The sequence below is a fragment of the Spea bombifrons genome, chromosome 1 (genome assembly GCF_027358695.1).
Source record: "Spea bombifrons isolate aSpeBom1 chromosome 1, aSpeBom1.2.pri, whole genome shotgun sequence".
Taxonomy (NCBI): Eukaryota; Metazoa; Chordata; class Amphibia; order Anura; family Pelobatidae; genus Spea; species Spea bombifrons.
The window spans coordinates 91,083,771-91,343,497 of NC_071087.1; the positions used below are offsets into that span (position 1 = coordinate 91,083,771).

Below are 259,727 nucleotides of genomic sequence, written 5' to 3' on the forward strand. Positions count from 1 at the left end.
GATCTGCAGAATTGCTCATGCATTTGCAAGCCGGATAAACGTATATAAAGATGTGTATGCGGTTATTTTACTCACCTATTGTGATATCATCAGATTAACCCCAAATGTTTGTCAATGACTTGTGATGGTTTGGAGCTTCTGAAGGGAGCCTTGAAGAGCTGCGACTTGGAGTGTTTTATGTATTGGCCGTTACCATGGGGTGATTTTCGAGGGAGTAGTTCTCCTCAGTGCTGATATATATGAGGATATTTAATCTGCTCGGCTCCAATACAGGTTACACACCTTCTCTCCAGTGACAGAGTAGCAGCTAGCTGTTTGTGTTACCGTCAAGACAAGGCTCCCGGGAAACCTATAATGTACTGTGACTTACTGCCAGCAATGTCAACCATCAATTATTTGTATTCATTGCTGTTCATTCAGCTGAAGTCCTTTTTTATTTTTTACTGGGAGATAATAAGTCAAAGTCTGGTTGTTGCCTGTTAACATGCTCAGCAATATTGTTGTGAAGAAATGGTTTTACATTGTCTAGTAATTCTTATAATTTCATACAAAGAGGGGCACACTGAATATGTACTAGATATACATACTACATATATACATAAAGAGTTCAAAGACGGGCAACCAGAGTAATAAGGGGAATGGAAGGACTACAGTACCCAGAAAGATTATCACTCTCACACACTTACATTCAGCATAACACCCATCACTCTCACACACTTATTAATCCACTCTCTCCTACCTGTTCTTCTTTCACTCTCACGTTTCCTCTTCCTCCTCTTCTACTTCTTCTTCCTGTCCTTCCGGTGTACTGAGCGCGGAAGACGGTGGGCGTGGCTTCAGTTTTGTGCGCCGGGATTTGACATCAAGTCCCGGCGCACAGCCACAGTTGCCGAGCGCACCGTTTCTGGAGGCGTGCCGGCATGGTGGCAGCCCTCAGATGAGCGGCAGCCGGGGCGGACCGCCCCCCTCCCTCCCCCGCCAGGTACGCATGACGGCCGCATTCAATCCTGCTCGCGGCCGCTTAGTTTTTAACTTTGCGGCCGCAGCCGCATTGAATGCCTGTCTGCCGGTCGTCCGTCCGGCCCTGACAGAGATCACTCCCAGGACCTATTTATACCCAGGACTGTATCTATAACAAGGGGACATCCTCTACGGCTGGAGGAAAGAAGGTTTCTACACCAGCACGGACGGGGGTTCTTTACAGTAAGAGCGGTGAGACTATGGAACTCTCTGCCAGAGGAAGTGGTAATGGTAAACTCAATAAAAGAGTTTAAAAGGAGCCTGGACGTGTTTCTTGAAAGCAATAATATTACAAGTTATGGATAGTAGATTAATAGGGACAGAACGTTGATCCAGGGATTTATTCTGATTGCCATATTTGGAGTCAGGAAGGAATTTTCCCCCTGGTATGGGGCAATCGGCATCTGCTTCATAAGGGTTTTTTGCCTTCCTCTGGATCAACACAGTAGGGACACAATATGTATATAGGTTGAACTTGATGGACCTTGGTCTTTTTTTAACCTTATGAACTATGTAATAAATACTATGTTTCAATTCATGAGTGGATGTGTCACTCCATAAATGAGAGCGTGGAATACACGATACCGGTATCTCTGAGGTCTGTTCATGTTACTTTTCTTTGACATATTGCTAATTTTAGTATTATTGTTAAGCTTTTATTTTCCATCATTAGCTCTACCATAACATAAAATGTTATGTTATTATTATGAAAATGCCTGCAATCTTTTATTGAAGGTAGTGAGTAAAGCAAGGTATGTATCACATGAAAATGTACGGAATATCTTATGTTTCTTCATTACTTCATATACGGGTGAAGATATTTCAAAGGCTGTTAATTTAGGAGCAGTATGCAGGCCCGGACTGGCCATCGGGCACACCGGGCCACGGCAGGGCCGCATTGACCTAGGGGCTGATGGAGCTGCAGCTCCAGGCCCCTACCCTAACTACGGCCGCATTAACGCATGGCATAAGGGGCACCTGCGACCGGGTCCGCCACTCTAAGGGGCCGGGAAGTCCCCACCAAGGCCGGCCTTACGGGTCTGCGGCCGCACAGGGTTTAAATTAAAACATCGGGGGGTTTTTTAACTTTATTTAACATCCTCCATGTTAAATAAAGTTTTTTTTAACTTTATTTAACATGGAGGATGTTAAATAAAGTTGAAAAAAAAAACCCCCGATGTTTTAATTTAAACCCTGTGCGGCCGCAGACCCCTAAGGCCGGCCCTGGTGGGGGCTTCCCGGCCTCTTAGAGCAGGGCGCCACACTCCAGGGGGCGCGACGGGGGGCGGTCCGCACCGGGTGCCGCTCATCAGGGGGTGCTAACTTGCGGCACCCGGCACCCCTCCAGAGACGGACAGTAATGTCCGCCGCTGGAGGAGCAGGCTCGCAAGGGAGCGGTATCGGAGGTCTTTAACAGACCTCCGGTTCCCTTGAATGATTTTAAGCCGGGTTCAACCCGGCTTAATATCACTCAAGGGAGCCGGAGGTCTGTTAAAGACCTCCGATACCGCTCCCTTGTGATCCGCGCGGCAACAGCTGCTGTGTGCCGGGGTTTGTTGTCAGATCCCGGCGCACAGCACTGAAGCCGCGCCCACCGCTGAACGTGCCCTCTGAACCGGAAGAAGACAGAGAAGACAGAAGAACTGAAGAAGAAGAGGAGGAAAAGGAGCTGTAAGGAGAAAAGAGGAAAGGTAGGAAAACATTCAGTGAGAGTGGATTGGTATATATGTGTGGATTGGTATATATGTGTGGATTGGTATATATGTGTGGATTGGTATATATGTGTGGATTGGTATATATGTGAGGATTGGTATATGTGTGGATTAGTATATATGTGTGGATTGGTATATATGTGTGGATTGGTATATATGTGAGGATTGATATATATGTGTGGATTGGTGTATATATGTGTGGTTTGGTATATATGTGTGGTTTGGTATATATGTGTGGATTGGTATATATGTGTGGATTGGTATATATGTGTGGATTGGTATATATGTGTGGATTGGTGTATACGTGTGGATTGGTATACGTGTGGATTGGTATATATGTGTGGATTGGTATATATGTGTGGATTGGTATACGTATGTGGATTGGTATACGTGTGGATTGGTAAGTGTGTGAGAGTGATGGGTGTTATGCTGTACCATTTCCAATGTCTTTTTCATGATCTAATTATGCTCTAAAAGTACATCATAACTCCCATCACTCTATACTGTTCCATATAATGGCAGAGCTGGGAGGCAGAGGCCTTGCACCCCCACCACAGGACTCCTGAAAGGTAAGTGAACTTCAAAGAGGGAGAGTGTAGATAGTTAGGAGGGGGAAGTTGCGGCGGGCTTAAGGGGCTCTGCGTTAATGCGGCCATATAGGACCAGTCAGTCCAGTCCTGACTGGACCTATTTTAAGGTGGGGGCCTGGAGCTGCAGCTCCATCAGCCCCTAAGTCAATCCTGCCCTGGCACAGGCGCGGTCGCAGTTGCTGCTTGCTCCGGCAACAAGGTAAGTAGGGTGAGGGAGGGGGGTGCAGTGAGAAGGGGCAGAGGGGGGTTAGATAGTAAGAAAGGGGGAGAGGAGATAGATAGAGGCGGTACATATTGAGAAGTGGGGAAGGGGGTTACATAGTGAAAAGGGGGAACATAGTGAGAAGGGGCAGATAAGATGAAGAGAGGGGGTAGTGTGAATGCGTATGAGAATGAATGAATAAATGTGTGGATGAATTGTGTGAATGCGTATGACAATTAATTCATGTGAGGATGAATTGCTTGAATGATTTGTGAGACTGCATTAATGAATGTGTCAATGATTTGTGTGATTGATTAAATGCAAAGATTGTACGGCTGGGCTTTAACAATAAATAAATAAATAAATAAATATGGGCTGCTCAGGCTTAAATGCCCGGGCCTAATTTTTGTCCCAGTCCGGGCCTGGCAGTATGCCTTTATTAGGCCTCATTAGAAATGCAAGCATAATAATCATAGGGACGTCTGAAAAAAAACCTGAATCATACTATGAGCAGTGGTGACTCCTGGTGGCTGTATGCCACAACCACAAGTAGAAGGTCTGAATCTTTAGCAAGAGCGACCACATTTGTTTTTTTTCCAGGACAAATATACATTTCCAATGCTGCTGATCAGTGCATAAGTGTAATGTAGAAACACACAGATTTTCTCACTTATACATCCCATATACTGTAAATCAGGGCAGCACTTTACATGCGCTCTTTGGCAACACTTGATATCTGATGTGGTCCCTCCATCATGCCTGATAACGCGATGGACTTTTTCATTTACATTATTTTTTATTAATGCAGTTTTAGTAAGTAGCATATACATACATACATACATACATTGTAGTAAAGTGCCCACGTGTTAAGATTCCCATGCCATGTAACATATTTGCATGTCATGGCGCAATTTGTTGTCATAAATGAGGAATTGAGTCTAAAAATATCAAATATAGTGTATTTTTGGAATTAAAGCATTTATTGCTTTTTAGTTAGTTTAATAAAATTATTATGTATTTGTCCTCTACATGGAGACCATTAATATGAGATTATTATTATAATTAACGGTATTATTTTTTATTTATATAGCGTCAACAACATACACAGCGCTTCTCATATACCGTATTGGCTCGGATATAGGCCGCCCCCGTATATAGGCCGCACCCTAAAAGTTTGGTGCTTTTTTAAAGAAAAAGTTTTTTTCTTTAAAAAAGCACCAAAAAAACATGCTGCCACTCTGTCTCCCCCCCCCCCGAGATATGGTGCCATTGTCCTCCCCCCAACGAGATATGCTGCCACTGCCCCCCCCACGAGATATGCTGCCACTGTCCTCCCCCCCCCCCGAGATATGCTGCCACTGTCCCCCCCCCCGAGATATGCGGCCTATATTCGAGCCAATACGGTATGACAAAGGGGATGACAAAACTAGAAAAAAACAAACATAGGAGATTATTTATTTTTTACTTTATACAGAACAAGGCCATCATTTTTTAACTCTAAACCAAATGTGCTTTCATTAATAACCCTCAAGAATATAACAAAACTCAAAATAGCTTACAGATCTAATCAATTGGAATCTTAAAATTTTAATTGCATTGCAGGTCACAGCATATAAATTATGTCCACACACCCCGCCTCTGTAATATACTCTGAACACAGATCTAATTTCCATTGCAATGGAAAGATTTCAAAAAATAAAACCAGCAACATTTTTTGGGAAATCATATTTGCATGTAGGCTGAGACAGTATGTACGATCCCTCCACAGGTCGCATTGGTATACAGAGTTGAAACTCCTCTCCTACGTGTAGAACCCAAAGAAGGCTTTGTGTAGCTCTATCATGCGTTCTACTAGACTGTGCATGTGGTAAATAGACACCCAACAAACCTAGCAGTATGTATCTCCAAGTGTGGTTTAGTCAGTAATGCTCAGGTCCATCTATAACGTTGGTCTTGAGGACAGCATTCATCCTCCAATCCCCACCAACAATGTGTATTTTGCCACCATTTGTCCAATCAGTTACTGAGATGCGATTAAATTTCAACACAGAAATTGCATAGGAATGTTTTCAGTCTGCCTTTCATTACTTAAGTAGAGAACACTATTATACCTTTAGAACCATCAGACACTAAAAAAAAGTCTTTCTTGAGTGCAGGCTACAGGCCGAAGGTGCTTCGTGGATTCTGAGCCATAAGAAATGTTTGCTTATGGTATCCATCTAGACATGGGTGTAGGAACCCCTAAAAATCTGGGGGGGTTAAGCATTTTTCCCCATCAGATACCCCCTTCTTTCTCCCCATCAGATACCTCTTTCCTCACTATCCCCTACCCCACTTTCTCCACATCTCTTTTTTTGCAAACTATATTTATAGTATTTGCTCGATTATAAGACAAGTTTTTTCCAGAGCAAATGTTCTGAAAAATACCCCTCGTCTTACAAACGGGGTAGTCTTATAATCAGACCTCAAATAGGTCTGACTATGAGACTAAGATCCAGATCCCCCGCAGCGATGCAGGGGACCTGGATCCTCCTGTGTTATGCCCCCCCCAATTTACCGGTGCTTCTTAGTCCCCGGTGCGTAGTCCGGGCAGCGTGTAGAGCTCTATGCGATCCGCATACACAACTTCCGCTGCAGCCGGGAGGAGGTGCGGTTAGCAGTGGGGGTTGTCATCGAGCAGACCTTCCCCGGCTGTCAGAGATCACGGGGAACTCTGATCTCTGACAGCCGGGGAAGGTCTAATCTAGTTCCCTGAGTCCCTTTTAATCTGAGTTGATATATATTTAGATTATATTACTAAATTATAACCCGTCATAAAGAATCTGTGTAGCAACTCGCCTTTTGCAGTAACAAGCACACGTTTTATTCTTAAAATGCCACCTACTTAGTATAGGTTTACATTGAAGATCAGGCATATGTTCTGTGATCATAATTATCTGCCTACTCCACTTCAAAAACCAATTTGAAGCAAAGAGTTCCAATGTCGGCCTATTTTCACTGGGGGAAAAAAGCGGTTAGGAGACAGCACCTTCTTTGGGGGAATGGCTACCCGCCTTGGTCCAAGTTGTTTTTTTTTTGGATATGGCGTATAGCGTGTGACCTGTGTAAATATATATATTTTGTTGTAGAAGACCAGAGTCTTTTATTAGTTATACCAAGGGGATTCTGAGATATAAATCCAACATTAGGCTTAGTTTATATGTTTTAAGTTTATAGCTATACATGGCTTAACATAGCATTCTTACATCAGGGGGCTGCCCAGTGGCCTGACAGTCGCCTAACAGGCCTGGAGCTTGCACACTGTGCAAATAAACTGTTTTCTTGCCCAGGTTCCTGTTTCCCCTGCGTGGGAAAAGAGCATGGGTACCTCTGCAGTAAGCTGCGGGCCTGAGTAAGGTGGCTGTCAGGCCACATAGACCTCTGCACAGCCCCAGTGATGCTCGGCCTCCCCACAGACCAGTTAAATCTGCAAGAGAGGTAAGGGGGTGCGGGATGAATGAATGAGCAAGTGAGGCAGGCTGTTTCAGGGGCAGAGTTGGCCGATGCAGGCTGCTGAAGGGGCAGAGTTGGCACAGTCAGGCTGTTTCAGGGCCACAGGTGGCACAGGCAGGCTGTTTTGGGGCAGCAGTGGCACAGACAGGCTGTTTTAGGGACAGGGGTAGCACAGTTCACAAATTTGTAAAATACATTTTGTTGCCAACATTAATGTGTGTGGGGGGGGTGCCACGTATAGCATCAGCCCCGGGTGCCAAGTACTCTAAGTAAGCTCCTGGTCCTCCACATCAGGTATGTTCACTCCCTATTACCTGTGTGCTAAAAATCCCAACCTGTTCCATATATATATATATATATATATATATATATATAGTCCACTACTAAATATACTAAAGTGTATGAGTAATCCTTTATGTAAAACTGCTTCCTTAAATGGTATTAAAGATAGGTACTATTATTATTAATTGTTTTATATAGCATCAGACTCCACAGCGATGCACAATTACAATTTGACTTACAGAAACAAGGGTTAAGGAGGGTTCTGTTCAAACAAACTTACAATCTAGAGATAGTGTTGTAAATAGTTCCCATGTTGCACATAGCAAAAATTTGTCACATGTTGCACATAGTAATTAACTAGTGGCCTATATCCTTTTTCTATATGAGTCATCAAAAAGGGGTCAATTTCCATTGTCATAATGACTTCTTTCTATGATAAAATTGTCAACATTGAGGAAATGCATCTTGATGAAGCCAAAGCCGCAGCACACCCTATAAATCAACATGATTTACATAGGCAATGATTCAACCTCTTCACCTCATTATATCAAGGTCAGGTGTTGAATCAGGTAAAACAGCTGTGGCCTCCGAGCAGATTACCGCAATTTACCTTAACTTCCATTAAAATGGTTACTAGCCCAGGAAAAGTTTTATATAATATAATAAATGTATAATATAATAAAGTTTTTTATAATACTATATTATACTATATGCTATTTTTTATGTGTTCTGTGAATCCAGTTGTGTTTGCTTAACTGTCTCTGTATGTCTGGAAATCAAGCACCCTTTTAGTGTGAAATATTGCTCGGTTACTTACTTGTTGGTGCCCAAATAACAAATAAGCCTCACCAACCAGGAACACTGGCTGCCCACAGTGTATGTGGATTATTATACTTGTGCATTGAAAATTGCCTGTTTCATGCATTTGTCCAATAAGAAGACATTTTAACTTGTCAGTAGCAGCAGTTACAGAGTGATGGAAGTTGGAGTGTGAGACAGTGACAGTTAGCTTAGCAAAGGCTGAGATTGATTCTCATTACCCATATATACTATACTGCAGGTTAATTACCGTATTTGCTCGATTATAAGACGAGGTTTTTTTCAGAACAAATGCTCTGAAAAATACCCCTCGTCTTCTAATCGGGGTTGTCTTCTAATCAGACCTCAAATAGAGGTCTGATTAGGAGACTAAGATCCAGATCCCCTGCACCGCTGCAGGGGACCTGGATCCTCCTGCCCCCCCCGTCCCCCCCCAATCATACACACACTTACCGGTGCTTCCTGCTGTGTTGCCGGGGCAGCGGGTTGACGTCTACGCGATCCGCGTAGACAACGTCCGCTGCAGCCGGAAGGAGGTGTGGCTAGCAGCGGGGGTTGTCTGCGTCCGTCGCGTAGACCTTCCCCGATTGTCAGAGATCAGGAACTCTGATCTCTGACAGCCGGGGAAAGCATACGCGACGGACGCATACAAACCCCCGCTGCCAACTCCAGGCAGCAGCGAAAGGCGACGTCAACCCGCTGCCCCGGCTGGAAGCACCGGTAAGAGAGGGCTGAGAGGGGTGAGAGAGAGAGAGAGAGTGAGTGTGTGTGTGTGTGTGTGTTAGTTAAATGGGGGTATAGGGTGTGTGTGTGTGTGTGTGTTAAATGGGGGCATAGGGCATTTCTGGAGTGGCGTTAAGGGGGCATTTAATAGAGCACTCTGCCTCCTGAAATGCCTTATACCTCCCTATATGCCACTCTGCCCCATAATATGCCTTTTAACCCCCTAAATGCCAGAGTGACATATAGGGGTATAAGGCATTTCTGGAGGCAGAGTGCTCTATACAATGCCTTTTAACTCCCTTAATGCCACTCTGCCTCCTGAAATGCCTTATACCTCCCTATATGCCACTCTGCCCCATAATATTCATTTTAACCCCCTAAATGCCAGAATGGGATATAGGGGTATAAGGCATCTCTGGAGGCAGAGTGGCACATAGGGGGTCAAAAGGCATACCATGGGGCACAGTGGCATATAGAGGGTTAAAAGGCATATCATGGGCCACAGTGCCATATTGGTGTGGCAAGCCTGGGGGCAGATGTGCGTAACTGGGGGGCAGGTTGGAAAATACAAGGAAATAAAAACAAAAAAAATATTTTTCTCAATCATAGCTTTTATTAAAAAAAATAGTTTACATGAATTAACATTTACTGGTAAAACTTTTTTCCTTTGGGGTCGTCTTATATTCAGGCTTTTTCTTTTTTTCCTAAGTTAATATTCAGATTTTGGGGGGTCGTCTTATAATCAGGGTTGTCTTATAATCGAGCAAATACGGTAATAGTTTATCTTACTGCAGAAAATTGTATAGTATTATTATAGTAATATTATAGTGTAGTAATTAATCCAATAAATGTGGAGATGCTGTAAACAAATATAGAGACTCTTAAACGTTATGGAGCAATAAATAAAAACTCTTGCTTGACTTATTGTAAAATATAAATAACTACAAATACAAAATGCTCTATTTCTAAGCTTTATTTACAATGATTAAAGGCAGTCCATCAAAAAGCTGATGTTTGCAGATTAGGTGTTGAGACTGCAATGTCTTGTTGTGGGTGAGGTCTTTCTATATGATAAACTGATGCCCAAGATCAACCACTTCATCAGTCAGAGGTTCACAGTACACTCCATTGGTCTTTCACTTTGTGTGTCTTATTTCGGTCACAATGGCTTTAATTTTAGGAGTTTCCATTTTTGGAGTAGCTCCCCCCATGACTTGTCCATCACAAACAATTAATGTTTCACATTCAACCTCCATGGTTTTAAAGGCATTGTCATAATCTTCCAGCTTGACAGTGAGATCCTGAATCTCCTGTCTGCAGTGAAGTAACTGGCCATTTAGTTGAGTGTTGGCTTCACCCAAAAAGTCTACATCCTTTGAAGTATTGGAGAGCTCAAAATTAAGACTGCTCACCATCTTACGCAGCCCTGATGAAGCTTCTTCCGTCCGGTGAAGTTTGTCTGTCAGGGTTTGTATGATGTTATCTTTAGAATCCATGTTTTCCTCCAGATGGAACAGTCTTTCTCTCATCTCCTCCAGGGAATGTTCTAATACCTCCTTCTCCTTGTTCTGATCCAAAATCACTGCCTTGAGTTTCCTGATCTCATCTTCCTGAGGAAAAACATGTTTGGTAGGTGCGCTTCTGGAAACCTTTCCTGATTTTGGACACTGGTGTTCATTAGTGTCACCTCCAGATATCATTCTGTGTTCCAGAGCCGATATTCTTTTTTGCAAATGGGACAGGGCAGCCCTGTGGTCATTTTCCATTTGCTGCAATGAATTATGAATATTGGAAACATAATTCATGATAGCCAGAGAAAAGATGTCACCATGAGCTTCATCTTCTTTTTCTGGTGTAAAGATGGATATAATGCAATATATAACGGTAATGCAAACGCATACAAACGCAAAGAGAGGGAACAGTGGGGTGTCAAACTCTGTATTCCACATCTTCACAATCGCCTGCTCCTCAGAGCAAATCACTGGTCTACCTTTGTCAGCTGGTAAACACACTAGCTTCTGATGACATCACAAAGCTGAAGATGTAGCACCAGGCTAGCTGTGATAGATGTCACTGTGGGTGGGGTTTTAAGCCATACCAACTGAATTTATATTTAAAGTAACTTTCAATAATTAATACTTTTAGTAATGAATACCTTTTTTGACAGGTATGAACCATAACGAGAGTGAAAAACATTTGAATATAAAACTTGGAATCATATTTTACACAGATTCAGCTTGAGGATTCTTGATGCCACCGGCAATCTGAAACTCTGTTACTCTGTAACTCCCTAATTATTGCTACAAATAGTCTTTTCAGGACTGCTCTATCATATTCTTTGCACGTTTTTCCTTTTTTGGGTTTTTTTTTTGTTTTTTTTTTACCATGTTTGCACTAAATGACCAGAGCAGTTTTTGTGCTTTTGCTATGACTTTATTCAACTCTGATTGCCCACTAACTCATGTAGTGCACCCCCCACACATTATATATTGTTTTTTCAGCACACGTAGGGCTTTCTTTTGAAATAATAATTATATGTAAACTATCATTTAGTATGAAAAAATCAAAAAATTTGGGGGAAAAAAGGAAATATTTTCACAGTTTCACTTATAATATATGTATATATATATATATATATATATATATATATATATATATATATATATATATATATATATATACAGTGCAAATGTAAAAAAGTGTGGTTAGTATTTGTCCTGCTTTTGGAAACACCACATATGCTTGATATTTTAATTTCTTTTGGCACTTATAGGGTTAAATATGAATGATGCACATTGCTGTTTGTAAACAAGATTTTTTCTAAATGTGGTATTCTGGGAGTTGCGCCCCTATAAACAAAAGTATGTATTTTTAGCAAGGTGACAGCAAGTATTTTACATGGGGCATTTTAACAGTTTCCAATTAACCATTTTAGTGCCAGTCTCTCCTTAACATTGCAGTAAAATCCATTCTATCCAAACACAGTATTTCAGTAATTTATTTCCCTGGGTACACGAAATTGCTTAAACAACTTGTGATTTGTATTCAGAAACACCCCCGAGTACAGCAGTATACCCCATATACATGGGTAGGGTATGTCTCTGGCACTGCGGGCTCAAAATTGGAACATGCACAAATCAGTTTGTCGGATCTCATTTGAGACACGGTAGAGGTCCATATTTCATTTTAAAAGTAGACAGCTCAGGGAATCTAGTTAGGGGTATACTGGCCTGCCCCGTGCAGCTGATTCCACACCGGCGCCTTCCAAAGTAAGTCTAACAAAAAAAAACAAAAAAAACATTTTTCACATCCACTTTGCAGATTTACCGTGCAGATTTACCGTGTTTATATGTGGATATGTGAAAGAACAAAATAGGTCTTCTGTTTTTCTGATTTCTGTTCAGTAACACCCCTGAGTACAGAAATACCCCACATGCAAAGATCTTTTGTGGTGCCCAGAGAAACCTTGGCCCCTGTCCTTGAAGCTGCCTCTAGCAGGGACACAATTGCCGGTAAACCGGTTAACTGCTATGAGTATATCACTGATCTAGTTCCCTGAGTCCCTTTTAATCTTTGTTGTATTGGCATTAAGGTTTTTTAAAAAAAAAAAATATATATATATATATAAATATTACTAAATTATAACCCGTCACAAAGAATCTGTGTAGCAACTCGCCTTTTGCAGTAACCAACACACGTTTTATTCTTAAAATGCCACCTACTTAGTATAGATTTACTTTGAGGATCAGCAAGTATAATATAAAAAACAAATCGCGCGATAGGGCATTTCAAATTGTAACAATTTTCCGGCATTCACGTTGGAAGCTGTTACAGGTGCACATCGGAGTGATTGGATATCCCAGCAGGGTCTATCTAGACCCTGCTGGGATATCCTGTCCTCCAGTGAACTTTTGGGTGACGTGACCCAGAAGGGAATGCCCAGTCACACAATCGGGCATTCTAATTGTAACGGTGTTCGGCCAGAAAGCTGTTACAGCTCATCGTGCAGCAGAGAGCCAGCAATCGCTGGCTTCTGCTAACAGGGGGGGGTCCAGGCTGTCAAACGACAGCAGGGGGCTCGTCTGCACCAGGCGTTTAAAAGTCTGTAAGAGCGACCAATAGAGTCGCTCGTACAGACTTTTAAAATCCTAATGCAGCAACTTGTCCAGCAGATACCACTGGTCTCCATGTGCTATCAGTTAAATGTCCGTACAAGCGACTTTATTGGTCGTTCGTACGGACATTTAACTGATAGAGCAGGGAGAGCAGGGAGACCAGTGGTATCTCCCGGACAAGTTACGGCACCAGGAGTTTAAAAGTCTGTACGAGCGACTCTATTTTTCGCCAGCAGGGGGCTCATCTGCCATCAACCATTGGCAGACGAGCCCCCTGCTGGCGACCAATAGAGTTGCTCATACGGACATTTAAACTCCTGGCGCCAGAGCTGCTGCTGTATGTGTTAACCCCGTATTAACCCCTAAAAAACGAGAAAACGAAGCAAAAACAAGCATGAAGAATGTCCACGAATATTCGGCTGAAGAGAAGACAGGAATGGGCAAATATTCGCGGAATATGAAGATTTTTTTTTTTGCCGAAGACGAACATGAAGAGCCCCCTGGTGCCCAAGTCTAATTTTTATATCTGTTATCTACCTGTTATAAAGAGTAGTGAAAATGTGGATTTTCGAGGGAGTAGTTCTCCTCAGTGCTGATATATATGAGGATATTTAATCTCCTCGGCTCTAATACAGGTTACACACCTTCTCCCCAGTGACAGAGTAGCAGCTAGCTGTTTGTGTTACCGTCAAGACAAGGCTCCCGGGAAACCTATAATGTACTGTGACTTACTGCCGGCAATGTCAACCATCAATTATTTGTATTCATTGCTGTTCATTCAGCTGCAAAATAATAAGTGAAAGTCTGGTTGTTGTCTGTGAACATGCTCAGCAATTTTGTTGTGAAGAAATGGTTTTACATTGTCTAGTAATTCTTATAATTTCATTAATTTCATTCTCCATCATTAGCGCTACCAGATGTGCTGGAACTCCATAACTCAAACGTTATGTTATTATTATGAAAATACCTGCAATTTTTTATTGAAGGTAGTGAGGAAAGCAAGGTATGTATCACATGAAAATGTACGGAATATCTTATGTTTCTTCATTACTTCATATACGGGTGAAGATAATTAATTAAGGAGCAGTATGCCTTTATTAGGCCCCAGTAGAAATGCAAGCATAATAGTCGTCGGGATGTCCCTACAAAATACCAAGCAGCTTCTACTGTTTCGCATGCTTTGTTACCTTTACCCTCTCTTCTCTCCTGGATCATGATCATACTGTGACGTCTAGATCTTAACTCACATGCTGCTACACAGACACAAGAACAGCCAAAATTCTGATTCATCCATTCTTCATTGTTAATGGTGATTACCATATACTGGCCTTAAATGTCCTAGTTTTTCCTCTGTGCCCTCTACAGTCTCAATAAAATGTCACTTGCAGGTTTATCTTTATTTCCCATTCCTATTCTCGATCGATTTGCCTTCACCGTGATTGGCTAATTATTGTAAGCGCTAACATATCTCACAATCCTTTCTTATACCATGAAAGTGAAAAATAAAATAATAAACCATAAAATAATGCATTTGCAGGGACATATTAAACATAGCCACCAGTCATCCTCTTGTCCAAATCTTCACTTTCTACCTTTTTTCCCATTCCTTTATGTGTCTTTCACAGCCTGCACCTAGAACCAATCTAAAGGCACATTTAAACTCAGCAAAAAGGCTCAGTGTAATAGATTTGTGCGAATTCACTCTAGTTGGCTCATAAAGCATTATACCTGTACACCTCCTCATTGTTCTACTTCAACAGCCTAGGTATAGGCACCCTATGTTCAACTCCTGATCAATTATTGCCTACAATCAACCTATCCATCCTACTTTTTTGTTACTTCAGATGACCACCCTTCAATGGCAGTCCTAGAACACATGCCCAGAGCCTGTTGGGTGAAGTGACCCTGCCTGCTGTTGTCTTTGTATTTCAGAGCTGCCTGGAGCTATGCCTGATGTCTGTTTCATTTTATTACATCATTCTGCCCAAAAATAGGGCATTATTTTCCAAAATGCTTATGGTTAGCAAAATAAGTAAATGTTTGAACAGGTGGACATGCAAAAAAACGCACAGGTAAAACCTGAATCATACTATGAGCAGTGGTGACTCCTGGTGGCTGTATGCCACAACCACAAGTAGAAGGTCTGAATCTTTAGCAAGAGCGACCACATTTGTTTTTTCCAGGACAAATATACATTTCCAATGCTGCTGATCAGGGCATAAGTGTAATGTAGAAACACACAGATTTTCTCACTTATACATCCCATATACTGTAAATCAGGGCAGCACTTTACATGCGCTCTTTGCAGTGGCGTCGCTACAGGGGGGCAAGGGGGGGCAATTGCCCCCCTAGGTTAATCCTTGCCCCCCCTGTTGCCCCCCTGCCGAATTTGGAATAAAGTCGCAATGCGACTTTAAATCCCGTCTTTTTTTTTTATTATTTATGCGGAGGGGAGAGAGGGGCGCCTAGCAACTGCTTGGCGCCCCCCATTCTCCTCCACGAGGCCTCTACCTCCGTCGCGGTGCCGGCATTTCATGCTGAGCGCCGAAATATGACGTCATATTTCGGCGGTCAGCAGTGAAGCAGCGGCCACCGCAGCAGAGAAAGAAGACAGAAGCCTTGTGCCACTGTGCTATATATATATGGGCAGCAGGGGCATCGATACACAAGGGGCAAAAACACTAAGGGGGGTATAAATGACAATGCTGTGTGAAAAATCCATCCTGATGTAGACATCTGTGATGTAGATTGTGTCCTGCTGTTTGTGTGTTTTTAGTTATAAGTGTAGCAGAGCCTGTCCTGGGGTGTGTGTGTGTGTATAGGTGTTGGTGTGGCAGAGCCTGTCCTGGTGTGTGTGTTCGGTTGTCAGTGTGGCAGAGCCTGTCCTAGGGTGTGTGTTGGGGTGTCAGTGTGCCAGAGCCTGTCCTGGTGTGTGTGTGTGTTTGGATGTGGGTGTGGCAGAGCCTGTCCTGATGTGTGTGGGTGTCTGCGTGGCAGAGCCTGTCCTGGTGTGTGTGTGTGTGTTTGGATGTGGGTGTGGCAGAGCCTGTCCTGATGTGTGTGGGTGTCTGCGTGGCAGAGGCTGTCCTGGTGTGTGTGTGTTTGGTTGTCGATGTGGCAGAGCCTGTCCTGGTGTGTGTGTCTGGGTGTCGGTGTGACAGAGCCTGTGTTGGTGTGTGTGTTTGGTCATCTGTTTCCTGGCACTTAACTTACAGTAGGAATTATTTAATTTATATTTATCCAGAGATAAAATGCTCTCCTGAAGTTGTAGTGACTTCAGGGGACAAAATGTTCAAGGCTGTGAAATCATTTAGTGGAAAAGTTATTTATTGTGTTATAATATTTATTTCAAGGATTAGTCGCACTCAATTGTGGCTTCAGGCTTCCCATGTTGAATGATCAAGTATCATTTTACCCCAATAACAAAAGTATAATTCCATAGCACATTACTTTTGGCAATATATGTATATGTATATATATATATATAGTTTTTTCAGTGGTATGATTTAATGGTGGATATTATGAATGCCCCCTCAGTTTGACTGTGGTATCTTGTGTCCCCCGCTATATATTGTTTCTAGAGTCGCCACTGGCTCTTTGGCAACACTTAATATCTGATGTGGTCCCTCCATCATGCTTGATAACGCAATGGGTTTTTTCATTTACATTATTTTTTATTAATGCAGTTTTAGTAAACAGCATATACTTACATACATACATACATTTCTTAATTATGTAGCCTTACATATAGGTTTGAGCAACTAGGAAAGTGCCACCATGTTAAGATTCCCATGTCATGTAACATATTTGCATGTCATGCTGCAATTTGTTGTCATACATGAGGAATTGAGTTACTGCATGTATTGCTTTTCAGTTAGTTTAACAAAATTATTATTTATTTGTCTTCTACATGGAGACCATTAATATGAAATTATTATAATTAACGGTATAATTTTTTATTTATATAGCGCTTCTCACAATACATATACTCAAGGGGATGACAAAACTAGAAAAAAACAAACATGGGAGCTTATTTATTTTTTTACTTTATAAAGAACAAAGCCATCATTTTTTAACTCTAAACCGACTGTGCTTTCATTAATAAACATCAAGAATATAACACAATTATTTTTTGAGAGAATCATAGCCTACTGATCTAATCAATTGGAAACTAATCTTAAAATGTTAATTGCATTGCAGGTCACAGCATATAACTAGTGTAATTATGTGAAACACACCCCCCACCTCTGCGTTCTGTACTGAACACAGATCTAATTTCCATTCCAATGGAAATATTTAGAAAAACAGCAACATTTTGGGGGAAATCATATTTGCATGTAGGCTGAGACAGTATGTACGATCCCTCCACAGGTCGCATTGGTATACAGAGTTGAAACTCCTCTCCTACAGGTAGAACCTAAAGAAGGCTTTGTGTAGCTGGATCATGCGTTCTACTAGACTGTGCATGTGGTAAATAGACACACCCAACAAACCTGGCAATATGTATCTCCCAATGTGGTTTAGTCAGTAATGTACACTGTTGTTATTTAATGGCAAATATCGCAGTCACTGCAACATGCTCAGGTCTTTGAAGTCCATCTATAGATTGTAAGCTTGTTTGAGCAGGGCCCTCCTCACCTGTTTTCTCTGTTAGTCAATTTGTTATGTTACATACTACTTGTTATGTTCTGTCTACCCATTGTACAGCACTACGGAATTTGATGTCCCTATATAAAATAATAAATAATAATAATAATCTATAATGTTGGTCTTGGGACGGCATTCATCCTCTAATCCACACCAACAATGTGTATTTTCCACCATCTCTCCAATCAGTTACTTTGATACGAATAGATTTTAACACAGAAAGTCCATAGGAATGTTTCCAGTCTGCCTTTGATGACTTGAGTAGGTGGATCATTTCCCCTTCCTTAGAGAACACTTTTATACCTTTAGAACCATCAGACACTAAAAACACTCCTTCTTGAGTGCAGGCCACATCTCCAAGGTGCTTCGTAGATTCTGAGCCATAAGAAAATGTTTGCTTATGGTATCCATCTAGAGAGAACATCTGAATTTGTTGATTACCAGTGTCTTTAATGGGAAGATCACCTTCCATGATGTTTGTAACACCCATATGGGCCATATGAATTTCCCAACTTCTGAGCCGAACCCTCCTAGCTGCTTCACTAAACTATTGTAAAATAGTCTTTGCATCCCAGAAAGTTTCCAATCCTTGTTAAATTCATGCATGGCCTTCTAGAAGAAGCAGAAAAATCAAAAAGAAAAAAAAGGGTTCAAGGAAAAGTAATTTGACTTTCAGGGGACCAAAAACTACTATGAACAATAGCAACTCTGTACAAGGCATTGTAGCATAGTTATATCTAGGAGCGTGATCTCTGCAGTACATATACACTATATGACCAAAACCATGTGGGCAGTAGGGTGACCACATTTTTTTTCTGCCATTCAGGGACACACTATGAAGCAGATGAGATCAAACACACAGGTATATATATGTATATATATATATATATATATATATATATATTCTTACAATGATTCACATACGCACACCATCACATACAAATTAAATACATTTTATATTATATATGTATATATATCTCACATACACACTGATTTACATACACTGTTATATATGAATTATTAAGAAACCTTGGAAACCAGGTTGATTTCAGATTTAATAATATACATACAATCATTACAGACATGAGTAGATATAGCATGTTAACCCTTCTATTACCAGGCATGAGCAGATTCGGAGGATTAACTCCTTTATTACCAGACATTACACACACAGTCAAACAAACAGAGAAACACAAACACAGTCACACAAACACTGTGACAAACTGACAAACACAGTCACTCACACAGAGGTAACACACACACACATACCTGGTGCTGCCTGCTGCTTATATTGAGTGGGTGAGAAGGAGGGATGCAGCCTATCAGGAGAGGCTTCTGAATTGGCTGAGACCTCCTTCACTCAGACTCCTTATTCCGGGACAAGGCATTGTCCCGGATTGAGGCTGCCCGGGACCCAGGATTTAAAGTCCCATTGCGGGACTATCCCGGGCAATCCGGGACATGTGGTCACCCTAGTGGGCACTCCTCCTAATTATTACATCTCCGATAAGAAAGGTGATCTGTGACAAAACTGATGAAAATAATTGCAAAGGTGCCAAAATTCTTTTAGGATTTGTGCATTTGTTGCAATGTGTAGCTGCCGTCATTTGAAGACATTTTGGGTCTATTACAAGCCGTTTTGGTACCGGTGGATGAGGTAAAGTGGGAGGGACTGTGTGTAGGAGGGAACATATAAATGATTAATACGGAGATGTAGCCAAAAAAACTAGAGGTGGGAGTTTTTCCTTACTTGTTTCACTCTAATCAATCAGCATTTACAAGAGGAAGGGACAAGCATTATATATATATATGTAAGTGTGCTGACAACATTTGTCAGTAGCAGCAGTTACAGAGTGATGGAAGTTGGAGTGTGAGGCAGTGACAGTTAGCTTAGCAGAGGCTGAGATTGATTCTCATAACTCATATACAATACTGCAGGTTAATTAATAGTAGATTTGGGTGCCGGCCAACTCTTCGTGTTCGTGGGGGGGGAAATACTGGGTTAATGTGGTATGCACTACATACCAGCAGCTTTACACAAGATAATACAAAATCTTTTGTGTTGTCTACAAATTAGAGGTTTGGCTAGTACCGTAAATGGGCAAAGTCTTCATCAACTAAATGCTACTCAAGAACAGAACAGTATTTATTAAATAAATGAAACTCACTGAGTAAAAGCAATCAAATGTCTCATTTTGTCACAAATATTTTTTTTTGTGTTGACCAAAAACTAGAGGTTTTGCCCTAAAATAAATTGGGAAAAAATATCTGGTGCAAATTGGTTGATGGTAGAGGAGACCCCTGCCTACGACCAATACAGTCACTCCCACGGACCTTTAACATCTGACAGCAAACCTGCGGATTTCCGCTCCTGTTAACCCCTGCGATGCTGCGTAGATAAGGTAGGGGAAGGGACAAGGGAGATTAGTAAACGAAGACGAACACGAAGATTCTTCGGGTTGTATACGTCCTTGTATACGGTTTGCCGCCGCCATCTTCGTTTCTTCGGTATTCGGGCTGAACAATGAAAACACGCCCTTCTTGCTCGTTTTCATGTTCGCTCAAATACAAATGCACAAGTCTAATTAATAGTTTATTTTACTGCAGAAAATGTACTAGTGTGGGGTACAGTGGAGAAGATATAGTGACTATAGTGACAAGACAAATATTAAAGTGTAGTAATTAATCCAATAAATGTGGAGAGGCTATAAACAAATATAGAGATAAACTTTATGGAGCAATAAATAAAAACTCTTACTTGACTTATTGTAAAATATAAATAACTACAAATACAAAATGCTCTATTTCTAAGCTTTATTTACAATGATTAAAGACAGTCCATCAAAAAGCTGATGTTTGCAGATTAGGTGTTGAGACTGCAACGTCTTGTTGTGGGTGAGGTCTTTCTATATGATAAACTGATGCCCAAGATCAACCACTTCATCAGTCAGAGGTTCACTGTGCACTACATTGGTCTTTCACTTTGTGTGTCTTATTTCGGTCCATTTTTGGAGTCGCTCCCCCCATGATTTGTCCATCACAAACAATTAATGTTTCACGTTCAACCTCCATGGTTTTAAAGGCATTGTCATAATCTTCCAGCTTGACAGTGAGATCCTGAATCTCCTGTCTGCAGCGAAGTAACTGGCCATTTAGTTGAGTGTTGGCTTCACCCAAAAAGTCTACATCCTTTGCAGTGTTGGAGAGCTCAAAATTAAGACTGCTCACCATCTTACGCAGCCCTGATGAAGCTTCTTCCGTCCGGTGAAGTTTTTCTGTCAGGGTTTGTATGATGTTATCTTTAGAATCCATGTTTTCCTCCAGATGGAACAGTCTTTCTCTCATCTCCTCCAGGGAATGTTCTAATACCTCCTTCTCCTTGTTCTGATCCAAAATCACTGCCTTGAGTTTCTTGATCTCATCTTCCTGAGGAAAAACATGTTTGGTAGGTGCGCTTCTGGAAACCTTTCCTGATTTTGGACACTGATGTTCATTAGTGTCACCTCCAGATGTCATTCTGTGTTCCATAGCCGATATTCTTTTTTGCAAATGGGACAGGGCAGCCCTGTGGTCATTTTCCATTTGCAGCAATGAATTATGAATATTGGAAACATAATTCATGATGGCCAGAGAAAAGATGTCACTATGAGCTTCATCTTCTTTTTCTGGTGGAAAGATGGATATAATGCAGTATATAATGGTAATGCAAACGCATACAAACGCAAAGAGAGAGAACAGCGGGGTGTCAAACTCTGTATTCCACATCTTCACATCTTCACAATCGCCTGCTCCTCAGAGCAAATCACTGGTCTACCAACTGAATTTATATTTAAAGTACCTTTCAATAATTAATACTTTTAGTAATGAATACCTTTTTTGACAGGTATGAACCATAACGAGAGTGAAAAACATTTGATTATAAAACTTGGATTCAGCTTGAGGATTCTTGATGCCACAGGCAATCTGAAACTCTGTTACTCTGTTACTCCCTAATTATTGCTACAAATAGTCTTTTCCAGGACTGTTCTATCATATGTTTTCTTTAAACCTTTCCGAGACATTTTTTCTTTTCTTTTCCTTTTTTTTTTTCTTTTTAACCATGTTTGCACTAAATGACCAGAGCAGTTTTTGTGCTTTTGCTATGAGGTTATTCAACTCTGATTGCTCACTATCTTTGGCTTTCTTTTCAAATAATAATTATATATAAACTATCATTTAGTATGAAAAATATCTAAAAAATGTGGGGAAAATTAGGGAAAAAAGGAAATATTTTCACAGTTTCACCTATAAAAACTATATATATCCAGTGCAAATGGAACAAAACTCCAAAAGTGTAGTTTGGTATTTGTCCTGTTTTTGGAAACGCCACATATGCCTAGTATTTTCATTTATTTTGGCACTTATAGGGTTAATGATGAATGATGCGCATCGCTGTTTGTAAACAAGATATTTTTTAAATGTGGTATGCTCGGAGTTGCGCCCCAAAAACATCCAGAAAAAGAAAAACTGCTAAACAAAAGTATATATTTTTAAAAGGTGGCATTCCAAAGTATTATTGCTTTTGAACATATAAATAACTAAATTAATGGGGCAGTTTAATGTCCCAAACAGCCTCACTAAAGAACACATATTAAAATACTTTGTGAGTACTTTTATATGCATGCTTTAAAATATAAAAAATAATAAATTATTTAAGTTATGGAGAAGCTGCAGCTCCAGAGCCTCCTGGAGTTGAGTGGCAGTAAGTATACTGTGTGTCAGGATCTGCAGAATTGCTCATGCATTTGCGAGCGGGATGTACATTTAAAGAGACCCCATAATTATCGTAATATGAGCAACATAGAAGATAAACATATATAAAGATGTGGCCTGTTAACATGCTCAGCGATATTGTTGTGAAGAAATGGTTTTACATTGTCTAGTAATTCTTATAATTTCATACAAAGACACATATACATACTACATATATACATTAATACTATGTTTCAATTCATGAGTGGATGTATGGAGCGTGGCATACACTTTACCGGTATATCTGAGGTTTGTTCATGTTACTTTTCTTTTGCTTGTGTTATTGTTAAACTTGTATTCTCCATCATTAGCGCTACCAGATTTGCTGGAACTCCATAAATAAATGTTATTGTCACGTGAAAATGTACAAAATATTTCAAAGGAGTATAAGGTTTACATACTAAAGATAGTATCAGGTGACAAGTTGAATACGAGGCCATTTAGGTATCAGTTGATGTATCACTAGCATAAATAATGGAAACAATTACATTAGGACACTATTAACTATTAATGATCAGGTATCAGAGATCAACCTAATACATCATACATTGTTGTATTCAAATGCTGTATTTTCTTTATCTCTAAATATATTCTATAAATATATATTATCCCCCCCCCCAAAAAAAGGCCTAATAAGCAATTATGGACTACAACTCCATGCAGCCAGAATGATCATGCAAAACCAGGTGCACCAGCAGATTCATGCCACTTAATTTATTAGCACTTAATAAATAAAAGGTGATAATTTTTTTAAAAAAAATAATTTATTTAATTCATTTTATTTAGTGTGATTATGGACCTTAACCCCTTCGTATAGGTATCTACCCTGCGTTATGTTGTGTATTTTCACTCCACGTACAAGGGCATTGTGTGAATTTATACTAGCCTCAGAGTAAGTAACATAGTTGCAATTATTCTCATATTCTACATAAATCTGTTATTCCAGCTCTCCTTCAAAACCCAACCCTGGTAGCCAGGGTGGGTGCATTGAGGGTCTTATTTGTTGACAGCAGTCTTTCCAAGTCTCTGTATTTTGTAGAACTTGGTATTGTACCTTTGATAGACAAGGGGGAAAAACAGACTGAAGGCCTATATCATCACAGGCTGATGGGAGCTACCACCTCCCCCACCAGCCAGGACAATTGTGGGTTGTTTCTCTAGCAAGTATCTCTAACTTGGGCATTGATGTCATCATCGAAGGTCCCAATAAAACATGTCCATTGTCTAAATTGTTTTGGTGTGGGTTTCTTTCTCCAGACTTGCATCTAGCCAGTGCATTCTAATGAGGAACAGTAATTTCGTTTTCAATAATGTCAAGGTCGGGGGTTCTGATTGTACCCACTGAAGGAGGACAGTCTTCCTAAAATGTAACTATTTTACTAATAGCAAAACTATGAGAAACTGGCCCAGATTCTCAGGAACGGAAGCGTGTCCTGACCCCCACACATTCAAAGAGTAATGACTTTAAGACTAGTGACCGTTATCATATGTGCCTTTCACTGACCCCTGTCACAACCAGCAACTCTTACATGTTGAATTTTGGACTTTTCTTCCGCACACTGAAAGTAGGTTGACACTCCCTGTCACTGCCAGTATATATATATAGTAAAAATTTGTTGTTCAATTTCATTCACAAGTATGTCCCGCTCACCTTTCACCTTACCAGAGAGAGATAATTTTTACCTATTGTGTGATACTCATTTCACCGCAAATAAAGCATCTTTACTACCTGTAAGTATTAAGTCAATCCTTCTCATAAATTACTCGGCTACAGCAGAACTTAGTTTGAGTCACAGATTGAGTATTGCACCTTATTTTTACAGAATGATTTACATAAGAGGGTAATTAACACTAAGTACAGTTTTCATATTGAAATATTTGCATGACCTGCTTCACAAGTGCCGTGAGGTTCCCCTACAGGTTTATTATTTTTGTTGGGTATTAATTTATACATTAAGCGCCACCAGCGTTACCTATAGGCGTATTATTAACTTGTTTATACATTATAAACGAAATGATCATATGTGACACATCAGAGAATTAAGATGTCATTCATTTACCACACTGTTTATTATCTGCTTGCCTGTCGACTAAGTTACAACATGTCAGATCCAAGCATTCCTTATAAGGAAATCATTGATACTGGTTATTTGATGGGTGAATAGGAAACACTTTGCACCTTGTGGCACATTATGAACATGTTCAAAAATGCAGTTTGTAGACATTCCAGTATATTTCCCTTTACATTACAGACTATGTATAATGAACAATTCTCATGCCAAGTGGCAGGGCTGGGAAAGAAATGTGTTCCCGCACTTTTCAGGCATCCAAAGCAGATCACTTACCTTGGGCGGCATGATGACTAGTTGCAGGAAGTGTGGGGGCAAAGCTGAGAGGGGCATAGCCAGACTCAGCAGTGTTCATGATCAGATTGGGACCACCTGCCTACCAAACCTAAATTTCAGAGCTTTGTGGGAGCTGCAGTGAGTTTACAGCTCCATGGGCCAGTCAGTTGAGATCAAAGTATCTCCCTTACTAGTACATGATCAAAGCGATGGATACAGTAGCAGGTGTATGCAGCTAAAGCATCTATGGATAACCATTATGAAGTTTTCATTGGGGATCAGTAATGATACCCACAATAATAAACATTGGTGGCCTCCACTCTAGCTTTATGAGCCCTGAGAAATATAATAACGGCCATCAATAAAAGTGGGAACTGAATCCTTGCAAGGACTAAATAGAAATAACCCAAAGAAAAACACATAAAATGAAAACTTTACTTTTAATGTAGAGTGTTCTATTTATATTAAACAGAGTAGTGCTGGTAGAGTCACAGTTACAGCAAAAGATCTGTTAAAAAATACAGATCTAACTTTAAGAGAAAGATTCTACCAGATCAGCTGATGGTTTCTGCATCACAGTAGCATTAGGCATTCTAGGTAGCAACAGATTGTGTTCTTCTACTAAACCCCAAAATAAAGAAAATTCCCAACACCCTGAGGACACAAGGATAATGTTTAAACATTTTTTTCCCAGCCCCTTTCAGTGCCACAAGGGAAAGTGCAAGTATCAATGTTATGGACAGACTGGATGAGCCAAATGGTTCCTATCTGCCATACATTTCTGTGTATCAATGTTAGGTACATTTTTATGAAACATGCAATGTGGAAACATATGGAAGAACCCCACCGACCCAATTTCTAGTCAGATACCTGAACAATTCCCAGTTATTTCTGTGAGAAAAAAGCCAACATGAACATAGTCAAAAAATATATACGCTCTGAATCCAAAACATAACAGGTCTTGTTGCAAGGGATCCCATGTAACATTGTCTTATGAATAATAAGTGACAAATCTTGTGTCCTTATTAGCGTGTTTGCATGTATTTCTTGGATTCATTGAAAACATCGAAAGATATTGATTCAAAGATGGATGACACTGGCTTTTGTCATGTTTTGCCCACCGTAAACATAATTTTAAGTGAATGATTCTTGAGTTCTTCTGAGTTCTCCCCACTATATATATGTGTTTGACCGCCCTCTCAACCACCCCAACCCATCCATTTGAGTCCAGTTTACATATTTCTGCTCCATATATCCAGTTACCCCAGTTAGTCACCTTCTTGTCAAGCCCTTCAGTGTTTAAGGAATCTTTGTAAATTACCTTAGTGCTCGCTAGCCCCTGTCCTCTAGAGCCACACCACTATTTTCTTTCTTACACGTCAGGGGGGTGCCCAGTGGCCTGACAGCCGCCTAACAGGCCTGGAACTTACCACCGTGGAGGGTAGTGGTGGCACAGTTCACAAATTTGTGAAATACATTTTCTTGCCAACATTAATTTTTTTCTATATATGTAGGGGGGTACCACGTACAGCATCTGCCCTGGGTGCCAAGTACTCTAGGTATGACCCTGGTCCTCCACAGTTCACTCCTTATCACTTGTGTGCTTAAAATCCCAATCTGTTCCCGCTATATATTCCACTATGAACAATACTAAAGTGTATGAGTAATCCTTTATGTAAAACTGTTTCCTTAAAGGATATTCAAGATATTATTATCATATTTTCTCAATTATAAGACAAGGTTTTTTCAGAGTAAATGCTCTGAAAAATATCCCTCATCTTAAATTCGAGGCTGTCTTCTATTCAGGCCTCAAATATTGGTCTGGCAGGGGACCTGGTTTCTCTTCTCTGGCATCCTCTGCTGCTGCCAGCACTTCCAATGAGAGCTTCTATGAAGGAGCACTGGCATCTCCTGACCTTCCGGTGCTCCACTATAGAAGCCTGGCGGAAGTGCCGGCAGCAGCAGAGGTTGTCTGTGCGCATCACGCAGCCAGTGAACGTTTGCGGGATGCGCACAGACAACCTCCGCTGCTGCCGGCACCTCTGCCGGAGCTTCTATGGTGGAGCACCGGAAGGTCATCTGATGCATGGGGCGGGGTTCAATGGTTTTCTGGAGGCAGAGAGACATATAGGGGTATAATAAGGCATACCTGGTGGGGAGAGTGACAAATAGGGGATTAAAAGGCATATATGGGACAGAGTGGCATATAGGAGGTATAAGGCATAACTGGGGCAGAGTGGCAAATAAAAGGAAATAAAAAAATATGTTTTTTCAATCATAGTTTTTATTAAATATGAAAAATAGTTTACATGTGAATTAATATTTACTAGCTAAACTTTTTTTTCCTATAGGGTAGTCTTATATTCAGGCTTTTTCTTTTTTTCCTAACTTAATGTTCAAATTTTGGGGGTCATCTTATAATTGAGCAAATACAGTATTTATTGTTTTATCTAGCATCAGATTCCACAGCGATGTACAATTAGACTTACAGAAACAAGGGTTAAGGAGGGTTCTGTTAAAACAAACTTACAATCTAGAGATAGTGTTGTAAATAGTTCACATGTTGCACATAGCAAAAATTTGTCACATGTTGCACATAGTAATTAACTAGTGGCCTATATCCTTTTTCTATATGAGTCATCAAAAAGGGGTCAATTTCCATTGTCATAATGACTTCTTTCTATGATAAAATTGTCAACATTGAGGAAATGCATCTTGATGAAGCCAAAGCCGCAGCACACCCTATAAATCAACATGATTTACATAGCCAATGATTCAACCTCTTCACCTCATTATATCAAGGTCAGGTGTTGAATCAGGTAAAACAGCTGTGGCCTCCGAGCAGATTACCGCAATTTACCTTAACTTCCATTATAATGGTTAATAGCCCAGGGAAAAGTTTTATATAATATAATAAATATATAACATAATAAAAACATGCTTTTTTATGGGATCGTGAATCCAGTTGTGTTTGCTTCACTGTCTCTGTATGTCTGGAAGTCAAGCAGCCTTTCAGTGTGAAATATTGCTTGGTTACTTACTTGTTGGATGCCCCATAAATAATGCTGTGGGTTTAACAAATGAGCCTCGTCAATCAGGAACACTGGCTGTCCACAGTATATGTGCCTCAAGTGCATCACCCTTTTTTGAAATCAAAGTTTATTAAATTTTGAAGTAATTTTATGGGGGTAGGTTGGGGGAGAGGATACAGAAGGAAAAAGAAGGGTGGGGGACGGGAAGGGGACAGGTATACACGTCCATACACAGCAGCAGAACATCAAAACAAAAAGGGCATAAGAACCCGCGCAGGGGTTACAGCAGAAACGACAATCCCAGAAATGTGAGGGGGCACGCAGGTCCCATGATAAACCATGAAAAGAAGAGTCCCATACACAGTGTCAGCGAGAACACAGAGCGTAAAAGGTGAACGGAGGAGAGGCCCAACTATATGTCATGAGGGTGCACAAAAGAGAGCCAGTGAAACCAAGTGGCCGTGTACCTCTCCCTCTGCTTCAAAGAAACAGCGGAGAGATCCTCGACCCTACGGACGTCCTCAACCCTGGACATCCATTCCCGGATTGGCGGGGAGCACGCTTGCTTCCAATACAAAGGAATGAGGCCCTTGGCCGCGTCAAGGAGATGACGCACAACCGAGCGTTTATAGTGGGAGAGAGAATGAGGAGTGTGGTGCAACAGCATCGACAATGCATGGAAAGGGGGAGGGGAGTCTGAGAGCTCCGAGATCACACGGTGGACCTCCCTCCAAAACGGCCGGATCCGGGGGCAATCCCACCACAGGTGCAGCATCGTGCCCACATCCCCATCACATCGCCAGCATCTATCCGAGCAACCGGGGAACATAAGATGTAGCCTCTGAGGCGTGCGATACCAGTGGGTCAAGATTTTATAATTAGTTTCCTGCACCCTAGTCGCCCTCGAGCTTTTGTGAGTGAGAATGAATATCTTCTCCCAGTCCTCATCCGTAAGAGCCTCAGCGCTCAAGGACTCCCAACTCGTGCAGAAGGAAGGCTTCGAAGTGTGCAAAGCGGTCAGGAGCAGGGAGTAGAGCAGAGAGATGCCACCCTTAGGGGAGTGCTCACCTGAGCACCAAGTCTCAAAACAGGTTAGGTCCCTGTGTAAATGGTGGCGATTGGGAAGGGTGTTGAGGTAGTGCGTAACCTGATGGTGTGCAAATCGGTCAGACCAGGAAAATTCAGCGGCAGGGCGCAGGTCCCCAAGTGATGCATCACCCTTTTTTGGAGCAACTTACCCAGTGGCATAATATCAACATATACAGTATATCTTAGTGTCTCACCACATAAGGATATCTATGACTGTTCCTGTAAAGCTGACATCTGCTACCAACATTGTATAAACCTCTGTATAGGTAGGCAAGCCTGGAATGGCTTGATAAAGGCTTGAGTCTGACACCTGGCCCAACTAAGCTTGTGAAGCGATGTATGAGATATAGTCAAGTCGCTCAAACTCCTCTATTTGTTCAGGAGTTTGGTTCACCTTCCTTCTGTTACAGGTGAGCCCAACAGCCCAGCGAGCCAAGGTTAGTTTTTAGCAAACTAAAGTAGGTTTCACCTTTAAAGAAATACTAACTTAATTTATTGTAAAGGTAACATAAATTATTATTATTCTGTGGCCTGTTAACATAAACCAAACAGGAAGCTCGACCAGGGAAATCATCTGCCCAGTGTAATTACTAAGTGCATGAGTTATGGTGAAGTAGTATAGGCAGGACACTGCAGTATGACTGCGCAACTTTGCTTGGAAACTCTAATGAGGGTGGTTTAGCTGGCACACTTTTAAATAAGTGCAAAGCAAAAGGGTTTCGTATGTAAGGAGTTACAGCAAGGTAATATTTATATAAAAAATACTATAAAATATTCATACAGTATGCAAACATCCTGCCTCTAGGATATAACTTCAGAAAGTGGCATCATTTTCTTAATGCTTCCCTTTAAACTGTTGACTTTACTGTTTGTTTAAAGGTTTACTGTTTGTTTAAAGGTTTACTTATACATTTCCAGATAAATCTTCATATTGTTTAAAATCCTCTTGATGATTAAAGTATAATAATTATATTCATAATGAATATTAAGCAAGTAGCTACATCAACTCGGCTACCTGTGTAATACAGTGACGTCCCAATCGGGGGAGAGGATATCATGGAAAATGCCGCCATATTGTCCTGAGTTCAAGTTAAGTCAAAATTATGGCACTTCCTGTGACGTCCTCTTCCTCGATTGGAGGATTGGAGAGAGGACGCCACAGGAAGCACCACCATATTGTCCTGATTTCAAGTTAGGGGAAATGAAGAGAAAAGAAGATGAAGAAGATGTGAAGGCAGAAGTGGTTGGCAGAAGCGGTTGGCAGAGAAGGTAGGGAAACATTTAGAGAGCATGAGTAAGAGAGTGAATGAGAGGGTAAGTGAATGTGTCCCACATATTTCGGATGAAAATTCAGGGCTTTTTGCTTCGTTTTCATCTGATTTATTTGGGATCTGGCCTCTTTTTATTTGTGGCTTTGTACGAATTGCCAATTTTACAATTTAAAATACATACGAATCTGAATGCACAAGTCTAATATATAATGATTTCTAGATCTAGCTATCCAGCGAGACTCTTTATTTATCCTTAAATTTAAATTTACATCACCACAGTGTCCTCGGATACCAGTAATGGAAAACTGGTTTTCTAATAAGATTTTCTATTTGTAGCAAAAAGATAACATGAATAGGTGTGTCCTGGTGACCTGGTTAGACATGCACATGCACAAACAAGTTTGTATTATTCATCAAAACATTTCTAGCCCTATAGATAATCCACAGGCACAGGGATACGGCTTGTATTATCTCAATAACAATCCTAGAGACACAAGTTAATACAGGTAATCATGCCTTTTCAGTATCATCACACCCATTTCTTTGTATGGCAGGATGACTAACAATGTGCAGCACTTCTACAGAGAAATGTTATAAGCTACAGGTTATCAATATTCTCTGAATTTAGATCTTATTACACAGTAGATCGGAGTCCACATTGCATTAACAAAAATTGTTTTTCACAGAGTTGCCAACTCATTAGGGTTTGTGACAGACGTTCTGTTGCAGTATTGACAAAGCTGTTTGTAATGTAAGGGAAATAGGGCAGCTGTGCGGTCCAGGCTATTATTAGCAGGGGAGAGCTGGCGTCTGTTGGCCATGGGGCACCCCTGGTAACTAACAGACGCACTTACACACACTAGCAAACACTCTAACACACATTTACACTAAACATATTCACTCTATCATAGATTATACCCTTACCTTGCCTAGCCTTCCTTATATTGTGGAGTGCTGGGATATGACTAAAATACATATACATATAAACCAACTCCCGACCCCGCTTACCTGTTTTTTTTCACACCATGCGATACTAGAAAGATGATTACCGATTGTAACATTTCCTGGGTAGATTCCCAAAAGTGAGCTGCCTTGTGGCATTACTGGCAATGAAGAAAATGAAACTTTTGTAAGAAGCTTAAACTTTTTCATGATCTAGAAATGGTAAATGTTCATGATACTTGTCCCTGTTATGAAACCCTCTTTCGTACATTGCAAATGTTTATTTTAGTCCGAGTTTCCCAACAGGTATTACTGATATATGTCCTGTCATGCTGCAAAAATGTAGGAATTTACAATTATGCTGTATCATGTTTATTTTGTACTACCAATAATCATATGACCTATGCTTTTTTCCCCTCAGCTTCACACAGAAGTAAAAGGGGAAGTCCTCACATTTACATGCAATCAATGAAGAAAACGCTGAAAAAGCATGTTTCCCCTCTTAAGAGTGAAAGTTGCCCTTTGGGATCCAAATCCCTTGGTCTCACTTTTCTCCCCTTATAAACCTCCTTTTTTAGGAGCTCAGAATGTTTGCTAGTTATAATCTACTACCCTACAGCATAAAATATCTATACTTACATTATTTCAATATGCCAGTAGTCTTCTTCTCATTGTCGTACTTAGTGACATATGTAGCTCTAAACAGGTCCCAAAGTAATACAAAAAATATTGGTAAAACTTCACCTTTTAGACCCTCTAACGACACCTAAAATCAGGGGCGTAACTAGAAACCACGGGGCCTACAACTTCACCAAGCAACATGTCCCACAGTGCCACCTTTGCCCTAACCAGCTTGTGAACACCACCACAGGGAAACCATTTATGTAGATGCTTCAGGTTCCATGTCTCATATACTGTACATGTATGCTGACATTTTAATGTTATTATTCTTTAACTTCTTAAAATCTTCTTGACGTTCCATGCCGTCATGAAAACATGTGCCAAAAGTCATGATTACAGTAGCGCTGTTCAGCCACAATGCAACCCGACTGTACACAGTGCAGGGGACCGTCATTCACCCACCTGGATTTCTAACAATTTGAAACGAGGGACTATTCTTCTGTGAATTAACCAACGAATTTTAAAGATACACATAATCAGGCAAAGCTAAACATACACATAACCATACTGTCGCATACAAACGTAGTATTCCTGTTATAAACACTACACATATGTACATTTTGACACAATTGTATCTTCAGCAATTTTTTATAATATTCAATTTATAAAGTCTTTCAGGCGAGAAATATCTCATCCAACAGCCAAAACATCTGACACACTGGCTCCAGCTGATGACCCAATTTATGTTCGGCAACACCTCCTTATTACAGTCATACCCAACATATTGTTTTAATGTTCAAGAGGGCCACATCCATGAAAAGAAAAGAAAAAAGACTTACCAAAATCCCAGTCCATATGTGGTTCTGGGATTCAACACCCTTCTTCTAAAAGAAATCATATGTGTAAATGAGACAAAAGGAGGGGTAAAAAGAGAAAAAATTAGAAATAAAAGTAGCTGAACAAGGTGGCTTGGATGGGGCAGTGGTTGAGTGTATATGAAAAAGAGGAGATAATGCAAACAGTAAGTAACAGTAGTGCTTATTTTTAGAACTATTCCATGTTGTACATCTTTTAGGACAAGTAGGGTTTAGAAACAACTTATTTTCGGGAACATGCCGTCATTACAGCCATCCCCCTCACCCAGATTTTGTTCTAGAGGTCCGCATACATACCTTACATATTACCCCATAATGTAATATTTTTAATATTACTGGCTTAAGGGGTTTGGGACAAAAAATGCATAAAAAAAACCCCAACAAAATATTATTTCTAATGTACTTATTATTTCTCATGCATTTTGACAAGGATAGCCCCAGGCTGCTTTGAATGCCCGAAGAGTAGGAGACTCAGAGTCAAACCGGGAGAGTTCGCAGGTAAGCACGAATGATCCAGTGTGCAGCTAAATTACATAAATACTTATGCTACAAGTGGGGACAAATCTCCTCTGAAACCTCAAAATATATTTGCTGCAATACAGATACAGAGCTTCTGTCAGCTCATGTCCTTTACTGTTCAAAGTCCAACTGTAGTAAACAATAGCTTTAACTTTATGGAAGGTTTGCTATAACAAAACCCCAGCACACATTGCTGGCAAGACAAAAAAAGTAGGAGATATGATACTTACATATTATAATTTACTTTACTCGAAACATAACTGTTTACTTTGGTTTCACAACGCCGTAAAACATTATTTTAAAAGCCAAAAAAATCTGCTTTCTTTTGGTATGTTTAAGAATCTATTATTTTGTACATCGTAGAATATCCCCTTATATGCTCAAACCCGACAAACTTCAAAAGAAAACTTTTTTATAATTATAATATTATTTATATTGTGAGTATACTAAAAAAGCTAATCCACTGGCTTACTCGGTGTATGTGTCTATATACTGTATATGTAGACATGTGTGTGTTGTGTATTTATAAATGTATGAAATAATAGTACTAATTATTGCATGTAAATCATCCTCTTTATTTATCTTTCAAGTGTATATTTTACAGCATGAAAAAAGGTATTAATCCCACAGTAATTGACAAGCGCATGCACAAAGCCAGTTTTTCCTGTTCTTTGATTTTAAGTGCTAGTAGTTGGGAAGGGCTGTCTGTGTGCAGTGTTGTGGGTGGTGACATGGCAAGTCAGTATGCAGGAACCAGCACACAGAGAACTATCCAGCAAAATCAGCTGTCCAGGCGAGGTAAGCTTGGATCACCAATGGCACCTGCTGCAAGACAAAATGCCAGGGGTAGGAAGCCTCCCCGTATCCTCCTGTGCTCTGTCTGTACAGTTGCTTGTGTTCTTTTCATGGGATCAGCAGCTATGCTGGCTGTGGGATACCTAAACCCATTTGGAACTGTTGGACTGTCTATACTGGGTGTTGGAGCAGTTGCATACTTTGGAACCATATTGTTTTTGGCGCTGTCGTGCTTAACAATGCAAAGGAAATACCCTGGAATGCAGCCTCTTTCATTCAGAGTCCCTACCAGAAGACCAGGGAGACCTCCTCCTACCACGGTGGGCAACCCAAACATCAGCGGTCAAATGCCATCGGTGCCCATAACATCTTACAGAGTCCATAATGATTTACCTCCTTCCGCAACAGGCTTCAAAGGTGTGCCTGAAAAACCACCCACAGTTGCTGCCACAAGCAATTTGGCAGAGAAAGATAAGCAAAGGCCGAATAAAGAAAATCAGGTTGGCCCTAATTCCTCCCATGACTTCAGTTCGGCTATTTCTGAGTCCTTGAAAGACCCACAGGACCAGCAAGGCTTAGCACTTGCAAACAAGACAGAGGAAACAGTGCCTCCAGCGCAGATAGACAGTCAATGTGCTACAGACCAAGGTAATGTAAGTGCCAAAACAAATGTTACTTCTGATGGGGAATCACACACTGAGACTGATGTGCAACAGCAAAAATTGGAGGCTGATCCTGTATTGGATAAAAAGACTCCACAAACCAAAGGCTTAACAACAGAAACTCATGCTAACCAGGAAAGGGTGAAGGCTTCACCATCTTCTAGCCCCAAACGGGACAGTAAAGGAAACAAAAAAACACATCATGTAGAGGTTCCCTTTGATGACTATCCATCATCTGCAAGTTCTGTGTCAAGTTCCAGCAAAAAACATGATATATCAACTGGCCCACAGGAGAGTAAGGAGAAGTATGCTCTGACATCAGTCACACAAACTAAAGTCTGTGAAAGAAAGCGAGAAATATCTAATCCAACAGCCAAAACATCTGACACACTGGCTCCAGCTGATACACATGGAAAAGACAAGCATGCAGCAGAAGACAGAGCTGCACCTTCTGCATCTCCATCAGCAACTGCAAAAAATGTAGAAAGCAAACAAGCTGAAAACCAATGTGACAAACCACGCAGCTCACATACAACAGACTACCCCATTGCAACAAAAGTATCTCCAAAAAAGGAACAACAAACTTTACCAATTCATCAAGAGAAGGAGAAATCCCATCCAAGGAAAAGTCAGTCTCCTCAGAGAGATGGAATTCATCAAGAATCTCCTCAAACAACACCACATTCTAAACCTATTAACACATCATCACCATCTCCAAATCCAACAAGAAAACATGTACCATCAGGGCAAACATTTCTAGCATCTCCTTCCAATGCTAACAAAACTACTTTACAACCCAAGCACGAGAAAGCAATGCCAGAAACATCAAAAAGTAAAGAGACTGCAGCTAAACCAAACCCGTCTCCTGTCAATCCAAGAAAACCTTTCAACAATCAGCAATCTCATGCCTATCAGGATCAAAGTTCCTCTCCTAGAAACGAAAGAAAAGTTGGGTCACCACAAAGAGATAAGAGAACCGAAATACCCCACAAAAGTTCACACATGCAACCAAGCACAGAATCATCATCTTCGTCCACCGGTTCCAGGATTCCAGCATCACCACCAAAGCATGGAATGCAACACAGAAAAGATAATGTCAGTGCACATGTATCTTCTCCTGTTGGTAGGAATGATGTATTGCATCACAAGCATTATCAAACCGATAATAGCCAATTAGCAAGAGGTGCTTTCTCACCTTCTGGCATTTCAAACACAAGTCCAAAAAAAAGTAATCAAGGGCACATTCACAATGATGATTCTCATATAGTTCATTATTTACCGGATCCAAGTATCCCAGCTGCATCCTCAAATGCAGGGAAACCAGTATCTCCTGTTAGGACACAAAGAGGTAAACAAGAGCTAAGAGTTACACATTCTCAAGACTTTTTATCTACAGGTTCTCCTCCCAGCCCCAGAAAGGCTGCAGAACCATCACCTCCCAGGCATCGTCAAAGGAGCCCCAATGTTTCCCCCAAAAGAGACATCAGGACAGATGAGTTAAATAAGAGGCATGGAAATAAATATCAACAGCAAACTCCATCATCTTCGCATTCCAGTGATGTTCCATCATCACCAACATCCTCTCCTCTTAATGCAAGAAAATTGCTACAGTATGAGAAAGATAAAGCCCACACAGCTATTTCTTCTGGTAGAAGTGGTCATTCAAGTGACTCCGACTCCTCTTGTGCAAGGGGGTTAAACATGAAGCACGAAACACAGCTACATGTGAATAAAACTCAGAGATCACCGCGGTTTAAAGAAACAACCCCTGCAGCTGCTGAAACATCTCCTCCCTGCATTAAAAAATCCCCAACGCCTCACGAGAAGGATCAAGTTTAATAACAGATACAATTCTACATCATAGAACCTGGACTTTAAAAGGATAAATCTTTGCAATTTGCAGCAGTGTAATTGACTCACCTGAGAAAAGACATTAATACCAGTAAAATCCTGGCAAAACACATATATTTCACTGTTGTGGGTGAATTTGGTGCTGTTGTCAGGTTGTGCTGTTCAGTAAGATCTACCTGTAGAGGTTGGGTGGTTTAGTTTAAAGTTAAAGATACCAACTTCAGGTAGGTTAATCTTTTATTGATTTTTTTCGGTATTTACTGATGAGTTACCTACTACGGGGAGCACTGCAGCCTATACGTTGGTGCTGTATATAAAAACTAAAATAAAAAATAGTGTACCAGGCTTAGCAAGAAGAAAATACCCATAAAAGAACACAGCCTCAGGAAAGAGAGGTTAGTGATAGTAAAAAAAACTCACATTTGAATAAGACATTTTAAATGTTTATGTTTTTTTCCTGGGAGCTGGTATTCAAGTTCCGTGTACGCTGTGAATGCAGGTGCAGTGAGGACTCACTGTAGGATTAAGGAAATATGTAACTTTGGTGCTGTTGTACAAACAAGTATTTAACTCATGCACAGACTTAAACGTCTTTAAATGTTAAAGACGTGTACAAGTAGGCTTTAGGTCCTAATATATAAGTACATGCCCTTATTCATTTATTGTATCCTTTGCATGACTAGTATATTTTGAGCAGGGGTAGATGAATGACCACCTGCCCACTATACCCCACCTCATGGCACTCTGTTTCAAAACATAGTTAAGTGGTCATCATGGAAGCTTCAGTGGAGGTCCTTGGTGCAACAGCATAGACCACCATTGATTTTACAGCTCACTGAGACAGTCAATGCCAGGTTGACAACCCTGTTTTTTTCTAGCGACAGTCAAAAAGCATTGCAGAACATTAGTCTTGCTATTTGATTTCAACTAGAGACAGGTGTGTGCTCCCCTATGTGCATCAGACCTTAGTAACTGAGTATAGGAGATCAATGATGAAGACAGGATCCTATTGTACACGCGGCACTTACTGACAGCCCAAAATGAGGTGACCTAGTATCGTGTGCTTTAGGAAATCATTCCTGCGTGTTGCTATCATATGAGCAGGTTAAGCAACTGCTCAGGGCGTTCATTATTGTAACTAAGGGTGCAATTTAAAGATGCCTGTGTGTTTAACACAGATTAATCACTATAATGTGTTTTTAAAAAAATGTGAATATATTTATTGCTTTTTGTTTTATGTCATATGTTAATGTAGTAGTAAAGCACTGGAGACTGTAAATGTGTACATACAGTATGTTTAACGTAAATATGTAATACAGAATGTGAGGGCCATCCAGCCGTGTTTTAATGTAAAATGCATATTGTGGTTAGTAATTTTTACTGTTTCCACATCGGTGTATAATTTATTTAGTCATTAGGATGACAAACCAGAGACTTCTGTATCATTTTTCCCTCCCCAGGCTATCTCAGCAAGTAACAGACTTAACAGGCTTAACATAGAACATGATGGCAGATGAGAATCATTCGGCCCATCCAGTCTGCCATTTTTACCTAATGTAAAGACTCAGACCTTAATCAGTCCTCGGTATCCTGTTAGATTCTGGAAAGCTTTATGCCTATCCCATTCATGTTTAAATACTATAACTGTATTAAGCCTCTACCATCTCTGCTGGGAGGCAAAATTCCCTGCATCAATATGGATGCATTAAAATGCACGGGAGCTCATGCAAAATGTACTTAGATGTTTAAATAAAAAGAAATAAAGTATTATATTTAAATTATTTGCAGCATGTTCCTCCTTTAATTAGGCATAGTCTATTAGGCTGCCACTTTTTTCTTTTAAAAAAAGTGGTTTCGTTGTTTACGTCACTGAATTTTTTCTAGCTATCATATTGGTGGCATTTAGTTTTTTTAACTGTGACAGTATTATTTTTTTAAACATATATTATTAAACATATATCACCAGGTCTGGGATGCAGCTGCCGTAATAGCTAAAAACGTTAACATTTAAGGGGGTATTATTACTATAGAAAAGTACTTTAATATAAGGTAAAGTTAAATGGGATGTTGTCCATTAAAAAACATTAAATAGGACAAAACAGGAAGTACCGTGTATAGGCTACTGGCCTTAAAGTACCAGAACTAATTGTAATTCCCAGTCCAGCCCTGGAGCCACATTTGTATTAAAATTTTGCATTTGTGACCATTTATAAAGCACTTTGTGACCAAAAATGAACGGGGAAGGGAACGGTTCAAAATCACACCTAACGTGGTGTATAATACGTCTAAATATATACATACATGAGCGCTGTTAGTTCTGTTTACATGGGGGGAAAGAGGTGAGTAGGAAGTGCCACAAACTAAATAACCCCCAACTTGCAACAATGTATACCCCTCCGGGCCTAGCGCAGACAGGACCCCGCAGTTGGGCCCCATTTCCCCCATGAGGTTCGGGGAGGAGCGGGTGCTTCCTCCCAGCCTGGCAGATACAAAGAAGTATTCTTAGTTTGGTTTTGAGAAATAGGATTAGCCCGATGAAAGATAAGTCATTGCTTTCAAAAACATAAGCAGTTTACAAAGCATTTAGTGCTATACCTATTAAAGAAACTTGATGTACAAATTCTTTGAAACGCATCCTGTTTTAACACTCTTTTGATATTTAGGATTAGCAGAGCACCAGCTTCTGAAGCATTGTGTATTTGTGTGTGTTTTATAGACTCTAATAAAGCTGACATATTCCAAAGAAAGGGCTGTGGTGGTTTGTTTACAGGACATACATGATCAAGAGAAAGTGAGCTCAACGTGGATGGCCTGGAAGATGAGGATACAATAGAATCATTTAAATACATAAAAGGGCTTAAGGTAAGTATGTATATATATATATATATATATATATATATATATATATATATATATATATATATATATATATATATATATATATATATATATATATATTGGTTCGGCAAACTCTGGGGCAGAGGTCTATTTAGCATTCAAGCATCCAGTCAGTGGCAAGAAGCATGGAGGAGATAGGGAGCTGCGGCTGATAAATGTTGGTGCTCGGCTCACGACGCATTAATATGTGAGTATAGGAATTTATTTACCTCATTTGGCTTCTCTCGGTGAGGGATCAGTCACCTCATAGGTGAACACCATCCAAAGATGGAGCCGAGTCATAGCTGCGACTTCTAAGTCAGGTCATTTTTTACATTTTTGAAGAATACGTAATATAGTACATCATCAAATTCTTAGCCAAACATTTCATCTCATTGAACAAATGCATTATGAAGGGCTATAAAAACAACTTATACAGTATAATCACCACCACGAGTACAAAACAATTTAAAATATATATATATACTCTCCCAATGTATTGCAGCAACCTGACAAAATATACCTTCAATACTTAAGGCCAATAATTCTTCCAAATGGGGCGCATATACATGTGGAGAAAAAAATACAGTGAACAAATAGTGTAAAAAAGCTTGAATAACTGAGCAATATATAAGGGAATGTATGCACTCACAAATTTCTTTAATAGTTTAGTCTCATAACAGCTAAACAATGTATTTCCACGATTATGTAAACACAGGTAGAGACAAATGACACAGTATCAACACCCACCATAAATGATAAATGTAGGCACGCTTAGAAGAAGACATGCAAATGTCCGGAAATTATTGTAGCTCAATTTTCTGGCAACAAATTCTGTCTCCTGTCCATTCATTTCAGACAAAAATCGTGAGGCTTTTGAAATTCAGAAACTAAATTTGTTGTCCGACACCCACATTCACTCTCATTCTCTCTGAACGTCTCCCGACCTTCTCCACTGACCAAATCCGCTTCTTCTCTAGCATCCTCTTCAGCTTCTTGTTCTTCTCTTTTCTGTCGTTTCATCTTCTTTTCTTTCGCAAAATTGCGGTCTTCCAAGCACACCCTACCCTCTTCTGCTGCTAATAATTTTGGTATAGGTATACTGAGGTTCCCTAGAATTAGAGTAGGGGTGGTAGAGGGGAGGAAGTGGGAAAGCCATGCAGCAAATTTATCCATGAATTGGGAAGTAGGGTCAGAAGATTGGTAAATAACAGCGAAACATATGGCAAGTGGAGAGAAGAGGCGAAGTGAACTTCAAAAGAAGAGAGCGAGTTGGTGACAAATACACACAATACATGCTCCAGATAATTTGTGAACCCCGTTTTCCTCTTGGTCTTGTAAGGCTATACTCTTATACATACGCCTTGACAGATCTGTCAAACTCATATTTTCTTTCTTTGAAATTGCATGAATGGATGAATTACCAAAGTGACCCAGTGTGGAAATGGATGAAGAGGATTGTATTCCATGTGCCCCCTGTGCAAAAATACAGAACTACAAGTAAGAAAATAAAAATGTTATTGGCTTAAACCCTAAGATAGGGTTAAGTGTTATAACTATTTTAAAGAAACACAATCTTTGGAGAAAATGGCATCCGTCTTGCACTGCGGGTGCACCCTCTTTTGAGGCCTGCAACACCCATCTTCCTTTATCACCAGTCTGAGAGCAAAAGGGGGCATTGTAGCAGGCAGCCACATTAGCATAACTCCCAACTTCTACCCTGGTGAATCAGGGACATGAGGGAAGAGTTTGGGATGTAAAGTGTCACTCAAACTGGCAGAGCTACTGTGCATGTGCACAATTCTGAAACTGGGAAAGGGAGAGTGCTTTCCCGAATCCCGCTTACTTGGTGAGCTCTACCTCTCTCCTGAAAAGCAGGTCACAGTGGCAAAATTGGGACTGTCCTGTGCAATCCAGGACAGTTAGGAGGCATGTATAAGAAATAGGATCCAATTTTCTTCAAGTGATAATCACAGTGAGAGAAGCTGCTGATTGGTCACTGCAGCTGCATGTTTCACCGTGATTGATGTCTTTAGTGTAAATGCAAGGCTTCCATACTTCAGATTCTCTCCTTCGAAGATTTTAGGTGAATTCCTTAATTACATGCCATGCTGTCACTATAGGGATTTAGCCCACTATTTTAGTGATTGCATTGTACATTTTGACAGAAGGAAGTTGTTAACAAAGAAAGTTGATGAGGGTTAACAAACCAAGAAGCAATCTGCTCGACTTTCTTGTGTAGCACTCCCACCTAGTGGGCAAAATTTACAAGGTTCATTATGTTTTACTCGTAGCGATTGATGTGTTTTATCATCAGCAGAGCCTAAACAATAAACTCATCACTTTAATCCCCACTGCAGCTGATCACAAAATACCTGCGATCAGTCAGCAAGGGGGTCATTCAAGATCGCAGCCTGGATAGACTCTCTAGGAGATCCTTTAATTTCTTCTGTGTTTTCAGCTGTCCCAGTAGTGACAATGCCAGAAGAGAATGCCTTGAACAGGAGTCCGAGCATTCAGATTGTATTAAAGCAGCAGGTGCTTGTGTTACATTTAATCTGTCCTCCTGACCGAGGTGACTCCAGGTTGGTGTTAGACAGTTTGATTGCCTGTATACCGGTGGGGAAATGTCCCTGCTGATGTATGATTTGGGCCACTTCCCTCACAACAAAATAGTATGTTCTAAAAATGCTAAAGAGTTAAAATGTCTGAAAGAAACTAATTCACAGCATCATATCCTTATGACATGTCACAGAGTAGCTGTGAACTATGATGGTTACTTATCGATAATCATCATGTTGTCCATTATTTTCCACCTGTACCCAAGCCTGAGCTAATACTCATCTAGCAGCCCTGCAAATCGTAGTCATTTTCTTGGTTTTTTAACCCCTTAAAGACAATGGGCGGTCCCTAAACCCATTGAAAACAATGCATTTGATGTACGGGCTTTGTCATTAAGGGGTTAAATTTTCTTATTGAGAAATTGCAGGGTTTTGGGAGACGAAAGGTCCAAGGACCTGATGAACTATACATAAAACTGGTTTCCAATAGTACTGGAGGCTTCTTTGGACATGTCCGCTGTATGTGGACACAGGTGCCTTTGTGTCCAAAGCCCCTCTAGCATTCAGAACTCCCCTGACCAGCCCAGTATGCTGTGACCATCTGGCGATTCATTTTAGCCGAGCGAGGTGGTTGGACAGGTAAGGTAGACATGCAGCTCTGACCTTCACAACCTCCCCTGCCCCACTTCCAACCCTGCAGCAATGAAGGCGTTTGGATTTGGACAACTGAAATTTTAATTAACATAGTCACACCGGAATGTAAGGAAGTGGCCCCACTCAGTAACGTTTCCAGAGGGACCCCATTTATTTAAACAGTTTACAGTTATACAGGAAAAATCAGTAGCTGGTAGGTAGTTGTCCATCTCTGAGGCGGGATTCTATAACCTGAGATAACCTAAACAAGTGCTAGATTTTATCTCTAAAAATAAGGCTCAAGACCGGGATTCTTGGTTGAAGGGCAGCCAAGTCCATGTGAGAACGTGGGTTAGAGTCTACTAAGGTTGAATGTATCACTGTGTATGTATATATATATATATATATGTATGTATACGTATATGTGTATTCTATTAGAAAACTGACATTCAGCATCAGAAAAATATACCCCAGATCATGGTATAAATAAGTATCAGTAGCTGTTAATAAAATGACTACAATCTTTTGAGCTGGCGAGCGGCCCTGCTCTCGCGCTACTTAACATGTTCTAAATTCTTATCTCTCCCTCGCAATTCTTTCCTTGGCTGTGCATAAAACAGGCCCAGGGTTCTAAACCAGTTATATCTATAAATAAAAAGCACAGGATATCTCTGTGTAACAAAGGACACATTTCATGAGATACTGAATTGTTTGACTCATTCCTTGTATTTGGCTAAAAAAAAAAAGAAGAATGAGCTTGACCACAACACTCACTGGTATTACTTGTAAGAAACCCTCAACTTCTTCATTGCACAACAGCTTTGCTGTGTTTTCTCTTTTTGGCCATTTTTCTTAGATTATCTTAATTTTATAAACTGTTGCTTTGTATCAATATGCAATCCCATAACATCTGCGTATTTAAGTGTCTGCGATTAATTGAAAAAATAATCGGCCAACTAATCGATAATGAGATGAGGGTTTTTTCAGAGCAATTCCTGTGAAAAATACCCCTCGTTTTATAATCCGACCTCAAATAGAGATCCTACGATCCTGATCCCCGCAGCGCTGCAGGAGACCTGGACCCTCCTCTCTGGCAGCTGGTGGACGTCTGTGAGAAGCAGACAACCTCTGCTGCTGCCGGCACTTCCTCTGGGGCTTCTATGCAGGAGCGCCGGCATCATATGACCTTCCAGTGCTCTTTGATAGACCTCCACCAGCTGCCTCACTAGACACCAAGGAATCTGAAACACGAGGCACAAGTCTAAGGAAGCACTGGTAAGTCGGAAGAGTGGCATATAGGGGGGTATAAGGACTTTCTGCAGGCAGAGTGCATAAAGGGGGTAAAAAGGAATATCGGGGCGGCAGAGTGGTATATAGGGGGTTAAAAGGAATATTTGGGAGGCAGAGTGGCATATAGGGGGTATAAGGCACTTCTGGGGCAGAGTGGCCTATAAGGGGGTATAAGGCATATCTGGGGGCAGGTTGGCAAATAAAAGGGAGTAAAAACAAAACATTTTTCTCAACCATAGGTTTTATTAAATATGAAAAAATAGTTTACATGTGAATTAATATTTACCATAGCAACCAATTGACTCTTCCTGATGATTGCACATAGCCTTTGAAATGGGTGAACATATTTTCCTAATCAAGAATTAGATCTATTACTGGCATTCATTCTTCCTGCTTGAGATAAGTCAGATCAGAATCACAAAGAACAATCTATGTAAGAAGAAGAATCTTGATAACCTTTCTTGAGAATGTGAAGCTTCTGATAGAGGGAGCATAGTGTAACCTAAAGGAGAGGGAGTCCAGAACAAAGGAGGAGGAGAGTATTAAGTAAAGAGGAGAAGGAGAGCACTAAGTAGAGAGGAGCAGGAGAGCAGTAAGTAGAGAGGAGGAGATGAGCAGTAAATAAAGAGGAGGAGGGGAGCAGTAAGTAGAAAGGAGAAGGAGGGCAGTAAGTAGAAAGGAGAAGGAGGGCAGTAAGTAGTAAGGAAGAGGTGAGCAGTAAGTAGAGAGGAAGAGGGGTGCAGTAAGTAGAGATGAGGAGGGGAGCAGTAAGTAGAGAGGAGATTGAGGGCCGTAAGAGAGGAAATGGAGGACAGTAAGTAGAGAGGAGAAGGAGGGCAGTAAGTAGAGAGGAGGAGGTGAGCAGTAAGTAGAGAGGAGGAGGTGAGCAGTAAGTAGAGAGGAGGTGAGCAGTACGTAGAGATGAAGAGGAGGTGAGCAGTGAGTAGAGAGGAGAAGGAGAGCAGTAAGTAGAGAGGAGGTGAGCAGTAAGTAGAGATGAGGAGGAGGTGAGCAGTGAGTAGAGAGGAGAGCAGTAAGTAGCGATGAGGAGGTGAGCAGTAAGTAGAGATGAGGATGAGAGCAGTAATTAGAGATGAGGAGGAGGTGTGAAGTAAGTATAGGAGGAGAGAAGTAAGTAGAGATGAGGAGGGGGTGAGCAGTGAGTGGAGAGGAGAAGGAGGGCAGTAAGTAGAGATGAGGAGGAGGTGAGCAGTGAGTGGAGAGGAGTAGGAGGGCAGTAAGTGGAGATAGGATGAGGTGAGCAGTAAGTAGAGAGGAGGAGGAGGAGAGCAGTAAGTAGAGATGAGCAGGAGAGCAGTAAGTAGAGATGAGGAGAAGGTGAGGAGGAGGATGTGAGTAGATATGAGAAGGAGAGCAGTAAGTAGAGATGAGGAGGATGTGAGCAGTAAGTAGAGATGAGGAGGGGGTGAGCAGTAAGTAGAGATGAGGAGGAGAGCAGCAAGTAGAGATGAGGAGGAGGTGAGCAGTGAGTGGAGAGGAGTAGGAGGGCAGTAAGTAGAGAGGAGGAGAGGCAGGGAGTTGATACTGTTATGGGCGTGTCACTCCACGCTGTTGCAGGCTGTGGGAGGAATGTGAGGAGTGAGGCTGTCAGGCGGCTGCAGTAACATCTGGCTGGCTACTTCCATACACAGCGATGAGTACACTAGCGTCTTCTGGATCAAAGCAGGAGCCCCGGACCGTGTGAGCAAGCTATCTGGGCTGATGAGAGCTCACTGACGGCCATCCTGCCACCCCACGCCGCGCGTGAAGATCTCACGAGGGGCATCTCCAGCCAGCAGCAGTGCATGTGAGTCAGTCGGGTGTCCCGGCAGAGAGTGGGGCAGCTGGGGAGGGGCAGCTCTCATACTCACCAAGAGACCATTTTGAAGCAGAGAGGTCTATTCACTAGGGAGAGATGCCAGGAGAGTTTGGGTTCAACTCTCTCACTTCTCAACTCTCTTACTTCTCAAATAGATTTCTCCAGCATGAAGGGCTGAACTGGTCCTGTATAATGTATAATTCAATGAGTGAAGAGATCTCGCTGATTTAACTATACACTATACAGGGCCAGCTCAGCCCTTCATGCTGGAAAAATCTATTAGAGAAGTAAGAGAGTTGAGAAGCTAGAGGGTTGAACCCAAACTCTCCTGGCATCTCTCCCTAGGGCCAGACTCTTCATGCATAGAGAAGTGAGGGAGTTCAAACCACAAACTCTATAGTGAATAGAGAGATGATAATGGTAGGAAGCAGAGCCTACAAATTCAAAAGTTAACCATTTAACAGCAGATGCTCTCTCAGCTCAGCATAAAGGAACTCAGCATTTATTGTCTGTAAATCTAGAAAAACAAGACAATATGTGCAGTTATTTATTTGCATATGATTGATTTTATATATGTGTGTGAGTGTGTGTTAGCATCCCTAACAGTGACAATTCACACAAATTCTATACAGCACACTGACAATGAGGGCCTGATGTACTCAACGTGGTTCATCAAGCCTGCATTTTTGTCTTCAGAAACTCTCATTTGATGAGCTGGAAATGAGGGAAACCTACAACCTTCACATATTCCTACTGACACATACACACTCATGCTAACACACTCCTTCTCACACACATACACACTCATGCTAACCCACTCCCTCTCACACGTACACATACACACTCATGCTAACACACTCCTTCTCACACACATACACACTCATGCTAACCCACTCCCTCTCACACTTACACATACACACTCATGCTAACACACTCCTTCTCACACACATACACACTCATGCTAACACACCCCCTCTCACACTTACACATACACACATGCTAACACACTCCTTCTCACACACATACACACTCATGCTAACCCACTCCCTCTCACACTTACACATACACACTCATGCTAACCCACTCCCTCTCACACACATAAACACTCATGCTAACCCACTCCCTCTCACACTTACACATACACACTCTTGCTAACACACTCTTTCTCACACACATACACACTCATGCTAACACACTCCCTTTCACACACACATACACACTCATGCTAACACACTCCTTCTCACACACATACACACTCATGCTAACACACTTCCTCTCACACTTACACATACACACTCATGCTAACACACTCCCTCTCACACACATAAACACTCATGCTAACCCACTCCCTCTCACACTTACACATACACAATCATACTAACACTCCTTCTCACACACATACACACTCATGCTAACACACTCCCTCTCACACTTACACATACACACTCATACTAACACTCCTTCTCACACACACACACTCATGCTAACCCACTCCCTCTCACACTTACACATACACACTCATGCTAACACACTCCTTCTCACACACATACACACTCATGCTAACCCACTCCCTCTCACACTTACACATACACACTCCTTTTCACACACATATACACTCATGCCAACACACTCCTTCTCACACTTACACAATCATGCTAACACACTCACACATACACACTCATGCTAACACACTCCCTCTCACACTTACACATACACACTCATGCTAACACACTCCTTCTCACACACATACACACTCATGCTAACCCACTCCCTCTCACACTTACACATACACACTCATGCTAACACACTCCCTCTCACACTTACACATACACACTCATGCTAACACACTCCCTCTCACACTTACACATACACACTCCTTTTCACACACATATACACTCATGCCAACACACTCCTTCTCACACTTACACAATCATGCTAACACACTCACACATACACACTCATGCTAACACACTCCCTCTCACACTTACACATACACACTCATGCTAACACACTCCTTCTCACACACATACACACTCATGCTAACACACTTCCTCTCACACTTACACATACACACTCATGCTAACACACTCCTTCTCACACACATACACACTCATTCTAACACACTCCCTCTCACACTTACACATACACACTCATGCTAACACACTCCTTTTCACACACATACACACTCATGCTAACACACTCCCTCTCACACACATATACACTCATGCCAACACACTCCTTCTCACACTTACACAATCATGCTAACACACGCACACATACACACTCATGCTAACACACTCCCTCTCACACTTACACATACACACTCATGCTAACACAGTAACACTTACACACTCATGCTAACACACTCCCTATCACACTTGCACACACTCATGCTAACACACTCCCTATCACACTTACACACACACACTCATGCTAACACACTCCCTCACACTTTCACATACACACTCATGCTAACACACACACTCACTCTAACACACCTACACACATACATAGTTACATACTCCCTCCCTTAATCCCTTACCCTCTCACTCATTAGCTTGCTCACTCTCTCCTTCTGTTGTTTTCCCTCTTACCATGTCCAAAACCTTCATTGTCTCGTTCCTGTTTCCATGTGTGGGCTGGTCCAAGTTGGACTAGCCCTTTTTGAAGAATTTTGGAGCCATCTATCATGTGTGTATATTACAGCCATAAGTCAGGATCTTGGGGCCTAGGACAAGCACAGTGGACATGTCCTGCATTGATGTCTCTTCTGGAAGCAGCTCAAGGGTTCTTCTCACCTTGCAGCACATGGGTAGCTGCCACTCTTGCCATGCAGAATTTTTAACCCTGTGTTATATTATCTTCTCTGTTGACCTACCAAAGGTTTGGTCATGGCACGGTATGCAAATCTGCTTTAAGTGACGTCTCAGGATATTTAAGTGGCCATTATGAGGCGTATTTTGCTGCAAGTTAACATCGTAAACTGGCAGAGCACATGGATTTCAGATTGTTTACTTTCTGTTGTTGGATATCCGCACACAATATTTTACAATCTTCTACATTCTTGCTTACAGACTCTGTAACTGGACTGGAAGGACAATACTGCGATCTCATCTTCCTGTTAAGCAATGATAGCCTAAAAAAAACCTAAACATTCAGACAAGAGAGGAACAAAGAGATTGCTTTGAATTTAGTAATTGCTAACCAAACACAGAACTCCAAAACTTCCTTTTAAAATGGACATATTTTTAGAATGTTTAGCCTTTTTTTAATCTTTGATAACTATCACATATGTGTTTCCAGAAAGCGGTATTTCTTAAGACTTCGGAGATAAGAACCTAGAAGAAAAATTGCTTTGGTGCCAGGTTCAGCAAGAAACACAGTCATATACGCACACACACGCTAACACCATATGTGGGAATTTACGTAAGGTGTTGTTTCAGAAGAAGGCAAATTAGACTTTTACACAAAAAATGAGAGAAATTCTACTTAAACAGATAGACAGAGAGGACTTGATGTTTCCAAGAATGTCCCAAAGATATGTGGAATTGAAGTGCTCAATCACACTCAATCGAGGGCTTCTTGGATCAGCGGACCTTAACTTTTGTTCGTCGGAAGAGACCCCGGTATCCGCAGAGACCGCCGCTTACAGTTATATACAGAGACTGCGATCTTCCATTGTTGGGTTTCTTTTCTCAATTCCCCCCCAATTTCGTTTGATAAAATACACATTGCCAAATCCTGAAGGTAGTAGATACTTCTACATACCTCCCAACTGTCCCAGTTTCTATGTGACAGTCCTGTTTTCCAGGCTACTTGCTCCACTGTCCTACTTTTACAGGTGGTGTGAAGCTGGGCACTGGTTGGGGAGATCTTCTGATGCTTAGTCGTGTTACCGTTACGTTACTTTCTATCAATAATCTGACTTTTCTGCTTCCTCTTAACGCTTGTCCTCTTTTTTATTTCTTTTTTTCCCTAGCTCCTTCTTATCTTTTTACTTTTGTTCTTGGTTTTCTGTTTTTCTCTTATTTTAACTGTATTAACCCCTTAAGGACAATGGGCGGTCCCTAAACCCATTGAAAACAATGCATTTTGAGCCTGCACATGTACGGGCTTTGTCATTAAGGGGTTAAGTGTACAACGTCAAGTAATTCTAAAACAAGATATTAACATTATAATGAGTTATTATAAATAAAAATATTATAAATGAACACTTATTTGGAAACATGCCAAGTAATAACAACTATTTGAGATAATAGTTCTATAACTGAAGTTTGTGACCACGACGTAATGTACCGGATTGTGTTAGTCTGTCAGTTCTAGTTTTGTCATACCTTTTGAATGTATATTCTGTTAGAAGCGCTGTGTAAACTGTTGGCGCTATATAAATAAAAGATAATGTATACAGCATACATCAAAGGGTTACTATATGTACAAAGGTGAGATAAAATGCTAGTAGTCTCAGTAAGTTCCAATATAGCATACATATTTTTTGTAGCTAATACTAAATATCATATCACGTACAATGCTTATGATAAAATGGTATCATTAGTCCTCTATGACATCACGCAGGATCTAAATTGTGTTCATCTGCTTTACAGTGAAGGTTGAGCGGCCCCCCGGAACAAGCATGAAGACGTATGTATTCGTTTACCATCTCCTCCAGTTCTGCGGACATTCCTGGATCTTCACCAATATGGTCGCAAGGTTTCTCTTCTTTGGACAAGGTAACTTAGTGACCGCATGCTATATGTCGCCAAAACGATATGTCTTTCATCATAATGAATTCGTCAGGGCGTCGCTGTACGATACATATTTAGGGGCACTGTGTCTTCAGAAAATGTGTTACGCTATCACAGGGTCGTGAAAAAGGCATACAGGCCCATTCGTAATCATTTTCTGCCCTGACGAAGTCCTTTATGGCTGCAGCGATGGCTCAATAACCCTTTTTTTAATTAATTAGAGTACGTACGCTGCGCTTTTATTGGGGTAGATTCCGGAAACAGGTAGCACTTTAAGTCTTTCTCTTTTTTTTTACGCGTGTTATGGAGGTTACGGGGTTGGGTTGTGTTGCGCTAGTAGACAGGTGTATCAGGCATGCTGTTAAGAGTAACTAGCCGTGTGGTGCTTCATTCGTACAGATTCCTTTGTGGACACGTTCTACACAATTGGGCTGGTAATGCAAGCCTGCCAGTTACTGTCTGCGCTGGAGCCTGTCCATGCGCTGCTTGGGGCTGAGCAGCAGCGATTCTTCCCAACTCTCTTACTGGTATGTCGGCCTTTGTCTTGTTAAACGCTGTAATCACTAACAATAGGTCAATAAGGAAGCCTCACTTCTTTTTTCAGTGTGATTTACAGGCTTAGAATTTAATCATCTCAACCATAGTATACTGACAAGTAGCAGCTTATGGGTGTGGCTAAATGCGAGTGTCCGTGTGGCTTAATGATTGCGTGTACCATGTGGGTGTGGCTTAATGATAACCTGTAGGAGTGGCTTAATTATACCGTGCATTGTGTGTCTTAATGATAGCCTGCAGTGTGTGTGTGACTTGTTAGCCCTCATCATGTGTGTGAATTAATGATAACATTTGGGCGTGGCTTAACAAAAGGCTGTGGCAGTGGCGTGATTGTAGCATGCATCATGTGGGTGTGGCTTGATAGCATGCAGGATCTGCTTGTGACTTAAAGATCACATGCAGCATGTGGGTGTGGCTTAAAGATTGCATAAAGCGTGTGGCTTAAATATTGCATGCAGCGTGTAGGTTAATGGCCCTGCTTATTGTCAGTACCTACAGAGCCTTTTTATTTTCTAACTTGTCTGTATGGTTCTGAGAGACTGGGCAGTAATGTTTGTAACTAGGGGTAACTGAGACGTAACTTTAACCCTTAGCCGTAGAGTTTTTATTAGCAGCACGGCGACTGATGTCTCCATTCCATGTCCATTACAGGTGACAGAGAGACTGGTCATCCTTTTCGTAGTCATTACCAGCCAGGAGGAGGTGCAGAGCAAATGCGTTGTTTGTGCTTTGTTCTTCCTTTGGAACACGTGGGACGTTGTAAGGTAACATCAGTTACCACCGTTATGTTTGTAACTATTTGTTGAATAATACATTGTACGCTAAAGACAAATATTTCTGAATCAAATATCAACATTTGTGCAAATTCTTTTGTGAGCACTTTGAAGGCAATGTCGTCTGTGATTTTATGTTTGATGGTGCAGAAATGGCTATACACCCTTATCCTATCGATATCTATAGATATAGATATCTATATATCTATATCTATATAAATCTATATATATATATATATATCTATATATATATATATATATATATATATATACCCTTGTGATGGGCATCCCTGGCCTAATGGATACATTAATGGATATTGAATGATTGCCTAAGTCTAGGTATATCCATTAATGTATCCAGCATTAGTAGGGTGTGTAAGCTTACATGGCAAAAGCCACCTGAAACGTAACCCTTTGGTTACTTTCCAAATGAATGTGCATGTAAAATATATGGGGGGAAAAACATGTCAGAATAAATTTCATGGAATTATACATGGAAATTTTATGTACAAAGAGTATGTAAGCAGTTGGTTGAATGTTTGGAAAGTGGTGTTATCATGAAAATGTTCCTAGTTACTGGACCAATCCGTCAGTTGCTATGGTGAAAAGGCCACCTTTAAAACCTTGCACCAGATTCACTTTTGGTACATAATCTCCTATATGGACATTATATTTGAAATGTCTGCCTTGCCATAGATTGTATGTGACAATATGCTTACATTCTTTACAAACATCTCACCATCTATTTTAGATAAGTTCTGATTGGCTCAGCATTATATGTTTACTTCCATTATGGATTCCCCCAAAATCATTCTTTATATAGTGAGATTTGTAAATAGAATAGGTTCATCTATTTAAGAGCACACGTGGCAGCTTTAATCATTAAAGCAATAAAAAGATTGAGAAATGATTAGGTTAGGTTAGCTTGACCAAAGGGCTTCTTCAACTAGCTATCAGTATAGAATGTTAACAGTTAAGCTTATATACCAGACCCTCTTCTTTCATTGTAGGTGTGCAATGATCAACAGATCGTTCTGCCACCAAAAGCCATATCTGTTTGTGTGTTTGTGTCATGTATGGACGTTTCTTGATGCAGGTACTCATACCACATGTTGTCAGCAGTAGGCATTGGCTACCCAGAACTGACCTGGCTGAAACACACATGGTGGATTCCAATATATCCTTTGTCAGTACTGGCTGAAGGTAAGATCTCAATATATATCTCAAATTACGCATTTTGACAGTAGCAGTCTGTGTTGGGTTAAGTCGGTAGAGGGAAGAATCACTCAAGGCACCCGTCTCTGTGTTGTGGTGGTAATACAATTATATAGATTCTATATCTTTTGTTGATTATTCTCCAATCCATAACTTTGGAAATGAGATTGATATTTCATCACCCTGACTTCACTATACACAGTTCAGCCATAACATTATGACTACTGACAAGTGAAGTGAGTAACACTGATAATCTTGTTATCATGGCACCTGTTAGTGGGTGGGATATCTTTGACAGTGAATGAACGTTTCTTCCTCAAAGTTGATGTGTAAAAAAATGGGCTAAGCATAAGGATCTGAGCGACTTTGTGATGGCTAGACAGCTGGTTCAGAGCATCTCCAAAACTGCAGCTCTTGTGGGGTGTTCCTGGTCTGCAGTGGTCAGTAGTACCTATCAAAAGCGGTCCAAGGAAGAAAAAGCCATGAACCGGCGACAGGGTAATGGGTGGCCAAGGTTCAATGATGTATTTGGGCTGGCCCGTGTGATCAATTCCAAAAGACAAGCTGGTTCTGATAGGTGTTCTGTTGCGTATGGGGCTGCGTAGCCACAGACCAGACAGGGTGCCCATCCACTTCCGAAAGCGCCCATAATGGGCACGGGAGCATAAGAACTGGACCAGAGAGCAATGGAAGAAGGTGGGCTGGTCTGATGAATCGCATTTATCTTTACATGCACCTGGAACACACGGCACCAGGATGCATCCATGGAGGCCCCACCTTGCAACTTAAGGGATCTGCTGCCAATGCCTTTGTGCCAGATGCCATGGCACAGCTCAAGAGGTCTAGTGGAGTCGGTCAGGGTTGTTAGGTGGCAGAGGGGGGCCTTCACAATATTAGGCAGGTGGTCATGATGTTATGTGTGATTAGTATATAGTATAAAGGAATAGCCCCAGTGAGCTTTTCCTGCAAGAAAAGCTGAGCTGGCCCTATATAATGCATAGTTATATCAGCAATATGAAAAATGTCCCCAAATTAACGTCGCATTATACAGTGCAGGGTCAGCTTTGCACAGAATAACCTACATAGAGATACTTCAGGGATCTGAAACGTTCATGTGAAGGTTAATCATTTTTATTTCCAGGTTGTAACATACTGTTTTGTTGTTTCCAGTGTACACAATTTATGAATCTCTTCCTTATTTTGAATCATTCGGCACGTATTCCTTTAAGACGTCATTGCCACTTCTGGTATCAATCCATTTCCCGTACATTTTGAAAGTCTACTTTATCATACTTCCAGCAGGTAAATACTTTTAGTCTAAAAGTTGTAGTATTATTGATCAATTATTTCACTGACCCTCATATTTTATCACTCAGGTATGCTTTATATATGCACCCATTTATGGTCGGAAAGAAAACTCTATCGCCAACGACGGAATTCAAAGCTAAAAATGAAATAAACCGGTAAGTTGCCACAATAGATTATACATGCCAAGGTGCATTGTATTTCTGCTCAGTTAATCAGCCTTGGCATGCATATTAACCCGGCCCGTATTAATAATCACCAATGCAGGTTTTCACCGCTCTCACTATCCTGGAAACCCTGAACATGTTCTATGTGAGCCTCTCCAGAAGATGAAATGGTATTTTGTAATGGCAGACATGGTGGCCAATAGCAGGGCAACCACAAGATGGTGAGGAGTTTGTGTTTATTACCATGATGTTGTCGTATTGTAACTAGTTTACATTCTCAAATAACTTATAAAACACGCACTTGTGTATAAAGCACACTAAATTTATAGCTTAAAATCGGGAATTTTTTTTTATATATATATAGCAAAAGAGCACTTGTTTATTTTATACTTTGTCTAAATGTTAAGCATTATTTGTGTACAAATACATGTTGAAGAGGACAACCAATATTTGTCTTGAATCCTGAATGTTTTAAGTATTTGCATGGTGCTGTTTGGTAAAGGAAGACCCTTTCTAAATACCCTTTCTGCAATAACCCTTTCTAAAAGCAATAGATCAACATAATGAAGGAAACTAGATTACTGATATAATCACAGCGGAAGAAACAGAGACACAAAACATAAGCAATAGTGGGGAGCAGGGCCGGCCCAAGGCATAATGCCGCCTGGGCAAAGTTTAAAATGCCGCCCCCATTATCTACCCTTCCTCTGCCACCCCCACCCCACCCATTATCTACCCCCCCCCCCTTTGTACTTACCTTTCAGCAGTCCTGCGGCGAGTCTCCCTGCTAGTTCTCGGTGCCGGCTTGTAATGCTGAGCGCCGGAAATGACATCATCTTCTGGCGCTCAGCATTACAAGCCGGCACCAGGACCGAGCTAGAGGGCTTGCAGAGGAGAGAGAGCCTTCTCCTTCCTCCGCTTAAAAAAAAAAAAAGGACTTGGGGCGGCAAAGTGCCGCCCCTTCAAAAGTGCCGCTTGGAGCAATTGCCCCACTCTGCTCCATGGTAGGGCCGGCCCTGGTGGGGAGGGAGACAAACAGGGAGAGTAATACGCTGCTATATACCCCCATAGATTTCCATATGCATGACTCACTGGCACATAGCATCAGTCCGTTCTCAATTTGTTACGTTAGTCCAGTGCTGTCCAAGTTTCACAAGAGCTATTATTTCACATAAGGCTGTGTTTTGAGAGCTTGCTGGATATGCAACAGAAGCTCGCTCCATAAACAATATATGTGTACAGAATAGGCAGTGTTCTAAAAACCATTCTTAAATGCTCAAGACATTGCTCAAGTTCTGTACCTTCAACATAATCACGCAGAAATGCTTTATTGCTTGCACTTGAATGGGCAATAGAGGAACAATGGAGCACCTTATGCATTTTGAATGCTATGGTCACTTAATCATTGGATATACTGTGTATCCACCCTGTTATTCTCCCCAAGCTCACCAAAACAATGTATTTTATGGGGTTCGAAGCAGGTCCCAGACCAAATGGCAACATAGGCAGAAATAGTCTTTGCCCCCATTCCCTTTATTTTTTTTTTCATTTTACACAGAATTATGGTACGTTTGGAAATAAAATGGTGTGAACACGATCATTATGTAAAAACACATTTTTAGCTTTGCCTAGTTTTGTGGGAGTTTTTGGGCTATAAAACACTGAAGCGCTTATATGCCCAAAACTTTTGGAGCTCCTAGAAAAGATGCACATGAGGGGCGTTAAGTGGGGTAAGGCATCAAGGTCCTGGTGCTGAGACTAGCCCTGATGGGGCGATTCACCAAAATGTGCATTAATACATTTAATTTCACTATCTATTACAAAAGCACGACCCCCCAAAGGGCTGAGTAGACCTGGGTTGTATTCTCTGATCAAAACATATACTAGATATTATACATGTGACCTCTAAACATTACATTGTAGAGATAGATTGTGAAGAACCATGTCTGATCTTCACTGTTATTAATATTATATTTATTTGTACCCTGTTTGAATGTGCCTTTGTGTGGGGTGGATTAGCTCAAAGACCCTTCCACCCCCCCCCCCTCTGCAGTATGTGTTCTCAAGGGAGTGCATCTGAGATAACAGATAAGTTATGTTACAGTCACTCTGTGACAGGGCCAGGTGAACTAGCCGGGTCATGGAGCGCTTTTGTGTCCATTTCCTGATACCGTGACCCGGTAATATCTTATATTGTGTAACCGGCCCAGAATGAGACTGCAGCTCTGGCCTTCAAAGAGACAATCTTGTAACCCGGCTGGAGCTCTTAATCAGCCGGCACAGCCCTGTTTGCCCAGACGGCACCCGCACTACAGGGGGGATAACACAGGTGGGGGAACCCATTGTATCCCTTAATCCCCTGATACATCCCCTGTATACTGATGGGATGTAGCTGATGGGATTGGGTTCGGTGCTCATTGAATTGAGATTGTATATACGTTCTGTGTGTTTTGTAATAAAGAGAGTTCTGTTTTAACCTCAAAGCATGAAGTCCTGTCTCATGATTGAGGGAAGTGCTGGTCTGTGACTGCTTTCTTTGGACAGCCACAGCGTGTCCGCTTACTGGGAGAGGGAAGGAGCTGGCGGGCGGATGTGTCCAGTCTAGGGCACAGGTCCATCAGTCACATAGATCATAAATATGTAAAAGTCATATAATCAGTCCTTTTGCCATATAAATGTTGAAATATGGAATAAACTTTTCAACAAGTCATTTTATTGTTTTATATTGTTTAAATGATTATCCTTAGGGTGTGCTATGCCTCAACAGGTCAGGGTTACAACAATATTAAGCAGGTGATCATAATGTTATGGCTGATTGGTGTGTGTTTTTTTCCGCTCAGAATTGTTATTAACTTATTCTGGCTTGTTTTTCATATACCGGTAATAAAAAAGTGCAATTGAAATCTGACATTTATTAAAGGGATTCCAGGTTACAGTGAGAGTCATGGCGTAAATAAATAGAAAACAATTGCTTGAAAGCTCAAGGATATCTTCTTTGGTCCATATACAGTATATGGTAAGTCCAGCACTATGGGAGATCCCTGCCCCTATAGTTGGCCAGTTTGTGGTTCTTGCGTAGCTGTTTAGACACAAGCACTAATTACCATCCAAAGGCTCTGGTCCACACTACTTTCCTTTTAAACTCTGGAAGACCTCGTAGGGCAACAAGGGCAGCTAAAAGAGACAAAGGTGGAAGGTTACCCATCCATTTACCTAAAACATCAAGTTCAACTTGTGCTGCCTGAACAAGATATTCACGAGATAACAAATGCTTGCAATTCAATATAGGAATAGATGGTAAATCTGTCATGCTTAAAGGGGAAATCACATGGATTTTTCTTTCCTCTTTGATCATAAGATCCAATGCTGTATACACTAATGTAGTTTAGCATAAGTGGTTTTATCTCATTTTGCTCCAATAAACTTGCTTTATCTGCCGACCCGGAGGCTGCCATTGTTGTCAGTCGTGTGATTTTCTGGGTGACTTTCCCTGCCCAAACACTAGAATGAGCTGATTTTTTATGGTAATAATTAGTCAGAGTGTCTGGCTGTGTGATTTAGACTGAGATATTCTACTGCTGCTGGACAAAACATTGCCTGAATTTCAGGACATCTGTAAGGTCCAAACATGTTCAGCTTTCCTTCTCGGTAACATTTGAAAACATTTCAGATGGCATTCTCAGCTATTTAAAACAAGGGCAGTCTGAAGCATGTCAGAGGTATGACAAATGCTATAAAAACGATCTTTAAGAGTTATGTCTATAAGAAAATATGGTAAATTCAAATTTTATCCAGCTGTAAAGCCACATACTGGTGTTGAAAATAACTTGGGCACATTCAAATTTGGAGCACTCTCATTTCTTGCATAAAATCCAGAATTTATTTACACACACATGGCAAGAAACTAGACAGAGCTAAGCAGCCTAAGAGATGTTATTGGAGAAAGGAGAGCGCACTGTTCCTCGTAATGTGAATATTTTGGCTTGTGGGAGGACCATTTGTGTTACTTTGTGCTTGGAAGTTTAGCCCAAATATGTACAACTGGCAGAAGCACAGCTCCAACTAGCGTGTGTATCACATGTTACACTACGAAAAACACACTTTATGTGTCAAAGCCACGCAGTATTAACGAAAAATAAATGCTTCCTTTCCTTCATTATTCTTCTTTAAATGGAACAAGAACCACACCACGGTTATCAGAGCGGAACTTCTCACATTCCTCCCATACACAGCACAACAATCAAGTACCTTTTAACGCCGCTCTGGAAGCCTCAGATAAGTTCTCCTCAGGAAGTTCAAGTAGGTTGGCCAGCCAGTCAATAAACTTGGGAAAAGAAAAGAGAAAAAAAGTAGTAATAATATTTTTAAGAAATACAAATTCATTTGAATCGAAGTGGAAAACCAAACACAATCTTATGCTATTTTAAGGATATAAAATATTAGCCTGCTTTCTCTTGAAAAGATACCCTTGCGGGGCAGTGGACTATATTTATCATGACAGAACTGGAGCAAAAAGAAAAGGCTGGAGCACGTTTATGAGGATACTTGGGGTCACTCTATATAGCCACATACATGACCTTGCAAATGTATTCAGACCCGTACCAATTCTCCATATCACTGAATTACAAATAGTACACCGACATTTCACCATTCGATATATTTTATTAAAAAGACTGAACATTAATTATTGGTTTTAATTTAGAAAATCTTAGCTAGTAAGGGGTCCAAATATTTTTGCAACGTTCTGTACTATAAAGAAGGGTTTCTGTGTAATACACAATTGACTAAGCTCTATATTAAGCGATAGAGCTATGTCAGGATTAATTAAGGCGGTATGAATAGGACCACTATTGTATAATATTGGGTATGTGTCCATATAATGTGAATAAATCTCCAGTGTTTTCACCTAATCTCACTTCTGTTGCGAAGTGAGCAGCACCTGAACAACATGCTTAACATTTAATATAATACTGAGACTACGAGAAACACTATAGAACACAATAAATAAAAAAGGAACCTTTTGCACGTGCTCTTTCCAAGGCTCCTTGGCTACCAATAGATGTAAACTATTCGGCAACACGGCTAAACATTCTCGGACACTTAGAACGTCCAGTGAACGCCTGCCCAAGGATTTATGGCCTAATCCAGACGATGATTCTTCTTTCCATGCCAGCCAGCTGGCACTGACCCCAAGCAATAAAGGCGTTGCGTGATCAGCCCATGCCACAACAGACGCAGCAAATATCCCCAACAGGAAGTCCACTGCCTGGAACAGGAAATGACATATGAAAGAAGAAAAAAGGTAATATTGTGATTAATAGTCCATTACTCTTTACAATGTATATTATATAGGCATATACATCCAGTAGAACACAGCACTATGGGATAGTTTGGGCTATTGTAATGGTTTGGAATGTAATGGTTGCACAGTGGGATGGTGGTTTCACTTGGTGCCGTGGGGTTTACACCGCACCGACACAAACTGCTCGTATCACCGCACCTGTATAGTTGGGTTGCAATAATTCTCTTTTATTTTGCATGAGCTCATATTTATTTTGGCAGTCAGCCAATTATTCGCAGAGGGTTGGCACCAACAAAGCAAACACCCTGCCTCGTAGAAATAAAGCACGACTGAACGTGTTAGTATAGTAAGTTGGCAATTGAATGGAAAACTAATTTACAAAGAAAAACAAATTTGCAGGGTGGCAAAAGGTGGCTCAAAATCTCAAACTCATGGCAGGTACTTCTTGCACAAGGGTGCTTGTTAAGGTCTCTAATGAGACTGAGCACACTGGGCATATTTCTAGATGCACACGGCGTAAAACACATTCAAACGTTAATCAATTAATAGCTTGAGACATATCTATTGTAGTGATCATTAATGGTAGCAACCAAGTGGTTTTAATACCACATATGGATATTCTGAATTAAATCACCTGTATTCAAGCAGGAATTTCAAATGTTGCTCTAGCCCCCTTTTAGTATTTTAAATGTTACATTCCGATACGGTTTTTAACTCTTTAAAGGTCAATTTAATTACTGGTTTATATTTTTCATTCTATAATTGCCCCTGTTTCTTTAAATACATTTAGTCAGGACAAGGAAAGTAATGCGTGTTAATGTAGCAATGTGTGTTTTGCCACTCTCTTGCGACCAGAAACAATCAGAAGGTAAACCTGTGTCTAATTTATGAACCATACATTCCTAGACCGATCACATTGATTGTTTAGTAGAACAGTAACATTAATAAATACACCCGATAATGATATAAAGTGTGTGCGGGTGACAAGTCTCATTTAGGAATAAAGAAATCTGTTGGCAAAAGCAAGAGAGTTATTTCAGTCTTTGTGTTACCCAAACCATTAACCAACAAGAACACATATTATTCCAACTGTGCTTTATTTATTACCTCACTGATCTTCACGCTCCCCGCTGGGGTTTGTTGTTGGGCTATGTTTCGTATGTGACTGATCAGGTCTAATAGCCACTCCATCCTCTTCAGAACACCTAGTCAATACAAAATGAGGTGAATAGGTGAAACATTTAAAGATTTCCTGTAAACCAATGTTTAAACCCGGAATATAACACAATGAGAATCTACTGTTTTAGGTTATGGGTTAAACCTGCTGTACCCTTTGAGTGAGACTCAGCTGCCTGCTGCTCATTCATGCTGGCTTGCATTGCAAATGGTTAAAACTGTTCAGCAAATGTATTATTTGATTTTATTATACAGAATGACTTACCTCAAAGTCACATTTTGGGTCCACTTTGTAAATAAACACCTTATTCTATACCCAAATTCCAAACTGGGCCCACTATATCATCAGGTAACACCCAAGTGGGGTTCTTTCATGGGGAGGAATTTGTATTATTGAAAATGAATGGCTAGATTTGTGAAGAATGAGATATTGCAAAACTAAAACCAGTTGTACCTGTGTTCTGATGGCTCGTGACCCGCGCCTGATAAAAAGCCTGTAGCAGCATCCATGTTATGGTTTGTGTTTCCTTGCAATCCACAGCAGCACCAACGATATCGTTCATACATTTCAAGGGTAGACGGCCTTGCGAGACCAGATACAGTCTCACAAAGGTGGTTTTCACTATGTGGTGCTTTAAGGTTAGGAATAAAGTAGGAACATATTATTAAAAAAACAAAAAACCTGCTGAAATATTTGTAACATACTGTTGGAATAAACAATGAAGAAAAAAAACCATAACAGCATGAATTAAATAGAAACATAAATGTTACCTTTGAAATAGAGCATATCCGCTCAATTTCACTCTCGGCCATTTCTGAAAGGCATTTCGCAACCTCTACAAAGATTTCCACTTCTACATCCTGCATGTCCAAATAAAATAAAATAAAAGTGTCAGCGAAACAACGCTTGAGGTTGAAATACCACTTTGTACATTAATTATGTAAGGACAATGGTCCTTCTTTCCCCTAAACAGTTGTTTCAGGGTTATATAGGTGATTTGATGTTCACTGGGTGAGTCAAATTCCTCAATTTAAAGAGGAACTCCTACCAAAATACTTATTATTATTATTATTTATTGTTTTATATAGGGCCATCAAATTCCGCAGCGCTGTACAATGGGTAGACAGGACATAACAAGTAGAATGTAACATAACAAACTGACTTACAGAGACAACAGGTGAGGAGGGCCCTGCTCCAACGAGCTTACAGTCTAGAGGGATTTAGGCACAGAGGGACCTTAGCAAGGTTGGGAGCGGAGTAGTATGAACGTAACATTAATTTATAGTGCAGAAAGTCAGACATGGAATGAGACGTCTGCCAACCACGTTAAGCAGTGGGGAAACAATGTTGCACGTGTCGGGTTACAGTCGTGTGCCAGGGCTGGAAATGTGAACATCGTGAAGAGCGAGTAGTAACTGGGGCTACATGCTCAAGGGCAAATGTGAGGGAGGAGGTATAGAGAGGTGGCGTTGTTAGGGCATGACGTATTTGAGATAGGAGAGAGTAGAGGGAGTAAATCAGTTGAAAATTTCTGAAGGTTAATAGAACTTACTACTAGTATTGTCGACATAATTTAATTCTTTCAGGAGCTGCATATAGGTCATTTTATGGGTTTTGGCTATGTTATCTTGGATCAAGTGTATGGGAAGCCGAATAACACATAAGTAGAAACATTGACTTTTGGAAGGATGGTGCTTGCCATAGTGTCAAACAACAGACACATACCTGTATCTCATCCGGCAAGAGCTCAAAGATCTTCTCTGTAGTTTTACACAGGAAGCTCCAACAGTGCTGAGGGGGGTTGGGAAGTCTCATGGCTTGGCTAAGACCCTGCAGAATGCGTTGGGACATCTCTATATCTCTAGCCTCATCCTGTGCCTCAAAGTTTGGAACAACAAGCACATCGATGAAGGTCTGCAGTTTATCCTCAGACACATGCTTCATCCAAAGAGGCAGTGATGTTAGGAGGTAGGAGCGGGTTTTTACCTGCAATAAAAAAAATACATGCAACATAACATTATATATAACCTTATCCATCACCATCACTGGGAAACACCCTGATAATGCAGCAAAACACACTTAGCGGCAGACACTGAACATACACTAGGGATGCACCGAAATACCGTATTTGCTTTTAACCCCCTTAATGCCAGAGTGGCATATAGGGGTATAAGGCATTTCTGGAGGCAGAGTGGCACATAGGGGGGTCAAAAGGCATATCATGGGGCACAGTGGCATGTAGGGTTAAAAGGCATATCATGGGGCACAGTGGCATATAGGGGGTATAAGGCATTTCTGGGGCAGATGTGCATCACTGGGAGGGCAGGTTGGAAAATAGAAGGAAATAAAACCTAAATATTTTTCTCAATCATAGCTTTTATTAAAAAAAATAGTTTACATGAATTAACATTTACTGGTTAAACTTTTTTCCTATAGGGTCATCTTATATTAAGGCTTTTTCTTTTTTTCCTAAATTAATATTCAGATTTGGGGGGGTCATCTTATAATCAGGGTCGTCTTATAATCGAGCAAATACGGTATATCAGCCGAAAAGGGCATTATCAGCAAAATGCTGAAGTGAATGCACGTCACATGAATCTGCTCGGTTCCTTCTTCCCCTGGTGGCGGGCAAGAGAAGTTGTTCGCACAGAGGGAAGCAGCAGGGCCCCTGCAGAAGTCTGCCAGTGAGAGGTCTACAGTCCAGGTAAGGGGGTGGGGAAGGTTGTATGAGCAAGTATGCGTGATTAAGAAAACTAATGAGTATCTGTGAATTAATGTGTGTGTGTGATAGTATGGATGTGTAAGTGTGTGTGGGGGGGTAGCTTGGCATAGGGAGCCTGTAATCACACTCTTATCATGCTCAGGTTCTAGAATGCACTGGCTGTCTGGGCACGATAGGAGTGTGTTAGCAATCATATATATAATTATGTTAGCTGTTAGCAAACATATATAAATATGATATTGTTATTGATTTTTTCTGTCCAATTTTGGTGTGTTACTTACTTTTAATAAATGTGTGGTTAACACAACAAATTTGGCCAGACAAATTAAATGACATATACATATATATATATATATACATATATATATATATATACATACATATATATATATATATATATATATATATATATATATATATACATACATATATATATATATATATATATATATATATATATACATACATATATATATATATATATATATATATATATATACATACATATATATATATATATATATATATATATATATATATATATATATATAGTACATGCTAGAACCTGGGCATAGTAGGAGTGTGATTTTTCTTAAGGTGTGTGTGTGTGTGTGGGGGGTAATTTTCGGTTTCGGTCTAGAATTTTTATTTTGGTGCATCCCTGACATACACAGCACATAAGGTCTTTGACTACGCCAAAAAAATGAAAAAGTATTTGCTCCCTTTCCCAATTTCTTGCCAATCTATGAGACAAAGACACGGAATAAATACAAATCTAAACATTAAACAGAACCTGTCTTGCAAAGACAAGTAGGCTAAAAGGTCTCAAAAAGTAGCACATGATGCTGCAATCTCAATCTAAATTTAAGAACAGATAAGACACACATTTATTGACGTCTATCAGTCTATCAGGGTTACAAAGCCATTTCTGAGACTGGTACTCCAGCGAGCCACGGTGAAAGCCATTATCTACAAATGGAAGAAAACTTGGAAGATTGGTGAACATTTCCAAAAGTGGCCGGCCTACCAAAAATCCTCACATAGACAACTCATCCAAGAGGTCACAAAAGAACTGCAGGCCTCACTTGCCTCAGTTATGGTCAGTGTTTAGAATTCCACAATTATGCACAAGAAAGAGTGGCATCCACGGTAGAGTTGCAAGGTTAAAAACCACTGCTGATGGTGGTAGTGTGATGGTCTGGGGGTGCGTTGCTGCTTCAGGACCTGGGGGACTGGCAATAAATTGATAGAACCATGAATTCGGCTCTCTACTAGAAAATCCTAAAGGAGAATGTCCGGCCATCAGTTTGTGACTGAAAGCACAAGTGCAGTTGGCTTATCCAGCGGGACAATGATCCAAAACATACAAGGAAGTCCACCTCTGAATGGTTCAAAGAAACAAAATTAAGGTTTTGGAGGCCTAGTCAAACTCTCCATTGTGGTTCCATTGTGGCTGATTTAAAACAATTTTGCCCAGAAGAGTGGGCCAAAATTCCTCACAGCGTTGTAAAAGACTCACTGCCAGTTATTGCACACATTTGATTTCAGTTGTTGTCGCCAAGGGTGATATAATGCCAATTAGTTTTAGTGGGACAATTACTTTTTGATATGAATGTTATAGTTTTACCTTCAATAAATAAAATGATCATTAAAAAGTGGCATTTTATGTTTACTCACATTGTCTTTGTCTTATTTTAAAATGTATTGGATGATCTGAAACATTTAAATGTGACAAATAAGCAAAATATAGAAGAAAATGGGAAGGGGCAAATACTTTTTCACAGCACTGTAACTAAGCACTGTTTAAACAAAACAACTCACATTTAAACTGTGAACAAGTGGCGGCACTATCCACATTCCCAGGAGAACTGCTGCCTTCTGGGAGGTCTGAGCCTGAGTCACAGCTATTTGGATACAAAGTTTTTGTATTTCAGCCCCTGTATAAATACAAACAGTAATTGTCAATGAACAAGACAGGGATTTGTGATTGTGAGCACAGAGAGCATGACTGTAACATATCCCGTAAAAATAGTAGAGGTGTAACATATATACAGTAAGTTCTTGGCTTGCATAAGTGAACCTCTCTACAGGTCTATACTCAGAGACTCAGAGAGTTTTATTACATACTGCTACCTTACCAGTTTGTTCTATTAATTCCGTACATTATTTGACACGTCTGAATTTTTTTATATGCGAGTCCTGATCTAATTATGTAGAAGCTACACAAGTCTATATATTTTCTTCAGGATAAATACGCTGACATTGGTAAACAATCAGGTCTGATTTAGGTCAGTCCTATCCAATTCTTGCCATCAGATTGAAATTTCAGCACACAAGGTACAAAAAAACACAGTTAAATGGGGGCCAGAGGAGACAGTCTTGACAGCCAGTGGATATCTAAACATTATAAATAGCTACCAAAGTTAAGTCTCATCAGCGGTGCAAGTATGGATGCCCAGTTGACAGGAGGATACGGATACGTATCAGCGGCTGCAGCAATCAAGGAGGCGCACACCTTCACCAGGACTGGGGGCAGACACTCAGGACCTGAAATCACATCAGCAAATGGTATATTCAGTTTTCAGAAAAGGCATCAATTAGGTGCAGTGTAAAAACATTGGTGAATCCGTGAAAATAGCTTTCTGCTGTTAGTGCATACTCAAGTCTCATAAAATGATTAGGTGTTCCCTCCAACCAATTACATATCTCACCTGAAATAAGCCTAGCTCTACAGCTTTAGCAGGGATTGAGGCTAGACTGCAGGAAGTTAGGCTATTTAACTGTTTAATGTCCGCACATGATCTAAACTCTGAGTCTGGTCTGTAGAATGCGTCCCTATCTAGAAACAGTGGACATACTGGGACCTTATACCTTGTTCTGAGATGTAAAAGTCCTGTCCTTTCCTACATTATGGAGGAAGGACATTCCACATCCTAGTTTCAGGCCTCTTTACATTGACACAGGTGGTTTATATGTATGTCTTAATTCAGGAAAGGGTGTCTCAGCACTGATATTTTGTGCTTTGTGAGACATGTGACCTAGGAGTTCAAATTTTAAGGATTAGGTGAAATGAAATGTACTCATCTTCAAGGTACCTTTCTTCCCTGCAGATATAAGGAAATCTACCACTGCCCGTATTAAGCTTCTTTCTGGCAGGTATCCGAAATCTGGAGGGACTGCAAAGAAGGAGACAGCTTGTTTGTTATAATGAACATGAACTACTGCTGTGTTGCACGCCAGCCTGCTGTTACTGTAATGATGAGAAAATGGTCTGCAAAAAAAAAAAAAAAATCCAAATACAATTCTGCTCACCAGAGGTCCTGCTCTGAGTGGAAGAGAGCGTGGACAAGTGAAGGTGACCGAGGATCCAGGCTGCATTGGTCTGCAGGCCAATCACTCCAGAAAAATTAATTATCTGTGGAAATGAGATGTTTCATTACACCCAACCATAGCTGGCTACAACAGATCCATTAAGTGGGGAAATAAACAAGAAAGTCATCTCTGGCTAAAAGAAAATTAATTCAAAACTCACATCTGATATGTTGTAATATTTATTGTGAAGCTGAACTAGTTCTCTGGTGTTGAGAACCCACATAAAGCTCAACCAATGAAAGCACATTAGCACAACTTCAAGATATAGCTATTGTACACTTTGAGAAAAAAAAATGAAAACCACAAACACATGATTTCTTAGTGTCCTCGTTCCCCAAAAGCAATGACTCCATACCTGCATTATTGTTTTGATGACTTCGCTCAGTCTGCTTTGGAACTGAGATGAGTGTATGGCTTCAGATTTCAGCTGCAAGGAGACAGAAATGACCACATTGGATGATGTATATACAGCATGCTGATATTATTAAGATTATTGAAACACAACAAGATTTTGACCATCAACCCACAGCAAATGCAACAGAATCCTTTGTCATTAAACTCAACTAGAAGAAACAATTTCAGGCAATTTTAAATGATAGTAATAATGACAAAATGGCATCACATTTCTATTTGTATGAGAACTTATTCTATAATTGCGTGCTTTGCCATGAGATGTTTAGCAATGAGGTTTGGTATGTTTAAAGCTGGGAAGTTGTCTCCTACCCTCTTTAAGGCATATTTAATATAACAAGCCTAATAAAACAAAGCAAGGTGCCCCTTAACCTTACTGAGCAGGAATAGGGTATGACAAATAATATGCATGCATAAATATTAGGTTTTGGTGTTTTGAAGGGTTCTTTTCCTACAGAATTGAGCTTACTTGTATCAGTGCAGATTCAGACCCAACCAAGGCCACCAGCCCATTTAAAGCAGCCAGACGTTGCATTGTGGGACATCCCTGAAAGACATACATATATATCTTAGCAATATCTTTTTTTAGGTTCTCTTTATAGGTTAAAACTGAAGTAGCACTTACCTCTGCCAGGAGAATCTTTATCCAGGCCGGTAGCAGTCTGTTGTTCAGGTCTTCTGCTTTCCCGTGTCCACACACCGATAACCCATGAACAATGCTTCCCAAAGCCAATGCCAAGCCTGGGGTCTGAGTTAAAGCAAAATAAGAGGCTTAACAATCAATAGCAGTAACAGTTGCACAGTAACATCAAGAGGCAGCTGGTGACATATAGTTTGTGAATTTAACAGAATTACTGGGTCAGACTATTGTACAGGTATCTCTGTTGTGCAAAAATAAATCCCATGACTACTCAAAAGACATCCTTCTAAAAGAAAAGGGGTATACATTATGGTTGTAGTTCAACAGCACCAGGGAACTGCCAACCAGAAGACCCTATTCTGAGCCAAGACTGTCCCAGTAGACAAAACGTGAGAAGGAACGTTGGACCACGGAGGAGGAGGGCAGCTGCGGCTTCTGCCTCAAATAAGTTTTTTTTTTCTTTTTCATTTTTGAAGAATGCATATTAAAAAATGGATCATACTCCTTAGGTGACACAACTTTTCTCAAGACACAGAATAAAGCCTGGCTCTGTACCCATCAATGAATGTATAAAGGTAGAAGAAGATGGTGAGAACACTGACCTGCTGGTTCTGCTCAGTTAATGTCCGCAGCTTGTTCATGTGCTCTTCAGCCTCCTCAGCATTAAGGACACCAGCACTGAATGCAGACACAGTGACAACAGCCACACAGTATGACAGCACCTGGATCAGAGCCGCACGGATACTATTAATGTGTCCCTTACATACATAAATACTAATAACAAAAACTCTATGCACCGCGTTCTTACCTCCTGCACTGTCCGGCTCTGGTCTGCACTGTCGCACAGTGATGTGTAAAGTTTGCGCAGGGTGGCAGTGACATGGACACGGCTGTCAGTCTGGTTGCTCTGACTCATGAAGGACAGCGCAAGGCCTGCTCCCAGTATACAGCCCATGCTTGGGGAATAAAAAGAACGACAAACTAGTTAGGGGTTCCCGATCTTAGCTTTCAGAGGTTTAAAAAGGAAACAGTAGAGTTTTGGGATATATTTGTTCACAAATTTTTGTTTTAAAAAAACAAACAGGGGTTATGTGACACAGAGTCAAGAGGTTAGGAGTCCTTAGTCAAGTTGGTACCTTTTAACGGCCCAAAGTAGAAAAAGTTGTAACCTCATAAGTGTCTTTTTCCTTCCATCTCACTCTACATCTTTTTCTATGTGTTTGACTAAAGACTGTCTCCTCTTGGACCTATATACAGAACTGTATATAGCAATTTCAATTTTCCTTATTATTGTGCTGGTCACACAACCAGCAGATGGCGGTATAACCCAAGATACTGCCCTTCTTACCGGAGCAGCAACTCTTTTGCCAGAGTAATAGTGAACAAAAGACCTATAAGTGTGCTACTCAATGGTGGATTTGTATCACCACAACCGAGGGAATCATAATAACACACTCATTAATTCATAAAAAAGCAGTAAAGCCTATCACACAACACTAAAGGCTAAAACATGCCACTGTATAATATTGTGATGCCCATTAATTCACATGATCCATTTATTATAATGGTGGATGCCATTATAATAAAGGATTGTCAATCTGGACTAAGATTTATAACATCCAATGCCAGGCCACTAACACTGTTGGTGTCGACTTTACAGACCTAACAGAGTATGTAGTGAGGCTTGCAAATTATTTGTGGTATTAATAAGTAAATTTTTTTCTAGTCTAATGCGATTTTTTTGGTAGTTGTATAGCTGCCAATTGTCTCAGAAGGGACAAACTTGACAATGGGATCATTTGTTTAACCTTGAATGCATTTTAGAAATTACACTTTCATACTTCCTGTAAGCGTTTAGTTTTGGGGGAGAACTCGCAGGCTGACGTCAGTTTGGAGAGTCATAAATCTATGCATTGCAGCTGCAATACCAGATATGATCACTTGAGTTCTAGCATTGTTGGTCTTACCATGAAAGCAACTAATGAAATGGTCCAATCAGCAGGAACATTGGTTGATACACAGCTTAAGATCACATTTTGATATTTGCACCAGAATCACAATTATGCATAACTCTCTTGCACTAAAATGCCCAGCAAATCATATAGCACAAGAAGCAGCTTGTCCTCATATCACACTTTACAGCGTTATGCTTATCAGCATCTGGCTAGTTGGGCTTGAATTAGGTCTGAGACATGAATCCCTTCCTGTTCAAAGCCCTTTGCTTTATGATACAACATAGCATCATCCAGACAACATAGCATCATCCAGAACAGTTGATGCTGATGTTGAACCTCAACTGTCAAAGACTATGGGACTTCACGATTTAAGGATAATACTTTGACCCACAATGTTATTCTTGTTACATATTAATAAGAGAAATCCTAAAACTAGTACCAATTTGCATTACTTTACTACTTAGTCCTTTACCGTGCTAACAGGATGGAACACAGGCAGGACATTCAAAGTAAAATAACAGAAATGCAAAAAGGGGATGCTGCCAAAATGGGAAATGTTACTGGCAACTGCATTTGTTTGGGGGCAAGATGTTCATGATGATGTCTCTATCACATAACACCCAGTAAGGCATGCACCAAACACACTTTGCGTGGCAAGATGGGTTCCCTAGTGGTATGCTGTAAAATTAGCCTGCCCTGAGCCACTAGCCATTTATCAGAGGGTGACCAGTGGGCCTATACTTCTCTGACACTAAAAGGATAAAGTTTTTTACCGCCTTCGCCTCAGCCCTCCTGCCATGGATACAGAAGCAGCTTGTACGGAGAATATGGCTCGAATAATTACAGTGCCTGAAATCCAGACAAAGGAACATTTGGATCCTCCCTGCGCAGCAGCTCTGTGCACGGCTTGTGCCGATGAAGCCTTTTGTGCCAATGTGTGTGATGTGCACGGTCTGGTGGCTGTAACACAACTCCTGCAGCTGGCACGCATAGGCAAACACACATTTGGCATTTGTTAGTGCGGGTAAACTCTTCATCGCCATTTCTAAATGGTTAGCAACTTTCGCAGACCCCACCTGTATTCCAAATGATCTTTTTAGATGCTTTCCTACTGAATTACTACAGTGTGAATTCTGGCCCTCAATATCCATAATGGAGTGTGACCCTCTTACATTATAGGTCCCACGATCTCAAATACACGTTAGCACCGTGACTTTCATAACACCTCATACATACTTGTATTCAACATTGGGGTCAAAGCAGCAACTTTCCAGCGCATCCAGAGACTTCATCATATGTAAATTCATCTGCTGACCAGACACATCACTGCAAACAAGAGAGAAAATATCTGCTGTCACTCACAACGTTCTACTAACCAACTCTGAACTTAACGATGGACCACTACTGTACATATGAACAAATACATTATTTGATGTGTGTGTCTGTCACGTATATACATTTAGTACAGAATATCACTTAATGAATTAATAAAGCTGTACATGCATACAAAGTGATAGATAAGTAATAGTGTATTTAAAAGTTCTATTTCACGCACAGTAATTACCAAACACTGGCAGTTATTTTTGGCTTAACCTATTTTCTTTTTGTTTGTCCGACACTGATCTGCATGATTCTGCTGCATGTACCAGAACACGATTACTACTGCGGCACAAGCTGACTTAACCCCTTCGTGACAATGGCTGATTTTAGTTTTTGTACCCTTCGTGACAATGGCTGTTTTAACATTTCAGCGACTCCATTGAAGTTTAGGAGGCGTGGCCCCTGATGCCGATCTCGTTGTTGCTGAATGCCTCGTCATCGAGGTGGTTGGGTTTGGGTGCAGAAATTCAACGTAGATCGCTTTCTACGCCCATTTACAGCCGCGGCGGTCCTGGCCATTTGTTGCTATCTGAATGTCTTTGCGTGATGTGCCCGGACCGTCGATTGTCATCAAGGGGTTAAAGGATCACTCCAACCCTATTTTCATGCTAAATGTATATTGGAGCCCATTTTGTATTGGCCCTACTGCAATTTTACTGCATGCAAATCAGCACAGACATTCTTTATGATTATTTCTTCTTATTGTTTATTGGAGTTCTTTTTTCTCATTTAAGGTATTACTGAAAGCAAGGAGCATACCGTGCTTTTTGCACGTTCTCAGTAGAGCTTCCATTCTAGTCAAAGGGGAGAAGCCATTTAGATGTATGCTATCCAACACCGATGTTTACTTAGCTGCTGCTTTGGTGATTTCAATGGGCGTGCTACCATGCGTGAAGATTATCTACTCATTCTTCCTGCTTTCAGTAGGCTGCCAGAGAAGGCTGCCTACTGACTCCAATAACTTACTAAATGGTAAGGGCCATCATTAACTAATTCTGTAAGTCCAAATTGTCTTGCAATGCAGTACGTGTTAGGTTGTGTTTATCCATTGTACAGGGGTGCAGAATAAAGCGGTGCTTCCTAAGTCACTAAATAATGAGAAAGCATGTTTTCATTTGCTTGCAGTAAAATGTTTGCAGTCCAAACATATTGAGGTCGATTAAAAAATAACGATAGAACTTTTAGACAATTGTACAGTACAGTTTTATGTACAGCCCGGGTGTTCCCAAATTCATTTACGATGCTGGTCCTTAAGCCTCACACTTTCCGGCAGCTACTGCGCTTTCTGTAGAACGCCAATATTTAATGGATTTTCCATTGCTAAGTGCGAAAACGTAATGCTGCAGATTAACGACACATTTTTACACGCTGCTTTAAGACCTACGTGACTTTCTCTTCACACAGCCGGGAGATAAACATCCCCAGTGCCAGTCCCATGTGGATTTGCAGAGGATGAGAGTCGTCTGCCCCTGGCTTCCCAGGTAACTTGGCCGTCAAGATACTGAGAACTTCTGACACCGTCTCCTTAAGCGATACAACCAGCACTGGGACAAGCAGCGACAGGGCTGTGGCAGCACAGGAGCGGGCAATCACACTGGACGTGTTCTCTCCGGAGTAAGATTTCTGAAAATAAACAAACCAAAACGGTCAACATGTTGCCCAGCGAGATATTTATTGAAGTCTTGTAACAGAAAAGCATTTCTTGGAAACAATGCCAAGAATTACAGTTATGGCACACAAACAGTTAACAGAGCTGTTCCACTTAAACTGTTCCCTGTACCATGCTAAGGATATAGAAACATGGTCTTGTTTTACCTTAATCACTTAAAAACAATATAGAAATGTTTCAAGGAAACCTTTTTCAAAGTTTCTTTAGCCACAGCCAATCAGGGGCCTGCTTCTATGTCACATGATAATTACATGTTCCTGGCAAATATTATAAATGAGACAATTGTCTCATTTATTGCTATGAATGGTCAGAGCATTCAATAGTACAAGAAATAAATGTTTCCAATACTGTATTATGTTACAAACGTGTCCAATACAACACAGTAGATGTATCTTTAACATCCATTTAGAGCACACAATTATAATTGACAGTCTTGTATTGCACGGATTACTGCATATTATGCGTTGCTAGCATGGGCCAAGTCAAATAACACATCTCCCTAATACAAGGTGGTTAATTACCCCCGTCTGTGGGGTAGAAGTGATCAATAACAGGGCCTAGGGGGTGGTAGTGCAAAACCCTGGTGAACTTGCCCTGCAAGAAGGACTTTAGGCCCTGCATAATGTATTGTTAAATCATTAAAAACCCATCCTTCACATAATCTTTGTAAATTGAAGGGCCAATCCCCAATCTGCATAGTGAAAAGTTTGATCTGTGAAATGATGAGCTAGTCCTACATTAACAATGCCTTATACAGGGCCAGCTCAGTCCTTGTGGTTGTGTGCCTTCAGAATACCTAAGATGAAGTATCCATCTCATCTGCAGACACCTGGGTGAAGTCACTCCTATAAATTACATTCAAATTTCTGGTTATGTATAATTTATGCATCTGGGAGCCACTACGGTTCCCACCAACGATGGCAACTCACGGATGTCACTTCTGGCCTCAATGTACGCCAATACATCTGCGAGAGACGGGCTTTGAAATGATTTGCAATACCTCTTGTGGATCTTGATATATTGCTAGCATGTAACCAACATTACTTTGAATGATAAACTTGAGTTTGATCCTGGGAATAACTTGACAGATAGTTCAAAGTCATATGTTTGGTGAATTGCTATTTAAAACAAATGCGTTGTCGCTTTGTCAATGAGCCTTCTTCAGGATCAACAAAAAGACGAGGTACGGGTTAAACCCTTTCTTCATTCGTTCACAGAACCCTTGGTGTATAACAAAATAAACACATTTCAGAAGGAGGTAATATGTTGATGTATGAACAAATTGTCTGAACAAAAGCAAATCGTGACAGATAAGGGCAATTTCTCTGCAGATAGTCTAATAGATGCAAGACAGAAGAGAAAACAACTCCTGCTGCTGGAAGCCGTCAGCTGGCGGGTTTCCAGAGCTATTACGAAGGGGAAGCTTCCAGGCAGATGGATTATATCCGTAGGGATGAAATAATCTGGAGTAGTAATCTGTTTTATGAAGAGGAAAATGAAGTGAGGTTTTAGGAATGATCCTTATTGTGATAATTACGTTTTCCATCGCTCCGGCGGCATATAGAAACAAAGCAAAATGCTGGACATCCTTATTTGCAATATCAACAAAGATAAAGGAGTATATGGGCATCACGACACAAGAAGAACGCAAAGAAAATGATGTACAAATGACTTGCAGCTTTTCTAGATCATCCATTTGGACATCTATGAATCCTGTCACCTTAGATCGGGCTGTCTCTGATCCTCATCTGCTATGCTATGGAGATGTGTAAGAAGTCACTGGCAGACACCGATTAGGTGTGTACTCAGATCTTTCTCCACTTGTCAATAATGTAGCTCATCCCCAGCAAATTAGTATGCTTCCTCTACAAAAGTGTTTTTAAGCATGGGGGCAGCAGCTGTCAGCATCCTTACTATATACATATACATAGTATATATACTATGCTTTAGGAAAATCAGTAGTGTCCTGCCTTAGGACGCTTCTTGCAAACCTCTCTGAAAGGATTAGCCTCCATGAACCCGATGATGACCAGTACTGCCCTCTGAGAAGCCTTGGGTTTTCCCCCCAATGTATTAAGTTGTCTTGATTTGCAAGATTACAAAAGGAAAAACTGCCAACGATTCTCAACCATCATCGGCTCCAGACAAACCTGTTTTTGTAATTGTGATTGTGATTCTGGCTTGTATTGAATGGTATACAGTAAGATTTTCCCAAACACATCCTTACTGGCATCCTAGGGCTGCTTGCCTCACCAACTGCTGTGGACTACAATTCCCATCAAGCTTCATCAGAATGACAGGAGGTAAAGATTCCAGCAGCTGCAGTCACAGGTGTTGCCTACACCAGCGCTGGTATCAATTCAGAAAAGAAAAAAAAATCTCAGAAGCAGATGTTCTTTACAGAATCTGGACACAGAGAAACATATCCAGATCGGTGGTGCTGAAAATGTTGAACGTTATCAGCCAAGGTTACGCAGAGCATGGTTCGGGTTCTTTAATTTCCATAAAACACAGGCCACAGACAAAATGGCTTGGCACGATAACAATGGTTGGCCACACAAATACTTCATTAGGGAATCTGTGAACTTTCATTTAATTAAAAAATAACACTTTCCAATTTATTACAATCAAGCCCATTTTAAAATACGATGATAATACAATGAGTCCTGCAATGCAGTGAATATAATTTGCTCGATACCCACACTTAATTTTTTTTTTACCAATGATGCATTTGAACTTGATGGACTTTTTACAGAGTACAAATCTAACTATATAGAGAAGTAAGAAGACACAAGGTCTCCAAAAATCAAATCAAACGGAAAAACAAATCCACATTTAGTTTGCACAAAGTGGTCACGCCACAAGATGTAGTGGTTTCCTAGCATAAAATTTTACCACAGCTGCCAACCAGTGTGTTAAAGGACACTGTATGGAATCCAACCCAACCCTCTAATCCTGCACTTTGTGACTGCGTGAAATATAAATCTCCTGGTACTGTATGGCTTGATGTATTTGAAGCAGGGTGCCTTGGGACTTGTCTTTCTTGTTATTTATGTCTCGGTATCGTTCATTAAAATGAATTAACCCCCTATAGGAAATAAGCCATCTGCTGCTACATTCTCCCACCAGGGCTTGGTGGAATGCTGCCAGCTCGTTTTCTGCAAACCAAAACTCCGCTTTTTGGCAGGGTATCAAGTCAGATGCTGAAAGGCACAGCGCGGATTTAGAGTATGTATATTTAAAGCCCTGTGGCCGTTGACTTGAAATGTGTATTAAACAAACAAAAAAGAAAGATATCCAGGGCAAAGATCAGGTGATATAAGATTCTCATTGTGATTATTGCTAGAGAGAGGGAGCTACCACTTCCTCATCACAGGCGTCCTGGCCGTAGAGAGTTTAATAGCGAGTGAACTCTTAGATGACCAAGTCTTCTACTGCTCTAACACTCACTGCAAAAGCTAGTATGGCTACGTCTGAAAAAGGGCTAGAAGCTAATATATAAAATGTAAGCATGGTAGTGAGATCGCAGAAAGGTCTGCACCTCATTGCTTCCTAACAGTAAGACAAACATGATCAATGTAAAATAATTAAACAGTGCACTTCTTTCTTATCCGGTTCACATGCAATGTTAATTATCTATGACTTTCACAGATAAAGCAGGACCTTTTGCGTCCAACCGTGTACATCATGAAAAAAAATGGTATATTTATAAATGTATTTTCCAAAAGCAGTGCGGCTACCAACAAAACCAAAGGAACAAGCTTTCGGACTGCTCCATCAGTATATTTGGCTCGTAACATATAACTTAACTTACTTGCTGGATCCACGGGAAGATTCTGCCCTTAGGACGATAGTGGCTGTCCACAATACTGAGGAGGGTGTCTATAACCATAGAGAGCCAAGCACTTGTAGGTAGTATATCAGGTCCAATCTAAAGTAAGACATTGTGGGAGAGGAAAAAAGAATAAATAGCATACTAATTTTAAAGAAGAAAAGAAAACACACATCCAATAATGTAATGTGCTAGTGAACACGGAATTCCAAGTACTGCAAAATGACAACCCAAGTGATTCTAAACAGATGAGCCATTTGAACAGTTGGATTGGAATGCATACTGTAGTTTGGATGAAGTAAAGTGCATTCTTTAGTTGATGGGGTTAGTAGATTTCCTCCTTTCCTGGCTGCCTCTGCTGAAACCAAGAAGCCTCCGCGTGTGATCTTCTTGAACATGGTCAGTAGCGCTCCCATGGAAGCCACGGAAGCAGCAGCCTATAGTATGTATACTAGCACCCGTGTTCAGATACAGCATACATGTGATTGGCTGCTGCCATAGAATAGAGTGGAAGTCGTACTGAGCATGTGCACAAAGTAGACAGCAGTATGCTTCCTGCTTTCACTAGAAGCTGTTAGGGGAAGAGCTACATAGGATGAAGGTCTTCATTTGCTAAGTTGAATAACTAATACACGGACTTGCATGCATAGGCGTCAACATGTGCTCCAATATGCATTTGGCATAAAAATAAGGCTAAAGCGTACCTTCTAGCAGTCAGTTCAGGAAAACGGAACAATAAATATGAACCCTTATTAGCTGCAAATCAGTGCCAAAGAAAACACATGGCTCACTGGCACGCAGAATTTGTTTTGTGCTGCAAACCACTGCTTGAGCTGATCAGAAATATTACCATCAAAAGTTACACATTATTTCACACTTACCTCCGGGGCTCCTTCACATTCTGAAGGGAGGCTGTTTTCATATTTTGAGACGGCAACAGCCAGTCCAGTTAATGCCAAGAGAGAGTTTCCTTTCACCACGGGGCTCTCTCTGTGTAAAGACATTGAGCCGCAGTGAGACAAATGGGCCATAATACATGCACACAGCAGGGCACACTGATGGACAATGGCACTGCTGCCACGCTGCTGATGACTACATTTAACGGGCAACATGGCTAAACACTACCTGGGGGATGCTCCGGACACAATTTTTTTTGTGTAAAAGCAATCTGTGAGTTTTTAACATATTTTCTAGAACGCGATTACTGGTGGAGAAGAGGGTGATGCCACTTCCTGGTAACCATCGAATTCTGTTGGAATTTTGTTGCAAGTTCCAACTCCAATATAAATCACCAATTCTAACTATGCAACATGTAACGCCGTATCTCACATTTATACATCAAAATCTAAAGAAATATATGTAAAAAAAAAAGTCAACATTTGCTGTGAATCTAGCCCTTTACTGAAACATTTGGTTGGCATATCACATTTTCTCCTTTTGTAAAAGGATGTTCACCCGCTTTTGTTGATTTCTCGAAGATTGGTTTCTTGGATGGCCTGAACATGTTTCAGAGCCGAAGCCATGCTAAAGAACACAAATCTACTTCAAAGCTAAGTAACGGGATCACATATCTCCCAAAGATGTTAACGGATAGTCTATTCAGTGACCTGACGAAGAGGGGAAAATGTATTATGTAAGAAACAGGGAGGGCACATGAGCATCGCCTCTCGCTTGCACCTCAGAGTTGGGACGGAGCAGCCGCCGGGGTACGGCTCTAGCAGGACACAGAGCATGCTTTACCTACAATGTAATTGAACTCTATGCCAGCGCCAAGCTTGCCTGAATCTGGCAAATATAGTGCATATTCTCTTTGCAGTGGTATCTCTGGAAACGTAGGATAAGGGTACATGGATCCAAAGGGGAAAAAGTAGGTGCACCTCCTAGAATGGACAGTCAAACCCATTAAATTGCACATTCCTGTGAGCAGATTTCAAGCGCTAAATGAAAACGCAAACCCTTTAGGTCACACTACTGAGATTCATGAAAGGGCAACTGCAGACCGCAAGCTCTTTTGGTATATGTCTGTGGGTTTTCATTTCAATGGGGGCTGGCATCACCAGAAAGGGCGCATACAAACTTTTTTCTGTGTAGGGAATAGATCTCTGATGTCTCGTGTAAACTAAGGGTTGATGAAAGACGATAATGTAGAGAAAGGCATTGACGTCCTTTAATCACATCCCTTGCCAGAACGTCTCCACGAGGAACCTGGTGACTATGTGTGCGTACCCGTGTAGACCTGAACTAGTCCACTTAGCCAACGTCCATCTTCCATCCATCATCAAAGCTATTTAGGCAGCTGCTGAATACATGTGACCTAAAGCTTCAAATACATCCCCAAAAGTAACATTGCAAAAAAAAAAACAGTGCTGTGTACCATGATGAAGGCTAGCACTGCAAAAAAAAACCCTGGTTTTATTCCCACAATCTTACTTTATTTGCAAAACCATGAAAGGTTTTGTTTGGCAAAATATTGCAGTACTTCCATAGAATAGAAGCTTTGCAGATTATCATAAACCCAATAATTGTAAACTCTGTGGGCAGGGGCGTTATTCCTGTACCCAGTATATACATCTTTCATTCCTGTCATTAGAATGTAAGCTTGACAACGACATTATATCGCCATACTGAATCAGACTCTTTCATTCATTCTGACACGGAAGGGAGTTGAGCTGCGGTCCCTGCACAGGTGCTTGCCTGTATTACAGCCAACATCCAATATGAAGCACAATGGAGAGTGGTTATCAGCCCCCACACATGCGATGCCGACCTGGACTCAACTGACGTTTGCTACTACTAAAACAGCCAATTAAAACCACAGTTTATTGATGAGGTACGGCATTGCAAGATGCTGGTAAATGTGACAGGTCTACAGTACCCTGAAATGTGTTCTCTCCTCTAATGCATGTAGTCTAGCAATTAAACCGTAAATACGTGGTTTCTTAAATAATAAATTAATCTTTTATGAACACTTCTGCCGTAGACTGATTTAAATGGATAGCAACAGCTCATAGCAATTAAGCCTCTCATTAATGGTGAAGGTACTATATGAAAACATCTTATTAAAAGTCACGTTACTGAAAAATAAAACTAGATATTCATGATGTGGCTCACATTTGCTTCTAACATTTCGGGGAAATTAAACTTTGAATCCCTTTTCATACCGAAAAAAAAATAGTGCTGCTCTTCAATGGAAAAGACTTTTCATTGAAATCAGGCTTTTATTACTTCTCTCTACATATTTCAAGTGAAATTACCATTCAATGATACAATGAATGTGCCAGGGCCGTCTAGTAATCCCCATTCCGATTGTGTTCCAGATATCTGCTGTGAATGCAATGAAACACAGAGATCTGGGGTGAAACTAGCATCGTTCTAACAAACCGCTGTTCTACCTACTTCTACCTGACTTGAATACTTTTCAAACTAAATGCAGCATTGGAAGCACCTTTTTTAGTACTGATGAATGAATGAATGAATGAATGAATGAAAGAATGCTTATTGTCAAGAGCACTTATGTGACACACAAAAACAGGAACTGGTAGGGTGTTGCCATACAAGCTGAAAGGCTTCTTTAAAATGCCCTGTGTTGTTCTTATGTGATTAAACATTTACGGTAAAGAAAATTTGGTTAGCATACTAGAGTTCTGGCCTTCAAAATATATATGTTTAAACCTTCATGATAGAAAAAATGACTTTAAACCTAGTTAAGCACTGCACACACTATTCTTGTACTTTCATTGCCTATCAAACACAAATGTAATACTCGATATATTTAGGATCTCGTTCCTCATGTTTACCCAGTCTCCTTTCCCTACTGCTGCGTGATGGGGTGGTTTATTCAGCTGGGGGGATAAGATTTACTGTTTTCATTCAATTTGGAAAATTGAGGAGGAGGATCTGCTTTAATTAACAGCAACAGTAACATTATTAGCTATTAATTCTGAATATGAAACATCCATCTTTACATGCCGGGCCCCGATTTACATTCCAGACAGGGCTAGGCACAAAGACCTGCTGAAGCCCACAGTGCTTTGTGCGTGGAGCCTATGGGTCGGCACAACCAAGACTGGATGTAACATGCTTAAAAGTACACGTGATATAAAAATGATGGCCAGACAAGTAACCTATATAACCTACCGCAGAAACTTTGGCTAGTCTTCTCATATCTAGCTTGCACTATACAAAGAATTTGGAACAGTTATACCTGGCGAATGTTTAATCAGAGGGAAATGCACAGAATTACTTACTTCACAGCAGATCTGATAACGTCAGTTAGCGCGTCTCGCACCCTGTGGCACAAAAGGAAATTAGCGCTGATGTAGTTCATAATCACATACCTCCCAAGGGTCCCTGTTTAGGAGGGATAGCCCCTCGTTGCCAACCAAATCCCTATGTCCCTCCTTTATCCTTTTTTATATTTTATAGGAGCTCAGGCTGTTTGCTGGGTGAGGACATCACAGTGTTCTCTAGCTGTAAGTCACAATAATGTGTATAGGAACTGTTAATATACGTTACGTTGTATGAACAAAATAAACTGTTCATTTACCAAACGTTTATTACACACTGATAGTAGTACAAAGCCAGCTGGTAGAACTGATCCACAGGTTTAATGGCTAATTCAGATGAAAGTGGTTTTCTTTCCCCCCTCTACAATTATAGTAAAATGGGTTTGCATCTAGAAGCAACATACCTTCTCAACTAGACTCCCAATTAAAAGCATAATGGGATTTATTGACTAAAGTGGGAGATGGAAGGTGAGTTTGAAGGCGAGTTGAGGTTTGAATCCACTAATTAATTATATATTGTGAAGGACAGTCATTGCCAAGTTTCTCCTGCAAGGAGAGCTGAAATAACCCTGTAGCAAACACAGCAAATAGCTGATTAGCGAGGAATGGGACAATTCCCAGTTATTATAGTGAAAATGATGGCTGGAGTGTCCTTTTAATTATTCTAGTATGTTTCACTTCCAAATAGAAAAAACTGTTTGACTATTACTTTTACTTTACGTTATGTAGCTTAGTTTATTTTTAACCACATGGCTGAAAGATGCATTCATTTATGTTATTCCCGGCTGTGTTTTTTTTGTTTTTTTAAATACGGAACCTAATTGCATTTGCTATTCCAATCTGCTCTTTCTAATGAAGCCATGAAACAGCCACAGACGAGTTAGAGTCCGTGTTGCCATTGGCAACAACTAAAAAGTACTGAAAAATTAGCTAGGGAGCAACATGGCAGTTTTTATGCCAAAGACATACATGTCTTTTTATTAATGGATTTGTATTGTCCATTTATACAGTAATTACAAGTAAACTATAATTTGCAATATATATATATATAGTGTTACCAGTGAATTGAAATAGTTGTTTCTAGTTAAAGGGTATAGGAGGGGAGCCCAGGGCATAGGGGATATCTGAACTATCCCAGAGGTGAAGCACAAATCCATTTCTTACCAGAGCCAAGCTGTATGGGTTTTGTAATGCAGCTCCTGAGGGTCATCCTTCCCATGTTTCAACTGCATTTCCAGCTCAGCTTGCCTGCCCTGAAAATGCAAACAGGTCTGTGAGACTACATTTGCAATTCACATATCCTCAATTCAGCCCATCAAAATGTTATTCAGTATGCCTTTGATGTGCAAAAATATAATAGGAGATGATATGCATTCCAGGGCAACATAACAATAGTAATAATAACTACTTCCCCCTGCTGCCTTTTATTACCGAAGGCCAATATGATCTAGGGTAATCCACAAATGGAAGACGATACAGCAGTATAATGCCGGTGAAAGGTACAGGAATTCACTAGAACATATGAACATCATCCTGAAACCTCTATCTTTGGGTACAATATCTAGTACATAAGGCAGCTTCGCTGTAGTGTTATTATTTATTGTTTTATATAGCGCCATCAAATTCCGTAACGCTGTACAATGGGTAGACAGGACATAAGTCGCATGTAATATAACAAATTGACTAACAGAGACAACAGGTGAGGTAGTATTTGCTTTATTGTTTAACTGTATGTCATGTATATTCTGTATTACATTGACATGCAATCAACACAACACAAAAGTCTTTCCTTGAATACATATCTGACCTGTAAAACTGCATGGTAGGCCCTGCTCATGAATCCAAGCCAAGATTGGGGCAAAAGCATGGAACGGTGCCATTCAGAGGACTGGATATTTACCTGGAAAAAAAACACAAAAAACACACACATACATTAGCTTCTATATCTTAACCGTTAACCTCGAGAATCCAAACAAAACCTGCTGTGAGGTTTATTTATCTAATTATCTCTTGTTTTAGACAGTTGTGTACGCTATTAGTGTATGGTGGCGATGGCTAGTCTTCTAATGTACCACACAGCAGAAGTTAATAAGCACATCACGGGGTGATGACACGAAAGGAGCAATGTCAATAAGATAAAACGCTTCGGTATTTATTGTTTTAAAGGAATAACCAAATGTTAACATTCTCAGCTGCTAGTCTATGACTCCTCTGCTCAGGGCTGAGGCCGGGGGGCAGGGGGGCAATTGCCCCCCAGGCCGCCCTGAATCTACATGAAACGGCCGCGCAGCTGCCCATTTAAGCGGCCGATTCGGCCACACCAGGGCCGTCTTTAACGCCCCACACCGAAATGCCATTGCAGCCGATGTGGCTGTGACTCTTAAAGCGGTCAGCGTGTCTTACGGCCGCTTTAAGAGTCACAGCCACATCGGCTGCAATGGTTAATTATTATGCGGCCGTAAGACACGCTGGCCGCTTTAAAATCATTAAGCGGCCAGCGTGCCTGCACAGTGCCGCCCAGTGTCCTGTGTGACTCCGCCCCCTTGAGCGGCACATCATATCGTCAATGTGATGGGCCGCTCAAGGGGGCGGAGTCACACGGAATAGCTCCTCGTGACAGCTAGAAGAGCACAGCAGCAGTGAAGGATGGCAGCAAAAACGTAAGTAATAAAAAATAAAAAAAAATAGTTCTATGTGGGCAGTGTGGACACCAGGGCTGGTTTTGGGGTGTGCATCCTGTGATCTATGCCTGTAATTTAAGGGGTTTTATCTATACCTTTAATGCTTAGTTGCTATGTGATTTCCAGTTGATCTGCACCTGCAAAGCTGGGTTTGTGTGTTATTCTGCTATGCTGTTTGCATACATTATTTATGTATACCTGCAAATACAGAGTTTGTATTTCTTATTCAGTTGATCAATACATGCACGTGCTGTTTACATGTGTTGTTTATTTGATCTATACCTTAACTACCGGGAGTAAGTAAAACAGAGGTGTGGCTTAGTGAATGAGGGACAAAGGGACTCTGGGGATAATTACAGGCAGGGGCCCAAGGAAATGCCTAGGGTCCAATTTTTCCATATTTAAATTTTATTTTGTTACAAAGATTAGCAGTTTTTTAATGTATTAGACATAATTTTTTTTACTCCCAGTCCCATCACATTACATCAATATGCGTTAGAAAATCAGGAAAAGATGGGCATGTATAGTGGGCTGATTCGGTGGCGCAACGGGCCACTTGACTAGACTTGCCCCCCAGGCCTTAGGCTGCCAGCCCTCCCCTGCCTCTGCTAGAGTTGAGATACAGACCTCGTGTATCAGCGCCGTTAACATCTGCTGGTAGCTCCGTCCCCTACTGGCCAGAAATCGGTTAATGGGCCTGCCATCCTTGTCTGTCTGAACTGGAAGGTCATAGCAGAGCAGCATGCCAGCTGTAAAGTAAATGTATGGAAAACCGTTATATTCAATTAAAACCCCGTATAAATGCCACAACTTTGTAATTACAGTGTTTTTCCCGGCATGTAATCTGAAAAAGCAAACATACAGCTATGCAGCAGGGGGGCATCAGGTAGGGAGCACAGTACGAGGGCTGAAGTCTGTGCCAGCTGAGTCTGCCTACCATTTCCGCTGACCACTTCCGTGTCCCTGTCTCATTTCTCGCAGCTCCGATTTTTCTTGGGCCTCTTCTTGTTCTTCTGTCTTCTTTTTGTCTACTTCTCCATGAACCAGGTCTCCTGAAGCACTTCCACAGAAGGGCGGAGCCTCTGGGCACACTCTCTAACTCGATCGGAGGAACAGGTGAGAGGCTGTTCCTGTGTCTCTGCCCTTTTGCGGAAGTACTCTGAGAGGCCAGAATAATGAAGATGGGTTTGTGGAGAAAGATAGGTGTTTTTGCACCTCTCTATCCATAAATCTGTCTGCATTATTCTGGTCCCTCGTAGTACTTCTGCAAAAGTACAGAGCCACGGGGACAGCCTCTCGTCCATTCCTACTGCCCTTTTGCAGAAGTACTCCAAAGAAGCAGAAGTGCCCAGGGAGGCCAGGTTCATGAGGAAGTGGACAAAGAAAGAAAAAAAGGCAAGAGAAGAATGATAGGAGTCATGCATTACCACCATCTATGCTTGGCTCACTATACAATGATAGGAGTCAATCTTTTCCATAATCTGAGTTTGGCTCACTATATAATAATAATAGGAGTAACGATGTACCACCCTCAGTGCCTGGATCACTAAATAATGATAGAAGTCGGACTGTAATGCAGCTTTTTAAAGGTTAATGAGGCTGACACCATTCAGGTCCCTATAATGTAACTACTGCAATGTGCATCAATGGAAGTAAATAAGGTCATGCGTATGATATTGAAACTGCCCATGCTAAGGGTATAAAACCAATACACGATACACAAAGGGCCAATTGAACCCATAACACCAACATGTTATATTACAAAGTTTGTAACTGTGAATTTACTAAAATTGGTCACCTGCAATTCCCGGCTTCAAGCCAGGCTGTCTGTTTTTCTCATACATTTTCAGCATGAAACTGGGGACTCCGGCTACTGTCTTGCCTTGGTCAGATCGTACAGACCCTCCCCTGAGGGCAGTGTGGTAAATCCCACGTGGCATGTTACCCATTTCCTGCTTCACAAGGGATGCCAGGAACACTTCAAACGCTGAAAAAAAAAAATCATAATTCATAGGCTATCAAAAAAAAAAAAGGCACTCTGCTGTCATCCGTGGTTGTTCACCATGCCGGCAAGTCCTTTGAGGAATCTCCCAGACAGAGGTTTTACAACTGGCAAACCTTAAAGAAATACAGCCATCATATGCACTTTTATGACAGGTCCGTTTAAATGCTCATGCTGTCCCACTTGCAAGAGCATGGGGGGATTCTGCTAAATGTATTTGCCCCTTCTTCTGCTTACTGAATTATCAGATCATGCAGGAGGGCAGCACATTTTAAAAAAAAATAATGCATATTAAAGCAATTGAGGCTACATGGTTCAAAAGCCTCTTATATCACATCAAATTATATGATCCTATAGGTATTAAAAGCATGAAACAAAAGTAACATTTCCTTTGCATTCCTCATTTCTCTTAGGTTTTCACACTCAGAAGTCGAGTACGTGCAAAACATGAAGAAACTATGTTTCGCTTTTACAAATAAAACTATCTCTAAAGGCACGAAACAGCTATCCTGAATCTAAGACGAAATCAAGGACTGGTTAGGGTTTATCTGCCGTCTGTTTATTTGTACATTGGAAACGAAGCTTTTGGGATGCCACGCTTAATGTGCACAGATAAATTCCCATTGTATGCGCAGCAATACGCGGTAATGTATTGCCAACATCTGGAACCAGCGGGGTCTGTGTGGTTTGCTCTATAGGAACATCGCAGTGTCGTGCACAGAATGCAATTGGCATTGCGTAGGCATGAGAGGGTTGAAAAGTTCAGCAGCTCACAAGCCATGCATTGGCATTGGCGATGTACTGTCGTGATGGTGAAGAGACAAACAAAAAGGCACTCCAGAGGAGAAGACCCCTGCCATCTACGGTACTGACGGCAATAGATACGAGGCACGGCAAGGCACTGGAAGACCTCTGCTTCGCATTAGTGCATATGTTTAATGGGCAGTGAGAAACCCCAAATCATAAGGCTGGCGTACACTGCTCCCAGCTGCCGACACTTGAATAATGCCCTAATGTAGAACGGCGTTAATTAGTGTGAATGAAAAAGAACAGGTGTGTTTTCTTTCAGTATGGCCAAGAAACGCTAAAATCTGACACACTGGCTTATCACGGCCATAAATTGATTTGAATTATGCATTCCACACGTACCACACAGACTGAACAAATCTGCGTCTTTTATAAATATTTATGGCACGCTAAGTCTCTCAGTGCAGGAGCAGGGAAAGGTTCTCATTCTTTACAGTGCTGGGCACAACACTGCCAAACAGACGTTTTAAAACTACAGATCCCATGATGCCATTGCAGGAGAGACACAACGTACACATTCCTGTTCCCATCGATTCAAGAAGTAGGTGTTAGCCAATAGAGGCAATGGTGTATTTAATGGCACCCTTCAGTCACTGTGCTAAACTATTTAGTGTGACACGTGTTAATATGTTAATTATAAGGACTAATAGGAGTAATGTTACCATCTTTTATTTATATAGCGCCAACAGTTTATGCAGCGCTTCTTACAATACATATATTCAAGGGGTATGACAAGACGAAAATTTACAGATTAAGACAAACCGATAAATTAGGTGGAGAGAACCCTGCTCATAAATTTACAATCTAGAGCAGTGATGTCGAACCTATGACACGCGTGTCAGTGGTGACACGCGTAGCCATTTGGGGTGACACGCGCAGGATTTCCTGCGATTCATCCTCGGCTCCTGCACGGCCGCCGAGGATGAAAGAATCTGTGCTGGAGGACCCGTTCCTCCAGCACAGATTCTTTCATCCTCGGCGGCCGTGCAGGAGCCGAGGATGAATCGCAGGAAATCCTGCGCGTGTCACCCCCCCCCCCAAAAAAGGGGGGGGGGCGGGCGGGATGTGCGTTAGCGTAACTAGCGGGGGGGCGGGGCGGTGGAGGAGCAGGCTCGCAAGGGAGCGGTATCGGAGGTCTTTAACAGACCACCGGCTCCCTTGAGTGATTTTAAGCCGGTTCAAGGATCTCCCTTGAACCCGGCTTAAAATCACTCAAGGGAGCCGGAGGTCTGTTAAAGACCTCCGATACCGCTCCCTTGCGATCCGCGCGGCAACAGCTGTTGTGCGCCGGGGTTTGTTGTCAGATCCCGGTGCACAACACTGAAGCCGCGCCCACCGCTGTCCGTGCCCTCTGAACCCCGTGCCCTCGGAAGAAGAACTGAAGAAGAAGAGGAGCGAAGAGCAGGAAAAAGAGCTGTAAGGAGAAAAGAGGAAAGGTAAGAAAGCATACAGTGAGAGTGGATTGGTGTATGTGTGTGGATTGGTGTATGTGTGTGGATTGGTGTATGTGTGTGGATTGGTGTATGTGTGTGGATTGGTGTATGTGTGTGGATTGGTGTATGTGTGTGGATTGGTGTATGTGTGTGGATTGGTATGTGTGTGTGGATTGGTATGTGTGTGTGGATTGGTATGTGTGTGTGGATTGGTATGTGTGTGTGGATTAGTATGTGTGTGGATTGGTGTGTGTGTGTGGATTGGTGTATGTGTGTGGATTGGTATGTGTGTGGATTGGTGTATGTGTGTGGATTGGTATGTGTGTGGATTGGTATATGTGTGGATTGGTATGTGTGTGGATTGGTATGTGTGTGGATTGGTGGATGTGTGTGGATTGGTATGTGTGTGGATTGGTGTATGTGTGTGGATTGGTATGTGTGTGGATTGGTGGATGTGTGTGGATTGGTATGTGTGTGGATTGGTGTATGTGTGTGGATTGGTATGTGTGTGTGGATTGGTATGTGTGTGTGGATTGGTATGTGTGTGTGGATTGGTATGTGTGTGTGGATTGGTATGTGTGTGTGGATTAGTATGTGTGTGGATTGGTGTATGTGTGTGGATTGGTATGTGTGTGGATTGGTATGTGTGTGGATTGGTATGTGTGTGTGGATTGGTGTATGTGTGTGGATTGGTATGTGTGTGTGGATTGGTGTATGTGTGTGGATTAGTATGTGTGTGGATTGGTATGTGTGTGGATTGGTGTATGTGTGTGGATTGGTATGTGTGTGGATTGGTGTATGTGTGTGGATTGGTATGTGTGTGGATTGGTATATGTGTGGATTGGTATGTGTGTGGATTGGTGGATGTGTGTGGATTGGTATGTGTGTGGATTGGTGTGTGGATTGGTATGTGTGTGTGGCTTGGTATGTGTGTGTGGATTGGTGTATGTGTGTGTGGATTGGTATGTGTGTGGATTGGTATGTGTGTGGATTGGTGTATGTGTGTGGATTGGTGTATGTGTGTGGATTGGTGTATGTGTGTGGATTGGTGTATGTGTGTGGATTGGTGTATGTGTGTGGATTGGTGTATGTGTGGATTGGTGTATGTGTGGATTGGTATGTGTGTGGATTAGTATATGTGTGTGGATTGGTATGTGTGTGTATTGATATATATGTGTGGATTGGTATGCGTGTGGATTGGTATGTGTGTGGATTGGTATATATGTGTGGATTGGTAAGTGTGTGAGAGTGATGGGTGTTATGCTGTACCATTTCCAATGTATTTTTCATTATATAATTATGCTCTAAAGTACATCATAACTCCCATCACTCTATACTGTTCCATACAGTGGCAGAGCTGGGAGACAGAGGCCTTGCACCCCCACTGCAGGACTCCTGAAAGGTAAGTAGTTACTAAGCAGGTATGTTAAATAATTTGTTTTTGGTTTATTAAATACAATTATATATTGCAATTATACATTTTTGTAGTTTAAACTATAAATTGCGCAAAATTATGTTTTTTTGTCGAAGTGACACACCACGCGAGTTATGCTCGATTTTTTGCCGATTTTTGACACACCGCGCCAAAAAGGTTGCCCATCACTGATCTAGAGGGAATGGGATGAGGACTAACATAAGGAACAGAGAAAGGTGGTGCAATGTGGACTATCACCTTGCTGATTGGGCTATCAATTATAACTAATAATGATAAATAGCTACTAATATTTAATTTTTTTGTTTAACCCCTTAATGACAAAGCCTGTACATGTACGGGCTCAAAATGCATTGTTTTCAATGGGTTTAACCCCTTGACTGCTAACGACGGCATGGTGCCGTCGCTAGCAGTCCCAGTCAGGTGCTAACGACGGCACCATGCCGTCGCTAGCACTCTCCTACCTTGATGGGGGTCTGTGGACCCCCATCACCACCTACCCCGGCGATCTGCCCCTCATTTTGAAGGGCATCGCTGGGACCACCCGATCCGGCCGGTGACGTCGCGCGTAATGACGCGATGACGTCACCGCGCAACTTTATTGAAAACTGACAATTGTCAGTTTTCACGGTATGGGGGCATGCTGCTTAGATGCCTGTATCTCAGGCATCTGAGCAGCTACAGACCCCCAACATATACCGTTGGAAAGGTAATCGCCTCACCTTTCCAACGGTATAATGCTTGTAAAAAAATAATAAAAATTATTATGTTAAAAAAATAAAAATGTACAAAAAAAGTAAAAAAAATGATTTGGGGGTCTCTAAAGGCAGATAAATAAAGATCAAAATTGCCTAGAGACCCCCAAATTAAATTATCTAAACATAAACTGGTTTAACTTAAAAAAAAAAAAAAAAGTTTAAGTATTCTAGCTAAATGATCACTGTGGTAGCCAATGTTACCACAGCGATCATATAGCTATAAAAAGTCACATTCCCTTTTTAAAAATGGCCGATACTAAATTTTAACCCCATGATCCCTTTGATCATGGGGTTAAATTTAGCCAATGGTAGAGGAAGGCAATTTTTGAAATCCAGATGAACTGCAAAAATCAGCCGTATAGCCTGTAGTACGTAAGTTAACCATGTCATCCCTGGAGCCCCTTGCATTTTTACTGCAAAACTTATTTTTGCTGTAAAAGTGATTTTTTTCTCCCTTTACGATCATCTCTTTGGGATTGTAAGGGGAAAGAATGGTGTGTGTGCTTCTGCGAGTGAATGTATGGAAAGTATGGTGTGTGCTTCTGCGAGTGAATGGAGATATGAAAAGCGTGTGAATGGTCAGTAATTAGGGTTGAAGCCTTGACGTGGCATTACTGCTCACGTAAGAAGTTAAATTATGGCACAAAAAGTACATATTTTCAAAAACTACACCCCTCGGTGCATCAAATGAGGGGCTGCGTGTGTTTCTAGGAGAAACCTGGAGTGCGCAAGACACAAATGAACATGTCGCTATGGTTAGAAAAAACATATTTTCTAGCCAAAACGACATATTCCATCATTATCTGTGAACTTAACTTTTGTCCTAGAAATACATGTAACCCCTCATTTGAAGCTCCAAGGGGTGTAGTTTCTTGAAATGTGTACTTTATGTACCCTAATTTAACTTCCCAGATGTCTAGACCACTTTAACTGCAGATATGGCAGATTGGAGAATCTTGTTAAAAAATTGTCTTAAAACATTTAGGGGTGATGGCTGCATTTAGACAGCTCTAGACAGCTGGGAAGTTCAATTATGGTACATAAAGTATATATTTTCAGAAACTACACCCCTTGGCGCATCAAATGAGGGGCTGCATGTGTTTCTAGGACAAACCTGGAGTGCGGAAGACATAAATGAACTTGTCGCTTTTAATTTTATTTATTTTTTATTTTTATTTGTGTGATATTCACTTATTTGTTGTGCAAGTCAGATTTGTGATACAAATACAAATAAGACCTCGTTTGCTGCGGCTGGGGGTGTAGTTTCTAAAAATATATAGTTTTGTTGGCATATTTTAACATCCCGGGCAGCTAGAGCTGTTTAATTGACGCAGCCATGCATTAAATTTAAAGATGAATTTTGTGATAGTCTAATAAATTTAACTTTTAGCAATAAAATATTAGAAAAACACAGTCTACTGTTCTCAATGTCTGTTTATTTTAGACCGGTTACCTACTACAAATATTTATCAACACAGGTTTTGATATTAGAGTTTAGAAAAATAACATTACAAACTAGTTTTTATTGAGTTGGAAGTGAAAAATTACACTTTTTTCCCATTTTTGGTTGTATTTTGCAAACCTAATGATACATACACATATAAAAATGGTATATTTGGAATCTTCTGGGTGTGCTGAAAAAAACAATATATGGTTTGTATAGTTTATTCCCAAGAAATTTACTTGAAACACGTTTAAACGTGAGATGCACCAAAATGCCGAAAACTAGCTTAGCACCAGGGTGTGAAATGGCTTAGCAGCCAAGGGGTTAAGGGACCGCCCATTGTCCTTAAGGGGTTAAAAGGAAGGGTCAGCCTTTAATGGAAGGGGTTAATATTTGTTTTAAATAAAAAATAAAATGTTGCTTAACTCCATTGGTCCTAGGGTTCGCTAAAGCACTTGCATGCGACCCTAGTCCTTGTGTTGTGTTAAAACGCCATTATCTATAGCTTGAGTAACAGCTGCGGCTCACCTGGTAAAACAGAGGCGGGAGTGAGTGCCATCAGCTTAATATAAGAGGAGCCAGGTATGTAAAGGACCTCTTCCTTTTCCTCTTCCACCCCAATGTCAGATTCATCTGGAGGGATCTGCTCTGGCCTGGCCTACGACACAACATAAAACTTTACAGTCATGTAAATAAAGAATAAACATCATGATAAAAGACCAAAACATGCGGTGATCCCTTGCAAACGTCAATGCAATTCTTGCAGATGGCAACTGTATTGCATTTTCATTGTAAATAATTTACCGGAGCAAAGTTGATTTTACGAACACCGCAATGAAACCATTTAATATTCTTGTCACAGGCAGCTGCCAATATCATATCATATGAACTCACCTACCCTGCAAATGAAAGCTAATACTTGCCTTAGGGAGAAGCTGCAGCTCCAGAGCTGCTACAGCAGAACGCCCCCCTCCCCGGTACAAGGCTATTTTATTCTCCCAGTTAAGATCACTTTACAACAAAACATCTCTGTCTAACAGGATTTCACAAACTAGTTTCTTTAATCACGATAATGTTAAAAAGCAAATTGTGATGTTAAGTAATGGATTTAATCCAATGAACTTGAATTGTTCAATAAAAGGTATTTTTGTTCAATAAAAAGGTATTATTGTTCAATAAAAGGTATTTTTGTTCTATATTAGGAAGCACAGTGCAGTTCATAGCATGAGGATGTATTATTACAAAGTGTCCTAAATCTGGAAGATGTCTATATAAAGCTGTACACATGCTAATCTGCAGGGGTTATCTAACACAATGTGACTTCTGTGTTTCCATTGGTAAAACCGCAAACTTTTCCACCCTAGCAATCACGTCTGGTTTGGGCCAGGTCAAGGTTAACACGGTGGTAATTGAGATGGGATTATCACAGAGTGGACCGTTGGGATGATCAATATTGCAAACAGATCCATCTACTCCAGGGCTTTGTGCTCCGTAAGCTGCAGAACACATTCCCCCAATTAAGATGGCCTTTGTTGTTGACAGCAGCTGCCTTGACAAGGAACAAGTCAATGCGGCTCTAAGTGTAAGAGGTCTTAGTGCCTCACTCAGAACCAGCCGATCAAGACTTTATAAGCAACCGAACGATACATTCCAAATGACTGAGATCAAGTGTGTGCTTTGAAAGTAACACAAAAGTAATACAACCATAAGATGGCTCTGGGAACTACTAAAGTCCGCTGATTAGTGCAAGATGGCAGGCTTATTGTGTATCTTCTTATGCATTTATAATATAGTACTACTTTTATAGTATAATCATAGTAGTGTAGTAATAGTATAGTACAGAAAATGAAATTTAGGGAGAGATGAATGAGTGTGAAGAATGCCCACAGAATCATAAATTTCACCATAGCCAGGCTGTAGAAAAGTAATGACATGGGTTTATTTAGCAAAGAGGAGTTTTTGCAGGAGAATTGTGGTTTGAACTCGCCGACTCCATTTTACATTATGAATGAGCTTCTGTTGCAGGAAGAGCTTGGCTGGCATTTACGATGTACAGTTAAATCAGTGAGACTTCTCTATCTCCACATGCAGAAAACTATGCATTAAGCAAGGTCAGCGTAGCCTTTGACTGCGGAGTAACCCTGCCTATGATGGTCCTTCATGATATATAGTGAAGGAGCTGAAACCGCACTTCTCCTTTTAGCGAATAAAACCTATAAACATTTTCTGATTTTTCCACATGCATCCGTAAAGTCTCAGCAATTGGCAAAAGTCCTTGCGTTGGAGTAAACTACTGGACTAGCATGCTATACATCACTAGACATAAATACTAGTAGAGAGCCATACTCACAGACTATAAACATTGCAAGAATACCCCTACTTGACGGCTAAATCAAGAGACACCTATAACAAATAATGCATTTATTTGGAAAAGACAGATGATGATCAAACTAAACACAAATGCTAAAACACTGCTATAAGTCACTACAATTGTTATGCAGTAACAGTGATTCAAAGCTCTTCATACCACCTCATCAAGGGGAATGGTTCAGCAGGGACATTCCTTTGGTTGATCAGATGACCAATATCACTGCTAAAAATAACATTACAGAAGAATATATTGCTACTTCATTATGCAATAGTAGAAACTAATGAATCTAAAAAGATCACCGCTCTTCCTGATGCAACATATGCAGCAAAATAAAACATATACACACCTGCTCAGGAAGATGAAGAACTGTATGATCCTCCGAGCTGAACTCACACAGAGCTTTGTAAGCAGAAGTAGACACAATGGGATCCTAAGCAAAAGACATAATGGGGTCACCAGACTTGTAGTGTGTGATTGCGTGTGTGTGTGTGTGTATAGAATATATATATATATATATATGTATGTATGTATGAGATTATCTAATCTGATTTACCTTGCTCCGAGTGTGACTCCAAAGTAGGCTGACAATATTTTTTTTTAAATTCTGCAAGAAAAATATTAGAAAGCATAACATCATAGCCCAGATGTCAAAGTATAAAACAGGAAATACAATAAATAGAAGTATCTTAAGCATTCATAAGCCAGCAGGTCCTTGATCGTTTGCAAACTACCGGCAGGACATTATGATGGAGGAGGAATAAAATATGGGGACCCAAACTCAACCATGACCTATACTAGGGCAATTAAGCAATTTTATTGCAATTTTGACCCTGGTCTCATCACTCCAGCCATTTTTTAGGTGACAAGTCAAAGGGATAACCTTAACACTTGATGGTGGCCCTGGGGGACTGAACTGGATAAATACTGATCTAAAATAGAATCACTTACCTCATATTCATCTGTGCTTACAGCCAGAGAAGGGACCAAGGCAAAAAGCTCATGTAATACCTTCAGGACAAATGGGCGGCTCTCACAGCTAAGTATGGGAGATAAGGCAGTCCAGGTAGAGCGGATGTCCACCACCTAAAGGCAAGAGATCACCCAGGCAAATTAATGTTATTAATTCTAACCCCAAAAACCAACCTGCCAGTTCTCCAGGGATGACTTGAAGAAAAACATCTATATATTCAGTGGGAATATGGTTTAAACGCTAGAATTAAACATTGAAATTGAATACCTTTGTTGTGATGTTATGCGGTGTGCATCCGCTGGGAGAGGACCTGTAATTAGCACAAGCTTTAGAAGCTGTGTTTTACCAATGACTTTGGCACCATCAGCCATAAGCTTAAAAAAAGTGTTTTGGTTTTTTATGCAGTATAGATATATATATATATATATATATATATATATATATATATATATATATATATATATATATATATATATTTGTTAGTGTTCTAAGGAAGAGATATCCGGGGTCTTGAAGGTTTATATACCTTTACATGATTTTCTGTGTTTACTGCTTGTTATGAACCAAAAGGCTCTATAGTGGTGGACAGTGATTCACACTCAAAGGGTGCATTGGATAGAGCTGCTCAATGGTAACTTCATTTTCATTATATGCAACCAACAAAACATGTAAGAATGCAAAGACTTGGTATTCCTGAAATAATTACTGTATTTAGAAAAAAGATCAAACTACCAGTGCATATGCCAAATTGTCAACGAACAGCTGGTGCTGTGGACATGCTTAAAGGGCTCTCACCTCAGCTTGACACAACGCGTGAAGACCTTGCAATGCTAAAGCTACAGGAGATGCCTGGTCAGGTTTTGGGCATTCATTCAAAACTTGGGTAATAGCAGCCAACATATCGGATCCATGCTGGTAAGGTCTGAAGGATATATAAAGTGCAAACACGGTATATCAGCATAATGAAGTCCCAATTTTCATATTTTTAGCTTTTTATCTGCATTTATTTAAATACAATGTACACCAACATAACAGAAAGACAGATCTGGTTACTACAGGGACATATAATGGAGATTTGTGAAAAAGGCTCCTACACTACAGACAGGACCACACTACCAGGTTTACAACAGAGTAAATATATACGGATACTGATATATATGACAGGGTGTGTTGTGGAATAACAAAGCAGGGATGGAAGGTTACAAATTTGAGAAGCCATTGTGAAACTGGGCAGACCTCACATTTACCAACTAGAACTAGGCAGGCTGGTAAAAATAGCAGATCTGTTAATTGGTGTCTTAGAGAGTGTAATAAATGATTTGCCCAAATGGAACAGAATGCATCCAAGAACACTTCAGGCAAGTTTATCCAGTGCCGTGATTTTTACCGTTGTCTGCAGATATCTCGGATGGTTGCTGCTTTTGCCACGGTCTTCTCCCACTGAGTCTCCTTTCCAGCTGACAAGGAATGTGTGTCAGTCATAGCTATCCACTTCTGTAGTTCGGGGTATACTCGGTCCTATAAACACACAAAAATATTTGTAGATGTAAGTAGATACACACAGGTATGCGGATGTACATTTATTTAAAGAAGAGAGAGGGGAGATTTAGAAACATTTGCATATATGAAGTATTTAACAAAGTACAGAGGGAGGTCATGATCTAAAACTAGTGGGTATAATGTAAGGAAGTTTTACTTTACAGAGAGGGGTAGCTAAATGGAATAGCCGCCAAGCAGATGTGGTAAAGGCATATGCAGTTAGGGTCAGAGTCTTTACATCAAGAAAAATGGGCAGACTAAAAGGGCTGAATGGTTCTTATCTGCCATCCAAATCTCACTAAGTATTTATATCAGTCCCACAGGTCACAGGCAACATCTTGTAATCAATGATCTAGTTTCATATCTTTAATATTATAAAAAGAAGCAATGTCTCCACCAGTCAGATATCACTACTTATAAGCTACGTACCTGTTTCTCCCATAAGGAAGTCATTAGCCGGAGGGTGATGGGTTGCAGTTGGGAAGTACTGCCTAACATCTGCAGGGCCCTCAGAATCTGGGGCACACACACCTGTTTATCCGCAAGAAAATATACATTAATCTCGCTCAGGGTACAATTTCTGCTGCATGAACGTACAAACTAACATTTGTTGGATTACTTTTCACGAATGGCAACTATTGCCGCATGTAAGGGTTGGAAACATAGCTTGATATCTGCATTCTGTACAGAACACGTCACACACTTACCGATTTGGGGGCTACATAAACTTAGGGAAACTCTTCTTGTGCTAAATCTGAATTGCTAGCTCCTTATCATCATAGAATCAAATGTGTATTTTGTCCCAGACTTCCACATACTGTCAGGGAAAAGATTGAATAGCAAACGGCATTAAAAAAAAGCTCTCACCTTGTGAGTACCCAAGGATGGCAAGGTATACAGAATGTCACGGGATAGCTCTGGATCCAAGGAGTGGCCAAGCTTGAACATCAAAACGGGTACTAGATATGGAACCTGAAACACAAAATAACTGTTTAAAATCACATTAGATGGTATTGTAGTAATCAAAATAGATGGGAATTAAACTTAATATAAAAGTGCAGAATAATTAGATAGATTTCTTTAATCGAATTTAACCAGTTATTTAAAATAAAGCAAATCTGTATGGAACAGGCATATGGCTGAACAAGACCTAGATTGACCAATGGTTCTTATCTGCCATCCATTCTGTGTTTCTGGTTACTTTGGGCCCTTTGGGTAGACCCGTATCCTGGACCTACTGTGTTCATAGGATTAACACTGTAGAGATTTGTAAGAAAAAAAAGAAAAAAATACTATGCTTCGGGAACTTTGACCAAAACCTCCTCCTGATCCCAGCTTCCTGCTCAAGTTAACAAAGTAAAGGTTTTTAGAAGCTGTTAAACGCAGAGCTAACCAAGAAACGTAAAGGCAGCTGTATGTTGGGACCAGAAAGGTTTGTTCTGTGTTATAACACAATGCCCAATAAATATAATTTGTATGCCTCTCCCTCGTTCCGCCATTCAGGGTTCAGAGCAGAGACAAAGAAAGAAGACAGAAGAACAAGAAGATCCAAGAGAAGAAGCGGGGCAAGGAGACAGGGGCACAGAAGTGGTCGGTGGAGAAGGTAGGGAGAAATTCATAGAAAGCAAGTGTCAGAGAGAGCAAGCAAGTTTTGTCCAAACCAAATGGCAGGAAACGAAATTCCTTCTCCGAAAATGAATAGACCAAAAACGAAACCAAAAATTTGTCCAAATGGCTTTTGGTCCATTTGCGTGAGTCTAATAGTTATGTGGTTTATGCTAGTCTATAATTAGTCTAAAAATGTATAGTACACATAATATATAAATAGTTAAATTGGCACACAAAGCAACATATTCAATATATAAAATGAGCTCTTTGTAAATCTGTTCATATATAAATCAATCTCCCCCATTCTCTCAAAGAGTTTTTTTTTTTTTAATAGAGTATTATAGTAACAAAATATTTCACTGGTTGAAATTAGGACAATTGTTGGCTCACACCGACTTATTTTGCTGCAATCATGCATGCAGCTGTGTCCGATTAAAACACAATGGTGCCTTTACAACATTTTTATTATACTTTTTGCAAACAGGAAACTGAAAAGGATTTTTCACGCCACCAACAAATCGATTAGAAGAAGAAGAAGAAAAAAAAAGGAGGTGGTGGGGGGGTTAATACATAAAGGTTAATTTTCACTGAAAATGAGTGCATTCCAGCAAACTAAATGGACCACTGGTGGATAAAGGGTTAGACAGAGGCACTCACAAGCCCCAAATTATCAAACAGCTGGATAAGTGCAGAGGACGAGTCATTAGATTCAGACATAAGTGGACCGCTCAGGGGACGGCAGAACACGTTGCTAAGCAACTAGGGGCATTTTGCATCCAATCTCATCGCTAAATATTCAGTATGCCAGGTCATCTGTCTAATTAATATTGTTAAAGTGTGTTTTTTATCCCCCCCATTTTCTTGTGTCTTTTAATTGCATGTAATTTTCCACTGTCCATTGATTCATTCAATAGGCAAGAACCTGCTGTGCCGTGCAAAAGATACAATAATGATAAGGATTGCAATAGAAGTAATGATCAGGTACCAGAGTAAATTTCAGGTCAACGGGGGGGGGGGGGGAGAAATCTGACTGCTGGGTTAAGAAAATGTTACATACATGAATAATTATTGTTTTGCTCATAAGGCACAGGATGTATGGAGATAATAAAACCACATTACAAAGCCGACTACACATTAATAAACCAAACATAGAGCAAGTACCCAAAAATACACTTGTGTATCAAAACATATAAAGAAAAACTATTTCATGGACAGACACGTAAAAAGCAATGTATTCAGCATAGATCCATAGAGCCTTAAAGACAAGCGGTAAGGGAATTGGCCAAGTGATAATTGGCATAGCCAATCCCAAGTGCTTAGTAAATTCAAATCTTCTTTTTGTAAGAGTGGTCATAAAGAATACAAGATTTGATGATATGCATCTGTAATAAATATATTAAAAAATATGCAGTGTTCATTCCCACACACATAAATAACAGAGAAATGTGCAATGCTGAAACAATCAGAAGTCATATAGTTGATTTATGCCAACCACATAACATGGTTCTACAATCTAAATTGTTTACTTCGCAGGGGCCATGTGCTTTAATGTGGTAATCGTCCCCACTCCCTGGCTCAGGCACTGCGATGAACCTAAAGAAGGAGCATGCACAGCCAGCCACCTGACCGCAGTACATGCGCCTTACACAGAGGAAGAGCGCAGGCGCGGAGTAGATCTAGAGTGCAAATGCTGCAGTTTAAGTCATTAAAGGGCTCAGGGTGCCTGGGGAGTGTTGAAAGAAGGTAATTAATCATCTAAAAACCCTTGGTGCTCAGGAGTCTTGTAGTCTCCAGCAGCTTCCTGCATCCTATACGTATTCCTGGAGAGGTGCTGTATATATACAGTATGTATGTGTGGCTTGTCTATGGTTTTGGCCCAATCTACTTCTCTTTCTCTCTCTCTGCTTCCCGACTTGACCCGTGGCAAGTTCCTTCACTCTTACTGGTGACTGTGGATATGCAGATTTCCTTGTCTCGGACTGTTGATTTGGAAGACACTCTGATTTATCGGCTCCAACCTACGGCTTGGAATAACAGACTGTATTTTCTACTCAGAACACATCCCTGGCCTTAAACTCTACCAAACTTCCCATCAACACAATGGATCCAGTAAACAGTGTGCATGGTATTGAAACAGTCCAGTTTATCCTAATAAACTACATACCTAACATATTGGGGAAATTAATATTGTTTAACCCTTCATAGTGCACACTTAACCTGATAAACAGAATTTTTATAACTCAGTCTTCAGTTATACAAGTGTAAATTTATATACAATTAGGAACTGTCAGTTTTTCATACGGTAGTTAACACATTGTGTACGAAAGACAGACAGAACACATATTTATCTCCTATAAACCAGTTCTGCGAGTTGTGTTCCCCAAGGCCAACAGTGAGCCAGATTTACAAGTGTTAACTAGAGAAAAATAGGGAATCTTACTCGCCAGTTCCCCTTGATACTTTCAACTGGGGAAATCTGCCTTAAGCTGCGTTTCATTATTGCAAAATCGAGACAGATTTAGAGAGAGAGATTCCCTAGTCAGTGCTAGAGAAGCTGCCATCTGCTAGAAGGCCATACATTTGTGAGGTCTATGATTCACACGTGAAGAATTGTTTTAATGACTGAGAGAGAGAGAGAGAGAGAGAGAGAGAGAGAGAGAGAGAGAGAGAGAGAGAGAGAGAGAGAGAGAGAGAGAGAGAGAGAGAGAGAGAGAGAGAGAGAGAGAGAGAGAGAGAGAGAGAGAGAGAGAGAGAGAGAGAGAGAGAGAGAGAGAGAGAGAGAGAGAGAGAGAGAGAGAGAGAGAGAGAGAGAGAATGATTGCCGGGTGGGAACCTGATGGGGCAGAGTGTGGGTGGGTGCAGGGCATTTCATTAAATTATTAAATATTTTTTTATCCGATTAATCGATTAATCGAAAAAATAATCGGCCGATTAATCGATTATTAAAATAATCGTTAGTTGCAGCCCTACTTTTCAGTGCTTTTGAAATCTTTATTTCCAGTTTTGCTTTACTACTACATGCAGCCATGTGCATAAAAATGCAATAAATCAGAAAGAAGCTGTTATAGCTGCAAAGGGGGTGGTAACTCCATATGTATGCCCATTGGTATAGTGGTCAGGTAATATAGTGTATCTGTAAAAAGTGAAAGTGATTTGATTTAGGGATATGAGGAAGCGATCTAACTGCCATTCTGTTGCAAAATTGGACAGAGCCACAAACTGGGGGTTTCTTTTTGTTGTTTTTTTTTTGCCTTCTTTTGGATCAACAGCAATTAACAGATATAGGAAAGGCTGAACTTGATGGACGCATGTCTTTCTTCAGCCTATGTAACCACCTTGCATTTATATCTGTTCCTTATATTTACTATTCTCAATTATTTATTAAACTCTTTCACACACAGTTTATTTGGAAACGTAGTTGTATTCTGGTGGTAGGAAATGTAATGAAACCAGATAAAAAGTCAATTTGTTAATAAGAGGTTTATTACCTGGGAGGGATCAGCCTTGGCAATTTCTGTAGTCATCTTGAGAACTTTGCGCAAAGTTGTCCCAGACTCACGAACGAGAAGGAAACTCAGCACCAGTGAGATATGGACTGACATTTGAGTAGCAAATGGTAACACGGAACATGCAGAAGACAGCCAGTCACAGCAGGCGGCACGATCTCCTTTAAGTTTGTTAAGCATGCTCAGGATAAGAGAGACCGAATTGTGCCATGTGGTTATAGGAAGAGGTAGACCAATGCAATCCTGAAATTACAAAGATAACAAAACTATAGTACAACTTAATACAGTTTAATAAACTCACACACTTTACTGCTGGTTGTTATGCGGACAAATTATAATTGGCATTGACATGCATTGAATTTCTTCCAGAAAAGCAGAAGTCCAATGTTGGGTTTATACATGAGGCCCAACCGGACAAAACGTATTACATGATGCCACCACCCAGCTGTACATGCCATGAATAAGCTCAAAGAACCATCCATAACAGTTACTAATGAAAAAAACCTACGAAGATTATTTACCTCTTTGAAGTCTCTGGAAATAGCCTTACTTTCTAGACTACAAAGGTGGAAACCCTTTAACTAACGTACTGCAACCCAGGCACAACAGGGGAACATAAGCCGTATGTAAGGTCTGCAATTAGCACTGCTACTGCACTGTGTATATATCATATAATATATTAATATCGCATAATAATAGCTAAACTCATTACTTACCAAATTGACTTTTTCTGTGGTGTCTATATCCTGCACTATTTCCAAAAGATTTAAAGCCATCTGCTCTAGTGAGGCATCTCCATCTTCTTCCAAGAAACAACCAGCTAATGTTGAGGATGATAGCACATGGAGCAGTGGCATTACCATAACCTGGGCTATGGCTGGGGCCTTCTTGTCCCCTGACCCTGAGCATGACAGGATTTTCAAGGCTAACAATATAAAAAATAAAATAAATAAAACAAACATTCATAGCTAAAAGGTGCACAAATGTACATGTAGAACAATTAGAGAACACTATTTTCGATACACAAGGTTGTTTCAGAAACGAGAAATGTGCATATTTTCAGCACAAACTAAAAATTAGATACATTTTGTCTTAACACAAACTAAAACCTGCTAATGTGGTTCCTACACAAATCTAAATGGTCAACATTTTTTAGAAAACACAATGACTTGATAAATGTGTCTTACTACTATTATATTTGCCTACTCCACAACATAAATGTTCTGACAGACAGCCTTTCTACAATAACCAAAAAGTTAGTTTGCCAACGCTGCAACTAATAATGATGTGTCCTCAATATCTTAGAACCCTAGAAACCGTTAGAATGGAGTGGCCACTCACCTAGATTCAGGATTGGTTTCTGCTGGCAAGCTGGACACTGCAGCAACAATGAGCTGAGGCCAATTAAACTTTGCTCTTTAGGAAAATTCTGAAAAGACATAATACATATAAGAAATGCCCCAGGTTATGGGGATAAAAATGTAATCAAGTAAGAACAAAGGTTAAATGCTTATTTCTTAAAAGAAAACAACCAAAAAATATCTCAACTAGAACATGAAGAAAGTTATGATCCGAGCTAGAATTTATGGAAAAGGCATGAGGACAAATACATAACATAAGGGAACATGCCTATCCTGAATCCTGAGACCAAGGACTGATTAATGTTTGAGTCTTTACACCAGGTAGACTAGACTTCTTCTATGACCTGAGTAAGACTGTCCTAAGCATGTTCTTCTGTCTGTTTGAAATGTTGGGAGAGTGAAGGAGAGGGCACCTGGCAGAAATCTGCATACTGGGATACATAATCACCATGTAGTGGTGTCCATTTACCTCAGGTAAAGGTCAAAGACAGTAAACTCTTATGTTATCACACAAAGCCTAGCATTCCACGTGATGAAGAGGATCCTCAGGAAAGCATGTCTCCAGTACCTTCTGTTCGTGCGGTTTCATTTACTCTACTCTGTGATAGCCGAATAATTACAAATAGCCTTTTAAAATATTATTTTGTTATCATTCTTATGTTTCAATTTCTAAGCCAAGATACACATTTAAGTCAATAAATGAGATAACACATATATGGGAACCACTGTATTTGGCTATACATCGCATTTAGCATGAAGTAGCATCACCCCCCCACATACACACACACACATCCTCATTTAGATAAAATGAAGCAGCCAATTGCACAGCTCAGCAAAATGTTACAAATCCAGTTACATATAATAGGATTTATTTGAAAGTGCTGCACATTTTCCTTCGAAAGTGAATCCCACTGGCAATGACGGAGACTAGAGCTTCAAGTCGATCTAGATTACATTTCAGTCATTTAAATAAAAAAAGCTAAAACTGCATATTAGAAGAACTGATCCATGTCAATTAGACCTTTAGAGTCATTTCAACACCAGCAACAAGACTGATCTTAACTTCTTGTTCTCATGATCTTCCCAATTATATTATACCTTCCCTACTGTTTGAATCTGATCGTGGTGTGGCAGCATGAAAAGGAGACCCAAGGAGAGGAGAGGGTCATTTATGACTAGATGCGTCATTAAATATGCAGGTTTTGCCACTAACTGCCACCAAGCTCAATGCTGCTCATGTAACATATTATTGATTATTTCTTTTACTTTTCAACCAAATGACTGAGAAACAAAATGTCACAAAACAAAAATGACCAAAGGCTGTTACCTACATCCTATTTTCGCACCCATCCAGCATTTTAAAGAAAAATCATTATCTATTTATGTACAGCCTGTGCGTTTTGGGTTTTAGTCCATGCTAAAATAGTTTGAGATATCAGGTTTAGATATAAGGGGCTTTTATACCCCAGCAAAGCTGAGCTTAGTAGCAGATGGTGGCAAAACTAGCATAGCTAATTAGCTTCTGCGACAGATATCTAGAATCCCATTAAAAAGTGAATACATTGTTCTCAGTTTTGCAGGCGTTTCTAGTGCCTAGCCACCCAGTAGTTCGGTGAAGCAGCCATGATTGCACGATACGCGTAAGCAGTTTTAAGATGTCTCAGTACTGCGCTGATGCATTGCAATGATTAGCTGCCTACATCATGAGCAGAATGCAGAAGGCCCAAGAGTCGTTTAAAACCGCTGAATGGGAACCTACTTGATGACAGCAGCTCGAGCATTTTCCCAGTATAAGTTTGGAAATAAGCATTTTCCCCATGGCAGCGGGCACTGATTCCACAAGATACCCTCAGCAATCCTTAACACCTCTTCATTTCAGCAGAAGTGTTATAGGGACAAGAGATATCTCCGTGTTTATTCCCGTGGCAGCCTTTAAAGGAAGAGCTTTTTCTAGAGGGTAATATATATATATCCAAAGCCTGACGATGCAGGCTGCATTGGCAGATTAAGCACATTATCTCATTAAAAAGGGAAGAGTCCCCTGATATTGGATTCATTGTTAAAAAAGGGCTCCAGTGGATTATACAGAGCGTGGATTTCATTGTAGGTAATGAACTAGGATCATAAAATGTTTAACTTCTTAAATACTAGCCTCTAACTACAGCGTTGGGTGGATTAAGCTGCTTCCAACTAGATCTAAAATGATTTTCCAATTTTATAATAGAAATGAATAAATAGAGAAATACAGATATGTACGCGCTGAACATGTATGCTTGGTCTTCAAACGATAGCTATGGAGTTATGGCAGAGTAGAACATGCGCATCATCTCAAACCATGTCTCTGAAAAAATAGCATGGATTGCAGAACACTTCCAGCTGGGTCTCACCTGGAAAAATCTAAAAACTATCCTCAAAAGTGGTTTTTGAAAACGTGGTCGGCAAAAGCGAACCTCTCATTAAAATATAGACGTTTATAATAATAATAGATAACTGGATACACCTTGGTAAAGGTGGAAGAATTTAAGAGCTCAAACAACTGTCAAAATCCTGACATGTACACTGGCTCTAGGAAGCTTGAAAGTTTGATATGATGGTGGTCCAGCATGTTAGTCACAGTGAACTGGCAACCCTAGGTAAGGAGCAGGCAAGAAACAGACCTTTTCATGTCAGGGATGGTCAAACAGTAACATTTCCCATGATCCGTGCTGACATTCATTATCCTTGAACTTTATGTCAGTAGGCCTCATCCTATAACTTATACACAGAGTCCAAGCATTAGGACTATTCTAAATCCCTCATTGTGCTGCAGACAAAATGACTTATGGGGTCAGTAAAATGTAGTAGAAACACATCAATGACAATTTATGGTTTGTGTCTGTATGTCTGAAAGGCTCTTTCCGCTTGTTGTTAAAGCGCCATCTTTTCAGTGTACATTAAAAAAAACACAAAAAGGAGCCGAGTGGCCGTATTTGTTTATGAAAAACAAACCGAAAGTGTCTTGAGTCAAAGCAAAAGTTTTCTAATACTCATTCATTTGGTCAGGTAATCTTAGCTTTCACACACATCGGTGCTACTACGCATTTCAGTGAGCAAGGCCATATACTATTCACTCAAGTGTACTGCTAGTAATGTAACGTAAAAATATGTTTTCTTAAACGTTTTATTGAGGCTCTTGTGGGCCCACCACATATACGGTTCTCCTGAAACACCCTAAGCCCTCTGCAAGCTATAATCTGAATCGAGGCCCTTGCAAGAATTGAAAAGATATTCAACCTCATGTGGGCTTTGCCAGATCTGTATTATGCATGTTTTCCTGTATATGTACCAGATATGTATTTTGGGGACGTTGTTTCTTTTTCGGCCAAATGTTGTTTACCTTGGGAATTCCTTTGCCTTGATCCCCTCCCCCTCTGGCCTCCTACAGCTATAGCCCTCCACCTTTTTCTAACCCAAAACTATCTTCTCTTATTCACCTCTCTCATGTCTCTCTCGTAGCTTTCCTGAAACACCCCAAGCCCTCTGCAAACCACCCTCTGTTCATTTTATTTATACATCCTCGTCCGCATCCTGAAATTATTTACCTCCGATTACTGCTATAGGAGAGACAGTAGGCCCTCTTTTCACCTCTCCTTTTGTTTCAATTACCCATAATACTCCCTTAGATTGCAAACTAACTAACGGGACCCTCATAACCCCACCATTCCTGCCAGGAACTCTGTGTAAAAGTACCATAAGGCTAAATGGCGGCTTACGGGCAGGGTACTCAACTCCTGATGTGGCTGCATGTATTAATGTATATTTGTTATGTATGTGTACAGCGCAAAAGTCCCCCCCTTCTCTACACATGGAGCGCAGCAATTGCTTGAAAGGTACTCGTCAGTAGCCAGAGAGGTACTAGTAACACAGGAGTTACATGTGAGTTGTCCCATCATTCTGTAAGGCCAAGGGTGATCAAAATCAAGAGCACCAATTGTGTTATCATCGTAGCAGTGGGAAGCCATGACTGATGTCACATACACACACACGCTACGCCAAGTGATATATCTATAGTTCTGGCTTGTAGGAAACAATGCATTACTGCGCACATACCTCTCCCAGAAGATCTGCGTTCTGCTGCAGGATTTTTATCAGCGCTGAGCAGTCTCCTGTCAGCTTTAAGCTGACTTCACAGGCGCATAAGACTTGCAGAGACAGAAGGGAAAGCTCGTCTCTCCAGAAATCCAAGTGCTGCTGAAGACACGTGCACAAATCTTCCAGAAACATGGACAGTTCTGTGACGTGAGTCCAGTTTGTAACCTGCATCAACAAGATGAGAGGAAACCATACAATTTTAATGACCAGTTTTTTATTTGGGGGGGCATATTGTGAGGGCCCAATATTTAGCACAGGTAATAAAATAATATACGTAAAACTAAAGAACGACCACAAATTTGTTTTGGGTAAAAAAAAAAATACACATTATAGCTTTCTGAGTAGTATCAGCGATGGTTTCATAGAAGTTATTTAATAGGGAGAATGGTGTATACTTGTCCTTTATGATGTAAGCTGCTTTGTATTAATTATTTTACTCCATATTTGCATAAAAATGACAAGTCGGTGACGGCTGTATTGTATTATGGTGGAGGGGTTTGCAGAATGTATAATCAGAGACCTAAACACTAGAACGTCCCTTAAGCCACATATTACAATGTGCTCTTAATTACAGAAAAAAACTTTTGAATATACATAAGAACGTTTTCCCCTGCTTCAGGCACCCAAAACTAGCGCCAACAAGGGGGGTAGCACACTGGAGCTCTGGAGTGGCAGAATTTTAACAAGGTATGTGTTTTTTTTCAAATATAAAGAATACCTACTAAAACCCTTTCAATCAACTTTTTTGTTAATCACCTAGGTACTCATTTGTGCATTTGTTGGGAAAAGCTGGTGATGCGCATGTTTGTACAGAATGGGGAAGATTCCAGCTGAAAAAGTTTCAGTGTCCCCATAAATAGCTTTATCCTTTTAAGCATTCAAGGATAGGGGCAAGCATGTTACTTAACGAAACAGGGCAATGTAACAGAGCAGACCTAAACATCTGCCACAGCTTTCATCATGGGGCATCCATACCTCTGTGGGTAATTCAAAATGGAAATATCAACAAGATTTCAGATTTTTTTGTACTTCACATACATTTTGCAGATTCTCCGTAACCGGGTTGGAAAAAGACAGAAACACACCAAACAAACCAAAGAAAAATAAATGCCATCTGGGACCTGGCCGGAACATGACAAGGTCAGACGAATGTTATTAGACCACCAGGGTAGAGAATGAACTCTTTGAGTATATTTCCTAAAAAAACTACCCCCCGACGTTTCATTAAAGGTCTAGAATTTCTTCTTAACGATCACTCTCTCTATGCCTTATACCCTTTTGGTTAACGTGTTTATGAAGCTCTGTATCAAAGAAGAAATTGCATAGTAACGTGTAGAGAAGCCTCTAAAACGTCCAATGGTGGAACTGATGGATTCCATCACATTATTTTGGGAGTCATTTAGACATTTCAACAGAGAAAACACATGCAGCACAACATCCTCTTCAAACTTTCTTTTTAAATTGCTGCTCTGGCTCAAGATAAGACCATATTCATATAGAACATTTCTGAGTCAGATAAAATGGTAACTGGAGCAGTCACTGGAGTAACTGGCAACCAGCGGGACAATACTGCTGATTATAAAACCGAGTGGGGAAAGAAAAATTCACAAATAAGTAACGGTTTTCAGCATCTAATTTCAGGAGCAGATATGGTATGTGGGGAGGGGGGAGGAGGTCTCCAGCACCTGTTAGGGAGAGAAAGCCATTTAGCTGCCTTATCCTGGCAGATGTGAAGTGTCAGAGTAACTGCAAACAGACGTCATCAGGCTGTAATGATTTCTGTCACCAAGTGCACGGACCTTCATTGCTTTGGCTTCTCACTTTCCAGGGCTTCCAATTTGGCTTGCACAGTTTTTAAAAGCATTTTCCCCCGAATGCAGGTCTCTACTGGGAGGCAACAGAGATGGAAGATCTATCCAACAATCTGCAGTGAGCCAGAGCAGTCACAAAAAAAGATTTGATGGGAAACTTGGAAAAGTTGCAGTTGATTGACTATGAAAACACGTGCCGATACGGCACAGCGAGCGAAGCAGCTAATAGAACGGTGTTATGATGCACTTACGCACCCAGCGTCCTTTGCCAAAAAAAAATACTGTCTGTCCGCTACAAAAGTAGAAAGACTAAGTATCAAAACCCAGCTTAAACTGGCACAGATAACTCACACTTCTATTGTATTAGAGACACCTATTTCCTAAGACTGGAGTCAAAACTGTACCATGCCATCGCCAGCCACAAGTAATCATTTAGAAAGGTCCTGATATGAAAACAAGTATTTGCCTTCTTTAAATGAGCAAGTGATTATGATCTAATTACAACAAATACCTGTCATTCCCCCCCCCCACAACCTACATTTCTTTATCCAGAAGTCTTAATTAACCTGTGTGACAGTGTTCAAATAACCAACATACGTAGGAGGCAAAGGTTGCCAGAAACCATAAACATGTAAATTTAAAACATATATGAACACACGCTGCAACCCAGAAGAACAACTAGTAGTGGGAATGCCGGATCTCCATTTCTAAATTGGATGCTTCTGCAGAGGACCAGCTGCACGGATGAGAAATCTGGGATCCGACACCATTTCTCCCAGTCTAGTTCTATACACTAAATCTTACCCAGCAAGAGGGCACAAGAGAAACAAATCAGTATCCAATTCTAAAAAGACTGCCATACGTGCATTTCCAATTAGATTCTCTGTGATTATTCATTCTTAAAGCACTGAGGTATAGTTCATTTAACTGAAATACGCAGCACTAAATGTATGTGAGATAAGGAACTCGCACAGGTTTACTCGAGTAATAATTCAGCACTAGATATTACTTTCAGTCATCAGAAAAGAAAACGTTAATGGTCCATCTCTTCATCTGCATGGAATCAAGGGAACATTGGGAGGTTATACATAAGTAGTCATTCTGGAGCAAATTTAAAAAAGAAATCTTTTCACCTTAACAACCAATGTAGTATTCATGCTGACTGCACCATTCTATTGGTTACCATGGCATTTAGACTACTTTTACCGGATTCATTTTTTAAAAATTCTGCATAAAAAGCCATATAATTCTGCACTGTATGGAAAACATGCCCCAGATTCTGTCACTTACACTGTGCTGCAAAGACTTGTGATAGAGTCGGCCTTGGAAAAAGGGTCATTATGTTCATCAGTGAATAGAAACCTTAAACCACCATGATAACAAAAGAAGTGCAGGGCTATTAGATGCTGCCATAAAGATGGGAGGATGCCATTCTTACCTGAAGATAGCTTGTTAGGTCAAGGAAAAGACGAAGGACTTGCTCATCAGGTGCTGAGGGTCTGTCGGCATGTCGTTGTCCGCAATACTGAAGCAAGGCTTTTCTGAGGCCCATTCGAAAGGCGGAATATTCCTTCAGCTGTGACGGCTCACAATACAGGTACCTCAGAAAAGGAACTAATAAACCCACGCTGGACGTCTGGTCCCTGTATTACAGAACACAACATTCAGTCTTCTGTACAAAAATCTCATACGTGAGAACTTCTACATGTATACGCTTAAAAGAAAACATCCACACTGCAACATCACTCGACTCCGGGTCCGGACCAGAAGCAACCCCCAGTGTCCCAGCAGAGCATCCATACACAAACACAAGATGTAGGTTGATCTTCTTACAGAAGGAAACATGCAGAGAAACTGGGTTATTGTTCCATGCCTTGATTAGTACGACATGTGCAAAGCAGATATCCACAAAGAGAGACAAAGACCCAAAAATTGGGTGGTGAAACGCCAGACGCGTGTCACACTCCACAGCTCTGCACATGTAAGAAGATCAACCTACCGCCTGTGTTTGTTTGGGAACTTCCCTGTGGCAGGCAGTCCAGAATACCCCATCTCATGGGGGTGTGGCTGCAGTAAGGGGGTGTGACCATCCTAGTTACACTTAAGCAGGGGCGGGAAGTAGGGAGGAATGGGCGTGGCCAGATTGAAGACATCCCCAGGGAAGCAGCTCTTCAGAGGAGTGAAACCCATCAAGTTTCCAGGTATGCCCGCTGAGAATTATAAAATGTAAATAAAATTATTTACACTTCATTTTGTTGTTATATGTTATATATTGTTCTGCAGCACACAACTTAATGTTTTCCCGGTACTTAGCAATACACGTTTAAAGGAAGCAGTCATGGGTAACTCAATAAAACCAATTATCTAACAAGACAAACTAAATAGAGGCTTTCACACGTAATTAACCTACACAAAAGCAAATAAAGAGCCACTGCTGGTTACGCCACATTCAGCAATTTGAGATCTATTTACTAAAATAGGCAATTGCAAGAGAGATGCACAACTCCGGGGATCACTATACATTATCACGGGCAACTAATGAGCTACTTCTGCAAGGAAAGGTATAATACATAGCAACATCAGCAAGGAGAGTTTTACATTACACAACTAATTAAGCCCTTATTACAAGAGAAGCTCACTGAGGTTTTCCCTTAATAATACACAGCACTATCACATACTTAAAAACGCTCAGCTCTCCGGCAAACACCTCCTTCAGTAAATAGACCCCATAGCATAGTATATTGTCCAATAGGGAATGCAAAAAGGAAATATTTCTCCATATGACATTCCTATTTAAGATATTGGAGAATAGATTCTTATTTCTATATACAAGTCAGACAGCTCACATTATAGTTTAGGTGTGTTCTCTTAATACTTCTTCTGAAACCTGCTGATTTTTTTATTTTTTTTTATCTGCTACCAAACACCCCCCCCCCAAAAAATGGATTCTATAGCAAATAGATTATATAGAATCAGAGGTTCCTCTGCTTTCCTTTCCAGTGTATAATATATTTATTTCAGCAGAAGAACATGTATGTATACAAGATGTGGTTTTAGGAGATAAAATTTAGTTATTTTATACATATCTAAATTATGTTCAAATGCTTGAGAATGACAAACACAAAGAAAAAAACTAGAGTGATCTGTAAATTCAACGTGTCTCGTAACTAGAATTACCGTAAAACATTTGTAGCCGGAAGAGCAAGATAATTTAGTAGTAAATGACGTTGCCGAGACCCTGCACATTATTTTCAGCTTTAGAATTGAACATGTCGTGATGAGGGAGGTATGTTGCCAAGACAGATTTTTAGTACGCGTGCGATTTGCGCAGTTGATTTTGGCAGAATCTCAGAATAATACCACGGCCCTCTAGGAAGCCCCATCTTGATACCTCCCGGGTGTGTGCATTATGCCGCCTATCACTATAAAGCTGCAGACCGGAAGGCTCGTCAGGTCTAAAACATACCGAAACCAATCCCGCAGGGTGGTCTGAAATCCATCTTTTTATTCAGATGGTTCATTTAAACCCCTTCACAACTCTTGGCTATTATATGCTGCACCATCATGTCTGTTTCACGTCCTGATTTGCATGTTAATCCAATTAGATTTGCCGATATCATTGTGTTAAAATGTATCAATAATCTGGATTCTTCACTATGAACCTCCTAAACCAAAGTCTTGGTTTGTTGCTAGTGTGATCATGTTTTAACGTATTCTGAATAGGATTCGGATTTGGGATTATTACACTGACCGCAAGAAATAAAAGCCCAAGTCATAGGTGGTTTTAATTGACTTTGTTATGCTGAAAGCTATGATGTGACAGTTCCCCTTTATGTTGGCATCCACCCAAAATAAATGGTATCATTGGCAAATTCTAACAAAACAGTCCGTAAAGAATGTATACACGGGTATCCATTGCGGCTTGTTCATTAAATATTTCATTCCTTGTTTGACAGGAGACTCCGAATTTAGATTATATAAAAAGGATTCAAGAAAATCCCCGGAGGATCTTAAAACAAGTAGCCCCAACTTCTTTAAAGTTACTCGTTATTGTTTCCTAAGCTACTAGAGTCCTCTGTTAAATCAACCACGAAAGGTTAAACGCATGTTGATCCTGCCATAATGTGATCCTGGGAGATTTGTAAGGGTTTTTTTTTATGATGATGGATTGCACAGCGGAGAGCTTTACTATAAGGAGGGTACGGGGCTCAGTGCTAATTAATGAAACATCTATGTCAGTAATTACAGTTTCCTAGAATATCCGACCAGTGTGGTTTGCAGTAGCGAATGTGCTGCTAGGTGACGGCTATTAAATGGATTTCTATGCTTGGGAGGAAATTACAAGCAAAAATAAATACATTCGTTTTAATGACTTTCTACAAAAATATGAGGAACGCTTAATGCTCAGAACCCGTCAGAAGCAGCAAGACTAGAGGGAACTATTTGGGAGTGAGAGATTGTGGGTAAGAAAAATTAGAGATATATAACTGAGAATATATAGACTGAGAATGTGAAACTGGGTGTAAAGAGACAGACAATCAGAGGCAGAGGGGCAAAAAGACAGAGAAAGGCTGGGGGCAGAAATATATAATGGCAAGGCTGGGGAAAGCAGAGAGGAAGACAGAGAAGAGAGCTTGTCGGGGCAGAAAGAAAGTGACAGAATGAGAGGCTAGGAGACAAAGAAAGATAGCGACAGACAATGAGAGGCTGGGGCAGGCAGAAAGAGACCATATGAGACACAGAAGAAAATGTGAGGGGGCATAAAGAGACATGAGGAGCTTGGAGATATAGAAAACAGAAATGTTGTTACCCCAACCATTAATTGTACCCCAGGGGAGTCATCATTCATCATTAAGGGCCACAGACAATATTACTTTTTAAAACACATTAACTACAGAGAAACTGCTAGACACTGTAAGTGAATGAGAAATAGTTTCCATCCTGAAGCTGGCATATAGGGCTGAAACAACTAATCGATAAAATCGATAATAATCGATAATGAAAATCGTTGTCAACGAATTTCATCATCGATTAATCGGATCGATTTTTATCGATTATAAAAAGAGGTTTTTTTCAGAGCAAATGCTCTGAAAAACTCCTCTCCTTATATAATCCGACCTCAAACAGAGATCGGATTATAACACCGGAATCCAGATCCCCCGCAACGCTGCAGGAGACCTGGATTCCCCTCACTGTCGGCCGGTCTCTCACTTCCGTCTCTCTCTCTCCCCCTCCCATCTGCCTCCTCCCCCCTCCCATACATCACTCTGCCTCTCTACCCGGCACCGTTACTGACAGGCACCTTTCCTGCAGCTTCATAGAAGCCTCAGTGTAAGTGAAGGTGAGTAACGGAGTCTGTCTGTGCGATGCAGACCCCCACCGGCTGACAGAGAATCATCCTCTCTGATAGCCGGTGGGGGTCTGCATCGCACAGACAGACTCCGTTACTGCCCTTCACTTACACTGTGGCTTCTATGAAGCTGCAATGAAAGTGCCTTCAGTAACGGAGCCGGGTAGAGAGGCAGAGCGGTGTATGGGAGGGGGAGGAGTCAGAGGGGTGTATGGGAGCCACCCTCCAATACACCACTCTGGCTCCTCCCCCTCTCATACGCCACTCTGCCTCTCTACCCGGCTCCCTGGTGTCTTGTCAGAAACGGAGGTTCACAGGAGGCAGAGTGGAGTATGGGAGGGGGGAGGAGGCAAAGTGATGTATGGGAGGGGGAGGAGCCAACGTGATGTATGGGAGGAGGCAGAGTGGAGTATGGGAGGAGCCAGAGTGGAGTATGGGAGGGGGAGGAGCCAGAATGGTGCATGGGAGGAGGCAGAGTGGAGTATGGGAGGGGGAGGAGCCAAAGTGATGTATGGGAGGGGAGGAGGCAGAGTGGTATATGGGAGGGGGAGGAGGCAAAGTGATGTATGGGAGGGGAGGAGCCAAAGTGATGTATGGGCGGGGGAGGAGGCAGAGTGGTGTATGGGAGGGGGGAGGAGGCAGAGTGGAGTATGAGAGGGGGAGGAGCCAGAGTGGTGTTTGGGAGGGGGAGGAGACAGAGTGGTGTATGGGAGGGGAGGAGCCAGAGTGGTGTATGGGAGGGGGAGGTGCTAGAGTGGTGTATGGGTGAGTTATAGTGGTGTATGGGGGGTATTAATTTTTAGGGCATATAGGGGGTATAAGGCATATGGATATTAGGCATATCAGGGGGGCATAAACATATCTGGGGGTAAAAGGTATATCAGGGGGCTCAGTGGCATATAGGGGGTATAAGACATCGATATTAGGCATATCAGGGGGGCATAAAACAAATCTGGGGGTAAAAGGTATATCAGGGGGCTCAGTTGCATATCACTGGCATATAAGGAGTATAAGGCATATCAGGGGCACAGTGGCATATCAGGGGGCACAGTGGAATCTGGCATATAAGAGGTATAAGGCATATGTGGGGGCAGAGTGGCAAGCTGGGGGTCAGATGTGCATAACTGGGGGCAGTTTGGTAAATAAAAAAATTTAAACAAGGCTTTTTTCTCAGTTTTTATTAAATATGAAAATAGTTAACATATGAATTAATATTTACTAATAACTTTGTATTAAAACCTAGTTTGAGAAACACTGTGTTTGGGTTCTTGTAGCTTTTATTATGATGTCAGTAAAATAAGAAGGTGAATAGAGAGAGGCCATTGCAATAAAGAGATGAAAGTGTAACTTGTACATTTTTTATTGCAATTTTTCTTCAATTTAAAATAATGTATTGTTTTATCCGATTAATCGATTAATCGACAAAATAATCGGCCAACTAATCGATTATTAAAATAATCGTTAGTTGCAGCCCTACTGGCATATAATAAATAATGATCCAAAACCAGATTAAAATCTTTTTGTTCTGTATGTTCTGTGAAAAGTGTCTGCATGTCCTGTGAAATTGTTGGAAAAGGTGCCTGATGCTATTTTCTATACGCTTCCACCTTCTTGCCTTTACAACCCCTTGCAATTTTAGGGAAGACGAGGGGGGGGGAACTAATCAAATCATGTCTCATTATTAAAATGCCTAAAATTATATTTCAACAACATTTCAACCTATTATAGTTATGTGATAACAAATATATTGTGTTTCCGATTTTTCCCATGCTAATGTAGCTTTAATAACTGTCAGCTGTGTCATTCTGCTGGCTGCATGCGTTCACATTTTATTGAAAGAAGGGATGAGCTCTGCTTCATGCGATTACCGTTCTGGACGCTGTAGAGACAGAGTAGACATCTGCTGCAGGAGCGCCGGCCAGCAGTCCGGACTGTTTTCTAACATGCTGATAAATGGATGAGGAGGATTCCTGGAAAGACAGCAAAGTATGTCAGTATTAGCCAAGCAAAACCACAGCCATGATTCAGCGGTTACAATGAGCTAAATGGTTTTTTCACCAAGCAGAAGTAAAACAGTAAAATTACATATCACAAAGGGATTCTGGCGCCAAGAACGAAAAAGGTGTCACTATGGCAAACAATGGATGGTCAGGCATAATAATATGTTTAACCCCTTAAAGACAGAGCTGTTCTTTTTTTGTACCCTTCATGACAATGGCTGTTTTAACATTTCTGCGGTGCTCAAGTTCATCTGTAATTTTCTTCTCTCATTTATGTACCCACACAAAATATATTGTGTTTTTTCCACGGCATGAGGGCTTTCTTTAGATACCATTAAACTGATCTAATTTCCTTTGAAAAAAATATAAATATGGTAAAATAAAGGGGGGGAAAACCTTTTCTGACTTTTATTTCAAAAATCTTTTACATATGTCCAATGTTTTGTGTTTTTTACAGGGCAATAAGTACAAGTAGCATATTCTGGCCACACTGCCCCCATGTCCTATTTGGGACATCTTTAAAGCTGGTTAGTTCAATTTACAGCCCATCACATCATATATGTTTGAAAATTAGACAACCCAGGGTATTTCAAATGCTTGTATTTTAACTCTTTCCATACACTAAAACTACCAGCTGTTGTCCAAGTTGTGATAGAATTTCGTTCTGTGTCCATTCAATATGTGTCCAGCAACATCTCCCGAGTACAGTGATACCCCCCACGCATGGGTTTGTAAGGTTTCTGGGGGTTAAAAGGCCAAATTTGGGAAGTGTGCATTTTTCAACTTGGAATTTTGGGACGGCTTTGAACCCGGCCAATTCACTTTACCCCATCAAACCATATATTTTTGAAAACTAGACACCCCACGGTATTAATTATGTTGGTATTTAAAATCGTTCCATGCACTAATTTTACTACCAGCCGTTGCCAAATTTTGTGGTAGTATTTGGATCTTTCAAATGCCAGTATTTCTAGTATTTTAACTATTTCCATGCCAGGATTTTTGTAAAGATATAAACACTAATTTTAGGCGTTGCTCATAAAAATAAACACAAAGCACACAAAAACACTGAGCATCAGAATGGGGAAGAAAGGGGATTTAAGTGACATTGAACGTGGCATGGTTGTTGGCAGTAGACAAGCTGGTCTGAGTATTTCAGAAACTGCTGATCTACAGGGATTTTCATGCACAACCATCTCTAGGGTTTACAGAGAAGTGTCTGAAAAAGAGAAAATATCCAGTCCATTGTATGGACGAAAATGCCTTGCTGAGGTCAGAGGAGAATGGGCAGACTGGTTCGAGATGACAGAAAGGCAACAGTAACTCAAATAACCACTTGTTACAACCAACATATGCAGAATACCATCTCTGAATGCACAATATGTCGAACCTCGAAGCAGATGGGCTACAGCAGCAGAAGACCACACACCGGGTGACACTCCTGTCAGCTAAGAACAGGAAACTGAGGCTACAATTCGCACAGGTTAACCAAAATTGGATAATGGAAGACTGGAAGAAAGTTGCCCGGTCTGATGAGTCTCAATTCCTGCTGCAACATTCAGATGAGAGGGTCAGGCTTACAATTTTACTTATCAAGTTGTAAGTTGGGGTCCATTGATTCGCATGTTTGAATGTAGTACCTGTATTCAATATTTCTCAGGAGGCAAAATATCTCGCTATGGTGCTTGTGACCGCCCTGGGGTGGGTTTCTGGTGTCGCTGAATGCCTCAATATCAAGGCATTTCAGCAACACCGTTTAAGCTTAGAAGGCCCTCATTGATTGCCTCCTAACTTCTTCTAAAGCAGGCAGCCGGCACTCTGGGGAGTGATCAGACAGGGGCCCCTGCTGCAGATTTCAGTGTTGTTGAAACGTTCTAACATCTAAAATGTTTCATTAAGAGTCTTTTTCCTGGGAACGGGTAATTGTTATGTGTCACAAGAGCAGGCACTGATATGCTGTTGCCATAGAAACTGAAAAAAAGTGTGTGTTTTTATGACATTAAGTCTTCAGAGGAACGAATAAATAGAAATCTGCTAAATATGTTTTGCTTAACATACCAGAGACTGCAATTAATTTGTCCAAATAGAGCAACATCCTTAAAGGTAATATAATAGTAAATTTTCATTTTTGGAAATAGACTCATGTTAAAATATTCATTCACTTCGTCATGTACAGTAGTCTCATGCTTCTGGCATTAATAATCTATGAGGCGAAATTTACAGGCCTCATTTTAACAATTTCTATAGAGCAGCTTTCTTATTCTGACTGAGTAATAAATTGTCAGATGCAGTTCAGTCTAAGGGTCCGTGTGTGTCAGGAAGTACAAAGAGGGTTCCGAAAACCCACTCAGACTCAACCAGCGATATTATCTGCCAGCACCAAGCATGAGGTAGAAGAAACGTATCTTGTCCTTTCATACATGGGTACGTTATATTAACCAATTTTAGGGCTGCAACAACTAATCGATAAAATCGATAATAATCGATAATGAAATTCGTTGGCAACGAATTTCATTATCGATTAGTTGAATCGATTATTATCGATTATAAAATGAGGGTTTTTTCAGAGCAAACGCTCTGAAAAATCCCCCTCATTATATAATCCGTTTAGTCTGACTCACCGTCTCACAGCAGCAGCTCCTACTTACTCCCCCTCCCTGTAATCACTGTGACAACTGGCCCCGCCCCTTCCTTCTCCAGGCCAGAACCACATGGCTGTGACACTCATCTAACTGTAAGTATATGTATATATATATATATGTATATATATATATATGTATATAATGTGTATATATATATATATATATATATAATATGTGTATGTGTGTATATATATATATATGTGTGTATATGTGTATGTAATATATATATATATTTGGGCTACTGAAAGTTAGGGGAGGTGGGGGTTAATTTAGGGGCAGTTATGGTTAGTGGGTTGTTTAGGGTTAATTTAGGGGCAGTTATGTTAATAGGGTGTTTAGGGTTAATTTAGGGGCAGTTATGTTAATAGGGTGTTTAGGGTTAATTTAGGAGCAGCTGTGGTTAATGGGGTGTTTGGGGTTAATTTGAGGCAGTTGTGGTTAATGGTGTGTTTAGGGTTAATTTAGGGGATGCTGTGGTTGATGGGGTCTTTAGGGTTAATTTAGGGGATGCTGTGGTTAAGGGGGTGTTAAGGGTTAATTTAGGGGCAGTTATGGTTAATGGGGAGTTTAGGGTTAATTTAGGGGAATCTAAATCCTGGGGGCAGTGAAGTGACATATCTGAGGGTATAAGGCATATACATTATATAAGGCATATGTGGGGAGGGCAGTGTGGCATGTCTGGGGAGGACGGAGTGGTGTATCAGGGTGTATAAGGCATATCTGGGGGTAGAGAAGTGGCATGTCTGGGAGGCAGGGTGGCATGTCTGGGGAGGATGGAGTGGGGTATCAGGGGATATAAGGCGTATCAGGCACAGTGGCAGATGTGGGAGGCAGCGTGGAGTGGCAGATGTGGGAGGCAGCGTGGAGTGGCAGATGCGGGAGGCAGCGTGGCATATGTGGGAGGCATTGTGGAGTGGCAGATGTGGGAGGCAGCATGGCGTGGCATATGTGGGGAGGGCAGAGTGGCATGTCTGGGGAGGATGGAGTGGTGTTTCAGGGGGTATAAGGCGTATCAGGCACAGTGGCATGTGGGGGGTAGAGTGGAGTGGCAGATGTGGGAGGCAGCGTGGTGTGGCAGATGTGGGAGGCAGCGTGGCGTGGCAGATGTGGGAGGCAGCGTGGCGTGGCAGATGTGGGAGGCAGCGTGGTGTGGTATATGTGGGAGGCAGCGTGGTGTGGCAGATGTGGGAGGCAGCGTGGAGTGGCAGATGTGGGAGGCAGCGTGGAGTGGCAGATGTGGGAGGCAGCGTGGAGTGGCAGATGTGGGAGGCAGCGTGGTGTGGTATATGTGGGAGGCAGCGTGGTGTGGCAGATGTGGGAGGCAGCGTGGTGTGGCAGATGTGGGAGGCAGCGTGGAGTGGCAGATGTGGGAGGCAGCGTGGAGTGGCAGATGTGGGAGGCAGCGTGGAGTGGCAGATGTGGGAGGCAGCGTGGTGTGGTATATGTGGGAGGCAGCGTGGAGTGCTGTGGTAGGCAGCGTGGCATATGTGGGGGGGCAGCATGGCATGTCTGGGAGGCAGCGTAGCAAGCCTGGGCTCAAATGTGCATATATTGGGGGGCTGGTTGGGAAATAAAGACAAGAAATGTATAATCAAAGTTTTTTTATTCTGCTGTTTGTATTTAACATCATTTGTTTAGTAAATTATTTTAAATAAATGAAAAATTTACATTCATTTTTTTTATCCGATTAATCGATTAATCGAAAAAATAATCGGCCAACTAATCGATTATTAAAATAATCGTTAGTTGCAGCCCTAACCAATTTTAAAAAAACATATATTATTGCGTTAAAGTGTTTCAGTTCAGCAATTTATCTAAAACTGTGGGTCTCATTCTTTAACTCACCACACACCCACTGAAAAAGTTACTGTTTTTGATGATACACAATGACAAAATATAAAACATAAATGGAAAAAAAAATCCCATCAAAATGGCTGCCACTTACGAAGACAAGAGTGAAATCACTCGGCTAGAGCTGCCGAGAGCAGGAATTTAACTGCATGGAATTGGGGCCAATTCACCCGAGTCTCCACTCTTTGTCCAGCAGATAAAGCATTTCACATGGAGAAATGGGGCTACTCTTTGCAGGGGGAAGAAAAACAGTATGCAATAAAACGGCAGGGAAACAAAACGTTACACTTGATTACAGGCTTAGGGGAAGTTAACAGCGGGACCCTACTTGTGTGTTGTAAATTGGCCCAAGTGCTTGTGGACTGTCGTGCATGAGTTCAGAAAGCTGCTTGACCCGCAGAGGCCGTCTAGAATTCATTTACATTTATTCTATACAATAACAACGAACATTAAGCTGGTGTGAGTAGGTTATGATTTTGGGCTGTGATAAACACATAATGACCTTTAGAGGTAAGAGTGGCAGAAGAGGCCACTTTAGGTCATATTGCACAGTATCTGTATGTGTAGTCTCTCCATATGAATAGATGTTATACTGGCAAATGTCGTGTCACATTCTCTGCCATAATACAGCTTAATATTAGTTACCCATGAGTGCCTTGTCAATAACAATTTATTATACGGGGCAAGTTCTGATCTTCAGGCAGGAGAAGCTCAATGGGCTTGGCCAGGGGATGAAATGTTTCATTGTGTCCATGTTTTAGGACACAAATTATTGGCCTAATCTGTGGGGAAATCTAGCGTGGTCACAGATTCAGATTTGAGCACTTTCCTCCCCCAGGTTGTGGAGACATCTTTTTCACAGGGAAACTCATCAAACCCACAGTGTGCAACAGTGGTAAAAAAAAAAAAATAACTGTTTTTGTGAATTGTTATATTACTCAGTTTAAGAATGTTCTTTTTAGCCCATTTCATTTATTAAACTACACCTCAAAACTTTTATGTGATTGAAAGATTTTAACTTAATTAAAACAGTTACCTGCCTGTTACTTTGATACAAGAGACCTCTGAGGTCCCAAAAACTTTGGAGCAATAAAGTTACCGTATTGGCTCGAATATAGGCCGCACTTTTTCCCCCCACATGAAGTTCTTCATGCAAAATATTGCTCACTCTTGGTTCATTTGGCTTTTATATGCTCAATGCAGGCATGTTCCTTTTCTCCCTTTTTCGCATGAACACACACTGTGCCCCCGTTACTCCTTAATTCAGCCTACTTCCTGGTGCGTCTCCAGGATCCTACTTGCCTCCCTATAGAGTTACTCTTTCTTACTAAATAGTTCCCTTCCCATTATGTGTATTACATGTTAGAGTGCCTATGTAACATAAGGATGAGTGCAGTACATGAAGGACCCTAGTATTATCTTCAGGAAGAGAGGCTGACAATCTGTTCCACAATTCCAGCTCTATATTAGTTATGGTATTTACTTATAACTAGATTTACCATTACTTTTTGTTGAATGTACAAGAAGCTGCCATGAGCATGAGATGCAAAGCAGAGATTTCAGTTACACAGTGTATTTATATAAAATGAATGATAAGAGTCTTACGATCGTAGGGTACAAATGTAACATAATTAAGGGTACTTTGGAGGCCTCCTGTTATGGATAAGTCCTGGGGTGCACTGCCTATGGAGGTGGTTACTGCTGGTACTGTTACTACAGGCAAAAGCTAAACTACCGGGGATGTGCTTGCCTTCAGAAGGATCATTTTAATTAGCCACATCTCGAAATCAATGTACTTGGTGGATGAATGTTTTATGAGCCTTACAAATGTAATTATCACAGCCTCTTCTTCACCAACGTATCAAGACTTACCATACTGTATAAAGGCGGTTTGATTGGGGATCTCCACTTTCCACTGAATTCTTAGCTTGAATGTGTAGAAGTCGCCACACACATTTCACTAGGCCTTGTGTGTTTCTACAGAAAATATATATACACATAGATTAAAAATGTTCTCATATATATTGACTATAGATATTTATCTATTTTAGATTGTCTATGTTTGACAAAAGGTAAGAATCTCTGATTCAAAAATTCACTAAAATGCCTATTTTATTGAAAAGGCCTGTGAGTGCCTGCATTCTTGAACAGCTATTTGAATAGCACCAGGGCTATCAATTGGATTCATTTGTGGAAGGCTAAGTGCAAGCACCTTGGATATATATATATACATATATACACACACACACACACACACACACACACACACACACGGTGTTTCCTCAGGTTATCTTGGTCCAGTATCAATTTAGTTGAATGATTGAATGATCCAAATCATTTAAGTGTGACAATCAGGGGAAAATACTTTTTCACGGCACTGTAGTAGCTGATGGTAGAATAAAACAAATGTAATACCGTGCAGAAGGGAAAATGTTTAGGATTCCATTGAGGACATAGCTGAAGTCTGCATGACCCTGCTCAACCAGAGCCACCAATGCATCACAACAAGCTGTCCGTACAACCACATGGTCTGCACAGCACTTCTCCCAAAGGACATTTAGTGCAGGAGTCTGGAAGAAGAACAAGAAAGGGTTAAGAATTGGCAGTGTTTATATTTGCTGACCAAATGGTTTCAATAAAGCGAGACAAAATAAGCAGCCCGTCACAAATCAGAAGCATGCTGGAAGACCCAAGAAAGCCTAACATAATACTAAGAGTGTTTTCTATAAATCACTAGATTCAACTCATAAGTTATGTACAAGAGGGGGTTTACACGCACTTAATATATTAAGCATACCATCATGTTAATCCCGCTGCCCTGCCATCTTATGGAGCTCTACTAACAACACAAATACCATAAGTAACTTACAGTTCTATAGCGATAATAAACCATTACTGTGATCAGTGAAGTATTGTTGCAGACCTCATCTAAGGTTGCCACCATTTCTTCAAAAAGATCACAACAAATGCCAGGGCAACCTCACAGTTAAGTGCCAGTCCTTTGGCACTAAGCCCTGGTGAACCGTTTACTTTCTAGGTGCTGCTTCCTAACATCATCCAAGCAGAATCACAAGGTCCGCTCATGCGTACAATAATTCTTCTAACACATTCTCCAGGCTGAAACCTATTGGTACACTAATCAGACAAGCTTATATCAAATCATGAGAAGGAAAGGGAACTTAGCAACTGGACAGCGTTTCACAAAGACAATATTCTGTAATTGACATGGTTGCTTCTTATAAACAACAAAAAATTAACCTTACAAAAAAAAATTAAAAAAAACAGGGGAGGGGGCTCTAAAATCAGAACAAAGATCCCAAATAAAGTGTATGTCTGTTGAGTAGAGGTATGCCTAGAAAACGCTGCAGAGAAAATTACCAGCTAGCGTCATGCTGTCTGTCAGTGAAATGTGAGCTCTTGCTTACAGACACAAAAGGAAGCATTCGCTGGAGCGGGCCAGTGCAGTCCATGACCTTAAATGTGTCGTACATGCAGCGTGATGCCTGGACAGGCTTATCCAATTATACATCATTACCCAAGAAAGGCCTGGCTGGTAGTCCAAGGCATGCAGCTACGGCTGCCATGTTTTCAGACAAAAGCACAGCTCCCACAGTATTGATCAGGAGGTAGATGTTTACTTGCCTTCACATACAATAGTCCCTCTGTGCCAGCCCTATCGGCAGATGCAATTCCCATGTTTTCTTTTGGGGAGTTTTTTCAAAAGTTACATAAATTAATAAACAAGCGATCGGTTAATACAAAGAAGAGAAGTAACCTGAACCTTGGGAGTAATTTAAACCCCCATAAAATCCGGCTAGGTATTGGGAAATTTTATCATATAATGAATCTGGGCAAAGGTTGAATATGCCCCCTCAGAGAAAGTGGTCCATGGTTATTATTGTTATTATTGAGTACATGGAAGAGATTTTTTCATCTTTAACTTCCACCTCTTACCTGGTTTGACGACTGTTTGATCTTCTCTGCCGTACCTTTTTCTTTTAGCACAGAAGCAATGAGGTGGGCCACTGCCTGTTGAACACAAGAACACACCATCTGTGATCAAGTGGATCTGTCAGTTTTGTCAAATTCCACTTTTTACTATGTATCATCCAAAAAAGGTGTCAAATTATATTTATAAAATAGAAATCCAGTATCAGTGTCTTACAATTTCACCCTTTACACTGTCTGGAAAGCTATCTTATAAAGGGACGGACTACAACCACAAACAGCCTCATCAATAATAAGTGCATATTAAAGCACTTGGTAAGTACTTTAATGTGCATTTGTTACCTTAAAAAAAGGCACTTATCTGCAGAAGATGCTGCAGTGTCCCACCTCCAGCACTCAATGCCATTATTTGGTTTCCATAAGGAGCTATTTAAGAAAACTCTTGTAGTGGAAATACATGGGAACACTTTCTGTGCATGTCCCTCTAGAAATCTCATGCAAGCCAACTTGAAGTATACTATATGACCAGAAGTATGTGGACGCCTTACCATCACCTTTATGAGCTTGTGGAACATCCAATTCCAAAACCATGGGCATTAATATGGAGTCTCCCCTCCTTGCAGCTATGACAGCCTTCACTCTTCTGGGAAGGCTTTCTACAAGATGGATCATGTCTATAGGATTTTGTGCCCATTCACAGCCATTTGTGAGGTCAGGCACTGATGTTGGACAAGAATGCCTGCCTTGCAATTTTATCCAAAAGGTGTTCAGTGGGTTAAGTTCAAGGCTCCATGCAGGCCACTCTAGTGCCTCCAAACTCATCCAACCATGTATTTATGGACCTTGCTTTTTGCACCGGGGCAGTTATGCTGGAATAAGAAACAGCCTTCGCCAAACTGTTGTAAGTTGGAACAAAGATGGAAGGATAGCATTGTCCAAAATGTCTTGGTATGTTGAAGCATTAAGATTTCCCTTCACTGGAAGTAAGGGGCCCAGCCCAATCCTCAACTAACAGCCCCATACCATTATCTCTCCTCCAACAAGCGTTTCAGTTGGCACAATGCAGTCAAGAAGCTAACGTTTTCCTGGCATTCACCAAAACCAGATTTGCCCATCAGGCTGCCAAACAGAGAAGCTTGATTCATCACTCAACAGAACACGTTTCCACTGCTCCAGAACCCAGTGGCAGCGTGATTTACACCACTCCAACCCTTGGCGTTGTAACTGGTGATGTGAGGCTTGCATGCAGCTGCCTGGCCATGAAGCTCCCACTGCACAGGTTTTGTGCTGATATTAATGCCCGTGGAAGTTTCAGCTCTCTTCAGCTATGGAATCAGCAGAGCGTTGGTGACATTTATGCACCATGCGCCTCAGCACTCTGTGGCCATGCTCTGTGAGTTTGTGTGGTCTTCTGCTTCGTGGCTGGGTTGCTGCTGTCCCTCCACTTCCACTTCCCAATAATATCACTTACAGTTGACTGTGGAATATCTAGCAGGGATGAAATTCTGGGCCGGAATATGCTGCTGCCTACACATACTTGTTGGCAGGCAGGCGCTAAAATAGGAAATCTAATTTAAAACAAGGTACAAACATACAGCTAATAATGCAGTAACATAATTTAGCTTGCATAAGAATATAAATAAGCAAATTAAAGCAGCAGGGTAGTGCCCGCAATTGGCCTCCAATATAAATTTAACATGAAAATAGGGCTGCAGTGCTCCTTTAAGTAGAAAAACTGCTGAGTGTGCATCATCGAGGCTGAGCTGTTATTCCTAGATGGCGCAATAGAGATGGCTGCCTATGTGATTGATGTTATACAACCGTTTAGCAATAAGTGTGGCTGAAACACCTAAACCCAATAATTAAGAGGGGTGTCCACATACTCTTGGTCATATAATGGCGCTTTGGGTGCACAAGAAAAGGTTGGTTTAGAGAGCATTTGTAGGTGAAGGAATGGAAGGAAGTGAACTTCAGGACACAAAGTTAATTTATAATGCTGGCCTTGCAACATGCTGCTTCCATGAAAACGTCAAAACAATTATAATTATTGACAAGGAAAAAACACAAGCTGTCGGTAGTATAATAAATGGATTGACAAAAGTTACCACAAGATAAAAATATAAACAGAGAACGATCCTTTAAAATATGCAACTTACTTATGTTAATGTTCATCATTGTAACATCATGTATATTTACTAAACATGTGAATTTACATAGAAAAAAACCCCACATACAAATCACTCCACACTGTAACCACGAATGAAAATATAGTACACTGGCAAAACCCTAGCAATGTATGCCATTGGCTTTCGTGTAGAGTAATTTAATCATCAATCAATGAGAGATCTACTCTTCTGAGAGCCCGCAATGCCTTCATCTTGCCTTAAAGAGACATAACATTTCACGTAACATGTAGTTACCAAGCTTGATCTACAGCAATCCCTACAAACATCTGAAAATAGGTATGATATACTCCTAAATTGTAGTACACACTCACGCTCCAACCCAGATGTATGACTAATTGAGAAACGGACCAAATGGATCATTTTGATCGATGCGTTCACATACCACACTCTGAAGTTTCTTACCGATGATGTGAATTGCATTGTTTATTGTATTGGAATTTGATAAATAAATGCAGGAATATCTTATCTAATAACGCATGTAATATAATGAACATTAAATCACTGTCGAAATTATAGTGAATAAAGAGAGTCTGATTATACTAAAAGTATTCCAAAGTATCTTAACCCCTTAATGACAAAGCCCGTACATGTACGGGCTCAAAATGCATTGTTTTCAATGGGTTTAGGGACCGCCCATTGTCCTTAAGGGGTTAATACCTGGTCTGAAATTATTTGGATTACTGTAAGGAAAAAAAATTGAGAGTTTATAAATGAGATTGTAGTGGAGTAATTTGATTCTTAATAATATAACTTTAAAATAGTTTTACGTCCCCAAAACCACAGGATAACTATCGCTTATTGTATTTACCATATAAAAATAATTTCTTACTACATTTAAAGCAGTTAACATTGTTACACCATAAATATGCAGGGTATGTTAAACATTTAAGTGTTGCATTTTGGACGGTAACAGGATTAATGCCAGCATCTCCCATATATAGCAGGCTGTTGTTCTAAGCCCAATTCCCCTTATGTGGTCAGTGCTATTTAAAGGGATAGATAATACATATGTGTAATCCTAGAGCACATCTACCATTGGTTTGTCACGGCAGATTTACTTCTGCTTTAAAGACGGGACACCTGAAATAAATGATTCATTCGACAGATCTAATAAACTATTACTGCAACCACAGGAAAATGTAAGGCTAGTTTGAATTGTTATAACAATAATAATCAATATACTGTATTTATTCTGATTCAATTTGCCCCAGATTCACACTTTTGGAGACCTGGGATATTCTTCACTTTGTTCAGAAGGGCTGCATGACATCACTTATGTTCATCATCACTTTTGTAGGGGGACTTAAATACCTACTTTTTACTTTAACAAATAGGAAAATATATACAAGGTCTTTCTTAATAGTAGGAAGGTAAATTTAATTAAATATGCATCTAAACATGTATGTACCTTAAAATAAAAGAAAACCTGTTCATAATTCACAGATGGACTAAAAAAAGTTAGACTTTCTCCTATCGTGCATTAGTACAGGGTTCACGCAGAATACATGATCACTCATGTATAAAATCACTCATGATTTCATTTCCATTTTTCTTTTCATTTATGAAAGTCTGACAAGTAATCAAGCTTATTAAGTTGCACCATAATCATGTGTAGTGATTCATTACTCACAAGAGAAGCTTTCCAAACTTTCAGACTCTGTGCAATCTCAACGACAGCTTCTGCAACTTGCTTAGCTCAAGAAAACTTGGATCCCGTCATTTTCTCCTTAGTTAAGTAACCAGCAGAAGCTCAATGACCTTTAATGAACGTATTTAGATTTAAGACAACCACCCTGATAAGATTCTCTTCCAGTCCACTCCAAAAAGACTGAGCTAGCCCATCAACCTGTATGGTTAATGTGGGGAGACAAAAGCTTTTACACCCCCAATGTCACCAACTTACCCTGCGATATTTGAAAGCACAGTCAAATGCAGTGTCCCAAAGTAACTGCATGGCTATACCTATTAACTCCTTGATAAACACCACCATCCGCTAGTTATACATCACAAGTAATGCTGTTACTTTAAACCTTTTTCAAGCAAATGCCCTCATGGCCCGCAGCCTCCGACAATAGCCAGGAATTAAAGAACCCTCTCTGGCCTCCCTAAAGTATGCTATTGCAGATTAAAGAGCGCATTAAATAATGTGAAACTCTGGCATAATTTACTTTAGGCAATCATAAGCAAAAAAATGCAGAACAAAATAACATAGTAAGCTCCCCGTGCAGTTACTTGTTTCCAAAACACACCTAAATGAAGCTTTGTTACAACATGAGAGGATAATTTAATCATACAGCATCCCTTACTTGAACTAGGCTTTCATACTTCTAAAGCGTTTTAATGTCAACATCACTTTCCTTTCTGTTTTCCTTCCCCAAACGGCTAGGTATTTTTTACCTGCGTTATTTTCTTGATGTAAAAATGCCAGGAAAACTGCCACTGCATTTTCCTGCGTTTTGGCGTTTTTTCTGGCGTTTTAGCCTTTCTGTGGAAATTGCTTTTTTGACCTTATGCAGTTTTTCCAGCCTTTTCAAGTTAGACTTTTCACCCAGCTAAAAGGGATTAGGATAAATGGCAAGTATCTGCCCCCTACTGATGTCATTTCCTTGGTAGAGTTCTACTTAAACACGCCCCGGCGGACCCTTTTGCTCCTCTAGGAAGATTGGCCCCAAATGATGGTGCAAATTGTTTGCTTTGGTGTAAAATTCAATATGAACTTTGTTTTGTGTGAAACTGTTTGTTTCCAGCCTATTTCTCGTAGGACACACAGATACTGGGTCCATCCTCTGCATTGTAACTGTGGAAAAAAACGCCATAAAAAACGCCAAGGCAAAAAACCCACATGGCTTTTTCATGGCGTTTTTTTCTCTCCCATAGACTTCTATTGGAGAAAAACGCCAAGATTTCCTTGCAAAAAACGCAAGAGTGTCAACATGCTGCGATTTTGAAAAACTGCCACAGAGCCCCAAAAAGCCGTAAAACGCCAAAGAGGACTGAAAAAACGCCAAACAAAAAAACGCCAAGTGGATATGGCATTGTGTGATTTCCTACTGAAGAACAGCTAACATCTGGCCGCAGCATTTTTTCACTAATAAAACGCTGTGTGGCTGAATTGGCGTTATTATGGGTGTTTTTGCAAAAAATACCCAAGTGGAAACCTAGCCTAAGGGTGTTTCCTCCTTAGGTGACTCAAACCCTTGACGTATACACCTATTTTGGGGGCTGCCATTAGCCAACAAATAGCAGAGTCCCAGCGTGAATTCAAATGGGATTCCTTAACTTCAAAACTAGCTGATGCTTGGATTCAAAACAAGTTTCTCTGCGGCAAAGTTGGTTTTATTGTTCTTACAATAAGCTTGTATTGGGACCAATGTAGAAAACATTGATGATTTTTTTCTATGTCGATAAAGAGCCTGCTATGGCGTTTGTTGTGCTTTGTGAATGAATTCTTTTTGACAGCTTCAGCAGCGACCGTGACGTTTTTGTATTACATTTTTTACAGCAATCTGGCAACTTTAAAGTATGTTTCATATTTTAAATGTGTCGCTTCTGTGTCACTAGATGTGTCACTTCTGTTAAAGATGGAGCACAAAATAAAAAACGTATCTATACAGTCCCCCTGAAAAAGGATGGACCTCCTACATGATCTTCTAGTGTGTTAGTCCTTCAGATCCTCTGTATATAGCACATGCTCTATGGAGACACAAGCAGATCTAACGCAGCATCTGAAGAACGATTTAAACAAAGGTTTAAATTACACCAAGGCATTAACAGTTAAATTTAGAAAGGACCTGTCACGGACAAAATGTATATAAGGGGACACCTTTGAAAGCTAAAAACAGATGTTTCCCAAAGAAAAGATGATGTATACATAGTACACAGGGGGGGGGCATAGCATGAAAAGTAAAAGGAAATAATATGATCTGTTCTCCTTTCCACGAATTACTGTCAGCACCCTTTTTGAAGATATTTCATTATATACTTATTAATAACCTAACCCTGTCATGGACTCAGTAATATGACCAGACGTAAATACACAGATAAGAAATCCAATCAGTAAATCAAAGTGTCATCACCCAATGAATTATGCATTATACAGGGTCAGCTCAGCCCTTCTAGCTGCACAAACTTGCCAGTGGTAGCCCTTCATAATGAATAGTTGAGATCAGAACTGCAAACTGGCTTTAGTGAGCTGACCCGAATAAGTCTTGTGGTTTTCCTGGTGCAGTGTTGGCTGATGATTTCATTCTTCCGATCAGCAATACATTGAGATTCTTATCAATCTAGAACATTACACAACTGTGGAAAGTCAGCCAAGAAAATACAATTATTTCTTTATAAAAGGACTTAACGAGTTAAAATGCATTATTGGGGTTTTGTCTTCTTAACATATTCTGGAAATAAGTTAGTTCCTTGTCCTGAAATAAATGATGCTCAGTATTTGTTATACAGTGAAGTATGTTATGACTGGTTCTGACACACACGGCTGTATCATACTTTGTATCCTAACGGTAATGCCTCACACTGTCCAGCGGCGTTCCGGCTTCCAACAAGATGCTCATTCACTAATCTATAAATGCACACAATGACACACTGTGGGAAATATTGAATGTTACCCCATTACCCCAGCGAGAGGCCTTTCCATGTGAAGTGGCTATCCTGGCGTCTGTCCATAACGGTTGTGTCAATGTTAATGCCTTGGTTATTGTTGGAGACATACAAAGAGCATACAGTATCACTCTTGGATGAAGATGTCGGTCTTATAAGTGTTCCATTTGGCTTTGCCCCACCAGGCTCAATGGTTCATTAGCAGTTTGAGTCTTTTTTAGCCTTGAGTGCATGGACAGATGCCTGGAAGGACCAATCCTGAACCCTGCTGCTAAAAAGAGAAGTATCGGAAGCAAGGGAATGTGCACCCTTAATGCCTCGCACATAGTGATGCTCGCGGCGAATTAGCGGTGCTGCTTAGCAACAGGCAGAGAAAACATGGTCGTCTGACATAAGCACTGGCCCGTTAACACAAGAAGCGTATAGCACTGAAAACCATACCTGTGTCTGAATCAGGGAGTTGGGAAACTCTAATCTTTTCTTGAGGTCTTCCGACATCTTGTGCTAGAACTGAAAAAGAGTACAAAGATCATGAAGATCGCTTAGATCTGAGGATGGATACGCGGATTTAAACGCCAGTCCCGCTGACAGTTCATGCAAAAAGCTTGTTTTAAAGGTGTGGTCTGCCATTCCCATAAAAGCAGATCAAGCCTTAAACGCGAGCATAAGTATGCCTGTTAAGCAGAAACTATTAACACGCCCTTCACTACAAGGACTTATCTTAATGGAGCAGCAGGGTGTTTTCCCTTTTGTGCCACTGTAAGCAGTTATTTCAGCTGCGTGCCACAAAGGGGTTAAATAGCACGTATCGGCGTGGAGGCATCATGTAACCCCGACTCAGCCTGCTGTCCGTGTGAGGCAATGCAATCACATGGACCTGCTGTGACATCTACTCTCGGCTCTTAGGCAGGACCGGTGTGTTTAACAGCTGCTGGGATCCACGGGACGCACCGAAAAGCCTACGATCTACAGGAAACGTGAGTTACTTTCTGGGCACTGTGGACACGTTTCTATGCTGGCTTTCTCACTTTGTGATGTACGAACAGTATTTAAAACCGTATGGAAGCCTGTTTAAACCGCAGAGGAGAAGACATGTGTCACTTCTGACTCTCCTTACCCCAAGAGCTTGCAGGTTAGTAGAACATTTCAACTCCCACCAGAGTGAGCTTCTCGTGCGAGAAGTGGCCAGGACGCATAAAATTATAATTATAAAACAATAATAATAATGCACACATTACAGCTCAGCCTTCTCATATTAACTATGCATAGTGCGGGGCCAGCTCTGCCGTTGCTGCAGGAGAAACACACACTGAAGCCAGAAGGTTGAAATGTTCCACTCACCCGCAAATGTATGTGTTAGCACAAAGTGTTTTATCCAAAGAAAGGCACGCATTGGGACAAAATTCGCAAAAATCTATTTGGATTTATTTTCACAACAATTTCTCTGAATATCTATATACAGACGCTGTCTAAAACCTCGGAGCTCTGATACCTTTTGTCTTTCTATACATTCAAACCTGTCTTTAAACGGCGGCGGAACGCATCAAAATCAATCAAAACTAGATTAACACAGGGAGGAAAAGAATGTGAAACCTAAAACAAAGGTTATTTGGGGGGAAATTACTGCATATGATGCCATAAATTAACTAGCGTTGACCAATTTCATAATTTTAATATGCTATAGAGCAACTTCTATGCTAAAGCAGTAGCGGCATGCATTTAAAGTACACATTGTTTATATCGTAGATATATATTGTGTATATATATACGTGTTTCTGATCTCATGGGTAATTACATTGTATACATACAGGGCATATAACGCATATGTATATTGACGAGATTGCTCCAATCTCCTCCGCGATTGAATTAGACATTTGTCCCTTCTGTCAGTGTTGGCCCTTCATAATGAATAGTGAAGTGAATCACAACTCTCCTTTTAGTGAATAACGCCCGTTGATAACTCGTGTTCCGTAACGGGCCCTGAGCACTTTAGTGCAGACAGTAAGAGAACACACTACAGGCAGCAGCGAGGACGGAGAATACTCCGCATTCACCTGCATTATAGACAGAGCCTTCTCCCAACGCAGGCTACAGAGCAACCGAGCCTAGTGACTGCAGCACATGGCCTAGTGACAGGGACCAGGTCTCTGATGTCACAACGCAGCGCCCAACAGTTCGGGAAAGCAAAAAAAACTCTTACCTATAAAGCCACCTCAAGAAAGCGCCGGGAATGGGACCCTGCTGATGACGTCACAGGAAAACCATATCCCTATTGGCCACACATTTGGCCCGGGAGATAGAGTGGGCGGAGCTGTATTTGATCTGCCGGCTCAAGATGGCAAAGGGGGCGTTGCTGTGAGCGCTACTTGTCAGCGGATGAGAGCCGTGGTGAGCATGCGCAGTGGTGTGTGCGAGCTGCTTGTTTAGCGCTGCTCTTACGGTGCCCAGCACACGGTAATGTCCCCTACATGCCCGAAAGCCTTACACTGGATCTCTGGTATGTGTCTCGCCTTTGGTACTTTCGAGGGTTAATGCATTGTAATATAATGCAGGCGATTTGACACATAGCCACGTAAATCAATGAGATATATCGAATCAAACACGACACCTTCAACCATCAGCAAGTCTTATACATTCTGAGTGGAAATAAACATCAGCGATATGTATAGCTCTGACAAAGAAGAGATAGATTTACAGGAGGGTGGTAGTGAGTGAAGCAGCCTCCCAGCAGAAGTGGTAGAGGTTAATGCAGTGTAGGAATGAAGCATGCCTCCTATAGGCATAAGGCTTTCCTGAATTTAAGGCGAGACCTTAAAGCTGTATGCTAGATATTGTGTGTGTCACCGATACATTTACTGCTGTATAATTCCACTAGAATCATGGGTAGTTTCTACCGCTTTTGCCCATTTTCATTAGAATTTAGTTTGCTTTGCAAAATGAGGAGACATCGTGAGTGTAAGGTATTTAGAATATTATCACACGTTCCTATATCCCTGCCGGTTATCTTCAGATAACGTCAGAGTGCACGCGCTCCTTTATTTCATTTATTCTTGTTACAAATCTCCATATCGCCCAGAGACTCTTATTGTTTCATCCTTGTATGATTTTCAGACTTTTGGTCATTCTAAGCCACCAGAGGCTACTCTCGGCTCTAAATAATGCCGTTCAAATCAATACAGGGAGCGTTCTCCTCACCCATAGAATCGCACATTATACAGGGCCAGCTCAGCCCTTCTTGATGGAGATAGCTGCCAGTGTTGTGAAGTGAGAGAGTTCAAACTACAACATCCCGTTTAGCGAATAAACCCCAATGAGTTACATAGGGCTGGTTCCCTGCCTGTTTTTCCTGGTTAGTTCCCCGAAGGGCCGGACGTTTCATTGCGGACTGGCTGCATTGAGGTTTCAATGCTTTTCATTCTCGCTCCAGAATGCTGAACGCCCTATCAGTATCCCCCACGGCTTATAGACAGACCGTAAACATGTCCTACAGCAGTCTGATTTCTCTCTCCCATCCTTCCTTGGCTCATCTCTGAAGCCTTTGCCCTGAGCGCACTCTCAAAACCACATGCATCCATTCCCCGTGAAACAATACGGGTGACCGACGAGATGAAAACACATTCGGCCGCATACGCCTAGAAGATGACTTCCGTGAAGACGTTATAAACGTGGCTCGGGTCACCGAGATGTAGCGCTGACATCGCAGAAGCATGAGCAGACCCAACTGCACATAAATTCAATAATAGATTTGTTATTGATGTAATGCGAATTAAAATTTGACTTCTAATATTGCTAAAAGAGACTGCTGCCTTTCCTTCAATATTTAAAATCTATTTCTTCTAATCTTTTTATTTCCAAATTTTTCCCCCAAATCCTTGTTCAGTGACACCCCCCCCTTTGCTGCAGCTCTCATAGGCGTCATATGATTTTGATGGACCATTACCAGCCGACTTTGCTCTCCAGCGGCTCTAATTTGCGTCGTTTCTTCCTTTTGAAGAATGATAAATGGAAATTTATGGAAACTCTACTTTTTTCCCCTTCTACCTATTAGAATCACTGCTACTTTGGAAGCTTTTCTTTGTCAAGGTCAGTTAAGGACACCAGTAAAAGATTTGTGCCCTCTGCTGGTAGAAAGAAATACCTTGGGGGGGGAGTTGCAATGCTTCCAAAAACACTGGTAGACCCCACGATATCCCTGCTTTGGCATAGGTGACACAAACACAACTGTGTTTATTCACTAAGAGGAGAGTTTGCGTTTCCAACTACTACGCTTGACTATTTATTATTAAGGTCCAACCCCAGGGGACTTGGCATTAACGGAGAGCTTGGCTGGCTTATATATATTTCTTCACCCCTTACACATAGAATTATACATTATACAGGGCTAGTGCAGCCCTTTGCTGGAAATCCCGGCTAACATGGGCTCTTTATAATGAGTAGTGAAGTGAGAAGGTTAAAACAACAATGCCCTTTTTAACCCCAATAACTGAACCAGGGATGCAAAGTAAGGACTTTCCCTAAACCGTCACCATTTCCAATGTACTCTACAACACAAGCTTTGAAATATCTGAGTATATTTGACATTATCGCTCAAGCTGTACTTGAGGTCATCAGGTCATAAAGTTGGACCTCCCAAATTCATAGCATGCGGAGTTCCCTGTTATCTACTGTGGGCAATAGCAGCAATTCTGGTGCAATCACCATGGGAACCAATGCACTTTTCTTCTTTTCTACAGAAAATCTTATAGAAAAGTGCTGCACACCTAGATGTTAATGTCCATTGGCCGCTATTTGGGAGGGTAATGGGATCAGGCACCATGATGGAAGGAGCCGCTTTCTACAAATGTATTCATTGATCTGGTAGTTATCAATGTGCAAGCCAGACATTTAAATAACACCTACTAATTACGCCTTCATTATCTAATCATAGCTTTCAAGGTGCGACATACCATTACTTAAGCTATGGTGTAGAGGACTGCATTGGGAGGCGGGTCCCGCGAGTCCCGCGGGACCCGCCAAAGAACTTGCGGGCACGGGCGGTTTTTCAGCTATTGCGGGCGGGAGCGGGCGGTCAGCCAGCGTACCTGCGGGTCCCGGTAATCCCGCGCAGTCCCGCAAGGCTGCCTTCTCGCTGCTCCCTCACAGCGGCACTTCTCTTGTTCTGCCCAGGAACACAGCGGAGTCATCAAATGACTCTGCTCCGTTCCTGCGGGAAAAGAAAAGAGACCTTCTGTGAGAGTAACCTGAAGGCAGCCTTGAGTGCGCGGGAAATCTGCAATTCTGATAAGGCAGTGAAAGAGTTTGTATTAACCAGTATGTATGATTTAGGGAATAGATCAATGGATGTTTGTGAATGACTTCTGCTGGGGCTTCTATGATGGGGGAGAGTGGCACACCAGGGGGCATAGTGGCATATTGGGGGCACAGTGGGTTATCTGGAGATATATGCATAACTGGGGGCACAGTGTCATATCAATGGTTGGAGTGGCATATCATGGGCACAGTGGCATATAAGTGTCTATAAGGCATAACTGGGGGCACAGTGGCATATCAGGGGTTGGAGTGGCATATCAGGGGGTATGTGGCATATCATGGGCACAGTGGCATATAAGAGTCTATAAGGTGCACCAGGGGGCTATAGGGCACTCCAGGGGGGACAGCACAGTGGCATATGTGGAGATATAAGGCATAACTGGGGGCACAGTGGCATATTAGGGGTTGGAGTGGCATATCATGGGCACAGTGGCATATAAGTGTCTATAAGGCATAACTGGGGGCACAGTGGCGTATCAGGTGTTGGAGTGGCATATCAGGGGGTACATGGCATATCATGGGCACAGTGGCATATCTGGGGGGTATAAGGCAAATCTAGGGGGCAGAGTGGCATATAGGGGGATATAAGGCATATCTGGTGTAGAAAGTGGCATATAGGGAAATATAAGGCATATCTGGGGGGCAGAGTGGCAAGCCTGGGGTCAGATATGCATAACTGGGGGGCAGGTTGGCAAATAAGAAAAATAAAAACAAGAAATACGTTTTTCTCAATTATACTTTTTATTAAATATGAAAACATAGTTTCCTTATCAATTAATATTTACTAGTAAAACTTTTTTTAGGTATTAAAACCTAGTTTGAGTGGGCAGGATAGGAAACATATGTTGCGGGAGCGGGCGGGAGTGGACAAACAATCAGCGGGAGCGGCCGGGATTGGACAAAAAATCAGCGGGAGCGGGCGGGATTGGACAAAAAATCAACGGGAGCGGGCGGGATTGGGCAAAAAATCAGCGGGAGCGGGCGGGAGCGGGATTAAAAAAGCAGTCCCGCGCAGGGCTCTACTATGGTGGGTAAAGGTGATGGAAAACCCTTCCACTAAAATTTAGGGGTATGTAGAAGCATCATTAAACACTCATCTACAGACACCAGACAAGCCAGAAATCTCATGGTGCTGCCACAACCACAAGGGATTCTGGGTAGGCACATGCAAATAAGGTCAACAAATATCACCTTTGCCTCTATATCCACTTTATACATGGATCCCTTGAAAGTAATTGCCCGCTGTACAAGACAGCCTTTAGACAAAACTCGGGAAGAGGTGCAAATTAAGGTGCGACATAAACAGATAAAACCAATCACAACATCGTGTAGGAGCTGAATAGTTCCATAATTACTGACCGATAATATTACGCACAGATTGCACAAAGTGTTTTGTTTTAATTTACAGAAAATGTAGCAGCGAGGGCAGCAGTGACTGTTTTATTAAGGAGTAGTCGTGACAGGGGTCCATTTACAATGTGAGAGGTATCACAGAGCAGCCCCCTCTGCCCTCCTGAACGGCCCTCATTTGATGATAAGGGACGTATCCGCTAAGGGGAGAGTCGTGATTTCAACTCCCTCGCTTCACCATCCGTTATGAAAGTCCGACCCCAGTGATCTTCTGCTTGGGTGGTCTTGTATAATGTATAATGGGATCCATGAGATTTCCCCAAATGTCTTCTCGCGTATTAAATTAAGCATTATGCAGGGCCAGCTATTAAATAGCGAATGAAGGAGTGACAGACTGTAAAGTATTCCAGATTGTTTTATAGCACTGTGGTTACTGTGCTACTGGTTTCCTTAAGGTAATGAATTGTGATTCCAAATGCCCGTCTACTTGTAAATGCCCAATGACGCGAAAGATGTGTGCAAAATGTGGGATATATCCCATGTAGTAACTTGCTGCAGGGGAGCTTATTTAAGCTTTGCTGTTTGGGCTGAACACGTTTGGATTTAGATTCTGGAGAAATGCATCCTACTGCAACCGGAGTTGCAATGCAACAATATGCGTATTATTATACTAGTTCCTGTTCTCCGCTAGAAAATAAAGCGTAATAAATGTGGTGGGTCCTACTAGTCACCTTTTAGATATACAGCAGTAGGCTTCTAGGGATGGTCAGCCTGTGGACCCAAGCCACACCCCAAAAGCTGACCCTCTCCTATGATGTGGAATTACGCGGGTCACAAGATGTCACTGTACACCCACCTCTGCCTTCTTCAGGACCATGGTGAGCAAACTACCGTATCCCTCTGGATTGTTTCTCCAGGGAATTGCTTGTATGGCATCATCCAAAGACCACAGTTGGTATACTTTACATACGCTAAGGACACATGTCATAGGATGCATAATGCATTTAGAGAGAAAAAAAAACATTGTGGCATCTGGAATATTTTATTTGATGAAAAACCCATCTAAAGATCTGCGTTCTGTAATTGTAACATTGGATACTACGAGGATTATTTCAGTGCTTGACTTGACGGTGCAATTTCAGTATTTAAAGGGACAGTCCAGCCATCATATGCACAGAAGTCCCTTTATATCGTTGCGACGTCCCCCTGGAAATGCATGGGGGATTCTGCAGCATTCCCCCCCATATGCATTTGCCCCCCACCTCAGCTATTTTCCATGCAGGAGATATGATCGGCCGTACATTTCCCTGCATGTGATATACTCTCTAGCGCAGGCAAACGTCTATCTAGAACTCTGATGAGATTTCGAAGAAGAAGGTGGCTGCAGAGGTAAATGCTTTCCTTTTCTCACAGAGAATGTGAAATATTTGTTCTTCTTCAGTAGAGGTGTCAGGGATATTAAACTACGCCTTTAAAATAAGCACTTCTGAGCTGGGGGAATTCATCGCTTGTAGGCACGTACAATTGTTGTCAAAAAAAAACATCCAGTCCAGCTTTTTTGTAGTTATGTTTTTTACTTGCACTTTTAGGCTGTAATGGTAGTGTGGATATGAAACAATAGCAATGTGGCAGATCACATTGCCACACATATGTTACTGCCAACACTTGGGAGTGTTAGGTTCCTAGGATTGGGAAATATCAGAAGCACGTAGCAGTTCTGCAGGGGCCTGGTACCCAGTATCTTGGTCTGATCGCCTCCTCATTACTTTATGATCGGACTATTACGATGAGGGGATCACTCAGGGATCAGTAAGGCTAGGTCCCTTTTAACTTTGAAGCTAGATTCCATCTGCAGTTCCATTTGGCTGTGGTCAACAAAAGCAGGTAACATGTCTTGGTCTTTGAATGGCAAAGCATGTCCCATGCATGTTGTCGGCCACAGACAGGGATGTTGAGGTCTAGAAGGAAGTGATGGTTTACAGCGTTTATTACTAAGCTGTGGCTGGAATCGGTAAACATAAGAGAAAAGTGAGGAAGCCAAAGCACACATACAGGAAACAATTCATGATTCCAAGGGTGGAGGTCACAAAGACAAAGAAGGACAAATTAATTACCCTCGTAAGCAGGGTTATGATTTAGAAAAAGCGGTGTATGGCTACATGAGTGTGTCCAGCCTGCAGGGAGTGGATTCTGTGGCAATGGTGTCTTTAGATTGGGTGCTCCCTTTTGTTGATGAGCACTAAAGCATCACTACTAATTCGGTTCCTTCGTCCACTAGTCCAGAATGTTTTTAAAGGTCCGATGAAAGAGAGATAATTGCAATTAAGGCAACAAATCAACCCCTTCCTTTGTCCAAAGCTACAGAGCAATGAGTACATATGTGACGCACCTAAAGAAAACAGTAAGGTGCCTTTATAATACTTGATTGGAAGATCATAAACATTATATAGCGATGATAAGGAGAGCGAGCAGGTTTCCGGCATCTCCTCACCTCACTAGTCACCCAGAGATCTGGCCACTTGTCGGGATAACATGAAAGCCTTCATTGATTTGGAGTTACAGACCGCTGCTGTGACGTGAGCAGTCCAGGGTGGAAACTGTTAATAGCGGACTCAAAAATAAGTTATAGACAGAGTAAGTTTAAGTATTGTTTCCATGTTCTAATTGCATCTATCCTGCACTTTTAAGCTTGCAAGGATTCCAAGAAAGAAAGAAAGAAAGAAAGAAAGGGTTCAGTAGAAAAAGTGATGGGATCTCGAAGCATCCTCAGGCATATTTCCGTGTGTGCCTGCATGGCATGTCTAAATCTGGTGGAGTGGCCAAAAACAAAAGGCAATGGCTATGACTTGTACTCATGTTGCAGTTTCCATGTCTGCAGTACAGATAATGCCTGGAACACATTAGCAGGGATTTCTAGCACAGTATTTTTATATGGCCTCAGACAGAGTTATTCACTAAGAACTCTGCACACCACGGGCAAAACATAATCATTCAAGGGTTTTAAAAGGTGACAAGTATCATACATGAACATGTGCACTGTGCTATACGTCATGGAATCGTCATGAGAAGTAACAAATATTACAAGCTTGTACCAATCCTTCATTCGAGGAGAAGCTGTCTCAGACAGGGTTGTCATGCTGCATAGTGAAGCGAGGTTTGTCTATTCACTAAAGAGAGAGTTTGTTTGTGTATTCACTAAAGAGGAGTCCATGACTTCACTATACATTATGAAGGTTCAACCCTCAGCGAGCGTCTGCTGCAGGCTGTCCACGTATAATGTGGTACAGGGTCAACTCAGCCCTTCATGATATTAATATTAAAGAAAGAGGATTTGCAACCACAACTCGCCATTTAGTGAATACAGCGCAGGATGTTGAAACTGCAGGTCTCCCGCAAACTCCCAGGTCAGTGTATAAACCCGTTACCCAGCGGCGGGAGCCCAGCATGCTGACCCCCACTACTACTACATTTCTAGAAATGTCACCAACACACCTACGCTTCCTGTTTGGGCTCCCAGCCCTTTACCGACTTTGTGTTTTGGGGTGTTCTTGCTAGATTCCTCTCACTTTCCCCCAGTTCATCCTTTCTTCCATGTTCCCCTCCCTACTTGCCAGGCTTCCTTTCTCCTCTCACCTTTCCCAGCCCAGCACCTCATTGCAACCGGCTTTTGAACCCGTCTACATCTATAATTCCAGTTTCTCAGAGCCCCCCCCCATTTTTTTTTATTCTTTCCCCTCCTCTCTTTCAAACCCTCCCTCCCTCTTCTCTCCAGCACTGTGTTATGTCTGGGTGCCAGGCTGTCGCCGCAGTGCGCATGCGCCAAAGCCCCTGCAGTTACCGGGCTCCGTGTAATGAGACAGAGAGGCAGACATACAGGGGAGGAAGAGCAGAGCGAGCCTTAGCCATGCCTGCCGCTTCTGCTTCCATCTCCCACCTCCTCCTCCCTCCCTCTTGGTGAGAGCAGCACAAATACAACTTAAGGAGGAGGAATAAGAGGCTGCCCCATCCCCTAGGCATGGCCAGCTCAGTGAGTCGAGGGGGTGGAACTAACCCGTCTCCTTAATGCAGCCTTCTGCAGACTGCCTCAGCCTGCAGCCACAGCACTGCTATTTATGTACTACCGCTGCTCGCATCAACCTGGGCTCGCAGGCAGCGCTGCTTTCCCTTTCCCCCATTCGCGATCGCTGCCAAAGGACAGTTGGCACGTATTGATAACAGGGGGGCTCACGCACTGGACGGCAGGGGGAATGAATGCCAAGGTAGATGGACATATGGATCGGCAGGCGATGCCGGGGCACACACTGGATTGAGGACATCATAAGGTTAAAGTGGAATTGGCCTTTTTTGGACCGGGATCCAGAAAGGGGGACGCTTCGAGATGCCGTTCGGCATGATCTGAGAGTTTGGAGAGGGAAGGGCACCGTCCACACTTGGATCAGCAGCAGAAGCACCTGAGTGATGGTATTAAGGGAGAGCACGGGCTTGGATTAAAAGCCACCGACTGGAGCATTGTAACACTTTGTATTGCGCTGGGCATAGACCAGCACCTGGATTAACGCATCGGGACGAGGGCTTGTTGGGGTGGTGGTAATTAGGGGGGGGACGAGTGGATTTCAATCAAGCACCTGCAGGAGGAAGTGGATTAAGACCTGGATCGCAACGATTTGGATCCCGAATCAGCAAGGAGAAGGTGGATCGCGAACAGCAGTGGCAGCGGCTCCAAGCTGGTTCTACACGATCCCCGTAATAAAGGCAGCCCGGCGGTGCAGGAGCTGCAGCTAGCATGGTGCGTTCGCTTTATGTCTTTGCTACACGGGCTTTCATGATAGAGAATGTAACAATACTAAATGACAGTCCGGAGGCAGCTCTATAGGGCCGTAAGTACAGGACGCTGCCCGTCCATTCAGCTAAACGACTGTGCATGAGAATGGAGATGTGTCAGGGCTAAATGCTAATTTAGTGATTTGTTGCATCGTATGTCACACATGGATGATCGCGATACACCGATCGGTAAATAAGGCTCGAAATATAATAAAGCGACGAATCGGACGCGTCTGGCAGCTGCCAGTCATTCGTTACCGATCTAGCGAGTAGAAGTAACGAGACACCAGATTAGAAAACAAAGAAATGCCAGGAGAGGTCCGGTACTGCGGGGCCGTCACGGACCTGCTGTGATCTGGGCTTATTCACGCAAAAGCACCGCATTCCTGCGCTAAGAGCACGGGGGTGCGCGATATATAAACGGATGTCAGCTCCTGCAGAACCTCTTTTGGGGTGGGGGTTAAGAGGCCGGGGGTATAAAGAGTATAGCCGAGTAAGAGTACATGATACAGGTACAAACTAGGAATGTGACACCGTCCTGCTAAACGCTAACATCCCCAAGAGGTTCTACAGCAGCTGGCTTTTCTTAAATATGGCACTTGGTTAACCATGTCCTGACCTCTACGACCTGAACTCACCTGCCTCTGTATGATTAATATTACGCGCCTAGGCATGTAACATACTGCGATCTCTGAGCCCCGTACCTCATAACCCAATGTGTATCCGTTCCTACAGCCCCACGTTTCGTCTGGGTCACCTGTATGTAGTGTCTGGTCTATAGAACGGAGGTCTACCTCTCTGGAATGACCCATGTCAGCTGATACAGGCCCAGCTAGACCTGCCGCAGAGACGCTGTAGGCTTTACTTAGTATCACCTCTGGTGGTTTCCCCCCTACCTGCATTAGCCCGGACACTCCCGAACCGGCAGTAGCCCGTACAACCCGTCTAACGGCAAAGGCGGGAGTCCCACAGCAGGAAGTGACGTGCGCGGTACTGGCGACTGGATTCGGCACCGGGGCTGCGTACGTCACTCTTACCTCTTCGCACCGGGAGCTTACCGGTGCAGCCTGGGCAAATGTGTGAATGGCGGCAGCGTGGTCCCACGCTACCCACTCATTGGAACACCGGCCTATAGGCGCGAGTGCTGTACCCTGACTGAGCCTCCTGGTTATGGCACTGGGGGTCCACCTCCTACCTGAAAGGTGCCAAATGCTGGCCTCCGGTTCCCTTCAGTAATGCGCAGTGTCTGCCCTCACGTGCTGCCTCCAGACGTGTGATGTTTATTTGCGTATAGGGCGCCAACATTGGCTCCCTATGCCTCAGGGAGTAAATAATATACATATCGTGGAAAGTTACAGGAGCCATTATTTCTGTCTCCCTAAGTTCTGTGCTATATGTACTTGTGTGTGTGTATGTATATATATATATATATATATATATATATATATATATATATATATATATATATGATACATAAAGGGGGAATGAGAAGCTTTCCCATTGCTATGTGGAAACATTTCCACAGCGGGAGCTGGCTCGGTATGGGGTTTAAGTAGGCAATAACCCTCAGCATGCGTAATGTGATCATGTATTTCTTACAGCTTCCTCTAGCACATGCGCCAAAACAAGTCATTTTATAAATAATAGCTTTTTTCACGTCAAGATGATAATACGCACCGCAGTTCTAGTGTATGTGAAACCGGTGCTTCTAATTCAGGGTTACCCGGTACCCCACCACAAAATAATAATGTTTCTAGAAGTGTTGGATATGTTCTTTTTGGTGCAGAAGCTGTATTTAAAGTATATCTGCAATCCACATGCTCATTCGTTGTACAGCACTGTGGTATACGATGGCGCTCTATGATTCAGTATATAATAAGAGTGTTTGTTTTCACGACATAATAGATTAGGCAGCACGCTGATCAGATTTCTTTAAAAACAAACAAACTGCGGTTTAATTCCGTTTAGCATCTTTTGATAATTATTGAGGTATGTGCCCTGTGTGCCGGGGAAGGTCTGGGTAGAGGCAGCCATTGTTTGCACATGCGATTTCCTTTGTGTTTTTATGAGAATCGTCCAGCGTGTGTGGTCTCTTTTTGGGGTGCCGTTTGTTCTTACTTTATTACTAAAAGCATGAAAGGTATAATATGCCTGAAAAAGTGAGCGAGGTAGTCTCGAAAGCTGGCAACCCATTACACGGCAGTTATAGCCAATAAAGCTATCGTCTTTACCAAATTTGCTTTCAGCATGATAGGGATTGTAGTGCTAGGGGTTGTGATCTTTGTGGGCAGTATTGCAGTTTAATCCTATCCACCCAGGGTTAATATGGAGTGTTAAATCTGTGCAGGTAACGTTCCAGTATCTGGGTGACATTTATTTCATCTATTAATGGAGTGTTTGCTTTTGGCTTGCTCTGCTTGCCGAGCGCTGTTAGGGTTGTGTATTTAAGGTGCGCTTTTTGTTAGGTCTTAATCACAATTGCCTCTTCGTAGGAGCGTAGAAAGCGGGGCTAAGAGGAAGAATGGACAATTGTTTCATACCCTGAGGCTTCTATTGAACCATAATGAAAACAAGGATAACACCCAGCTAGGGTATTAACATCCTCCCAATGGCTAGCACCAGTAACAAAAACATAGCTTGGGCGCTAACCCACCAGGAGGTCTGTGATCATAGTACCAAAGAAATGTTATGCGTTACGCAGAGCAGACCTTGCTCACATATGTGTTCTCCTCTGGTTTTGTATTTATTATTAGAAGGATCATACCTAGGTAGTCAGACACCATTTGTCTGGCGGCTCATACCGAGACAGTTTTAATTGATAGCAGGTATATAGGTATTGGCATTTGCCCATCAGCGTTAGTAGAGCAGTAATGGATCTATTCACTATCCCCTCCCTTAACTCAAACCCGGCAACGAGCATCACTAACTTAAACATGCTTTCCCATTTTCAGTTCCCGTAGACTGATTTGAGGGAAGACTCAATTGAGTTTAAATTAGTACATTGAAACTAAAAGCATCAGCTGAAGCCTTACCGTATAGAACTAGTTACCGTAGAACATGTTTATGTGAGTAATATTCTCCACAGGTCACTGAAGTCGGTGAGGGTACTGTTTGTATAAGGCCACCGTCTGTTGTGCGAGTCGGATGGAAAGTACTGGAGATGCGCTTATACAAAAGCTTTTGGTTTGTGAAAAGATGTAGTGACACGTGTGCATGTTTGTGATCTCCGATGTACGTGATGTGTGTTTTTTCTCACCTCCACGCATAGGACCATCATTCTATGTTACAAACGTGATTTTGGTACCGATGATTAAAATATTCTATGCATCTTCATTCAAATTATAGCGTGTTCATATTGTTGTTCTTTCAATTACAGTGTGCTGTTCAAGTTAAGCTTGAGTTGGGTCATCGGGCTCAGGTTAGAAAGAAGCCGACGCTCGAAGGATTTACCCACGATTGGATGGTATTCGTCCGAGGACCGGAGCACAGTAACATTCAGCACTTTGTGGAGAAAGTTGTGTTTCACTTGCATGAGAGCTTCCCAAGGCCCAAACGAGGTAAATGTATGTCCTGTTGTGTGCCAATGCATCACTCCTCTGAGATCAAACTATTAACTGTAGGACTGTAATAATCCAGCAACTGAGCTCTTCTGCATATTCTTTCTTTTGGTGTTAAATGTTTTCACTTTGGCTTCTGTTGGCTTTCTACATTTTCATGGACCCCAATTTCAAAGGAATTAATGGTTTTATATTCTGCATTATGCTGTCACTTGCATATCGCGTGCGTTTCCTGAATATCCTATGATATGTCCACTGTTGCTTTTTACAGTGAATGAAGTGTGTTATAAAAAATCATGATATTACACTGGAAATACAGCTTTGACTCTTCATGGAATCGGCTCCTTAGTGGGTGCGTTATGGAGTACTACTCTGCAATGTTGCCTGGTTTTTTTTTTATGTGTTGTTTTTGTGAGAATTTAGGCAAAGTCATGGAAAATCTTGTGCCGTCTGGCTATATCCCAACTTTCTTCTTCTCCTGGCCTGCGTTGGATGAGTGCATTAACGCATCAGCCGTGATTGCGTGTCTAAACTGTGTAAAATAGCCTGATGAAGGCATTTACAGCTCACATATGGGACTGTGGAGTGGTCGAATGTTTACTTTCGACAGACAGACAGACCTCCTGTCCTGGTTGAATGTATACACTGCGTATTTCACCCTTTGATTTGACTTTCTGTTTAAATAGATCTCACTGAGTCCCCGTTTGTGTGACTCTTCAGGAAATACATTAGTCTTGCAATGGTTTGTATATATTTCTGTTGCTCCAGCCTAATCTTATTTCTGGCGATTTAAGATTGATTCCTATGATTTATGTCTGTTCGCACTGTTTTGTACATTTACTAAATATACCTGTGCCATCTCAGTGTTCAATAATGCATATGTTAGCACTATATTGCTTAATGTAGAATTTAACTCCGTTGATGTGCTCTGTAACTGATTATTCTCTCTTTGTGGCAACGTAATGTCCCTCCAATGTTATCCTGTAATATATCTGAAATTAAGTTTTTGGAATAAAAGTGTAGATTGCTTCAATTGTTAACACTTTTTCTATTGTAAAGAACCCATTGTTTGCCCTGCGTATTATGTAGTGGGAGACAAGCGTGATTCTTCTCCTGATAATAAATACATATTATTGGGCATGAGACCTTTTATGGTTTCTGTCACAATGCGAAATTCCCATTAATGGATTATGGAAATAGTGCTCCTACAATCTGTCCTATGGTTGGATTAATGGTTTCTTTATACAAGATCTAGCAATTACCTAACAGACTCATCATAATTTAGTAAATTCAGTCTCCTGATGTATGGGAATAACGGTCACCTGCGAGTAGTCTTGGATTCTTGTTGCTACAGAGAACTACCCTCTAGGCTTTAGAGCAAACTGGGTATTTCCAACCGTTTGTCTCGTCTCTAGTAACATATTCTGCATTGTTGTGTGATTTAAGATCACTTATGTATTGCCAGTAGCTGCAGGGCAGTGCGAGATGTAGTTAGCATTGTAAGATGCCAAAGATCTTATTCTGTGTGTCACAGCCCTGCGTGTCCCTTAACGTGTTGTGTATTCTCACTGTTATTTACCAAGGGTGAAAGCCTCAGGAGGGAGATTTGTGTGATTTTGTTTCGAGATGTGCTGTGAGTATCTTAGTCTGTAAACATTTAACTATCTTATACAGGTTTAGAAACGACTTATTTTGATGTTGGCGATGGGAAGCTGAAACGCTTCCCTGAGACGTCCAAAATAATAATGTTGTGACCCAAGTGATAAGCAATTGGCTGGCAAACACAGACCTTTCAGAGCGCTTTTGATGACTATTACACTAGCATTTCCCATCCCTTTATATGGGTATTACATCTATGCACACTAAAATAAGAAAACTGCTGACTCTTCACATCTTTATTCCGGTACTAGCAGATTCACGCATAAGGGGAGATCTAAGAGGACGTGTGAAGCTTCTGTGAGTCATTCTCGATGGGAAATATATCACAGCCGTGTCACGCACATTTTATTTTCATAAAAGAAACCCTTTCATATATGCAGTTGCCGTGAACAGCCCCTTCCCAACAGGCAGCATTTAAGGGGTATGGTTTTGAGTGCTGCCCTGTGTCTGGCATGAGACTTTTGAGTTTTGCGGGTCAGTGTTGCGTCATGGCGTCTGTGTATATAATATTAGATATAATAAGCATTTGTATTTGATGCAGAGCATGTCTCCTAAAGCCGAACACCTTTGTCACGAACTGCGTAGTTTATTCCCTCCAGCGACTTTATTTTCTCGTCTTGAGGGAATTTAATGGCAAGCAGACATGGAAATTGTTGCTAGGTGGAGTGAGACCGGTTCCACGACTGGAAATACACACTTGCCTCTAAGACGCACCAATGTGATATCTAGCGGGAGTTTTTTTATTTTTTTTGTATGAGATTTTTAGAATGGAAAATACATTGATCTTTAAAAATAAATAATAATAATAAAAAGCGGCCATTGTTTGCATAGTGATTTTATTTCTTGAGCGCTCTGTGTGTTTCCACGATGTGACAAGTGCTGGGAAGTTTGCCAGCTAACATGGCCCTGCGGAGACCTTGTCATATTCTAATTACACATGACTCCCAACCTTTCCTATTCAGTGAGAACAGCGCAGGCCGCACTAAACATGCCACTCGCTTTCTCTCATTCATTTCAGATTTCCAGCACTCGTGAAATTACAGTAATGAGCGCCAGATAGACACCCTCCAAATCTCCTAATCATTTCAGACCTTCACAAGTCCTAGTTTAGTAGATTAGTGTCACATGGCTAACGGATGCACTTAGAAAATGCACTTTTTAACCTTCATTTTTCTTTTAATTGCCAAACGTTTCAATGCTTTATTTTCCACATACATGGGAACGTTGTTCATAGGTTCCGTGTGTTGGTCAGTGACATGAACTTTAAACTTGTCAGTCTTCATTTTTGTATTTTTATCAAGAAGAAAAAAAGAGTAAATGGCATGTAAAACAGTAGTGTAATTTGTAATATTTTAAAGATTATGAATATGGTTGTTATTATTAATAATACTAATTTATCTAGCACCAACAATTTACGCAGCGCTTCATACAATACATATATTCAAGGGGTATGACAAAACGAGAAATGACAGAGTAAGACAAACTGATACATTAGGTGGAGAGAGCCCTGCTCGCAATCTTGACTTGGACTATAGAATTCCAGCTTCCCCAGTTGCTTTTGCAACAAATCCTATGAAGGCTTTGACAAGCTGAAATTGGCATGTTCTCGTGAATATGTTAATTTCATTTGTATGTCTGTATGTTTGTACATTTAACAGATGTACGTAGTAGAGGCAGAGCCGGGTTAAAGAGCATCCATCTACCTTACCCCTCAAACCATCTCACAATGTATTGAAGCAGAATGCCAGGATAAGTTGCTTTAATAAATAGCCAGGGTGGCCACATGGGAGCTGCTGTTGATATTTGTTCCGCAACTTCACTTATCAGCAAGCTGGTCAGAGGATATCCTTGGGCAGCAAGACAATGTCTGAAATTCAGGACCGTCTTGCTTAAAACAGGATAGTCTGGGATTATGTAAATGTCAAGTGATAACAACATGTCCAAATCTATTGTCATACAATTAGTAGATGTATAGTTCAAAAGCCCTAACACCTTTACCATGATAAGTGCCCGTAACCTCACTCCCTCAGCCATACATGAAAACTTGCGCCAGAGGAAACATCTCCATTGAGTTATCTGTCTGGGACAGGGCAGTCTGGGACCAAATGTGAGGCACGTTTCCTATGTACGAGGGAACCGACAACCCCAGATGTATGTTTCCACCTTCATGCGCCTCATCCGGTTGGTATCTTGCTAGGCAAAAGGCAACAAGGAGGTCCTTCTTTCAGCCTACTTGAAACCTATAATGGCGCTCCAATTATTGTATAAGTGCTTTCCTGTAATAGAAATAGTCTAACATCAGCACTTACCTATGATTATCTGCAGAGCTGGGCTATATCTGTATCTCATCAGATCTAATACTGACTTAGTGCACGATGTGAGCAGAAGTGAACTCCGCAGGATTCTAGAAAAAAAGCAAAAAAAAAAAACAACCATCCCCCCTGCTGAGATGAAACCACAAGAATCTGCTCTCTGTTTGGGAAGAAAAAATAAAGTCTGTAGAACCCTGTCTGTAAAACCGACCAAGTTTCCTAATTACTAAGTGTTCTGCATGTCATTATAGAAACCCATTTTGACAGGGGAGAACGTAATGGCCCTCTTTGGTTAAAAAAACCCAACTTACGCAGTTATTTGTAACGAGAAATACTACAGGATAAGTGATTCAGCTAGAGTACAGTATTGTATCAGCTTTGTTTCCTGTAGGTTGTTACCCTTGTTGGTATAGTATATAAATGTATCTAAAATTAAATGTAATTAATATCTACAGAAGACAAGTACACCAAATAGATGTTCCTGTTTTTAGAATTTCTTCCAATCAGGTACCCCACATACCAATCGCTTGTCGATGGAGTGCCTCTAATATGACAGTTTATTTTGCGGTTCGTTTCAAGAATCGCTAATGTACCCCCAGATCCCTTCTAGGAATATTCCATACACATGAGAACGTTTAGCTTAGGTGTTATCTTCTACTCCCGGCGCAGTACAATTTGTGTTTATCACGAACAATAAAGTTTTGCAAAAAAAAAAGCCAGGTTATTCTTGGAGAGGGCTGCCCTTATCCCACACTGGGCTCCTTTTGATAAGGTAGCTTTGATTTCACTGCAGCCAGACCCCGAGAATACAAAAGTGTCTAGACCAGACTTCTCACCATCGCCAATTACTACATGTGGTGAAGTGTGTAGTCCATCACTTCACACGGCTGTAATGATGTCTTTTATCGCAGCAGGGACTGCTCTGCTAAACAAGTAGACCAGGGAAACACTGGTTTTCAAAGAGTTTTTTTTATTTTTCTTTTAAAAAATAAAAACATTTCTATAATAGAAGTTTTATTAGTCGGAGGAATGCTTTATCTGCCGTGTCAGGGCTTCCGTACTCTACAACGCAATAGCTTTCTGGAGTTCTGGAATATCATAAATCGTAAAATATTTTTTAGAAACGTCATTTGACACCATGCTGCCTTGAAAGAGGGCGCTCCGTAAGCCTCGGTTGCCATCTTGATGAGAAGCAGAAACATTCTTTCTTTCTGATTTTGAAGTTCATTGTATGTTCAAATCCACTGGAAAACTTCTTCATAGGGGGCTTTTAAAATGTATCCGTATTATAATACAAACCTTTTTATATGAAATAATTAGAAAGGTGCCTTTTAGAAGCGGTCACTGAAGGCCTGTTAAAATGAGTAAGGCCACATACTGGCCGGATTATAGCCAGACATGCCTAGGGGTGAAAGGTTTGATCTCCCTTAACAGAAACATAAAAACGTTGACTTGTTAAAACGCTGCATTCGGTGTTTCAACGACACTGGATACTTTCACGTTTCCATGACTAATTCTCTTTTATTTTGAAGCTGACGTAACCTGATTAAAAATGACTTGTTTACTTTTTTATCTCTTAATACCCATTCTTATAGCAGACCTGTATATGTGACTAGTTCCTTGGCTGATTGGGAGCTAGTCTGAGAAAATCAGCCTTAAGTGCTGTTTGTGGTTAAGGTTCTACTTCTGTGGGAGGCATTTCCTTTGTAGACGTTATCATTTTCAGTTAGTGGAACATTTAGAAAAATTTAGCACAGACTGAGGAGGCCTGTGAGATTTAAAAATCACAATATTGTGGCGTTAAACATGCCTTTTTTTATTTTTTTATTTTTTTTTTCCATCACACTGACATTTTATATACAGCAATATTTAATTGGCGGGTCACTCCATGTATACAGCTCTGTAAATGATATGGTGTTCGGTCCCTTTTTACATTTTCACTGGGTCTCCCTTGCAAAAGCTATTTTCTGTGCAGGAGATGTGTTCAGTCAAACTGCAAATGCTGTGCGTTGGGGGCTGATTAAACCTCCTACTGCGATTGGCTGTTTCAAGCAGCGAATCAGTGTTAAGAATTGTTGGACCAGAAAGGAGGAGGGGAGCTGCAGGGCTGCAGCTTCTGCCTCAAGTAAGCGAGTACTTTCATAGAAAACATATATAGGTGACCCCCACACCAAGTGAGTGTAGATAATATAAAATAAATAATACAAATTCAATGTAGCTTCAAAGAGATCTGAGTATGTATGTAGAATTCAATCATAAAACAAGAAAAAAAAGAAAGACATCATAGTGTGATTCATCAAGACAAATGTATATATCTGGTAGGCAAACTGGACCTTTAATGTCGTGCATGGACAAATGATTCTTACAACTCTTCTTAGATTTATCATGTCCAGATTTCAGTATTTAAGACTTTTCCAATAAGGAATCCCCCATCGCCCTGATGTAAGGGCACGTTCATGCAATCCCAGTCTATTTCTCTCATAAAATGATTACACGTGTGGGAGTTTTCTACTCCCACTTCCATGAAGCTGCTTCTGCTCCTCACGTTAGTGCGTTTGGCACGGGAGAGGAACAGACTTGGCCTTGTACTACAGCAAACATTGAGAGTGGTGACATAACAGAGTAAGTGGATGGGAAACACTTTAAAAAGGATCATTGGATTTATAAGAGTAAGTCATGTTAAAATTACTAGTGCTTGAAAAAACAAAAGTTTCTGGAAGCAGAGGTTTCAGTTTACTATGGGCAAAAGGGATTATAATGCTACCACTGCTGTTTCATTATTCAATGCATTCTATGTCCCCTCACGGCCTTGCCGTTTCCATCATATGTATCTTGTGTCTATCAATTTCACTAATGAGGGTGTGTGTGTGTGTGTGTATGTGTATATATATATATATATATATATATATATATATATATGTGTATGTATGTATGTATGTATATGTGTGTGTGTATATTTATTTTTCTTTCTAGTTCACTTGGAAGCCTAAGCCTACGTTTTCTATTAGCCAATACTGTATGGAGACATTCTCCCCAGACATGGCTGCATGCATATTTCAGGGGGGCTGGGGTGTATAATGTTCAAATTCTTTTTTTTAAAAGAGCAGCCATAAAACAAAATTGAGTTACGGTTGAGTGAATGTCTTTGACCTTTTTACATACAATCCTGTACACTGGATCTTTTTTGTTTTACCCCCTGTGCATTGACAATACCTATAAGACAGCGAGGCAATATATTTCTTTACGCAATCCGTGGCTTTTCAAACGCGTAGCCTAAAAGTAAAAAAAAAAATAAAAAAAAAAGGGCAGATGTATCGAGTCCAAGTATAGTTTTATGTAGTTCCGTCTGAAGTATGCTTTCTGGCATAATGTATGGTCATGTACTAAGTAAGTATGAACTGAATGTGTACTTTTTCCATTTATAAGTTTGTTTGAAATAATTGAGCCCAAGGCGATGACAACAAAGGTTTTTTTTTATTTTTATTATTTTATTAAAATTGGTTAGTGTTTCCAAATAGCTGACCTGGGAGGTTGTCTGGAGGGTTCAAGCATGGTTTCATTTTAAGTCTGATTGTATGAATTCAGTGACCTTGAGAAATGTTTAATATTTTAATCGTTAAAATAAGGGTTTTTTTTTAATCTGATTTGAAGCGATCATACATTTTTATTTGTGATTCCAGTCAACAACAAGTAACCCAGCTCTGGCTTTTAAGCTACACAAGTTTAGCTATCATTCTGTGAGATTTTGAATTACAAGGAGCCTGTTTTTTTTTTTTTTTTAGATATATTTTAGTTTCTTGTTTTTTACACTTTTTATGTCAAATATTAGATTTGCCAGGCTGGAACACGCATAATACTGAAGTATGACACATAATAGCAGGTTACTGTAGCCGAGCAGGTGTTTGAGCTGGTTTGTGTTCGCTCCTACAGAGTCTCATACCCATTTCTGTCCTGCTCTGCATCCACATTCTTTACTACTTTCACAAAGCCTTAACAATGCTCCCCATAGTGACCAAAACATTGCCTTTTATATTGATGGCGCAATAAACAGCACCTCAGACAGCAATGTATATATTGACTTTCCTTACCCGCTACTTGTTTAGTTAACTTGTTCCCTTTAGAACCCGCTGGATCGCATACTCAACAGGCACCCAGAGCTTGGCCGGTCTTTGCCGGCACGATCAGGATTCCACTACCTGTGTGTATCGATGTATTTATATACTGTGTGTGTCCCGGGCAGCCTCACTAATGAACAATGCATATTAAAGTACTTCAATAGCACCTGGAAGCCTATGGGCTTGCACACGGGGAATGACAAATGCATATGAGAAGATTCTGCAGAATCCCCTTATGTATTTGCAGTGTGGACACTCCCCAAAAGGGGACACTCTCCAAAAGGGGACACTCCCCAAAAGGGGACACTCGGTTCTCACATGCATTAAAGTGCAAATGATAGCCGAGTGTCTCTTTAAGTAACACAAGCTGAGCCAATGTTATGAACTGCATTTTCTTTTATGCTGCAGTTGTGTATGGATAAAACAATTAAAAGTGCATACCAGTTTATTTTATTAAGATCACCCTAATGGTTTGCACAGCCTTTGTCGTTTTTCTTAACAGCGTAGGTGCCGCTGCCGAAAAGTTTATTTAAAACGATGGCCCCAATACCCCACACGTGTAGGTTTTTATGTTTAGGGTGAATTAGATTGGATGACATACCCCTATTCTTTACATTACACTAAACTCACCTGTTTAGTGAATAGACCTTTCAGTGTGTGTGTGTGTGTGTGTATATATATATATCTATTTTTTCCCTCTCTTATTAAATAACAGCATTCACACACCCTCAGATAGCCAGAGCCATGGACACATCATCCTGAAACCAGGGAGCTCTAAGGGATTTTAGACTTAAATCTCGGCCCCCTGAGGCAGCAGACACCTGCAAAGGAACATAAAGGATTGAGGTAGTTCGCATACCTGAAATGTTTGCACGTTGTGAAGGCGATAGTGTAGTATTCTCTGCTAGCCAACTGTCATTGGAACAAAATAATCGCAAGAAACATCACTTTTGAAGAAAATCACATAAATCAGGACTTTTTACCCTTTTATACGTATCGGCCTATTAAAACTGCATCATTTATCCAACTCTTACAAAGTGTATAACGTATACAGAAAAACACCAATTGTATAATTTTAAAGCCTATGACGAATGTTCACGTCACAGGGTGACCAGGTGCTAAGCTCTTAATCGCTATGCATTTATTGTTCTTTTCAGCCTTCAGCTCTAGCGTATCGCTGACCGTTACCGGCAGCTCGTCACGTGCTTTACCGAGGTTTCTGTTTCGTTTGGAGACGGGTATTTAACCAAACAAGCGGATTTTCATTAAGCGAACGTTAGTATCCGCAAGCACAACAATCAGCGGCGCTCCCTGCCTTGCGTACGGTTTATCAGGAGGAAATGATTTTTAAATTGAGCATTATTAATGTGCTGCTGATCCAAGCTGTCATACATCAAAGTGCAGCAGAGCTGAAGGGAGGGGGAGAGAACAATTCACTCGCTGCTTTTGTCACTTTTGTCCATATCGGTTATCTCTGCCTTGTTCTGACAACAACTGTGTCTTTTTAAAAAGGTCAGCGTACGCCATACGCTACTTGTTGGGGTTATGCCGGCATCAGACACACCGGTCCCTGCTTTCTTTGAGGCACCCGAGAAATCCATCTCCGAAGTCTTTAAGTTGTCATTATTAAGCTGAAGATTAATTGTGTCCGCCATGGAATCTTCCAGGGATGTCATTTTTTTGTCATGCTAATGTGCTTAAAGATGTTAGCCGCCAGCTGCAATATGCATTCATTCCTTCAGATGCTCATTTGGTAACAGTTTTTGCTTTTACGTGTATTTGAATAAATAAGTCAGAGGGCAGGAGCCCTTTTCTGTTCGTAATACGCTACACAAGAAGTTACTGACTTGAGTACAGTTGTATGAGAGCTGCCCTATTGATGGACTACCTGACAACAGGATCCCAAGCCATGGGTGTATCCATGTTGTTTGGATAAAGCAAGACCTTCTAGTGCAACATATCAGTCCACACCAAAGACCATGAGCAGCCAAACAATCTATATTACATTCCAGGTGCCATAATGCTATTACAGTAGGGAGCCTTAACATGAAATATTACGAAAATAAACCCTCTATTAGCCTGTAGATCCCTTGGGTGCTGTAACTCCTTTCCTTTGTTTGTCTATCCACTCGTGTATTAGGCTTGCTGAGTTACACGGTAAGACATACTGGGACAGAAAGGGAAAAGGGCCTGGCTTTTGCAAGCTTACAATCTGTTTGGAGGTTGAGTGGGAATTAGGCAGAAAAAAGGACTACTTTGGTAAAGATGATGTAGAGATCTAGAAGGTGAGGAGGATGGATGGTTTCTTTTCAGTGTTAGGGTGTAAGCTTTTCTTAATAGGTGTTTTTTTAGGGAACATTTAAAGCCAGAATATGTAGTGAAGAGTCTTATAGACCAAGGTGGAGAATTTCAGAGCATAAGTACAGCGCATCTAAGATCCATGAATCACACGTGGGAAGAAATGATAATGGTTGAAGAGACACACATGTGGCAGTAAGAGCAGATATATTTGGGGTGCAGTCTGGTTAAGGGGTTTAAATTTAATTATGTAGGTTATGGGAGTAAGTGGAGGAACTGGCACGTTGGGGCAGCAGATGAAGAGTTATATATATATATAATGAGCCTTCATAGGCTGTCTGCCCCTTGATGCTCTGGAAATGTTCCTTCACGTTCTGTTCCTAGGCTAGATCTGTTACCCATACAGTAGAAATATCCGGAATCAAAAATCTATATTGGTTAGCTAATAGTTAATATGTTGCACATTTGAAGTACACCTTAATATGGATGTTAATATAGCCAGAGGCAGTGAACCGCAGTAAACTTCTGGACCTTATAATTGGATACCGTAGATATAATAAATTAGTAATTTTGATAAAGCGTTCTTTGAACATGAAGAGTGCCGAGAGCGGCCCGCCCAGTACATGTAGTAGGAATATGCAATTTGACCTGTAAAATGGCTTATTATACAGCAAGCCTTTTATTTCTGAGACGCTCTGCAGGACAATGCACACAATCTACATACTTCCATTAAACGACATGTGCTTTTCTGTTTCATCTTGTGCAGCATAGCTAATAAAATTCATTGCGGGAGGGGAAAAAAAGGAGTGAACAAACGATACTATGAAAGGTTTTGGGGAAAGGACAAACAAAGACAAAATCTATTTATGCCGCTGAGCGAGCGGGGAGCGTCTCTAGAATCCGAATGTGTGTTACAATGCATTGTCCTGGGCTCCTTTCTTTTCCCCATGGTGTAAGTGGTCTACATGCTGATAAGTAAATGCTTCCTACACAGTGGGAATCGATGTACATTGAAATGGAAATCACAAGTGAAAGCAAATTGCATTTTGGTTTCTCTGTTCTATTTTCTTTCTTTTTGATGCCTGGTATAGTATGTTTAAGCGATCGCCATGATTTATTTATTTTTTTGGTCAGTGTCGCCAACCCAGTTATACGTTCAGATTGGGCCTGTGCGAAAAATGAAACAAATGAGTTTTGAGAATGAGTATTGTTTATTAAAGTAGCGAAGTTGTTGTATATACCGGGAGGGGGGTTGGGTTATTGTGATTTTAAATATTGTAGACCTTTTCATTTGACCATTAAGAATAATCTGTCGCTGCTGTTGCTTAATTACTGATTTGTGAACAATTGGTAAACTTGTATATTGTTGTTGTAGTTGGAGATCAGGTTTAGCTAATATGCATTCATATTCTGTGTTTACGTGTATCTGATGGCATCCCAGGGTATCAGAGCAACAGACGCGGGGGTGTTGTTAAACTGCATTTAATGGCTATATCATGTACCTAGAACATAAAACGTCTTGCATGGATCATATCATGACTAAAAATTCAATTATAGGTGGCAGTTTTTAACCTGCTTATATTGCCTCCTGTCAGGGAGCGTTATCCGAGGAGAACAACCAGATCTGCTTTACTCTTTTGTATAATATATACACTTTCCTGTGTGTGTCTTGCTCTGCAGCCATTGTAGGGAATGGCAAACATTACTCCTACATTACCAACCAAGATGGAATGACGGGAGACGCGCCGATTAGTATTAAACTTTTTTTTTTATTATTATTTTATTTTTTTTATATCTAGCACCAACAGTTTACGCAGCGCTTCTCCAATTCAGGTCCTGCATGATCATTTTCATGCTCTCTGCTTTTTATTTATTTATTTATTTTTTAAAAGACTAAATATTATTAGCAGTACTATTAGGGAGATATTACAGACTGTGTTTCTCTTTTACAATTGATTACACTTTTGTGTTGTTCCTTTTTTTTTTTTGTTGTTGTTTTACGCCAGAACAAGCGAGTGCTGGCACACGGCTCAATGTATTTTATAACATTTTCTTTGTGCTCGTATTGTGTGTTCTATTAGTGGATGTTGAAGTGGATAACACAACTCTCAAACAGTTAGTGCCTTCATGAAACTGAAGGCGACCATCGTGGGCGATGGGCTCCGTAGCACCGACATTCTCAGTGCATCTGGTGACAAGTCATAACTAGAGGAGGAGGAGGATGCTAGAGGCCTTTATTTATCATAAATAATGACTCGACTCGATTCCCATTAAGAATAATCACTGATTGACATCATAACCTATTGCACGTTACTTAAGGCAAAAATTAAGAGCAGTAGTCAAGGCGAGGAGGCCCCGAGCCTGTCAGGCTTTAAGGAAATTATACATGTGTGCTGCCTCAAAAAAAAAACTACATTTGTCAAATGAACAGAACTGCCATAAAACAGCCCCCCCCCTTTCATTAGCCATTCGTTCAGACTTCCAAATTAAACGAAAGTGATCTGGAAGGTTTTCTGGAAGTCGGAGTTGAGGTGAGATCACTTCCCCAGCTTTTAGAATTGCGAGCTTTAAAGGCAAGACTTTGCAGCTGCTACATGTTTGCCACAAGCCTTCAACTAATATAACCCAGGATTTTACACACAGTCAGTTTTCTCTATAAAATATGCTTTTTTCTCTTTCTTTCTTTGATTTAGGGGTGAGGAGATCGTTATCGTTCCCCTGTTTTAGTCTGAACGTTGTGCCATGGGGCCCAGTCATGCTTACAAACAAAATATTTGCAAGGAAACATTCATTTACATTTGTAGGCCTAAGCTGGATGTATTTGGCTGCGGCCTCAGGAGCAGCGAGCTGTAACAGTCTGTCCTTTCAAGCCCTATTGCCTCCTGGCAAGGTAAACGAGGGCTGAGAAGGAAAGCACTCGCCCAATTAATGTCGTCCAAACCCCCCCCCCACACACACACACACTCTTTTACATATCACTCCTAAATTACTAAATGTTAAGTAGCTTTCATTTTTCGTCCCGTATCGACAGACTGCTAGTTGCGGGATTGAATTAGTTATGAGGGGAAAAACCCTATTCTGATCAATTTTGTGTGTGAGTACTCTCCGTAGAGACTGCAAAATGCATTAAATGCATAGCGCCCCTCGATGTGACTATAATCAGCTATAAACATTTCTCATGAAACATGGTTCAGACTCCATTCGAGATAAGAAGATCCCCAAATGACTGGACACGCTTACTGTCTACTAAGCAGGATCTTCAGTGAGGACTCTTATCATTTATGAACATGCAGCTTCAATGTTAGTGCCCATAAACCTCAAGTGTGGCCCCTGATCTTTTTTGCTTCTGTTTTAAGAGCACAAAAATGGAGTGCGTTATCTGTGCCTTGAATTGTTTGGTCCTGTGTTCGAGGGGCAATCGCATTGTGCTTGGAACACAAAAAATGTGATCTGTGGGAGGGTGGGGTTTTTTTTTTTGTAGCATTTTTTCCTAGAATACAGTAAGACAATTTCCAAGTAATTTAACAAGATTAAATATGATAGACTGCCCAGTTGCTATAGCAACTACAGCTCTGACACATAGAGAATCAAACTGCTGCCCACTTTTGAATGCGCTATTATGTGGATGCCAGTAACCCATCTACTACAAGCCATCACCTGGGGAAATTTGTCCCTTCTTGCTTCTCTACTTTGCAATGTAGCAATATAAATTATATATGTACTAAATCTATAATATATATGATTTGCCTAATCCTCCAAGCTATTTCTGGGCTGAAGAAAGTGATCCGGGGGCATATATCCTGAGCTCCTAGCAAAACTCAATGATTTTCACAGTTATATATTAACTTGAGGGTAAATTTTGAATGCACCTGAGATCAACAGTTTTGTAGGTCATTGTGTATATATATATATATATATATATATATATTGTATATTTTAATTTATACATTAGTATTAGCTAATTAGAAAACGTTTTCTGTATACAGTTGCGAGTGATACCGCTTGCACCAATTTATATATTGCATGTATACCTTGTAGTGGGACCGCTTGCTAAGAAAATTGTGTGTGTGTGTGTATATGTATACATAAGGCAACAATAAAATATTAAATTAGCCTAAACAGTATAGGCATCTCAAATGGTAAAACATAATGTAATATATGATAAAGAGTACATGCCTTATTTAAAGTCTTTTGATTACGAGGGGTCAGGTCAAGCCCAAAGATTTCAGAGGCTCAGCTGATTCAGAGCCAGGCCAGGTTTTGACTGGCCAGACCACAGCTTTGTAACTGAAAACAATGCCTTCCAACAATCCAACTATCCAACTCAAATTGTCTTTGGCTGTGATTTGTCATTCATGAGGCTAGACTACTTTCTCTTGATCTAGCTTTCAGTGGAACTGAAGTGGTATCATGCTTCATTGTCATTATCAGTGGCTTTGCAGAAAGTGTATCTTGACTAAGGGTGTTTTATCGCTATGTGATAACTTAGTGCTCTTGTTGTTTTATTCAGTGGACCGGCAAGTGAGCAGGTGTCGAGAGTCTGTGCCATGAAGGCACACATCTTCCTGCTCTTTCTCCTAGGAATACCAGCGGTGAGGTGAACACAAAGATCCTGTGGGCCATCTGCTGCATTATACAAAAACTGGTCATTATTAGCCCCCGGTGTCTGTGGCTTACACAGAGCTATTGGTACAGAATCTATATCAAAGCACAACGGAGCTTTCCTCCCCAATAATCTCTTATGGTAGATACCATGCCTTACTTCTTGTATGCTGCTATGCTTTGTTTCTTATTTAAAAGTGTTCAAGTTAAGACTTTTTTTATGTTTCATTTGTAGTCTTGGCATTAAAAACAACTTGTGAAATTAGCTCTGGCACGTTGGCAGTTACTGGTGACTTGCTTAACAGAGGATGTTTATCTAAGGACAAATCTGCATCACAGGAAAGTCTTTCTTAGCACATTTTCTTTGATGCCCCAAACGATTCAATCTTTGATCAAAGGTTCCGTCACGTCACCCAAGGCACAGGTTTTACAGTGTTTCATTAATTCATTGACAGATTGCTTTACCATGCGTGCGTGGAAAAAATGTGTATCTCATTCCTCGTGGGCATATGTGCTGTAAGTATCCGTATTAACATGATGTGTTAATAAAGTAGTGAGACATGTTTAGCTCCGCTCCCTTTTCTCCACATAACACTAGCTTATTCTGATATAGCACAACAATTTTTTAAATTTAAGAACAGATGAAAATAGGTTGCAAAAATAGAGATATGCAATCAATGTAAACTGCATCATCATCCAGAAGCTTAGCTCAGGATGTCTTGGCCCACCAGACATCCTGTATGAAATGCCCACACTTCTCAGTAGACGGGTCCTTAACTCACTACACTGATACACACGCAGATGGGGTATGACATCACACCCCATTCATTAGGTCATGAATGCATTTGATATGTATATGTGTCATGTAGTAGGAGTCACGAGCCTATGTGACGATAGCCCTGTAATCTATCTGCAATCTTAGACTGTTCTATTGCAAAAATGAACAGTCTCTGGCAACAAATACCCATTGTTGTTGCTATTGGATTTTATGTATACAGCACCGGCATCTTGATACATATCGTTTTTATTTTCATAACTACACATCTCAGACATTTGAGGATAAAAAAATATTCACGGATGCATAGTACATATGAACATTCATGCTCACACACGCTTACACATCCATGCTGACACACAAACACTCTTACTCCAACATGCATACAGTCATACATACTCCCTCCTTTACCTTCTCTCTCACCTGCTCACTCCGTCACCTGCCGCTTTCTCTCTGGCAGCCTCGCTTTGACCGCTAAGGTCGCATTGACCTGCTGTGTTTCTGCCCGCCGGAGCTGGACTGGGCCTGGTTCTTTGAGAACAATTTTGGGCTGGCCCGGAAGGCAATTGCCCCCTTATCTTTAAAAATATAATGGCTAGCGATTCCTCTTATAATGACTGGTATACGTTAATGTTTTCACTTTTTCTTTGCAAGACAAATTATCAGTTGATGATGTGCTTAACGAATTGATGCTATGTGGTTTGTTTGCTTTTAGTTTTTTTTTTATTATTTTGTTCTCCTGATTCTAAGCGCAGTCTTTAGTCATTTTTCTGGGCCAGTAAAATATAGCGTCAACAAATCATTGTGTGTGGTATTTTTTGTTTTCAATTAATCAGAAGTGAGTTAAGTAACGGCCTTATCAGTGACATGACTGCTCAGCATGTACAGAGGAAGGAAGCACACAAAAGACTATTCCACTATAAAGCCACCTCCAGGCACTTTTCAACCCTGTGCAGCTGTGGGTTTATTACAGTGTCTGTAGCTTTTCTCTCTCTTCAAAAACCAAATCAAGAAAGCCAAAGCCCTCATAAAAAAGAGTATCTAAAAGCTTTAGCTAATCCTCAGATGAGTGACTTCAAATGTCCTAAAATAGATTAAAATCATTTACGAGCACAGATAAAGATTACTCTCCCTGTGTATGTGTGTGTCCGGACCTTTTTGGTGGGATGTTTCTGGAGTGATGATGGCCTTTTATTTATTTTATAAATTAAAATAAGTTTTTTTTTTTTTTTGTTTTTTTTTTTTTTTTCTTCTTCTTCTCCAAAATGAGATTCTTTTCAGATACTTGAGTTCTATCACATCACTTTGAAAGCTGTTGGCAATCTGCAATTTAAGACTGGAGAAGTAAAGATTCTAGATTGTAAGCTCATTTGAACAGGGCCCTCCTCGCTGTTTCTTTCTGTTAATTGCCAATTGTGTTACACTTATGTCATCATGTACAGTACTGTTGAGCGTGTTGGTGCTATATAAATAATTTCTTTATAGATGAAAGTAGGTGCGTACCCATGAATAGGAAAGTATCGGTAGCGCTGATTGCAGGCGATACCTTGCTATAAGCTTACCTCGAGTTGAGTAACTCGCACACATAAGAATCTGTAGGAGCTCCTAAGGTCTTCGATGAAGGCATGGATTGACTATAGTAATCAGAGTGCAATAACATTTTTCATGACTCTCAGGCTATACAATGTTTGTCGTATAGCAATTAAGCATTCCCTTTACAAACATGAATTGTGGCAGCATTTCACATGATGGTCTGGACATTTAACAGTACGAGGGATGATGTTCCCGATGTTACCCTTAGTAACCACAGTGTTAACTGTGTCTAGAACTGCAATGAGAGGCTGGGAAATAGCCATCATAGCTAGCTTTGTTTAGTTTTGCTTAAAACTTTATTTTGGTGACCACTCTTGCATTGTGGGGAAGGCTATCAGGGGGAGGTGGCAATAATTTAAATATTTTTTTTGTGCTTTGTAAGTTATGAGTTTTGTGTTCAGTGTATCTCTATATGTTATGACCTCGTTCAGATTGAGCAGATATTATTTTGGGCTGCTACATTACAGGTCACGTGACTTGATATGTCGCCAGTCCTCCTTGTTGACATGCTTTTGGTCTTGGTTGAGTTGCATATGATTGCAGTCTTATATGGGGTATGGAGGCCAGATTCTCTTTTAAAAAAAAAAATGCACTGCAGAAAAAAGGAAAGGGGAACATCAACTATGTACAGTTTTCCAGCACGAAAGAATGTATTTTGCAACTTTCACAAGTATTTCTGGATCGTCTTCCATGCCTTTGCTCTAATGCTTCTTAGCACATTGTGGACTTGTGGCTCAGGATGTAATAGTACCATGGAAAATGACCTCTCCCAGACAAGTCGACTAGTCTAATCCAATGCCAGAAAGGGTGCGCACATAGATATGTATATTTCTGTTATTTATTTATTAGCAGCAAGCACATTTCTGGTGATTCTGAACACCATAATATGACATGGCAACCCAGTACCCGAGTTCCATAGCAACAAATGGACCAGCGTGGAGCAAGTCATGTGTGCCGATGGAGCCACTGTTTTCTGTGTTCTAGAGCACAATGGGCATTGGCCCCTCGATCCACACAATCAACCATTACTGGAGATGAAGGAGACAAGCAACAGTATGGGAAAAATATATATAGAACAGGTGGTCGCCACCATTATGCCACTGCTCTTCCAACCCAGAGTTTTTTTTTTTATTTTTGGATGTGAAATAATATCTTGAAAAATGGTTGAACACTGATGGGTTGACATCCAAAGCCACGTACATATGGAGTTGAAACTTCCATCCTGCGCAGAGGATATAAACCTTATTCTTCCAAATATTATTATTTTACAAACACAATAGCTGGAATTCTTAAAACATATTTGGCAAAACAACATAGAACACCATAAAACTAAAGTGATGTTAAGTAATGTTAGCTGTCCCCCTGTGTGGTTTCCACCAAAGTTTCATGCCAGACACTTTCTACTCTGTTTCAGAGTTTATTCATTATTCTGCGTGTTTGCAGGTGAAATGTTGGCCTCTCTTGTCGATGCTGCGCTAAAATGTGTTAAATATGCGACTCTAAACGACCCCGTACAGAATAAACTATAACATTAATAGGATATTCTCCGAAAATAACTTATCTTAGGAAACCAATCAACAAGAGGCTGAATAGTACATGCGGCGTGTAGGAATGGTGAAATTCCATAGAAAAAGAGTGTGAATGATGTGATATGAACTCCATGGATGTGTGCATGAGAGAGAGAAAGCTTTGTATGTTAGTGGCGTTTGCTCAGAGTGTGTCTGAGCGGCTGGATCTTGTAGTTGTATACATTGGCGTTTGAAGCTCCCTTGGGCCAGCTCTAGATATCAAAGAGCTGCAGGAATTCAGCAGTAAGTGTTTTATTGCTTGCCAGAAATCAGACCTATTTGTAGAGGTAGCACACAAAATAGCTGGGGTTTGACAATTTGGTGATATTTATGCCCTGCCATAAAAGACTGTTGGGGGGGGGAGAAAAAAAAAAAAAACAGTTAAAGAGTATTTTGGAAACAGGAAGTGGGCCATAAATGCAAATTGCTGTATTAGTTTCTTAACCCCTTGTTTACTGATGGTGCCATTGCAAAGCAGAGGGCTGTATGCGTGTGAGAGTGGTTGAAGGGGGAGGAAGTGGGTGACGTTTAGAATCGCCTTATTGATGCCTGCTTAACAAAAGTCGCTCAGCTTTGTAGGCAGCTGAATGCAGTAGTTACTGGGTGATGATATGCCCCGTTGCCATCCTGTGTTGTTCATGCTCCCCTAAGTCTGACGCGGGCAATTAAACCTTCAGACCTGGCCTGAGGCCTTGTCTCTGCCCCGCTTTATGGCTGGGCTTACATGGTGGGAACTTCCAGGAAAGCAATGTGTTTTTTTTTTATTCTTCTTCTAGTGAACAGATGTGCACGGTGCTGAGGTGTTACCAGAAAAGTTGGTAAATAAGAGTTTACAATCTGCTCAGGAAGTTTCATGGGCGAAAACTGTTTTTCTGAAACTCCTGTATGAATGTGTACTTTTCCTAAAATAAACCATATTATATAAAACAGAAAATAATTGCAACCATATGCTCCATATATATATTTGTGTTTATACGGATTTTATATAGCGTGAAAATTGGCAAATTTTAGACTTATTATTAATGTCTACTGGCCATAACAACTCAGGAGGGGAAATATAGTAGTCTACACAGTGTTCTATAAATTTTATAAGAAAAATATTTTGTATAATTTTTCTCATAAATGGGCTTATTTGTCAGCGGTCTTAAGAGCCTAGCTTTTCTTTTATTTTCAAGCTACAGTCCGTGTGTGTATATGTATGTGTGTGTATATGTGTGTGTGTGTGTACTTTTATGATGATAAAAAAATCCTGTCTATACATTAGTTAATAACTAGTTTTTGACTTCTAGTGTCTTTAAAATATCATACTGAATGAAATTTCAATGCACCATTTGTAATTCAGTAATAGGAGGCGGGTTATATCGGGTTATATAACTGTTTTTAATAAACGTTCAATTTATAAGTTTCGCAGCCATCTTCACCCCAGGGTGAAAACTCTTTTACTAAACTGCAAGAGCAGCCGGCTTGGGAGACAGAACTAGTCACATGACATGCTAAGACACGACCAATTACTACTCCTCCCGCCTTCACCGTTTCCAACAAAAATATAAAAGTGCAGAAACTTTTCGAAGGTCCCTTGTATTTTCCAATGGAATCGGCGCAAGGCAAGAAGAGAGGCGTCCCAAAACGTAACCTTGGGCACATCAATTGATATGGGAAGCAGGGAGGATGACTTTCTGGAAAATTAGATGCGGAAATGTGAGAGATTCACCTCATATGTTTAAATATGCATATTACAGGGCCAGCTCAGCTCATCTTCCAGGAGAATCTCACTGGGGGTTGCCCTTCATTGTGTATATTAATATTAAAAAGTTCAATGTCCCTGCAGACGACCTTATTTTAGTGAAAAGACCCCTGCAGTTGCATTTAGAGAGGTAGGGTAAGGACCTGTGAAGAACGGTGTTACAGAGACCAAGATTATGAGCCACGGTGTCAAAAGCAGCAGAAGCTCCTGAAGGATTAGCAAAGGCCTTGGGTTTGACAGATCTGTAGGGTCCAGGTGAATCTTTTCCAAATAGGAGTTTTGGTGGTATGCTTGAAGGAACATGGGAAGTTTTGAAGGACTGACTAAAATCTGAGTATTACATCAGACAGATTCTATGTTAGGATTTGTGCCGAGTGGACAAGAGAATCCAGGTAAGATGAAAGGGGACAGGATCACCTAACACAGGTGGGTGTTATTTGGCAGAAGAACAGAAACAGCCTCAGTAGCATTAAACAAGAACGGATTTTAGGTAAAAGTGGAAGGGGCGTTGATGGTATATGAAAAAACAGAGTTAAAGGTAAGGTGGGCACAGGAGTCAGAGTGTGCAGAGATATGGTATCTCATTTTGTCAATCTAATTCACAAGCTGTAAGAAGAGGCCGTGATGAATGGACGTATTAAGGAAGGTTGTGAGACAAGTAGATAAAGATGAGCCAGATTTGCTCATTTGTATGGCAAATGAAGGAGTAGGTAACAGGAATTTAACGGTCACAGAGCGTGTAGGGGTTTCAATGAGGACATCCCTATATATTTAAATAATACATGTTTATATACTTGAGTGAAGCTTTTTAGATTGCAGCGATTACCAGCCGACATCTAGCTTGTAAAGCCATGTGGTGTGGTACATTTGTAAGTGCAGTGTGACGTGGAATAAACCTGTGTCTAATTAAAATAATCTTACGGTGCCAATATATTTTAGATCGTATTTCTGTAAGATAAACCACAGTGTGGTAAGGAAGAGAAGCCAGCCTCAAATTGAGGATTGTGGCAAGAATGGTTAAGTGCTTAATGCAGAACAATCAACAAGAAGAGAATCCTTTCGAGAAACATGGAGCATTCACTTCAGTTTTGCCTTTATAATTTCATTTTAATTTTGGTGTTTGTGTGGATACTGATGGGCTTCCCTGCCTATGTGAGCGTCGATGAAATGTTATTGAACTATAATTTCTTTTCGTTGCTGACGTTGAAAAAATATGTGCTAGTTTAAGAGCCGTTATCTGATGTAGTGAACCCTAGCTTATATCAGTGACCGACTCACTCAGTGCCTTAGTTCTTTACATACCAAAGGTGTCTCATCAATATTTGCATGTGGACACTATGTTGTTGTGAGTATTTCTTGTCTGAACAGATACATATTGCCATTCTTGGTTATTTAACATAGTAAATAATGTCTTCTTGTTTAGTGTTTGGTACTTATCTGACGTGTGAGGTCTTAATGACCGTAATTTAGTACCCGTCTACCTCAACGTTGCCTGATATGAGCAGGCTATCCTAATTGCCCCGTTATTGCTGTAGATGTTATTTTTCTAATCGTATAAACCATCTGGGAGTCACTGCTGTAGACGGCTTCCAATGCTCCGTATTTTCCACTCTGCCTTGCACGGGCAGAAATGCATTATTCATATTTTTCCTAAAACACCATCAGCGATATGGAAATGTGATCTTCCACATTAGATGAGAAATCCTGCCCGAGAAAGATCATTTCAGCATTGCTCAATTTAAATAGCTAAAACTAAGGAGAATAACATTGAACCAATTTTGTAGAATGGAAGTCCAATAGTGTTATGTTTACCACTGGTCAATATTAAATTACTGTAAGTGCACATCTTTCTCTTACCTATGTGAAATATGGCTCCCAGCCATGAATTTGAGATGGATTCCCGCTCTTCTGGTATGTATATGGTGGCTCTCTCCACCTAATGTATCGGTTTGTCTTAGTCTGTCAATTCTCGTCTTGTCATACCCCTTGAATATATGTATTGTATTAAGCGCTGCGTAAACTGTTGGCGCTATAAAATTAAAAGATAATAATAATAATTGGCATCATTACTGCTTCTCTGTGTGGTGTGTGTTATTGATGGCAAAAACATGAAAAATTTAAGACAATGCTAGTACAATTTCTTTAAACTGTATGCTGCCATCTCTAGCATTAGCTTGCCGCTGCAGTATGGACTCTTCATAGAAGACACTTATTGGTATTATTAGCATCATTTATAGGCTGCCATTGTTGTGATATGTTGGGTAAATTTCCCTGCCCAAACGGCACGCTAAGCTGAATTATGACATCACGAACCATCATATAGTCATTAGTCTAGTGAGATGAAGCAAGGCTGAGCTATTGTTTACCACGTGTAGTATAAGAAGTCATGGTAACATACCTAGAACACGCACAAATGGCTGAAATGCAGCTGCCGTTTTTAAAAATGAACAATATTTTTTTTTTAAACATGTTTTTAATCCAATACTAGTAATAAAAATATTTGTTGGGAGTTCCCCATTAAGTACTTGTAGTTTATGTAGTATAACAATTCTAAGTTGTGAAACTGATAATATGGAGGGAGTAGGGTTCTGGGGAAATGAGCGATGGGGGAGATAGATAAGGATGGATACGCATTCAATGTGCATTTGTCCCAGTATATCTGCCTTATATAGACTTTGCGGATGCTCTTGTCATGCCTTCACTATAATGATGTGTATCGTTCTTGATATTTTTCTGTTATATACAGATTAATATGTTTTGAGTTGTATTGATCTGACAATGCCTATAGGGTAAAATAGGTCTGGAAGATACAAGGTTTACTTTATTGCACTCATTTGTTCCTCATCTGTGAAAAATGAGTCTCCTACGGCAGGCTGAAAGCTGCTTTGTCGCCTTCCCGATATTGCTGTGAAGTGTGTTTGAGAAGAACTGTTCTCAGCAGTTATAATCAGGCATTCTGCTGAATAAGAAATGGTTTGTATTTACATCAACAGCATGAATTCAGCCATGTAGAATAAATCCTATATATATATATATATATATATATATGGCATATCATGTGTAGGCCTCTCTTGTGTTTAATTCCTTAACCTGGCCACCCGTAGAAATATATGACCAAAAGCATTTAGTGGCAAATGCAAAACAATTCGCCCTCAAATGGATTTATTGCTGGCATGAAATTCCCATCACTGGACTGCTCTACGAAGAATTCATAGGACTTTAGTCTTTTCAATAAGATTAATCTGTTCTTGCCTTCGATGACCAGCGTGTTGCTTGAATTGTTGTCTTTCTCACATTGTTCTTTTTTTTTTTTTTAATTAAATCTTTTAATGAGAAAAAAAAACACCCCATTACATAACCGATTACACTGAGCAAGGTAGTATGTAAAAAATCCAATATCCAAAAGGCATTCCACTGTGAATAATCTCTTGGCTGATGCTTTATAATGGCACACTTAAAGGTTGCGATCGACTTGATCCCTGTAACCCGGTGATTCCCAGGCCAGCGAAATCCCTCGGCATTAGAGGAAGTGAGATTTTATGAACTTAATGAGACAGAAAAGTCTGCGGAGAAGATTGCCAGGCAGATTTAGTATGTGTGTGGCAAAGAGGGCCTGCTTAACTATTAGCAGCTGTGTTCCTGGCTGTCCGGACCAGGGGATGGGGCCTTGCAGCTCAGTTCAGGTGTAGAGAGATGTTTAAAGATCTAGTTTATGTCCTCATCCGAACCAAAGTCGTTTTGATTAGAGTGGGTTTTATGAGCCCTGTAGTCGGTGCCTGGTTATGTATTATGTCTGTACGATATGTCTGGGATGCTTTCTATGGGACTTGTGCTGTGTATGGCCCCACTTCATCTCCACTTTAAGACATCGATGCTCTTGTGTTACGTTTTCAATGTGTGGCTTGGGTCTAACTACCGAGCCGCCTAAAAGAAGACTATGTAGGCCAAAATAGTCTGCATTTGGATCTATACAGATCTGTACAAATGAAAGACTAGTGAATTCTTTGATACTTTGTTTAAAATCCCTTTATATCATGGAATTCCTGACAGTCTGAGGACAACATAATTGGCACAAAACAATTCACCAATATTTGTTAAAGGAAATTGTACTGAAATCACCATGTTTTTCACATTTATGATATTGTCGCATGTATACAAAAGTTCTCTTAGTTTTCACAATGTTAATGGTGAGGTTTAGACCTCAATCAAAATTAATGTAAAATAAACCTTTGTTTTTAAGGAGATATTACATCTTATCTGGTTTGTTTCATCGCAGTAGCGACCAATGTTTTCACAAGAAGAAGTGCTCTATTAATTTGGTCAAAAAAGGCTTAAAATGATTATAGCGCCTGGAAGCTCTTTTATCTAAGCCTGTAGTTTCAATGAACTTGTCCCTTGTTTTTAGAGGTGATTTAACTGATTTAGTATAATCTGAAATATAGATTATTGCTGATCTTATTGCCTTAAAAGTAAAAAAGAAAAAAAAAAAAAAAAGGATTTAAACCGAATTGTGTTTTTTTTATAATGGATAATCTATACTATTGTAGGGTTCTGCTAATTTGAGGCATGTCTATGCTGATTCAAGACAGTATCTCACGTTTAATTAACTGTGTGACCAATTTTATGTGGCTTGCTTAGCATGATAGACTTCCTTGTTTCAAACTAGTGAAAGTTCTTCCATAAATTAGCAGTTTTTTTTCAGTGGACATTACAGGTTAGAATGTTTTCATAGGTAAGCTAAAAATAATATTGTACAGGAAGTGACACGATTTAAGTGAGGAAGTGGAATGGGCCGACAGCAGTCATTAGCATCCATTTAATGAGGGAATACGGAATGTTAGTAGCTGTTAAGGCCGTCAGTGTTCAGCAATCAAACAACACTCATGCGACAAGTTTGAGGATAACTGAGGCGGTGTTAATCTGAGGTTTCGGAAGCTATTAGTTAGCAATCAGTGTCCATGTCCTTGTCATTTATGAGATATAACTACCTTGCCGCTGTAAAAAAAAGTCTGAATTACACGATTGATTGCACCAATTTACGGAGCTGGAAAAAAGTATTTGCCTCCTTCCCGATCTCTTCTATTTTTTACATATTTGTCACACTTAAATGTTTCAAACGGTTTTTAATATTAGACATAGATAACGCGTAAACACAAAATTCTGGTTTAAAATGAATGTATAGAAGGAAAAAAAGCAAATGTGTGCAAATACCGAAGCTTTATTGGCAAAGGTTACTAACTAAACGTAAGTTCCCGAATAGGCTGTAGAGTTGGATGCCTACATACAGAATGAAAACTACGGTCAGTGATTTCAGACTTTACCTTGTGACCTGACTGCAAAATTCTTAGCGTGCTGTCCAAATCTGGAGCACACGCCTGTGGGTTCTCAGTTATGTGTTTTCTGTGTAAGAAACATAGCACTAGTTGGGTGTTCAGTTGTCTCCTTACGTACATTTTGTTTATATACGGTCGATGTTTACATACACCTAGGCTAAAGACATTCAAACTCAAGTTTTCACATCATGTCATATTACCATACAGTCAATTTCTTTTGGCAAGTCAGTTAAGACATCTACTCTGTTTGCATGAGTGTTCATTTTAAAAGAATCAATTACAGACAGAATTATTTGAGCTTTAATTAACAATATCAGAATTCAAGTGGGTCATAGGTTTACAGACACCAAGGTGATTGTGAATTTAACCAGTCTGGAAGACTCCAGAAATTAATGTAATTACTTTTTAGTATCTTCCCATCTGTCAGTTGTCATAATAAGGAGATAATTTGCACCTATGACTGTAACGAAGGACCTTCCTGTAGAGCCAGGGCCTATTTGCCCTTGATACTATGGGAAATACAAGCAACTGAGTGAAGACCTCAGGGAAAAAGTGTGGACTTCCACAAGTCCGGTTCATCCTTGGAACCAAGTTTCAAATCCCTGCAGGTACCAACAAGTGTATTCAAATATAAAAAGCCCTACATCATTCAGGAAGGAGGCGCAAATTAACTCCCAGGTCATAATGTTATTTGCTCCGGGGGGTTCAACTGAACCCAAAAACAACAAGAAAAGAGCTGGTGAAGGTGGGTGGAGGCATCAGATACCAACATCTCCTATATCTCTATGTCCCTTTTCCAAGACCTGCATAAAAATGCCAGAATGAAGATTACATGTAATGACAGAACAAAAACCTAGCCTTTACCAGGAGTCTTCTCTACTCAGATGAAACAAAAATTGACCAAATTTGGCCATGATGATCAGCACTATGTATGCAGGAAAAAGGATGAGGCGTTTTAAATATTTTACTGATTCATGAATCAGAGCCACATTAAAAAGCCATGTCCCTTGGCCAGGTCTCTAACCACATCCCCTAAAGCAACCCCCCCCTTTTTTTTCTTTTCCAGGGTCATCTTTATTAATGTAGGGTAAAAGGGCCCACGTTTACCTTGAAGGTCCACAGCAGATGCTCTTTTCCCCATCCTCAACAGTTATGTCCAGGTTGAGGACTGAGTGAGGACAAGGTGAGGAAGCCATCTGTCACAGACTTCTCCACTATTGATTTTTTCTCTCTGATTTTTGTCCACCGCCTGATAAATTACGACATGATATCACAGAGCTCAGTATCAGACGGCGCACAGACAGCAAAAAAGGATTCTATAGTGGAGAGGTCTTTGCTGGTGCTGCACAAACCTTTACCTGCACCAAAGCAGCACATACAACTATGCTTGGGTGGGGGCACTGGGGAGGCATGCTCTGGGCCCCACTATAATTAAAGATGCACCTGCTTTTGTCCATTGCTTGCAATCTTCGATTTATTGCAAGTGGTGCTGCAATCAGGGAATGGGAAACAGGTTATGCATGCAAAGTGAATTCCCACAGTATAATCGCTTACATGGTTTGCAAATTGAAATACATTACTGAGTATTTAATCATTTTACTGAATATCACTGAAAGGCTGGCAAATGGTTTACAAAATAGAGCCCAGCAGACACAGTTTGTTATGCTTCACTGCTTGAAGTATTTTTTGTGATGTGATCTTTAATTGGTTATTGGCATCTTTAAGTGTGGTACCAAGGTCAAGTCCCACGGCACAAAGAAACTACAGTCCTCAAGTGGAGCCCCTCTGCAGCACATTTAGTAATTAAGAGTTCATTTCACTTGATTTACTGCAGTGTGGAATTTACTAAATGAACTGTAGTCTACTCTGCATTTCTATTTCAGGTAGAAAGAAGAATAATGGAGCATGTTGTTCATTTCCCGATTCATTCTCTCTGTAATACACCTCGAGAAAGTTCTGCCAATGGATTTGTAGTTTCATAGGGAGCAGAAAGCTCAAGTGGGTTGTTTTAGTTTGGGCATACAAATATTCTATTAAAATCATGTGCCTAAATGTTTTTGTGGTTAATTTTTTTTGTCTCTACCAACTTTTCCACCTCACTTTGTTCCTTTTGGCATATACCTTTTATTTCTAACCTCTAATCTCTTCTATACACAATGGCCAAATGATCTATGGATGCCTGGCTAGTCACAAGCACAAGATTATCACACGATAGCAGCATTTCCACCCAAACCTTTCTTTTACGCGCACGCACGCACACACACACACACACACACCAACACTGCTTGAATCATAATGTGTCAAGTGCACTAAAATTTGATCGTACCTTTAAGCTTCCCCCAGTGTGACTGACAATTCCCACAGTGACATGCCTTTCATATGTATAGGGATAGGGTGCTGGATTTCTTTAAAGAGAAATACAATTTAACCAAGGCAAGTAGGTTGTCTCCTCTTTGGTAGAAGCCACCAAGCTTCTGTTCTGTGTTTCTGGAGGTAGGGATCTAACATTAGACGATAAGGAGAATTTTAGGGGGTGACAATGACTCATTCAGGTTGGTAGGATGATTCACTAAAGTTGGAGCTATCGTTTAGGTTACAAAGGTATTTGATGAATAACTGCACTCAAAAAGACAGCGACATCTCTACATTAAGAGAACAGACAAGTCGCTGTTTTTTCCTGAGATGTTGAGTTGATTGCTGTTGAGTTTTAACTTTGACTCTCATTCTATTTGATTTATTGAGCATTCGACCACTTCCAGCTTAACTCTCCTCAGGAGTTACTTTGGAGCCTTTTTTATCTCAACTGTTTATGAATAGCCTGTTTCCTGCATCCTTTAACATTTACATTAAAGCTTACTTGGATGAGTTGGCCTCGGCAATTGTCTAGCAAGGTGATCAATCTTAGCTTTAGCGAAAAGGCCATTTCACTCCTGAGGGGTCAAGTGCAAGCTTAATTGAGTTTTAGTGCAACTCTCATCCAGCCCGCACTTGTTCTTAGTACAAAATGATCTGTTACTAATGATGACACCCTTTTAAAGATTAATCTCTACAGATGTCTATTTACATGGACAAATGTGCACAATCAGCACAATACACGTTTTGGTTGCATAGGTTTGCTTGGCAAAGAAATTCATCAATCAGTGTACCTGGAAGCAGGAGGCAAAGCCAAAAGACAAATACTGCTTGTAATTGCAAAGGCAGGAATTAGGTAAAATGCCTGCAGGATATTATTAGACAGATATGACATTAGTTAAGTTACATGCGTCTAATAATAAGCACATCTAACACGTTTCTTCTATGCCCATAATGGATCTGAAACAAGCACTTATTGTTTTACCCGGCATGCCTTCAATGCATAAATCAGGAAATCGAGGAGACAGGGGTACGATTCCAGGACGACAGTTTAATTGCAGCTATTATATCATCCATTAGAAGTCTTACCTGAAGCAAAGGTGAAACTTATTTTTGACTGTATGTTTAACAAATGTGTACATTATAGCAGATGAGATTAGATGGATGCATTTTGTCTCTCTAGAAGACATTAAATTTGTATAAAACGACATATATTTAGAACCAACATTATGATTCTTAATGTATACTTATCAACTTAATTGGTAACCTAATATTCCACTGTAACACTCATATGTATTGTATACACCTGCATTACATATATGATATTACTTGGTACTGTACTAAGGATATTCGTTTTACTACCAGGGCTATTCTGTTTGAGACCTTGCACAGAAATCATTATATAATCATTAAAAAAAATCTGCATGTTTTCTTTGAGAATGTTTTTATTGTATCTGCACTGACAGAATAGGTTTGTGGGGTGCATTAAGTGTTAGTTGACTGAAGAGGTTGCAGGGGTAGTGGTGCTTGTAGTTGTCCCTAGAACAAGATCTGTGATGGCCCTGCATAATGCATAGTTCAGCCAGCTAAATAACTTTCAAGACGCTTCATTGATTTAAATGCATTATGTAGCGCCATTCTTTTCTTGGAGAATAATCTTGTGGTTGGCTCTTAATTATGTCAAGTGAGTGAGATAGACTTACAACTCTCCTGCAAAGCCCCACACATGTTATAAGCCCCAAATATCATTAAAAGCAACCTAACCTGCACTAGGGGAATATATGGAAAAATTCTTTGTATAATAAATATATATATACTGACAGCACTGGTTCTGAAATACACATGCCAATTTTTTTCTGACCATTTTAGAGTGCGTGTGATATTTAATTTCTTGTTTAAAACATAATTTGTGTAGTTTCTTTTATTTGCACAAGCTTATCATAGATGTTTAGTAAATAATATGCTCAGAAAACATTGCAGTGTTGGGGAAAGGATTCCATAACCCCATTGCTAATTAGTGAAGAAAGGGAGGCATTTGTTGTCTGGGACCTCGGGACCAAGGAAGGAGATTTAGCAGTCATTTCACAGGAATCAGTTGCACGCCATTGAAATAAGAAGCATGTGTGACATGGATACTGTTACATCCAACGGCTGGAATGAAACCAGGGGCTTTGAGTTTCATTCAAAACATAGGAACAACATAATTGGTGCTTGACGTGTGTGTGTATGTATATGAAGTATGTTTGTGAGTAACAAAAAGTATAGAATTGTTAGCCATCAAAAGAAAAACAATTCTCTAGGTGTCTTCTTCAGGCATATTGTACCCTGGTATCATCTTTACCAAATTTGCTCTGTAGGTAAGGAAGTACAAGTTCCTCATAAAAATATGTTCGTGCTTTAAAAAAATTAACAATAATACTCCCTTGTCTCATAGAATCATAGATGCTTGGTTTAGTTTCAGAAAACTGGATCCAGATAAAGGATTCTGAAAAGCCTCTCTATTTTGGAATTACACTATTTATTAGAGACCTTTTTGGCTTAGGTTAGACAACACTGATTTCCTGTTAGATGGGTATTTCGAATAAGTTAACTTTACCTTCTGTATAACTAATCTAACTCGCTCGATGGATATGGCCTGATCTTTCAATGCAGTATTCAGACATTGGGTGTAGCCTTCACCATGTTGTGAATTGAACCATGTCACCTCGCTAACCCTGCACGCTCCGATACAGATTTAGTCTATAAGGGACTAGCCCCGGCCTTATAGAATATGAGCCCTGCCAATAGTATAGCTGGGCCTGGCCCTCTCTAAGCTGCTGTCCTCAGAGGGAGGTTAGCCTGATCTGGAAAGGCAACAGGAATGGCAATTTATTTTACTTTATGAAGTGCCAACCCTGACAAGATTCTCAAGCAAAGATGGCTTTGTTGGCCCTGCATAACACGGTAGAATTGGTTGCACCCATTTATGGAGCGCTCTTCATGCAGGATAATGTGTAACTATAATGCATAGCAAGGTATGCAAGGGGGGCGTTTTTATTTCTGTGCAGTTCACCTACAATATGATAAATGATTGGCTTATTGAATAAATCTTTCAACCCATGTGCTTTCTAACCTAAAATGCTTGCTATTTAGCGCTTCCAGAAGGTAGGGAAGGGCATGAGTAAAGGTTTGTCAATTTTCTAGTAGGATTCTGCTTGAAGAGGCAACTGAACACCTGTCTGCTTTAGATCCACCAAACCAAGCCAAATATGAATATATTTTATTGTTTGTATAACATATGACTCTCTCATTTGCTCCTAGTGTCTTTGCTTTTTGGCTTCGTAACTGTTATATTCCAGGAGGATTCTTTTAAAGAGTGAGAGAACACATTGAGCTGGTTAAGCTGTGGATGGATGTATGGGTGGTTGTGTTAAAAATAAAAAATAAAAATGTTTATGGTCTGCGCAGAGATCTTATTTTATACACTGGCGCTCTCCTTTCTTCATCTGACAACTGTTTAATCTCTGAAGCAAAGGTTGCCTGAGGAAGAATTAAATGGAAAACACATTGCTGAATCATTGCTTGCTCCTTTTTTCGCCCCACACCCAACCAAGTCTGTATTGTATGTCTGTGTTTATAACAATAACCACGCAGTACTCCCAATAAACTGTGCCTTCAATTGTTTATTTAGATTCTAATTGGCAGGCGGCAGTTTAGAAATCTTCTGCCTCTTGTTTGTTGCAAGGTTTATTACCCTTTTTTAAAGCCGAAACTATATATATATATTTAAAGTTTATCTTCGGTTTTTTTGTTGTTTCATAGATATGTTTGATAGATATGTTTATCATTATATTATAGTTTCAACTTCAATTCCTTCCAATGCAATTTTAAATCTTTAGTGATATAGGTAGATATTTCTTAGGTTTTGTTAAGTGTTTAGAATAGATAAATAGAATTCTGATATGATTCAACTGTAACTAACCTAATGTAATAGCCGGTTAGTTACCCACATTAGTATCAGATAAATGTATTTATGTTTGTCTCTTATGATAATGGGAACTAGGCCATACTATTAAGGTATAAGATGATTCTGACTCATGTTGCCATGAGAACTGAGATGACTTAAACTCTCCTTGGTGGTTTTTGTCAGTCATAGAAGGAAAAAAACGTAATAAAACACAATACCGTGCTAATGTATAATGTGCTATGATGAGGAACACGTTTTTGAGAATGCCACCTTCCTACAGATTCCTTCAATGTAGAGCCACTACCTGGACCTTGCGGGCTTCGGCCACCCAGAGCCTACCCTTGCGGGACGTGGCCTGGACTTGATGGGCGGACCTACTGACGACGGTGGGTGTTCATGTCGGTGGGCGTTCCCACTGACATCGCGGGAAACGCCCCTGTTTTAAAAGGGAAATGGGTGTCTTAGTTGGCTGGATTATATAAGTAATATTTACTTGCAGAATTTTCTCTATTGATGTGAGTTATTATTTTGTACCTGTTAGAATCCTAAGTTTTGGGTTTGTTTTTTTTTTTAAAAAAACTTGTTTTTAAAAAGAATTGTCTGGCCAAAACTAGGAAAGATAATATGTCATTATTTCACTTCGTATTGCCGTAGCAGATGATTGAGTTACACTAAAATGCATTCTGCACTCTGAGAAAGCCCAAGGAAATAAACATGGAAACAAGAACCCCAGTTAAACCATTTATCATGCTATGATGAATAATTGTGTCTCTGCATTAGCTTAAAATGGTCATTTATTTTTCTTTAAAAAAAAAATGTTTGGCTGGTAATTGAGTTCCTAATTAATTAGCGCAGCTTTTTAGTTACTAGAAGCTGACTGCGATATATGTAGTTCAAACAGCTTCCAGCAGTACTTCCTTCCTCCATATGTTTACCATATGCCAAACAAAAAGTGAACAAATGCATGTCACTGCAGAACTGTACATGGTTATTCTTCAAGTAATACACTGGCAGGTTTATGGTTATGTTATGTTATTTTATACAAAGGGACGATCACTGCAAATATGTTGCATACACCCCTGGAATTCAATGATAAATGATTCCATTAGAACCTATTGATGTTAAGCCTTTCCTTCTCTTGCTTGTTTATCTCCCCCTCTATAAATAAAGGTGGGAGAAGGAAAGCAAACTGTCACTCCCCACCATGGATCCAGCAAGTATTTGTGAATCGCAGAAGGCTCTGTATCCTCAGAGCACCTATGCAGCAATGTAAAGTGCATTGATTTCTTTAACACTGCGCTCCTTTTGCATGTAGGCTTAAAAATACTCCTTTGGGTTTCGGAAAGTCCTATTTAAATAACAACAGGATCTGTGTTTGACGTGTCTAGAAAGTGTGTCTCAATTAAGCTTGTTCACCATGTTTTCCATTTGATATTGATTTTGATGATTGTGAAAATTCTGCTTTTTATCACACACACAACCCTCAGATTATGTAATGGAGGTTTTAAAAAAGGAAAAAAATGTTAATGGTATTCATAGAAGGTGTTCTGTGGTTTTGAATTATATATTGATTCATAGAGCACCATTGTATTGTATTCCACGGCATTATTTTCACTTGCAGAAACAAAAGGCACGGAGGTACCTGCTCAAATGAGCTAGCAATCATGTTATTATATAACATAGTACGTTAATGCAAGGCTAAATACAATTGTAAAATATAAGGTTAATGAGTACAGGTACATTGCAGCACAATAGCGTTTTATATCGCTGGTTTCGGTATGGATTACAAGAGTCCAATCCCAACACGGATCTCCTGCAGGAAGGACTGAGTTGGCCTAGCATGATGCATGGGAAAATGGGTGTACTAATCTCACCAGATACAACTAGGCAATGATAGATAAAGAATCAAAAAGTGAGACCTCTTGTGCCCTTAGTACATGTCTCAGACATGTCTGTATTGGCATACGTGTATCCTTTTTTTTACCCAACGTCAACTGTGACAAATTATGCAGGGCAGACTCAGCCTTTTCTACCAGTGAAGCTCGCCGGGGTTGTAATGCAGAGCCGGCCTTAGGCGTTGTGGCGCCCTGTGCGGACTACTCCTCTGGTGCCCCCCCTCACTACCCCCCCTCTCTGAACCTTCAAACTACCCTCCCTCAAACTACACCTCCCCTCTGCCCCTTCAAACTACCCTGCCCCTTCAAACTATACCCCCCCCTTCAAACTACACCCCCCCTCACTTACCTTGTTGCCGGAGTCCTGTGGTGAGAGCGGGAGGCATCCGTCTTCTCGCTCTTCCGGCACTTCATGTTGAGCGTCGGAATAGTCCGGCACTCAACGTGAGATGCCCGCACCGCGATGGAGTCATGGAGAGTAAGGGGCGCCGAGCGGTTATTGAGAACTTCACGAGCAACCGTTTGGCGCCCCTGCCCGGGACTTAGATTAAAGCATCGGGTTTTTTTTTTTTTTTTTAAACTTTATTTAACATGAATGATGTTAAATGAAGGTAAAAAAAAAACGAAACCAAAAAAAAAAGATGCTTTCATTTAAGTCACGGGCAGCCGCCCCTGCTACCAAGGAGCCCTGTCGCACACCCCTAAGGCCGGCCCTGTCGTAATGCACAGTAACTTGGAAAGCCGACTAAGTGATCATCGCTGGTGTTTAATAATAGCAGCTTTTTCCCCATAAGCCAAACACTGCATATGCCCCATGCGGAGAGAGACTCCAAGCTTCCTCACCACAGGCCAACATAATGCCTGTGAGAAGTAAACCTTTTCAAACGGTTTCCCCCATCTATTTCGTGAAACATATGTGAAAACGGTTACATTTCAGACACTGCTTGCAATCCTCAATTCCAGCCCCAGCATAAATGTCTGCGGAGAATCCACTTGCGATTTTAAACCATAAAACCATAGATGGCTAGAAACCTACAAGATTCACTTGTGTGAGTCAGAGTTCCTATCCTCCGCTGATGATCTCTAAAGAGATCAAAACATCTGTATGTTGTTGTTTGTTTGTTTTTTGAATGCTCAGCTCGTGCACTTCCAACCCTGTGTTGTGCTTAAAACTGTCCAAAACAGCAGCCGTATGCAAACGAGGGGACCCATATAATCACTGGCAAGAGATCAAAAGGTGACCTACCACATGTCTTTGTCCCCTAGACGTGTCTATATTGGCATACGCGTGTTTTGTTTTGCTTGCTTCAAGAAGCAACTCTATTTTGTTACGCATAATAATTGTTTAAATTGATAAATTCCTTAAACATTTTTACTGGAGAGGTTTGGGCATCAGGCATCATCTGCCGGTTAAGCTACATTTCAAGTAAAATTTGAGTCTACCTCATCTCACTGCTTTCTTAACCCTTGTATTGTTCCATGCTGTGATATGGAGGTCACTAGTGTGGGACAGGGGAATCACTAGCAGGTCTGCCTTGAGTAAAGCACAATTTAGATTACACTTGATTAAAATAAAAAGCTGAAAACAGGTTTTTTTGGGGGGTGGGGGGTTTATTTACATATATACATTACAGTGCATATGGCGGCAGAAGTTGACTACAGAAAAGCCGCCATCATTCCTGTAATTTGGATGGTGGAACTTAACGGAGAGGGTGGTAGGTGTCCTCCCAGCATCACACAGCAACAGAACTGAAATATGCACAGGACTCCAACTATCCTCCAGTTGGTTAAATTGATGTGCATAACATGAAACAGACTGTTAATGTTGGTGTTATCAAGCTGAGAAGAAGGCAGCAGAAGCTGGCCAAGGTCACAAAGTCTGCCTGCTGGGGACTGCCATGTTCCATTCCAGCAATTCAGTTCCTCTCCCAGAGTTTTGATCACTTCTTGATAGTTTTTTCAGGTGCAAGAACAAAATATTTTTAAGAATCTCTACCGTATTGTTTTACTCTCTGACTGCGCCAAATCATATTCCCTTAGTTTTTGAAGGGCTTCCTCAAGTTCGTCTAGCTTGTCTTTCTGCTCTTTTCAGTCTACTTTGCAGATTCCGCTCTCTTGACTGAAGCTGGTTAATGCGATTATGTTTCTTGTCTTTTCGTAACTTCCGCATTTCGGCTTGAAAGAGAAATTCTTGAGCTTTCTGCCTGTGGTGGTTTATATCTTCTTTCAGATTTTCAATTGAAGCGTCTCGTTCTTGCAAAATCTGCTGGAGAACGTCTTCTTCCTTTCGAGCAATTTTAAGTTCATCTTCCAAACTCTTTACTGTTCTGCGATATTCTTCCAGCGTCTTATCTACAGGTTCCAGTCGTGCCTGCCATTCCTCTACTTTGGCATTAAGAAATCTTCTGAAGTGCCGGTCTTCTTCATCCAGCTCTTCATGTCATCTTATTAGTTGCTGCACTTGAAGAATATTGCTGTTGTTTGAATCATACCATTAATATATTTATGTAAGCTTTATACATACACACAGAAACATATACAGGGCAGGGTGTAGGTGGGGTGAGTAAGGGGAGGCAGTGTGTTGGGGCGCAGGTGGGTGAGTAAGGGGGAGGGCAGTGTGTTGGGGCGCAGGTGGGTGAGTAAGGGGGAGGGCAGTGTGTTGGGGCGCAGGTGGGTGAGTAAGGGGAGGGCAGTGTGTTGGGGTGCAGGTGGGTGAGTAAGGGGGGGGCAGTGTGTTGGGGCGCAGGTGGGTGAGTAAAGGGGAGGGCAGTGTGTTGGGGCAGGCTGTGGGAGGCTTTCTAGTTTTTAATAAGACCCTGCTCTTTTCTTGCTTGTGGTTGATACTCAAAGAGTTAATCCAGGCAGTAAATGTATGTTCCAGATTGACCCCATTGTAGAATTTGATAGCTATAGCTGCTAAAGACCATCTAATAAACCACTTACAGCACTGCCATCTTTTGAATGATATTTTTTTAAGTTGTACCCCCTCTACTCACCCCTTACATCAATAAACTTCCCAATTTTCCCATAAGCTTGTTAATGTGTACCATATGTGCCGGTACTTCGTTCACGACAGCCTAGAAGTTTACAGGCTGGGCATGGTAGTGCACTTCTTTGTTTCTTTTGTGGGCTTCTTTTTTTTTTTAATAGCTTCAGATGCATAACAACTTTCTGGAACTGTTGACGTTCCCAAATTATATTTTTATTATAATCTTATCACAAACTTTTATTATTAATGTGTTTAGTAAATGAATATGTAAGAATCAAAACTTGGATGCCATTGTTGTGGTGTGTGAAAACCTAGTACTCCTTTAATTTTTTTTTTTTTTTCAAAAAGCATCCAGTGAAGGCATTTTAATACTGGCCATGTATAAAGAGATACCTGAACAACTGTCAACTATTATTATTATTGTTATCTTTTATTTTTATATAGCACCAAAAACTTATGCAGCACTTCTCGCTATATATATATATATATATATATATATATATATATATATATATATATATATATATATATATATATATATATATATATATATATATATATATATTCATACATACTCAAAGGGGTACATTAGGTAAAGAGAGTCCTGCTCACAATCTAGAGTACCCTGCAAATCTCAACATTTTTTTAGATAATATTTTGCATACTATTTTAGATAATATTTTGGATTTTTTTTTAAATCAATTGATTATTTTATATAATGGAAATATCACCTTGTTTGCTAGTAAAATAACGTACTACTTCAATGAACAGGCAATAAAGGACAATATTTATTTTGTAAATTAGCACTTATTACTTCTAATAAGGTCATACTATAATGTTGTTTTACTGTAGCGCAGCCTGAAGGGCCTGTACATAAGGTTGTGGAGAGACAAATGCTTTTTAGGTTGTGGAAATTATGGATGATATTTGAAATATCACTTTATAGTTTCTTGATCTTTGAAGTTTTGTCTGTAGTCACAGGCCATAAATCTAACGCACATCTGATTATGTGTAAGAAATTCTATTCATTCCTATGACCTAGCTGGAGCAGAGGTGAAGGGAGGTGAACACACCTAATGATAACTTCAAAAGGTAACGTCGCATTGTTACGGTGGGTTTTAATGACGGCTGCAGTCTTAAGGGCAACAATAATGTGCAGCTATACCTTTGATCTTTAGGACGCACCTATCAAATACATAAACATTTGGAAGATTTCCTAAAAGAATGCCCTGTATTTCACGATAGCTCACTACTGACACCTCAATACTGGACTTTACACATTTAAAGGGCATTGCAGTGTCCACCGAGACGCATCTTGTTACCCTGACAAAATCATGAGACTTGCAATCTGGTTCTCTTAAGAAGCAATTTATTGATGAACATTTTTAAGACAAGTCCAAAAACATGTCTTATAATAGTAGTAATAATAATAATAAAAGCAAACATATTTGTATTTTTTATTTCCAGCAAAATTGAATGCATTGCTGCTTCATACGTAGCTTGAGCTTGTTGATGAAGAATAGGGGAGCTCTGCCTTCTTAAATCTATCCCATTATATAAGTGGTTTAAAGCACTATAGATGCCTTGTAGAGAACCAAGAAAGGACACATGTAAAATGAGATGTCTCTAGGTAGTTCATAATTATCTGGAGTTGAAGGAAATGTTCTTTGGAGAATTCTTTTTGACACATCTTCATTAACGGGACAGTTTCTGGCCCAAACAGCTTTTGCTGGCATTCATATTACACATCGCCCTAAAGGCATTTGAATTGTAACAAAAGTGTTATTATAACTGTAAACATTTCAGATAACCCAATGCAACAAGGTCAGCAGGAAGTTTGAGGGATATTGTGTTTTTTTCGGTTTGGAATCATATCAGATATAGACAATACACCCCCCCCCCAAATAGAATTTCTATATGAGAGGATCTGTGTATAGAATTGCTGAACTCCTCGAATGCTATGAATGACATTTAAACTGCATTGTTTTGTTTTCTGGTTTGGAGCATGTGCTGCAAATTACCCAGGAGGTACAAGATTCTAACCCATGTTTGTATTATATTTCCGGTCAGCTTCAGCGGCCGCCGGATTAATATGTTCTCGGACGGGCATATTGCCAGCCTCGGTGAAGTCTTGATATTTTGTTAAGACAGTAGTTCAGATGTTCAGCTTTTTTTGAGATATTCTGTGTTTTTTTTCCCTGTACAAAATGTTATCTCTCTGTAAACATGCACACAAGCATTCTAATGATTGAAGTGAGTTTTATTTAATATAGAAGTGGAACAAAAACTTCATTCTGGTATGCTGCCTAAATCCATAGCGTATTGGCACCGTGTCATTTTCTTCTATAATTGAAGAAGCTTGCAGCAGTATCCTTCAGGGCAAGAGCACTGATCTCAATGCAACCTCGTGTAATACATTTTCCTTTACCACCCACAGCAAAAGGCATGTTTGTTGTGAGATTATTAGATGCGTCACCTCCCAGCACAATGACATAGTACCCTCTACTTGGCTCAGCAAGCCATTTCTACACGGTTCAATTATTTTTAAAAGGGAAACGCCACCAGCCTCTTCTTTAACTCCCAAATTTAGCATAGTCATGCGTTACGTAGCGTAGGGCATGGTTGATAAAATAGAATATTTAAGGTAATATAAGGCTGTGGTCTCATTTGCTATCTGAGGATCTGAATGAGTTGGTGAAGTCGTTAAACAGGAAAGGATGGAGGGGTTGGTTTATCATGAAAACGTTTCAGTACATAAGAGCAGAGCCTTACGTCTGGCCCTGGGCAAGGCCCCAGCTGCCTTCTCCTCATCCACGGTCCTCGCTGCAGAGCGCCAGGATATGACGTCTTCTCCTGGTGCTCTGTGACGACACAGCATCGTTTAACGACACAGCATCATTTAACGTAGTCAATGCAGCATGTGGACAACAATTAAGGGATGCCACTGGGATGGTGGCAGATAAGTGGAACAGCCTTACAGAAGAACAGGGAAAGATTAATACAGTGAGAGGATTTAAGCAGGTTTGGGATTGGCATAAAGCTATGCAGAACATAAGATATCAGAAGTCTTGGGTTTCACAGCAAGTAGAAAAAAAAACCACACACTTGATGGGCCAAATGCCTCTTATCTGCCATCAAATTCTGCGTCTCTTAACTCGTTGTAAGCAACCTTTTTTGATATACAATGAAACTGAGTGTTTAGTCAGGTGACCAAATTAAACATACGTTTACTTCAAGAAAAACAAGTATTCCGGTAGGTGCTGGTATTATAACCATTTGTCGGATCTCATGCTGCCATCTACCCTCGCTTCAAGAGCACAGATATTTCTGTGCTTTCTGTTTACCAGTCTCTCCAATTAATATGTTATATGAATACGTTTTATAGTATATACAACAAAGATAACAGTTAAAAATGCTAGCTGGAACTACATATCTGCCGGTGGATTTTAACATTTTTCAGAGAACTCATAAAGGGAAATCCCATGATGGAAAACATATTTGTGCATAAAATAGAGTACTGTATCTAAGATACCTGTTTACGACATTTTGTCCCAATAATCTGCCCTTTTGTTCATGGAGGCTGCCATTTTTGTCAGTCATGTGTCATGTTTTCCTGTTCAACCACTACATTGAGCTGATTCTTCAAGGCAGTGCCAAGTAGTCTTCTCCTCCAAACACTTTCATTAGTCCAAGTGTCAGGCTGAGTGATTAACAAGGAGCCATTATATTGTGTATTGCAGACAGCGTGATAAGGAGTCAGGGTGTTTGTCTAGTAGATTGGGCTAGGATAACAGAGCTTACAAATGACCAAAATTCAGCTGCCTGTAAACCATTATATAATCCAAAAAGCGCAACTCTTTTGACAGGAGTCGGTGCGGTGTCAGACGATTCCCGTTTAAACACACTACACCTAGGCTCCTGAGGTTGGAAAATCATTCACAAATTTGCTCATTGGTGCACTTTGGAACACTTGAAAGGCTGATCTGTTTATGAATGGGGAGATTTATTTGCCATATCTGATCGGGAGTGCCTGACTTCCAACATAATATGTCCGAACAGCCCCACTTCAGCATGCTATCGCTTTACGACATGCTCACAAAGGATCACTCTTATCAGATAACAAGTAATCTCAGTAAAACCCCACAAATACTCTGTTCTATGAACCAGAATTTTCTGATAGGTTTTTGGGATGTCTGCCAACCCCCGCTTTCTCTGTTTAATAAAACAAAGGCTTAGTGTGATAAGCCTCTGCTATATAAAATACTGACTGCCTTTGTGTTAGGTAACTTGCCCTTCTTTTCGGGGCATGTTTGGCTGTGAAACTGTTAAACCTGGTCTTATAGATGTCGGCATTACGTTACAGAAATCACCGTGCTGCTTTCGTAGAACTAATAGGGGTTGGCATCTGTAGCTCTATGTTCAGATAATCTCAAAACTGGAAATTGGTGTATTAAAATAGACTTTATATTTTAAGAATCTCGTTAGAGCCAACGTAATAGACAAGAACATCCATTGTAAAAAAAAAAATTGATTGATTATTTTAGTAAACCTTGTGTTTTACCTATGCAATAATTTAATTGACAAGTCAACTGGCTTACTCGGTCAGTCTGAATCACTCCAGTTATTAAACTGCTCGTTGTAGGCATTGTCTAATCCAGTACCACAATTATTACTTTTTGCTTTGAGAGTTTCACTAATAGCAGATGTACAGTATCTCACAAATGCGAGTAGACCCCTCACATTTTTGTAAGTATTTTATTATATCTTTTCATAAGAAATGTCACTCTGCTACAATGTAAAGTAGTGTGTGTACAGCTCTGTATAACAGTGTAAATTTACTGTCCCCTCAAAATAACTCAACACACAGCCATTAATGTCTAACATCTTGGCAACAAAAGTGAAGTACACCCCTAAGTGGAAATGTCCAAATTGGGCCCAAAGTGTCAATATTTTGTGTGGCCACCATTATTTTCCAGCACTGCCTTAACCCTCTTGGGCATGAAGTTCACCAGAGTTTAACAGGTTGCCACTGGAGTCATAAAAACTATGATTGAGAAAAAATATTTTGTTTTTTGTTTTTTTTTTCCAGTTATCCCTTATATACCCCATATGCCACTCTGCCCCCCCAGATATCCCTTATACACCCCTATATGCCACACTGCCTCCCTGATATGCCTTTTAGCCCCCTATATGCCTCCAGAAAACCATTATACCATTTGCTCTGGGGGGGGGGACTTGTTTTATAATCAAGCAAATACGGTATATCTGTAGGGAATGCATCAAAAACATTAAGATAGCAAACCTCAATGGACTGTTTGATTTCATTTGGAATTATAGATGCCTGTGTGGGAAAGGCTTGTTAATCACAGCTGCCAGTCTTTTCACACAAATAGGTGTCTTCTTTATTTCCTATATGAGTAATTCCAGACCACTGGGACAGGGATGTTTTTACATGGTGGCTAATCTGTGTTTTGGAGATTTATGGGATTATGGGACTCCCAAAGGTATTATAAGGATGCAATTCCCAAACCAGAGTGCCTTTTTAACTTTCTTTGAATATAGAATTTGATGGAAAATCTGGCGGTTATTGATCATCAAAGTATATATAATTGTTTAGGTCCATATGTACGTGTCCAGGTGACAGCAGAGACTAGATTGGACAAATGTAAAAGCACATGCAATTTCTACAATCCCTCAGTCGGATGTGAGATATACCATGGTGGGTAGCTTCAGTAATCACATTCGATAGTGTCTACAGCTTACCTGCTGCATGCAAACACTGATCAGCGGCTTCTTACAGATCTGATCTATTATCTGTTCCAAGTTCCTGTAAGGCGCAGAATGTTGTAGATGTGTGATGTTTGGCTGCTGGACCATAGTGAAGAAACAGACGTTTAAACAGAGATAAGTAGCCCTGGAACAATACTTTTTTAATATTTTAGAGCAGACTGAGACTGAAGGGCTTCCGCGCAGCAAAAGCAGCCAAAACCCAACTGATCGGCGACACCGTGTCTTCTAATGAAATGAATACTGGTCAGAATTCATACCATAGTTATCAAACTGCTGTTCTTATACCCAAACTCTTATGTATCATTGACTCAGAAAAGGTTTCCAAGGTTAATTAAGTTATGCTTTAATAGAATCTATCTCTGTGCATGACTGAAGTTTGACAGGCATCTTTTGTGCGGGGCTGACCTTTTTGAACCATGTTCTCACTTTGTACGTTCTGTAGAATGATCATCCATCCCTGAGGTACATTTTATATTCTAGCAAAATGTAGTGTAATCTCTTTAATATAGTGATTTATTTTATTATGATACGATGTGTTATGGATGTTTCTGCATGTTGGAGAGTTGGCTATGTAGAAAATATATCAAATTATCAAACGTATGACTAATAGTTTAGCTCAAAGTCTGTCCATTCTAACGCTGTTTACCGTATTTGTTTTTCCAGTCTGCAAAGATCCACCGTACAAAGTAGAAGAGTCGGGATATGCTGGTTTTATTTTGCCAATAGAAGTCTACTTTAAAAATAAGGTATGGTGCTTTATGAATGATGTTTACTGTGACTCGACTAACGTGTATGATGATGATGACTTGTACCCAAAGAAGTAAACAAATGTTGAAGTACCAATTGGGACTGTAAACTGTAATATAAATATAATACAAACAGAAGATTCATGTAGCATGTTTCAACCTGAGTAAAAATCCAACTTCGCCATAGTTGCGCAACCTCCCAAATCCATTAATGCTGGTTTTAAGAAATGTGTAGCTCTATAAGATTAAATCATCGAGGTGATGTGCTGTGTCACTGATTTGTTGACTTCTGTTTACAGTTATTGATTATTCTATTACATATACAGCAAAGCCTCAGCTCAGCACAACAGTGATACAAATGCTGATATGCCCTGTATGGCCAAACAGTTAATGGCATTGTGTGCGTATGCATTTAAAACCTTCATATACCTATAAACGGTTTGATCGATAAGCTAAGCGTATGCATTATTTAATGTTTCTTTTTTGCTTTTAACAATCCTGTTTTAAAAAAAAAATATTATTCCCACTCATCCAGTTGCACAGAGATAAGGAAATGCACTAAGCGTAACCCTGTTTGAGTATTTCTTAGAGCATTATGGTATAAGTTGGTTTTGTGATGGTTCGAAGATCTATAAAAAAGAATATTTGACCATTAACTACAGCTGATCACCAGCTAAAACATGGCGCTTAGCAAGCAGACATACATAAGCATGTATGTAATTTAATGCATGGTTTCATTTGCCTTTAGTAAGGCAACTAGTGTGTTACAACACCTGGTATTACATCTTCGTAGGGTTAACTGTACTGCCAAGCTGTGGTGTTATAATATTAACTCTTCAACTAGATTAAAATACAACACAGATGTCTATTGGACTACATGGTATGTTTTCTTTGATGAAGGGATGAAGAAGGCATGAGATATGATGTGTGATTTATAAAGGTGTCAATGGTACAATAGCTAGAGGGGTGGACTTGCAATTGCAGAAAAACTGGGGGGGGGGCTTGCATCAAGGTGGACATCTCTGGATATAAAGGTCATTTGAACCTTACGCCAACAAAATGACCTGCCTCATCTGAAGAGACAGCATCACATCTACAACATAAGTATGCTCAATTTTGTTCGGTTATACGTATCCTTTTGCTGCAAGCACATTTAAGATATTGCTAAGACTTATAAATTATCCCCACAGTTCTCAAAGTGCACCTGTCACATATACAATATTTTTCTTTCGAGATGCTTGTCGGGACTGTCTTTAAGCTTTCTGAATTGTTTTGGAGATACTTGTTGTAGTGTGTGTAATGTGTGTCTATAGGGTTGCCTCCTGCTCTGTGACAGCAGGCTGATAGAGGTTTTCTTACGCATTGGTTATAATCTTATTGAAACAAAAGATTGATTTGTGTTGGTATTCATAACTGGCGGTGTTACATTAAATCGCCTGCATTGTTGATGTCTTCTAATCCATTAGGAAGAGCCTAAGAAAGTCCGCTTTGACTACGACTTATTTCTGCACCTTGAAGGTCATCCACCTGTAAACCATCTCCGTTGTGAAAAACTCACTTTTAACAATCCCACAGAGGAGTTCAGGCGGAAATTGCTAAAGGCCGGAGGGGTAAGTGGGCATGTTTCGTGAGAAATAGGTTGGCGTCTTTGAGTCCGCAGGAGAACCCAGTCATCTGTTCTAGGAAAAAAAAAAATGTTAATCCACAAAAGATGACGAGGAAATTTAGACAGCTTTTTAATCTTAATGATTAGCAGTTGTTAAAATGACATATAAGCTGCGTTTCCAGTCTGCGTCTGTAACACTGATGTCACAAGCTCACGCAAAGAATGGCACATTGCAGACCTGGATCTCACTGTCTGCTTCCACAACTTGACCCACCTGCGCTGTGCCATGGTGCATTCTTATATCGAAGCGGTAGTTACACATGCTTTGTGAGAAGAAACCCTGCATGTTCACTATCAGCGGCTGCCTCCTGGTGTCTAGCACAAGCCAGACTGCCAGCGGCACTTACGTGGAGGGTTTCTCCTGGAAGGCGGTGGGGAAACCTGAGTGTAAAAAATCTTGACACAACATATTCTTTAATCTTTTAGATGTGAAGAGTACTTACAAAAGCCCTTTATGTAAATGACATTGTAACACATTGTCATGCCTGCAGTTAAGATAGACCAGACTGAGCAGGGTATTTAGGAAGGAGGGGATTTTATGAAATGTCATTGAGGGGTTTATGGAAATGCAATAAATTGTGCTTTTACTGGGGTATTTAATGCAGGGTTAGGGTGATAAGGAGTGCCTATTGTTTGAGAAAGGACAGGTGAGCAAACAAATCTGGCTTTCTCAGACTAAATGGCCATTCCAAAGTACATAGAACGCCAGGGCATTTTCCATCAGCCTTTTGAGGTTAATGTTTTCCCCACAAAGGAAATGAGCAACCGAACTCCTAGCAGAATACTTCACCTTGTGTGAGCACATTCTAATGAAAGGGGTGATTAATTGGCCTATATTAAGGGACTTTGGGACTCACTGAAAGATTAGCGTGATATAAATCATCAGTGGCCTATAATAAAATAGTGCAGGAGGTAATCTTGTATGTCAGACTGGCTGTCCTTAATACCATTAACCCTGTTTTAATGAACATGCACTTAGACTTAAGCATCATAGTCACATCACATTTACAATTTGTGTCTTTTGACTAAGAAAATATTTTACCGTTTCTGCTACATATACATCTTGGAAATATGAATATTGCAAGCTACATAATTACTATTTTCTGAGGTTCTATCACCAGAAAATATATTCTGCTTTTTCACCTTGTAATAGTGGGATGATTTTAACGCTTTACTGGCTTCAAGCTTAAGTCACTTTGTGGCCAATAGAATGCCAAGCTTGCTAGTGTGAGACGGCATTTGATTAGAAAATATTATTTAAAAAAATGATTTAAATTATAGGTATTCTGCCTACAAATATTCTGCTAGCACCCCTTTTAATAAGACTTGGATGGAGGGATGTTTCAAAACCTAAACTTCAAAGATTAGCAAACACTACCTACTCACTGAGAAGTTTTCCTTAATTTACATATTTCATTAAATTTACCCAATTTTCTATACTAATCTCTGCTTCTCATTTCTGGTGCATTTCTTTACCTACCACAATTAGACCATGGGCTATAAATGAACATAGATGTCTGCCTCCTGTGGTTGGTATTGTATATAGTATTATATGGTTCTGCTTGGTTAATACAAGCTTGGAGCTGTAAACTCATTTAAAAAAAAAGTGTCATATAAATAATATTTATCTTTCCTTGGTTCACAGAACAGTAAAAAATGGTGTAAAAAAATGTAGATTAGATTTCTCAGTATGACAAACGTATACTATAATCTTAATTGGAAACACTGTTCCAGTTTCTAAATAATTGCAGTTGTGTGATACTTGGGTCGTAGGCCAAATAGTGGTCTGTGACATAACATATTAGGCATGGGGTCGTTTTTAAGGAGAACATTAATTTGCTGTGTATTGTGACCATTACCGAGTTTTGACATATTGCAGATGTAAATAGTATTGTGTGCCTGTGCTCGTTTCTTCAGATCATGGTTATGTCAGAGGGATCATCCTTCTCTTCGGGCACTAGCCTTCATCTCCCCAGCCTTCCCAGCAACTCCTTATCATTCTCAGATGCAAAGAAGTGCAAACCATCTCATGGATCCAAGGTAAGTTTGAACATAATCACCAGACATAAGTAAATTTGCTTGAAATTGTTTCAAGTCAAGTGCTCTGGCCATAAGACCACACAGAGACCCCAAATCAGTCAGAAATAAAAGTACACCAGGTGATAGTGTATATGTGTGAAATCTGATGAAGATTTAGAAGGGTCGAAACATAATCACTAATGGAGTTAAACCCGCAAAATTGAGTAATAGTTGTGTTGGGCATTACTTTTCCCCACTTTTTTAGTAAGACACTTGATCATTTTAGAATTATAGTAATGCCTCATTGAAGAAAAGACAATGATATAATCTGACAATACAAACTAGGCTAAATGAACTTATGTATTTACTTTTATTTTAAATAGTGATATCTCAATGCACTTTATAAATTTAGTTTTAACACGCTATAAAGATAACATAATGTTTGATTTGTAATTTTAGATTTAAAGAGCTATATTTTTGCCACTTTAATATAGAACGTACGTAACACGGTTCTTTAAAGAAAAAAAAAATGCCCATATTCTATTCCCATAAGCCATGCTTTTTTTCTACCGCCGTCCTAGTGTTTCCTCCGCTTTATGGTCTTCCTCTTGAACCAAATTAGCTTTTCGATCCAACCTCCAGCCTTGATGTTACGGGGGTTAAGGCAGAGAAGTCAATAAGCTGAGCTTGCATCTGGAATTTACAACTAATTAAAACAATATTTCTTTATGTGCAAGACACCAGAACACGTTGCCTGTCTTCAGTGCATGAAAATGATTAGTACAGCAACAGCTAGTAAACCTGCCAACTATAACAGAAACTGAAAAGTACACAGCAGAAAAACAATATCGTTTTATATCCTCCATTAATTAATAGCACTATATCTAAATGTGTCTGAGGCAACTAGGTTGCTTTGTATTGGAAGATGTAAGAGATGGAGTTATCATGCAGAAGGTTTTCTGGTAGTTCAATGCACTGCATTAAAGATAATGATGCACCTACTCTTCTGAATACTTTGGAAGTAAATGCTGCATTAGAAGCATCAATACCAGTAGCGTTGAAGGCCCCAATCTATCGCAGAAGTAATTCTTTGAAATAGTTTAATTATGCCACAGATTTATTTCTGGGAACAATTGTCTTATGAAGCAGGTACTTTGATTAATGCCCTATAAACTGACATAATGTCCCTTTCAAATCAACCATGCCCCAGCTTCTAGCCATGTTTCATCCAAATTACTTATGTACCCCCCCAGTCCCTGGCCATATCCCCCTGGTCTCCGATGATGTCCCCTCGCCACAGCACACAGTGATCTGTCCACGTTAAGGGTTTCTTGCTCATTTTTCAACAGCCATTTGAAAAATGGAAAAAAGTTTACCGCAACCTCCAGATCTGTATAAACCAGTTTATTTTTTTTTTTTAAGTTTATTGTTTCTCACCCTTGAGACTATTTTAACAATACCTATCCCAGCATGTACTTCTCTTGTTTTGTTTCTTTCTTTCGGCATATGGAGGAATATGTGCTGTATTGTCTCCTAAATTGTATTTGTTGTAGGAAATTGTTATGTTAACATGCATGCCCTGGAATACACACAGCATATTCCAAACGTGTGTGTTGAAAATGTATATACGTTCCCACAGACATGCATTTTGGATTTTCTATCAGTACATATGAATCCACAGGAACAGGATATCAAAAGTGCTTCCTGAACTAATTGTTTTCCTTTCAATTATTAAAACATTCTTGATGCATGCTGCTTAGCAGGGATATTTGTGTAATGCTATATTAGGTATAGTACAATAATTAATATATATATATATATATATATATATATATATATATATGTTTTATAGTATTACATTTTTCTGTGTCATTATTGGGTTAAATACCAGCCTATTTCTCTTAAATGTATCTGCCACAAAAATGTTGTGTATAATCCAAACACTACCCAATTTACTGTAAATACATTTTAACAATGTGTCTGGTTTTTGGGTAAAGGAAAATGAATAGAAGTACATGTATTCCGCATGCTTTTGTGCACTGTGCAAACTGAAGCCTGTTTTGATTTTACAGGACCCCAATAAACTTGTTAGTATTAACACTAGCAGTAACACCAGTAGCAGCAGTGTTGGCTTGTCAAAACCCCACAAGTCTTCAAAGGAGCACAAGGAAAAATCATCAAAGGACTCAAAAGAGCATAGAAGTGCCTTCAAAGAACCTTCCAGGGAACATACCAAATCTTCCAAAGATTCCTCCAAAAAACCCAAAGAAAACAAACCACTAAAAGATGAAAAAATTGTCCCTAAAATGGTCTTTAAGGAACCTAAGCCCATGTCTAAAGAGTCCAGGTGTGAGAACAATAATATTCTTACGGTATCGAGTGGACACCAGCAAGAGAAAAAACTGTCTAGCAAGAGACCACCACACATAGACTCCGAGGATCCGCTCTCCAGCAAAAAGAGGAAAAGCAGCTCAGACTCATCACTTAAAGGTTTTTCTAATTCTTCACTGCTGACACTATCTTCTGAAAAAAAACCCCTAAAAGACAAATCTCAACCTAAACCTGGAAAGGTAAAAGTTGAGAGTGAAGTCCTAGATAAGAAGAAAGTTTCCTTACCCCCTTTTGAGGACATTGTGGATCCCAATGACACAGATATAGAAGATAACATGTCGTCCAAATCGGAGGTATTTCAAGTTATTTTGCTTATTTTGGTATATTGTCAATTCTAGAGGTTTGAGGGCTTTTGAAAGGTTTGTTTTCATCACATCTGCTCAGATTTACAGCATTTTGATGTTACTGAGATATGTTTGAGCATGGAACTTCTGGATTTAGGGATTTTATCAGAACAGGCATGGGTTTTCAGCTTTGAACCTATCATCAAATACAAATTTTGTTACCAGCTGTTTTCTCTTTATTCCATATTTGTTATAAATGAAATAGAACTAGAGTCATTCTTCGAGCATCTGCTTTATCATTATAAGAGCTCATCTGTGGGTGATGCTAAGATTTCCTTTATGCATTTCGCTCTGCATGCTAGATTTTCAAGTTTCTTACTCTGTCTTCCCACCAATGTTTTTATGGTGTTTTTGATTTATTTATGTTCACACAGCAAATATTATCGCTTTAGCCAATGTCCTCAGGCTTGGTCCTGGTCATTCCCCTCTTCTGTGTCCATAAATGCCCTTCAGTCCTTCCAGTAAAAGATACAGAAAAGTGCAGTACGTAACCACTTATTCATAACTATGAGGCAGCGGACAGTTACATTGTGCATACTGTAATATTGTGAGCAGCTTTCCCTTTTCTGGCACTCTTAACCATATACTATAATGCAGTACAAGGGCTCAGAAGCAGACCATGGATGTCTATTGAGTGGAAGCTCATGCTAGAGCCGAGTATGGTTTGTGCATTTTCGTTGGTGTAACAAAGAAATAAGAAGCAGGCTATATATACTTGCCAGGTAATATCCTTCTGCAAAGCATTTTGGTCATTTGGAAAGCTGTGAAAGTACTCAACAACTAGATTTCCAGTGCAACCTTTACCGTTTCTAAAGTTCATGACTTATTAGATGCCTTTTTGTATGTGTAGAAATCAGAGTGATTCAAGATATGAATTGATTTGTGATTGGTACTGCCAGGATGGTTGTGCAGGTCACCATCAGACGGTTTGGGGCCTCATCCCCAGTTGAACACACACACACTTTTCTCTCCTCATCTTTTATGGTGGCAAAAACAGCACAGGCAGGTGGTTTCATGCCAAAGATGGCACAGACAAGCTGGTAAAGAGGGGACTGGGGTGCATTACAACTTTTTTCTGGAATGCACCTTAACTTATCTTATTTGCAGCATTTCTCAACCACCTTGTTGCCATTCTTGTATCACGTCCAAAAATAACGTCCAGTCCCAGCACGCAGACGTCATGGAGACAGTGAGGGCCCCTCCTCCAGCCCCCTTAGTGGTCCCATAGTACTGGATTTTTTTTTTTCGGAGGGAGAATTTCTCTCTCTCTCTGAGTTGGCCTCCTGGACAGCTGGGCTCCTTACAGCTGTAATAGTTGTACGACCCTGATGGCTGATGGCTGATGCTCTGGTTGTGTAAGGTTTTCTTTCTGCTTAGGCGTCTAACTACAATGGGTAGTCATTCTAGGTCATCTCTGCAGGGCTGTGGCGTGAACAGTAGTAAATCGTGTACTCACAGCCCAGATATGAAATAAACTTGACTTATACACGTGTAGCATTAGTGTAGGGGATGAGTAGATTTACATAAATACATTTATTGCCCCAGGAAACATTCAGTATATATTTCTCCCAGCCCTGCATTATGTAATGTTACCGATTTTTAAAAGAACCTCAACTTCCTAAACCACAATTTTATGGAAGATACTTTTAGTTGTTTTTTTTTTCTACGACCAAGAACCTTTCATATGTTTCCAATAGTCACATAGATACACTTACTGAAACAATCCAAGCGGAGAGCCCGCTCTGTTTGCTTTTATTTGAGACAAGTGTACTTGATTTTCTGTTTGAAAAAGACCTTTTCTGAGATCCACGACCTGGTGAAATAAAAGAATCTCTTTGCCAATATTTGGATTGTGGAAACGAATTCTTAGCTGTGGTTGACACATGATGAATAATGATGATGTGGTTAAATATATAAAGTGTCCCATCTTGGATATTATAACAAGTATGCTGTCAGTGAACGTATTTCGTGGAACTAACGAGATTTCTGTTACGGACATTTGCATGGATGTTTGTTTTGTTGGCTTGAAATACGGTATGTTTGAGTAAATGTTTACATGCTTATGTTCCTACATAGGTATGTTAGAGAAGTGTCATTTGCAAATGTCATAGTGTTTGAGTCTCACATTAATAATAACCATGTACACGTTTGTAGCTATATGTGGGGGATACAATTCTTGTATGGGTTATAGTGGATGTGTTGTTTTTTTTTCAGAGAGCAATCGTTTTGTGTTGATATTCGTTATATTCGGATACTAATCTCGAATGAATTGCCCCTAGAGACACACTTGTCCATTTTCTTAATTTTTCATACGAAGTTACTATGGCTATGAGGACAACAAAAACAAGCAACTGGGCACGTTGATTCAGGGCCTCAGGGATCTTTTCTTCGCTAGTTAGCTGTGCTTTATAAAGCACTATTCTAAGTTGTTAAGAAGTGATTTGTATGTGAAATTGTTAAATATTTTATTGTTCTTTTCACGTAGTGCAGTCACAGTATCTTTTGGTGCAAGGTTGGTTTTAGCTTTTTCAATAGTACGTTGATGCCTGTAGGAGTGGGAGAATGGAACCATTTCTTCCCTTTAGTGTCTGAGTAAGAGCTTTACCTAGAATTGTAATAGAATTTCTTATTACTTAGGTTTTTTTTTTTGCCATAAGCTATCACATTTACTTGCACTTTGTGAATGACGTTGTGTGTGTATAAATATAAACTAGGCAAGGGCAGCTTATCTACCAATAATAATTATAACTACATTCTGAAAGGTGCAGAGCATGTGAAAAATTGATAAGATAAACATGGCTTTTATGGTGCCCATTTTCAATATATAGAGATCTGTTGCTCTCCAAATGCAATTCCATCATTCCCTAGAGATGTTATTTAACCCAATAATAAGTCATATAGGAAAACCATCTGCAGAAAATCAATAGTCACTGAGGACGCATGAAATTCCTCGGCATAACTGAATGTTCTGTTTACGACTGGAGGCCTTTCCTGTGTCTGCTTCTGATCTGAAGAGACGGTATGAGCGTTCCTAACCTCACAGTGTAGGTCTTATGAGACTGTTTTAACTGTCATTCTATTCAATGGGCACTCCAGGGTCCCAGCAAGCCCTCTAAACAAGTAATTAAACTAATCAAACCCTTACCTTAGGGAGAAAATGCAGATTGGTTCAGATGATTCTCGACACTAATTGGCCGCTCAAACTTCTTGCACATGTACACAGGGGTTTTAACAGACCCCCGTAGTGTTAACCGAGCCAGCACTTGAGCTGACTTGCAGAACGGATATCATGTGCATGGAGAATTGGGGGGGGTTGCAGCAGCCAAGTGCAAATGGGGGGCTTCTTATGAATCTCCCGATGTATTTTCAAGAGATAGGTCACATACATTTAAAGGGACCGCTCAGCTATCATATGTCCTAAAGGGCATATTTATCAATAAAGAACATATGATGGCTGGAATGTCCCTTTAACAGTGTGTCTGTTATAGTAACATAGTAACATAGTTCATAAGGTTGAAAAAAGTCCATCAAGTTCAACCTATATACATATTGTGTCCCTACTGTGTTGATCCAGAGGAAGGCAAAAAACCCTTATGAAGCAGATGCCGATTGCCCCATACCAGGGGGAAAATTCCTTCCCGACTCCAAATATGGCAATCAGAATAAATCCCTGGATCAACGTTCTGTCCCTATTAATCTAATATCCATAATTTGTAATATTATTGCTTTCAAGAAACACGTCCAGGCTCCTTTTGAATTCTTTTATTGAGTTTACCATTACCACTTCTTCTCTAATCTCACCGCTCTTACTGTAAAGAACCCCCGTCTGTGCTGGTATAGAAACCTTCTTTCCTCCAGCCGTAGAGCATGTCCCCTTGTTATAGATACAGTCCTGGGTATAAATAGGTCCTGGGAGTGATCTCTGTACTGCCCCTTATATATTTATACATAGTTATTAAGTCCCCCCTAAAATGTCTTTTTCCAAACTAAATAACCCTAATTCTGATAATCTTTCTGGGTACTGTAGTCCTCCCATTCCCCTTATTACTCTGGTTGCCCGTCTTTGAACCCTCTCCAGCTCCACTATATCTTTCTTGTACACTGGTGCCCAGTACAGTACACAGTATTCCATGTGTGGTCTGACTAGTGACTTGTACAATGGTAGAATTATTTCCTTGTCGTGGGCATCCATGCCCCTTTTAATGCACCCCATGATTTTATTTGCCTTAGCAGCAGCTGCCCGACACTGGTCGCTACAGGTAAATTTACTGTTAACTAAAACTCCTAAGTCCTTTTCCATGTCAGTCGTCCCCAGTGTTTTCCCATTTAATACATATTCCCAGCCTGGATTTTTCTTTCCCATGTGCATAACCTTACATTTATCTGTGTTGAACCTCATCTGCCACATCCCAGCCCAAGCCTCCAACCTATGCAGATCCATTTGTAATCGTGCACTGTCCTCTATTGTGTTAACCACGTTACAGAGCTTAGTATCGTCTGCAAAGATTGATACTTTACTATACAATCCCTCTACAAGGTCATTAATAAATATATTAAAAAGAATAGGACCCAAAACTGACCCCTGTGGTACCCCACTATTAACAGTCACCCACTCAGAGAATGTAGCATTAATAACCACCCTCTGTTTCCTATCACTGAGCCAGTTACTTACCCACATGCACACATTCTCCCCCAGCCCAAGCATTCTCATTTTATGTACCAGCCTTTTATGTGGCACCGTATCAAACGCTTTGGAAAAATCAAGATATACGACATCCAGCGATTCACCCCGATCCAGTCTTGAGCTCACCTCCTCATAAAAGCTGATCAGGTTAGTTTGACAGGACCGATCCCTTGTAAACCCATGCTGATATGGAAGCATACATTTATTTTCATTGAGATTCTCCAAAATAGCATCTCTTATGCACATGTACCGATGCATACAGCTCCATCTTTATAGTCTATGCCATAAAGAGTTGTTTCCACTATATATGAGCCTATAGTGAAGCGTCTCCAGTGCACTGTACATTGGTTTTCAGTATTCTTCTTGGCTACAGCCTTGGGGGATAGACTGTATAGTGTGGGCATTCGCTTGCTTTCTGTATACAATACACAGAAGAGTCTGGTTTACCTCCTGTCACCGCAACCACTTTAGCGTAAATCTTACCAGCAGTACATTGTTCAAAGAAATTACACTAAAATGCCTGTAGAATGGGCTCTCGCTGATCATTTTATAGGCGCTCGGATTAAGGCCCATTTTAAAGGTGGCCCATTAGTACCTTTTTTAGAGTTCCCCGTAAAATGGCACTTTGCATCTGGCAAAAGAGACTTATTAATTTGGCTTAAGATGAAATGTGCAGAAATCTTTTTGAATCCCTCAGTGGTCTTGTAAAACCTTCAAGAATTTTTAAAGCCACAAATCCCACTGCTTAACTAGGGCAGGCAGCCAAAGTAAGATCCTATCAGATAATGTTCTCTCTCTTTCAAAACGTAATCATAATGCCATACAAATCTTAATGATGTGATGTTTTGAAACAAGTAATGGTTTATAGCGTAGCACCTCCCCACCCCCCCCCCGGACTGGAATCATTGGTGCATACATGCGAATCCCCCCCCCCGTTTGCAATGTATGAGTAGATATTGTATGGGACCGTGCATATGCACATTTCTTTTTATTGACTATAATACATCTCTGTTGTTCTAAAAATAATAATAATAATAAAATCTACCATGTCTGTTTTATTCCAAATGTCAATTGTCATTGCCACTAACATTCCAATATTACCCTGATTGTAGTGAGCAGTGTTTCCTTTAATAGGACAACCTTTATATTTTTAATTCATTGTTTCAAATGAATTTTACCTTAAATATAAGAATGCTTAATTTACTCTATTACTAATTTATTTGAATTTTGTTTTAGTATTTAATGTTGCACAACACTTTCTGTTTATTTTGTATTTGTTACGAAGAAAAAAGCTTCGAGGGAGGTTTTAAGAGCCACTGAATAATACCTCCACGTCTACTTTGTTCTCAGTGGAAAAAGGAAATATATATTTTCCTTCTCCGAGTGAATTTAATTTGCCTTGGCAACGTCCTCTTAAGAGTAGATAAAATTCTGCAAGTAAAACATAAAATACACAGCCAAGTCAAACAAAATCCTAAACATGACGGCTGGACTTGATTTATTCCTACGCAACAGAACCTTATGTGACTTTTTTTCTTTGTGAGTTTAATGAAATATTGTTTAAAAAAATCCACTACAGATATTGTCATTAATGCAGTTTTTTAATGGAATTATTTTACAAGACCCTGGTGTATCTAACTTAATTTACAAGCATAAATATGTCTAGGTTGCCCAGCATGGCTCGTTAACAGGCTCAATGTGTCAAGAACTCTGTGGTATAGATGCTATGTTTTCACCCTGGTGCACACAAAGAGAACAAGCGACCATGCCACGTTTTGTGTCTTGGAGGGCTAAAAATGAGATCCATATCATTATCCAGGATGAGGGTAAAAAAAATGTTTGATTTATTGAAAACTCCGTTTGACTAATGGCTTGTTCCTCCGAAGCATGTATTGATGTCCTGGTGTATTCTGTGAGCACCAAGACCATACCTGCTGTCTAAGCGGGAATAATGGGCAGTCCTTATTGCTGCAGAAGAACGTCACCAGACTGCAGGAAACTTGACAGTGCCCTTGCATGTGGTTATGTATATTAGAAAGGATTAAGGCACACAGCTGTCAACATTCAGGTTGGGCATGATTGCAGAAGGAAACTGTCACCCTGCTCAGCAATTACGTACTCTATAAATTATACATCCTTTCCATACCTCACTTCCTTCTCTGTCTTTCTCTTTGAAACCCTTTGCTTGAAGAGCTCTATTCTTGTCTGCCTCATTAGGACAGAACACTGAGAGAAGATGAGAGGCAGCTTTTCCTCCTGTAAGTATCTGCGATGCCGCAGTGACATGGCAGGAGTCTTCTGTAACTAGGGGAGCATGTTCTTCAGAAATGATTTGGTGTGGTGGCACCCACTTTCTAAGTGCACACTTGTTGGGCTTAATACCCAATACACTGCAGTTTTTCTTCACGAGTGTACGTGTGCAATAAATTGTCATTTTTGTAGTAACGGTCCGTAAAAATAAATTTTGGCCTTATATGCCAGTTTTTGTATCATTCGAGGGCGGCACAATACAAATGAAGGCTAGTGCCAGCAGTACTGACTGTGATCCTTGTCATGCGTGCCCAAGGTCACACAAATGATGGGCCTTTCCAGTCTGATGTAAGACTGGTAGCTACGTCATCACAGAATGAGCAGAGCCCTTCATAACTTAAAGGGCACAATGGTCAATTGTTATCATTATGCCCCTTTCAACATAATAGAATAAAAAGTGGAACAAGAAGTCCCAATGAAGGTTGAGTGAATGCAAGGATTTAGGTGTGGATCCAGTAGACTATACAGAGTAACAAAAAATGAGGTCAAGGTACTTGACAAGTTTATAAACAACATAACCTCTGGTATGTTGGGTTAACCAGCTAGCTTGTCGTATGTTTTGAGAAGTTGCATTACGTGGTGCTTTTTGTCTAAGAGACTATGATTTTGTTTGCTTGGAATTAGTTTGGGCTTATGTGTTTGGAGGATAATGGAGCAGTCAGGCATTCCAGCTGGCCTTATGTTTCTTATCTGCCTGAATATCTGTCTCCTCCTAAATCATTCAAAAGACACCAAAGCCCTTACTTCCCCTGGAGGCTTCAGTAAGGCACTATGCTCCATGCCGCAGTAAACTATAGGATTTGGTGTGTGTCTGAAGGGTTGACGTGAAGAGTAATAGCTTCTCAATAATAGTTCATGTGAATGCAACTAAACTCTTAAACGAAATGGTGTGCATCATTGCCAATACTAGTGCTCAGTGTTTTGGGCTGCAGCTGGAGATCTTCATGAGCTTACTGGTTGCATCATAGCAACATCTCTATGAGATCTCTGATTACTTCTATACATTGCTAGCACCAAGTGAAACCGCTGTTTAACAGTAAGGCTATTATGCTGTTTGCCACTAAATACTGGCAGCTATATGTTTACATGAAAGAAATAACATGATCACAGAAAATGAGGTATAAATATTTTGTTAGGTTTACTGCTGCTCCAAAATGCTGCTAAAAGTAGATAGGGCCAGTGTTAGCACCAGGTGTCCCAGGATGTTTCAAGGGTCACCAGAATCTGAGGGGTGCCGAGCACTGGTGTAATCTTCCCAGGGAGTGAGGTCCAAAGTGGTAGCAGACCTTTCATGGGGACCCCAATTCCCATGCCTCTCTTTCCTCCCCTGGTGTGTAGGAGCTCAGTATTTCCTTTGTGCGAGTGTATTAGAGTCTTCTACAGCAAGGAAATTCACAGTTTTGTTAAGATAAAATTTTATCATTTGGTGTACGTGTGTTAAATTCAGAGCTTCTTCCTGCCACCACTGTAACAACCAATACAGCAGGAGATGGTATAGTGGAGATAGGGAGTCCGAGGTTCGGTTCACTTCCAAGCTCTTTATATGGAAATAATGTTTTGGCATCCTACTGTTCACTGTCTGAGGCCAATTCTGCCCGATAGACTTCACATTCCAGTCACAACTGCCTTATCTTTTTGTATTGCTCCCTTAAGTGTTTTTTGTTTGACAATTAAACAGAGTATGTAAAGTTGTTTGGTTAAATTGCAGTATCTTCTAATGGAACAGAACAAGAGGGCATGATTAAAGTCAAAGGGTGGAAGACACACTGTGTGTGTGTATGTATATACTTCATATGTATATATACTGATCAGCCATAACTAATATTGTGCAGGTCCCCCTTTTTCCGCCAAAACAGTCCTGACCCGTAGAGGCATGGACTCTACTACTCCTCTGAAGGTATGCTGTGGTATCTGGCACCAGCTTTAAGTCCAGTAAGTTGCGAGGTGGGGCCTCCAGGGATCGGACTTGCTTGTCGAGCATATCCCACAGATGCTTGATTGGATTGAGATCTGGTGAATTTGGAGGCCAAGTCAACACCTTGAACTCGTTGTGTTCCTCAAACCATTCCTGAACCATTTTTGCTTTGTGGCAGGATGCATTATCCTGTTGAAAGAGGCCAATGCCATCAGGGAATACCATGTCCATGAAAGGGTGTACATGGTCTGCAACAATGCTTAGGTAGGTGGTACATGTGAAAGTAGCATCCGCATGAATGGCAGGACCCAAGGTTTCCTACCAGAACATTGGCCAAAGCATCACACTGCTTCCGCCGGCTTGCCTTCTTCCCGTAGTGCATCCTGGAGCCATGTGTTTTCCAGGTAACCAACACACCCACCCGGCCAGTCACATCATGTAGTTCATCAGACCAGGCCACCTTCTAACATTGCTCCGTGGTCCAGTTCTTATGCTCACCTGTCCATTGTAGGTGCTTTTTGGTGGTGGAGTAAGCATGGGCACCCTCACTAGTCTCACACAGCCCCATACGCAACAAACTGTGATGCACTGTGTGTTCTGACACCTTTCTATCAGAACCAGCATTAACTGTCCATGACTGTGTCGGCGGTCCGCTGCTTTTGCTTCCTTGGACCGCTTTTAAAGGCACTGACCACTGTAAACAGGGAGCACCACACAAGAGCTGCATTTTTGGAGATGCCCTGACCCAGTCAGCTACCCATCACTGACTGGCCCTTGTCAAAGTCGCTCAGATCCATCAACGTTGAGGATGAAACGTTCACTTGCTGCCTAATATATCCCACCCACTGATAACAAGATTATCAGTGTTATTCACTTCATCTGTCAGATATATACGTATATATATATATAATTATATTCTCTAGAGAGCTAGCCAGCTTTAAAACATGTCATTACAGAGTGCCATTGTTCTGTGCATGTTTCTGTACGGTTATAGTTATGTGTCAGACATTTATAAGTCTAGCTAAAGTGATTATTATAAATCACACAGCATATCATTTAGCAGTTATGATTATCCTTAAATAACATTACATTCCTTTAATACTTTCAGATTTATGTGATTGTGCTAAACATTAATTTTAAAGTAAAAAGTATTGTCTGGGTGAGAAGGGGCAGATCTCTTTGTTCATATCATAGTGATTTGTTGGCTTCTGCCCTGAGAGCACTGAGCTTTTTTGACATGTGTGCCTTGGTGTAGATGTTTACCAAGTCATCCCTACTTTCAATCCTACAAAAACCTGGGGAACTTTCTAAATGGGCTGCCCGCGAGACACTTGAAATATTCGCTCTTTCATAGCCCACCATGAGCATTCCATGTAGTGACTCTCCAAATGTGCTACACAAATAGCTCTAATACAGGTTCTTATTGAAACCTTGACTTTGTCCGTGAGTCTTATATATGATCACAAGCAGGGTAGAAAAGGAAGAAGTCCGTTCCAGACTGTGTGACCCTGCCAATCTGCCCCTTCTCCCTGAGACCCTGGGATTGGGGCAAAAACCTTGAGATTTAGGGGCAAACCCTGAGAGTTCCCGGGTATGATAATTTCCCATTATGTCCTGCTCAATCTCTGCCGCTGCCGTGCTCGGAGACGCTGGTATTTGTGCCCAGGGTAAGTTCAGCCCCAAGTCCAGCGGCTGCCTGATGACGCAGGTGCAGTTACACATTCCTTTTTTTTGGTCACATAGCATGCAGCAGGAATCTCCAAGATTTTTAATGGTATTACATCACAAATATCTTTACTATCATGAAAATGTGTCAAATATATTCACACTCTTCATTTCTTTCTATACTCTGTTGATGAATGCATTATGTTTTTCAGTGGCAGGTCCTCTATGATGCATCGTGAAGCCATGATAGCCGTAGTAGTAGTAGTAGTAGTAGTAGTAGTAGTTTTAGCACCCATATGGTTGTCTGATTTACAAGTTATAATTAAAAGCGTCATATTCCGAGCCAATTCTCTAATGATCGAGAATAATGTGATGTGCATCTGCAGCCAAATACCCAGATTGTGCCAAACGCTGGACATATAAACATTACACTGTCTGTTGTTTGTTAGACATGACGATATTAATCTGTTCTACTGAGTTTTTTTTAGATTGTATTCCCTATAACCTCTGCCGAGTCTGTGATTTAAGATCAGGCTTCTGCAAAATCCTACTTTTGTCAGGTTACAGGCATTCCAAACCCTGGCATCATTTTTCCTTTTTTTGTGGAAGGCATTGCACTTTAGTCGTATTTCTGTCATTTTGTAAAACTTCTATAAAATGCCTTGGACATTAAGCTAGGAGGGGACATGTGCCAATGACTGTTCTCTAACAATCTGTGGAAAGTAGGGGTGCGGGGCAGGGCATATTCTGTTACAGACTAGGAATCTTTCTAATTGTGAGAAAAGGCGGTGCGAGGCTGTAAATCTGCCCGCTCATTATAAGCTGCAACAATGGATTGTTTTACAGAAAGAAGCCACTGCTAGGCCAGTGGAAGCCATGTGCTGAGGGATGCTGCTTAGATCAGAAGTCTGTGCAGCTTCCAGGGTTACTCACAAACTCCAGGATTCCGCTGGATTTACTGGCTCTGTAATCCTCATAAAAAAGTTGATAACAGAACCACGCAAACAGCGTCTTTGCTTTGCTTTGTTCTGTCTATAATTAGCAGCTGCTAGCATTTCAGATTACCCTGATCTGTGGCATATTCTGGGGTAGTGCGCCAGCTCCGGGAGACAGCAGCCCCTCTGCTACCAGCATATGAGGCAGATCCTCCTACTGGGCGATCAGGCTCCGCAGCCTTAATAGGTGGAGTGCGGAGATATAACGTCATGTCCCTGTGCTCAGCAGTAAGGGAGAACCCTTCTAGACAAAGTTTACAATTAACAGGTCCATATAATTTATATTAAAGCTGTTAACTAAAACACAGATCTGACTTAACCCATCCCACTCTCGTACTATGCTATCATAAATACCGGTGGCTATAGTGATGGCATAGAGCATCATACATTGAGTAGCAATGTGTGCGCGCGCGCACACACACACACACACCGCTATGCACCCTCCTTGTATCAAGTGTAAATGTGACACTTACTATAAAGGTGCTGATTAGCTCATGCAACAGGCAGCCTAATATGGCTGCATGCTACTATGCCATGAATAGTAAAAAAAAAAATGCTTGCCTGCGTGTTAAATACTGATCTTAGATAAGTTGGCTGGCAGGCACAAAAAAAGTCTGATCACAATTATCATACAGGGATCAGGCTTCTGCCACAAGTGCCCCCACGTGTCAGTGCCCCCCCAAATTAACACATCTAATTTTAAAAGACATAAACACACATTTTTATTTCCTACAAAAAGTACATGTGCTTTTGTGAACTACAATCATCCTCAGCAAGACGATGATGATGATAGGAGTTGTAGTTCAGAAAAGCAGGTGCACCAGAAGTGCAAATATGTAGCAACGTTTTGTCAAGTGTGCATTTTCTTCTGTAATGTGTTTGTTTACTAAATTAATAGTGTTTATACACCTACCCTGCTACATGGTCTCTAGTGTTATGTCATGCAGCCGGTAACATCCTGTAAACTATCCACGTGGATTGTTTCCGTAATATAGAGACGCAGCCGTCTACTGTACAGAAACTCATGCTTTTATTGGGTAATTTGAGCAGGTGGGCTGTTCACTGTCAATGTTACAAACTAGCATACTAGCTGTAAAAAGTGCACGGCTTCTAAACAGCAGCGTAAACCTTGTAATATTGAATATTAATTGCCAGAAATAGGAAAATTCTTGTGCTGTCTCTCTCTCCCTCCTCTCTCTCTCATGTATATATTTCACCAAATCATTACAATAGGTGTCTTTTTCAACTCGACTGGTTTGGTGACCATTATCATAGAAAAATCGTGTTTAAACCGTGCCTTTTTTCTACTGAATTCTTTTTTTTTATGTATTACCGTACTCATAATAAATGTTGGACTATACAGCTAAAACCTGTATCAAAGTGTTCTTTATACCTGTCCTTGTTAGTTTGTGGTGATACACTAAAAATGAAAAAGTGGAACCAAGGTTAAATGACCATATGGTAAAAGTGTGGGAAAAGCTCAATTCACTAGTACCCATTTTTGTATGTAACTGTACATGACGTGTATTTAGTTGGTCTCATATTACTCCTCATATTACATCATTGACAGAAGGCATATGGGGATCTATACTTGATCTTTCTGGAGGATCTAGGTAGTCTTTCTATTGCATGCCTGACAGTGTGCCTTAACTGTAATCCTTAAAGACCAGGTAGTTCAGGTGGTTTTATATCTGTTTTTCATAAGAATTTAGCTGATTAAGATTCTGAGTTATCCAGGGTCACTAAGGCAGGGATAGCATCTACTGGAGGACCAAGTCATATTCTCATTAGCGCACTGGGCATACATGTTGTTCCTCTGCAGACTCTGTTCATGGCTCCAGTTTGGAATTAAATTCACATGTTTTATGTTGCTATCAGTGTGGTATATATCTGATGTGCAGGGATTTGCAGTTGTAGTTCTGACCATCCTGTGACATACAGTTGTATAGTTTTACATATCAGGGTATAATAACAATCATCTGTTTCTTAGCAGATCTAAAAATTAGGCAAATACAACCTCAGATGAATGACAACACATATTACTTATTCATTCAACAAAAATAAAGCCAGAATGGTGAATATCTGGACTTTGACTTGGCCATTGCAACACCTTGATCCTTTTTCAGCCATTCTGTTGTAGATTTGCTATTGTGCTTGTGATCATTGTCCTGTTGCATTATCAAATTTTCGCCAAGCTATCGGACAGAGGCCTCATATTTGACTATAGAATATTTTGGCCTGCAGAGGAGTTTGTGGTCGACTCAGTGACTGCAAGGTTCTCATGTCCTGTAGCTGCAAAACAAGCCCAAATCATCACCCCTCTACCACGGTGCTTGTGTTCATCAAACGTTGGGCTGTGCATTATGGCCATCTTCACTTTGGTCTTGTCTGTCCAAAGGACATAATTTTTGTGGTTTGTTCAGATGCAACTTTGCAAACCTAAGCTGTGCTGTCTTTTTAGAGAGAATAGGCTTTCTCCTGGGAACCCTTCTAAACAAACCATATTGCTTCTGTCTTTTTCTAATTGTACTGTCATGAACTTTTACATTTAACATGTTAACTGAGGCCTGTAGAGTATGAGATGTAACTCTTGGTTTTTTTGTAATTTCTCTGAGCATTGCACGGTCTGACCTTGGGGTGAATTTGTTGGGAAGTCCACTCCTGGAAAGACTGGCAACTTGAATGTTTTCCACTTTTGAATAATCTTTCTCACTGTAGAATGATGTACTTTGATGTAAATTGTTTGGAAATGGGCTTATACATCTTCCCAGATTGATGGGCAGCAACAATTGCTTCTCTATGATCATTGCTAATGTATTTCCTCCTCAGCATTGTGTTGGCACACACCTGAATGCTCCAGACGTTTATAGAACTTGCTGATGATCAATTTATTAAAGGCATTTGATTACCTGCACCTGTCTGCTACTTAGCATCTTAAGTCCTATGGAAGCAGTAACAGTGTACTTAGTTTTTCACACATGGCTTCTCCATTTTGGCTTTATTTTTGTTGAATAAATCATGACATTGAGTAATGTCATGTGTTGTTGTTCATCTGAGGTTGTATGTACCTAATTTTTAGACCCGCTAAGGAACAGACTATTTTGTCCTGATATGTAAAACCATAGAATTTAAAGAGGGCGTACTTTCTTTTTCACACAACTTTATATAGTTGTCCAAATGAGATTGTTCGTGATTATTTGTTGACGTTTGCTACATATCCCTGAGGCTGCTGCAAGGCACGTTCTATGTAACCTGACCATTCTCTTTGCATTTAATAAGAAACTATATTATGCGGCTGCAGATACATGGTGTGTGCCTCATGAACGAGAGCTGCAGATTGGCTTCACATGGCTAGAGACTACCAGTGGTGATGATGGGGGGGCATTTTTTTCTTCAAAACTACATTGAATTATATTCATTATTTTAGACTGATAGTTAAAACTTTTGTCATTTTCTGATTTCTTCTGTTTGCGTAAGCTAATTTATATTTGGTTTTGAGGTATCTAATAGTGAAAGGTACTGTATTGATTTTATGTAATCTGCGGAGCCCTACAGAGTGATATAAAAGATTGTAGTCACACAAGCAGACTATATCATATGCTAATCCTCTGTGTCTGTGTACAGGAAGACTTTACTCTTGTCCATATGTATTAGTGATGATTTTTAAGCACCAGGAGTTCTAGTATTTAGTTTTCAATCCTTGTCAGTCTCAAAGTGAGAAAACATATCTTTGATTATGTATCTTAAGTGTTACAAAACTTTTTTTAGCTTTATATACTTTTTATATTTCATTTGTCTTGTTCTTTGCTTCACAGTCAGGTCAGCCAAGTCCTGCCAGTTCGAGCTCGAGCTCAAGTTCCAGCTTGGCACCACCTCATAACCACAGACAAGGTATTAAACTAATAAAGTAACAATGCTGGCTTTACCAAAGCACTGAATGAAATGTGTACAGAAAGCAGAGGCCACATCCCTTGTTGTGTTTCTCAGCTTTATTATTTACCTGAAACTGCACATTCACAAGTTTAAGATTATATGCCTATTTAATAGAAAAGCATCTGAGTGTAAATGTATATTGCAGACTTCAGAGCTCAATGGGAAACGGTAGCTGAAAAACAAATTTGTCATGGCTAAAGGTGATATAGAGATTATTATCTGTAGGAGATGGTGAGTCGAGGGAACATTTATGGAGGGAATTTGCAAACACTGGCATAGAATACCACAGATGAACCTAATTTTGCTTATATATATTAATAATGCAAGCATGTAAAGAATTTTAGAAGTAACTAGGCAATCCATAGAATGTTTGTAGGTAGATATGTCAGCAGTATATAAACAAAATTGAGAGAGTTCATTGCTTAAAACAGTAAATGTTATGTCATTAAAGAAGAGTTTGCTACTGGTGAATCATCTAACCTCAATATATATATATATATATATATATATATATATATATATATATATATATATATATATATATATATATATATATATATATATATATATAGTTTTGTAAATTTGTATTTCTTTTACATCGTAAATTGTATGTTGTTTGGCGAACAGGTCCAGTTAAGGACCGGTTATATGCTGTTTATCGCATAAAGCACTGCCTGCCGTTTATGTAAGCACTTGGTGAAGGTGTTCTGAGAAGTACGGAAGGCACAGTAGTGTAGTTTTGCTGCACCAATCCAGCTCCCATTAGGAGTTAGGGAAACTACTTGCTTGACCAGAATTTGACCTTGAACTCAAAGGAGTATGCTAAAAACTAAATAGATCAAAAACAGGCAAACAAAAGCACCCTGCTTCAAATAAAGCCTGCAATCAAATTGATTTGTTATAGCACCCCCTTTATTTTATCCTCCGTCCCGAGCTTAACCCAAATACCTTAGTTCTCTGTACATCCATTTTTTCGCAATGACTGTTCTGTGTACTACTTTTAATTTTCTTGCTTTATATCTAATTTACATTACGGAAGCAAATCTCATGCAGCAGCCCCTTAACCCTTATTGTATTTCAAATATTGGGCTCTTAGATGTTGGATATAGATTTATGTTTGTGTCTCAATCTCCCAAAACCTTAACATAAATTAGTAGTAAGAAAAAAAAAACACCAAACAATGTTGAGGTAATACCTTAATATTTTTAACATTCACTAATTTGATATCCCAACATGCAAACTAGGGTTCCTTGTATGGCCTGAAACCATCAGTTTAGCACATTTTTTATCCAATCATATCTTTTTTTATTCCTAAAATATGATTTGTTATTTGACTAACTAAACTTTTACAATTGACAACAAAGAAGGGGTCCAGCACACCTGCCTCAGCAGACCTTGATTAAACCAATAGCCATTCATTTTAAATAAACTTATACGTCCATTCCAACTAGAAACCTCTGCCTTTAAATCACAATGAATGATGTGTCAGACAGCAAACACAATGATTTTCTTGATCCAGTGTACTAACTTGCATAGGTTTCTTTATGTCTTGTCCAGGCAGCCTTAGGTCCATAATGAAAGACTTGCATTCTGATGAGAATGACGACGAATCTGATGATGCAGAGGATAACGATTCTGAGAACGAGAGGACGATCCATATGCATGGAGGAAGCCGGGCTCGCAGGTATATACTGTATAATCCATCTTAAAACAGAAGTTCATTTAACACACACTGAAGAGACTTCACTTTTTTCACGCAATTTCAGCCTGATTAACAGGTTCTTTACATTTGAACTTGTGAATTAGGAGTCAAAGGTGTGTGTGTGTGTGTGTGTGTGTGTGTGTGTGTGTGTGTATATATATCTTACACATACATACGCCGATCAGCCATAACATTATGACCACTGACAGATGAAGTGAATAACACTCATAATCTTGTTATCATGGCACCTGTCAGTTGGTGGGATATATTACGCAGCAAGTGAACGTTTCATTCTCAACGTTGATGTGTTAGAAGCAGAAAAAATATGCAAGCAAGGATCTGAGCGACTTTGACGTGGGCCATATTGTGATGGCTAGACGACTGGCTTTTGTGGGGTGTTCCCGGTCTGCAGTGCTCAGTACCTATCAAAAGTGTTCCAAGAAAGGAAAAGCAGTGAACTGGTGACAGGGTCATGGGAGGCCAATGCGCACTGATGTATGTGTTTGGAGGGGGCGAAGACTGGCTTGTGTGTTAAAATCCAACAGACGAGCTACTGTAGCTCAAATTGCTGAAAAATTTAATCCTGGTTCTGATAGAAAGTTGTCGGAACACACAGTGCATTGCAGTTTGTTGTGTATGGGGCTGCACAGCCACAGCCCAGTCAAGGTGCTGATGCTGACTCCTGTCCACTGCTGAAAGTGCCTACAATGGGCATATGAGCATAAGAACTGGACCACGGAGCAATGGAAAGTGGCCTGGTCTGATGAATCACATTTTCTTTTACATCACATGGATGGCCGGGTGTGTACGTGTTGCTTACCTGGAGAACACATGGCACTAGGATGCATCCATGGCCCCACCTCGCAACTTACAGGACTTAAAAGATCTGCTGTTAACATCATGGTGCCAGATACCACAGCACACCTTCAGAAGTCTAGTGGAGTCCATGCCTTGATGGGCCATGGCTATTTTGGCAGCAAAAGGGGGACCTACGCAATATTAGGCAGGTGGTCATAATTATTGTGTGTGTGTGTGTGTGTGTGTATATACCGTATTTGCTCGATTATAAGACGAGGTTTTTTCCAGAGCAAATGCTCTGAAAAATACCCCTCGTCTTATAATCGGGGTCGTCTTCTAATCAGACCCCAAAAAAATGGCTGGGACCATGCTGCTTACCGGTCGCGAGCAGCGTCTCTTCCGTTAGAAGCAGGAGGACAGGAAGCTTGTAGCTTCCTCACAGAACTCTATCTCCCCCTCCCTCCTCTGGGGGCGGGGCCAGAGAAGTTGCTGGTACAGCCGGTCCCCTGCAGAAGTCTTCGAGTGAGAGATCTGCAGTTCAGGTAAGGGGGTGGGGGAGGGTTTTTGGGTAAGTATGTGTGATTAATGTGTGAAGTATGTGTGATTAATGGAATGAATGAGTATTTAAATGTTTGTGAATGTGTGTTTGTGTGTGATAGCATGGATGTGTAAGGGGGGTGGGGGTTGTAGCATGGCATAGGGAGGCTGTAATCCCACTACTATCATCCCCAGGTTCCAGCATGTACTGGCTGCCTTGGCTTGATAGGAGTGTGATTGCTGTTGCAGCAATCACACTCCTATCAAGCCAAGGCAGCCAGTACATGCTGGGTTAAAAGGCATATCATGGGGCTGAGAAATGCATTTTAACCCCCTATATGCCACTCAGCCCCATGATATGCATATATACCTCCAGAAATGCATTATAAGGCATATCATGGGGCAGAGTGGCAAATAGGGGGGGTATAAAGCATTTCTGGGGGCAGAGTGGCATAACTGGGGGGGGCAGGTTGGCAAATAAAAGGAAATTTAAAAAATATATTTACATGAATTAATATTTACTGGTAAAACTTTTTTTCCTATAGGGTCGTCTTATATTCAGGCTTTTTGTTTTTTTCCTAAATTAATATTTTGATTTTGGGGGGTCGTCTTATAATCGGGGTCGTCTTATAATCGAGCAAATACGGTATATATATATATATATATATATAATATATTTCTAGCCTTTTTAATGACCATGATGTTGAAAGACAGTAAATGTGTCTGTGACATACAATGCCAGCATTTAGAACTGACTAAAGAAGCATATGAGTGGAGCCCACAGGTAAAATAAAATGAATATTAAAAATGCATCCACATGTCTGAAGTAGTTGCTTCTAATGAATGTGAAAATGAGACCTCTGCGAATGAAAATATCACATATATATATAGATATATATATATATATATATCTATATATATAATTGAGATCAAGAAAAATGATGTGTTTGCTCCCTCTCATTCTCATCTTTCTTCTCCCTCCCTTTTCTTAAAGCATTTCTGAGCCTTTTCCTCTGATTTATGTTAATTTCAAAGGAAGACTTTTGATCACTAATGTAATGTATGCTCAATACAAAGTTCATCTCTTGGAGTAAACTTAGCACACGGGTCCTAAAAGCGGCATTTTATTCAATGTGAGAATTTGGTTGAATGGACAGCATGTATTATATGTTTGCTACAGTTTATTTTGATGAGATCGTGACCTTTCAAGTAAACTGGCTGTGTGCTATAAGCCATTGATAGATAACGCTGTGCGCTTAGGCTCCTGCCCTCTTCTCTGTCAGTCTTCTCTGTCCCTCTTGTAACTTTTTATCATTTCAAGTCAAAATAGTTCAATAAACTTTTAGATATAAAAAACTGACCAAATTCATACTGACCAATTGCGTTGCACAACTTTGCCATAATTTCTTTTAGGATAAGCCTTAGCGATGGAAGCAATAGTGAAAGCAGTTCTGTTTCCTCGCCATTACGAAATGATCCTCCGACGTTGCTGAAAACAAACAACAATCAGGTAAGGATTTCGTAACATACCGTTCACACGTCGTCTTTTTTTATAGTTGCGCTTAAAAGGTTCCTTAAAACACCAGAGACTGAGCAATGAATTCCAGAAATGCTTTTTCCCCCTCTTGTTTCTTTTTCGCCCTCAAGGTCATGACATGTTAACAATTCTAAGAGGTAGAAAAGCCTAGATACTGTAAACCATGTGTTTTTCATTGCAGCAGGGTATGTAACCTACCCCTGGTTTTGTCTATTTCTTTTTCCACATCACTTCAAGGACTTGATACGGCTGCAAATCTGTTAACCTCACAAAGGGAACAGAAGCACAGTGTCTGCCCACACACTGTTCTTTACATAGAGTTAATAATGCACAGTTAAGATTCTAGCTTTTACAGCCATACAATACTGGCTGCATTTAAACTCTGCTACCATAGCAGCAGGGCTGGACGTGCGTGTGTCCCCAACATTTATCCACTATCTTCAACATAGGAGCATGCTAAACACGCACAGCACCACCCGAATGGCAGCGACTCCAATAAAAGGATCGGTTTGTGTTTCTGTGCTGTTTCGTGAAAGTTATTTGCACAATGGAATAAACTTTGCAAATTGCACGCCCTGCTTGATCTTGTAAAACCTGGTGTTTCCTTTTCACACCAGAAGGATTCTCTGGGTTATGTGGAATCCATAGTTCAACTTGGAAACCAATGGAACAGTATGTACGATGCCAAGCATATTTCGCCAGAATCGGTTCTTATGACTGTATTTGTAGTATCTTGTCTCTGCCTAGGCGACACACGGTCATTCACAAAGGGCCCATCTCTCCCACACACATACACTTACCTGACAACTTTGTTTTAGGGGGCATAACTGTAGTAGAAGCCCATTGGTGCGACACAACACATTTCACATTAAGACGTACGTCACTGACTTCTTATGAGACGGGCATGCAATTTACGCCTAATTTTATTTTATTTTTTTCTTTGGTCAGTGACATTGACATTATCAAAGAGAAAATTAAAAAAAAAATAAACCAGTTCCTTCACAGATACAGTATTGTATTAGATCAGCTAAATGGTCATCCCTAGGGAATAAAAGCCTGAATAAAAGGTCTGTTATGGAATCCGATTCCTTATAATAATGTTAACCTGTTATGACCCCTTGTAAAGAAATATAATTGCCTGTAGAGCAGCAGGTTTAACCTGCAGCCATAAAAGCAAAGGCAGATGATTATCCATTATATGAATATGGTTCTGAAGAGGTTGGTGAGACCTGAATGTGATTTACAGCACTACATTGCCATCTGTGTAAAAAATGTTATGGCAAACAAAAGCTCATTTTATATGCACACTGTCCTTAAAGGAAAAAAGGATCAGTTATAATCTTAAACATAGGAGTTATTCTGCCATGAAAAGCTGGCATGCTGAACCTTTAAGTCCCTTTGAAGTGTTAGTCCATATTGTTCAGATACTCCTTTTGTCTTCACACAGCATTTCACCAAACCTGTGTTGGATCAATTGATGGTTTGCCAGCTCAAACCAGGCATGAGTAACGCATACATTAAAAACATTGAAATAGAGTTTATATTTATGGTGATCACTGCAACATGTATCTTTCAAGTTGGGAATTCCAGCAGGATGAACAGAAAAGGACATTGTATTGAGTAGGGAAATACAAATTTAACTTATCTCACTGTTTTTAGCCAGTATTTTTTTTTCTCCAGAACTCTCAATTAAAATTGATTATTTTTAGTCCATCCAGTTTGAATAGATTGCATATTGTGACAGTGGTACTGTTCAGATGCTCAAGGCAGACTCCTAGCTTTCAGATTTCGATTTAGACCTCTTTCCTTTCCATGGCTTGTACAGTTATTCAAGAAGAAAGACATCAAATGCCATATTTCCTGGTTGGCCAAAACATGGTTTTATTTCATTTAAGTTATGAGCTAAACAATAAATTGTTGAATTAGTTTGACTTCCTCACTGATTTATCTATGCATTTTGTAGGAGAAGGTCCCTGGGGTTGGTCCTTCATAATGCATAGCAAAGTCAGTGATTTCAAATGCAATGATTTGGTGATGTCGGCACTTTCCACTGAGCTTTAGCCATTGAGCCGGTTATTCTTATGTATACTTGCTACAGAGCCAATTACATTTTCCTTTGGGCTGTCGCTGTTACGATGACATTCCCTGCAACAGTATTTACTTGTGTCCATAGCTCATGCAAGGCAATTGCTGGGCATGCTCAGCAAATCTGTCACATGCATACCTGGGGACTCTCTGGCTAGGGCTACCTTGGGAAATGTGGGTAAGAGGTCCCGCTGACGATGGTGGGCAGTCCAATCCAATCAAAAAGATTATTTTATGAGTCCTACAAATTCCGTTTACTTTTTTACTTTATAGATCAACCACATATATTATTCTTTGTTGACTTTTTTCATAAGGCACCGTTGTGTTCCTCTGTGTTATACAATAGGTAAACGCGACATATTAAGTAGTACATCATATAATAATTGAGGTTTACGGACAGAAGGGGAGGAGGCCCCTGCTCAAACAAGTATACAATTTATCAGTTCTTACCAGGAATTCAAATTAAAGTTACTAGCAAGATATCCCAATGCTAAACTGAGCATTCTGTTTTTATCAAGCAAATGATCAGAGATAAAAAGATGATACCTTTATTGGCTAACTGACGTATAATGGTTTGCAAGCTTTCAAGACTATATAGGTCTCTTCTTCAGACGTACCATACCAATAATATGCCTGAAGAAGAGACCTAGATAGTCTTGAAAGCTTGCAAACCATTATACGTCGGTTAGCCAATGAAGGTATCATCTTTACCAGATTTGCTTTCTCAGTTATTCCTGTGTGCTGAGAGAGGCCAGAATAGTTGTCACAAACATCCTCTCAGACAAACTGCATGTGAACTGACCCTTTGGCTTTATCTGAGACTTTCTGGACTCAAACATTTATTGGCCAATGCTTACAGTAGTCCATATGAATTCTCCAGTTGAAAAATTTTGAATGAAGAGGATTTTAATTCAATATTGAACAGCCTTACAAGAAGGCCTGTGGGTGGGTGGATACCAGATTATTTTACTAAATATGCAGGGAATACTAGGATATTCTGTGGAGCCTCTGGAACTGCATCTAGAGGAAACCTATATAAAGGCATTATACAACAGCAAGGGCTCTTCAAAAATAAATAATCTTTTATTTGACTTATTATTACTTATCTTTGAAATTTATAGATCTGGCTAATGCAATGTTTTCATCTAGAAAATACAATTCTAAATAAAACTCCAACACAATACTATTTGAGCACATAAGCAAATATGAGTAATGATGGCTCCCCAGTAACAGCTGACCTGATTTGACCAGATATGGCTTATCTCCTTAAAGTAGGGCTATAAATTTAGTGAGGTTGGTAGAAACCATAAGGAGCAAGAGAGGAGAGGTCAAGAGCTTTTTATCAGTCCCACCAGAGCCCAGACTAGGAAATTTACAATGTACAATTATTGAAGTTTTGGGCCTGAGAGTGTTTTCTCTGTACAATTTACAGCGCAAAACTTTACTTTGTTGGTGTATATGTAATACACCAGAGTGCCCAATCCTGTGCAATTATACACCTCCTTTCTGTGTGTTACCTGCAAACATTCAGACAATGGAATCCCCCTTTGAGGAATTTCAGGGACACAGATAACACCTTATTACCAATGTAGTCAAATTAAGACAAGAAGTTAGGTAATTTGCCATTACCAGTTTACTTTTAGGCATGCTAGCTTGACACAGGCAGAACTGGGTTTTGGAGGATATAAATTATACACACTCCTTTATAGTACTTGTCAAGTACTGGTCTGTCATGTAGGATTCATAGGTAGCTACAACCACAGTAACATGTTAATTTATTCTTGTGTCTTGGTATCATTAAAAGTTTTTGTCTGAAATGGTAACTTCTTAAAACCTTGTTTATCAGTAAGGTCATAGACAACTGTGGGTCTCTCAGAACTTGCAAGCTGCAAACCTGAAAAATATGTGGTGGGTTTTGTTGGGGGGGGTTAATTAGAAAAAAAATGGGTTAGAAAGCAGACCTCTTGCCTGTGGGATTTTACTTTAATGTGTTCGTTTAGAAATGTTGTCATGTCCGCCATTTTTTTTTTCTGCTTCCCAGATACTGGAGGTAAAAAGTCCAATCAAACAGAACAAGTCTGACAAGCAAATAAAGAATGGAGACTGTGATAAGGTAAATATTAAATATCATTCATCTAGACATTGAAGGCCACATTATCAGGCATGGTGATACATTTTATTGGGTCTTTAGTGTACAGCTATATTATTTTACTGCCAAGGTATTTAAAACATCCATAGTGATGATGCAGCTATTGTTTTGCCCGAATCCCGTGGGCTGACTCCAATTACAGAGATGAATGGTGAGCTTTCTCTTAATTATCAGTCTGCATCATGTGGCATCCCCCTTTCCCTGCCTGTGTCCTACCTACATGCCCCAGAGTTAAGAGAATACTGGGAGATTCTACATGGAATGTTCCCTGGAGAAAACTAAGAGACTGGTAAACCGACTTTAATGTGTACACAATATTTTTTTATATAGCACCATCATATTCTGCAGCACTGTGCAGACATAACAAGTAGTATATATAACATAACAATTCAACTTACAGAAACAAAAATTAATGAGGGACATGCTCAAATGACCTTACAATCTAGAGGGAGTTGGCATATGTTACACAAGCAGCAAATGTGCCACTGTTAGGGATGGACTAGCCAGATTGATATACGTATTGTCCGAAGACAGGAGATGTACTATAAATAGGCGAGTTAAGGAAAATGGGGGGAAGGGCGCAACACGTAACTTCATAGGCGTCTTTTAAGAAATGGGTCTTGAGGATTTTTTGAAGGACTGAAGACAGGGGGAAAGACGGATAGGCTGGGGGAGGGCATTCTAGGGAATATGGACAGCCCTTGAGAAATCTTGCAGGCGTGCGTGATAAGTAGAATTTAGAGTACAGGACAGGTAGAGAGACAGGATAGGATTGTATTTCGAGATGAGTGTGGAGATGTAGGTAGGGGGATCGCTATGAAGGTCTTTGTAAGTAAGAGTCAGGAATCCTGAAGCGCACAGGCAGCCAGTGAAGAGACTGACCAAGGGAAGAAGTGTTAGTAAAGTGATGGGTGGGGAAGATTAGTCTGACAGCAGCATTCATGGTAGAATGTAGAGGGATATGAAGGAGACCAGCTAAAATGGTTACAATAGATATAGGGCAAGAGATAACGAGAGTGTGAACAAGAGTCTTAGTGGCATTCTGTGTTAGGAAGGGACGAATGCGGGCTATGTTTTTAAGATGGAGATGGCACTTTTTTTTTTGGAGACAGAATGAATGTAGGGATGAATAAAAGGTCGGAGCCAAAGGTGACACCATGGCAGTGAGCGTGAAGGGAGGGGGAGATTGTACCATTGACATTAAGGGAAACTGCTGAGGGAATGTTAGCATTGGAGGGAAGATAAGAAGTTTTGGAGAGATTGAGTTTAAGGAATTGGGCAGACATCCATTTAAGAAGTAGAGAGATTAGACTGTACTTGAAAAGATCAGTCAGGTCCAGGAAAGGCTTTTTTTAAGATTGGAGTTATGATAGCATGCTTGAAGGAGGATTAGACAGTTCTAGTAGCAAGGGAAAGGTTAAAGATATGAAAAGTGTAGAGACAAGAGCAGGTAAGATACAGTAAATATTCCTGTCAAATGAACCAATTCTTTGGTTGCTATGGTGATAAGATCTTGCCTAACCTACTGGCCAAATGAGTATACCAGCACTGCTTATTCAGAAAGGATATATTTTAAACTGATAAAATGTTATATTATATGCATTTTAAAGTTAAAAAAAGAAAAAAAAAAACAGATACCACATCATAGAATAATCCCGCTCGCTAATATGATCTGCTACAGAGGCTGCTTGTAGATCCCATAATGATGGTAAAGTACTGATTTGTAATGTAGGCCTAGAAGTGATTTTTCCAGAGTGGGCTTTAGATTATACACACAACCTGGTTGGTAACAGAAATGTGGCACCATATGGAACCACAGCATCTGCATCTCCCTCTCTACGCTCCCAAGGTGGGCTCACATGATGTTACGTTATGTGACACTGCTGAGTACCCCCTCCTGGAGCCAAATATTCAGTGTAAATAATGAAGTCCTGGAAGTTAAGCTCATTCAGAACATGATCAACCAAGAAATGAACTGCTAAGCTGTAGGTGTTAATTTTTATTTTATTTTTTCATTAGGCGTACTTAGATGAATTAGTTGAACTGCACAGACGATTAATGACTCTAAGGGAGAGACACGTACTTCAGCAGGTAAAAATTGCGCCTTTCCTAAATTTCCACGTATATTCTTAATTTGTACAGACCCTCAGAAAAAAAGTTCCCTTTATTAACAAATGATCACATAGTAACCCTGGCAGCTTTATAACAGCATTGCTTGTTAATTGCTATATGAACCTACCTTGGCGACTATTAGAAACATTATTGTTAGAACTTGCTCTCTTGTTGCATTAACTGTTATTATCTTAGATTATTTTATGTAGAGTGATAAAATAGCTAATGACTCTGTGTGCAATGCTAGGCCTGTATAGTAAGTATGTAGATTGATATATTTCAAGTGTAGAATGACATCTATGAAGGGTCTGTGTGAAGCCGCTCCTTCTATGACATGTGTAAGGAGAACGGTTTAGTTCTTGTAATCGTAACCGTTTGGTAAATGTAGACCATGAGGAGCGCAGCCTTTTAGTTTACTACAAAGGCAACACCCTTTTGTCCCGTTTGTGAAACGCCACTATACTGTTGTATTCATTGTTATGGTCGTGCTCCATGCTAATTTGGAGCATGCATACAACAATGTAAAAAAGTCACATGTCCTACTATCATATGGGTACTTCTTAAATACATATAACAAAGAACCTTTAAGTCGGTTATTCCTTTGTAAGATTTTTATTTGTTCTATGTCATTTTCAGATAGTAAACCTTATAGAGGAAACTGGACATTTCCATATCACAAATACAACCTTTGACTTCGACTTATGCTCTTTGGACAAAACTACAGTTCGTAAACTACAGAGTTATCTGGAAACATCTGGAGCATCATGAAGTTATCACCTATGCCTGCCTTGCTTGGACTCTTTGAGGACAGGAAACATGCAACTTAACTGTTCATGATTGTTCAAAATAAAATGATCAGAACCAAGTTCTCAAGAGAAGGATAATGAAAACATCTTTCGTTGATTTTCTTCTTTTTTGGTGTTTCTTGGGCTCAGTGACATAAAAATAATCATGACAAGAGAAGGATTATCCTTCTCGTTAAGTATATATTCTTGGAGATTAAACCTGGAAAGCCTTGAAAAATATGACATACAAAACATGTTCTTGTTACTTTAATGTGTTCTGTATGGTGTGTGTCTCTTGGTGGCTTTGAGTCCACAAAGGATGCACATGTCAGACACACACACTGCCTTATTATGTGACTGATTTATTTATTACTACATACCTAGATTCCAAATGCCATTGTGGGAGTGACACTACCAGATGCTAAAAGCCACCATGTGCATCCCAATTACATGCTCTGTTTTTCGAGCACCTCTGCCACTCGTAAGCCTAAGGAGTATAACCTTGCGGAACATTTCTGTAATCGAGCAACACACGCTCGGTTTCTGTTTCCACTGTTTTTAAGAAGCGTAGACACAAATAGGAATTTCCCAGAAGAGGACCAAGCTCCATCTCAGCCTTGTTTGTAATATCAGGGTTATTTCTTTCTATGAAATCATGTGGACCTTCTTTTGACAGCAACAAATAAATGCACCAAATAGCATTATGTGACCTGTAGCCATGCTAGATAAACCAGTATCATATCTTAACTAAGGAATAGTTGTTGAGCTGTTTTGAATCTGGCATTGTTTGTCTACTCCAAGTGCTTGTATCATTTCAATGTTTTTCTCTTTCTCTTCCTTTTTTCTTTCTCTCTTTTCCTTTCTCTGTCTCTTTTTTTCTTTCGCTCTATCATATCTATCTGTCTATATAGGAACAATTTAAAGGGCAACCTATAGCTCCTTGAAAAGGACCCTGCACACCTCCATTCTTATCTAAAGGAATGGTGTAGAAATGTCTTGCTTTGGGACTATTTATTATGTTTCCACTGTCCTAGGCCGACAGTTGTGTTAATTATTGTTACCATGGACAAAATGGCATTCAACCTTAGTATTTTTTTCCCTGTATGTACACTTATTTGTTTTTAGTTCACTAATGATGAAAGGTTTTTTCTACTCTGGACATAGTTTTTTTTCCTTGAAAATTCTTATACAGTAATCTATTGGGATCAATTGGTTTTTGAAGTAACTTCAGGAATCCATTGTTTTGTTTACAAAGATTTTTTCTATGCTTAAAACCTATAAAACGTACTTAAATGAAATTTGTGTCCTATCGTTTGTCTGATACACAATGAAATGATGTTTTCACTTGTCGTACAATTTAATAGCTGACTTATTTATCATATGCATCCTGGGCTACTGCCTTGGACCCATTTCCAAACACAGGGCACTGCCAGGGGCCACGGCATCAGAGGGTTATGCATGCAGAATGTGTACCAATATATTCTAAACAATGCCGATGTGTGGGGGCTTCTCTGGTACCCAGTGATGGTCCCACAGGTAAACCAGTTACTTTTATTCTTGAGTTTGGTAAGCCTTACAATTAAGGTTTGACTGAAAATTACCCAAATTAATTACTGATCTAGGTGCCTTTTTTAAACTCAAACAGCAAACCTGATTAGGCTAGGGGAGTATCTTCAAATGGGCAAGTATATTCAAATTTTAGAACTATGTTTAAATTTAATGGCTTGTGTCATCACTTACCTTAACACCAGTTAAAAGTCTATATTCAAACAATAAAAAAAACAGCCCTAGTAGGATGGTGACACAGATTCTCATGCTTCTGCAGTGATAGGTTAGCTATAATAGATGCACAAATGTGCCTCCATACTTAGACTGGGCTGAATCATGAAACGTTATGGGCTGCACGCTGGTAAAGGGCTAAGAGATGATGCAAACTATTTCCAAACTGTAACAAAACCCCACATCCTGAAACGTAATACCCTTTCTTTTATTTAGCTGTATGGTTTTGTTATGTTTTATCTTTAATTCTGTTGTCTTCCAGGCTGGGGTACAGGAGTTGGTTGTGGGAATTTAGCTGCTACTAGCTGCGACTTTACATCTGCATGTGTGTATACATGCACGTGCGTTTTTAATTTAAAGCCATATTTATCAAGTTATGATTTTCTGAATACTTTCACTGGATCCTTAAAAGACTTGAAAACTCTTGATCCTTACACCAAGCAGACAAATAATTCATTACCTCATATTAGCAGTGTTCAAGTTTGTATAGATCCTATGAATTAATGAAGGCAAAAGTGGGAACATTAGAAGAAAAAAAGACATTATTACAGCCTAGCCAAGCCTTAGATAAGGAATAAATATAAATGTTATGGAAATGGTCCTTAAAAGAACAAATTATTCACGTTTTCTTCTAGAGTGTCTTATTACAGTCCCTACCTATTGCAAAAACACAATCTCTGCCATGTGATTATTTTGCATTAGATTGAATTGCACTGTTAATATTCTTGGTTTCCTAAAACAGCTTTGAAGGCAAATACAAACCTGGTCCGATCATCAAAAATATACATTCTGCTGGTATTCCTCCTTTTGCTTCCACTTTTACCCCATTCATATCTCTGTAACTTCTAAACTGTATATAATTTTGCATCTTTTCCTAACCATTTGCATTGCTGAAGCCTGGGATCATTTATTTGTGTAAAATGATTTGTTTTGCCATGTCTCTAAACCCAAAGAGTTTTATATTAGTATTATTATTTGTATTTTTTTTTTACTTGTTTTGACTTTTTTTTTCTCTAGAAGTACTCTACTTCTAGATGAACAAGTGTACTTTTCAGTAATGTTATGACTCTATAGGATGATTGGCATGAAACATACTTGAAGCATTACATTGTCTAGCCTACTTTTTAATGTGCAATCATGACTGAGGAAAAACGTAAAGTTGAAAATCACTTGTTTAATTGTCTTATCTTCTGTTTTCTACGTTTTCATTTGTTGATGTTGATATTGAAGTGTTTAGAATCTAAAACAGTCTAGAAAACTAACTGGTGCACATTCCACATGGTACAATATGTGTTATTATTAAACAAACTGTATGTATATGTTCTATAAATACCTTTTGTAAGTAATATTTTCTGTTTTCATTGAGCATAAACATGTCTTGTTGGTTCAGTGTCCCTTGCAATCCTTGTGGGAAGAGGACTTTGAGGCTACCCTGGGTTTATTTTCTTGCATGTCAGTGACAATATTAATTATCATGTGTGCTTCTTTTCAATTAAGATTCTAAATGGTGGTTCCTAAGTGTCCGTAGCAGTACAGAACTCTCCTAGTAGTAAAAGTGGACTAAAAGCACACACAGGAAGAAAACCTCTTGGATAATCAAGGAGGTTCATGGTAGCAAAACCGTCTGACTTGATCAAGACTTTACTATTTGTTTTGTATTTTTTTTTTATATTAACTGAAAAAGTCGTACAATGATGGGGTAGCATTTTTGAGGAAGTAGCAAATCAAGCAAATATAAATAAAATTTTACCTACATTGTTACCATAATTACAATTATAATTTTGCTTGTAATGTTTTATACTGGGTCATAAGCTACAATTAAAAAAAAAATGTAATTAAATGAAAAAAGTATAAAACTGGTCAACACTGTCGCATTCATATCAGGACAATACGCAAAAATATAATATAGGGCACAACATAATCGTACATATACCACACAAAACAGAGGTGAACAAAATAGTCACTTAGTAACTGTAGGTCAGTTTAGAGGAGCTTATAAGGCGTTGCACAGGACCCGTAACATAGAAGGAAAGAAAGAACAGTGAGACAGGCGAAGAAGGAGGCTGGACAGCCAATCAGAGCATATTCTGTGACCTAAAGCCCTCCCACTCTTCCTGGATGCAGATGGATAAAACAGGAAAGATGTATATACCTGCTGTAGAGCTGGCTCCTCTTTGACGGTGACTGATTGTCTCTCAAATTAAACAAGAGCTCACAGGCACCACAGGTTCGCAACAGTGGGTTTGCTCAGGCTACGACCAATCAGGTAAGTCTGCTACAGGATGAGTGTGCTTGTTGCAAACGTTATGAAAATCTGAAAGGAAATAAAGCTCTGGCCCACTCTGCTCTCCAATGACTCCATCCCAGTGATTATATGTGATTTCACAGGTTAAAAACCTACAACATATAACATAATTGTTGTTCTACATTTTATTTGCATTATTTAATATGCTAAGTGAATAAAAATCAACAGCTGTCATTTTCATCAAATTAAAATATAACCAACACACAACTTCTAGAAGCTTTTTTTATTTTATGTGTGGCCTTTTGCCTGATTGTTGTTGGACTGTGCTGCTTTGGCTACCAATTTCTGACATCACAGAAAAGTTGTTCTAGTTCACACCCTAGAGCAGGGGTGTCCAACTTTTTTCTGCAGTGGGCCACTTCATCAGAATTGTATATGTGCGAGGGCCGCACTCATTTTTCACTGTGAGAAAATATAGCCTTTCATAAAATATGCAGATTAAAATAAAGGAAATGACACAAAACCTTTACTTTTCTCTCACTGATTTCTAGGCCTAGAAAGTTGTGTGACTACAAATTCAGGATTCTGGATAAGTACTATTTATTCCAGGGATGCACCAAAATGAAAATTCTGGACCAAAACCGAAAAGTCAGGGTTCAGCCGAAAATAAAAAATTCCACACTTTTAATAAAAGTAAGTTACACACCAAAATTGTACAAAAAATGTAATAACAATGTTAAATATATATATATATTATGATTGTTAACAGCAATCTCAGGCATACCCAGATTCGAGCATGTACTGGTTGGCTGGGCATGATAGGAGTGTGATTGCTGTCAACAATCATAAATTAATATTGTTATTGTATTTTTTGTCCAATTTTGGTGTGTTAACCACACTTTTTTAAAAGTAAGTAACACACCAAAATTGGACAAAAAAAAATCAACAATATGACTTGGCATGATAGGAGTGTGATTGCTAAGAGCAATAACACTCCCATCATACCCAGGCAACCAGTAAATGCTGGAACCTAGGCATGATGGGACTGCAATCACACTCCCATCATGCCAAGTCAGCCAGTACATGCTGAAACTTGGCTAGCTGCCCCCCTTGTGTATTGATGCTGCCAGCAGTATGGGGTCTGCACATCACAGCCACCCTGTACCATGCCCCCCACTTACACATCCATGCTATCACACACACTCATTCATTCACAGATTAATTCCCTCAATCACGCATAGTCATTCAAACGCCCTCTCCCACCCCCTTACCTGCACTGCAGCTCTCTCGAAGCCGCTCACAAACTTCCGCAGGGGACGCGGCCTCCCTCTGGGTTGTTTGCATTCAGTGCAAACAACTTCTCTTGTACTGCACAGAGGAAGCAGGAATGGAGCAGAGTCATGTGATGTCATGTACAATCACGTGACTCTGCTAGGTTCCGCTTCCTCTGTGAAGTACAAAAGACCCTCCCACAGGTAAGCAGCAGGGCTCTTGTGATCCTGGTTGCCCTGGCAGCCAATGTTACGCGGGCCGCACCTCGAGGTCCCGCGGGCCGCATTTGGACGCCCCAGAACTACTAGATGGTCATGCTCCTCTGCATGTCCAGGGTTCTTGCTACTTTGTATAGGAGTTACCTTTAAGCCATCTCTATCCTTTCTATATAACGTATCCTGGTATGGCAACATCCCAGTCTTTTTGTTCACTGTACCAGGTCTCTGTAACAGCAACTAAATCCACATTGTCACTTGTTACTAATGCAGGGATCTTACTCCCTAAACTATGAGCATTTGTACGTATCACCACCAAGCTATTTTCAACCTATATACCACCTATATGTTGTGGTTTAGCTTTTTTCTATATCTATACTCGATCCCGCCATTCCTTTCCCAACTTCCCAAAGCTAAGTCCAGCCCTGAACCTACAATATCTACCCCTTTAATGCTATCTTCAACCTTCACCTCACAGTTTAAAAACACATGTGATATTGTATTATTCAGGAGTATCAGACTATATGTAATTATATATTGTGATGATGTAATTGTTGCATAAAAAAACCCAAAAACCGTGCTAAGAAAACATAGTTTGTGACTCACAGGGTTAATAACAAGAAGTTATACTATTGCTTGTTTTATTGCCCTAAATGTGAGCTTTCAGGAAATATATACTTTTGCTTATTTAATTTTATTATTTAAAAAAAATCATAAATGACAGTTTTTACTATGAAATGTTTTCAGTCTGTTTTTAAAGTTTTTTCGAATAAAATATAATATATTTCGTTCCACGTATTGCAACCTGAGGTATGACACCTGACTTGTGGTAGTCTTTATGTGTTGGTGTTGCAGTTTGCTCAGATATATGAGGATAGTATCTTCAGATTAGCATGGATTAAATAAATTCTCTTCTTCGTCAGCATTGATTGATTTCAGATTACTCATCAAAGTGCTTTTTTTATCGATAAAATATGTAACTCCCTTTTAAACAGTCCAAATACATACCTGAAATATAATCTTAGGGTTTCACTTAAGGTTTTCCAGATGGTATTTCTTTCCAGTAGAACAAGCAATTGGTCCGTACCAAGAAAATGTCATGGGATCATGGTTAATTGAACCATAATGAACTGGTTACTGTACTTTTTTTAAATATCATTAAGCAAATCCTAAAACAATTTAGAAAAATGATCCTGCTTTTATCCTTAAAAGTGAAATATCATAGAATTCTCGGGGGTTGATTATATGAAAAAGAGAAAAAACAGAATGACCTTAAATAGTACATGTACAATAATAATACATGAATCACATGGCTTGAATTGTCTCAATCTGCCTAGTATCTTGTTCGTAAATATTAAATCTCTACTAGTTTTTGTTCAAGATTGAAAAGAGAAAATCATTTTATTGAAGTGCTCACCATTCAGACCTTTATCTCCTCAGTAAGTCTATGACGGTGAGTCCCAGTCGCAGATACACTATATGACCAAAAGTATGTAGACACCCCCCATCTATACTTGCTAATAGGTGTTTAAAATGAAAAAGTAAAATAGGCAGCCATCTCCATAAACAAACATTGGCTATAGAGTGGGTCATACTGAAGAGCTCGGTGACTTTAACCGTGGCACTGTCATAGGATGTCACCTTTGACACAAGTCAGTTGGTAAAATTTCTGCTATTATTACAAATCAGAAAGCCTGATGGAAACTCAATACATTGAAACTATTATGCTTGTGTCCCTTGATGTTATGTCTGGATGTCCTGAAAGATTAGCTGTGGTATCAACACTATCCATCTCTTTAAATGGCCAAATATCAATTAAGACTTTTTGGCACATACACAACGAATCCTTAATGAATTAAACATGAACCCTTATTGTGTGAGGAATGTAGGAAAATCAATGATAAAATACAGGCAATTAGCACACCCTGTAAGTAATATTAGTGTGGAGAAAACTTCAATCATATTGTATTACTTTATCAGGTACCAACAGCCTGTTGCAGTTTGGATGTCCATGCTTAAAAAGTATATACATCAGATATACCAAAAAAGGCACAAATTATGGTTTATTGCAAGGCAGTAACAAGGATGTAATGGTAAGAAACGTCTGACAGGCATGGCCATTCTTGCAAAAACATGTGTTTTATATCACAGGCTGTGTGGGTGGCCTTCAGGCGGCTGGTGAGGGGGGTGGTAGAAGTGCTGATTATAGTTTGATAGCTTTATTTTGTAGAGATGTTAGAAGACCTTTGTGACAAGCGTGACGAGACGTTTGTAAAATTCAGGGACAAATTGGCATGACTGTGTGGTTGTTATTAGACTAAATTGCCTTCTTGCTGACAGAGGTTAAAAATCTGATATCTGAGCATTAATTAAAAAGAAGTGTTTCTTCATTAAATGTTTATACATTATTTACCTCAGTGGTCCTTAAGGTATTACAATAAACACATAGACACCAACCCTTAGTTTGTGAAATCTCCTTGATCACAAAACCTTGTGAAGAAATCCTATTTTTACTTCATATGGTTGAGGCTGTGATATCACAATGGATGGTAATTAACCCATTATAGTACATCATTATTTGTGCTCATGCGAGGACACTGTAAAAACCCATACCGTGACGACTTGAGGTCTCTCAAACACATTGTTTAAAGTGGACCATGTAGAAGTGCCTTCAACAGAGGTCTGGTGTCAGTAGGGCTATTGTATTAGCAACAAAATGCCTCTAAGTGCACTCATATATACATGCATACATACAATGCTGACACCGATATGTATATATAGTACATATTTTACTTATTTAATTTGCATTTGACTTAATATAACTTATAAATGATTGTAGTGATGCAACACAAAATTCTGCCCCCTTGCAAGATTTTAGAGTTACCCAGTGTAATATAGAAAGTGCTTGTTTGTTTGGTAGGGGGTGTTACAGCTGGCTTGACTCTTGCTTAATAATCCCCTCTATTTAAGAAATATCATGGAAAGATATGTGATGTCTGGCGCCTCGTCCACACTATGTCGCCTTACAAGCTCTACAACCAACCAAACATTCATTGAATCAATTTTAAGTCAATCAAGGCCCTGACATGTCATGCTGCTGTAGTCCTCAGCAGAATACACCAGTGGTGTAATATGGGATACTTAAAGTACTCATTAAAAAAGGTCAAGGTAAGGTGGTTAGATGGTGGAGCAGATTAGCAAAATGCTGGCTTTTTATACTAAGAGACAGTTTGCCCTTCTTGGAGGAGGGAGTTAGTGAATCTCATTGAGGCTCAATTCAATGTTTCTACAAGTTGACAAACTAAATAGATGAAATGTCAGCTCCAACCATATAATTCCTAAATTGTAGCCAGGTGATGGACAATAGTTTCTCTCAGGTTGCTCAAGTGTGAAATGTGGAGCAACCAACTTCAACGACAAGGCAGATTGTAACAAGGCACTGGCACTCCTTCAAAGAAGTGATTAACAAGTAATGTATCATTAAAATCATTTATTTGGGTCCGTAGTCCTGTAGTAGAACAAATGGCAAAACAAAACAATAAACAAACCAGCCGGTAAAACCCGCTGAAACCAAAGCAAAGGGAACCTGCTTGACACGTTTCGCATCGAAAGCTTTGACAAAGCACCTTTCGGTGCGAAACCCACACTACCAAGTTATCCCCAATTAACTCAACTGGACTCTGCTATGTAAGTGTCCTAACCTATGAGATATATATGAGCCAGAGATTGGGGGAACTTTGGCGAAAAAGAATACCAATCTTTTTCTTTGAGGGCACAGATGTACTATTTTATTATGTTTTCCATATCAGCATTCTTATAGGTCATTCATTATAGGCCAGTCATTTTATAACATATAATAAATTATTTATATATATATATATAATGCAGGGGCCATGTTCTAGGTCCACATTTTAGGACCTATTACAGACTAGAGCGAATAAACCAGTCAAGGCTGTGATAAAACACAGCAGTCCTAAAATAAATTGTTTTATATAGACTTCTGAGTGCTTTGTAACATAAATAAATTATTTAACACAAATAGAATTTGCAATGTAAAATAAACATTTGTGCATACATCATTCTGGGATGGATCAACTATTTCGAACAGCTACTTTAATTGCATAATGAAGATTTAGGAGCATAAAATGTGTTTTTAATGAACCACCCACCTTTCCAAATATTTGTTCCCCCTGTTCAAATTATGGACTTATCCCAAAGCAATCTTGAAATGGAAGGGAATTATGGTGGTTGCTGGTACAGCTTCTTTATTTTCTGGTGGGTGCTCTTGCCCTAGCATTCAAAGGAGATGCTTCTATATAGGCAGTTTAAGCAACTGCTTATGGCCTCCACTTGACCGAATTGCGCATTCCTGCGCTAAACCCTGAATATAGGTTGCACCCCCTAAAGACTTAAAGTGGGGGGGGGAGTGCGGCATATATTCGGGCAAATACGGTATATACTATACTATACTGAATGTACCAAAAGTTAAGAAACAGACACAATTTGATGTTTTTAACAGACAAATCTATGAGACCCGATGGGTCTGGCAAAATCATTAGAAGACTTTTTTAACCAGTCTCTATTGGCAGGAGTAGTTCTAAAAGATTGGACGTTGGCAATAAGTACTTCTTGATCAAAAATTTAACAGCTGCAGTTTAATGTTGATAAATGCACAATAATGCACTTGGGAAGGAAAAATTCAAGGCAGCATATAGCATTGAGAGGCAATTCAACAGAAGAGTGAGACTTGGGAGTAATTATTTCTGAGGACTTAAATGTAAGCAACCAATGCAATAAAATATCAGAAACAGCAAGCAGGTTGCTGGGTTCGCTAGTTATAAGTAGAAAGGGATGTAGTTTTGCCAGTTTTTTAATCCCTGGTCAGACCTCACCTAGATTATTGTGTATCCTATCTCCAGAAGCATAATGACATATTGTAGAGAGTGCAGAGAAGGGCTACTAAAATGGTAAATGGTTTGCTGGATAAAAATGGTCAGGAAAGATCTCATTATGTATAGCTTGGAGTAAAGAAAAGAGAGGGGGTATATGATAGAAACACTTAGATACTTATAAAGGATTTAAGAAAGTACTGAAAAGAAGAAGAAATAATAGAACAACAGGAGGTAATCTAAAGCTAGAGTGTCAGGGGTTTAGATGTAATGCAAAGAAGTTGTACTTTACTGAGAGAGTGGTAGAGAAATTGAACAGCATACCATCAGAAGTGGCAGAAGGTAATATAGTGAGGGAATTAAAACATATGCTGGATAGGCGTAAAGATATACTGATTCTAAAACCATGGACTGATGAAGGTCTAGGTTTTGACATGATGATAAATGGGCAGACTTGCTGAGCCGAGTGGTTCTTATTTGCCGTTGTTTTTTTTACCACAGCACATACGTGGGGTTTGTGAAAGGGGGGCAGAGGTATATGGGAGAATCCCTCATGCTTCTGAGAAGGGGGCGCAATGTAAGTTTTAAGGGCCCACACATCTATATTAATGTGCATATTTAAAATTTAAAATTATTTTCTCAACATGTGTGTGATTTTTCCTTCCCATTAATGTGGTCATCAAAACTACTTAAATCCATTTCCCCTTCCAAAATTCCATCATTTGTTAGATTTTATATTTACATTTATTCAGGAGATTATTGTAATATACACCACCATTGTGCATTCTACATTATGCAAAACAAATCCTTAAATTTAGCTGCGCTTAATCAATGCTTTCCAGAAAATCAATAACAACATCCAAAAAAGCTCCAGGTAAGAGATCTGTAACAATTGTTTTCGGAAATGATACATATATTAAGCATATCCCAGGAAAGTGAATCCTGAGAATGACAAAGCCTGCATCGCTGTTTAAACTAATAGGAACATCTGGCAGTGTGTTCAGCATTTTCATACAGTTTCGTAATCTTACAATTTTTATCTGACCTGCGAATTGATGGCTATATCCACCTATAAGTGTACATGTGGTGTAATGCTTAAGCCAAGCCAGTAAGTACGACGTTGTTACATTAAATTGGTCTCTGTGGACTGGCAGCATATCGCATGCACGCTGTGCACATTCAGCCTCAGCATAAGGAAGCTACTTGGAATAACATGCAACAGATAAAATGCCTGGTGCCTGATTCTCTATTATCTGTGATAGACTGAGTCCAGGGCACAGCTGGGTATCTCAGTTATAAGGTGAAAAGTGAGGATAACACGCACAGAAATTACTTTTTGGTGGCAATACAAGTGTTGTTCAAGTATTTTGTTGTTGTTGTTGAAAAACACCAAAACATTTTTGTAGGACTACAGTACATGATAATACAATGTTTATAATAAACAATGAAAATAGGCATGACAAGGTTGCATACTATAGGCATGTAGTGAAAATATATGGAATTATATAAATCTAGTTATGTATCCTTATAATAGAATGGTAACGATAGATTAATAGAAATGGGTTAATGTGAGACCAGCCCCAACCCTCTTCTGCTGCACAATAGCACAATGAGAGCGATTGTGCAATGTTAAATCCTTCAATGCGGTGATTGCGTCTGATGCAATTGCACCATTGAAGGGTTTAACGCTTGTGCCATCAGTCCCCAGAGGCTTTTGGGGACCAAGCCCCAAACAATGCAATGTTCCTATTTTTTTTTTTAAAGTCTTCAACAGCATTGACCTGGAAGTCAAAGGTTGTCAGTTAGCTCTGCAGCAGCTTTGAACTTTTAACCACCTTAGACACACCTGAGGAGAGGGTTGAGGAGCACTGCACTATATGACCCTGTAGGTTCTCAATATTGTTCACTAGGAAGAATAATTTAACTGCCTAATTGTTAAGTGATCCAAAATAAACATCTAATCTTGAAATGTGTCGACTAAATGGTCATCAAGGGCCAACCCTGGGGTTTCTAGAAACCTAGGACAGCTATGTCTCCACTGCCCTTTCCTGCATGTACTTGCTTTCTAACACAGAATAGGATCTGGTGCCAGCTCCCATAACCATCTCTGTGGTGCCCTTTAGGTAATTTACACAGTTTAACATCAACTTTTTGTGATATATTGTAATGTATTGATATAATGGTAGTTATAGTCCTCAGAAGGCACCAGACATTTACAATGACCATAATTTACATGGTGTTGGGATTATCAAACACATGTCTGGCAGACAGCACTAGACTGCATAACATAACTTAAAGCTTTTTATCCTTAGTTAAATAGAACTGGACTTTGTCTACTGACCTCCAATATAATCACCCTTCTGATTTAATGGCTCGATTGCCAGGGAATCTGGTCTAATATCAACAAAGTTGCCCAGCTGAAAGCCATCTGTTGGTTTCCTATCCTCTATGATGTTCTGCAAATGAAACCACTATATTGTGAAATGGAAAGCTACAGATCTTTTTTAATTATTCATTTTCTTTTAAAGTTTCATGTTATACAAACAAAATCCCTGGGACACGGTCACGGGTCTAGTACAGAAAGATGTGCATATAGTTTACCGCTGTTACACAATTGCTTGGTCAGCCAAGAGACCAATACATTATGATGCGGTAATACAACTTTCAGTATGGTCCCACCAGTGGAGTGACAAAAGAATAACAATTAAAATAACAAGACAAAGAGGAGGTAAAGGGACCCAAATTTGGGGGGGGGGGGGGTCATGTTATAATCAGGGTTGTCTTATAATTGAGCAAATACGGTACTACTGATACTATAATAAATGTTGCTCTGCATAAAAACCCTGAAAAGGTTCAGCTACAAAAAAGTGGAAACCTCTTTGCACATTAATGTGGTATCTATTTCTCAGGAGAAATGAGAAATTCGTTTTTTTCTGTTTTCTTTCCTGTCCTAGGTAGCCCAGAGATCCATCCCAAAACATGCCTGACATATTAAAAGATACAGAAAGAAATCTATGCTTCCATTGGTTTTATGTTTGCAGCGGGCTTCATAGAAAGTTAAGTAGAGTTTCATTGAAATCCTCATGCGTGGTATCTATGTTTTCTTTCTTCTTCTAAGTAGCCTAATGTAACCCATCCATTGTGAAATGGGACTTACATGTGAAAAGGTAGAACAAAACCTTTAAAATGCAACGTTCCCTTTAGATTTGTGGTTGCCGTGAGCCATCTAGAAAGGTAAGTAGAATTCTTTCAAATCTCCAAGGATTATTCAGCCTGCAGGAAGCAAAGACTGGTGAGAGAATCATAACTCATTGTAATGGAGGCAATAGATGACTTTTGCAGTTTGAAGAATGTTGTCATTAAAGTACCAGTAAAAGACAGCCATAAAGATGATCTCAAGTGACACTATATATTTATATCACAGGTACATTATTACAACAAAAGCATTCTGGCTGTGTGATTTCACATCTTCCCATCTTGCGGTGGCATAGTTAGCAGCTGCTGTTTATTTAACAAGAACATCACTTGTAGATAATGTATGTTACTAGCATAATACATATTTGGAATACAATGCTTACAAAACTTTAGTTATTTTTATATGAGTATACATTTTTTTGAGGCCTGACAAGTTATGGACAGCTAATGGCTACATTATTTTCTCTGTGATGTAATGGGTTATGAAGAATACTTCTCGTACAAAGTTGTTAAACTAAAGAACATTTAATTGGTTCCCATGGTGACTGCACCACTCATCCGATTTGCATCATAAGCCCCACCGCACCAGGCTTTTCGGTTAGTTTGTAACGAACATTAGTGTTACTATTATAATGGCGATTTTTACTATTATTGTTTACCTTTTTTCCTCTGGGTGTAAATATATATTTTTGTTTGCATGTGTTTTCCTGGGCCTACTTTGCAATATTATCGCTCATATCCATGGTTGGGTTCTGTTCTGTCCTTTTTACACCTTTATATCAATTAAGGCATAACACAACTTGTATTTTAAACAAGCTAGCTGTACAATTTATGTTCCTTTGTGCGCAAAGGCAGTCAAAAACATTTAAATGCTTCTCATGGCTTTTCTCTGTTATTAGCCCAGATTCCTACACTTCAGCTCAATGTGTTGACAGAGTAATTTCATTTGCAGAGCACTCAAGATAATGACAAACACTAACACCTGCAAGAAAACAAAAGTCGGCTAATGATGGGTAAACTCCTTGAAAGCAAAGTGCAGCACTTTTATTATAGAGGACCTCTAAAAGCATATAGACATTTTCCAAGAAATCCTAATTTTGAGCTTAGACAATGAAAAATGTTACCATCCTTTAAGTCTAGCCCCTTAAGGACCAGGGCTTTTTTATGATTTAAACAATTTCTTCCCTCTTTTTTTCAAGACAAATAGAGGGTTTTTTACATTCAAAAAAACCCCAAAAAACATTTGTATATCTAAGACAATACATATTGAACAATACATATTGTTTTACAGGTATATGAATTATCCACAGCTAAAAATACCAAAAATATATTCGTTAGCGTGCCCTTATTTAAAAACCACTCTATATTCCTATATAATTTTCATTTATTTTAAGTTTTGGCATATTTTTTAGGCTTTTATTTTTTTTATCCCCTACCTAAACCTAACACTAATCCTATCTAATTCCCCACTAATGTAACCCCATCACACTAACAACAAAATACCCATTCAAATTACATATAGAAACCTCTTAGAATCAGGATGAAAAACATCCATTTTTTTTAACCTGGCTCTGGTCATAGAGTGGTTAGCTACCCTATAATGACAGCAGTTGTGGCAATGTGGGACCATTTTCATGACATCTTTTCATGACGTACCTGGTACAGCATTGGTCACAAAGGGGATAAATCTAAATATAGATGAAGTCACACAGAGATGAAAGGTGTTGTAAATGGAAAATGGGATTGAACTTTTAAATTTGAACCAAAATATATTCACTAAACTGTAAGTGTTTATGAGCCGGCTAAAAATGCATATTAGCTGCAGCAAACTCATGTGAGTTGGACAAAAGTCCAGTTTGCAAATTCACTAAAGCTAATTCCCATTAGCATTCACAAAAAAACAGAAATCTTGCATACACTCGCATAGAGGAGATACATGTGAAAGCGAGTGTATGCTTGTTTAAAAAAGCAGGCAACCATGGGCACAGAATTTAATGTCTCTTTCATTGACTTGACCTATCTATGATTGCTTACATTATTTTGTTTATGATTTCTAATGCAACTTATTTTGGACAATAACAAGATTTATAATAAACAAAAAAATCAAAACAATGTGTCATGTAGAAAGTGTTTCAAGATCCATGTAGCTAAGTACAATTTTTGTATAAAACTGTAAAATACTGTAATTACAGTATTATAAAAGAAAATATAAAAATGCAATTTCATTAATCTGCAAGTATAAAAAGCAAACCTTTGCCCCTGTTGTTTGTTGTTATTTTTATATTTTGGATGACCCCTAAGAGCTTTGTGGCTCATCTTTAGATGGGCTCTTAAAAAAGTAAGACTTTATTATTTTCCATACCAAGGGGACTTAGTGTTGTGGAGTGTTTTTTTTGTTAAATGTATTTACGGAGGGGGTCTGTGCCCCTCTAAAGGGGCTTTAAAGTAGTTTAACGTAAATATAAGTATTACTTATGTTACAGTAAGTGTGTTTTAGTCTGTTTGAAAGTATGTGTGTTATTGTTTGTGTGTAAGTATGTTAGTGTTTGTGTGTTAGTTATGTTCTCTCTTGTAACTGGCCTGACTGGCACAGCCTCCAGAGTGACCTTATTTGCACAGGAATATGACATCATATCCTAGTGCTCAGTGTGGTAGACATCCTCAGATGTAAGTGGAAGGGAGATGCTGGAGCTGGGGTCAGGCCTAGGGCAGCACCAAGCCAAGAGGGGGCAGAGTGGCATATCTGGGGGCATAAAGCATATCAGGAAGCAGAGTGGCATATTAGGGGAGCAGACTGGCATATCGGGGGGTAGAGGGGCATATCTATAAGCAAGATGCATTATTAATTAAGGGAGGACCTTAACATGGCTATTGGCTTTCCAAATGTCTGTATATAACCTATGCTGACTATGCTGTATAATAGATACCAATAATGTTAAAATACATGTATTCCTGTTCATTAGATAAAATACTGTTTTACCATTCCACTAATGTGTATTTTTTCTTTAAAAATAAATTTGTCTTTAAAATAGCACCAACCTTTAAGGGTGCAGCTTGTAATCGAGCCAATACGGTATAATGGTAGTTAGCATTCATTAATTATTGGTAATTAAAAGTATGCATTGTCATTGGTGTGACAATGGTATTACTCTGGTAATACCGTATTTGCTCGATTATAAGACGAGGTTTTTTTCAGAGCAAATGCTCTGAAAAATACCCCTCGTCTTCTAATCGGGGTCGTCTTCTAATCAGACCTCAAATGAGACTAAGATTTAGATCCCCCGCACCGCTGCAGGGGACCTGGATCCTCCTGCCCCCCCCCATTTAACGCCCCCACACACACACACTTACCGGTGCTTCCTGCTGTATTGCCGGGGCAGCGGGTTGACTTCTATGCGATCCGCGTAGACAACAACCGCTGCAGCCGGAAGGAGGTGTGGCTAGGAGGTGGAGTTGGCAGCGGGGGTTGTCTGCGTCCGTCTCGCATACCTTCCCCGACTGTACCGGTGCGGGGAACTCTGATCTCTGACAGCCGGGGAAGGTATGCGCCACGGACGCAGACAAACCCCCGCTGCCAACTCCACCTCCTTCCGGCTGCAGCGGAAGGAGACGTCAACCCGCTGCCCCGGCAATACAGCAGGAAATTGGAAGCACCGGTAAGTACGTGTGTGTGTGTGTGTGCATAGGGCATTTCTGGAATGCCTTATACCCCTATATGCCACTCTGGCACTTTGGGGGTTAAAAGGCATATTATGGGGCAGAGTGGCATATAGGGAGGTATAAGGCATTTCAGGAGGCAGAGTGGCATTAAGGGGGCATTTAATAGAGCACTCTGCCTCCTGAAATGCCTTATACCTCCCTATATGCCACTCTGCCCCATAATATGCCTTTTAACCCCCTAAATGCCAGAGTGGCATATAGGGATATAAGGCATTTCTGGAGGCAGAGTGCTCTATACAATGCCTTTTAACTCCCTTAATGCCACTCTGCCTCCTGGAATGCCTTATACCTCCCTATATGCCACTCTGCCCCATAATATGCATTTTAACCCCCTAAATGCCAGAATGGGATATAGGGGTATAAGGCATTTCTGGAGGCAGAGTGGCACATAGGGGGTCAAAAGGCATACCATGGGGCACAGTGGCATATAGAGGGTTAAAAGGCATATCATGGGCCACAGTGCCATATTGGTGTGGCAAGCCTGGGGGCAGATGTGCGTAACTGGGGGACAGGTTGGAAAATACAAGGAAATAAAAACAAAAAAAATATTTTTCTCAATCATAGCTTTTATTAAAAAAAATAGTTTACATGAATTAACATTTACTGGTAAAACTTTTTTCCTATAGGGTCGTCTTATATTCAGGCTTTTTCTTTTTTTCCTAAGTTAATATTCAGATTTTGGGGGGTCGTCTTATAATCATGGTCATCTTATAATCGAGCAAATACGGTAATTTGCTTATGTTTTTTTCTTTATTATTAATAAAATTAACATTTATTATTAATGTTAAATGTATAAATTGTATATATTATAAATATATACTGTTTGTTATTAATATAATGGTAATTATCATTAATTAATGGTAATTAAAAGTATGCACTGGTGCATTTTAGATTATTGATTGAGATTTTTTTTATGTGACAAATGCAATTGATAAAACATAAAAAGAGGCATCATAGATTTGTAAAAAATATATACTTTTTGAAAAAATGGGGAAAATGGCACATACCAATTTGAGTCAAATTGTTTCTTGATGTACATGCAGTCTTCACCTTGTTTTCAAGAAGTAGATTAAAAAAAAAGTTTAGTGGCTTTTTAATACCTTGTTTTATTAATAGCATTTGTCACATTAAAAAATCTCCATCAATTACCGTATTTGCTCGATTATAAGACGACCCTGATTATAAGACGACCCCCCAAAATCTGAATATTAACTTAGGAAAAAAAGAAAAAGCCTGAATATAAGACGACCCTAAAGGAAAAAAGTTTTACCAGTAAATGTTAATTCATGTAAACTATTTTTTTTAATAAAAGCTATGATTGAGAAAAATATTTTTTTTTTGTTTTTATTTCTTTTATATTTTCTATTGTATTTTCCAACCTGTCCCCCAGTTACGCACATCTGCCCCCAGGCTTGCCACACCAATATGGCACTGTGGCCCATGATATGCCTTTTAACCCTCTATATGCCACTGTGCCCCATGGTATGCCTTTTGACCCCCTATGTGCCACTCTGCCTCCAGAAATGCCTTATACCCCTATATCCCATTCTGGCATTTAGGGGGTTAAAATGCATATTATGGGGCAGAGTGGCATATAGGGAGGTATAAGGCATTCCAGGAGGCAGAGTGGCATTAAGGGAGTTAAAAGGCATTATATAGAGCACTCTGCCTCCAGAAATGCCTTATACCCCTATATGCCACTCTGGCATTTAGGGGGTTAAAAGGCATATTATGGGGCAGAGTGGCATATAGGGAGGTATAAGGCATTTCAGGAGGCAGAGTGCACTATTAAATGCCCCCTTAACGCCACTCTGCCTCCTGAAATGCCTTATACCTCCCTATATGCCACTCTGCCCCATAATATGCCTTTTAACCCCCTAAGTGCCAGAGTGGCATATAGGGGTGTAAGGCATTCCAGAAATGCCCTACACACACACACACACACACACACACACACACACTTACTTACTTACCGGTGCTTCCAATTTCCTGGTGTATTGCCGGGGCAGCGGGTTGACGTCTCATTCCGCGGCAGCCGGAAGGAGGTGGAGTTGGCAGCGGGGGTTTGTATGCGTCCGTCGCAAATACCTTCCCCGGCTGTCAGAGATCAGGAACTCTGGAACAATGATCTCTGACAGTCGGGGAAGGTATTTGCGACGGACGCATACAAACCCCCGCTGCCAACTTCACCTCCGGAAGCACCGGTAAGTGTGTGTGTGTGGGGGGGGGGGGCGACGACAGGAGGATCCAGGTCCCCTGCAGCGGTGCGGGGGATCTGGATCTTAGTCTCCTAATCAGACCTCTATTTGAGGTCTGATTAGAAGACGACCCCGATTATAAGACGAGGGGTATTTTTCAGAGCATTTGCTCTGAAAAAAACCTCGTCTTATAATCGAGCAAATACGGTATCTAAAAAGTACCAGTGCATACTTTTTCCAGACCTATATTGAGCACTTTGATTATATATATATTTGCTAAACAGTTTGAGATTGTTCAAAGTGCCTTTTTTACAATAAATTGTACTTACTGTATTTATGTGTGACTGCCTGAGTCTGTGTGCGTGAGATACTGCCTGAGTCTATGTGTGTGAGAGAGAGACTGCCTGAGTCTGTGTGTGTGTGAGAGACTGCCCGAGTCTGTGTGTGTGCGTGAGATACTGCCTGAGTCTCTGTGTGTGTGAGAGAGAGACTGCCTGAGTCTCTGTGTGTATGTGTGTGAGACTGCCTGAGTCTGTGTGTGTGTGACTCCCTGAGTCTCTGTGTGTGTGTGAGAGACTGCCTGCGTCTGTGTGCGTGTGAGAGAGACTGCCTGAGTCTCTGTGTGGGTGTGTGTGAGAGACTGCCTGAGTCTGTGTGTGTGAGAGAGAGACTGCCTGAGTCTTTGTGTGTGTGTGTGAGGTTTTTATTTTTTAGTAAGAAAGCTCGGTAGTGGTTACTAAAAAATTTGAATCCCACTACTGCCTCAGACTACTGTCACATAGTCGATTTACAACCAGCCGTCTCAGTCCACTTTGCAAGCTATGTATCTTCTACTTAGTTGGCACTCTAGGGGTTAATATATATCCCTAATATTTTTTGAAATACCAGATACACTCATTATCATAGAAGCTAATGGATTTTGTCTTAAAATAGAATGCATTTTTATTTATACAATGCCATGCAATACACAGTGCTTGTCATATATTCAAAGGCATGTGGATTGTGGACATTCTATCTGCATACTGAGAGGATGAGCGTGAATAATACATTGGTACGGCCTACTCCTTTGTGTGGATACGCCAATCATCTGTAGAATATTCTGCCTGTATGAGCTGCTTTGACAGTTTCGACATGTTGTCTTAGATTGTCAACGCTACTACTGAAGAAGGAGAGGCTTCAATTATGCAGCTTTCCTTCAGTAGACTAAAATTGGTATCTCTTACAGAAACTCAATGACACATTCCCAATCAGGAGCTGAATTTACCTATTTTTGTCTGGTTACTGCAATTTAACTTTAAGGTGCTTTCATCGATGGAAATATATTTTGTAACAGAAAAATGATTTTGTATATAAAAATATGACTTTTCAAATTAAACAATAGAGATAAATGTTTTTTTTATTATTATTATTGTTTATTGATTTAAATAGTGCCATCATATTCCACAGCTCTGTACAGGGGCAGTCAGAAGCAGATTTAGAGGCATGCCTTTGGCTTCGACCACATATATGACTGAAGATGACGAGGCTGAACCCCTTTTCGTCCACTTGGTGACACGGGTATGACTTTCCTGTCTGTCTCCCCTACTACCCTAAGCCGGCAACCTGGAATTCATGGACGGGAGTACACAAGCAGCATTGGAATTTCTTGACATCCTTTTCTCGCCTAGGCACCATCTTGACTTTTGACGAGTTTTGACAAGGGAACCGAGGATACAGAATATGTTTAAATACTGGCAACTGGCACACTACATGGCGTCACTGAAAGGGAAGTACAGTCTAGGAAGAGAGGGGACGGGATTTGAGTGTCTGTGCTGAGGGGATCTTCCCCAACCTCGAGCGATATCCCTATTGTATAAGAACCTCCCTCCACCACCGTCTGGCGCCCCCTTCTCACTACCCCCTTCTGCCCCTTCTCACTACCCCCCCCCCCTCTGCGAATGTCAACGGAGATCCGGAGGTCTGCACAGGCTTCTATGTCAGGTGCTGCTCCTGAAATCAGCCTTGAAACCCCTGCAAATGGTAGAGGATAAGATTAAGCAGGTTTGGTGGTGTCACCGCTGGATAGGGTTCACAAGAAATAGGCCGGAAAATTTAGCCTTATAAACCACCTGTCATTCCCAATAGGGGGATCAGTTTTTGATGGCATAGACATTTGTGTAAGAACTCCTATGCCTCATTTGACAGGGCGGTTGAGTTGGTGCAGGCCGTAGGTTGCTTAGCCCTCATGGCTAAAGCCGACATTGAGGTGGCTTTTAGGCTGTTGCTTGTTGGTCCTGATTGTTTCAGGGTGTTTTCACTGGGGAAGGTAGTTTTATGTTGATCGTTGTTTACCAACGGGTGGATTGTGCCGACTTGTGTTTAGTTCATTTTTGGAGTGAGCAATTTGCATGCAGGATCATGCCTATGGGCTGGGTCTTTTGCAGGAGGCTACATTACTCCATGATTTCATAAAGGTGACTGCTGAACACAAGGTATATATGGCCATGTGGGAAATGTTTCCGGCTGGGTATAACGGCAGATAATTATGTTTATGGGAGTTGATGTTTAATGAGGCTCTGGCGTTATGAACTGAAACGTCGGGCCCATAGGGTATGGGGAATCTTTTGTTGTTTGTTTTGCAGGTGTGTGTGGCTTGTGAATTAGCCAGGTAGGGGCCTGACTAAGAGTATAACCTTGTTGGAATTATTTCCTATAGTTGTAGCAGTTGAAATGTGGGGTGAGAGTTTGAGGAACGACAGGGTCACTTTTCGTTGTGACAATTTGAGCATTGTGCATGCCATTAATAACGTGTCACCTTTTTCACTTCCAGTTATTCGATTGCTTACACACTTAGTTTTGAGTTATTTGTAAGTGTAACATGTGGGTGAGGGTGGTGCAAGTTCCTTGGATTGACATCAGCACTGCAGATGCCTTGTCTCGGCAGCAATTGGAGCAGTTCTGTGAGTTGGCCCCATCCCAGGGGCATCAAAGTGCCCACGTTGACTTCAAGGCTGGTCATCGCTACACCCAGAGGAAGATTTCACGGTTCCTGTCCCCTCCATGAGGGCAGCTTATACCAAGGTTTGGTCTGACTAGGAGGTTTTGTGGGGTGCGGTCAGTAGCTCTGGGAATTCTTAGCACAGGCTAGCAGTTTTTCTGTGGTTGTTGGGCATGGAATTTGAGCAGGTTACTTCAGTTTTTGGGTCACGAAGAAGTTAGCAGTAATAGCTTTCTACAATTCAGGTCCCAGCCAGACCTTACAAAACACCTCTCGGTTTTGCAGACAGTGAAGGGTTACAGGAGCAATTGCAGATATTTGACAACAGGCGGCCGATTACACTTAGTTTGCTAGGCTGTCTTTGTTCCAAGTTACGCGACATATGACTGATTCTGATTAGGCTAAGTTTTATTTTCTTTCTTTGGGGCTTAATATACTGGCCTAATGTGAAAAAGTAATTGCCCCCTACTAAATCAACCAATTAATACAATTGAATTAATAATTGGGTTCAATTTCTCTAGTCCACACCCAGGCATATTACTGTCAGACCTGTTGAATCTAAACATCAATTAAATAGAACCTGTCTTGAAAAGACACTGATTGCACATACTCTATTGGTATTTTATCAATATATATTCCTTTTGGGCATTTAATGCATATGGATCTTAATATATTTCTTTCTATTTGTTACAGGTTTCTTTTAACATCTGCAAGTATCTCCTTTATTTATTATGGGATGTACACTTTTGAATATTTACTTATGTTAATGCATAATCATTAATTCTGCTACATGTGTTGGTAAATTGGATTTGTCTTATGATTGGCTATCCGTATATTGATATGTGGTACTTAAGCTCTCACTTTTGAATGTGTGGTTAACTTGAAAAATACCTCATTGTGAGGTTGAAACGTTGTTTTTTTCGTCTCAATAAATCTGCCTGACACTGGAACTCTTGAGTGCCTGGAGCCTTTATTTACCTTCTTGAAAAGTAAAGTAGGCTAAAAGGATGAGAAACAATGTTATTTACATCTATCAGTCTGTAAAGCATTACACATTTCTAAGGGTCTGGGACTCCAGTGAACGTGAGAGCAATTATTTTCAAATGTATTTTCAAATGGAGAAAACTTAAAATAGTGGTGAATCTTTCATGGAGTGGTTGGCCTACCAACACATACATAACTCAGTTTATTGAAGACAGCACAGATATTTATACACAACACATGTGTATAATCTCATCAACCACCAGAAAGCCCAGCGCCGCCATACTGTTCTATGGCCAGCAATGCCCACCTAAAAAAGAGTCACTATTTCGGGGAGATCCCAAGGAATCAATCCCAGGGTACCAATTGAGAGCTCAGGTTTTGAAGATGTTATGGTCCAAAAAAAGCGACGTGATCAACGTCGGGACCCTGAACGACAGTGTTGGAAACTTCCTCGGGAATAATCTGCACAGTAGCTGGGCCAGAGATCCTTAGCAGCAGCTGGGTAAACCCCCGGTCCTAAAGATTGGTAATAAAACCAGGGTTCCCAAACGAGCTCCCTCTCTGTAACCACCACCCAGTGTTGCCCACCACGAGTTTAATGTAACCTCAAAAGAGCGACATGGTGGGACAAAAGATGTCCATAGCGACACAGTTCCAATTGTCCGTGGGCATCAGCACGGTTCATAGCCCCCGGACAGTTCCATGAGTTTGCAGCTCGATCTCGGTCAGGCGCATCGAGCATTTCCTGGCTTCTATAACACCCATAGCCAGCTAGTTCATGGGAGTCTGGTTAGGGCAGACCAGATGGGGTTTCGCATTCACCCTATGTCCCCCAATGATCACAGGGTTACTTAGACATAAGAGGGGACTGGGCAGGCAGGTAAGGGGTATCCCCAGGAATCCACCAATGCCCCCTCCCAAACTCAAATATACCCCCATGTGTCCTCAGCCCCAGGGGGTTACCGTGACAAGCACATTGATGATTCATCCAACATAGACTAACAGACTAACAAGTAAAGCACTTCAGTTCACAAATCCACAATAATAAAGAAATTGTGCAAAAATGTCATCCATGGGAGAGTTGCAAGGTGAAAACAAAACACAAAGGCTCATCTTTGCCAAAAAATATCTTGATGATCCCCATGACTTTTGGGATAATATTCTGTAGACTGATGAGTCAAGTCAAACTTTTTGGAAGACATGGGTCCTGTTACATCTGGCATAAAGCTAACATAGCTTTTCATAGTAATCATATCACCAGTCAAACATGATAATGCTATTGTGATGGTCTGGGGCTGCTTCAGGACTTGGGTCACTTGCCATAATTGACGGAACTTGAAGAAGAATGTTCGGCCATCGGTTTGTAATCTAAAGCTCAAGCGCAGTTGAGTTTTATAGCAGTACAATGATCCGAAACACACAAGTAAGCCTTTAAATGTCTCAAAGAAACAAAAGAAGGTTATGGAGTGGCCTATTCAAAGTCCTGACTTGAATCCGACTGAGATGTTGTGACATAACCTTAAAAAGCCAGTTCATGCTCTCAAACCCTCCAATATGGCTGAATTAAAAAACAATTCCCAAGAAGAGTGGGCCAAAATTCCCCTACATCAATGTAAAAGAGTCATTGCCAGTTATGGCAAATGTTTGATTGCAGTTGTTGCCCTTAATGGTCATGGCATGGTCATTCACCTGCATTTTGTGTTTACTCACATAGTCTTATATAAAAATGAGTTGGATGATTTTAATGGTATAAATAAGCAAAGATAAAATCTGGAAGGGGAAACTACTTTCTTCATAACAATATATATATATATATATATATATATATATACATACATCCCAGTCTTTGTGGATTAAGTTAAGCCATCATACATGGCTTGCAGACCTGATAAAATGGAGCCTCGCACAGCCTGGGACACCAGCAGGACATCCTGTTTCTGTTAAGAACGAGCCAAATTTCTCCCCCACCCAGCCATAAAACAAAGAAACCTGAGAATTAATTTCAGACAGAGGAGACTGTTCAGCCTGTGATTGTCACGCTGGCAGTATGCCAAGGTTAGTGTGCCAAACACACAAAAAACCTGAGAGACAGGGAACTACTGGAAAGCAGTTAAATAAACCCTGAAGAGAACCTATTAGATATTTTTTTCACTTAAAATGATATACTTTTTGCAAGGCATTTCAATGGTGGCAGAAACGGTGACTATTTAAGGTGATCCATTAACAACAGGGAAATCTTTACCAGTTTTAAAGTATAGTAAGGATAGAAATAAGCTTGGTTTACACCAAAGCACAGTGTAGGAACAGATGTGTTCACAATAGAATAATTTTGCTTTCTCATGAGCACTTGAGCATTTTTTTAGTCTTTTGTTCAGGTAAGGGTCATGGTCTGTCTCCTATGTATATCTACTGTCTCAAACTATGGCTGAAATAATTATAAGGAACTGCTCTGGTGCAAATTGGAAACAAATTTTACACCTTGCACCAGATTTTACAGGTCGGTTAGGGGGATTAGAAGATCTAAACTGTGTTGTAGAACATACCTCAATCAGCTCCTAGGTGTCATCCTGGTTGACCATTCTGCTCCAGTCCTACCCCTGACTGTATCTAACCACACCTCCAGCAATTGGGCACTTTAACCCCTTCAAGACCGGGACGTACCTGGTACTTCCTGGTCAAAGGTCACCGGCAGACCGAGACGTGCCAGGTACGTCATCGATGATGCGCGATCCAGCGTCGCTATGAACGCTGGGATTGTGAGGGGCGGCTGCTACTGACCGCTTGGTGTCCCCAGCGATCCGTAGCAGCCACTCTCCCTCAATTCCGTGTACGTGATCGCTTTGAATCAAATCACGAGCACGTAATTTAAATATTTACAAAAAAAACTGCTGTCTTCAAGGGAAGACGCAGTTTGCCAACGTTGGTCCTGAAGGGATTAAATATTGGATATATTACTCATCTTCCAACTCACACTCTCCTAACCATACTGTAACATACACAACACCATACACAACGCTGTCGCTCAGAGTCCTTACGTCGAATCACGTCATGTTGGACATAACATCTTCGGAGTCTGAGCTCTCCATTGGTACCCTGGGACTGACGCCGCTCCCCGGGGATCACCCCGAAATAGTGACTCTGTCGGGTGGGCATTGCTGGCCATAGAATTGTATTGCGGCGCCGGGCTGGTTGATGAGATTATACCCCTAATCTTACCATGTGTTGTGTATAAATATCTGTGCTGTCTTCAATAAACTGAGTGTTGTGTTTCCCCTACACTAAACCGGCTACTACTTAGGGGAATATGAAGAATTAATCCCTTGAGCAATTGAGTTTTCTGCGGCAAGGAAGATCTCTACGTCGGAGCTACTCAGTCCATGTACGGGTCTCAGTCACAGGTGTCTGGAGCTCAATTCTTGCCTGTTTAGACAGTGTATGTAAACATACATAGTTTAAACTCAATCCAGCTTGTGCATAGGTCATAGTAAGTACCATCTTTGCCCCAAACAGCTCAACGGTGCCATCTTTGTCCTCAAACAGCTTAAAAGTGCCATATTTGTGCCAAAACAGTTTATCTCTGCAATCTTTATTCAAAACAGCTTGTATCTGCCATGTTTGTCCACAAAACCTTGTCTCTGTTATGCTTGTCCACAAACAGCTTATCTCTGCCATGTTTATCCCCAAACATCTTAACAGTGCCATGTTTTTCCCCAAACAGCTTAATAGTGCCATGTTTGTGCCTAAACAGATTAACAGTGCCATCTTAATCCCTAAACAGCTTCCCAGTGCAATCTTTGTGTCCAAACAGCTTCCCAGTCCCTCCTCTGTCCCCAGCTTGCAAGCTTATCTTGCTGATTGTGCCTCATCCCTAATTGCCCGAGGAATTGAGGCCGCCTAGGCCAAGGTACAGCCCTGTGATTAATGGGTAACATCTGTGTGTTGATGGCTTGGGCTCTGAAATCCCCTGTAACCTAAAGCAAAGGTTACTAGAACAAATGGACCATTAGCCAGCATTGCATAAGTTTAGGTTCCTGTCTCTCTCACTGACATACCATTAACATTATGTCCTGACAGATATGAGGTAGTACACATGAATAGCTAGTTGAGTAATAAGGAAATTGTTGTTGTTCAGCCTGGAATTACACTGCTAAGTATCATTACACTGCAACATGTACATGTGGTATGCAACTATTAGCATTCATTGCTGCAGTACATATTATTTAATGGCTCAGAAAAAGTCATGTTAATTCTGTATATTTGACACTTGACATACATACTTAACCATACTACCCCACACAGCTGCAAGTAATACATTAAAAATACTAACCACACAAGTCAGGTTTTCATCTTGAAATCCTAAATCCAGATGTAAAATATAAAAGACAGAGAATAGATGAGAACTCATTTTCTCAATAGTCCAATCTAGCTCAAAGTGGTTGGAGGATGCATTCCATCTTCTGTTGACTTGAATGCATCCTATTCTTGGAAGTTATATGCAACCACAGGTGAATGTGCAAGTGCAGCGCAGCCCCACTAATTTAAATTTGTCAGCCCCTGAATAGAGTAGTGCCCCACATGCATGATTTTTAGATATTATACGGTCTATATTGGAATATGTACATTTCATTTTTCAAACTTAACATATATTAATGGGTCCATGTCATATTGGATCTAGTGTAGTGGTTCCACTGCAGTCTGGATTACTGTGCCATTGAGTCTAACAGTATTAATGCATATTGAAATTATAATTAAATTGATCTGACTAATTTCCTTCTAAGTGACGTGTCTTGAATTAAGTTCGAATGCAGAGCCGAAGGGGAGAGCCTTGCCGCAGCAGCCTCAACCGCCACGGAGAAGGGGGAGATCCCCCGCCTTGCCGCAGCAGCCTCAACCGCTACGGAGAAGGGGGAGACCCCCCCGCCTTGCCGCAACAGCCGCAGCCGCTGCGGAGAAGGGGAAGACCCCCCGCCTCAACACAGCAGCCTCAACCGCCGCGGAGGAGAGGGAGACCTCCCGCCTCCGCGAGACAGCTTCTGCCGCCGCGAGGACGGGGAAGACCCCGCAACACCACACGGCAGCCGCCGCCTACTGGAACCAGTAAGCCTAGTGGACTTATCTGTCTATTGGACTTGCACGTGCTGTTCTACCTGACTACAGGTTCTATCTAACGCTGTGCGTGACAGAATCAGAAGGCCAACATGAGACCTGCATCGGTAGGACAACAGGGGTCCTATGAGGATCGTTTGGATGGGATGGATAACCGTCTGGATCAGTTTGCCCAAGCTCTCCAGACGTTACTGCAACGCACCGAACCAGCGCTACAAGGTCCTCAGGCAATTGCGGTTCATCCACCCCCGCCTGCACCTATTCATTCTATTCCAGCTCATCTACCTCCTCCCCAACATTATGGTGGCGAGCCTGAACCAATGTGAGATCCACTTCGAACTTTCTCCTTACGCCTTCCCTACTGAACGGGCTATGGTGGGCTATGTAATTTCTCTGCTCACTGACAAGGCACTGGCTTGGGCCTCTCCACTATGGGAGAGAAATGCTCCTACGGTTCGGTCTTACTCGGAATTTATCTCAAGTCTGCGTTCTGTGTCTGACGTTCTTGGGAGGAGGAGCACGGCATCCGCATCACTGTTCTCTATCTGCCAAGGTTCTCGTTCTCTCCAGGAGTATTCTATTGAATGCCGCACCCTGATGGCAGAGGTCAACTGGACTAACGAGGCACTAGTCGCCGCATTCCTAAATAGACTATCTGAATCTCTCAAGGATGAGATTGCGGCTAGAGATTTTCCTACGGAACTGGACGCTGTAATACAGTACGTCTCCCAGGTGGACTTACGTCTTCGTGAGAGACAAGCTCAACGTGAAAGCCTGAGACGACGGGAGAGAGGAGCACGTAATTTCTCCCAAGTTCCGTCCTCTTCCACCTTGCTGGAGTTTGCGGAGGAACCGATGCAGCTGGGGGCAGCTATACTCACTGAACATGAAAAGAGCAGGAGGAGAAGAGAGGGATTGTGCCTGTAATGTGGTCTTTCGGGGGCATTTTCTCAGGAACTGCTCAAAGAGGCCGGGAAACTCTTGCACCTAGGTAGGCTGAGGGGACCTACTATAGGTGTAATTCGACCTTCCCCTGAGACCAAGATCACCCGTATGACAGTTCCGGTTCGACTAGTCTGGTCTAGGGGTTCCGTGGACACCATGGCCTATCTGGATTCCGGCGCCGCCGGCAACTTTATTGACTCTGAATTTTGTACCCGGTTTCTGGTCCCCACCCTTCCCTTACCCAATCCGTTGTCTGTGGAGGCTATCGACTGGAGACCTCTCCTTCAGGAGCATATCACTCTTCACACGTCGCCACTTACCCTCTCTGTGGGAGTGGTTCACAGCGAATCTGTACAGTTGTTGGTCATCCGCTCTCCCTCTGTTCCGATCATTTTGGGGTTTCCATGGCTGCGTAGTCACAACCCTACGATTAATTGGTTTACGAACCAAATTACGGCTTGGAGCAACGCCTGTATGGATCACTGCCTCTCACCCTTAAGGACTGTTTCAGTGACGCTGAACTCCATCGGAACCTCACTGCTGCCAGAGCCGTATCGTTGCTTCGCGGACGTGTTCAACAAGAGGGAGGAGGAGATACTTCCTCCAGACCGACCTTATGACTGTCCCATTGACCTACTCCCTGGTACCATGCCACCCAGGGGTCGGGTCTATCCGCTTTCTGTTCCAGAGACTAAGGCTATGGCGTCGTATATTGAGGAGAATCTTCGTCGGGGATTTATTCGCCGTTCCACGTCACCCGCTGGAGCTGGGTTTTTTTTTGTAAAGAAGAAGGATGGGGAGCTTCGCCCATGCATCGATTACAGAGGGTTGAACAAGATCACCTGACGCAACACTTACCCCATTCCATTGATTTCCGAGCTCTTCGACAGATTGCGCGGAGCTACAGTCTATACCAAGCTGGATCTTCGAGGTGCTTACAACCTTGTTCGAATTCGCGCGAACGATGAATGGAAGACGGCATTTAATACACGATCAGGACATTACGAGTATACGGTTATGCCATTCGGGTTATGCAATGCCCCAGCCGTCTTCCAGGAGTTCATCAACGATTGCCTCAGGGATTTCCTTCAACAGTTCGTCGTAGTATACCTGGACGACATCTTGATCTACTCCTCGGACCTTTCGACCCATCGCACACAAGTCGCTCAAGTGCTACACCGATTACGGCAACACGGGCTCTACGCCAAGCTGGAGAAGTGCGCGTTCGAGGTTCGCAAGGTGTTATTCTTGGGTTACGTCATCACCCCGGAGGGGTTTGAGATGGACCCTTCTAAAGTACGTGCTATCAGAGACTGGCCGCAACCCGTGGGTCTGAAACCACTACAACATTTTTTGGGGTTTGCCAACTATTACAGACGTTTTATCAGAGACTATTCTAAGATCGCGGCTCCTTTAACGGCTCTCACGAAGAAGGGGGCCGACACGATTGTATGGCCGCCGGTCGCTGTCTCCGCTTTTGATCAGTTGAGAGAGAAGTTTACCACAGCTCCTGTGTTATGACATCCGGATCCTCTACTACCATTTGTCCTGGAGGTGGATGCGTCTGAGACTGGGGTGGGGGCTGTTCTCTCTCAACGAGCCTCCTACAGTGGGCCACTACACCCGTGTGGTTACTTTTCCAGAAGATCCGATCCTTTTAAGAATTTGCGATCTCGCCAATCCCAAGATGGCCGCAGACCGGAAGTGACGTAACAACACTTTGAAAATTTGGCGGGAAAACGCTAATTGATGCCTAACTTCCTCTGCCTACTTAAGGGACTCAGAAACCTTCCAGCTTTGCCTTCTGATGGTCGTACCTATCTTGTATAGTGTCTATTCCTCAGTAAGCGTTCCTGTGTGATTTCCCGTTACCGACTCGGCTTGTTCCTGTTCCTGTTTCTCTGGCATTTGACTCTGGCTTCCTCCACGATGATTCTGACTTCTGGCTCCCTGACCTCGGCTTACCCTGCAACGATCCTGACTTCCGGCTTCCTGACCTCGGCTTGCTCCTCGGCTATTCTGCACTGGACTTATCTGTCTATTGGACTTGCACGTGCTGTTCTACCTGACTACAGGTTCTATCTAACGCTGTGCGTGACAGAATCTATACATTTACCCATTCATGAGCATACTCTACTTTTTTCTGGGGGTTTATGGAGCATTTAAGAAACAAATTACAAATATTACGCCCGTGTGTCTGTGCACTCACTTGAACCATCTAGGAACAAGATTAAGAAAGAGGAAACTCATATCCAACTCCAATTTAAAAAAATAACATTTTGTGTCAGAATTTGCCCTACTAAAAATGAATTATGCATCATGATTTTACCAGTCACTTTTTTTGTACTAGCCCCTGTACCCCAGAAGGTCTTGATCCACTAAGTTGAACCTATCCATGTGCTATTTCTAGGTATTTCTTTGTGCTGGCTGGATTGGCCACACATACAGGCTGTTGTATTTCATTCTGAGTTATCAACAAGGAGGCATTTTATCATCTCTAGATTCTATTCCCAGCAGCTTCTGTTGACAAAGTGCTCATTTAAGATTGTTTTGTGCAAGTTGTTTGGGAAGGCCCTCCTGTTCTGGCATAAAGGACCACAAAAGAGTCCAGGAATGGGCAGATTAACAATGGGGAAAATAGGGCCTACACTTGTTGCTTGGTTCAGTGCAATTTTTGTAGTAGACTGCAAGTAACTGTATGAAAACACTACTTGTTGTGCTAGGTGATGTGGGAGACAGGGCTGTATCTATGGCTATTGACACCCCCCTTATAACTAAAACTAAATACTAAAACACCAAATACTAACACACACTCATGTTAACAACATACACTAACATACTCATACACTAACTCCATACAGAAAACCTACCCAATTCGCTGAGCTTAGGAGGCAATCATTGATCGCTTCCTAAGTACATATTTTTTAAACCCCCGGGCGCCTCAATCATTGAAAGACATATATCCTTTCAATACGATGAAATGAACAGCAACAGCAGCTGAGCAAAGAAAACACTTGTTTAGCCCCATGACATGCCAGGTATGTCAATTGTTGGTAAGGGGATGCATTTCCATGACGTGTCTGGCACGTCAATTGTCGTCAAGGGGCCAGATAACATTTTCAGTACAAAGTACAACATTCTGCAGCTTATGGTAATACTGTGAGAATAACACAGATCATACAAAGTAGTAGAGCAACAAAACATTGTCTTCCCTTTGGCCCTCTACATCCAGCTGCATCAATGTATTTTAAATGAATGTAAGTAAAAAATATCAGTGTAAACATAGGTTGTTGATTTACCCCTTAATGACAAAATGCATTGTTTTCAATGGGTTTAGGGGCCGCCCATTGTCCTTAAGGGGTTAAGAAAAAACTAATAAAAACAGATGCAAAAGGGAAAAAAGAAAAAGCTTGTTTATTTTTATGTTCAAAAGCTCAACCTTGAGGCACCAGTATACCTGAGAACTCAGAGTAAAGTGCAGAATCTCTGGTTCATGGTGCTAAATCTCTCTATCCTGGGAGAAGCATAATGGACACCCACACCTTTCCCTATTCCCTTCCAACCAAGGTATTAGGGACTAGTTCCACCCACACACATGGCTAGCTCCACCCATATGCCTTGTAAGCCATTCCCTTGAAGAGGGAGGGCTCCGTGTATCTAGAGCCTGGAAGTTCCCATGTATGGGCATCAGCTTCATTTTAATGTCTCCTTGGATGAAATATCTGTGAACCAAACTTTTCTTTTAGCACTGTGACACACTGGGAAAACTCACAAGGAGCAGGCCTCAGGTTAGAAAGTCATGCGATTCTCCTGATATTGAGGAGCAGCTTTTGTAGCCATGAGATCCAAGTTCTATAAAAAGATTGTGAAGTATCATTGACTATCATGGTAAATTTATCCATGTGTAGACTCTTGTTAATTTTATCTAAGATTAATGAAATAGCAGGGATACAAGGTTTTGTCCAGAAAGGAGCTATGGATGGTTTATCTCCTAGCACAATTTTTATGTAGTAATTTACTTTCTGGATTAGCGAGGGGAGACATGTGTCGGCCAAAAGAAAAATAAAGCAGGGGTCATCTGGTATACATTTGCCAGTAACTTGTTCACAAAAGGCCCCCACAAAGGTCTGTACTACTGTTGGGGGGGCCGCATAAGATTATTCAAAATTAACAAACAATGCTTTGAATAGAAAACTAATGTTGCCTTACTCAGTTGCCATGAAATATGATAGAATCCTCGCTTGACCACAGAGTTTAAAGGACAGGATGAAGCCGTGATGGCGGTCATGGGGAAATGCATCATGCTTAACTTGTACTTATACTTCATATATGTTACACGTTACTCCCTGTTAGTTTTTTAACCTCTATGGTTTAGTTAGTATTATATCATATTTTAGGGCAGCATATTTTAGAGTGATGCAACATTAGTTTTTTGTTTAAGTTTTTTTTTTTTTTTCATTTTGGAAAAGTGAATGCTTAACAATGTACAGACTTTGAACCTTAACCACATTTTCTGGGAACACTGCCAAAATGCCAATCACAGCCTCTTTAAGCCTGTCTGACTCCAACAAACGTAACATCTTCTAATTAACTGGCATACTAATCTGAGTGCACAAGTCCTATGGACATCTAGTATTCATCGGTGGGTTACATGACTTGGGTAGCCAAACATAATAATAAGGGTCATCTGGGGCCATCAGAGACCTTCCAAGTCTGTCTATTTCCAGGCACCAATGGGGGCATGCCATGTCTCAGTTTTACTTAAATGTGCTGCATGGTAGTAAAAGAGAAGGTTGGGTAACCCAAGGCCTCAGTGGGAGGTAGGACTGGTATGGAAGTATAGAATTTTACATGACACCCTACTCCTTTTGTGTAGCCAAACAGAGCTATCAATTCCACTTCGATAGTCCTACAATCTCAAACGGAAGGGCAGAGACTGAAAAATATATAATAATCTGGAGGAAAATTAATTTTTATGGTATTCATCTTTATAAATACAATGTAATAAAGGAGTATACTTATTACAGTACAAGGCATTGTGTTCCATTTTTAAATTTTAATGAAATTGTTTTGTGGAATGAAAAAAAGGACAGAAAACCTACCCAAATGTTAAATCCCCAATAAACACTGATGTTTATTATACTAAATCCTAAATGAATGTAGCAGCATTAGCCAAACAGCAAATTTAGTCTATAGTTAAATTTGATGCCCTTTTTCAGAACCTCTGAGGTCTCTTCTTCAGATGGAATGTTGAAAAGAGATCTCTTCTTCCCATCTGAAGAAGAGGCCTCTGGGAACCGAAATTTGAAGCTTAGAGGTGCTGTTCCACGTGCTCTGTAAACTCAACACTTTTATAACTAAATGTATATGAAACAGAATCTTCTTTATTAGTCCTATTGAATTTCCAAATTCTTAATAGATTCTTTTTCATGATGCAAAATAGTTATCTTATTGTTAATTTTTCAGGGAACACCAAATTGTGATGTGAGACAAATCCAAACCTGGTAAGGTCATTGGCATAGAAACTGAACATTTTCTAAAATATGTGTGTGTTGTTTCTATGTCACTATACCTTCAGATGAAATAATAAAATGGCAGATCTGGTAAGGTTCATTTTCTTAACATGAACAGAGTACAGTAAATACATTACTGTTAATGCTAATCCATAAAAGCCAACCCTTTTTTATCAAAAGAGTTAACATTTTTGTATGAGAAATAACTACAGGATGTGCTTTTTGGTGGTTTCTTATGTGCGTCTTGTATTTTGATAGCTAGGTTAGGTTGGCTTGCTATTGCAGGAAAAGACTAATTGGTTTACACGGATTTATTCTAACCAGATGTAGAATACATTTCAGAAAGCTTTTATCAAAGGTAAGTGATACCACAGGGTGAGATGTTTGCTGGCTTTTGAATGGGCAGAAAAAAACATTTTTTCAGATAAAAGACATATTTGCAAAACATAAATCTATTATATAAGGCACAGAGCAATATGAGAAGTATATGGGCTTCCTCAGCCAGGCAGCCTAAAATTGACCTGCACCTATTTTGTGTGGTGTTCAAGTTCTATCGAGCAGCGGCACATGACATTGTATTAGATTACATGCATGTGAAATGTGACTTTAAAACAGTCTTATCATCAAAAAATAACCTTTACACTGTAGTTAATACTTGATCTATCAACTTGCCCACTTGACTGTTCAGTGACCACTCAGTAAACTGTCCCAATATTGTCCCAATATTCTCACTTTAATGAAGACCCAGTGGCAGGCTGGCCGGGGGTGGGGCGGACAGTTTACAAAGGGC

At 40.4% G+C, this 259,727-nt stretch overlaps 3 protein-coding genes across 4 annotated transcripts; 2 read left to right on the top strand and 1 right to left on the bottom strand.

The window, feature by feature from the left end:
- Positions 1-45,361: 45,361 nt before the first annotated feature.
- Positions 45,362-54,775, top strand: HACD4 (3-hydroxyacyl-CoA dehydratase 4). The gene is made up of 8 exons (XM_053456499.1): positions 45,362-45,563; positions 50,177-50,302; positions 50,717-50,844; positions 51,524-51,636; positions 52,742-52,848; positions 54,031-54,162; positions 54,237-54,323; positions 54,433-54,775. The coding sequence occupies exons 2-7, from the start codon at positions 50,206-50,208 to the stop codon at positions 54,317-54,319; spliced, it is 660 nt and encodes a 219-aa protein (XP_053312474.1). The 5' UTR covers positions 45,362-45,563; positions 50,177-50,205; the 3' UTR covers positions 54,320-54,323; positions 54,433-54,775.
- Positions 54,776-57,224: 2,449 nt separating this feature from the next.
- FOCAD (focadhesin) lies at positions 57,225-133,885 on the bottom strand. The gene is made up of 44 exons (XM_053465880.1): positions 133,718-133,885; positions 131,959-132,027; positions 124,730-124,804; positions 123,191-123,345; positions 122,648-122,752; positions 116,151-116,252; positions 110,371-110,575; positions 107,080-107,286; positions 102,971-103,058; positions 102,346-102,554; positions 101,612-101,872; positions 97,383-97,487; positions 96,945-97,046; positions 96,364-96,494; positions 95,772-95,898; positions 94,955-95,089; positions 94,560-94,610; positions 94,353-94,436; positions 92,164-92,293; positions 85,558-85,746; positions 84,387-84,508; positions 82,886-82,978; positions 82,243-82,331; positions 81,040-81,081; positions 77,674-77,782; positions 76,775-76,891; positions 72,676-72,914; positions 71,148-71,237; positions 68,765-68,912; positions 68,559-68,678; positions 67,942-68,064; positions 67,786-67,863; positions 67,261-67,332; positions 66,846-66,948; positions 66,629-66,709; positions 65,952-66,080; positions 65,355-65,470; positions 62,537-62,797; positions 61,582-61,671; positions 61,265-61,442; positions 60,742-60,839; positions 59,350-59,598; positions 58,581-58,656; positions 57,225-57,506 (listed from the first exon to the last, which is right to left on the bottom strand). Exons 2-44 carry the CDS (start codon positions 132,013-132,015, stop codon positions 57,433-57,435), a joined length of 5,415 nt encoding a protein of 1,804 aa, XP_053321855.1. The 5' UTR covers positions 132,016-132,027; positions 133,718-133,885; the 3' UTR covers positions 57,225-57,432.
- Positions 133,886-142,786: 8,901 nt separating this feature from the next.
- MLLT3 (MLLT3 super elongation complex subunit) lies at positions 142,787-224,004 on the top strand. 2 transcript variants are annotated; one of them, XM_053465888.1, is made up of 12 exons: positions 142,787-142,963; positions 146,375-146,555; positions 190,190-190,272; positions 191,739-191,882; positions 193,856-193,978; positions 196,030-196,641; positions 212,077-212,152; positions 213,731-213,878; positions 216,645-216,741; positions 220,895-220,966; positions 223,022-223,093; positions 223,751-224,004. In XM_053465888.1, the coding sequence occupies exons 1-12, from the start codon at positions 142,961-142,963 to the stop codon at positions 223,880-223,882; spliced, it is 1,743 nt and encodes a 580-aa protein (XP_053321863.1). In that variant the 5' UTR covers positions 142,787-142,960; the 3' UTR covers positions 223,883-224,004. The 2 variants fall into 2 exon arrangements, with proteins under 2 accessions (XP_053321863.1, XP_053321864.1); XM_053465889.1 differs by having other exon boundaries at positions 213,752-213,878.
- Positions 224,005-259,727: the final 35,723 nt, after the last annotated feature.

Excerpts from the sequence above, each read along its gene's own strand:
- HACD4 (XM_053456499.1), top strand. The coding sequence starts at position 50,206 with ATGAAGACGTATGTATTCGTTTACCATCTCCTCCAGTTCTGCGGACAT. Across the intron at positions 50,303-50,716 it reads GTTTCTCTTCTTTGGACAAG|ATTCCTTTGTGGACACGTTC; the intron begins GTAACTTAGTGA and ends TCATTCGTACAG. Across the intron at positions 54,163-54,236 it reads CTTTATCATACTTCCAGCAG|GTATGCTTTATATATGCACC; the intron begins GTAAATACTTTT and ends TTTATCACTCAG.
- FOCAD (XM_053465880.1), bottom strand. The coding sequence starts at position 132,015 with ATGTCGGAAGACCTCAAGAAAAGATTAGAGTTTCCCAACTCCCTGATT. Across the intron at positions 102,555-102,970 it reads GAAACCAATCCTGAATCTAG|CCTTGAAAATCCTGTCATGC; the intron begins GTGAGTGGCCAC and ends TTATATTGTTAG. Across the intron at positions 68,065-68,558 it reads TAACTGAGCAGAACCAGCAG|ACCCCAGGCTTGGCATTGGC; the intron begins GTCAGTGTTCTC and ends GCTTTAACTCAG.
- MLLT3 (XM_053465888.1), top strand. Across the intron at positions 193,979-196,029 it reads AACCATCTCATGGATCCAAG|GACCCCAATAAACTTGTTAG; the intron begins GTAAGTTTGAAC and ends TTGATTTTACAG. Across the intron at positions 220,967-223,021 it reads AGAATGGAGACTGTGATAAG|GCGTACTTAGATGAATTAGT; the intron begins GTAAATATTAAA and ends TTTTTTCATTAG.